The 288,358-nt window shown below is 40.1% G+C and overlaps 2 protein-coding genes, 1 non-coding gene and 1 pseudogene across 3 annotated transcripts; 3 read left to right on the forward strand and 1 right to left on the reverse strand.

The window, feature by feature from the left end:
* The first annotated feature begins 25,037 nt into the window (after positions 1-25,037).
* LOC124719736 (zinc finger protein 664-like) lies at positions 25,038-193,612 on the forward strand. Its single transcript, XM_047244938.1, has 8 exons — positions 25,038-25,217; positions 61,821-61,889; positions 92,646-92,708; positions 111,406-111,489; positions 116,909-116,995; positions 137,032-137,112; positions 158,168-158,205; positions 192,793-193,612. The coding sequence occupies exons 1-8, from the start codon at positions 25,173-25,175 to the stop codon at positions 193,610-193,612; spliced, it is 1,287 nt and encodes a 428-aa protein (XP_047100894.1). The 5' UTR covers positions 25,038-25,172.
* Positions 83,482-83,555, reverse strand: Trnat-ugu. The gene has a single exon. It is a non-coding gene; the product is annotated as a tRNA-Thr (tRNA).
* Positions 97,176-97,293, forward strand: LOC124720667 (annotated as a pseudogene).
* Positions 193,613-239,699: 46,087 nt separating the features above from the next.
* Positions 239,700-261,085, forward strand: LOC124720521 (S-phase kinase-associated protein 2-like). The gene is made up of 2 exons (XM_047245880.1): positions 239,700-239,874; positions 259,485-261,085. The coding sequence occupies exon 2, from the start codon at positions 259,487-259,489 to the stop codon at positions 260,861-260,863; it is 1,377 nt and encodes a 458-aa protein (XP_047101836.1). The 5' UTR covers positions 239,700-239,874; positions 259,485-259,486; the 3' UTR covers positions 260,864-261,085.
* Positions 261,086-288,358: the final 27,273 nt, after the last annotated feature.

Here is a 288,358-nt window from a genome sequence, read left to right on the forward strand (position 1 = left end):
CTAGAAACACAACCATAGCTAGCGAAATTATTACTGTTTAATAACCTGGTCAATTTTCTGAGGGGCTGTAATTTTTAACTCAGTGTCTGCTGGTGGTGCGTGCTGTGTCTGCAACAGTAAGTGTAATGCATCTATATTTGGTTGTTTATTAGTGGGCGCAATGTTTGTTTCCAACCTGAAGGGCACGAGGAGGTAAGGCAACCCCAGATAGTATCCACCTCTTGGATTAATGACAGTGGGTGGGGAAATGGCAAACCTTGATGTGGTTTTAAGCAGTTTACCATGTTTGAGCATGTAAATACGAGGATAGTTCACTAAGGCTGGTAAATTTTTGTAAAAATGGACCATTTTTGTTGTGCCTTCATGGTTGGTGCAACAAAAGAGACTATATTGGGTCATGTGGAGTACTCGATACAGCAGGTTCCATAGCATGCAATACATGCTAAAACAGCAGTGGGTAGTGTCTAAGGACACTTAGTGAATAAGGTCACTTAGTGCAACTGTATGAAATAGTTGTAACGAAATATTAATAGCTCAGAATGGTTTCATAAAATTGCATAATTAATTAAATTACATAAAGTATTCAAGAATGTTCTGGACTGAATAATAAGAACTTAATTGTCAACTGTATGTATGTTCCAGAATTGCACTTGTGAAAGATTATTTATTTTGGAAATACGCATTATCATTGTACTCATTTTAATTTCTACTAAAACTCTATGTTGTCTGTTTTTGCTGGATTAACTTATTGCAATTGTAACATCAAACATGAAATATCATAATAATGTCAAAGAACATAATTGTTAAAAAATGTATAAATACACCTTGTCCAAAGCATTGGAGGGAGGACGGTTGGTGTGTTCTGGTTCCTGTGGAGTTGTCACAGTCCACTGTTGTATATATGTGTGAAAATAAAGAAGTGTTGTCAACAGATAATTGGTGTACATTTGGTAGTGACCCAAGACTTTCTGCAGCAAAGTTATCACCTCTGAAAATGTAAAACATGGTATGATTAGCTGTACTATGTTAAAACTGAATTGATGGGATTGCTACGTTAGATTTGGAGAATGGAGCTGGTATGAGAAATTATGTCAGATGGAGCTGGTATGAGAAGTTATGTCGAATTTGACATTGGAGCTGGGCTTCTAGACCTGGTTCAGTTTTATTGGTAAGCCTGATTATTCCAAGGATTGTATAAACAATTCCAAGAATGTAAAGCATAGAGTTCATAGTTGACAGCTGTCTGAATTGGTCAGTGTGTTGACTGTGATTGAAAATGGAGAAAACCAAGTTTTGTGCTGTTGTAAACTTTTTATATGAAAGGTTGAACTGCTGCACAACTCAAAAACAAAATTGGATGAAGTTTGTGTGGACTCTGCACCATCATTGTAGACCATATACTTTTGGATTAATGGATTTAAATGTGCTTGGTCAAGCAGCAAATGTGAAGTGCACTCCAGCCATCCAATTGAGGTCACTACGAAGGAAACCACTGACAAGATCCATGATGTGGTAATGCAAGACCACCAAATAAAAATTTGTGAGATTGCTGACACTGTAGGCAACTCAGCTGAGTGAGTTCACGATATCCCGATATCCTGCACGGAGAGACCAAAAGTGCATCTGGTGAAACATTTCAGCACAGTGACTTACAATGTTTAATTGAAATCCGCAAGGCTTTTCACATCACTTTGTGATTGTTGATGAAACCTAGATCCATCGTTACACACCGGAGTCAAAATGACAGTTGACAAAGGCGGGTGAAAATCCACTATAGAAAGCAAAGACCATTTGTCAGCTGGTAAGGTGATGGGCACCCTTTCTTTTGAGATTCTGAAGCAATAATTCTCATATATTACTTGTAACAAGACAGAAACTTAACTGGACTCTATTATGCTTCATTTCTGGATGGTTTGAAATTTCTGTTGGCTGAGAAAAGACTAAGGTAGGCCTCACAAAAAAGTGCTCTTTCACCAGGATAATGCAGCATCCCACGCATCAGTGATAATAATGGTCGAAAGTGCATGAACTGGTCTTTGAACTGGTTCCTCATCCACTGTATTCGGCATACTTAGCCCAAAGTGACTTCTTCTTGTTCCCTAACTTGAATCTTTGGCTTACTGGAAAGAAATTTTCATCAAATGAAGTGACAGTGCTGTTAATGGATATTTTGCAGAGTTGGACAGAACCTTTTTTTCCGACGGGATAAAAAGCTGGAGGATCCCTGGGCCAAGGGTATATCCCTCAAAGGAGACTGTGTCAAGAAGTAAGGTGAGTTTTTTTTATAAAATGAACATTTTTGTCTTGCTTCTTTAACACACTTATCATATGACCCTCACACCAGGCTGGATTCCTTGTACACCTCAGATATGTGCTATGCAAACACTTAAAAACAATCTCAAACTTCCACAAGGATAACACTAAATGTAAACAGCTGTGGTACACAGATTCTTTCCCAGCAGAAGTCTTGGCATCAGGAAGGGATCCAGTCATCAAAAACTCCATTAACACCACCCAAACCAATATACAAATGACAGTCAAATGAAACGCAAACACTTGCCACAACGGGACCGTGGAATGGTTCCATTCAAATGTAATCACTACACATTTGACATTTATCCCAGTGGGAGACAAGACCATAAATTCCTGTTTCATAGAACACAGTTGGCAGCTGGCAGATCCACAACTGCATCCACTCCCTGTCCTACTGAAACCGACATGCACATCTTTCTTCAGTTCGTCAAAGATGTGAAAATGACCTGGCGGAAGATCCACTTTATACAGAGGCTACTGCAGTATTTCTCATCCAAATCACTTAAGTGTAAGGTTTGTCTGATTGGCAGCATGGGGGCAGGCATTATTGTTTGACAAAATGACTCCGTATGACAGCACTCCTGGGCATTTTGACTTTATGGTTCATCACAGTTTCTGCAAAATGTTTTCATAGCACTGCATATCAATTTTGCTTCCATGCTTGAGGAACCCAATGAGCAGAGGGCCCCTGCAGTTTAAGAAGGAGGTCATCATTCTATTACTCTAACTTGCATGAGCAGCTTTGGACTTTTTTTCCAGGAGAGATGTAGGCTGTTTCCACTGTCGGCTCTGCCATTTATCTCAGGCTCGAAATAGTATCACCACATTTCGTTCATTGTGACAATACAGAACAGAAACACATGTCCTTCTTCATGATACCACACCATATGACTTGGACTTGACCTTTTGTTCCTCTGTCAGGTGATGCAGCACCCACTGCATGCAAATTTTGCAGTAATGTGAGTGATCGTTGATGATGGCCTGCACGGAGCTGTGGCTTATGTCGACCTGAACACCGATTTCATCCTCCATGATATGTCAATCTGCCCTCATAAGGCTGTCAATCCTGCCCATCACATCAGAGATAATGGCTTGATGGGTGTATCCCAGGTCTGTCATCTTGCAGTGATGTGTGCACTTCCCAGAATCTCCTCTGCTTCTTGTGCCCACATATCAGAGAAATTCAGTGTTCACCATACATGGCGGTCATGCTATGATGATTTTCTCATACTACAGCAACCTCAGCTGCCAAAAGGTCAACCACAGTTCTCTGATCTTCTTTGCTTGCCTCCATGTCAACAGCTGGACAAGCACGCTATGCGAGGCGAGGGTAAAATTTAGTATTACTTTAGTTGTTGTTAGTTTATGTAGTTAGTTAGTGTTTGTAGTCCACTGTCTTGCTCACACAATACTGGCAACTATTTTTGTGGTCAGCCAGAAAGCAATGGAGAACATACTGACCATGGTTTCCAGTCTGCACATCCGCATTCTTGTCCAGCCCACTGAAAGAAGTGTTTCTATACTCTTTCTGCTTAGCTGGACCAGGATTATGATTATAAATGAAGGTACAGGGTTCCAGTTCATACATATATTTAGTAAAGTATCTCATGTACAACAATTTGAAAATCATGATGTTCAATTGACAGTAAATTTTTCTATCCTAAACAGCACTATTATCAGTTCAGAGCTGACCTCTACGGTACGTTCCTACCAAACTGTCTTTCGCCCTGACTACTAATACTCAAATAAATGTTTGATATAATTGCTCACCACAAAAATTGGAAATAATAGTGACCACTTGCCACTCGGGTTTGAAGAATTCACGGACAGCACACTAACAGATACTTTAGCAACATCTAAGCGATCTATGATGGTGGGCAGTCCTCATGAGTTCACTATCCGTTATTACAGAAAATATGCATTTTGTCACAGTCCGTCTCTGACGTCATCCGAGGCAGAGCACAATCCAGCGTTTGACAGACATGGATCTTACTGAGTGTGAAGTGAACCTTCTTCCTGCTCCTCGGGCTGTATTTATATATGTGTTGCAGCAGACAGCCAAGAGAACACCAGCTGTCATCTGCCTTATGCACACGGCAGCAGTTCTGAACAACTGCTTTCTCAGACACATAATCTTTAGTAACAAAGCTATGAATTAATTTAGAATCTTCTTAATTTTTACCTGCATTCAGGTAAATTGGTTGAAGTCACAGAAAAAGTTTCAGCTTGCTTGAATAAAAACTTTGCCATCTAGAATTTGTAGAGTAGAACTGACAGTAGACCGTTACGTCTGAACTATAACTTTATTTATTTATTTATTATTTATTTATTTTATTTATCCATCCGTTGACAATAAATATTGTATGGATGGTGTCAAGCCATTTCAAAGAAATGGACACAAACAATATATACGTAAAAAAGTACAAAACAAAATAATACAATGAGGTTAATAATAATACAATGAAAGTAATATAGCCTATATACATCCCTAGTTGTTATCTTAAATGCATAGTCTGTTTTTCATAAGGTTTTAGTTTTGTCCTCCCTAAACAGCAAGTCCTTATGTACACAACACTGCTTAAGTATATATTTGCATCACACAACAGCTGTCCTTTAAGTATGTAAATGCAATGAATGATTAGGTACATATTGAGTATTTTCCATTTTGCCTTTATAAATATCATCAGAAAAAATTTATTGACCTACATAGTCATTTACACAATAAAAACATTGTTCTACTAGAAATTTTTTAAATTCTGTTTTAAATTTGTTATCATCTTCTTTCTAACTGCCTGATGTTGACTGGCAGTGCGTTGTACAGTTTTGCACCGATATGGCTCACATGCCTTTGTGCATTCATTCTTTTTGTTCGCTGAGTATGGAGTGCTGCGCTATTATGGGTATTGTAGTTATGAAAGTCGGCATTGGTCTGAAAATCTGCAATGTGGGTCCTGACATACAATACACATTTGTATATGTATAATGATAGTATAGTAAGTATTCTAAGCTTTTTGAATATGGGTTTGCAGTGTGTCTGTGGATGACTGTGAGTTATTATTCAGATGGCCCTCTTCTGCAACAAAAAAATTTGTTTTAGGCACCCTGTTTTGGAACCCCAAAATATTATTCTGTATGTGGCAAGAGATTGAAAATAGCCAAAATATGCCATTCTGGCACCCTCTGAGGTACAAACATTTGCAATAATTCTGAGAGCAAAACAGGCTGAATTAAGTATCTGTGCAAGTTTTATTACGTGGTCATTAAAATTTAAGTTTTCATCCACATGGATCCCCAGCAATTTTGTGGATGTCACTCTGTCTAAAGCTTTGTCACCCCACACCAGATCAAGATTTCCATTTAGACATATTTTCCCAAACTGCATATAATTTGTTTTATTTACATTCAATGTCAACCTGTTTGCATTGAGCCAAGAGTGGGTGTAATTTAGTACTTTATCAGCAGTTGTTGGTAGCAATTGCTTTGGTGCACTTATTATCACACTAGTATCATCTGCAAATATTATTGCTTTGGCTGCAACGTCTGAGGTGTGAAAATCATTTATATAGACAAGAAACAATATGGGCCCTAAGATGCTGCCTTGTGGTACTCCTATTTCTACATTTTTTGCCTCTGATACTGAATTTATTTTGTGGTTGGAGTAAGTTGATGTCAGTGTTACAACCTGTGTTGTTTTTTAGGTATGATTCAAACCATTTTTTCCCTATCCCATGTATACCCAACGATTCCAATTTTTCTAACAAGGGGAGGCCACCAATTGTCAAATTCAGATTCGATTCATACTGCGCATAATAAAAGCTCATGGCCAGAGGTGTAATGTGGCAAAGCACCAAGATGCACTTCTCAGCTGTTGTCGAGAAAATCAACAGTTAAAAGAAACCGTTGCGGTGACATACTCTCTATGATTAATAATTTTCTACAGCGTCGTGGTGCAGCGGTAAGCGCTCAGTTTCGTAATCTGAAGGTCGCCGGATCGAATCTCGCGTCATGCAACCTTTTTTTTTTTTTTTTAATTTACCCTCTCCCTTAAAACCCACTTCCTTTCGTCTTCCCCTCTCCTTCCCTCTTTCCTGATGAGGCAACAGTTTGTTGCGAAAGCTTGAATTTTGTGTGTTTGTTTGTGTGTCTATCGACCTGCCAGCGCTTTCGTTCGGTAAGTCACCTCATCTTTGTTTTTATATATAATTTTTCCCACGTGGAATGTTTCCTTCTATATATATATATATTTGAATTACAAAAAACTAAAAAACTAATAAAAAAAAAATTGCATGGCGCGAGATTCGATCCGGCGACCTTCGGATTACGAACCCGAGCGCTCTTACCGCTGCGTCACGACACTGTAGAAAATTATAATCGTAGAGAGTATTTCACCGCAACGGTTTCTTTTAACTGTCGATTTTCTCGACAACGGCTGAGAAGTGCATCTTGGTACTTTGCCACATTACACCTCTGGCCATGAGCTTTTATTATGCGCAGTATGAATCGAATCTGAATTTCACAATTGGGGGCCTCCCTTGTAAGAGAATGTCCTGGTTCACAGTGTCAAAAGCTTTGGAGAGGTCTACTACACTATAATCTTTTTCTAGATTTTTGATTATTTGTTCAGTGTAGCACATTACTGCTGTTTAGGTATCTTTACGTGCTTGGAAGCCATGCTGATTTCTGTTAAGTAAATTATGGTCATTTAGATATGTGTTGATTCGGTGCTTCATCAGTTTTTCTAATATTTTTGAAAATGCTGGGAGGAGAGATATTGGGTGATAGTTTTCTGCCTTAAATTGTCGCCGTTTTTAAATAATGGCTTCACTTTTGAAATTTTCAGCCTTTCTGGGAAAGCTCCTTCACTGAATGATAAATTGGCTATGTGTGCAAAGGGTTTTGCGATTTGTGGTGCTGTCCTTGTTATGATTGACACAGGCACCTCATCTATGCCAGCCGACATTTTGGGTTTCAAGCTTTGTATCACTTTCAACACTTCACCCTCATTTGTTGGCTCTACCCTCATCCTACAAGCTGTTTTTGGATATTCAGGTTTTTCTTCGTTTGTAAATTTTGAGCTTAATGAAGTTGTTGCATTTATGAAATAATTGTTAATATAATTTGGCAAATCTTGTTTATTAATGTTGACATTTTTTAAATTTTTGAGGCTAATGTCCTGGTTTTCACAACTCTTCCCCGTTTCTGTCTTCACAATACCCCATATGGCTTTTGATTTGTTTTCAGACTGTCTTACAAAACTATCATTACTCATGAATTTTGCTTTAGTAATTACTTTTCTACATACCCTCTTGTAATTTCTGACATATTCTATGAATTGTGGGTCTGCGGATGTTTTCATTTTATAGATTAGTCTCTTTAGAGTTCCACAGGAAGTTTTGATGCCAGCTGTGATCCAAGAACTTGGCTTTGTATTGCCATGTGACATGATTTTTGACAGCTTTTTTGGAATACACATTTCAAAATATCCCATGAAAATGGAGGAAAATGTGTTATATGCATCATTTGTATTTGTTAGGGATAGTACTTCTGCCCAAGCCTCATTAGTTAGCATATTTATGAATTCTACACAGTTCTCTGTAGAAAAATTTCTTTTATACATGAAGTGTGTTTTTTTCTCTTTCAGTGGCCTTGAAGGGATTTTGAGGACAAGAGCATTGTGGTCTGATAATCCCAAATCAGTATTTGTTACTTCAACTTCTGTGCATCCTACATTTGAAAATATATTATCAATAAGACTGACTGTATTATTTGTTATTCTTGTGGGTGGGTGTATGTGTGCAAGCAGGTTGAAACTACATAACAGATTTAGGAACTGGTCTTTTAGCCTACTTTCACTCATAAGATTAATATTGAAGTCCCCACACACAACTACAGTGGCTCTATCGGTGAACAGAGTGTTAAGCAATATTTCTAATTGGTTAAAGAATATGTCTGCATCACCAGTAGGTGGTCTGTATATTGCTATGACTATGACTTTTCCCTGTATTTCATTCAACTGCACAGCTGCAGCTTCAATATGATTTTCCACACTCAATGATTCAGCTTCACACCTTCTTTTATAGCTGATACTTGGCTTGGTAAATATACATACACCTCCATTTTTGGTATTTTTTCTACAATATTGACTTGCCAACTTAAACGGATAAATATTAATACTACTAAGTTCAAAACTTCTGCACCAATGCTCCATAATGCACATGCAGTCAACATTTGCACTGTTCATAGCTACCTCAAGTTCTAATGATTTATTTCTAAGACACTGAATGTTTAAGCTTAGAATCTGCAGATGATGAGGATGAGAACTGGTTACATTTGTATTGGTTGTTTTTAATGTTTCAATCCTAAAATTTGTTATAGCTCTACTACTTAATAAGTTTTCTCATGTGTGTAACCAAAATTTTCTAGCATTAAAATTACAGGTACTTAATCTACTACAAATGGGTATGTTTTAGTTACAAATTTGGTTTCCTTAAATTACTCAAAAACTATTAGAGGTAGCTTAACGTGGCCTCTTAGCTATTATTTTTAGGTTGCCCTGAAGCATCATAGAAATTTTTTCATTTCTAAGTCTGATATTTAGTGCCTTCGATTTTCTTCAAAACGTGGATTCTGGATATAATTTTTATTCTATCCTTTTGAAACTTGCAAAATTTATTTCTGACATGCATTGGCACATTATGACCAAATTCTGGCTTTCTATCTTTATTATTTAGCGCCAGTTATTTTTTTCTTCAAACTGTATTTTTGTGAAAACTAATGGTTTGATTACATTAAGACTTGACATTTAAAATGTTATTACATTAAAGTATATGTTGACTGTATGGAGTGTAGCCATGTATGGAAGTGAAACATGGACGGTAAATAGTTTGGACAAGAAGAGAATAGAAGCTTTCGAAATGTGGTGCTACAGAAGAATGCTGAAGATTAGATGGGTAGATCACATAACTAATGAGGAGGTACTGAATAGGATTGGGGAGAAGAGGAGTTTGTGGGACAACTTGACCAGAAGAAGGGATCGGTTGGTAGGACATGTTCTGAGGCATCAAGGGATCACCAATTTAGTATTGGAGGGCAGCATGGAGGGTAAAAATCGTAGAGGGAGACCAAGAGATGAATACACTAAGCAGATTCAAAAGGATGTAGGTTGCAGTAGGTACTGGGAGATGAAGAAGCTTGCACAGGATAGAGTAGCATGGAGAGCTGCATCAAACCAGTCTCAGGACTGAAGACCACAACAACAACAACAACAACATATGTTGACTTTTAATTTTATACTTAATTATGGTACAATACTTGAGCGCTACATGCAGATGCATTAAGGTGACGTGGCGCTATTAGCAGTGAACTGGGGTAAGTCCCATCACACTCGCTTGCCTCTGTATCTCACAAACGATACAGCACTAGTTTAGCTTCAACTAGACCAAGGTCATAAACCAACTGCTGCATGCACTTGTGATGTGGACCTACGCTGTTCTTCTGCCCTAGCAGTGACAGCATCAAAACATATTACCAGTGGAACCACCTGTTGCACAGACTGTGTATTTAGGCAACTGTTCAGTTTTCATTTGACTGACCCTTGTATGAAAATGCCGATGCTGTAGAGAAATGGGAAAGGGTGAAATGAAAAAGAAGAAAGAAAGCAATGTTTTTTGCCAGGGTTTAGTCTTGCAATTGATGCTTGTACTTTCATATGTAATATGTGCAAGTGTGTACACCCTCTTGTCTGATGTTCTGAATACTCACGATTTCCTTAAATAATTCGATCACCATTTGCATGGAGCTGTAAGAGAGGCCATTTTCCAACTAACGCCACTAAATCGACAAATATTTGGACATCAGTTTAATTTATATATTTTTCACCATCATAAACAACGTTCCACATTAACATCTTGCAGAATATCAGATTAATATTACAATTCCACAGTAGACAATGTTCTCTGTGTGATACGAGGGTTGAATGAAAAGTAATGCCTCCACCTTTGTTAATTGGGTTTGGATGGGAATTTTTTAATAAATCAAATGCAGAAATAATTCTTAGAATATGATCTTTAATTGCCAATATTCACTTTTCCACATAATCACCAGCAAATTGGATGCATTTCTGCCAATGATGAACAAGTTCTCTGAAGCCATCACGTAAGAATTTCTTTTTCTGAGGCGAGTCCTTGTGTCAACATTTCATAAACCGATGTTTCATCTCCAGGTCATAATGGTGTACCGACATTTTGTCTCCTGTCACAGTTGAATGGAGAAAGGCATCACCTTCATTCTTATAATGCGAGAGGAGTTCCTGGCAAATTTCAAGTCTGTGCGCTTTCATTTCAGGAGTTAGCATCCAGGGTACCCATCGTGTGACCCACACGTTCTTGTGAAATGCTGATTGTACTTGCAATTTTTCTCTGAGTGATATGACAATCATCCTGAATCAAAATGTCAACATTTTACTTGTGAAACTCGGTGGTTGCTGTCACAGGATGTCCAACTCTCTGTTTGTCATGCATGTCAGATGTTCCCGCCTCAACATCTTTAAATGTACTCTCCCAATGATGCACAGTACTCACATCAACACAATCACCATAAACTGCTTTCATTCTCTGATGAATTTCCTTTGGGGTGACACCTTCTGTTCTCGAGAATTCAATGACTGCACGTTGCTTAAATCGCATTGACTGACCATCTGCGCAGGGTTCCATACTTTACACTGTAACAACACAACTGTTCAGTGCTAATGCTTCCTGCCAACTGGAGCTGTAGACAAGAGGCTACAGAACGAGCCAGTACCTGCTGCATACCAATGCTGCCAACTGTTGAAGAGCTATGAAGGTGGAAGCATTACTTTTCAGTCAACCCTCATGGATCATCACCTAAGGTCCAAAATCTATGAATTTGACATCCCTGCACAGAGCCAAAGCCTGTTGTGCACTGTTGCGGGGCTCATCTCTGGCACGACACCATTACCGAGTAAGGGGCTTCACATCACAGCAGGCATCGATGTTTTTATACCACTCCCCAGACATATGGCTTCCATGGATTACTCTGCCTCTCCACAGAATTTCCTACACAGTGGGCTGTCTGGTCTTTTTGCCTAACTTATACATTAATAAATATTTTTATAATAGAGGGAAACATTCCACGTGGGAAAAATATATCTAAAAACAAAGATGATGTGACTTACCGAACGAAAGCGCTGGCAGGTCGATAGACACACAAACAAACACAAACACACACACAAAATTCAAGCTTTCGCAACAAACTGTTGCCTCATCAGGAAAGAGGGAAGGAGAGGGAAAGACGAAAGGATGTGGGTTTTAAGGGAGAGGGTAAGGAGTCAATCCAATCCCGGGAGCGGAAAGACTTACCTTAGGAGGAAAAAAGGACGGGTATACACTCGCACACACACACATATCCATCCACACATATACAGACACAAGCAGAGAGGTCGGGAAAATATGGCGGACATGGGATGGCAATAACAGACTGTCTGGTCAGATACTTGGTAAGAGATAAAGCAGTATGGGGTAAGAACCAGTCCTGAGAATGCCACAAATCGGGGCAGCAATGTCAAATTGCTTGTCGCATTTGATAAAGGTTTTGATGTCTGCTTGTGTCTGTATATGTGTGGATGGATATGTGTGTGTGTGCGAGTGTATACCCGTCCTTTTTTCCCCCTAAGGTAAATCTTTCCGCTCCTGGGATTGGAATGACTCCTTACCCTCTCCCTTAAAACCCACATCCTTTCGTCTTTCCCTCTCCTTCCCTCTTTCCTGATGAGGCAACAGTTTGTTGCGAAAGCTTGAATTTTGTGTGTGTGTTTGTGTTTGTTTGTGTGTCTATCGACCTGCCAGCGCTTTCGTTCGGTAAGTCACATCATCTTTGTTTTTAGATATATTAATAAATATTTTGATGTACTCCCTTTGTCAGGAAAGTTCCATCAAGACAGAGTATTAAAAAAAAAAAAATTTTTTTTTTGCAAATTTGCACTTACCAGGTAGTGATCCTAGCTCCTATTGAAGTAGTCCCCTTGGCTATCTATAAATAGATGCCAATGTTTCTGGAGGTCTTGAAAGTAAGCAGGGGAATTTTCAACTGTGATGGTTGTAAGCTCTTTTGTCACAGCCTGTTGCATGTCAGAAATATCTTGATGAAGCTTGGCTTTCAGTCACTTTTCACTTGCAGAAACAAGAAAAAATTGCAAGGTGAGAGGTCGGGAAAATATGGCAGACATGGGATGGCAATAACAGACTGTCTGGTCAGATACTTGGTAAGAGATAAAGCAGTATGGGGTAAGAACCAGTCCTGAGAATGCCACAAATCGGGGCAGCAATGTCAAATTGCTTGTCACATTTGTTTAAAGATTTTGATGCAAAGAGTTTGATTCACTTTTCAAGCTAGAGGAACATACTCATAGTGAACTAATCCTTTACTATCAGAAAAATGCTATCAACATTGTCTGTGTTCTCGAAGGTTGTTGTCTGACTTTTTTCATGGCTGGTGATCCAGGACTCAGCCATTCAGCACTTTGACACTTTGTGTGAGGGTCATACTGGTAGCACCAACTTTCAACCCCAGCAGTAATCTTTGACAGAAATGTGGGGACACATCTGGCTCTATACAGTAGTTCAGCAGAAATTCTGTTTGTCTGTTAGTGTGTGACGGATGAGTTTGGCATTAAGTTTCCATTACCCTAAATCTTCAGGTTAAATCTTATGACACATCATGTCGGCTGCTGTGGCCGAGCGGTTGTAGGTGCTTCAATCCGGAACCGGGCGACTTCTACGGTCACAGGTTCATATCTGGCTTCGGGCATGGATGTGTGTGATCTTCTCAGGTTTAAGTAGTTCTAAGTCTAGGGGACCGATGACCTCAGATGTTAAGTCCCATAGTGCTCAAGGCCGTTTGACACACATCACAATTCAAATTAAGTTCTTCTGATATCACATGCACAGTTACATGACAGCCTTACACACTCCACATTTGCATCAGTATGTGCTGCAGATGAGCATTGTCTTTCACTGAATGTTTCACTAGGGGTTTTCCTGAGTGTAAAGCAGAACTTAATGTTCACTCTTTGCTCACAATCAGCATTCATTATGTCACTGTAACTAATGTGCAAAGAACCCAAACAGTGAGTTGCTAAGCACAGCCCTGCCATCTAGTGAGTTTGTGCAGAAACAAGGTCAAGGTCATTTCAAAGATGCACACACACTAGGTAACATAAAAACAACATTTGTTCTTTTTCAATATTGCAAACTCAGAAATAAATTAAAAAACTGTTCAGGAACTTTCCTTTCAAAGTGAACATTTTGGCAGTTAACTTGAGTGTGACTTGCTATTTCCTACAAAATAGCCCATACACTACAAATGTGAGGAAGAATCACTGAATGTTGTGGCAGAGGATAGGAAAGTGTCATTTTTTGTGCCAGAACTATTTTCTGGAGTCTCAGTTTGATGTGGGTCACTATTTTTATTTGTTTCTTGTTCAATAATACTCCAAAATGTTGCTTTATCCTTGGAGGTGCTTTTTTTTAAAAAAAAGAAAGCATGTAACATGAGAGTTGCTTTTTTAATGATGAAGAGGAGAATTTGACAATACTGATGGTAGTGGAGTTTCAAATCTTGACTACAGCCTGATTTTTGAATAATGGAGAGCTCTTGCTTCCTAGAAGAATATAATTTAATTCCAGGAATTATCCAACCCTTATCTTTGCTTCTGTTCAATTTTGCACTTATTTGTAGTAGGGAAAAGTAAAATTCAAAGTGTTGTAGGAATATGTATAACAAAGAGTTGATTTCCCAAAAACACTGTCTCTTTATAAATTTCCAGCATTCTACCTGTAACTTCTCTCTAACCACTGTAATCAAGTCATTGTTTGTAATTCTGCAATACATTACTATCATTATACAATCTGCACCTAACTGGCCAATATATTTTATTGTCAACATAATGACAGTTGTTTTCATATAATCCATTAGTTACTGTTTTTCCACGTAAATCACTGTAGGTTGTTGGGTCTAAAAACAAATTTTCACTATGGCAGCTGTTGCATGATTTCCTTTAGGTGCATGGCAGAGGGTATGTCCCTTTGTACCAGTTGGGGTTTCTTCCCATTCTGTTCACAAATAGAGCACAGTAAGAATGATTGCTTGAATGCCTCTGTGTGTGCTGTAATTATTCTAATCTTATCCTCACAGTGCTGCTAAGTCAATGAGTCAAGAAAAAATTTCCTCATTGAGCAAAAAGGACTTTTCCAACTTCCTGGCAGGTTCAAATGATGTCACTAGGAATGAAAAAAACGACCTCTTAATCTCAATAAAAAGAAAACTGTATGAGCTGAGAGGAACAAATGTTATTGCTTTTTTAGTGCCACACCATTACAACTCAATAGAATGGTCCTGTGTAAATAAAGAAATTGAAACTGCAAATAATGATATGCAAAATATTTGCAAGTGGTTTGAAAATGTAACATTTGCGAACATCAGCAATTTAGGGAAAAGATTTCACACAACACACAGTTCTCATCTAAATGTACTTGGAAAAAACGTAATAGTAACAAAAGCTTTAGAACTAGTAAATAAAATCTCAAATGTGCAGTGTGATGATAGAAAAGTCATACCTCTCATGGACAGAAAGTGTGTGTTACCTGGAGACTCAAATGTGAAATCTGCTGTCTGTGAAGCTACACCTCTCCAAGACAAATGTGAAATTTTATTAATGCACGTGAACACCCCAAATCTTAACAATTCACAGAAAGGCACAGCAGTTGTGGAACAACAAACACCAGAAATAAGTGAAACAGCAGCAGCACCATAATTATCTTCAGAAGCAGCAACAACAGCAGCAGCAGCAGCAGCAGAACCAACAACAACTGGAGCAGCAAGGCAGCAATGCTTAAGGAGGAGCCAAAGGAAAAATACATCTGTGTCATTCAGTGATAATTTTTTATGGTTTCAAGCCAAGAAGAAAATAAAAATGTGAAAAATGAGCCTGCTAACTCACAGATAGGTCACAGCAACATTTTATTTTTAAACATTCAGGATCTTGAAAGTAAAGTTGAAATTCTGGAGGAGTCATTGCCACAGAATAAGTATTCTTTCGTATGTCTATCTGAACATTGGCTTAAACCAGAACAAATACAATTCTATGTACCAGAAGGTTATAAACATGGAAACAGTTTTTGCAGATCTCAGTACCATACTGGTGGTACTGTTATCTATGTTTCAAATGAAATAGAGTGTAGAGCACTAGATCTTAGTTGGGCACATGTAGAGAAACACTTTGAAATTACCGGGATCATATGTGATATAATGAAACTTACCATAGTATGTATCTACCATTCCCTTGACTCACAAGGGAACCTCCCCATCGCACCCCCTCAGATTTAGTTATAAGTTGGCACAGTGGATAGGCCTTGAAAAACTGAACACAGATCAATTGAGAAAACAGGAAGAAGTTGTGTGGAACTATGAAAAAAAATAAGCAAAATATACAAACTGAGTAGTCCATGCGCAAGATAGGCAACATGAAGGATAATATGATCCCAAGAGCACCGTGGTCCCGTGGTTAGCTTGAGCAGCTGTGAAACGAGAGGTCCTTGGCTCAAGTCTTCCCTCGAGTGAAAAGTTTAATTTTTTATTTTCAGACAATTATTATCTGTCCGTCCGTCCATCCGATGCGAGGTAACTGCGCCATAGTATTGGGCAAGGTAGAAGAATCTTTTTACCGATTCGCCAAGTGTTCAAGTTAGGTGGGTCAACAAAATATTCCTGTCATGTGACGCACATGCCGTCACCAGTGTTGTATAGAATATATCAGACGTGTTTTCCTGTGGCAGAATCGGTTGACCTATGACCTTGCGATCAAATGTTTTCGGTTCCTATTGGAGAGGCACGTCCTTTTGTCTACTAATCGCACGGTTTTGCGGTGCGGTCACAAAACACGGACACTAAATTTATTACAGTGAACAGAGACGTCAATGAACGAACGGACAGATCATAACTTTGCAAAAATAAAGAAAGTAAACTTTTTCATTCGAGGGAAGACTTGAACCAAGGACCTCTCGTTCCGCAGCTGCTCACGCTACCCACCAGACCACGGCACTGCTGGGCTCACAGAGTCCTTAATGTTGCCTGTCTTACACGTGGACTACTCAGTTTGTATATTTTACTTATTTTTTCATAGTTCCACACAACTTCTTCCTGTTTTCTCAATTGATCTGTGTTCAGTTTTTCAAGGCCTATCCACTGTGCCAACCTATAACTAAATCTGAGGGGGGTGCGATGGGGAGGTTCCCTTGTCAGATGATAAAAACTTTTTTATATAATTTAGACAGCGTACTCTGCTACATAACGAAGTGGAAACATAATGTAACTGTAATTGTGGGAGACTTTAATTCAAGCTTTGATGTAACATGTAAAAAAACCCAGTGTAAATAAGTTACTGAATATGCTAAGGCACCACAACTTCCATCATGTAAATTCAGAACCAACAAGACTAAAAGTGTGCTTGGATAATGCTTTTGTCAACTGTGCTCGTGATATGTACTCCACCAAGGTAAACGAATTCCTTTTCTCAGACCACTCCATGTTAGTAGAGTAGAGTTAAGACATTTTATAAAATGGGATGAGAGCAAGCCTGCACAAAAGTTAACCAAATCTAATACCTTAATATTAACAAAACACAGTCTCATAAAACTAACACACCAGCTGAGCATAACAAACTGGGACAAATTATTTCAAAACTGTGATTCCAGTGCCCAAACAGTGTATAAAACATTCCACAATTACTTAAAAGGTACTTTAAAAGCCCATCTTGTTCAAAAGAAATATCATAAAACAAGAAAGGGTAAATTGTGATACACCAAAGAACTGGAGAATCTAAAAAAAATAAGCTACTGCTGTTGAAGCGCCTTGTCAAACTAAACAATTCTAATGAAATTAAGGATCTCAAAAAAACCACTAAGAAACTGTATAAGAAAGAGTTACAATTGGTGAAACAAAGATGCAACACAAATCTCATAAGAAATAGTAAAAGCAAATGCAAAACGGCCTGGTCAGTAATTAATACTGTTAAAGGTGAAGTCAGAAACTTTGACAAGACAGTCCCAATACCATCAGATACATTTAACAAATATTTTGTAAGCTGTGCTGATGATATCAAAAAGTTGAGCAGTAAACACAATGTAACATGTATAGATTATCTTAAGAGTGCAAACCTAAATCATAAAAGGGCCAGATCATCACTGAAACACTTTAAAGAGGTACGCCAACATGAAGTTCTTAAAATAGTCAAAGAAATGAAAAAGTCATACAGTACAGATATTTTTAATATGTCAAACAATATATTGAAAGAAATCATACATTACATTGCAGCACCATTAACATATTCTATAAACCTGTGTCTCATAGAAGGGGTTTTTCCTGATCCTCTCAAACTATCCAAGGTAACTCCAGTCCTTAAGAAGGGTATCAAATCAGATCCTGCAAACTACAGACCAATTTCACTAATTCCAGTACTAGGAAAAGTCTTTGACGGAATAATACGAGGGCCATTCAGAAAGTAACCTCCGGTTGATTTAAAAAAATACACCAAGTTAAATAAAAATATTTTAATATATACATCTTACAACTACATCTTTACACTATTTTTCTACATAGTCTCCATAGCGATTGAGGCACTTATCGTATCTCTTCACAAGCTTTGAAATTCCTTCTGCATAAAAATCACCCGCTTGTGCCTGGAGCCAGCCTGTGACCGCATCTTTGAGCTCTTCATCGTCATCAAACCGCTGTGACCCGAGCCATTTCTTCAAATGCATGAAGAGGTGATAATCACTTGGCGCCAGGTCTGGGCTGTAAGGTGGATGGTTGATAACGTCCCACTTGAAGGACTCAAGAAGGGCCGTTGTTCTGGGAGCAGAGAGAGGACGGGCGTTATCGTGCAAAAAAACGATACCGGAAGTCAGCATACCACGGCGTTTGTTCTGTATAGCCTGTCGTAACTTTTTTATTGTTTCACAGTACAGGTCTTGATTAATGGTCGTACCACGTTCCATGAATTCAACCAACAACACCCCTTTGGCATCCCAAAACACCGTTGCCATCAGTTTTCTGGCAGAAAAATCTTGCGAGGCTTTTCTTGGTTTGGTAGGCGAATTTGAATGTGCCCACGTCTTTGATTGTTCTTTTGTCTCAGGGTTCACATACTTAATCCAGGTTTCGTCACCGGTCACGATTCTGTTTAACAATGGTTCTCCTTCGTCCTCATAACGTGACAGAAAGTCTAATGCAGAGGCCATTCTTTGAGTTTTGTGGTGGTCGGTAAGAATTTTGGGCACTCATCGTGCACAGAACTTACGGTAACCTAATCTTGCTGTCACTATCTCGTACAAGAGAGTCTTAGAAATCTGTGAAAAACCAGTAGACAACTCCGACATTGAGAAACGTCGATTTTCACGAACTTTTGCATCAACTGTCTGAACGAGTTCGTCAGTCACCAATGATAGTCTACCACTCCTCTCTTCATCATGAACGTTTTCTCGTCCACTTTTAAATAAACGTACCCATTCACGGACAACTCCTTCACTCATAACTCTTGGTCCGTACACGGCACAAAGCTCACAATGAATAGCTGCTGCAGAATATCCTTTGGCTGTAAAAAACCTTATGACAGCACGCACTTCACATTTGGCGGGGTTTTCTATTGCAGCACACATTTCAAACTGCCACAAAAACTAAACTAGTGCAGGTACGACGTTCACTCGACTATTGAGTGCGTGAACGCACAGATGGCGTCGCTACTCCCCCCAAAACCCGCACTGTGACCAATCGGAGGTTACTTTCTGAACCGCCCTCGTATATGAGCGGATGTATGAGTGCCTAGAACTAAATGATATGTTAAGTGCATCACAGTTAGGTTACAGAAAAGGAAGGTCAGCTATACACGCCATAGAGCTCTTAGTCAGAGACATTTTAGCAGCATTCGAGGACGGTGCTCACACACAGGTAACCTTATGAGATCCGAGCAAAGCCTTTGTATTGTACCTTTGACTGTATTGACTACTCACTTTTGCTCTCTAAATTTAAGTACAATTGAATATGTGCTAAAAGTTTAAAACTCATCAAATCATACCTCAATAAAAGGAAACAGGTGGTGAGTTCAGGAAGTCATCTGTCAAACACACTCGAGGTTCAACATGGAGTGCCACAGGGATCTAAATTGGAACCGCTTCTCTTCCTTGTACACATAAATGACTTACCAGGAAATATAGATGTAAAGATGTATATGTATGCAGGTGATACAACTTTTCTATCTGTAAACTATGTATTTGATGGTAATCTTGTAAGTGATATGAGATTGGCAAAAGAAAATGCAACATCATGGTTTAGTGCAAATGTTCTACTATTAAATGCGGAATTGGTCCAGTCTATCAAAAACTACAAAAATAGAAAATCAAAAGGCAAAGTTTTTAGGTATCATACTTGACAAATACTTGACAACAGTCTAACATGAAACTCTCATGTTGATCACATAGTGGTTAGGCTGTCAAGAGTTATATATTTGTTGAAGAGACTGATGTATCGTGTGACATTTGAGTGCGTAAGGACAGTGTACTTTGCCTTTTTTCAATCTGTTTTAAGGTATGGGTTAATACTCTGGGAAACACCAGAAAAATAAATGAAATTATGGTGATCCAGAAGAAAGCAATCAGAGTAATGGCTAAGGTAGATAATAGAACACATTGTAAACTATTGTTCATTAAATACAGAACTTTAACAGTTATTAATTCATATATTCTTGACAGTGTTAACAACATACTTGCTGAACTACCTAATTTAAGTGTAACAAATCAAAGGCCACAAAATAGATTAGCTAAAACTAACAATAGTCATAAGTATGTGGCAATTAAAATATATAACAAACTGTCTAAGAATGCATCAATCAAGCCTGACAAATTATTTAAAGAAAATGCGCATAACTTCTTGTTAACTAATCCATTCTATTCATTAGAAGAATTTAGAGATTAAAATACATAACAAATTGTCTAAGAATGCGCCAATCGAGCCTGACAAATTATTTAAAGAAAATGCGCATAACTTCTTGTTAACTAAGCCATTCTATTCATTAGAAGAATTTTTAGAAATGCCAAATATCAACTTAAATATGTAAAAATTTATTTTGTAAAATTAATAGGTTAAGTGAACTGACGAAATCTATTGCATGTAATAATGCTGAATGACTAATAAAGAATCTGAATCTGACAGTCCCTATGTGAGCAATATGTAGGGGTTTGTAGTAAATTTCTAGAGTCATCATTTAAAGTTGGTTATTGAAATTTTGTTAATAGACTTTCTCAGGATAGTTCACATTTATCTTCAAGAGTCTGCCAGTTCAGTTCCTTCAGTATCTCTGTGATACTCTCTCGTGGATCAAATAAACCTGTGACCGTTTGTGCTGCCCTTCTCTGTATACATTCAATAACCCGTCTTAATCCTATTCAGCATGGGTCCTACACACTTGAGCAATACTCTAAACTGGTCAGATGAATGATTTGTAAACAATTTCCTTTGTAGACTGATTGCACTTCTCCAGTCCACAACTGAACCTAAATGATCATTCCATTTTATATCCTTACAAAGTGTCACACCCAGGTATACTCATAGGATGTTTTCTCTTTTTCTGATGATTTTACATTTTTGAGATTAAAGCAAGTTGCCAATCTTTGTACCACTTTGAAATCTTATCAAGATCTTACTGAATATGTATTCAGCTTCTTTCAGACAGTACTTCATTATAGATCATAGCATCATCTGCAATAAGTCTGACGTAACTATTAATATTGTCTGCAAGATCATTAATATACAACATGAACAGCAGGAACTCCAACATACTTCCCTGGGGCATATCTGAAGTTATGCCTACATCTGACAATGACCTCCATCCAAGATAACATACTGCATCCTTCTTACCAAAATGTTCTCAATTCAGTCACAAATTTCACTTGATAACCTATATGATCGTACTTTTGACAATAAGTGTAAGTGTGGTACTGAGTCAAATGCTTTTTGGAAATCAAAAAATACTGCATCTAACTGACTGTCTTGATCCAAAGCTTTCAGTACGTCACTTGAGAAATGTATGAGTTGGTTTTCACATGTTTGATGTTTTTGGAATCCCCTAAAAACAATAATTCTGCTGTTAAGTGTACATAGCCTTATTAAAGCTGTTTCTCGCTGCTTTAGGAAGCTGAAGATACTTCCTGCTAGTGGTCCATAAACTGTCTGTACTACAAGCTTGAGTATTTCCTGACCCATTATTGTGGCACATTATTCAATGTTTTGTTAACCTGGAGGGCCTGAGATTTAACACTGTTTTTCTTGCATTTGTAGGCACACCCCTCACCATGAACCACAGACTTTGCCAAGGTAGGGTGGCTAGGGAGTCTCAATGATACAGGTAGCTGTACTATAGTGGCAACTTCAACAGAGGCATATCAGTTGAGAGACCAGACATGCATGTGGGTCCTGAAGACAGGCAGCAGTCTTTTCAGTAGCTGCAGGGGCAACAGTCTGAATGATAGACTGACCTGGCCTTGTGACACTAACCAAAACAGCCTTGCTGTGCTGGTACTGTGAATGGTTGTAAAGTAAGGGGAAACTATAGCCACAATTTTTTTCCAAGGGCATGCAACTCTACTGCATTGTTAAATGATGATGGCATCCTCTTGGGGAAAATATTCCGGAGGTAAAATAGTCTCCCATTTGAATGTCTGGGCAGGGACTACTCGGGGAGATGTCATCAGTACAAACAAAATCTATAGATTGGATCGTGGGATGTTAGATCCCTTGATCTGACTGGCAGGTTAGAGAATCTAAAAAGGCAAATGGTTTGGTCGAGGTTACATATAGTGGGAATTAGTGAAGTTCAGTGGCAGGAAGTACAGGACTTCTGCTAAGGCAAATACAGGGTTATAAATAGAAAAACACATAGGGATAATGCAGAAGAAGGTCTAATAATGAATAAGCAAATGGGAATGCAAGTGAGCTACAATGAACAGTGTAGTGGACATATTAACATAGTCGATATAAAGCCAACATCCACCAGAGTAGCACATGTTTGTATGCCAACTAGCTACACAGATGATGAAGAAATTGAAAGAATGTATGCTGAGATAAAAGAAATTATTCAGACAGTTAAAGGAGAGGAAAATTTAATTGTGATGTGGAATTGGAATTTGGTAGTAAGAAGTGGAGTAAAAGTAGTAGGTGAAAATGGACTGGGAGAAAGGAATAAAAGAGGAAGCCACTTCATAGAATTTTGCATAGAGCATAATTTAATCACCGCTAACACTTGGTTTAAGAATTATGAAAGAAGGTCGTATATGTGGACGAGTCCTGGAGACACTGAAAGGTCTCAGATTGATTATTTAAGGGCAAGAGAGAGATTTCTGAACCAGATTGTAAACTGTAAGACATTTCCAGAGGCATATGTAGACTCTGATCATAATATATTCGTTGTGAACTACAGATTAAAACTGTAGAAGCTACAAAAAGAAAGATAGGAAATTAAGGAGATGGAAACTGAATGATCTGAAAGAACCAGAGGCTGTTGAGAGTTTCAGAGGGAACATTAAGCAACGTATTCAGAAGAATAATCTGTATGATGTCCTGAAACTGTATTATATCTAGGGATTATATTTGATTATTCAATGTTGAATAAATATTATTATTATTATTATTATGGAAAAGAATACAGCAGAACATGGATGGGTAGCTTTGAGAGACGAAATAGTGAAGGTAGCAGGGGATCAAATAGGTAAAAAGAAAAGAGTTAGCAGAAATCCTTGGACATCACAGGAGATACTGAATTTAAGTGATGGAAGGAGAAAATATAAAAAGGAAAGGAAGCAGTGGCTGAGAAGGAAGTTAGACAGGTTGCAGTCTATTCCAGTTGTTCCTTGATCTATACTTTGAGCAAGCAGTAAAGGAAATAAAAGAAAAAAAAATTGGAAAAGGACTTAAAGTTCAAATAGAAGAAATAAAAACTTTGAGGTTTGCTGACAACATTGTTATTCCATCAGAGACAGCAAAAGAGTTAGAAAAGCAGTTGAACAGGGTGGATAATGCCTTGAAAGACAGATGTAAGAAGCTTTTGAAATGTGATGCTACAGAAGAATGCCGAATATTAGATGGATAGATCATGTAACTACTGAGGAAGTACTGAATAGAATAGGTGAGTAGAGAAATTTATGGGATAACTTTACTAAAAGAAGGGATTGGTTGATAGGATATATTCGGAAATATGAAGGAATCATTCGTTTAGTATTGAAGGGAAGTGGGTGGAAGATGGTGGATAATTGTAGGGGGGAGATCAAGAAGTGAATGCAGTAAGCAGCTTCAAATAGATGTTAGCTGCAGTAGTTATTTGGAGATAAAGGGGCTTTCTCAGGATAGAGCAGCATAAAACAGCTGCATCAAAGTGGTCTTTGGATTGAAGACCACAACAGTGCAACCACCCCTCTTTCCCATGAGAACAAGGGCACCAATACAGTAGTTTGTACGGATTGGAGTAAGACTTGGAGAGATTCAATATTTTTAATATTTTAAAAGACGATTGACAACTTGAAAATAGCCATAAAAAGTTCCTGGTTCGACCTTGTTAAAAACCAGAGCCACCCCAACCTTTCAATCATTTTCGTCTAAGAAAAACACCTGACTACACTATATTTTTTTCCTTTCTCTGAGAGGGAGGGGGGAAGGGACAAGTGTTCGCAGTGCACTCCCCCCCCCCCCCCCAATGCCCCTAGGTATAGGTATCCTTGCGTAAGAAATATATGACTTGTGGTAACTTAGAACATAATCTCTGTGTGTGACTCATTATTTGTAGTGTCAAAATGCAGATCCAGCAAGTTCTTTTTCATACTTATGTCCAGTGTCATAATTACAGAAAATAAATTCTACATTTACAGTTTTATCATGATTGATAGCTAATTATTATCTTTAAAAAATATTTTATATCTAAAATGCTCTTTCTTCCATGTCGTTTCTAGTGTGTATAAACAAAAAATCACCTGAGGTAGGCCATAGTAAATTTCTAACTATTACTATAATTTTCCAGAGCAGAATTTCAGTAACATTCACAATACATAGAAATCTCATTGCATCCTAGTTGACTTGAATGGAGTGTCAGTGGTTACCCAGTTACTGAGAATTGAGTTACAGGCCAAAAGAAAACGCAGGACCATAAACTGTTCAGGAATTTGAGAGTGAACGCTATTTAGATCTTATTTCGATACCGTACACTGTGTGGGTTACATTTACTTCTGAGTCTGATGTACAATCAGGCAATGCCATCAGTTACTATCCGCGCATGCGCGCGTTGAATTACGCGAACAGATGAGATAATAATCGCTGATATGTCAAATATATCAAGCGGAACTTTCGTATACGATTCCACTGCCTGTTTGGCGCCTTTCTTGTATATGTTTAGAAACCTCACGAAAATGTTCGTTATAGGTGTGTGTATGAAATTGTTAATTTCGTGTGCAGACATGGATGAGCTATCGATCATTAAGGCGTACTGCATTAATGCCGGTTAATGGTCGATCAAGCATTCATCATGTTACTACTGTTTCAAGTACAGCTATGGCGCGGTATATTAAATCATGCTCAAAAATGACGCTCGTGTTTCCATTGACATCGCGCGATTTTCGAAATTAAAAGAATCGTATTAGCTGAGCTATTTCGTTACGAGTTATACTCGGAAGTTTAAATATGGCGGATAGCGGCTGAATTGTTTGCAGTGTGCAAATTACAATTTCGGCAAAATTGGTTGTGTTACTATCATGTACGAATATCCGACAGACAGTACAATTACGAGTTCATCGCAGGTAATAACGTATTTTCTGTGCATGCTTTATTTGAAATTACTGAGCAGGTCTTCGCATTTTATGCAGTGAATCATTAACAGTAATCCGCCCCTATAATAGCATAGCTCCTTCTTTGCACCGCGTTGCCGGTGAAATACTGGATCGAGAAGATAGGCGAACAATGTTAATAATGACTGAGCAGTTTTGAAATTTCCATTCTACGTTTCTAACACGTGAAAACAGATCCCGGCGTTTATGACACGTAAATTCTCCAGTAAATGAGGGTGTAGATTAAAAAATGTAGGCATTTTTATTAGTCTGAATAGTTTTGGGAAAAATGACTTAATATGTATTATAATACTTGACTCATAGGAATTTAAAGACGATTGTATTTGAATTATTTAAGTTGTTGCAGAAACTCCCGTGTCCTTACCCCGTTTGAATATTGAAGTTCATGTTGATAACGGTTAATGTCTAAACTTAATTTAATTTTACAGATGTACGATTAAATTTCGAAAAGCAGACCTCTAGCTATTTTCGTCAACAAACGCTACATTGTAGGGTCTGATTGGTGTTTCCTGTGCTTGTCCGGGAAGATTTTGTATGTCGTTGAATATATGTGCCCCGTGCCGGTTAATGCAATAAAGTAAAAATAATAGGTAATTCTATCAGATATTGGTGTTTTCTTTTCGATTGTACGGAGTTAAAATGCGGGACTCGCCACATTAACTTTTCGATTGTACGGAGTTAAAATGCGGGACTCGCCACACAAAATATTTAATGTACATGTTAATAATTTTTTGCATGACTATAAGGCACTTGTAACAATAGAAAATTTTGGTTTGTGTAGCAAATAGGATCTTTTAGCTTGAACAGCAAATAAATGAAGATAAACATCAAAACTTCTGAACGTATTTTGTGCTAAAATTATCAGTGGCCATGAAATATAAAAATTACCGAAGCCCACAATAGCTGCCATCACATACAAAGATGTAAACAACACATGATAGTACATTCACAGATTATGATGCATATAAATAATTTAAATGTATGGTATAAACTTAGATAGTTGGAACATGTAATAAGCAAATAAATGTGTGACATGCCACTTATAGACAAATGTCCATGTATTCACTCACTGAATAAAAACAACAACAATGTAGATAAAACTGTAAAGATGTTTAAGGACTACATGGGGGCAATAGCTTTTATTTTCCCAGGGAGTGTATGAAAAAGTTTGAACTGATGTGGAGCAGAAGTGCAGTTACAGTGTACCATGCTCATCCGCTACTTCCAGCTGTTGGCAGTTTGTTTCTGTCAGTTGCAACCAATTGGATGCTAACTAATGTGAATACGAAAATCTAACGGTGCTTGCAGACTGACCTGTAGCAAAGCCTGAGGCCCATTTTTCACTGGAATGTGACAATGTCATTGGAAGCTCGCAAAACATGATGAATGAGATGAATGATGGGAAGCAAACATGAACGATCATGTGTTGGTTACCGGTAGCAAATCAGGATAAAAGGTACATATTGGTCCCACTTGCATATTTCAATATGGAGTGGACATAAACATTAGGATGTGCTACCAGTTGATTGTTTATCACAGCCTTCATTTGGCTTTCACATTCTTTGACCCACCAACTCTCAACCAAATTGTCACTTCTCAATCTAACCTAGACCTCGGGCTGCGCTACAGGATAGTCTGTCACAACAGCCAAGATATCAGGGTGGGGGGATTGGAGGATCCAGTACCAATGTTCATTTGTGGTTTTCTATGTTTCATGAATAAAATTAGCTGATATTTTGTTCTGTTACGTTAGAATTTTATCACATGTCAAATTTTTTGGCAAAATCAGAAATCAGCAGTACAGGTAAGTTGTTGTAATGATGTAGGCCTATGCATATCTCGGACTGTACTACACATGAATCAATAACAGCAGCATTTGGCTTCACTACAGATTAGTCTGTCAGTATAAGTAGTTTTCTTCCAAGCCACAATGAAATTGTTACAGTCCAGCTTAACATAGGCCCCGGTCTGTCAGCTAATCTAGTTTCCTTCCTCCTCTCCACAACAAAAACAAATCAATTTGCATATTCTGCCAGAAGAAAACATTAGATCTAGTGGGTCTTCTTAGCTACTGTGTGCTCTCTCCCAATTGCTGATAACCAATGGAAACAAATTTCCAACATCAGCATGCAACAGAAGAGCCTGATGCACCGTAAGTGTGCTGTAGCCCTATGTGGAATGGAACTTTCTGACACATTATGATATGTGTACGTAAGTTTTTTTGTTAAGTCTTGCGTTGTCGTTCCTCTGCAGATTTCTGTGGCTGTCTGCTACATTTTTTTTGAAAAACAAAATAGTTTCATTTAAATGCATGGTAGTGGAAGTATTTAACTGCTGATACAGCAGGTTATGAATCCATTGGGTTGACTGAAGCGTCCGATCCCACCCGTCGGCTTTGACCCGTGACGTAAGGCTGTTGTGGTGTGTGACGTCACGATGGCGGGAATTTAGTTTGTGAGACTGGCGGGTTTGTAGGTGTCGTTTTGATGTGATCGGTGGTGCTCTCTGGTGGTGTGTTGCTGTGTTGTGTGTTAGGTGATGTTTTTGGTTTAGTTTCCGTGTGTGGCGTGTTTATAGGTGGTATATTGTTGCAGTCGATGGTTCTCTCTGGTGGTGTGTTTATCGGTAGCGTGTTACATGGCATATGGGGTTCACTTGCGTTGTAGCATTGCACGTGTGTGTTATTGGCAGTGACTGTGCTTTCAGCGGAATATTTTTCAGTGAGTCAACGATTTTGGTTTTGTTATGTCGATGTTATTGTAGAATTTTGGTAAATTGCTTTTTTTATGTCTTTGGTAGCTATGGATATGACTGGCAAGGTCAACAGTTTTCGGTTGGCGGCGATGATGGGGGACAGTGCATTGTCTCTAATAAAATTTCTTCAACTACTTGGATTTTTGGATGAAGTTGTGAAGTGTTCATTGTGTCGTGAAGAAATGAGGCTTACCACAGTTACGGCGTCTCGGACCAGGGACGGCTATATGTGGAGATGTCATAAGGATAATAGGTCAAGGGAAGTGTTCTATTCCAATTTTGTCGGTTTGTTGTGTTTTTTCAGGTAGTGATGATTGTGGACATGGTTGTAGTTTTGGATTGTACTATTTGGTATCGGTAGTTTCTGTTGAACTATATAGGTCAAGGGAAGTGTTTAATTCCAATTTGTGGGATCGGGAGCTGCTGTTGAGCGATATAGGTCAAGGGAAGTGTCAGATTCCAGAGGATATTGTGTTTAGTGGAATTTGGGGAGTTTTGTGTTGTCGGTTTTTTCGTTGTTGTGTGTGGTTTGGTATGGTGGTGTGCATCTAAATTTATTTATATTTACTTTGTCCCCACCCAAAAACCCCCAATTTCCCAAGCTTGTCCCGTTAGTTTCATTAGGTTCCTTGTGGAACGTGTGTGTGTTGGTTTTTTCAATGTATTTTCGTGTTTGTGGTCATGTTTATGTAATGAAGTCATGGGCGCCATATTGGAGTCATAGTGTATGGTCGTTTCCGCCATATTTGTGACGGCATGGGTCAAAGAAGACGGGTGGAATCGGACGCTTCTGTATTTCCAATCCATTATTTCGCTCTGATTATTGTAAGGGCCTTTTTTATACTTTAAATATACTGAGTGCCACTGGAGAGTTTCGCCAAACTTTTAGCATAAGTGTGATTGAATATAAACATAGTAAACACTCTTGACCAGAGAGTGAATTAAATTTCAGGGAGGACAAGTAAAAACTTGGAGGTTTGCCGATGTCACTGTAATTCTGTAAGAGACAGCAGGGAGTGGTTGGGTGGAATGGGTTGAGTCTTGAAAAAAGGTTATAATATGAACACCAACAAAAGTAAAACAATTGCTGATAGTAGCCAAAATAGATGGAATATGAAAATTGCTCTATCTCGCGAAGCATTTCTGAAAAAGAGGAATTTGTTGACATCAGATGTAAATATAAGCGTTAGGAAATCTTTCCTGAAGGTATTTGTGTGGACCTTAGCCTTGTACTGGAGTGAAACGTGGAAAGTTTTCAAACATGGTATTATAGAAGACCTTATCATCAGATGGGTTGATTAAATAATTAATGAGGTGATACTGAATGAAATTGGAGAAAAAAAAGGAGTTGTTGCACAACATGGCAAAAACGAGGATCAGCTGATAGAGGTCAAATCCTGAGGCATCAATCAAGGAATCAATTTGGGGGGGGAGTCAGAAACTGTTGAAGGAGACAGGATTGACTACAGTAAGCACTTTTCAAATGGATGTAGGCTGCAGTAGTTATGCAGAGGTGGAGATGCTGGCACAAGCTACAGTAGTACAGAGAGCTCTATCAGACAAGGTTTCAGGATAAAGACCAATATAACAAGCACTTTTAACAGTGGCCATGTTGGTACATTACTTTAGGACGTGTACCACATCGTGCTCTTGACTTAATTTACTTTTAATGTGCTCAGTGTGTTTAGTTCATGCTGCCAAACACCGGGGAATTTTGTTTTTGGGCTACTGTACATGACCACACTTAAGGGTCTCCAAACGAGTTGAAATCTTGGAATTTTCAATTATTTACTTATTTATTTTTGCACTGATCTTAGTCTACAGAATTTCCCCTTTCCAATCTTATATAATACATGTATATTATTGTCTTATTTTGGTTTATTGATTCATTTAAACAAAACAAGGTGGGCATGACCACGTTCCAAGAATGTGGACAGTTGAAGAAACAAAGATACGTCAATTACATTGGTGTTGGGGATTGAAAAGGTTTCAAAGCAGCTGAGGAAGAGAAGCCGTGTTGGGAAAATGTAACTACAACTACACTGGAGTGCTTGACCATACTGTTCACTCAGGTTGTGGCTTGTCAAATGACTGTGTGGTTGTCATACAGTCATACAAACTGTGCAGCACTAGATTTGCACCTGGTGGCCAAAATTGGAAGTATTTTTTTTTTTTTCAGCATAAATTGGTTCCACATTTACATCTACATTTATACTTTGTGAACCACCCATGAAGTGCATGGGCAGAGGATATGTCCCATTGTACCTATTATTGGGGTATCTCCCTGTTCCATTCACATATGAAGTGCAGGAAGAATAATTGATTGCCTCTGTATGTGCTGTAATTATTCTAATCTTGTCCTCACTATCCATATGTCAGTGCATGCATGGAGGGTTGTAGTATATTCCTAGAGTCATAGTTATAGCTGGTTCTTGAAACATTGTTAATAGACTTTCTTGCGATAGTTTACATCTAGCTTCTAGAGTCTTCTAGTTAAGTTCCTTCAGTATCTTAGTGACATTCTCCCTGGGATCAAACAAACCTGTGACCATTTGTGCTGCCCATCTCTGTATACATTCAGTATCTCATCTTAGTCGTATTTGGTACAGGTCCCACACACATGAGCAATACTCTAGAACTAGTTACAAGAGTGATTTGTAAACAATCTCCTTTGTAGAGTGATTGCAATTCCTCAGTATCCTACGTGTAAACCGAAGTCTGCCACCAACTGCTTTACTTACGACTGTGTGTATGTGATCATTTCATATCATTACAAAGTGTTACTCCCTGGTTTTTGTATAAGTTAGCTGATTTCAGCAGTGGCTCATTGATCTTCTGCTATGCAGCGTACCTACCACGTTTCACTGCCATACAATAATTACAGTCCACACTGATCCATTGAGTAGCTGAACTTCAATTACAACCAGCTGAGAGAAAATGCTGTTTTTAATTTTTTTGTTTGTTTTTCCGTGACAAATTTAAGTCCAAACTGGCTCTTGTCCCATGATTAGGTATAGTTTGTCCGTTGTGCACAACAGATTGGTAAATGTATGGTAGGTGAACTCACTTGATGCAGCAAGAATACCCAGATTCTTAAATAGTTCTTTATATTGTGCCTGCCTACTCCTTTGGTTATTTTCTTAGATGTGTGGTAGATCACTTGATGCAGTAAGGATACCCAGATTCTTAAATAGTTCTTTACATTGAGCCTGCGTACTACTTTTTGTTATTTTCTTGGGGCCCTTTTCTGCAGTGTGAAAACAGTGACATTGGTTTTGTGCCCTTGTTTGCCAGAAAAGAAATCTTAATATTTTGTTATCCTTTAGATTTAATATGCTGTTAAAACGTCTCTATGGGCTATATCTGCTGATTTTGTCCGTATGAATCCATGCTGAGGTACAGATAATTTATTATTCTTCTCTGTAAATAATATCGGTTTTTTTCTTAATTTCCTATAAAACCTGTGAAACTCTTGATGAAATGATGATTGGCCTATAGTTGTTCATGTTGTCTTACCTCCCTCCCTTTCTCCCCCCAACCCCATCTACTACATGTAGATGACTTTGGATGTTTTCAATGACCCAGGAAAAGTATTCGATTGGAGTGAGAGGAGTCACAAGTATGTTAATGGTATTATTACAATATAGATACATTTCTTCAGAATTGTCACTTTAATATCATGAATTTCACCTAGATAATGGTTTATCAGTTCTTTTATAGCTTTCATGGCCTTGTCCCTAGAGACAAGATTAATAAACATCATCCTATAACATGTTACTGTTTATAATTTAGTAACTGGAGCTTTAGCTTAAATGGTGATTTACCAAATCTTCCACAATACCTGTAGAGAATTTATTAAATAGGTTTGTCACTGCTATTGTTGTTGTTGTGGTCTTCAGTCCTGAGACTGGTTTGATGCAGCCCTCCATGCTACTCTATCCTGTGCAAACTTCATCTCCCAGTACCTACTGCAACCTACATCCTTCTGAATCTGCTTAGTGTATTCATCTCTTGGTCTCCCTCTACGATTTTTACCCTTCACGCTGCCCTCCAATACTAAATTGGTGATCCCTTGATGCCTCAGAACATGTCCTACCAACCGATCCCTTCTTCTAGTCAAGTTGTACCACAAACCTCTCTTCTCCCCAATCCTATTCAGTACTTCCTCATTAGTTATGTGATCAACCCATCTAATCTTAAGCATTCTTCTGTAGCACCACATTTTGAAAGCTTCTATTCTCTTCTCGTCCAAACTATTTATCATCCATGTTTCGCTTCCATACATGGCTACACTCTGTACAAATACTTTCAGAAACGACTTCCTGACACTTAAATCTATACTTGAAGTTAACAAATTCCTCTTCTTCAGAAACGATTTCCTTGCCATTGCCAGTCAACATTTTATATCCTCTCTACTTCGACCATCATCAGTTATTTTGCTCCCCAAATAGCAAAACTCATTTACTACTTTAAGTGTCTCATTTCATAATCTAATTCCCTCAGCATCACCCGACTTAATTCGACTACATTCCATTATCCTCATTTTGCTTTTGTTGATGTTCATCTTATACCCTCCTTTCAAGACACTGTCCATTCCGTTCAACTGCTCTTCCAAGTCCTTTGCTGTCTCTGACAGAACTACAATGTCATCGGCGAACCTCAAAGTTTTTATTTCCTCTCCATGGATTTTAATACGTACTCCAAATTTTTCTTTTGTTTCCTTTACTGATGGTCAATATACTGATTGAATAACACTCCCTTCCCAACCACTGCTTGCTATATGTACATACATACTCCACAAGCCACCATATGATGGATGGTGGAGGGTACGTAACACCATTGCTCATCATTCTCTTTCCTGTTCTACTCACAAATGGAGATTGGAAAAACGACTGTCTCTATGCCTCTATATGAACCCTAATTTCTCGTACCTCATATTCGCAGTCCTTAAGCAAAATGTATGTTGGTGGCAGTAGAATCATTCTGCAGTCAGCTGCAGACGACGATTCTCTAAATTTTCCCAATACTGTTTCACAAAAAGAACGTCTTCGTCACTCCAAGTGTTACCATTTGGGCTCTTGCAGATGTCTGTAATACTCGCATGTTGATTGAACCTCCCAGCAACAAGTCTGACAGAACATCTCTGAATTTCTTTCCCATCTTTCTTTATTCCCACTTGATGGGGATTGCAAACACACTAGCAGTAATCAAGAATGGGTCGCACAACTGGTCTGTCGTTATAAATGAGCAGCACTTTCTTAGAATCCTTCTATAAACCAAAGTCAACCGTCCGCCTTCCCTACAACTGACCTTATTTGCTCATTTAATTTTTATCACACTGCAACGTTGTGTTTAGATTTTAATCGACATTGCTGTGTCCAGTGATATACCGCTAATAGTGTATTCAAGTAAAGTAGGATTGTTTTTCCTACTTATCTGCATTATCTTATATGTTTCCACATTTGGAGCAAGCTGCCATTATAAGTCTAATAGAAGTTCTGTCCAAGAGGTCCTGTATCCTCTTACAGTCACTCAGTGACAAGACATCCACATCTGTGAAGTGCATGCCAGAGGGTATATCCCATTGTACCAATTATCAGCGCTTTTTCCCATTTCATTTGTGGTGTCACCGCCAGACACCACACTTGCTAGGTGGTAGCCTTTAAATCGGCCGCGGTCCGTTAGTATACGTCGGACCCACATGTCGCCACTATCAGTGATTGCAGACCGAGCGCCGCCACACGGCAGGTCTAGTCTAGAGAGACGTCCTAGCACTCGCCCCAGTTGTACAGCCGACTTTGCTAGCGATGGTTCACTGTCTACATACGTTCTCATTTGCTGAGACGACAGTTTAGCATAGCCTTCAGCTACGTCATTTGCTACGACCTATCAAGGCGCCATATTCAGTTACTATGTCTTCTGAACAGATAATATTGTGACTCATGTACCGTCAAGAGTGACGTTCATCATTAATGGATTAAAGTTAAGTATCAAACTAATTACGTCTGCTTTCAGAATTCTAATTCCTTGTCATGTTCCAGACCTCACGTCAGTATAGTTCTTCCCTCCTCACGTCAGCCTGCGTGAGCTAAAACGCGTACATTTCGGCCTCCTCTAGGAAAACGGTGTTGGCTCTTCTGCCAACACAACACCATTCATATGCGGGGTGTGGGAAAAATTATTGCTTAAATCCCTCAGTGTGTACTGTAATTAATTTAATCATGTCCTAAAAATCCCTATGGGAGTGATATGTAGAGGATTGTAGTATATTCCTAGAGTCATCATTTAAAGCCGGTTTGTGGAACTTCGTCAGTAGACTTCTTCAGGATAGCTTCCCTATCTTCAAGGGTCTCCCAGTGCAATTCCTTCATTATCCCTGTGACACTTGCCTACGAACCAAACAAACTGTGAGTATTTGTGCTACCCTGCTCTGTATATGTTCAATATCCCCTGTTAGTACTATTTGGCTTGGGTCCCACATACTTGAGCAATATCCTAGAATGGGTCACATGAGTGTTTTGTAAGCAATTTCCTTTGGAGACTGACTGCACTTCTCCATTATTCTACCCATAAACTGGTCCACCACCTGCTTTACCCACAACTGAGCCCAGCTATTAGTATGAGTTGGCTGATTCCCACTGTGACTCATTGATGTTATAAGATACTATGTTTCTTCATTTTGTGAAGTGCACAGTTTTATATTTTTTAATACTTACAGCAAACTAGCAATCAGTGCATTGCTTTGAAATCTTGTCGAGGTCGGACTGAACATTTGTACAGCTTCGTTGATATATTACTGGTAGAAGAGGGGCTAACTCAGCCGCAAATTCAGTATAGAATCTAATGGAGATTCCATCAGGCCGTGGAGCTTTGTTCAATTTTAAAGATTTCAGCTGTTTCTCAACACCACTGTACACTACAGTGTTGCCTGCAAACAGTGGCAGACCACTGCTCACCCTATCTGTGAGATTCTTCATGTACACAGGGTGCCCCCTTTGTCTTCACAACCCCAAATGAATTTTTGCCTGGGGGGGGGGGGGGGGGGGGGAAATTATGAATAATTGGCATTCAGTAAGTAATGCAACACAGCTCTTTTCTGGAAGCAGGTTGGTTTTATTTAGGATTCCAATACACCATATTATTCCCCTCTCTTTTGGCTACAAAACCTTGTTTTTAAACATAATCTCCATTCGATGTGACGGCTTTGGACCAACTTACTGGGAGCGCCTGTATGCCTCCACTCTACCACTCTGCTGGTCGATGTCTGAGCCAATGTTTTCCTGCATCAGTAACCTCTCCATCATCCACGTACTGCTTCTCGCGAAGTGCATCCTTCGTTCGACCTTACGGATGGAAGTCAGAAGGTGAGAGATCTAGACTGTAGAGTGGTGATGAATAGTCTAGTGAAATTTTGTATGCTCCTCTCGGACGTGCAGACCTTTGTGAGGCCTTGTGTTGTCATGGAGAAGGAGAAGTTCATGTGCATTTTGTGATATATATATTCTCGAATCAGAAACATACAAATTTGCAGTAGCCAAACACATCAATAAATATGTACATATATATACACAAATTGTATTTATATTACATGTGCCCAGTACTTTGCAACCTCTAAGGCACTTGGAGTGGCTTGCAGGAGATAAATCTTCGTGCAGGATGTAGGTCACAAAAGGCACTGGAGCATGTGGCTTGTGGTTTGTTCTTGTCCATAATCACAGGACATATCTTCTGCTATGAAGCCCCATCTCTTCAGGTTGTCTCTGGATCATCCAACTCCTGATCGTAATCTGTTTAAAGATTTCCACACCGGCCAGCTCTCGTTGTGTCCAGGTGGTAGTTCTTAAGCTTCTGGCATCTGCAGGTGGGGCGTCGACTTCTTCCATAGCTCCAGCCTTGCCTTCTCTGGTGAAATGGTGAGCTTCTCGGATGTTCTCAGGAAGCTCTTTCGTGATCTCAGCCGTTGCTGTGGTGGATTATGTCCGTGCAGTGGATGGGCAGTGTCCTGTTCCACTTTGTCTCTCCTTGTTGGCAGCCACTGTTCTGCGTATCCATGATGACGAACACACAGAAGTTGTTTCTTCAATTTCTGAGGGTAGCACAGTATGCTTTAGAGATAATCATTGCACCGCAAGGGAGGACATCAAACAGAATAGCCCCTTCAGAGTCCCAGAGGGCCATCGCCATAACTTTACCGTCCGAGATTGTGGCTTTGAACTTCTTCTTATGGGGAGAGGTGATGTGGTGCCACTCTGTGAATTCCTGTTTTGTTTGCTGTTTGAAGTGATGAACCCGTGTTTCATCGCCTGTGATGACATTCGACAAAAAATTGTCACGATCGGCCTCATACCACGCAAGCAATTCTGCACAGATGGTGTTTCATTGCTCTTTACGGTCTTCTGTTACTCGGTGACGAACTGAGCGGCCCTCACCTTTGTGTATCCCAACTGGTGGTCGAGTGCATTAGCATTACCAACAGAGATGTCCAGTTGTGTTGTGACGTGTTTGTGATCTGTCCACAAGTTCCAACATTGCAGTAGTCAGAGCTGTGTGCAGCTGGCTGGTACGCGAGAAATTTTGTGCGACGTCGTTGCAATCACAATAGACGCCTCACCTGACAGCTCATCTTGCTTTTGTTCACTGCCAGCTCTCCGGAGACATTCTACAATATCTACGGTGCTCTGGTTTTCCACCAAAAAAAACCTCTATGACAACTCTCTGCTTGGAACCATAGAGTAAATATCTCTGGAGTGAGCATTGCGTTCTGCGCATGTTGTCAACATTAAACCAGGATTGTCACGTGTTATCGAGTCTTCGCTGTGCGTGTGTGCTTTCTGTAGCGTTTGAAGTTTATAATGTCAAGAGTTTTTGTTGTGTTTCACCGTTTGTTAATAGTGTAATAGCGAGGGTGAATTACTGTTGTTGCTACGGATGCAAAGAAAAATATGTGAAAGGAGAGGTAGTAACTTTTCATGGGTGCATACCATGTAGCTCTAATTATAGTTATCATATTAGTAAGAGACTCTGTATATGTTTAAAAATTTCGAGACGCCTTATAATTGAGGCTTGATTCTGTAGACCTATTTTTCTACGATTTTATGACTATAAAACAGATATTACGGCTTGTACAAAAGCTTACAAACAGTCGCTTCCTCTTGTAAATTTGCTAGAGGAACAGGAAAGGGAAAGATTAGTTGTTTCAGTAAATACTATCCCCCATGCATTTATCAGTGACTTGTTGATTATGTATATAGATTACTCAGTCTACTATTTATTTAATAAACTGGGAGCAAGTACTTAAAATGCGTTAAATAAATACCTCAAAGTGCCACCAGTAAGAAAAAGTGTGCTTTAGATCGCAAAAACGAGAAAATAAATACGCAGAAATACAAGAAAAAAGGACAAATTAGCAGGGGTATAATCGCTAATGTCTGGCAAATTCGGTGGTTTTCGGACACTTGCAAAAGTACTAGCGTACTGTCAAGTCGTTTTGCAGGACTATCACTGCAAAAATGTACGTCAGGCTCTGTAATACTATAAAGTGCCGTATCATAACGAAAACTACCAAAAATCGAATGCATCTGAACTATGACACCTATCGCAAACAAGCAGAATGTAATATCACTTGCCGTTAAAAGTTACGTAGCTGGTTTATTCCTGGTATCAAATGGATACTGTTAAAATGTCTGTGCAACATATATAAATAATCCACCACACGTACGAAAAGAATCTGTCTGTACTAGGGAGGTAGTGACATTCTAAATATACAGGGCGCTATACGGACAAACACACGACGTCCCGAGATCACGTGACCAGGCCGGCAATGTATGTTGACAACACAAAATCTGTTCTGCGCATGTGAATGCTCACTCCAGAGATATTTACTCTATGCTTGGAACGCACCTCTTTTACAGATGGCATTTTTAAGGCTGTGTATAGTGCCACCACCTATTGGAACTTCATGAAACAATAGGGGCTGAAGCGGCAATATTCCACTGCCTCATAACAAAGTCTGCATTTTTTTGTAACTGATATTGGCTGGAAAAAAAATTGTTGCATTATTTATTGAACACCTCTTGTATATTGAGCAAATGTTGTTTAATTACCTGGGGGACTTTAACAAGCATCGTTATATTTTTTAAGACTTTGTTCCTTATCATGATATGAAGAGCGTCTTTTTTAAATAGCGTGTTGTATTTTTTATTCAGTAATTCACTTGCTTTCCTCAAGACCTATTCAAAACCATATCACAGTTTACCATTCACATAAACAGGACTGTTTAAAAACATAAGTTATAACTGGATACTTGCCATCTTCAGGCGAAGTGTCGGGTTCACGACTCGTCCGGATCTTTATAGCTGCTGGACCACGGGTTTCTCCGCATCCTCAGGGGCGCCGGTCCAGCCAATCAGGTGCGAACGGAATCGGCATTGCGGCGTGTGGTGGGGGGGATCCACGGGCGCCAGGTCCCGGCATCTTGTCACGGATGCCTTTTTATTCCATCCACCACCGACCTGCCTCCATTGGTGCGCTCTCGTCTCATTCTTGATAACATGTGTTCCACGCGCTGCTGACTTATCCCGATTGACCAGGTTATCACTGACCCGTATCTCCTCTGCCTCTTTAATAATAGAGTCCCAGAAACCTTTCACTCTACACAGTCTCTTGGTTTCTTCAAATTGAAACGTGTGTTCTTCACTGAGGCTGTGCTGTGCTACCGTGGATTTTTCTTTTTGTCCGAGGCGGATGCTTCTCGCATGTTCAGAGATGCGTTGTGTTATGCAACACTGTGTCTGTCTTATATATTGTTTCCCACATTCACAGGAAATACTGTAGACACCTGGTGTACTTAGACCCAAGCTGTCATTCATTGAGCCCAGCATATTTCTGATTTTTGCTGGAGGATGGAAGATGGTTTTTATCTTGTTCTTCTCCAGTATCTTGGCAATCTTGGCTGTGGGCGGCCCTGCACACGGTCTGGTGTTCATCCCTTACACAGGGCTACCCATGGCCAAGATCGCCAAGATACTGGAGAAGAACAAGATAAAAACCATCTTCCATCCTCCAGCAAAAGTCAGAAATATGCTGGGCTCAATGAAGGACAGCTTGGGTCTAAGAACACCAGGTGTCTATGGTATTTCCTGTGAATGTGGAAAACAATATATCAGACAGACGCAGTGTTGCATAACACAACACATCTCTGAACATGTGGGAAGCGTCTGCCTCGGACAGAAAGAAAAATCCGTGGTAGCAGAGCACAGTCTCAGTGAAGAACACACGTTTCAATTTGAAGAAACCAAGAGACTGTGTAGAGCGAAAGGTTTCTGGGACTCTATTATTAAAGAGGCAGTGTAGATACAGGTCAGTGATAACCTGGTCAATCGGGATAATGGCTTCCAAGTCAGCAGCGTGTGGAACACAAAATTATCTAGAATGAGACAAGAGTGCACCGATGGAGGCAGGTCCCTGGTGGATGGAATAAACAGGCCGCACTGAGATGAGATGCCAGGACCTGGCACCCGCCACACCAATTTGGCTCGCATCTGATTGGCCGGACCGGTGCCAAGGATGCAGAGAAGCCCGTGGTCCAGTGGCTATAAAGATCCGGACGAGTCGTGAACCCGACACTTCGCCTGAAGATGGCAAGTAAAAAACTTGCTGAAACATTTCTGGAGAACAACGCATTGACTCGGCTGTCAACCCGAGAAGATTTTATCATCAAGATTCTCCAAGAAAGCCTACATTGTCATATAATTGATTTTGATTCTCCTACTATCACAAGGAGCAGGTACCCAGGATAATGTAAGTAATCCACTTGCTAGAGTTGTCAGTAAAGAAACTGAAAGACGAGGAACATGCACAGTGGTTGTTCAGCCAACCATCTTCTGATGAATTATTGTTTGTGCACCAACAAACAGAAGATAAAAATGCTACATGTTGTTTAATAGTACTGCAGATACCTGTGCTGTAAAGAAGAAAACATTATTGCACTTACTGGTCTGCTAACTTATACTCCCTATGGATGAGTATCAGTTCTACCTTTTCTTGGTTGGTGTACATTGTACTCTCACAAATCTTGAACTGAGTATGGTTGACTGGATGAGCTCTGTGCATTTTCTATACATTTTTATTTGCTTACTGTTTTATACATCAAGTAAATGAGTTAAGTTACCTTCAGCATCTGCACTGTGTGCTAATACACAAGAGCTCATAAAGTTTGTGTTTTTTGTGTGAGAATGTCATGTTTACGTGAATGATACGCTTCAGTATTGCCTGATTCAATTTGACTAAGGCTGCATAGGATCAAACAGGTACAAGACAAGACCTAGCAGAAATCCTTGGATAAAACAGGTGAGATTTAACTGTTGAAGTTTTTTTTTTTTTTTTTTTTTTTTTTTAAGTCATCAGTCTTCTGACTGTTTTGATATATGGCCTGCCACGAATTACTCACCTGTGCCAACCTCATCATCTCAGAGCAACACTTGCAACCTACGTCCTCAATTATTTGCTGGATATATTCCAATCTCTGTCGTCCTCTACAGTTTTTTCCCTGTACAGCTCCCTCTAAGTACCATGGAAGTTATACCTTGACGTCTTAACAGATGTCCAATCATCCTTTCTCTTTTCCTTGTAGGCCTAATTGTTTTCCACGTATTCCTTTCGTCTCTGATTCTGTGTAGAACCTCTTTATTCCTTACCTTATCAGCCCACAGAATTTTCAACATTTGTCTGTAGCACCACAACTCAAATGCTTCAATTCTATTCCATCCATGTATCACTAACATAAACTGCTGTGCTCCAAATGTGCATTCTCAGAAATTTCTTCTTCAAATTAAGTCCTATATTTGATACTAGTAGACTTCTCTTGGCCAGGAATGCCCTTTTTCAAATGCTAGTCTGCTTTTGATGTCCTCTTTGCTCTGTCTGTCATTGGTTACCGTATTTACTCGAATCTAAGCCGCACTCGAAAAATGAGACTCGAAATCAAGGAAAAAAAATGTTCCCGAATGTAAGCCGCACAGACTCGAAATTAAAGGGGAGAGAAAAGTTTTAGACCACACCTCCAAATCGAAACAAAGTTGGTCCTTTGTAACATGAGACACAATTTAGGTCAAATGGATGAAGATACAGCTACTGTAGTTTGGTTCGAGTCATAAATGTAACAGTTAAGCTTTACCAGGTAGCCATTGCTATGTGTCAGGCACTCCGTCCTTAATTGTATGGGTACCCTTCCTTTTTGACGTGCTTCGTCTGGTTTGAATCAATTGTTTATTTTGCTTTGATCTGATAAGTGCCGTTCTCTTTGTTATAGGTGCTTATGTCACTCTAAGCTGAAAATGCATTATTGTACTGTGTCATGCATTGTTTGTCGCATTCTGCTATTTGTTGTTACTTACACTGCTACTTTCTTTGATAATGGTCAACAAGAACCAAATAATAGACTGTGTATGATAGAAAATGTTCTGAACGAGAGTTTAGCGAAAATTTTTCTCCGTTTGAAAATCTTTGCAGACGCCTCTTTAGTATATTAGATTCTGCATTGAAAGAGTCATCTTAGATTTAAAAATCTGGTCAGTTGCTGACTATATCACTATTCAGCATAAGAATAATATGAATATAAATGTGACAATATATGTATATTATTCCTGTTGTCTCACTCCAGTTTCGTAGTTTATTGGGCAGACAGGATTTAAATGACATAGCAACAAACAAGAAAGAATACATGGCATAATGTTTCCATTCTTCTACCTTTTCTTTTAATTTATTTACTGACACATAGGTTTTGGCGCCAGTATTTATCTTTGTGCCTGCAAAGCATGCCTGTGTAGCGCTACATATATTTGACGGCAGTAGTTAGTTGTGGCGGCTCCTACCAGAACTTCTGCTTACTGTGCACTCGATTTTAAGCCGCAGGCGGTTTTTTGGATTACAAAAACCGGAAAAAAAGTGCGGCTTAGATTCCAGTAAATACGGTATTTTGATGCCTGTTCCCTAACTTCATCGCCTTCATGACCATCAGTCCTGATTTTAAGTTTCTTGCTTTTCTCATTTCTGCTACTTCTCATTACATTTATCTTTCTTCAATTTACTGTTAGTCCAAACTCTGTACTGTTCATTCCATTCAGCAGATCCTGTAGTTCTTCTACACTTTCACTCAGGGTAGCAATGTCATCAGTGAACCGTATCATTGATATCCCATCACATTGGATTTTAGTTTCACTCCTGAACCTTCCTTCTCTTTCCATCATTGCTTGTTTGATGTACAGATTGAACTATAGGGGTGAAAGTTTACATACCTGTCTTACACTCTTTTTAATCAGAGTGCTTCGTTCTTAGTTGTCTACTCTCATTATTCTCTCTTGGCTCTTATATATATTGTATATTATACGTCTCTACCTATAGCTTACCCCTGTTATTCTGAGAATTTTAAATGTCTTGCACCATTTTACATCGTCAAACACTTTTTCCAAGTCGACAAATCCTATGAACATGTCTTGCTTCAATTATCAAACGCAACATCAGGGTTGCATCTCTGGTGCCTTTACCTTTCCTAAAGCTGAACTAACCATCATCTAACACATCCTCAGTTGTCTTTCCCATTCTTCTGTATAGTATTCTTGTCAGCAACTTGGATGCATGAGCTGGTAAGTTGATTGTGCGATAATTCCTGTGCTTGTCAGCTCTTGCAGGTTTCGGAATTGTGTGGATGATATTATTCTGAAAGTCAGATGGTATGTCACAGACTCATACCTTCTGCACACCAACATGAATAATCTTATTGTTATTACTTACCCCAAGGTTTTTAGAAATTCTGATGGAGTGTTATCTGTCCCTTCTGCCTTATTTGATCTTAAGTCTTCCTAAGCTCTTTTAAATTCTGATTATGATATTGGATCCCTTATCTCATCTAAATTGGCTCTTATTTCTTATTCTATCACATCAGATAAATCTTCCCCGTCATAGAGGCCTTCAGTGTACTCTTTCCACCTATCCATTCCCTTCTCTGCATTTAACAGCTTGGAATTTCCTCTGCACTTCTAATGTTACCACCCTTGTTTTTAATTTCACTGAAGGTTGTGTTGACTTTCCTGTGTGCAGAGTCAGTCCTTCTGACAATCATTTCTTTTTTGATTTCTTCACATTTTCCATGCAGCCATGTCGTCTTGCAAGGGGAAGCCATGACGTTGAGATCACATATTTATTTCAAACTTTGTAGACCTTTAGTAAGCCATTAAAACAACATAACATGCAAGTAATACGGTGGACTACTCTGGCAATTCCGAGAAAATTGCAAGAGAAGTTTTACGTGTCGGTTATGTGGCTTATGTATCCGTGGGAAGATACTGGGTGTAAGAAGTCATTGTGGTCAAGTGGTTAGCATTCGTGCTGTGCAAGAAACATGGGGACAAAGCAACGATTTAAATCCAGTTAACACTTACTTTTTAATCTATATTGTTTTCATCACTGGTCCCTTTATTTAATGTATATGACATCTGGGAGGTAATGCAATTTAAAAAAACCATGTGCATTTTTATAAAGTTGTAGTGATTTTACTATTTGTAATTAAATTTTCAAGAACAAGGGACAGGCTCGGAATGTCCAAGTCAAACCGTGATAAATTATGATGCAAATGACATTATTCACAATCGATATTATAGTATGTCACACAAGAGTAAAGTACAATTACTCGTCAGATGTGCTCTCGACATCACACGTTGAGGATGGTTTCTGTCGTACAGACTTGGAAAATGGAAACTGAAAGTTCGTGTATATAAACATGGCCTTTTGAATTGTATTACCTCTTAAATGCCATGTAAATTAAATATTACAACCAATGGTGGAAAATAATTAAGTTTGAGCAGGCATCGAACCATCGCCTGATAGATGTTCATTGTACGAAGCTCAAACACAAATGGCTTGACCACCATGAACTCTATAACATCTGTCTCCTATGCACAGACACATAAGCCATGTAATAGATGCGTAAAACTTCTCTTGCGATTTTCTCAGAATTGCCAGAGTGCATCTTACTGCAGCATTACGTTGTTTTAGTGGCCTACTAAATGTGTACAAAGTTTGAAGTAAATCTGTGATCCCAATGCTGTGGCCTCACCTTGTTAGCTTCCCTGCACTTTCTATTTATTTCATTCCTCAGCGACTTTTATTTCTGTATTCCTGAATTTCCCTGAACATTTTTGTGTATTGTTGTTTCATCAATCAAATGAAGTATTTCTTCTGTTACCCATGGTTTCCTTGCAGTTACTTTCTTTGTACCTATGTCCATCTTCCCAACTTTTGTGATCGTTCTTTTTAGAGATGTCCATTGCACTTCAACTGTACTCCATACTGAGCTATTCCTTATTGCTGTATCTATAGTTTTAGAGAACTTCAAACTTATATCTTTATTCGATTTGCTTCCGTATCCCACTTCTTTGCATATTCGTTCTTCCTGACTAATCTTTCAAACTTCAGCCTACTCTTCATCACTATTACATTTTGATCTGAGTCTATATGTGCTCTTGGATATGCCTTACAATCCAGTATCTGATTTCAGACTCTCTGTCTGACCATGATGTAATCTAACTGAAATCTTCCCATACCTCCCGGCCTTTCCAAGTATATCTCCTCCTCTCGTGATTCTTGAACAGAGCATTTGCTATTACTTGCTGAAATTTACTACAGAACTCAATTAGTCTTTCTCCTCTCTCATTCCTTGTCCCAAGCCCATATTCTCCCGGACTTCTTCTTCTACTCCTTCCCCTACAACTGCATTCCAGTCCCCCATGACTATAAGATTTTCATCTCCTTTTGCATACTGCATTACCTGTTCTGTGTCCTCATATACTTTCTGCATCTCTTTATCTTCAGCTTGTGACATTGACACATATACCTGAACTGTCGTAGTCGGTGTCCTACCACTGAACTGTTCACAGTAACACTCTCTCTTTCCTACCGTCCTATTCATAACAAATCACACTCCCGTTGTACCATTTTCTGCTGCTGGTGATATTACCCTATACTCATCTGACCAGAAATCCTTGTCTTCTTTCCATTTCTTTTCGCTGACCCCTACTATATCCAGATTGAGCCTTTGCATTTCCCTTTTCAGATTTTCTAGCTTCCCTACCACGTTCAAGCTTCTGGCATTCCACGCCCTGACTCATAGAACGTTATTCTTTCTGTTGTGTTGGCAGAAGAGCCAACACCCTGTTGCTAGTGGAGGCCGAAATGCACACGTTTTAGCTCACGCAGGCTGGCGTGAGGAGGGAAGAACTATACTGAAGTGAGGTCTGGAACATGACAATGAATTAGAATTCAGAAAGCGGACGTAATTAGTTTGATACTTAATTTTAATCCATTAATGATGAACGTCGCTCTTGACGGTACATGATTCACAATATTATCTCCTCAGAATACATTCATAATAACTGAATATGGCGCCTTGCTAGGTCTTAGCAAATGACATAGCTGAAGCTATGCTAAACTGTCGTCTCTGCAAATGAGAGCGTATGTAGAGAGTGAACCATTGCTAGCAAAGTCCGCTGTACAACTGTGCGAGTGCTAGGGAATCTCTCTAGACTAGACCTGCCGTGTGGCGGCGCTCGGTCTGCAATCACTGATAGTGGCGACACGCGGGTCCGACGTATACTAACGGACCGCGGCCGATTTAAAGGCTACCACCTAGCGGTGACACCACACTTTCACTGGTTATTCACCTTTTTCTCATGGTCACCTCCACCTTGGCAGTCTTCTCCTGGAGGTCCAGATGGGGGACTATTCTGGAATTTTTTGCCAATGGAGAGATTGTCATGACACCTTTTCAATTACAGGCCACATGTCCTGTTAATACACATAGTGTGTCTTTAATGCAGTGGTTTCCATTGCCTTCTGCATCCTCATGCCGTTGATCATTGCTGATTCTTCTGCCTTAGGGCAAAATGGATAAGCAGGAGTGGCCATAGAACAAATGTAAGGCTTCAGAAATGTATATCACTAGGGGAAATTAGATAATGCATACAAGATAATTAAAGGGACTATGGAGAAAAGAGAAGTAGCTGTATGAATATCAAGAGCTAAGATGGAAAACTAGTCCTGAACAAAGAGGGGAAAGCCGAAAGTTGGAAAGAATGTATAGAGGATCTATGCAAGGGAAATGAAATTGAAGGCTATTTTGGAAATGGAAGATGTGAATATGATCATGGCAATTCAGTCAGTAACTCCTTCAGTGAACTTTATAGTTCTGGTGCTCCAAAACATTTGCTAAAGTGCCGCATAATTTTACTCTCAGGTAGCCAGGGAAGAAACTAGATGAAATCCTAAATAGCGTAAACAACCGTCTTCAAGTGAGCAGTGTTGTGAAAGCTGGTGCGAAAACAAAAAACATCGTACAACACACCAGCTTGAAAGGTAAAATCCTGCACAGCAGTGATTTCATAGCTTGTGTAAGTGTGAATGATGTGGGAAGCAAGGAAGCTGATGCTTACATTGAGGTTCTGAAGAATTTCCTTGAAGAAAATAAGCAGAAATACATGATTGTCACTGCTGCCCTGCATCTGTACGATCTGACCTACAATTCGTGCGTAAACAAGAAAAAACAGTTCGTTCAGAAGTCAAAGTAATCCTACAGAAACTTTTTTTGAGAATAACAGTCTTCACTATGCATTTGTGAAGGCAAAGTACATGACAACAACATTATAAATGACAATAAACTCAAAATAATATCACAAAACATACAATATATTACCAAGAAAATTGAACAAATTGGTGAATTTTGAAGTGTTAGTAGTATATTTATCTTGTGAATGAACAAGGATGCAAAACTGAAGAAATGTGTAGCATTAATTTAAGTAATTATAAAACTGTTAGTGTCTATTGTAGGAAACAACATAAAGATAGTGGTGTTGGTGTTTGTTGCAAAAATAATGTCCCGAGTAAAAAAATTGATTGGGTTGATAAATCTGCATGTGAGATTGTTTTTGAAATAGCTGCAATAAGAACAAAGCTCAGAAATAAGCAGTTTAATAATAGTTAGCTTGTACAGATCTCCTAACACTAACATGGAGGAACTCTTTTGTTATTTAGATGAACTTGTTGATAAACTCTCACCTCATAAGAAACAGATTAGAATAGCGAGGTATGTGAACATTGACTCCTTAACTAACAGTATAAATTACCTTTGATATATTGAAATGTCACAGTCGTATAATTACACCCATGTGAATTCAACACCGACAAAAATGACATGTGACTCTCAGACATTTATTGATCTTGTTACTACAAACTTAAGCAATGAAGACCTTGTAGTTAGAACTGTGGAGAACAACATTTCAGATCATAATGGATTAGTCCTAAAGCTCCATACAGATAAAGAAGTATTATCTCATGGGGACCAATAAAAGAAAGATAAACTATCGTACATTAAAGGAAACCCTGGCACACATAAACTGGCATCAGGTAGGCCTGTATCAAACAGAAGATATTAATGGAAAAGGGACAAATTTTATACAGCATTCATAAAGCATGCCCAGTGGTCAAAATACTAAGAAAAACTGACAGTTCCTAAAATCTTAAACTTCCCCCTAACATTGAATAAAATGTTCTCGGGTTTCCAACCGCGTCAATTGGTTAAAACTACACGAGCTTTCGACCAAGCACTCCTTGGCCATTGTCAAGTGTTATGACTGCCAGTGGGCTGTTGGTGCGCCCTTATATACGCTAGCTGCCAGCTGTGACGTCACTGGTGCCCGTGACATTGCCATATATGGGCATGTTTTGAGTTGACGTTCGATGTGCCCTCTTCAACTGCGCGATCACTGGATCTCACGCAACGCTGAGCTGTAAGCCACCGTCTCTATTCAGGGTGTTTGTGGTAATTTTTATTTTAATAGCTTCATGTATTAAACTGTCCCAGAAGCCGTTAGTGTGAGCCACGACAGAGGTATCGTCAAATTTTATGTGGTGACCGTTTTCTAATGCATGCTCAGCTAACGCTGATATCTCTGGATAGCGTGGAAAAAGACCAGCAACGAAGAACAGGAAAAGAAACTTGCTTTGCTGCCATTCTGTGGCTCTGTGTCGGGCAAGATAAGCCGCCTGTTGAAAAGACACAAGATCAAATTGATCTTCAGGCCTCCGACAAAAATCCGTCAATTACTGAGACCAGTTAAAGATGCTGTAGGTGTCAGAACACCTGGAGTGTATGAAATACCTTGTGAGTGTGGCCAGAAGTACATCGGACAAACAGTGCGCACTGTGGAACAACGCAGGAAAGAACATGACAGGTATCATCGCCTACGCTATCCAGAGAAATCTGCGTTAGCTGAGCATGTGTTAGAAAATGGTCACCATACCTCTGTCGTGGCTCACACTAACGGCTTCTGGGACAGTTTAATATAGGAAGCTATTAAAATAAAAATTACCACAAACACCCTGAATAGAGATGGTGGCTTACAGCTCAGCGTTGCGTGAGATCCAGTGATCGCGCGGTTGAGGAGGGCACATCGAACGCAGACTCAAAACATGCCCATATATGGCAATGTCACGGGCAGCAGTGACGTCACAGCCAGGGTAGCGTATATAAGGGCGCACCAACAGCCCACTGGCAGTCATAACACTTGACAATGGCCAAGGAGTGCTTGGCCGAAAGCTCGTGTAGTTTTAACCAATTGACGCGGTTGGAAACCCAAGAACATTTTATTCAATGTTATCGCTGCAAGACTCTGCATTCATACATTCCCCCTAACATGATAAAATTAAAGGAAGATACGAAGGAGTTATATAATATTTCTTTTTAGAGACTCCAAACTGCAGCACGTCCAATTTAAATCCAAAGCCTGTAGAAAAACCTGCAGGGAAGCAATAAGACATTACAAACACAGATGTATGCCGAACAGATGAGGCAATGTAGTACTGCTAGCAAAAACAGCATGGAGTATAATAAATAAGGAAAGCTGGGGGAGTGACAATGCAGTGTGCAATAACATGATAATAAGAGGCAATGGGAAATTGCTGAGCGACCCAAAGGAAGTATTTGAGAGATTCATAGACCAGTTTAGTAAGATGAGTAGGGAGGATGTGATTGATCCACCACAAGTGCTAAATCCCAGTAATGTCAGTAATTCATTCGTCCTTAGGTGTGCTACACAATTGGAAATGCTGAAGACCATTTCCGATTTAAATACATCCAGTGGCTGGGATGACAACTCGGCCAAATTTCTGAAGGAATGCAATAATGAATTAATAAAGCCACTACAACATTTAGTAAAGAGGTCCTTCAGCCGGGGGTCATTTCCTGACTTGTCAAAAGACACTGAAATCAGACCGGTTCAAAAAAGGGAATGACTATCGATATACAAAGTTATAGGCCTATTTGACGGACATCAATACTTAGTAAGTTGTTGGAAAGGCTACTTCTTGAACAACTTGAATCATTTCTCTGTAAGTACAATCTATTAAAAATCTCTCAACGTGGTTTCAGGAAAGTCTAAACATTATTGAAACAAAGTTATTGGCACCTCTTTAGACTTATCTGAGATGATTGACTCTGTAAATCATGCTATTCCTCTGCATAAATTAGAAACTTATGGAGTCAGAGGAATGCCATTAGATTTGTCTTACTGACAGGAGACATTGTGTTAAGCTGTATCATACAACTGGAGGACATATACAAAAAGTAAAATCATGATATATAGAATTCTTAACTGTGGATTCCCCCAGGGAAGCATTATTGTGCCTTTTTTGTTCATTGTGTACATCAGTGATATAATAATTCCATGAAATTGAAACCTAGTAAAGTATGCCGACAATACCTCCTTTGTAGGCTGGAGCCTGACAAACAGTTAGGAGTGCAAAGCAACACAGAGAATATTAGCCTCGTCACAGAGTATCTCATCAGAAACAAACTGACACTGAGGACAAGACAATTCTGATGGGGTTTCTGCTAAATTATAAATCAAGACAAGTGGATACTGAGCCAGAGTTCTCAGTTGAAACAATTGATAAACTTAAATTTCTGGGTATTGTAGTAGATAAACATCTTACATAGAAGGAGCACAACAGCTACATGTGTAAAAAAAATCTCGTATGACACTTACCTGCTAAAATCCCTTTTTAGCATAATAACACCACCTGTCTTAAGACAAATCTAGTTTGGAATTGTACACTCCCACCTACAATATGGTATCAAGATTTTGGGTGGGGGACCAATAGTATACATGGATACGGCTTTCAGAGCCCAGAAAAGAGCAATTAGGATAATAGCTAATATTAGCCAAGTCAGTCCTGTAGAAAATACTTCAGTTGATTGAATATAACATACTAACAGTAATGGTGTGGGCCAGGTATATTCCCGGTGGGAGGGAACTTATAAAATGGGAATATTGTCGGGAATATTTATTTGGCTCGGGAAGATTCTCAAAAATTGGGAATTTATGAAAATTTTTAAATTTTGAATGTTTTAACACTTATTAACATTTAAAGAACGTTAAAACTACGTTAACTAATTAAATTCATAAGCTTTAATCCAAGATTTATCATTCCAAGCATTAATTTCTTTGCAAATTCCGTGCAAAACATCATTTACTGTAAGTCTGGCGAAAAAGATAGTTTAAAATATTCGCTAGGCCTACTATTTTTAGGCAAGTCGAAACCCCATATTTCTCTGAATGAAATCTAAACTTACAAAATATTTCTCTGGAGGTGTAATTCTCAACCGGCCGTCATCTGTAGTGTTTTTTAATTTTTCTAAACGGATGACTACGGGGTTCTACTTTCAGAATTCAAAGACTCCTCATTTCCTGCAATAAATTATGATTTATAAATTTATTTTCCAAAATATCCCTATTACTTTCACTTTTAGAATTGTTAGTTAATATGTCAATAAAATCACTTGTATTTTCACATAAATCATGGTTTATTCACATAATTTTTCCCCAAAATCCCGTTTTCAATGACTAATGTTTACAAAATTCGCACAAGTTTAAAATAAACTTTATAGCCTAAAATATCTCTAATTTTGACAGAAAACTTAACAGATTAAATAGACAAACTTCCCTGTGTATTTTAGTAACTTTAGTTATTCATTAGATGGCATGTCAGTATATAAACTCAGTTTTTCTAAACGTAATTATTTTGACATTGGCAGTTCTAGGAAACGTAAGAGTCGTAAATTTCAATGCTTGGCTGTTCTACGGCTAATTCTTTTATATTTAAAACATTGCTGCTGCTGTGGTCTTCAGTCCTGAGACTGGTTTGATGCAGCTCTCCATGCTACTCTATCCTGTGCAAGCTTCTTCATCTCCCAGTACCTACTGCAACCTACATCCTTCTGAATCTGCTTGGTATATTCATCTCTTGGTCTCCCTCTACGATTTTTACCCTCCACGCTGCCCTCCAATGCTAAATTTGTGATCCCTTGATGCCTCAAAACATGTCCTACCAACTGATCCCTTCTTCTAGTCAAGTTGTGCCACAAACTTCTCTTCTCCCCAATCCTATTCAATACCTCCTCATTAGTTATGTGATCTACCCACCTTATCTTCAGCATTCTTCTGTAGCACCACATTTCAAAAGCTTCTATTCTCTTCTTGTCCAAACTAGTTATCGTCCATGTTTCACTTCCATACATGGCTACACTCCATACAAATACTTTCAGAAACGACTTCCTGACACTTAAATCTATACTCGATATTAACAAATTTCTCTTCTTCAGAAACGATTTCCTTGCCATTGCCAGTCTACATTTTATATCCTCTCTACTTCGACCATCATCAGTTATTTTACTCCCTAAATAGCAAAACTCCTTTACTACTTTAAGTGTCTCATTTCCTAATCTAATTTCCTCAGCATCACCCGATTTAATTTGACTACATTCCATTATCCTCATTTTGCTTTTGTTGATGTACATCTTATATCCTCCTTTCGAGACACTGTCCATTCCGTTCAACTGCTCTTCCAAGTCCTTTGCTGTCTCTGGCAGAATTACAATGTCATCGGCGAACCTCAAAGTTTTTATCTCTTCTCCGTGGATTTTAATACCTACTCCGAATTTTTCTTTTGTTTCCTTTACTGCTTGCTCAATATACAAATTGAATAACATCGGGGAGAGGCTACAACCCTGTCTCACTCCTTTCGCAACGACTGCTTCCCTTTCATGCCCCTCGACTCTTATAACTGCCATCTGGTTTCTATACAAATTGTAAATAGCCTTTTGCTCCCTGTATTTTACCCCTGCCACCTTCAGAATTTGAAAGAGAGTATTCCAGTTAACATTGTCGAAAGCTTTCTCTAAGTCAACAAATGCTAGAAACGTAGGTTTGCCTTTTCTTAATCTTTCTTCTAAGATAAGTCGTAAGGTTAGTATTGCCTCATGTGTTCCAACATTTCTACGGAATCCAAACTGATCTTCCCCGAGGTCCGCTTCTACCAGTTTCTCCATTCGTCTGTAAAGAATTCACGTTAGTATTTTGCAGCTGTTACTTATTAAACTGATAGTTCGGTAATTTTTACATCTGTCAACACCTGCTTTGTTTGGGATTGGAATTATTATATTCTTCTTGAAGTCTGAGGGTATTTCGCCTGTCTCATACATCTTGCTCACCGGATGGTAGAGTTTTGTCATGACTGGCTCTCCCAAGGCCATCTGTAGTTCTAATGGAATGTTGTCTACTCCCGGGGCCTTGTTTTGACACAGGTCTTACAGTGCTCTGTCAAACTCTTCACGCAGTATCTTATCTCCCATTTCGTCTTCATCTACATCCTCTTCCATTTCCATAATATTGTCCTCAAGTACATCGCCCTTGTATAAACCCTCTATATACTCCTTCCACCTTTCTGCCTTCCCTTCTTTGCTTAGAACTGGGTTGCCATCTGAGCTCTTGATATTCATACAAGTGGTTCTCTTTTCTCCAAAGGTCTCTTTAATTTTCCTGTAGGCAGTAATTATCTTACCCCTAGTGAGACAAGCCTCTACATCCTTACATTTGTCCTCTAGCCATCCCTGCTTAGCCATTTTGCACTTCCTGTCGATATCATTTTTGAGACGTTTGTATTCCTTTTTGCCTGCTTCATTAACTGCATTTTTATATTTTCTCCTTTCATCAATTAAATTCAATATTTCTTATGTTACCCAAGGATTTCTATTAGCCCTCGTCTTTTTAGCTACTTGATCGTCTGCTGCCTTCACTACTTCATCCCTCATAGCTACCCATTCTTCTTCTACTGTATTTCTTTCCCCCATTCCTGTCAATTGTTCCCTTATGCTCTCTCTGAAACTCTGTGCAACCTCAGGTTCTTTCAGTTTATCCAGGTCCCATCTCCTTAAATTCCCACCTTTTTGCGGTTTCAATCTGCAGTTCATAACCAATAGATTGTGGTCAGAATCCACATCTGCCCCTGGAAATGTCTTAGAATTTAAAACCTGGTTCCTAAATCTCTGTCTTACCATTATATAATCTATCTGATACCTTCTAGTATCTCCAGGATTCTTCCAGGTATACAACCTTCTTTTATGATTCTTATGTTAGCTATGATTAAGTTATGCTCTGTGCAAAATTCTACAAGGCGGCTTCCTCTTTCATTTTTTCCCCCCCAATCCATATTCACCTACTATGTTTCCTTCTCTCCCTTTTCCTACTGCCGAATTCCAGTTACCCATGACTATTAAATTTTCGTCTCCCTTCACTACCTGAATAATTTCTTTTATCTCATCATACATTTCATCAATTTCTTCATCATCTGCAGAGCTAGTTGGCATATAAACTTGTACTACTGTAGTAGGCATGAGCTTTGTGTCTATCTTGGCCACATAATGCGTTCACTATGCTGTTTGTAGTAGCTAACCCGCACTCCTATTTTTTTATTCATTATTAAACCTACTCCTGCATTACCCCTATTTGATTTTGTATTTATAACCCTGTAATCACCTGACCAAAAGTCTTGTTCCTCCTGCCACCAAACTTCACTAATTCCCACTATATCTAACTTTAACCTATCCCTTTCCCTTTTTAAATTTTCTAACCTACCTGCTCGATTAAGGGATCTGACATTCCACGCTCCGATCCGTAGAACGCCAGTTTTCTTTCTCCTGATGACGACTTCCTCTTGAGTAGTCCCCACCCGGAGATCCGAATGGGGGACTATTTTACCTTCGGAATATTTTACCCAAGAGGACGCCATCATCATTTAATCATACAGTAAAGCTGCATGTCCTCGGGAAAAATTACGGCTGTAGTTTCCCCTTGCTTTCAGCCGTTCGCAGTACCAGCACAGCAAGGCCATTTTGGTTAATGTTACAAGGCCAGATCAGTCAATCATCCAAACTGTTGCCCCTGCAACTACTGAAAAGGCTGCTGCCCCTCTTCAGGAACCACATGTTTGTCTGGCCTCTCAACAGATACCCCTCCGTTGTGGTTGCACCTACGGTACAGCCATCTGAGGCACGCAAGCCTCCCCACCAACGGCAAGGTCCATGGTTCATGGGGGGTTCTGCGGTAAGACATTTTTGTAACAGACTGCCAAATAACATAAAACTGTTAAGTGGAAACATATTTAAATCAAAATTAAGGCAACTGTTAATTGATAAATGTTTCTACTCCATCAAGAATTTCTAATGTTGTAATGTATAATGTATCTTTATTTCCAAACTCTTATTAATGTTCATGTGTTTATAAACAGACTATGTCCATGACCGTAAAAATTATTATTATTATTATTATTATTATTATTATTATTATTATTGGGTGGGAGATATGATAATGCTAGAAGAATTTGACAGACCACCAAAAGACCGAAGTCGCAACAAGGTCCTGGGAATTTAAAACATTGAAAACCAAAAAATGTTATTTCTAACAACAACAGTAACATTTTACATTCTGTTTATTTTTCTGGTGTTTTTATTCAACTGCAGTATTTTTTAAACGTATAAGAGTGTTTGTGTCATTTTTTGTTCAGACAGTAACCACATTGACCTATTAATTTGAGTGATTTCATTTTTAAAATTATAAATTCCCAGGAATTTAATTATAATTTTATCTTAAATATATTGCAGTTTTTTTTAGTTTGATTTAACCATATAATTACCACTTTTATCTATTAATCAACAATTTTTTGAGCTATATTGCTCCTTAATCATAAATTCCCACTGATTTATGAATTTTGGGAATATTGCTGGCACTGTTTCCTGAGGATATTTCTTTGATTTTAAATTCCCAAGACTTTTACAACACTAACTGTGTATTCATTGTTTGTTCTCAGAACTATACTGTTTGTAAAAGAAAGTGTGGAGCATAGTATAATCGATAGTGAAATCCATAATTGTAATACAACAAAAGAGGGGATTACCACAAAAAATTTAGTAATAAAAGAGCAACAATCGTAGTCCATTTTCTGCGGTAAGACATTTTTATAACAAGACTGCCAAATAACATAAAACTGTTAAGTGGAAACATATTTAAATCAAAATTAAGGCAACTGTTAATTGATAAATGTTTCTACTCCATCAAGAATTTCTAATGTTGTAATGTATAATGTATCTTTATTTCCAAACTCTTATTAATGTTCATATGTTTATAAACAGACTATGTCCATGACTGTAAAAATTATTATTATTATTATTTCTTTACTTTCTCAGACGTTAAGTCTGGTTAAAAATGGAAAGTGACACGGACCTTGATCAAGCGTCACTTCCTTTTAACTGTACGGTATATGTTATATTGCATTAGGAACTTTCGGGTAATTGAACATGTATCAATAATTATAGATGTCTGTAGTTGTATGTATAAGTTTGGATGTAGCTGTATTGCATTGATGTACTGGTGGATATTGTGTGGTATGACTCCTGTAGTTGATAGTATAATTGGTATAATGTCAACTTTATCCTGATGCCACATGTCCTTGACTTCCTCAGTCAGTTGGATGTATTTTTCAATTTTTTCTCCTGTTTTCTTTTGTATATTTGTTGTATTGGGTATGGATATTTCGATTAGTTGTGTTAATTTTTTCTTTTTATTGGTGAGTATGATGTCAGGTTTGTTATGTGGTGTTGTTTTATCTGTTATAATGGTTCTGTTCCAGTATAATTTGTATTCATCATTCTCCAGTACATTTTGTGGTGCATACTTGTATGTGGGAACGTGTTGTTTTATAAGTTTATGTTGTAAGGCAAGCTGTTGATGTATTATTTTTGCTACATTGTCAAGTCTTCTGGGGTATTCTGTATTTGCTAGTATTGTACATCCGCTTGTGATGTGATCTACTGTTTCTATTTGTTGTTTGCAAAGTCTGCATTTATCTGTTGTGGTATTGGGATCTTTAATAATATGCTTGCTGTAATATCTGGTGTTTATTGTTTGATCCTGTATTGCAATCATGAATCCTTCTGTCTCACTGTATATATTGCCTCTTCTTAGCCATGTGTTGGATGCGTCTTGATCGATGTGTGGCTGTGTTAGATGATACGGGTGCTTGCCATGTAGTGCCTTCCCCTTCCAATTTACTTTCTTCGTACCTGTTGATGTTATGTGATCTAAAGGGTTGTAGAAGTGGTTATGAAATTGCAATGGTGTAGCCGATGTATTTATATGAGTGATTGCTTTGTGTATTTTGCTAGTTTCTGCTCGTTCTAGAAAGAATTTTCTTAAATTGTCTACCTGTCCATAATGTAGGTTTTTTATGTCGATGAATCCCCTTCCTCCTTCCTTTCTGCTTAATGTGAATCTTTCTGTTGCTGAATGTATGTGATGTATTCTATATTTGTTTATTTATTTATTATTATTATTATTATTATTGGGTGGGAAATACGATAATGCTAGAAGAATTTGACAGACCACCGAAAGACCCAAGTCGCAACAAGGTCCTGGGAATAGAAGACATTCTTTCAGAACTACTAATAGCCTTGGAAGAGCCAGCCATGACAAAACTATTCCACCTAGTATGCAAGATGTATGAAACAGGCGAAATACCCTCAGACTTCAAGAAGTATGTAGTAATCCCAGTTCCAAAGAAAGCAGTTGCTGACAGGTGTGAAGATTCCCAGTCAGTCAGTTTAATAAATCATGTTTGCAAAATACTAACAAGAATTCTTTACAGAAGAATGGAAAAACTGGTAGAAACAGACCACAGGGAAGATCAGTTTGGATTCTGGAGAAATGTGGGAACACACGAGGCAATACTGACCCTACGGCTTATCGCAGAAGAGAGATTAAGGGAAGGCAAACCTACATTTATAGCATCTGTGGACTTAAAAAAGCTTTTGACCATGTTGACTGGATAGTCTTTGAAATTCTGAAGGTAGCAGGGGCAAAATACGAGGAGTGAAATGCTATTTACTACTTGTACAGAAACTAGATGGCAGTTACAAGAGTCAAAGGGCATGAAAGGGAAGCAGCAGTACAGAAGAGAATGACACAGAGTTGTAGCCTATCCCCAATGTTATACAATATGTATAAGGTGTGTTCAAAAAGTACGGTGACATATTTTTATGAAAAAATATTTATTTATTCATCAATATTGATGTTGTTCCCTTCAGAGTATTCCCCCTCAGATACAATACACTTCTGTCAACGCTTCTTCCAATCCTCGAAGCACTTTTTTGTACAACCTTGAGTACTTGCAGTGATGCAGTTTTTATTTCCTCAGTCGTCGAAAACCTTCATCCTTTCATTGGTCTCTTCGGTTTTGGGAACAGGGCAATGTCATAGTGGGCCAAATCTGGTAAATATGGTTGCTGAAGCATGATTATCGTGTTGTTTTTGGCCAAAAAATGTCTCACAAGCAGTGATGAATGAGCAGGTGCATAGTCATGATAGAAAAGCCATGAATTGTTTTTCCACAATTCCAGACGTTTTTTGTGTATGCTTCTCGCAAATGGCACATAACATCAAAGTAATACTCCATATTGACCGTACAACTTTGTGGCAAAAATTCATGATGCACTACGTCACGGCAATTGGTGGGGGGGGGGGGGGGGGTGTAAGTGAACAAAACTTTGAATTTTTTTTCCCCTTGGCTCTCTGGGATGCTTTCATTGGGACGATTGGGCTTTGGTTTCAACATCATAACCATAAACCCATGTTTCGGCACCAGTTATGACCTTTTTGAGCAAATTAGGATCATCATTGGTGCCATTCAAGAGCTCCTGGGCGATGCTCATCTGATGGTTCTTGTGATCAAATTGAGAAGTTTTGGAACAAACTTCACTGACACACATCTAATGCCCAAAAGTCTGAAAAAATTGCATGACATGAACCGACTGATATGCCAACATCCTCAGCAACTTCTGTTATGGTAATTCGATGATTTTCAAAACAGTTTTCTTCACAGCTTCGACGTTGTCATCTTTTGTTGATGTGCTGTGGCATTCAGAGTGAGGTTCGTCATTGGCATCTTCTTGGCCATCTTGGAAGAGCTTGTACCACTTGTAAAAATTGTTTTTACTTAGAGCAGACTCACCATATGCCACTGTCAACATTTCAAGTGTCTTAGAGTGCTTGATTCCATTTTTCACACAAAATTTTATGCAAATTCTTTGCTCCATTTTTTATAACTGTTGAAAATTGTCGAGCACACTAAAACACACTGAAAGTCTTTTCTGAAAGTATTTGTATGAAGTGTAGTCAGGTATTAACAATAACAGTTTAGGCAAGATGAGAATAGAAACTCTTGAAATCTGATCTTACAGAAGAATGCTGAAGATTAGGTGGGTAGATCACATAACTTATGAGGAGGTACTGAACAGAACTGATGAGAAAAGAAATTTTGGCACAGTCTGACTAGAGAAGGGATGGGTTGGTGGGACATATTATGAGACACCAATTTAATACTGGGAGGGGGGGGGGAGGGGGAATGTGGGGGGTAAAAATCATAGAGGGTGACCAAAATGTGAATACAGTAAGCAGATTCAGAAGGATGTAGGTTGCAGTAGTTACTCGGAGGTGAGGAGACTTGCACAAGATTGAGTAGCATGGGAAGCTGCATCAAACCATTCTTTTTTACTGAATACCACAACAATATTCCATTAGTTTTTTTGATGTTCACCGTATAACCTTTTTATTTAGGACTGTGTCCACTGTGTAACTGCCCTTCCAAATTGTTTGCTGTAGATTGAATATCAACCCTGCCGCGCTCCCTTCTCAATCACTGCTTCCCTTTCATGTCTGACAGATGGCAGTGTCTGGCTTCTGTACAAGTTGTAAATAGCCTTTTGCTTTCAAATGCATATTCCAGTCAGCATTGTAAAAAGCTTTCGCGAAGTTTACAATAGCGGTAAACATAGGCTTGCCTTTCTTTAACCTATGTCCTAAGGCAGGTCGTAGGTCAGTATTGCCTCATACATTCCTGCATCCCTCGGGAACTGAAACTTGTCATCCCTAAAGAACTCTCACACACATGACCACAGTCTCTGGGTGCTGAGGCCAGAGGTGCATTTGTGTGTGTGTGTGTGTGTGTGTGTGTGTGTGTGTGTGTGTGTCTGTGTCTGATGAAGGACTTTTTGGTCGTAAGGTTACTTGCTGACAGCCTTTTTGTTGTGCCTATCTGTAACTCAGCATCTCCTCTATAGGGTGAATAGCACTATCCTTTTCATAATATTGTTATAATATTATCCTCACATTTGTCCTCTTATAAGGACCTTCCACTTTTCAGCTTTCCCTTCTTTGCTTTGCACTGGCTTGCTATTTGAATTCTCGATATTTATACAGGAGCTTCTCTTTTCTCCAAAGGACTTTTTAATTTTCCTGTAGTCAACATCTTTCATTGCTCTAGTCATGCATGCTTCAGCAGCCTTGCATTTGCCCTCTAGCCATTCCTGTTCAATTTCATTGATGGAAATCCACAAAAGTGACCACCAGCCCATCCACATGTGGACGGTAATATCTTATTCTTGCAGTGTTTGTACAGCTTATTGGCTGGTAATATACGAGGATCGCTCCAAAAGAAATGCACACTATTTTTGTAAAAATACAGTTTTCATTTTGCATGTGTAAGTTTTACAGTGTGTGGATACAACCTTCCCGCTTGTTTTCGAATTTAGTTCAACCTGTTCCCCTGAGTGGCGCCGTCACAGCACATCTTCAAGATGGCTGCTAGACTTGACGTTCGTCAGAAGCAACGTGCTGTCATAGAATTTCTGTGCTGTGAAAACGAGACAGTGGGAAACATCCACAAGAGGTTGAAAAAGGTGTACGGAGATGCTGCTGTCGATCGCAGTTCAGTTAGTTGGTGGGCAAGCAGGTTACGTTACGAAAGTGGGCACGGCAACATTGAGGATTGTCCTCGCAGCAGCAGGCCTTGTACTGCACACACTCCAGACAATGTGCAGAGAGTTAATGAATTGGTGACCGCTGACAGATGCATCACTGTGAACGAATTGTCACGCTACGTTGGGATAGGGGAAGGAAGTGTTTGCAGAATACTGAAAGTGTTGGCGTTAAAAAAGGTTTGTTCCAGGTGAGTTCCCAGGATGTTGACAATGGCTCACAAAGAAACAAGAACAACAGTATGCAGCAAAATTTTGGAACAGTACGAGAATGGTGGAGATGAATGTCTTGGAAGAGTTGTGACAGATGATGAAACATGGCTCCATCATTTTTCACCAGAGTTGAAGAGGCAATCCATGGAGTGACATCATGCAAATTTACCCAAGAAAAAAAAAATTCAAAACCACACCTTCTGCTGGAAAAGTTATGGCTACGGTGTTTTTTGATTCGTGCCAAGTGGAACCACCATAAATTCTGATGCATATGTGATGACACTGAAGAAACATCAAGCTCGACTGAGTCATGTTCGACCACATCGGCAAAAGCAGGATGTTTTGCTGTTGCACGACAATGGGCGGCCACATGTCAGTCAAAAAATCGTGGAAGCGATCACAAAACTCGGATGGACAACACTGAAACACTCACCTTACAGTCCTGACCTGGCTCCATGTGACAATAATCTCTTTGGGAAATTGAAAGACTCTCTTTGTGGAACAAGGTTTGAAGATGATGACTCCATAGTGCACACTGCCAAACAGTGGCTCCAACAGGTTGGTCCAGAATTTTACCGTGCGGGTATACAAGTGCTGATTCCAAGATGGTGTAAGGCAGTTGAGAGGATTGGAAATTATGTGGAGAAATGAAAATATTGTTCCTAAAGGATGCATCTACACACTGTAAAACTTTCAAACATGTAGAATAAAAGAGGGGTTTAAAAAAAATAGTGTGCATTTCTTGAATAAAAGATGGATTAAAAAAAAATAGTGTGCATTTCTTTTGGAGTGACCCTCGTAGATACAAATGCAGCTCAAATGCCAGGAGTGGGACTGAGTGGGGCCGATTGTTTGCCCGTTCCAAGCTATGAGGTGAGGAAATAGAAAAATTTGTTTTTCGGTTCATTCTGGTAATTGAGAAGATGGTTTGGTGCTATATGTGTACTGATAAAGATCACAATTTCTTCAAGGAGGTCGAGTCTTATGCTGTTTGAAGAGGGTAAGGTGTGTGGCAAAGCTGGATTTGTTCAGGTTGTTAAAATGGATGTATTCATCTGCTCTTTCAATGTGGTTGTGAAGCTTCTACCATTTTGTCCATTATAGAAACTTGGACATGAGCTGCAAATGAATTTTTATGCACCTGACATTTGGTATTGTTGCATATTAGTTTGGGTATTGTTGTAGTTTTATTTTGTTTTTGTTCTTGTAGAAACTTGTTATTACGTCATGTGTTTATAGCATGATTGTATCCATTACTGGACATAACTGATTTTATAATTTTTGTTTCTTTATACATTTCACTTGTATTAATTGAATTTTTATTTTTATTTTTTTTATAGGTGTTCAGTCAAGGAAATGGATCTCATTGCCAAATACCAAGTGACATCTTCATTAAGCAGGAGTACATTGTGAGTTGTGATGGAAAATAGTTTCTTGTTTTTCTTGCTTTCAATATTGTGTCTTGGGTCTGTGTGTGAATTTGAGGTGCACACTTCAAATGCCGCTTTTCAAGATTAAGATCTTTTTACATTTCAGTTAAATTTCAGATAATGGACAACAACAGCATTGTAAAATTAATACTCTTATGTTCAGAGAAAACAGAACACCTTGAACGACTAGCGATAGGATATTCATATAGACAGGACATGTGCATTAGTATGTTCTGCAGAAATGATTAGCATTTGAATCGTGTTGGCCTGCAGGATTGAGGTCAACATTGATATCGTGGCGCAACACCACCTACTGGTAAAATGTGCCTGCGGCTCTCGTTGTCGCTATAAACCGAGGGTAACGGATCAGTTTGACTCGACCAGACGTGCAGGATAACTCGCAGACATATGCGCGAACCGCACTGTCAAATGAATAAGTTTGAAAGAGGGCACATTATTGGCATGAGAGAATGTGATGCATTCATCCAGAAAATTGTTTGATATGTGGAACGAAGTGTTTTAGCGTGCGATGGGTGCGTGCAGAATGGTTCTTGGAAGGCCATAGAACGCAACGAAATGGGTCAGGTTGCACCACCCAGACCGTCCCCTAGAGATGATCAACACCTCATCTGAATGGAATTTCAGGACAGATCTGTGTCCTCCTCGGCTCTGGCCCAAAAGTGGAACAATGTGACACATCGTACATTGTCACAGGTGACAGCCGTTCACTGTTTATTACGGCACGGGTTATGTGTGTGTTGTCCACTTCTCCCCCTACCTTTGACGAATATGCAGAAACGTGCTAGGCGGCAATGATGTACGGAAGGATGTCAATGGGGACAGGAATGGCACCAGATAATGTTTTCGGATGATACAGGTTCTGTTTGTTTGAAAGTGACGGATACATTTTGGTTTGCCACAGACAGGGGAAGCGGCATCACAGTGACCGCATTCACACAAGACATACAGCGCCAGCTCGAGGCCTTATGGTGTGGGGTGCTGTTGGGTACAACCACAAATCACTGTTGGTGCATGTCCAGGACACTGTGACCAGTCTGACCTATGTGACCCGTAGCCATACCCATTCTGCACAACAGCCCAGACACCATTTCTCAGCAAGACAATGCATGACCACATGTTTCTGCATGAACAAGTGCCTTCTTGGTGTCTCAAGGTGTCAGCCTTTTGTCCTGACCCACCAGATCCCTAGACTTCTCGCCAATCGAAAATGTTTGGGATATGGTGGAATGATGGGTGCAACGCTGTGACCCAATGCCGACCACCACAGATGAACTTTAGAACCGGGTGAATGCAGCACGGATGCCACAGAATGCCATTCCTGCCTTATACACGTCAGTGGCATCTAGTCTTTTTAGGTGCTCTGTTTTTTTCTGATCATGAGTGTACTTTTCATATTGAATACCGTATTTACTCGAATCTAAGCCGCACTTTTTTCCTGGTTTTTGTAATCCAAAAAATCGCCTACGGCTTAGAATCGAGTGCAGAGTAAGAGGAAGTTCTGAAAAAATGTTGGTAGGTGCTGCCACAGCTAACTTCTGCCGTCGAATATATGTAGCGCTACACAGGCATGCTTTACAGGGACAAAGATAAATATTGGCGCGAAAACTTCTGCGTCAGTAAATAAATTAAAAGAAAAGGTAGAAGAATGTAAACATTATGCTATGTATTTTTTCGTGTTTGCTGCTCTCTCATTTAAATCCTGTCTGCCTAATAAACTACGAAACTAGAGTGAGACAAAAGCAAACGCGGGAGAATATACAAATCATGTCATATTTATATTCGTATTATTCTTATGCTGAATAGTGATACAGTCAGAAATGAATCACCGCAACTGACTAGATTTTTAAATCTAAGATGACTGTAATTTCTGCGCAGAATGTAATGTACTAAAGAGGTGCCAGCAAAGATTTTCAAACGGAGAAAAATTTTTGCTAAACTCGTTCAGAACATTTTCTATCATACGCAGTCTATTATTTGGTTATTGTTGACAATTATCAAAGAAAACAGCAGTATAAGTAACAACAAATAGCAGTCTCTTTCCATTGTTTCACTTATGAGACAATTCCTCTCTTTTTTTTTTTTTTTTTTTTTTTTTTTTTTTTTTTTTTTATTATAAGCGGCGGTAGTGCGCACAAAAGCAAGCCATGCCGCAAGGTCATAAACACTCATTATCAGAATGCGACAAACAGTGCATGACACATTACAATAATGCATTTTCAGCTTAGAGTGACGTAAACACCTATAACAAAGAGAACGGTACTTATCAGATCAAAGCAAAATAAGCAATTGATTCAAACCAGATGAAGCACGTGAAAAAAGAAGGGTACCCGTACAAATACGGACGGAGCGCCTGACACATAGCAATGGCTACCTGGTAAAGCTTAAGTGTTAAGCTTACAACTCGAACCAAACTACTGTAGCTGTATCTTCATCCATTTGACCTAAATTGTCTCTCATGTTACAATGGACCAACTTTGTTTCGATTTGGAGGTGCGGTCTAAAACTTTTCTCTCCCCTTGAATTTCGAGTCTCAAATTTCAGGTGCGGCTTAGATTCGGGAAATTTTTTTTTTCCTTGATTTCGAGTCTCATTTTTCAGGTGTGGCTTAGATTAGAGTGCGGCTTAGATTCGAGTAAATATGGTAAGCATGCAGGTGCACACAGAAAAATAATCGTGAACCATAGGTTGCTTGTTCATGTTATTAATGTATTCTTAGCAACATCGTCCACTGAGAAATAAAACTGCTGCAGCTGTAAAATCCGTTTATTGTTAGGCACTACCGTATTTACTGGAATCTAAGCCGCACTCGAACCTAAGCCGCACCTGAAAAATGAGACTCGAAATCAAGGAAAAACATTTTTCCCGAATCTAAGCCGCACCTGAAATTTGAGACTCAAAATTCAAGGGGAGAGAAAAGTTTTAGGCCGCACCTCCAAATCGAAACAAAGTTGGTTCATTGTAATATGAGACACAATTTAGGTCGAATGAATGACAATACAGCTACAGTAGTTTGGTTCGAGTTGTAAGCTTAGCAGTTAAGCTTTACCAGGTAGCCATTGCTATGTGTCCGTCCATATTTATACGGGTACCCCTCCTTTTTCACGTGCTTCATCTGGTTTGAATCGATTGCTTATTTTTCTTTGATCTGATAAGTGCCATTCTCTTTGTTACAGGTGTTTACGTCTCTATAAGCTGAAAATGCATTACTGTACTGTGTCATGTATTGTTTGTCGCATTCTGATAATGAGTGTTTACGACCTGTTGCCGTTCGTGGCATGACTTGCTTTTGTGCACGCTACTGCCGCTTACAATTTAAAAAACAAAAAGAGAGAGAGGAATCGTCTCATTAGCGAAACAATGGCATGAGACTGCTATTTGTTGTTACTTACACTGCTGGTTCATTTGATAATAATCAACAAGAACCAAATAATAGACTGCGTACGATAGATGATGTTCTGAACGAGAGTTTAGCGATAATTTTTCTCCTTTTGAAAATCTTTGCAGACGCCTCTGTAGTACATTACATTCTGCACAGAAATTAGAGTCATCTTAGATTTAAAAATCTAGTCAATTGCCGTGCTTCATTTCTAACTGTATCACTATTACGCATAAGAATAATACGAATATAAACATGACATATGTATATTCTTCCGCGTTTGCTGTTGTCTCACTCTAGTTTCGTAGGTTTATTAGGCAGGCAGAATTTAAATGAGATAGCAGCAAACACGCAAGAATACATGGCAAAATGTTTATATTCGTATTATTCTTATGGTGAAGAGAATACTGCATGTGATTCACAATTCATAAAAGTCCTTATTAGCAACCATCTCTTCTCACAGGTAGGAAAAAATTCAGACCGTAGAGTTGGCCATATTGACAAACATCCCAAACAGTCTTACCAGTCGGATTTTCGTAGTACATTGAGACGCTGCAACACTCAAAGATGAGCAATACAGAATTTGTATTTATTTCGATGGATAATGTATGAAAATGCAATGGTCGAAACTCGGGGCGGAGGAAAAAAAGCTCGTCTTCCACCTTTTTTTTTAAATTTATTTACCGCAGAGGTTTCAGCGCCAGTATTTATCTTTGTGCCTGCAAAGCATGCCTGTGTAGCGCTACACATATTCGACGGCAGAAGTTAGTTGTGGCGACACCTACCAACATTTTTCAGAACTACCGCTTACTTTGCACTCGATTCTAAGCCGCAGGTGGTTTTTTGCATTACAAAAACCGGAAAAATGTGCGGCTTAGATTCGAGTAAATAAGGTAATGGTTTAACAGCACTCACAGCTGCATTTTCAATCTGTGTACAAGTGGCGAAATCAGTCATGTATAAGAATACATTACCCCAAACCTAAGATGTGGATGTAATGAGAAATGTACTCACTGGAGTCAAGTCATGACCTACATAACATGTTACAGGGAGACCCACCATTCAAAGTCAGTCCTGTGCGATAGATTATCTGCAAAAGATGAATGTTTTAACGGTAATAAGATACAGTGGAGAATTCTCTCATAAAACGTATAGATAAGGATAAAAACCAAAGAACAGGAATTTTGCTTAATGTCTCTGTGGATAACGGGAAATGTAAGAGGCAATCACTGAATTTCAGTGTGTAGAGGTGAAAAATCACCGTCACATGATATCTAGGTGGCGGTCCACTGCCATAATAATAGTATGTCAAGAAAAATGGACTGCAGTGCAAGCGTTCCCATTAAAACCTAAATCTTTATCTCAGGCTTACTGTATTTAGCCGAGTATAAGATGATTCCGATTATAAGACAATCCCCCTTTTTACAAGAGGTTTCTTAAGAAAAATTTATTTTTAACATGTTCTGACTTATAAAAATTATATACTGTTTTACTGACTTAAAGTATCTGCCTAAAATGTTAACATTATGCCTATACCAAATTTATGCCATTTTTTGGTTGTCCGCATTTTGATAAAACCGGGAGAAATAAAATAAACAGAAAGAAATGGTTTACATTAATTTGTGGACCATTTCCTTTTCTACATTTTTCCTTTACTAACCATGTCGTCTTTTGTGTTAAGCTTTTGTAATCATCATCATCATCATCATCATGATGCTATTGGAACATCTGAGAAATTTGTATCTTCATTGTCACAAATATTTGGCTGTTTATTCCAAACATATCATCTGCTCACTGCTCTCTCATTGGCTGTGTAGAACTATCAGTTGACACACCCTCTGTCATTCTTGTCGTAGGTCACAGTGAGTGTCAACAGCATTGCAACACGAAGCACCTAAGTGCACCCGTGGCCCCCAACTAGACTTTGATCATCTCCAGCAGAAATGACCGCTATTGTTGAGTATTTGTCAGATTTTAATGTCACTTCAATTCTGACTATGAATGAATGGGTTCAGACAAACTACGGTTTAAATGTGGTAGATGTTCCTAAAAGTCAAAGTACGCGGTATAGATTCCCACAGTTGGTAATATGACGTAATTTGCTACCCGTTCGCTGCTTCCCTCCCCACACTCATCTAGTTCTCAGCCAAGCTGATATCACTGTTACCCCTCCAACCCTTCCATGTTACTGTGCTTCAGCAGCCGTGAAACATGGACCACAATATCTTCTCCAGTGCAAGTCATATGTAACAAGTCATACATAACAACAGCAACTAATACGTAAATAAAAGATCACAGTCACAAGCACAATTCTGTCCGATTCTCGAACTTTTGCTCGCCCTCAATCTACTGACCTCGGTTTGTACTATCTCCATGACGATTCTCGCTGCTGTAATTTATTCTTATAACAATTACAGTCAGTTTAATTTGAGTGACTTTGCTTGTTAGACATTTCATTCTTGATTAACTTGTTTCATCTGAATGCCACCATGTTCTAAAGCCGATTAAAAGCTGGCAACATTTTTACCTGGTATTCTAATATGTGAACAGCCGCCGGTCAGTGTGGCCGTGCGGTTAAAGGCGCTTCAGTCTGGAACTGCGTGACCGCTACGGTCGCAGGTTCGAATCCTGCCTCGGGCATGGATGTGTGTGATGTCCTTAGGTTAGTTAGGTTTAAGTAGTTCTAAGTTCTAGGGGACTGATGACCTCAGAAGAAGTTAAGTCCCATAGTGCTCAGAGCCATTTGAACCATTTTTTTATGTGAACAGCCACAGAGTTTCTTATTTGCAACCAACTTAGTAAATCTTTACAGTCTCAAGGTAATTATTAATCAGGGTTCAGAACCAAGTAATGTTTTTTGAAGAACAATTCCCCTTTTGAATGTTACTTTTACTTAAAAAGCAAGTTGGTGTTTGTACCAGGTATCAATACAGGTGTGTGAACTTTTATTCCTAACCTTTCAGATACTACAAGAGTTTGTAAGATGATAGAATTTTATGCTGTTTCGCCCTGTGTTTCAGAACATTGTCAAATTTTAAGCAGAACAGTAGATCATTGTTATGACTAGTTCATAGTTTCTCGCGTAGTATATAGTTTCTTGACTACCTGTCGTTCTTTACAATTCTTAGAGATGGTCTTTGTAGAAATTTGATTTTTTTTAAACACTGCGGTATTTTAAACACATCGAAAATTAAAACAAAGCGAAATTTGGAGTATATTTTTATTTTATGAGTTACGAAAATAACAGCAAATAGTTAGGTCTCTACTCACACACAGATTTTGATCAGTGGGATTATATAACTGATTGGCAATATAACTAGGTGGAAAAATCCAACTCGACTTACGATAAATTGTGTGCGAAGTCAGCTTTCAGTTAACAACTCGTCTTTGCAATGCAGAGCGAATATTTCAGTCCATAAGTCTACGAATGGAGAAACGTTGCCACATTTTACTTCTAAAATTACAAGTAAAAACTAAATACTTGTTCTCATGTGCCACTGAATCGTACCTTAGTCAATTTCTACCTGCAAACACATCACACAGACCTTCCTGGAATACTCCAAACAAATCGAAACACCACACTGTTGACATGGATATCTTGTTTTCCTCTTCAGACGAGGAGGGAAAAAGGCACACCTTTTTCGATTTTAGAATTCTTCTTTCGGTGTCTGAGGCTCATCTTGTAAGTGAAGTATTCTTCTGATGGTGTCACTCAATTCTCATGGCAAGCGTCCAATAGAAATTTTACTCTTCATATGAGGTTCAACTAGGTCTCTTGCTAGAGTCTTCATGAAGCTCAATCTCGACATTACCTCTGCCTTTGGATAAGCTTGATGTACCACATAACAGTTTACACCGCAAGCAACATCCAGTAATGTGAAGAAAATGGCCAAAGGCCATCTTCTTGTCTGGCGACTTGACGAATAAGCTGCACACCTCTGGTCGAGACAGTCCACACCACCTTTTTTTGTGTTATAAAGCAGGATGATCTCAGGTGTTCCTGATTCAGGATCATTGTTTACTGAATGGTGCATAAGGAGAGATCAGTATTGCAGCTTTGGACTTCTTAAGCATGAAGGAAACCAGAGTCATGTCTTCTGTAAAACCGTAAACAGATGTCTTCACACCATGTTTCTTATTAGGTAAGAAGTTCTGTGGGATCGCCTTTTTGTTCTTTTTCGGCGTACCAACGTATGCGATACCTTTTTTTGAAAGTTCATTGACTAGTTCTACTGATCAGTACCAGTTGTCACATGTAACATTTCTCCTTGTGTTTTCAATGGGTTTCACCAATCGAAGAACAGCCTGTGTAGGGACACTATGACCTTTCTCATGGCTGGGAAGGGTGTGACCGTCGCTGCCTTTTCCAGAATAAATATATGTATTGTACAAGTAATTTGTACGAGCGTCAGTCAAACACTGAACTTTCAGGCCATACTTTGCCGGTTTGTTTGGCATGTACATTCTAAACCCACACCTTCCACGAAAAGGAACAAACATTTCATAGACACACATCATTGCACCTACAGAGTAGCAAAGTTGACTGTTTTCGATGAAACGCAAAAAGATTTGTGAAATCGCTGCTGATTTGTCTATTTTCTTTATTTCCACCCAATCACCTGGATTGTCAAATTGTAATGCAGACAATAAAAACAGAAATCTTTCTTTGCTAACAGCGCATCTCAAAATATCTCTGCCTGTTCCATCAGTTGCAAACAAGCTGTAAACAGACTCATTCCCAGACTTGAAAATGGCTGAATACACTAATAGACCAATTAGAGCCTTCAATTCAGTGACATCAACATCTTGTAGATAGGATACGTGATCGTTAGCATACTGTGCTCTAAGCTTAGATATTTTCAGATTTGTCCATCAAATAATTTCGTCTAGAATGTCTGGTGTAAAGAACAGTTTCCATACCTCCAAAACAACAGGGTTTTCGCCAAGACTTTTCGCCATCTGTCGCAGTCCAGGAAGCTGCAAGACGATGTTGTGTTGCCTTGTTCTTACGTTAGCTGGTGGCTGATTTTTTCTCCATCAAAAACATCTTTTCTTACTTGCAGTTTCGTGCTCTGAATTAGTGTCGTGATCACTAAACATCTGTGATCACTAAACATATCAGAATCTGGGTCATTATCGCTGTCATCAAAGTCTTCATCCGAAGATTCAACGGGGAGATCTTGAACACCCACATCTGCCTCACATAATACACGTTGCATAGAAGGCCCAGCTTTCCCCACTATGGAGAAACATTAGCATGCAACAAAAACGCGGCGCGCAAACACTATGGTAAGTCTGTGAGACCTCCCAAGGCTAATAATTACGAAACAAAGAGCAGCAACAATGCTGGCACGTGTCGCTTGACAGCCAATAGGAAGGTACACAGAAGAGTCCATTTGGCTTTGCAGGGGTGTGAGAAATATCTCGACACAAAAATTAGTAGCGGTCTGAGAGACGGTCTATAGTAGTTAAGGGTTAAGATGAAGAACTCGTCAAGCCATATTCGGAGCACATTTTCATCTGGAAAGGAAGTTCGTTGAAGTTTGTTAGATAAAGAGCACAAAAGGTGAAAATATGAGGGTGCGAGATCAGGGGAGTAAGGTGTGTGCAGAATGACTTCCCAACCTGACTCCTGTATAGCGTTTATTGTCAGTCTAGCAGAATGCGGGCAGTTGTTATCGTGGAGTAGCATCACTTCAGGCAGTCTTGCTGGTCGTTGTCCTTGGACTGCATCTGCAAGAGGTCTCATTTGTTGACAGTAAATGTAAGCAGTGGTGGTTACACTCCGGGGAAGCATTTCATAGTACACCTCACCGTCAGTTTCCACCTGATGCTTAACATTATCTTTTGTGGATGCATGCATGTCTCTTTAAGGGAGTTGCTGCTTTGTTTGGGCTCATCCATTCTTTTCTTTTCCTCGGTTAAGCATAAAGGCACAATTTGTCACCACCAGTAATGATACAGTATAGGAACGGTTGTTGTTCATGTTGTTCACGAGCCAATAGATGACGATCAAGCGGAAATACACATATGGTCATCCATGGGGTTTTGGCTTATAACATGAAGTACCTATACACCCGAGTTTTTGAACCATCCCCATTGCATGCAAATGCCACACAATGATGGAATTATCACAGTTCATCACATTTGCCGGCTCTCGAGTACACTGACCAAATTTTTCAGTTAACACATACTTAAAACAAATAAAATGGTGTACATCTTCATATTTCTGCAGCGCAATGATTGTTCCATAAAATTTTGGGCCTGCAGCCACATAAGTTTCTCTTCTTCTTCTTCTTCTTCTTCTTCCTTCTTCGTCTTCTAATATTTTGGCTGTATATCGTCAAGCCATCTTCAGAGTAAGCTGAGGTAGCAGACTGAAGTCTCAGCTCACTCTGAAGATGGCTCGACCGTGTACAGCCGAAATATTAGAAGAAGAAAAAGTGAAATTTATGCGGCTCCATACCTGAAATTTTATGGAACAAATAAAATGGTGTAATAAGGTAATATGAAAACAGAGTCTCTTATTTGTGGTTAATAAACTAGCTCCTAAAAATATAGGTGTGATGCCCTTTTGCCTGTGGTAGTTAAGTCCTTTTTGTATTAAAATTTTCCACAAATTGTAAGTTCTAGGGCAAAATTAGCTTGCAGTGTCAGAAGTTGGTTAAAAAAAACCTTTCCCATGATCCTTAATTCATCCCTGTATCCCCTACACACACACTTAGTAGAATAAAAGGTTCTGCATACTACCTGTACATAAGCAATAATAAAGACATGTGGTGTGCTCTTTAGATTTCATTATTAATAGTGTTACACCTCAACACTAACCTGTGTCAACATCAAAGTTTTTTGGTGATGGTATCATTATGTAAATTATTTGAGGTGTTTAGACTGCATTAAATCAGAGTTAAAACTTGGGTTTTTGTAGATTAGCACCATCTTTTTTGTCTCCTGATGAAGAAGTTGGTGTTAATCTTCACAAAGAAATTTGCGTCTAATGCAATCAGCCACAATTAGGAATTTAAACTTTGCCTAGCTTTGACTGTTCAGCTGAAGCAATTATCTCCAGCTAATTTAAGTAGTGACAGTGCCATTTAGCATAACAGATATTAGCTGGGGCAAATCAGTTTTGCAGTGGTCGTCCACGGTAAGACCTTTACAGAGCGATAGGAAGAAGTTTGTCAGGATGGCGTAGTTGCTCTCCCAACCAGGCTTTGTGGGTTTGATAGGCTGTTGGTGGTACAGGAATCCCTTGGAGACGGAAGTGGCCCTAGCAAGATAGACGGATTTCAGGAAAATACAGTGTAGTGGCTAATAAAAAAGAAAAAGAGAAGAAACGAAAAGGTTGAAAATGTGGGAAGAAATGGTGAATAAAAAGGGGTTTTTAAAATCGTTAATGACCGTGAAAAAGGGAAAGAATGAAATGCAAATCGGACTTTGAATTACAGAAAAGCTATCAGACTTCGTGATTCGAAAAAGTTATTGTTGGGGTGGTCCTTGTGGCGTTTCTGAGCAAAAGTCAAACCAATTTCCACTAAAAAAAATTATTTGAAAGAGAACAGAGAATAACAAAATGTAATTAACAGCGGGAAATGGCGTAGATAAGAGTACATTAATTACCAAGTTAATATGTCTTCTCTCGTGTGGCGTTCAGCTCTTGTTCTCCAACGATCTCCTACTTCATTTCTGCATGAAAAAGTCGTAGCTGCTCCAAAATCTTGCAGTAAATTTCATCATCCAGGAATTACTAATGTCAACGAATGTATACCATCTTGATATTGAATGCAATGTATTTTATGGCTGCTTCCATCCTCCAAATTTCATACAAGCTTCCACAATACTATATGTCTGCACATCAATAAGTTTTTTTGTCTGAATCGTACCAAGACTAGCGAATAAGTTTTTACGTCTGAATCATACCAAGATTAGCGAGACAGTAGTGGGTAGAAAACAAATAGAGTTACAATTTTTTGTACCTTCATTTTCTTATAAATGTTTTCTCTGCCGTCGAGCGCTCATACAGCTGTGGCCGTATAACATATATCTGGGTGAACGAGTGTAGCACGGCAAAATTCAAAGTCCCGCTACAACAGGGTGTACGTAAAGTCCTGGAACACATTCAATTATTTATTGCACAAGAACAAAACATTGTACAGATGTCATACATAATGCATTTTAAAAAGAAACTTTGAAAGTTTTATTTTTTACAAACATTAGATTTGCAAACCATGAGCGAGCTGGCAGACGTCAATACGGTAATCGAATTCTTGCCATATCCATCCCAGCATGGCATCATCGATTGTCGTAGTCGCTTCCGGTATTCTCTCCAGGAGCTCTGCTGTATCACGTGGTAGAGACGGTACATACACCAGATCTTTAATGTGTCTCTACAGAAAAAAAGTCACACGAAGTGAGATCTGGTGATCGGGGAGGCCATTTCATGAAACAGCTGTTCCCTTCCATAGCACGGCTCGCTCTGCACCTGAGCTCGCCATGTTTGCAACTAGCGCTGGCTATCGGCAAATTACCAAACTACGCTGTGACAGTATACATGATACAAAACTTTCAGGGTTTCTCTTCAAAATGACATATGTATGATATCTGATAGACGAATGGAAAAACTGGTAGAAGCCGACCTTGGGGAAGATCAGTTTGGATTCCATAGAAATATTGGAACACGTGAGGCAATACTGACTCTACGACTTATCTTAGAAGAAAGATTAAGGAAAGGCAAACCTACGTTTCTAGCATTTGTAGACTTAGAGAAAGCTTTTGACAATGTTGACTGGAATACTCTCTTTGAAATTCTAAAGGTGGCAGGGGTAAAATACAGGGAGCGAAAGGCCATTTACAATTTGTACAGAAACCAGATGGCAGTTATAAGAGTCGAGGGACACGACAGGGAGGCAGTGGTTGGGAAGGGAGTGAGACAGGGTTGTAGCCTCTCCCCAATGTTATTCAATCTGTATATTGAGCAAGCACTAAAGGAAACAAAAGAAAAATTCGGAGTAGGTATTAAAATACAAGGAGAAAAAATAAAAACTTTGAGGTTCGCCGATGACATTGTAATTCTGTCAGAGACAGCATAGGACCTGGAAGAGCAGTTGAACGGAATGGGCAGTGTTTTGAAAGGAGGATATAAGATGAACATCAACAAAAGCAAAACGAGGATAATGGAATGTAGTCGAATTAAGTCAGGTGATGCTGAGGGAATTAGATTAGGAAATGAGACAGTTAAAGAAGTAAAGGAGTTTTGCTATTTGGGGAGCAAAATAACTGATGATGGTCGAAGTAGAGAGGATATAAAATGTAGACTGGCAATGGCAAGGAAAACGTTTCTGAAGAAGAGAAATTTTTTAACATCGAGTATAGATTTAAGTGTCAGGAAGTCGTTCCTGAAAGTATTTGTATGTAGTGTAGCCATGTATGGAAGTGAAACGTGGACGATAAACAGTTTGGACAAGAAGAGAATAGAAGCTTTTGAATTGTGGTCCTATAGAAGAATGCTGAAGATTAGATGGGTAGATTACATAACTAATGAGGAGGTATTCAATAGAATTGGGGAGAAGAGGAGTTTGTGGCACAACTTGACAAGAAGAAGGGATCAGTTGGTAGGACATGTTCTGGGGCATCAAGGGATCACAAATTTAGGATTGGAGGGTAAAAATCGTAGAGGGAGACCAAGAGACGAATACACTAAGCAGATTCAGAAGGATGTAGGTTGCAGTAAGTACTGGGAGATGAAGCTTGCACAGGATAGAGTAGCATGGAGAGCTGCATCAAACCAGTCTCAGGACTGAAGACAACAACATTATATCTGTACAATGTTTGGTTCTTGTGCAATAAATAATTGAAAGTGTTCCCAGACTTTATGTACACCCTGTGCCTCGTTATTCGTCAGGATAGAACAGATACAGGTGTACGATATCATGCGGTGGCCACAGTCTGCCATTGATCCGAGGTGTCTGTATCGGTGCAACAGATGTGGAAGTGCGTGAAGCTCACACACGCTGCAGGGAGGGAATGTGTGCACACAACAATGAGTAGTGTCGAAGACGGCACGCTGCAGCTAGCACAATGTTTTTGTGGGCCAGAGCAGCTGCACTTAGCAGAGCTGGCAGTGATTAGGTGGAGGCTTTACTGGATTCAGAGGCAGGTGGATGGCGTCAAATCCTGGACCCTGAGGAGTGTGTCTGGCATCTGGCAAGTGGAGCCCTTCTGACTCGACACGTTGGTCCGCTGCAGCCTCGCTCCGAGATATTTTGCTGTCAGGTAGTGGTGGCACGTATAGCCGATCGATGTAATGCTGCATTGATTCCTTGCTACCACAGTCTTGCGACACAGTGACGTAACGTGTGGGGTGGTTTGCTTATTGACTGTGTCTTCAGCTGCGTTGTTCTTTGAGGAACAAATCGTATGTATAAAGCAGCTTAAAATGTCTAATTGCCTTATGAATTAGTGTGTTCAATATTTGATGTTAAACATGTAAGCGAGAAAAAGTTTAGAAAGGTGTGAATTTATGTTTAAAGTTTGTTGTAAGTCTGCTAAGTGCTCTCATTATCAAACACTGGATGAGTACAGTCTGGGTAATTTGTACTCCATTTTAAGCAAATGTTAGTTTTTCACGCATCCCAATGTTTTTTGACGTCATATCTCCTGAACTGCGTGTTGTATAATGATATAATGTTGCAGGTACATTTAATGATATACTGGGTGTTTGGAAATTCCCATTACAAACTTCTATGAGCTGTAGAGTGGAGTTAGAGTGGAGTGAGTACATAATAAATTGAATAGAGATCCATGTCCAGAAACATCATCCACCGATGCTGTAGAGTGTCAAAGTTAAATGCGTGCCGGCACCTGTAAATGTGTGTATGAGTGTGTGTGTGTGTGTGTGTGTGTGTGTGTGTGTGTGTGTGTGTCATCATCAGCCAGTTCTATCACCTTAATGATGTGGCCTCTATGAGTCGCGTGCAACAAAGCATCCCATTAAGATCTTCCATTTCTTCTGATCCTGAGCTTCCCGTTGCCAGTTGAATCCCACTGTCTTCCTTATATCTCTGTCTCATCTGTCTAGTGGTTTTCCTCTAGGTCTTTGTTGATAAATTGGGCTCCAGTCTAGGACTTGTTTACACCATCTATCATCTTTTGTTTGAGCAACATGACCAGCCCACTGCCATTTCAATATATTAACTCTTTCCATTATGTCGGTGACCTTCGTTGTTCGTCTTATTTCAGTTGCTCTCTTTCTGTCTTTTTTTTTTTGTGTAACCCAACATTGGTCTTTCCATTCCTCTATGGGCTACTGTTAGCTTCCTAACGATGAACTCATTTAGTGTCCATGTTTCGCAGCCATAAGTTATGGCTGGAAATATACGTTAGTCAAAAATAGATTTCTTCAGCTCAACTGACATCTTAGATATAATACAACACAGTCTACAATAATTAACTTTGGGTCTTAGCAATCAGCAATTTCTTCGTTTCTCAAAACTTTTTCATTCGCTGTGATCTGGCTGTTTGTTTTTCTGCACATATGACATACTTCTTCCGTTCTGATGGTTTCTATGTCAGCCATGTGTATTTGTTCTTCAGAAGCAGTTTTTCTTCTCTGTATTGAGTATGGTGTGTGGTGATGTTCAGTTCATACAGATCACTTTGTACTTCTTTAAACCAGATGTTTTTGGTTTTACTGTTCCAGTAGTAGTCAAAAAGTTGATTCAAGGTTCTAGTATTTGGTAGGTGAGATATGCGGCCAAAAAATGCAATCCTTCTTTTCCGCATTGTATCAATAATGGATCCACTTTCTTTATACACTACTGAATTGGACAAAAGTCTCCACTACCCATTAACTTGGTGTTTGTTACTGATAATTGTTCGGAGTGTTCTTCTATCAACTTTCTGTAATTTGTCAGTTGTTGCTTGAGTATTTAGTTTGAATAGTGTTTCACTTGCATAAGTTGCTTCCGGTTTAACAACGGTGTAGTAATGTTGAAATTTAGCATTTATTGAGAGAGATCTTTTTTTGTAGGTTGGCCACGTGGTTCTCTGCGCTAACTGAAGTTTTAATGTTGTACCAGCTATTGATGCTCTTTCATTAACATTCCAAGTAATAATCTCACCAATATATTTAAACTTTTTTGCTACTTTAATTTTTTGATCATTATGGAGAATGATATGGGATGTGTCAACTGGGAAGCTGGGCATCATTTCTGTTTTCTCAAACGAAATTTGGAATCCGACCTTTGTCGCTAATCGTTCTGGTTGTTCTATCTGAACCTTTGCTTCATCAATATTGTTTGCTATCACCGCCAAATCATCTGCAAATGCAAGGCAGTTAAGTTGAATCTTTCTTCTAATCTTAACAGATGGTGGGCATATCTTGTTCCATTCACGCATGATTTTCTCCAGCACACAAGTGAACAATAATGGAGACAATCCATCACCTTGTCGAAGCCCAGTATGAAACTCAAAAGGTTCAGAGAATTCATTTCTGAACCTTACTCTAGCTTTAGTATTTCGAAGGGTGACTGCAGTGAGGTTGACAAGTTTTTGATGTAAACCAAATTCTTTAAGAATTGACAGTAGAGATTCACGATGGAAGAATTAACAGTAGAGATTCATGATGGATACTATCATAGGCTTTTTTAAAATCGACAAACATGATCACTAGTTTCTTGTCCCTAAGCCTTTGATGTTTCATTATCCATTTGAGACTAATAATTTGATCAGGACAACTTCGTCCTGTACAAAAGCCTCCTTGATATTCGCCAAGTTCACCATTAAGCTGTTCATGAATCCAGAAATACAGAACCTTGGAAAAAATTTTATAAGTAATATCCATCAGGGATATACCCCTCTAATTTGGAGCCAATCTATCTCCTTTTTTGTGTAGTGAATGGATTATTGCAACATTCCATGCTTCTGGTAACTTCTCAGTATTCCAAATGTTGGTAAGATGTTTGTGTAAGTTCAGAATAATTTGTACATTTGCATATTTCCAAAGTTCTGCCGCTAGTTGGTTCTCACCTGCTGCTTTATAATTCCGAAGTGAGTTAATCACTGCTTGTACTTCATTTGGCTGTAGTTGTATAACTTTTTCTAAGTGGTTTTTGTTTCTTGGATAGGGGTCAAATTCCAAATGATGTTCAGGTTCCGCGCTATTTAGTAAATGTTTGGAATATTTAGCCAATATCATTGAATTGTCGTAATTGTTATATGCTACCTTTCTGTTTGTATCCTTCATCATAAGAGTAGGTGGAGTGTATTTTGACTGGTACTGTTTGAATGTCTGATAGTAATCTCTTGTCTTGTGGGGATTGAAAGCATCCTCGATAGATTTTAGCGGGTCCTCATGAAATTGCCTTTTGACCCTTCTAATTTCTTTGGTGGTTGATCGTCTAGCATTTATTAATTCCTCCCTGGAGCTTTCAGTTCTCTTTTGTTGGTCATTTAACCAGGCCTTATGTCTACGTTGAATCGCTACATCGCATTCCTCATTCTACCAAACATGTTTTTTGTGTTTCCGTACAGAAGCTACTAATATATGTAGGGTGATTCTATGCTGTAGGATAGGGAACTTCCAGAGGTGGTAATACAGATCAAAAAAAGAAAAAAATCTCCAGTAAACATGGGCTGTAAAACGCATACCTGAGAAGCTATAAGCACTTGTTCATCTTCGGTGGTGTGAAACATATCACTGTTTCTAGAATGAATTTTTCACTCTCCAGCAGAGTGTGCGCTGATATTAAACTTCCTGGCAGATTAAAACTGTGTGCCGGACCGAGACTCATACTCGGGATCTTTGCCTTTCGCGGGCAAGTGCTCTACCAACTGAGCTATCCAAGCACGACTCCCGCCCCGTCCTCACAGCTTTAATTCCGCCAGTACCTCGTCTCCTACCTTGGTAGAGCACTTGCCCGCGAAAGGCAAAGGTCCCGCGTTTGAGTCTCGGTCCGGCACACAGTTTTAATCTGCCAGGAAGTTTCATATCAGCGCACACTCCGCTGTAGAGTGAAAATTTCATTCTAGAAACATCCCCCAGGCTGTGGCTAAGCCATGCCTCCACAATATCCTTTCTTTCAGGAGTGCTAGTTCTGCAAGGTTCGCAGGAGAGCTACTGTAAAGTTTGGAAGGTAGGAGACGAGGTACTGGCAGAAGTGAAGCTGTGAGGACGTGGCGTGAGTCGTGCTTGGGTAGCTCAGTTGGTAGAGCACTTGCCCACAGAAGGTAAAGGTCCCGAGTTCAAGTCTCGGTCTGGCACACAGTTTTAATCTGCCAGGAAGTTTCATATCACTGTTATTGGACAAATGCTCATGGATCTTAAGGTATGCATTTTAGAGTCCATGTTTACTGGACATTTTTCCTTTTTTTGGTCCATAATACCAACTCTGAAAGTTGCCTGCCCTACAATCTCAGCTGCAACATTCCCGGTACATGTATTCCACTGTCAGAGGTATCAGAATGGTTTTTGCGTATAACTTTAGACTCGTTTGTTTCCAGTACATGGGTCCTTACCTCAAATTGACACATTTATCCTTCTCCATCATCCTTGAAAGTTTGTAACGTCATCACTTAATCATCCTATATATACACGCATTCACAGGCGCCAGCATCTTTTACTTTGATGCCCCACATCGTCATTGAATGACTTTTTAGACATGAGTTCTTGTTCAAAATATTATGTACTCATTCCCCTCTGCAAATCCTAGAAATTTGTAAAGGGAATTTCCAAACACCCTGTATGTAGGTACTGTCAGCAAACTGTGTTCTGAATAGAGTCAGTAGTAAAGAACTAACAGATTAATACTGATGCATTGATACTATACTGCATGATGCTACAGTTTTACTGCACGGATGTAATAAGTGGTGAACTTTCTTCGTTCCATTGTTTTTTTAGGGGCATGTCAGCAAGCAAAAAGATTCCAAAATGTTTGAAATTATATGTGAAGTTTGTTTAAGTCACTAAGGACTCTCATTTTCAAATACTGAGTGAATATAGTCTGAGTAATTTGTGCACCACGAGTTACACTGCCTTAAGACATAACGCTGTTTCTAACTGTAATACTTCACTTTTGTGTTAAACCTTTAATGTAAGATTATATCTCTTAATGAGTGAATTATGACAGCATTTTAAATTTTTAAATTCAGTCAGTAATCATATGAAATGCTGAAAACTAAATACAAAATTTTTGTTGCCCCTGGGAGCAGTTAGGTAGGCGGCCTGCAACTGGGATCATACACTACGAGCTGTGTTAGCCATTATATAGGTAGAGCATTTGAAAAATTGATTGATTTGATGTACCTACACTGCTGTGAACTTATAATGTTCAACCTTGGATAATTCAATCAGTTTAAGTGAAGCACAAAATTGTGCTTGTTCATTGTATTGCATGGATTATCAAAGTACTTTTTCTAATTATAGAAATATGTTTGATTTTATCTAGTAAGCTACAAGCTGCTGAAAGTTCTCAATTTAAAGACTTCATTGTTTATTTAAAAAACATGATAATGAAGCCTTCTTTAATCCTGCTGTAGAAAAATATAGTTTAATTAATTAATCTTTAAACAGACACTCGAGAATGTTGATTCTGTCACTAAGAAAGACAATATTAATGTAAACTGTGTGAAATAAGCCTATTTAAATAATTTTCAAATTACTTGTATAATTATAGTATTTTATGCCTCCTCAACAACCGTTGTTCTATGTAACGAAATCATAAGCAATCAGTCATATAAAAGAATTTAATAATGTGATAGGTGTAACATTTTGAAGAAGGGCACTAAGTGCCCAAAACTGGTGAAGAAGTTAAATTTCTTTTATGCACATGGTTGCTTATTATTTCATTACATTGTATAAGTATGTTCAAACTTGTAATTAATACTAAAACTGACATGTTGCATCTGCAAACAAGCTATAACAATTCAAAAGTGTGGCTATGAGATGCCACAGACTTCAATATAAACTATTGATCTATAGACCGATTAAAATTACGTGATGGTTGACACTTCATGTGTTGTAGGTGGTTTCCTCCAATCAGATTGCTAAATATCATGCTTGTACCATTTGTCGTAGCCAAACTGGTACAAGTTCACTTCCAATTCCTTGTCTGGTTTTCTTTCTTGATGTGTTTGGATACTGAATCCTGGGTCTCGCCCTTTTATTTATAATCTTATTTCATCACACATGATGATCTCACACACACACACACACACACACACGCGCGCGCGCGCGCGCGCGCTGAGCGACGTACCACATTGATCAGCACACTGGACTTGGGACTTGAATTTGGGAGGACAACTGTTCAAACCCACGTCCAGCAGTCCAGATTTAGTTTTTTCGTGAGTTCGCAAAATTGCTCCAGGCAAATGCCGAGAGATTTCCTTTGAAAGGGGAAGGCCGATTTCCTTCTCTTTCCTTCCCTCATAGGAGATTGTACTCCATCTCTAATGACCTCATTGTCAAAAGGACGTTCAAACACTAATCTCACCCACTTGCCCCCCCCCTCCCCCTTCCCTGCCCAGCCCCCATTCACACACTGATGCTAATGAAATATGCATGCTTCATACACTGTACTAACCAAGCACTACTGGATCGTTCCACACAAGATTCAATTCAGCATTATTTATAGAGTTATTATAATCACAGAGATCGGCTTTCATTAGATATGTATCACGACATAGTGTGAAACCGAATTTTTGAAGGCTGTCAGTTAATCATTATGACTGGGACACCGTTGTCATAAATAACAACAGCCTTTTGCAGTGTAATGGCATTGTGTAGTGGCTAGCATGTAAAACTGACATCTGGAAGGTTGCAACTTCGATTCTCATCAAATGGAGCAAAATTATTTATTTTTCCAAATCTAATCAAAAGACATTGATTATCATTCTTATTCAGTTAATTGAGATATTCCCCCCCCCCCCCCCCTTAAACTTCGCCACGCCATTTTTGTCATTGTCTTTACTTTTTTATTTGCTCATATTTTCCTTCCTATCATTCTTTTTTTCATTTGGAATCTGCCCGTGTCTCCTATAATCTGCAACCGAGAGCCAGGGCTGCTCATTGGTTGATAATGCTGCATCCCATGTAGCCAGTGTGAGATCATAGGTACAGGTGACCCGTGGCAGCAAGAAATTACAGTTTGCTTTTACCACAAAAACTGAAATTTTGCTGTGGAAGATGGCTATGCAAACAAACATATTATGAAATTTTTCTGTCTCGAGTTTGCTCCAGTAGGTAGACTTAAACATCGTGAACAAAGTGATGTCAGCCAAAGTTTAGTCATTGGTCACTCAAAATCAGATATCCACAGAGCATCTCACATTTCCTTTGTACTTCGCGGCGCCCACTTCCAACCTTGCTCTGCACACATTAACAGCATTTGTCAAGCGATCAACCGTGTTTGTGTGGTACCTATAACACAGCGGTAGTCGACAGGTGATGTGGCAACACCGCAGCGATAACTGACAGACATCAACTATAAAGTAATTTTAATCGGACTATAGTTAGTAAATTTGAAATGTAAATTCTTCGATCAAGCCCCCAACTAATTCGTCACAAATTTCACCTGTGGCCTGCCTTGACAAGAAATACAGTATTGCTTCAGCCCATTACATGCTACAGTTTACTGTAAACTGGTAACTGTTGAGGGAATTACAATGAAATGAACACCCTTAGCTGCTTACAGGTGTTGACATACGTCAACGGGGACAGATGAAAATGTGTGTCCCGACCAGGACTTGAACCCGGGATCTCCTGATTACATGGCAGATGCTCTATCCATCTGAGCCACCGAGGACACAGAGGATAGCGCGACTGCAGGGATTTATCGCTGGCACTTCTCCCGCGAAACCCACATTCTCAACGTACTGTCCCGCACTACATTCGTAGTGCCCCCGCCCATTATACTCATTACTTGCGGCGCGTTGCCAATTCCCATAAGAGTTCGGGCACTGTTTGTGCATTCGCACAGAAGAAGAAGATGGTCAAGTGGCCGGAGAGCCTTAACTATATATATATATATACTAAGATGGTATCTGTTCTTTCGGACATGTCCGAAAGAACAGATACCATCGGTGACCATGCAGCTTGTTAGAATGAAATTAACAATGAAATGAACACCCTTAGCTGCTTACAGGCGTTGACATACGTCAATGGGGACAGATGAAAATGTGTGCCCCGACCGGGACTCGAACCCGGGATCTCCTGCTTACATGGCAGATGCTCTATCCATCTGAGCCACCGAGGACACAGAGGATAGGCGCAACTGCAGGGATTTATCTCTGGCACTTTTCCTGCGAAACCCACATTCTCAACGTATTGTCCCGCACTACATACATAGTGCCCCCGCCTGTTATATTCATTACTCGCGGCGTGTTGCCGATTGCTGTAAGAATGCATTCGCACAGAAGGAGAAGATGGTCAAGTGGCCGGTGAGCCTTAACTATATATATTCGAGTCCCGGTTGGGGCACACATTTTCATCTGTCCCCGTTGACATATGTCTTTTGCTGATGAAGGCTGTAGCTGAAAGCTTTGTGTAAGTGTCTTTTAATTATGCCTGTCTGCAACTTAACCTGTCTTCGTTATGGCAAATAGCAATTTGTCTTTTCCACCGTTGTTGATATTCATACATGCAGTTTCCATTGTGTTTTTTGATAATTCCATTGAAATCTGGAATAACTTGTGTCGCCATCAATCTTAGGTCCAACTCCACATGAAGACGATTTCACTTTGAGGTTTTATTACTGCAAAGAGCAGAAAAGGTCTGCTTACATAAGTAAGTGGTAGGGAAATGCAAAAATGTTGCAAGGCCCTTTCAGACAGCTCTTCATACACATAGCACACATGCAACCAAAAGCTACAAAGTTCATTTTTTTAAATGTTTTTCCGTGAAGTATGGCAGGATGGTTCCAATAGCTGTTCTTGCCCTGTGTCAGAGATATTCATACCCTGTATGTCATCAATTTCTACATTAGTGAAAGGATTTTTAGTCCAACAATTACCAGGTTGTGGGACAGGGAAATATCCTCGAAAACTTGTGGATAATGCTCTTAAGTGTCCTACAAAGTGTTTTGTAACAAATGTTGCTTGTCTAAAAATAGCAAACACACTTCATTATGCAGCTCAAAGAAGGGTGGCAGTATGTAAGAAAAGTTGAGTGTGTTCACTGCTAATTTCTTCACATTAAACTGTGAAAAGATAAGAAATAAGAGAATGTGTTTTGTAACTCCATCCAGAAGACATTTAAAATCCTCAGGCATTTTCCTCACTGTCAAAGTTTCTCTGCTTATGAAGCAATGAGTACACTTTACTCCTGGCGCTAACGGTTTCACTCGAACCATTAGGCCTGTCAAAAAACTGGAAAACTTGGAGATGAAATCCATGAAATTTTGAGATGTTGTACAGCTAATGTACAATGGTTTTTGAAAAAGTGCCCCCAACAGAGAAGGAATTTCGCTCACTTGAAGTAGTCTTAAGTAGCCCTGTACAGTGGAACGTCGCTTAGCGAACACCTTCCATAACTTGCAATTTGTGTAACGAGCAAAAAAAATTGTAAAAAAAAGATTTGCTTAATGAGAGGTGTTTTCTTATAACGAGTGACAACGATTTAGTGTGATATAGGGTTGTCCGAATTTGTTACTAGCAAACCGGGAGGTTTCTCTAAAATTAACTAAAAATGGCCATAATTTGTGAATCATAAACCGGGACATTTCTGGACACTTTTCTTAACGTTAAAAAAAAGTGAAATATTTGTGCAAATTACTGCTGTATTCAATCGATTTATTAAAATAAACAAATAAATGAACACTTTATACTGTAATTAATGTAATAGTACTCAAGGGAGGGCATTCAAATGGTAATAACATTTTACAGTATTAATACTGGTAACACAAGAATTTTTTATTTTGAAATATTAATATGAGATACTAAATTGTCTGCTGAAACACTGTATGTTGAAGTGCAAAGATCACATAATTTGTTATCCTACACCTCATATTTATCTGAATTCTGAGCTTTGGAGAGAAGATCTTTCTGCTGTATGATGTATTCATAAAACTTAGAGCAACTCATTTAATAATTAAGAACATTTAATTATTGCTTCGACCATTGATACTTGTAATCTGTTTGTTTCTCAGTATGTTGCACATTCATGAGAGAAAATACTCATTCCACATTTGCATTATACCCTGGAATACTGAAGACGAATTCACATAGATTCAGCAACTGAGAATGCTGTTTTTCCAATCTGTCGAAAAAAATAGGTCCATTTGTTCTGACATGATTTACTACCCCAGTTATCGCCATTTTCGTTGAGTTCTGATTCAGTGAACTGCTTGAGTAAAGAAAACGGCTCGAACAATAAACTGTCATCTACTGACAGTCCTGTACCTTGTACAAATGTTATTGTCCTTTCCACATTGCTCCACTCAGGTGCTGTGTCCAGCAATATCCATTTAAAAATGGAAAACTCCCTGAGATTTGTTGACCATTTTTCTAAATAAGCTGTACACATTTCATAAAACTATTCTACTTCAACATGAAATTTTTGAATTTCACTAGTTCATGCAACCTCACTGTTCTGCAAGAGAGATGTCATTTTACAACGTTTTATGATTTTACTAGTATTTTCTGCTTTTTCAAGAGTAAGCATTTGTCTCTGAAATGCGCTCAACTGACTAGCAGGAACCTCAGATATGCCTCCATTAACAGGTTCTGGAATAGGGTTGTCAGAAATTTAAGTGCCTTTTCTTCTAAGAGGAAGAATGATTTAAGAGCATCATATAACTTCAGTACTCTCTCTACAGCAACAAACAAAGATAACCACCTTGTTTTTGTATGTAACAACAATGCATGATACTCTATATCCACAAACTCACAAAACTCCTTTAGACGCTCTGTTTGTACTGTGTATATGGGGAAGTAATTGAAAAGTTTAATTATAAAGGTTTCTACATCAACACTCATCACATCAGCGGCTGTCTTAGCAGCATCGTGTAGTATGTGAGTAGGGCAGTCAACTCCGAAAAGATTTTCATTTACTTCACTTTTCAGTGTAGCAAATACATTGTTTGTACCTGCTCGTTGCACTCCAAAATTGTTAGCATTGTCACCACAAAATTTTGCTCTTATCAATTTTATTTTCTTCTAATGCAGTAATGCAGTACTTACTTATTGTGGAGGCAGTTCCACTTGGCAGCGAAACTAATTTAAGCAATTTCAGAATACCATTATGAGGTGTAAAATATTAAATAATTAATGGAGATATTTTTTCAGCCTTATGATTACTCGCATCTGTAGCTGTTGAATAATAGCTGGCCAGTGAAAGGTCATCACATATTTGTTTGATAGTGTCGGGTGCCAAAACTGCTTTCAAAAGTGCTGTTGTTTTGGCTCTGCCCAATGTCACACTCTTTGCTGTGACAGAATCGCTAAAAAGACTGGAGCTTAGCCTACATCTACATCTACATGATTACTCGGCAATTCACATTTAAGTGCTTGGCAGAGGGTTCATCGAACCACAATCATACTATCTCTCTACCATTCCACTCCCAAACAGCGCGCGGGAAAAACAAACACCTAAACCTTTCTGTTCGAGCTCTGATTTCTCTTATTTTATTTTGATGATCATTCCTACCTATGTAGGTTGGGCTCAACAAAATATTTTCGCATTCGGAAGAGAAAGTTGGTGACTGAAATTTTGTAAATAGATCTCGCCGCGCCGAAAAACGTCTTTGCTTTAATGACTTCCATCCCAACTCGCGTATCATATCTGCCACACTCTCTCCCCTATTACGTGATAATACAAAACGAGCTGCCCTTTTTTGCACCCTTTCGATGTCCTCCGTCAATCCCACCTGGTAAGGATCCCACACCGCACAGCAATATTCTAACAGAGGACGAACGAGTGTAGTGTAAGCTGTCTCTTTAGTGGACTTGTTGCATCTTCTAAGTGTCCTGCCAATGAAACGCAACCTTTGGCTCGCCTTCTCCACAGTATTATCTATGTGGTCTTTCCAACTGAAGTTGTTCGTAATTTTAACACCCAGGTACTTAGTTGAATTGACAGCCTTGAGAATTCTACTATTTATCGAGTAATCGAATTCGAACGGATTTCTTTTGGAACTTGTGTGGATCACCTCACACTTTTCGTTATTTACCGTCAACTGCCACCTGCCACACCATACAGCAATCTTTTCTAAATCGCTTTGCAACTGATACCGGTCTTCGGATGACCTTACTAGACGGTAAATTACAGCATCATCTGCGAACAACCTAAGAGAACTGCTCAGATTGTCACCCAGGTCATTTATATAGACCAGGAACAGCAGAGGTCCAAGGACGCTTCCCTGGGGAACACCTGATATCACTTCAGTTTTACTCGATGATTTGCCGTCTATTACTACTAACTGCGACCTTCCTGACAGGAAATCGCGAATCCAGTCGCACAACTGAGACGATACCCCATAGGCCCGCAGATTGATTAGAAGTCGCTTGTGAGTAACGGTGTCAAAAGCTTTCTAGAAATCTAGAAGTACAGTCTACAGATTTCAAAGACATGATGTTTAATGGTATGATAACTCATTGCTAATTCAACTGCTGCTACTGATTGGGTCTGTTTTGATAACTTTGAAATAAAAAAGATCTCTCTCTCTCTCTCTTTTTTTTTTAAAGTGCTAGCAGAGTACATGTTTGATTTATGCTTTTGGCTGCCTACCTAAGTAATCCGTAATATCTACCCTTCCTCCATGTGAAATGGGAACATATGACTTACATATTCCACATTCCACTTCATAGTCATGTCTTCCTCATTTGATGAAAGACCATTTGTCTTGAAAGGATCACTTTCACTTTGACATTTGGAGCTCACTTAACACACACGCAAATGTGAACTAAGAATAATAAGCCTTGGACAGAGAACTGTGTAGCTGCAATGTTTTAATTGAACTGAATCCAAAGGCAAGAGTTAACAATAGGAAGAAGCCCTTGATAGACGCTGGCAGGTGCAACAGTGAAACACAAATCATTATTTTGCTTAACAGTGACATGTGTTTTTTTTTTTTCCCCCCGCATATTTTAAAACGTTTGTAGAAGTGTTCCTGAAGACAAACCCAAAAGAAGACAACCATAAGAGAAAGATAATGACCTCTGAAATAAAACGTAAAATCATAGAGAAATGCGAATGTAGTGTGAGCATTTGCTGATTTAGCATGCACATACAATCGGTTTACATCATCTAATTACGCTAGCCTCAAGAACGAGGACAAGATTAAGGAGATAGACGCTTCAAAGGAAGTGACAAGAGTAGCTAAATAACTGTTTCGTATTCTGGATGATGCCGAAAGGTTAGTCCTTGTAAGGGTAAATGAAGGCAGTTGCAAGGTGATCCTATTAATGAGAAAATTCTCCAGTCCTACCAGACACTTCCTTAAAGAATTTCAATTCACCAACATCCAATTTCTGCCCCTATTACTCCAGCCTATGGACTAGCAGATTATTTCTAACTTTAAGAAGCTCTATACTAAATAACTCTTAGAGCATTGCTTTGAGTTGATTGAAGCTATGAATCTCAATCTCGGAGAGTTTTGAAAATGTCACTTCAACATCATTGCCTGCGTCAAGATGATCGAAATGGCTTGGGAGGGGTTTACCAAGAGAACTCTCACTTCTGCTTGGAAGAAGCTTCGGCCAGAGTTTCTCGTCGGATGTAACTCTGAGGCATTTGAGCCAGTACCTGCAGAGCCTGTAGTCAATGAGATTGTGTCTTTGGTCAAGAGCACGGGACTAGAAGTGGATAACAATGGTATCGAAGAACTTGTGGAAGACCACAGACAAGAAATGACCACCAAAGAGCTTATGAAATTGCAGTGTGTTTTGCTGCAGGAAGTAGTGGAGAGGAGCTCTTCAGAGGAGGAGGAGGTGACAACAAAGCGGCAATCATCTGGCGCAATAAGACAAATGCTGAAAGCATGGAAATTGGTTGCATCGTACATTGAAAATCATCACCCCAATAAAGCAATGGCTATGCATGCTACAAATTTATTTGACAATAGTGCTCTGTTGCATTTTCTCCAGGTTGTTGGAAGCATCGGCAAAAAGAAATGACTATAGACAGCTTCCTAGTACAAAAGTGTTAGTTATGTATTGTATGTAATATAATTTTCTTTAAATAAATGGCATGAATAAGATAAAACTTTAGTACTTTTTCTGCTTTGAACTTATTACTGTGTTTTACATTAATTTATAAGGGATAAATTGTTTCACTTAACGAGTGTTTTGCATTAAGAATAAGATTCTGGAACGAAATATGTTTGCAATGTGATGTTCCATTCCATAATGGTTAACTGGCTTCAGGGCAGAAATTTAGTAGAGCAGAAATTTAGTAGACTCCCAAGGGGTCCACAGACCACACTGAGAAACACTGATCTAGGGGATTGAGGTCAGGTGATCTTTGAGGTGGATGGTATGTATCCATCTAGGCCTATCTTGGCGCTGGCTTGTATTGCGTTGTTATGTGTCATCTCACATCAGCAGAAAAAATTTACAGTTCCCCATCATGCATGGGCCATATTCCCCAGCTGTCTGTATGAGTGAAATATTAGCCAAATTAATTTGGAGGGGGGGCGGGGGGGGGGGGGGGGGGACTCAGTAGGCCTGTATAAGGAGAAATGTTTCAAAAAACATTTATATTTCAGATACATTTGTAGTAAATAATTACAGTACACCCTGGTGTGACTTTTCAGGCTTTCCCGACTATCTGTTGCCGCTGTTTAATATTGTGCAAATCATTCACTATTTCATCGACAAGACTATTTGACATCTTCCCCCTCTGCTGGGAACTGCAGGTCTTGAGCTGCACAACACAGCAGTGTCTTACACTCTGGCACATAGAATATATGTGGTCTCAGATGTCAGCAGTTTGCCTGGCAAACTATGCCACCAAAGAACTGTGTTCCAACAGAATGGCTACGAAGGTGGTTTGATAACACTCTTAAATTTCCGTGAAAGAATGAAACATCTTTGTTGCACCTTCATGATTGTTAAGTCTGATTATTCCAAGGACTGTATAAAGAATTTCAACAATGTGCAGTGTACAGTTCATTGTCGACAACCATCTGAATTGATCGGTGTGTTCACTGCGATTGATAATGGAGAAAACCGAGTTGTGTGTTGTCATTAAACATTTTCATTTTTGAAGAATTGGACTGCAGCGTAAATCAAAACAGAATTGGATGAAGGTCACACAGACGCTGCATCATCATGGAAGACCGTTTGCATTTGGATTAATGAATTTGAGCATAGTCAGACAAGCATCAAAGATGAAGCACGCTCCGGGCTTCCACTTGAGGTCACCACAAAGGAAACCATTGACAAAATCTGTGATATGTCATGCAAGGCCACAGAATAAAAATTTGTAAGCTCGCTAAGACTGTAGGCGTCTGAGCTGACCAAGTACGCAGTATCCTGCAAGGGTAATTGGCTGTGAACAAGCTGTGTGTTAGGTAGGTGCTGATGTTGCTCACAGTTGACCAAAAGCGCATCTGGCACTACATTTCAACAGAATGTCCGGAGTCATTTGGTCACAATCTGAAGGATTTGTGGCTGTTGATGGAACCTGGATCCATCATTACACACCAGATTCAAAACAGCAGTCAAAGCAATGGACAAATGCTGGCAATGAAAGTACACAGACAGTTTTTGGAAAACATGTATCCCCTGCAATGAATCCGAAGGTGTCCCAATCTGTACTCTGTAGGTTAAGTTCACTGCTACGTAGTATTGCATGATCTGGGTATTTTTGCACTACTGAGCATAGACTTCCTTTGAATGACTCCAAAACTGTCATGGCAGAATTGGGTGTCTGGTAAAAAAAAATCCAGCAATTTACATGATTTCACCTAGACCTCTTATATATGTCCAGATAACTTTACAGTCATACTCAAAATCGGGCCCAATAGACAACCTTTTTGTTGACTGCAGTGAACTATCCCCACCCCTACTCTTTCCTATGGTATCTGAACTGTCTTTTCAATATACGTTTCATAGCCAGCTCTGCTTCCAAGTGTAATATGAGCATGACAGATTTCCTGGAGGTAAGTAAATTTGGGATCTTTGTTACGAATACTTAGACTTCAGCCCTCCTCCATAACACCACTTTTCAAAAGCTTCTATTCTCTTCTTGTCTGAACCGCTTATCATCCACATTTTGGTTCTGTGTAAGGCTATGCTCCAGACAGATACCTTCAGAAAAGATTGTGTAGTACCCAGCAGGCAGAATTGGTTCTTTTTGCAGACAACAGTTGTAACGTAATCAATCCAGGCATACACAATACATACTGTAACAGAAGAAATGGTAAGTAATTTTGTAAAAAAAAAATGTTATTACATGGTTTTCTGGAAATGGTGTCTCTCTCAGTTTCGAAAAGATAACATATTTAGTTCTGCACATGGTGGGGTATTATACCAATGATACCGAGCGAGGTGGCGCAGTGGTTAGCACACTGGACTCGCATTCGGGAGGACGACGGTTCAATCCCGTCTCCGGCCATCCTGATTTAGGTTTTCCGTGATTTCCCTAAATCGCTTCAGGCAAATGCCGGGATGGTTCCTTTGAAAGGGCACGGCCGACTTCCTTCCCCATCCTTCCCTCATCCGAGCTTGCGCTCCGTCTCTAATGACCTCGTTGTCGACGGGACGTTAAACACTAATCTCCTCCTCCTCCTATACCAATGATAAATATAATGAGTGGTAAGCAAATGGTAATAATGTTTTGGGGTGAGTCATCTTCAACAAAGTAAGTTTTTGTTACTCAAATGTGCTGTAAGAATAATATGTAGTAATATGTAGTGTTCATCCAAGATCATCTTTAAGGAGTCAAGCATTCTGACTACTACTTTGCAATCTATTTATTGCCACATGAAATTTGTTGTAAGTAACACACTGTGTTCAAAAGGAACAATACTGTACATAATTAGAGTACAAGAAGAACAAATGCCATTCATTAATGCACATTAAGATTGTCTTTGGCACGAAAAGGGCTGAACAATGTTGCAGCAAAAACGTTTGGTAACATTGCAGTGATATAAAATGTCTGACAGCAAAGTAAAATTTGAAAAGAAACTGAAAAAGTTTAAAAAAAAAAAAAAAAAAAAAAAAAAAAAACTTGTAAACAATGAACCTTTGGCCATGTATCTACATACGAATGTGTAATAAAAGTGAAAATGACTCATTCCACATCATAATGATTAAACATACATATAATCTGTGGAACATAAAACTAACTCACTCCTAATACTCAAGACCTTTGGTCACCATTCCTACAATCTCATTTGTTACAGGACTATTCGTTCTGCGATGAATTCCTGCCGTATTGTGAGCCATCCAGTTTTGGAGAACGGCTGGTAAGTTCTCTCTGATTCAATTGATTCCTATTTTTTTCTGAGGTCAAGTTCTATATAGTTTGGTATAGGACGTATCAATACAGATGTTACAGTTGCACAGATGGTTGGAAAAATAATGGTTTCAGCAGCTCTCACAATGAATAGATATAGAGACTTATATTTGTTGTTGTTATTGTTTGTTGTTTTGGTATTCAGCCTGAAAACTGGTTTGCTACATCTCTCCATGCTAGCCTATCCTGTGCATGCCTCACCACTTCGGGATAAATGCTGCATGCTACCTCTACTTGAATCTTTCTGTGCCTCGTGCTGTGTGACCATGTAGTTCTGTATTGCAAACAGTATATTTTGTGCAGTTACTTATGTAAATAAAGAGTTGTATTATGTTTCTTATCTCTATAGTTACAGGTTCCTGTATGGAATACTTGTTACTAACATCGAGATACTATTGTAACTTGCTCAGCAGCATAGGTTGTTGTTGTTGTGGTCTTCAGTCCTGAGACTGGTTTGATGCAGCTCTCCATGCTACTCTATCCTGTGCAAGCTTCTTCATCTCCCAGTACCTACAGCAACCTACATCCTTCTGAATCTGCTTAGTGTATTCATCTCTTGGTCTCCCTCTACGATTTTTACCCTGCACGCTGCACTCCAATACTAAATTGGTGATCCCTTGATGCCTCAGAACGTGTCCTACTAACCGATTCTTTCTTCTAGTCAAGTTGTGCCACAAACTCCTCTTCCCCCCAGTTCTATTCAATACCTCCTCATTAGTTATGTGATCTACACATCTAATCTTCAGCATTCTTCTGTAGCACCACATTTCGAAAGTTTCTATTCTCTTCTTGTCCAAACTATTTATTGCCATGTTTCCCTTTCATACATGTCTACACTCCCTACAAATACTTTCAGAAACGACTTCCTGACATTTAAATCTATACTCGATATTAACAAATTTCTCTTCTTCAGAAACACTTTCCTTGCCATTGCCAGTCTACATTTTATATCCTCTCTACTTTGACCATCATCAGTTATTTTGCTCCCCAAATAGCAAAACTCCTTTACTACTTTAAGTGTCTCATTTCATAATCTAATTCCCTCAGCAGCACCCGATTTAATTTGACTACATTCCATTATCCTTGTTTTGCTTTTGTTGATGTTCATCTTATATCCTCCTATCAAGACACTGTCCATTCCGTTCAGCTGCTCTTCCAAGTTTTTTGCTGTCTCTGACAGCATTACAATGTCATCGGTGAACCTCAAAGTTTTTATTTCTTCTCCATGGATTTTAATACCTACTCCGAATTTTTGTTTTGTTTCCTTCACTGCTTGCTCAATATACAGACTGAACAACATCGGGGATAGGCTACAACCCTGTCTCACTCCCTTCCCAACCACTACTTCCCTTTCATGTCCCTCGCCTCTTATGACTGCCATCTGCTTTCTGTACAAATTGTAAATAGCCTTTCGCTCCCTGTATTTTACCCCTGCCACCTTCAGAATTTGAAAGAGAGTATTCCAGTTATCATTGTCAAAAGCTTTCTCTTAAGTCAACAAATGCTAGAAACGTAGGTTTGCCTTTCCTTAATCTTTCTTCTAAGATAAGTCGTAAGGTTAGTATTGCCTCATGTGTTCCAACATTTCTACGGAATCCAAACTGATCTTCCCCGAGGTCCGCTTCTACCAGTTTCTCCATTCGTCTGTAAAGAATTCGCGTTAGTATTTTGCAGCCGTGACTTATTAAACTGATAGTTTGGTAATTTTCACATCTGTCAACACCTGCTTTCTTTGGGATTGGAATTATTATATTCTTCTTGAAGTCTGAGGGTATTTCGCCTGTCTCATACATCTTGTTCACCAGATGGTAGAGTTTTGTCAGGACTGGCTCTCCCAAGGCCGTCAGTAGTTCTAATAGAATGTTGTCTACTCCCGAGCCTTGTTTCGACTCAGATCTTTCAGTCCTCTGTCAAACTCTTCACACAGTATTGTATCTCCCATTTCATCTTCATCTACATCCTCTTCCATTTCCATAATATTGTCCTCAATTACATCGCCCTTGTATATACCCTCTATATACTCCTTCCATCTTTCTGCTTTCCCTTCTTTGCTTAGAACTGGGTTTCCATCTGAGCTCTTGATATTCATACAACTGGCTCTCTTTTCTCCAAAGGTCCCTTTAATTTTCCTGTAGGCAGTATCTATCTTACCCCTAGTGAGATAAGCCTCTACATCCTTACATTTGTCCTGTAGCCATCCCTGCTTAGCCATTTTGCACTTCCTGTTGATCTCATTTTTGAGACATTTGTATTCCTTTCTGACTGCTTCATTTACTGCATTTTTATATTTTCTCCTTTCATCAATTAAATTCAATATTTCTTCTGTTACCCAAGGATTTCTACTAGCCCTCATCTTTTTACCTACTTGATCCTCTGCTGCCCTCACTACTTCATCCCTCAGAGCTACCCATTCTTCTTCTACTGTATTTCTTTTCCCCATTCCTGTCAATTGTTCCCTTATGCTCTCCCTGAAACTCTGTACAACCTCTGGTTTAGTCAGCTTATCCAGGTCCCATCTCCTTAAATTCCCACCTTTTTGCAGTTTCTTCAGTTTTAATCTACAGCTCATAACCAATATATTGTGGTCAGAGTCTACATCTGCCTCTGGAAATGTCTTACAATTTAAAACCTGGTTCCTAAATCTCTGTCTGACCATTATATAATCTGTCTGAAACCTTCTAGTATCTCCAGGATTCTTCCGTGTATACAACCTTCTTTTATGATTCTTGAACCAAGTGTTAGCTATGATTAAGTTATTCTCTGTGCAAAATTCTACCAGACGGCTTCCTCTTTCATTTCTTACCCCCAATCCATATTCACCTACTATGTTTCCTTCTCTCCCTTTTCCTACTATCGAATTTCAGCCATCCATGACTATTAAATTTTCGTCTCCCTTCACTACCTGAATAATTTCTTTTATCTCATCATACATTTCATCAAATTCTTCATCATCTGCAGAGCTAGTTGGCATATAAACTTGTACTACTATAGTAGGTTAACAGTATCAAATTAGCATTTTTTCCCCGTTACAGTAGTGTCAACCAGAGATGAATTTTTTATACATTCATTATCAAAGCATCAGAGACGAATTTTCCTGTTCCTCAGTGCTTGAGACGCTAATTAATTTACACTTCGGACAAATTATTTTCTGCAATCTTTGTTATATTTGGTACGTGGATATTATTTATGGCCTTCCTTTAATTAAACTTTTAATATTTTGAAAACTTGTAACTCTTGTTACTTGCATTAGATATTTGCATATTAGTAATACATCAGCATACCGTATTCATCCAACTATAAGACAACCCCCAATTTTTCTTACATATTCTGACTAATCAGAAGTGCATAATGTTTTCTTGATGTAATTTATCTACCTAAAAATCTTAACATTATACCCATTTTAAACTTATGCCATTTATTCATTGTTTACATTTTGATAACACAAGGTGATATAAAATAAACAAAAATAGGTTTGCATTAATTTTTATCGTCACTTCCTATTTGCCTGGTTATTTAAGTGAATACTTTCAAACAATGGGAAATCCAGGATGGAATGTAACAATGTAACGAATGATATTGTGAGTGTGGCCTCAGTTGCCTCAGAGTGCAGTTGTGTGTGTGAGCTGTGTTTGCGTGCACACACGTGTGTGTGTGTGTGTGTGTGTGTGTGTGTGTGTGTGTGTGTGTGTGTGTGTCTGTCATCTGATTTTGGCGAAGGCCTTTCTGGCTGAAAGCTATGTTTGTGACAGTCTTTTTGTTGTGCCTATCTTCGACTCTGCTTCTCCGCTATATGGTGATAGCGAATTTCATTGTTAAGTGAGTACTTTGTGGTACTAGTATTTTTAATCATCGTCACCACCACCATGTGCATCATCATTTTCATTTGTAGGCCTATTGCCATTTCTTTCTTCCTGGCCCTTCTCCCTTATTAAATCTCTACTGAGGAATCCATAGCATTTAGATACACACCACTTTTTGAATCCTTTCATTATAGAATTAGTTAAGATTCTGCCCCTGGCAGTAAGGATCCACTGGCCCAGCTCAGGCACTAAGGGTTTGTTTAGCTCCACTCTTGGATTGAGGACATGGTCTCCTTGAAGGCCACTCACTGTAAAGCAGTCACAGGTGAGTCTTAAATGGTCTGTTCACTTTAAATGTCATTTCAATGTCAATAACAGTCACACTAAAGCATAACCTAAAAATGTTTGCATTTAAAGGTCTGTTCACAACAAAATCCATTACTTGCAATCGCGAGGGCGTGTCACCAGACACAATTACCAGATCTGTATTGTTCTGTGATGGAATGGAATAGGAAGAAACTTTGATAACTGGTACAGTGAGATGTACCCTCTGCCATGCACTTCATTGTGGTTTGCAGAGTGTAGCTGTAGATACAGATGTACCTGTCGGCAGTCTAGCTAACGGCCTTGCTGCAGTGGTAACACCGGTTCCCATCTGATCACCGAAGTTAAGCACTATCGGGCTGGGCTAGCACTTGGATGGATGACCATCCGGTCTGCCGAGTGCAGTTGGCAAGCGGGGTGCACTCGACCCTTGTGAGGCAAACTGAGGAGATACTCAATTGAGAAGTGCGGCTCCGGTCTCAGAAACTGACACGTGGCCGGGAGAGCTGTGTGCTGACCACATGCCCCTCCATATCCGCATCCAGTGATGCCTGTGGGCTGAGGGTGTCATGGCGGCCGGTCGGTACTGTTGGGCCTTCGTGGCCTGTTCAGGAGGAGTTTAGTTTTAGTTGACAGTCTAGTCCCTGCACCCTCTGCCAGACAGGGCTCCTCTCTCACTCTACCCCGTACCATGATATCCCTCCTCCTTCCCCGCCCAACTCCAGATTGCTGCTTCCGTTCCACATGAAAGTTGCATTCTGGTCTGAGCTGTCCTGTGTGCGGAGGTGTGCTTACTTGTGTATGTTTCCCTATCTTTTTCTGACGAAGGCTCTGGTCGTAAGCTTTTAATTGTGCCCGTCTGCAACTTAATGTGTCATCTTTATGGTAAGCAGCAGTTTATCTTTTCATAAACTGTTGATACTCCAACCTAGAGCTTCCATTGTTTACTTGTGTTTTGAGGTTGTCTTGGATTGTAATTACCAAAAATTTTGTCCAGTTTTTCATTTTTACAATGCCATTATGTATGGATAACTTCACACAAAACTGTGCAAGTTTCTTGATGTTAAATTTCATTATTGCAGTCTTTATAGTAGATACATTTAGATGGCTTTTATTGAAGAATTTGACTATTTAATTTTGGAACCCTGTTTCACCATACCTCTAGACCATCATGGGCTGTGTGTTTGCAAAACCGTTGTTGCAGTCTTTATAGTAGATACATTTAAATGGCTTTTATTGAAGAATTTGACTATTTCATTTTGTAACCCTGTTTCACCCTACCTCTAGATCATCACGTGCTGTGTGTTTGCAGAACCGTTGTTGCAGTCTTTATAGTAGGTACATTTAAATGGCTTTTATTGAAGAATTTGACTATTTCATTTTGTAACCCTGTTTCACCCTACCTCTAGACAATCGTGGGCTGTGTGTGTGCACAAAATTGATGTACCATCTGCACACAATGGTTTTTAGAGTTAGAAGAATAGTACTTGATATCATGTTAATTAGTACAAGAGAAAGGTCGGCCAGTACAAATTCATTTCCTGATATTGTATGATTAAAGTAACTTTCTAATTTTGATACTTTGCTCTGGTGGAGGGGGCTTTTCTGAGTTTTTGTCACCTTTTGTGTAAACTTGTATTTGTTTTGGCATTGGTATAGTAACAGTTTTATTGTCTCAATACGATGTTGAAATGTAGCATGGTAAAATAATTCCACTTGCTATTATTTCATTTCTTAATTTTTTTTTGTTTCCTGTTTTCTATTATATATTCCATGTACATAGCTGGAGTACATGAAATTTTCAAATTCTTATCCATGCTGTATGTCACTGAACTTCATAGTTAGTTTTCTTTGATAAATGTTCTAAATTTATGCTTCATTAACACAGTGTGCTCTTCAAAATTCAACCTCATTAAAAACTGCTTGTTTTAGGATCGACGTGCAGTAATTGAAAAGCCCTCATTCTCCATGTATACAAACATCTTACTTTTCCAAAAAGTTATACTTCTTCAAAAATTATCGTATTTCAGAACATTCAAACTTTAAAAAGAGCTCCTGTCAAATTTCTGTTCTCGTAGTTTTGCAACCCTGATTTTTCTGATTACAAAAATGTATGCTTTTAATGTAACGTAATTGGATAGGTGAAAGTCCACGGTCTCAACTTGAGCCACAACTGTTACCTCAAAATAATCTTTTACAAACCTTCCAAGAATGCCTAACATTCATCATTGCTTCACAACCCTTCCACAGATATGTACAAAAGTCCAAGGTCCCAACTTGATCCACAACCACTACCTCAAGAATGTGTAACATCCGCCATTGCTTCACAAACCTTCCACAGGTCTCTACAACATGACCATAACCTGTCCTCTTCATTCCCTAAAAACTGGTGTCATTATCCTTCCAGCAGACAATGAGTGTAACACTGTGGTACTTATCTGACAGGAGTATGTAAAAGTGAGGGCCTACACAAGTTGTCTGACACCTCTATGTAGCATCTGCCATCGAGATCCAATCCTTGTGATAAAACCTAACCTATAGTCCCTCCTTAAAACCCCAGGGCCCCTCACAAGGACTAACACATCAGTCCATAGAAGTTATTACCCCACCCCAAACCACCCTCCCCCACCTTTTAACTTCTTCCTGCGATCAACAAACCCAACCACCCCGCTCGTCCAATAGTTGTTGGCTTCAGAGCACCCAACAAACTTATATCTGCCTTAATACCTGCAACCTGTAATACAAAGACTTCCCTCCTGTATTAAAGACACTAACCATTTCCTAGATCGTCTGAAATCTGTGCCCACCCCACTCCCACCACACACCATACTTGTCACCATTGATGCCATCTCCCTCAATACCAACATCCCCCACATACATGGTCTGTCGGCTGCTGAACATTTCCTCAGTCAGTGTGCACCTGATCCTGAATGTATGACGTTCTTCCTGTTCATCTTGAACATACTTCCTGACAAGTAGTTTATCTTTGAGGTCCAGACATACAAATAGATCAGGGGCACGGCCATGCCAACCAGGATCGCTCCTTCCTATGCCAACCTTTTCGTGGGATGCTTGGAGAGGGCTTTCTTGGGATGTATGGACTCGTGACGAGGTGGGATGTATGGACTCATGACGAGGCTGACCTGTTAAAATTTTTGGAATCTCTAAAGACATTCTGCCAATCAAATTTGACATACCGAATCCCAGCTACTTTCCTTGACATTGATCTCATCCTAACTGAAGGTCAGCTACACATTTTTGTTCACATTAAATCTACTAACAAACAACAGTACTTACATTTTGACAATTGCCATCCTTTCTATGTCAGATGTACCCTCCCATACAGTCTCGGCATTTCATTAATTAAACCTTCCGTGCCAATGTTTTAATAACACCCAAGTCTCATCTGCCTGTTTAATTACTGAAACAACCAAAAAAATTTTGTGACCACCACAATAATTTTAACAGAAAAGAAGAAGGCTTAAAGTTAGATAAGATACGGCGGTCGACTTTGCTCCAACATTGTGACAGTCGATTACCTGCGATCGAGAGTAATGACGGTGGTCGGAGATAGATTCAGTGTCGACAGCATGTGATGAGTGGTGGCGCTCTCTATGAGGTCTGTACAAACGGGACCTCCATGGCCCAGCAGCCAGTCATTGACTCACCTTGGAAGATGTTACCCGCAGTCAGCAACAAAACGTCAGGAGGAAGAACGTCTACTGTTTGACTGGCTGTGAAAACCCACAAGCAAATATATTTGTTCAGATGCAGACTTTTTACGGCATATTACACTGTCTGCGTGCTTAGCTGGGTGTTAACGTGCTTGCCTCCCTTGCACTGGGCCTGAGTTCGATTCCTGGCCGGGTTAGAGATTTTCTCCGCTCGGGGACTGGATGTTGTGTTGTGCTCATCATCATTTCATCCTCATCGTCGGCCGCAAGTCGCCCAATGTGCCTCCGACTGAAATAAGTCTTGCACTTGGCGGCCAAACCCGACTGGGACATCCCGGCCAACAATGCCATACGATCATTTCATTTTTTCACAGCATTACACTACCATTCTCACCTCAGCCTTCATTGGACATAATTACCCCACAAGCATAGCTCAAAAGCAGATTCCCTGGGCCATCACGTCCAATCCTGATACTGCTGATCCCTTCAAAAAACTACATAGGGCTACCCTTCTTGTGCTGTCCAGGTCTTGACTGTATTAATCAGCTACTTCAACAATGCTGTGAATTTTTAAAATTTTCCCCGAAATGAGATCCATTCTGTCTGACATTTTGCCCACCATACGTAGAATAGCTTTTCATGGCCCTCCCATACCATCCCTGCTGCAATACTTGCCCTGTGCATCCTCCTACCCCACCAACATCAGGTCTATAACTGGAAAAATATGTACTATCAAAGGGTCAGCCACCTGTGAAATGGCATGTCATATACTAGCTGTTATGTAAACACTGTTCGGCCTTTTACATCGGCATTACTACCACCAGCTTACCAGTTAAGATGAATGAACATAGGCAGAGAGTGTATACTGGCAACACACAATATCCTGTTGCAGAGCATGCTCTATAACACGACAGTTGTGACCTTGGTGCTTGTTTCACCACAGTTGCCATCTGAATTCATCCCCCAGACACCAGTTTCTCAGAACTACGCAGGTTGGAACTGGCGTTACAGTATGTCCTCAATTCTCACCCTGCATGAACCAAGGACCTTGCCATTGGTGGGGTGGCTTGTGTGCCTCAGTGATACAGGCAACTGTGCTATCTGTACAACCACGATGAGGCCAGACAAATGTGTGATACCTGAAGAGAGGCATTTTCAGTAGTTGCAGAGGCAACGGTCTCAATGATTGATTTATTGATCTGGCCTTGTAACATCAACCAAAATGGCCTTGCTGTGCTGGTACAGTGAACAGCTGAAAGCAAGGGGAAACTACAGCTGCAGTTTTTCGTGAGGACACGCAGCTCTACTTTATGGTTAAATGAAGATGGCATCCTCTTGGGTAAAATATTCAGGAGGTAAAATAGTCCCCCATTCAGATCTTCAGGTGCCAACTACTCAGGATGTCATCGTCAAGAGAAACAAAACTGATATTCTGTGGATCGGAGCATGGAATGTTAGATCCCTTAATTGAGCAGGTAGGTTAGAGATTTTAAAAAGGGAGATGGGTAGGCTGAAATTAGATATGGTGGGAATTAGTGAAGTTTGATGGTGAGAGCAACAGGACTTCTGGACAGGTGAACAACAAAGGGCTATAAATACCAAATCAAATAGAGGTAATGCCGGAGTAGGATTAATAATGAATAAGAAAATAGGAATACAGGCAAGCTATTAATAGACTTAAAGCCCACACCTACCACAGTAGTACAAGTTTACATACCACCTAGCTCTGCAGATGATGAAGATTTTGAAGAAAGGTATGATGATATAAAAGAAATTATTCAGATAGTTAAAGGAGACTGGAATTCGATAGCAGGAAAAGAAGAGAAGGAAAAATAATAGGTGCATATGGACTGGGGGGGGGGGGGGGGGAGGGAAGGAATGAAAGAGAAAGCCACTTGTTAGAATTTTGCACAGAGAGTAATTTAATCATGGCTGACACTTTTTTTAAGAATGATAAAAGAAGGTTGTGTATGTGTAAGAGACCTGGAGACACTGGACAGTTTCAGATTGATTATATAATGGTCAGACAGAGATTTGGGAACAAGATTTTAAATTGTAAGACATTTCCAACAGCAGATGTGGACTCTGACCACATTTTATTGGTTATGAACTGTAGATTAAAATTGAAAGAATTGGGAAAGGTAGGAAATTGAGGAGATGGGACCTAGATAAGTTGAAAGAACCAGAGATTGTTGAGAGCTTCAGAGGGAGCATTATACAACAGTTGACTGGAAGGGGGGAAAGGAATACAGAAGATGACGAATGGATAGCCTTAAGAGATGAAATAGTGAAGGCAGCCGAGGATCAAGTAGGTAAAAAGACGAGGGCTAGTAGAAATCCTTGGGTAACACTAGAGATATTGAACTTAATTGATGAAAGGAGAAAATATAAAAATATAGCAAATGATCAGCTGAAAGGCAATACAAATGTTTAAAAAAGGAGATTGACAGGAAGAACAAAATTGCTAAGCGGGAATGGCTAGAGGACAAATGTAAGGATATTTCACTAGGGGAAAGATAGATACTGCGTACAGGAAAATTAAAGATGCCTTTGGGGAAAAGAGAAGCAGCTGATTGAATATCAACAGCTCAACTGGTAAACAAGTCCTAAGCAAAGAAGGGAAAGCTGAAAAGTGGAAGGAGTTTGTAGAGGGTCTATACAAGGGAGATGAACTTGAAAGCAATACCATAGAAAGGGATGTGTACATTGATAAAGATGAGATGGGAGATATGATACTGTGAGACGAATTTGACAAAGCTCTGAGAGACCTAAGTCGAAACAAGGTTTCGGGAGTAGACTATATTCTGTTAGAACTACTGACAGCCTTGGGAGAGCCAGCCATGACAAAAATCTTCCATCTGGTGTGCAAGATGTATGAGACAGGTGAAATACCCTCAGATTTCAAGAAGAATGTAGTAATTCCAATTCCAACGAAAGCAGTTGCTGACAAGTGTGAATATTACTGAAGTCACTTTAATAAATCATGGTTGCAAAATACTAACATGAATTCTCTTCAGAAGAATGGAAAAAAAAACTGGTAGAAATGGACCTTGGGGAAGATCAGTTTGGGTTCCAGAGAAATGTAGGAAGACTATGCAATACTGCCCCTATAACTTATCTTAGAAGATAGGTTAAGGAAAGGCAAATCTACATTTACAGCATTTGTGGACTTAGAGAAAGCTCTTGACAGTGTTAACTGGAATACTCTCTTTGAAATACAGAAGGTAGCAGGGGTAAAACACAGGGAGCAAAACACTATTTGCAACTTATATAGAAACGAGATGGCATTTATAAGAGTCGAGGGGCATGAAAGAGCAGTGGTTCAGAAGGGAGTGACACAGGGAGTAGCCTATCCCCAATATTATTCAATATGTATGTTGAAAAAGCAGTAAAGGAAACGAAAGAAAAATTTGGAGTAGGAATTAAAGTTCAGGGAGAAGAAATAAAAACTTTGAGGTTTGCTGATGACATTGTCACTCTATCAGCGACAGCAAAGGTCTTGGAAGAGCAATTTAACAGAATGGACAGTGTCTTGAAAGGAGGTTATAAGATGAACATCAACTAAAGCAAAACAAAGATAATGGAATGTAGTCAATTAAATCAAGTGATGCTAAGGGAATTAGATTAGGAAACAAGACACTTTTTTAGAGTAGTAGATGAGTTTTGCTATTTGGGCAGCAAAATAACTGATGATGGCTGAAGTAGAGAAGATATAAAATGTAGACTGGCAATGCAAGAAATTTGTTAATATCAAATATAGATTAAGAGTTAGGAAGTCTTTTCTGAAGTTATTTGTCTGGAGTGTAGCCATGTATGGAAGTGAAACATGGATGATAAACAGTTTTGATAAAAAGAGAATAGAAGTTTTCTAAATGCGATGCTACAGAAGAATGCTAAAGATTAGACGTCTTGGTCATGTTACTAATGAATGGGTCGATCATGGTACTAATGAGGAAGTACTGAATAGAATTGAGGAGACAAGGAATTTGTGGCACAGCTTGACCAAAAGAAGGGATAGGTTGGTAGGACACATTCTGAGACGTCAAGGTATCACCAATTTAGTATTGGGGTAAGTGTGGGTGGTAAAAATCATAGAGGGAGACCAAGAGATGAATACAGTAAGCAGATTCAGAAGGATGTAGGTAGCTGTAGTTCATCGGAGATGAAGAGGCTTGCACAAGGTAGAGTAGCATCGAGAGGTGCATCAAACCGGTCTTCGGACTTAAGATCGTAACAACAACAACAACAACTACTACTACTACTACTACTATTCCTTTCTTCACTTCCTTAATAGTTTTCTGTATGTTTTATTTTTTGATGTGTCTATTTTTCCCTGGCCTCCCACCTCTACCACATAGAATATAGAATGCACATAGCTTTCCACTCTTACTAACTCGTGCACAACGTTCAGTTGGTAATCTCTGTATTGGGTATTACCCATCTTCCGTTTTGAAGCTCTTAGGTTTTCACATCTCATCCAGTGCAGTGCCCAATAATCAACCTTTCCTTCTCATCCCGTCCGGTAAGTCTCCCCTAACCTGGGATTCTTGGCAACTTTTCCAAACTCTCCCCATTTCCTAAGCATAACCAGTCCTTTTCCTTCACCTCTTCCTTTCCTCACTTCTGTCAGAAGAAATACGCACCGGCATGAAAAACTTGCAGATTTCAATATCGTTATATGTGTGTTCCCCTGCTACCATTCTGTGGTTTTTATATCTAGCCAGTTCAAAAATTGATTGTTTGCTTTAAATAGCAAAATATTTAAGTTAGGAAATTTAACATTCCAGAAAATTCTAAGTAGAATTTGGAAATCCCAGTGCACAGTAAGACTCACAGTTCATAAAACAGTATTGTCATTTTGCCATTTTTGATTATTGGTTCACTGCCTATTGTGTTTTTGTATTTTCTTTACTTTTGCTAAAACATAATAGACTTGTACCTTTGTCAGTTTTTGTGACTGGAGCTGCTACTTCTCAATCAAGTAGATCCTCAGTTGGGCTCACAAGAGGTGAGTGCACTCCGTTTGCCAACAGCACTTAGCAGACCCATATGATCAGTCAATGAAGTGCTAGCCAAACCCAACAGCACTTAACTTTGGTGATCGGACAGCTACTGGTGTTACCACTGTGGCAAGGTCTTTGGCAAACTGTCACAAGGTGGCTGTGAAATGCTCGGTGACAAAGTTTCTGATTTCTGAGGGTTTTCTGCTGCCCAGTGGCAGAAATTTTGTTTATTTATTGTATCCGTTAAGTGGAAGTGGACCTCAAAAGAAGAAATCAATACAGTGTCAGGCACAATGTTCTGAAGAATTTCCTCACACACAGCTCTGAAAATTGCAAAATCTCTCTCGCTTAATTCTTTGGTAGCCATCATTTTTTATGAGTGATGTGAAGGTGTCTATGCAAGATTCTTCTTACACTTCTATCAGACAGTCCTAGGGTGGCTGCACTTTGGAGATTACTGGATAGGCACACTCACACACACCGTTTTCTGGCTTTGTTACAGTTCAGGGGCAGCCAGTAGATCTTCTCAGTGCAGAACCTGATGCTCCAAAGCTCGATACCCAAACTCCAGTAGTTTTTCTATCAGGAAGAGACTCATCTCAGCCAAGTTCAAACCAATCACAATAATCGAAGAACCATCAGTACGAATATAGTAATCCACGACAAATGTAGAATGCTCATCTACCTGAGCCATTATGTCTACTGGAAATGCGACATATACTGCTATCGATTGATACCTCCTCCACATCAGCATCACCACCACAACTCGCATGGTGGTCTCTCCAAAAACGGGAAGTCTTTTTGCCAGACCCTGTACTTAACCTAAATGACACTGTAGTGTTGACAGTGTGACAGCAGTGTTCATTTAGTCACAGGACGAGGGTAAGGGAGAAGATACAAAGATAAGAACCCGAGAGGGATGGGTGAACACATGTTTAATTGTTAAACTATGTATCCATCTTGGATTTTTTCAATTATTCTTGCATCTTGGAAGGGGGGGTTTTCGCTGTGCCCCCAGTATGGCTGTACTTCTGTGTCCATTCTAATTTGTTGCCGGTTGTTAACTTGTGTGACACAACTTGTCTTCTGTGTAGCTTACCAGCCTGTGTTGTGAAATGTGTTGGGTGGTGCACAAGTTCGTAGCATTTTCCATAAGTTTAACAAACACAACAGATGCACATAACAGAGACTTTAGTCATCAAAAATATATTCTGCTTTGCTGTTTACACGGTCTGCCAACACTGGGATATCTTTTCAATCCTGCTATTGTAGAAATCATATGTTATTGAGATAAAGAACTCGTCAAGCAATGTTTGGAGCGCATTTTTCTCCAGAAAGGATGTTCCTTAAAAGGTGGTTGAAAGAGAGCAGAAAAGGTAAAAATCTGAGGGCACAATATCAAGTGAATAAGGTGGGTGCGGAACGACTTCCCAAATAACTCGTGTATAGTGTTTTTAGTCAGTATAGCAAAATGTGGTCGGAAGTTGTTATGAAGTAGCGTCACTTCACGCAGTGTTCCTGGTCGTTGGTCTCGGATTTTGTGTACAGGACGTCCCAGTTATTGACAATAAATGTCAGTCGTGGTGGTTACACTACGGAGAAGCAATTCATAGTACACCACACCATCAGTGTTCCACTAGGCGTGTAACATTACCTTTTGTGTATGCATGCAGGTCTTTGTATGGGAAATTGCTGCTTTGTTTGGGCTCAGACATTCCTTTCTTTTCTTTATGTTAGCATAAAGAACCATTTCTTGTCAGCAATAATGTTACAGGATAAGAATGTTCTGTGTTCGCGAGCTAGTTGGTGACGAGCGAGAAGAGGTGCACATATGGCCACCCACTAATTTTTGTGGTTTTGGCTTAGAGCATGTGGCACCCATACACCCAATTACTGAACCTTCTCCATTCCATGCAAATGTCATGTGATGGTGGAATGATCACAGTTCATCCCATTTGTCAGTTCTTGAGTACACTGATTTGGGTCATTGTGGATTAATGGATTTAGATGAACTTCATCTTCCTGAATGTACAGTGTCACTAATGTCAAAATGAACCTCTTTATAACAAGGAAATCATTTCCTTGCCGTGCTCTGTCCATTGGCATTTTCCCCATACACTCGCCAATGTTTCTGGCTGTCAGAAAATTTCAGATTTCCCTACTTGGTACTCCTGTTTCTTGTGTTCACAACTCCTCTCACTATCTCCAAATGACAAAATGGCAATAAGTAAACTCAAATAGCAACAGTGAACTACAAATAAAAATTGTAATCAATAAATAAACTAGTAGCTACCATAATACCAGCATACAAAACAAAAACAGTGCAAACTTATGCACCAACATAATATATCAGTACATTACAAGCAAGCTGATCATTGTGTGTTTAATAACAATAAATGTAGATTAACTGAAAAGTAAACTTGACTGTGTTGTGATGTTAAATCCTTAATTTCTCCTTAAAGAACCCATTAATCAACTGAAGCGATGTGGTGAAGATGAACATCCACAACACTGAAAAGGCACAATAACAGATTGGCAATTTGACGAGGTTTGCCATAAAAGAGGCCATCTGAGAACACTTTTACTGGCTTCAAAATATCAAGAATTGAGAGGGAAGTTGTGGTTCACAGACAAGGCTGGGAATTTGTATGCTCTGTGTGTAATTGCTTTGAACTGGAGTGCAATAGTGGAGGTATGATTTTAAAAGTTTCAAGAATGGTGATTGATCAGCCACTGCACATAACATTCCTGAGTTTTATCATGCTGTGAATTGAAAAGCAGGAGGAGAGGAAAGAAGATAACGCATCCCCAGATCATTCTCTCCAGGAAACATAAGACAAGATAACAAGTCGTGACAGACAGATAACCAAGTTGGCCACAATACAGCACAATGCAGTACATATGCATGTACAAGGTCTTTCTAAAAAGTATCCGATCTTTCACCAGAAAAAATATTTCGAATACACGATGGGGTTGGGACTCCATTCCCCTTCAAAGTAGGCCCCTTGTGCTTGCACACATGTAGCCCACCAATCCTTCCACTGCTGGAAACAACTCAGGAAGTCTTCTTTTGGAATGGTGTTCAGCTCTGTTGTTGTTCCTCATTATCTCTTCTCTACTCTCAAAACGGGATCCTTTCAGTGGCGTCTTCAGTTTTGGAAACAACCAGAAGTCACAAGGAGCCATGTCTGGAGAGTAGGGAGGTTGGTGAACGGCTGTAATTCCATGTTTGGCCAAGAAATTTACGATCAAGTGGGATGAATGTGTGTGTGTGTTGTGATGCAGTTGCCAGTTTTTCACCGTCACCATGTCTGGTCTTTTGTGCCGAACTGCATTGCGGAGTTGCCGGAGAACATCTTGATAGTACTCCATCGTCACTGTTTGTCCTTCCGGTGCATATTCATGATACACAATTCCACAGACATCAAAGAAGACAGTCAGCATCAGCTTGATTTTGCTACGCACCTGCCGCACTTTCCTTGGCCTTCGAGACTCTGGTTGCTTCCATTGCAACTGTCTTTTTGTTTCTGGGTCGTACCCGTACACCAATGACTCATCTCCAGTTATCACGGTGTTCAGAAAGCCAGGATCAGTGTTGGTGGTGTCCAGAAGGTCCTGTGCAACGTCAGAATGGAGGTCTTTTTGTTCTGGCAACAACAACTTGGGCACGAATTTCGCAGCCACTTAGTGTATGTTCAAATCATCATGCAATATCGCATGTGCAGACTCTTTACTCAATCCAACCTCTTGGGCCATCTCCCACATTGTCAAACGACAATCTGCCATCACCAAATTTTGCATGCTCTCAACAACAGCTACACTCTGAGCAGTTTGGGGCCTGTCAGAACGCTGGTCACTCTCTGCTGATGTGCGGCCATTTTTGAATCGGTTGAAGCACTCCCTAATTTGTGTTACACCCATTGCATCTTCTGACAAATCTTACAAATTGTTTCGCTTTGAGAATCACCAAGCTTTGATGCAGTATCTTTGCTCAACATGTTCAGTCATCTTCAGAGAATTGGTAATCCGACAAACACGTTGTGTAGCACCTCACTCAGTGACCAACAGGCAGCAACTTTCACGCTGGAAGGCAGGGACAAAATTCACACATGCGCATAACAGCCTCTTCTTTCACTGTGTACTGTGTACAGGGGCGCTGCACTATCATCTCTATTTTGCACAGGAAAATCAAAGGTCAGATACTTTCTAGACAGACCTCATATATGGTCAGCAGCCCAAGGAGCACCTTATGTTAAACAAGTTTCTCTTGAGTCACCAAGAAACAGAGTTATTTCGAGGAAGTGTCACTCTTCAAAACTACTATAACAAGCTGGGTTTCAGGCACAAAAGTTTTTCCATTGTAAGTTTATCATCAGAGGAACTGAATATAGTGGTCTGAAGATAATAGTGTCTGCATGCCATGAGGAGCATTTCATCCGATGATACCATATGGCTTGGCGACATCTGTGTGTCAAACATTGATAAAAGGGCAGGGGGCAGGGGGAGGGGGAGGAATTGCACAAAAAGGGAAGAAGATGGTGGCCAGATAAAAGCCCTTCATGTTGATCCAGCTCGTGGCTTCGTCCCAAACTGTGTGCTGCTATTTTGCTCCAACAAGCGAGGTGGCTGTCTTTAGGAAATGAAAGCTACAGTTCTCATGGAGCAGTTTTCCAATTTGCTGCTAGAAAATACCATAAACCACCGACTCTTTAAATAATCAAACTCCTGTGTATGAAACAGCTTCTAACATGTTGTTTCTTGACAAATGAGTTCATGTGTTAAATATTTACCTTTAAGCATATAAGTGAGAAAAACTTTAGGAAAGGGTTGAAATTATGCTTAAAGTTCGTTGCCAGTATCTCGTCTCCTACCTTCCAAACTTTACAGAAGCTCCTCTGCGAACCTTGCAGAACTAGCACTCCTGAAAGAAAGGATATAGCGGAGACATGGCTTAGCCACAGCCTGGGGAATGTTTCCAGAATGAGATTTTCACTCTGCAGCGGAGTGTGCGCTGATATGAAACTTCCTGGCAGATTAAAACTGTGTGCCCGACCGAGACTCGAACTCGGGACCTTTGCCTTTTGCGGGCAAGTGCTCTACCATCTGAGCTACCGAAGCACGACTCACGCCCGGTACTCACAGCTTTACTTCTGCCAGTATCTCGTCTCCTACCTTCCAAACTTTACAGAAGCTCTTCTGCGAACCTTGCAGAACTAGCACTCCTGAAAGAAAGGATATAGCGGAGACATGGCTTAGCCACAGCCTGGGGGATGTTTCCAGAATGAGATTTTCACTCTGCAGCGGAGTGTGCGCTGATATGAAACTTCCTGGCAGATTAAAACTGTGTGCCCGACCGAGACTCGAACTCGGGACCTCTGACTTTTGCGGGCAAGTGCTCTACCATCTGAGCTACCGAAGCACGACTCACGTCCGGTACTCACAGCTTTACTTCTGCCAGTATCTCGTCTCGTCTCGGTCGGGCACACAGTTTTAATCTGCCAGGAAGTTTCATATCAGCGCACACTCCGCTGCAGAGTGAAAATCTCATTCTGGAAGATAAACTGTTAGAATTGTGTATTGCGTACATCATTACTTTAAAAGTTTTGATGATATTAATAATAATAATAATAATAATATACAGTAGGATATGTACAAACGAATTTATATGTTTTGCATTATAAATGATTGTATTAATCCCAGTATTCCTTACATGTCCACATATGGTGAAATGGGTGTCCCCGTTGTATGTTGATACAGACAGATTGCAATATCACTTTGTCCTATTGAGACATATTAATGCCTCACATTTAATTGCCCAGTGAATGTCCATGTTTTCTTTGTTCCAGAGTTCCGTAAATTCTAAGATGGGGTCCAATTTTAAACTGGAGAATGGAGACATAACGACCATCACAATACCAGAAGATGAACTTGTAAGTATTCTAAACGTTGGTATAAAATGAAGGAAAATATTGTTTTTATATAAAAAATGTCTGGTAGGTAGTACTTGTTTCGTGAGCACAAAAATTTTGACCAAAAGGGAGGAAAAAGAATGAGGACTCTGTATATCTTAGCCATTTCATTTCACACAGTTTTATTTATTTTAGTTTTTGTGTCAGAAAAGGAATCCTTTGTTTCAGAGATCTAAAGATTTGTTGCTTATTTCTTTTCCACAGAAGTAACTGGCTCTTACATGTGTGAAATATCAGAATAAAAATCCGACTTCAGCCATAATTCTTCAGTGTTTCGAACATACTTTCATTTTTAGCACAAAAATTACCAATTAAAGAGACTGGAAGTACTCAAAACAGTAATGCTGACAAAACACTTGTAACGAACAATCATAACTCTCCTCAGTGTAGTGTTGAGGACTTCCACTAGAATACAGCCCAACTTTATCAATAAAAATGCCAACTGGAGTGAGTGGTTGTATAACTTCCCTTATTGTTTGTATTGCACAGGCTGTTTTGATAAAGGCTGAAGGAGTGAGTGTAGGCTTCCCAGGGCAAGCTAAATTTTTACATACTCACATGTTGGCCAGCATGGTGCATGGTATGGATTTTCAGTCATTTTCTCAGTGCAACAAGTGGCATACAGTATGACCTTAAGGCATTAATAGATGCTAAATACTTACCAGCATCTGAGGTTCTGTTGATTGGAGTGAACAACCTAATAAAAGTAACTCTTTTACGCAAGAATACTACTCAGATGAAACTTAATTAAGATTTGCTAAAGGCATATGAAATGTCATATTGTTAACAATTTATACATCAGTAATCTTATTAAAGCTCTAGAAAAAATATTTTATTTTCTATTTAATTTTTTTCCACTTTTGTGCGACCAATAATTCAAAATAAAATGTTGTTTTCATTAAGAACTATGCTATAGTATTTTTCATTAATATTTCCATTTGGAAATAAATACAGAGTTTATAAATAAAATAAAAGCAAAAAAATTGCTATTAACAAGAACTTAATCAATAATCCCATGAATACGCATTATGCGTTCAGTTTCCACCGAGTTTTTATAAAGTGCAAATGTTTTGTACTTCATACAGCTTGGAAATCTTCTGATTGTCAGAAGTGAGGTTTTTGAGTTCTTTTCCTTGTTCCTCTTTTTTTCAGAATTGTGTTGTACTGCTTTAGGAAATTGATATCTGGGAACTGACCTTCAAATTCTGTAAGTATGAAGGTCACTGAAGAGGGACTGTCGCAAAGTCCCAGTGTCAGTCACAATTATTGTCACCAAATGAAACTGTATAAAATGCATTGTAGTAATAGTCCATCAGAGCAGCTTTTTCATATACTTTTCATTTATTGCTACATGTTTTGAGCATGACTAATTTCCAAGCGGTACGCAATGAGATAGTAAATGCCAGTTTTTAAAGGTGATGTACTTTTATTTTATTATATAAAAAAATTTTCAGGAGCGAGTAGCATTCTCACACTGAGGGTTCTGTACAAACTTAACTGTGTATATAAACAGCGCATCCAATTCCAGGAGTTGAGACTACTGGCAATTTTTACCTGTTATCGACATTGATGCTGGTGAGGTATTGGTCCCAGGGATTCCAAAACTTTTGAGAATGTTTTAATTTCAAGTTTGAAAACAGGTAACAAATGTTAAAAGAATTTTTTTTGTGTGATATAATTACAAATCACCAATTTTCTGATTTTTTCATCTTTACTTGCACTTTGAAATCTTCACGATTCTACGTCATTTGGACGTACCGTATCAGTTTTAATGACAAGAGTTTTCGAGAATCTAAATTTGTGACATAAATGGCTGATCTTTTGATTGCGTTGACTTTTTATATCACCAAAGGACCAAAGACTTCAGTATGTGACACAAATTTGAACTTGATATTTCTACCCTTTTCTGAGAGAACGGGGGCTTAACAGATGGATGGACAAACAGACAGACAGACAGACAGATAACAAATGGCCTTTCTTCTTTCTTTTTTCCTTTGTTTTTCTTTTATGTGTGATAAAATTACAAATCCACAATTTTCAGATTTTTTTCCTTTACTTGTACAGTGAAACCTTGTGTCTCGCCAAAGTTAATGATTCTAAGCCAACAGGATGTACAGGAGTGGTTTGATAAGCTCTCGGAATTACCACGAGAGGTCAGCACTAGCACAACAGATTGTTCATGTGATATTCATTGGACTGTTGTCTGTAAACACATGCCACTTCAGTGCTCTTGGAAGAGAACCATGGTGATGACATGGCTCTGTTGTTGTTCCCACATAGTGATTTGTGAAGATGGAAAAAAATCGAGATTTAGACAGTGATTAAGCACTTTGTAAAGAAAGATATGAAAGCAAAGGTCATTCATACTGATTTCCAAAATACATTGGGGGTTTCTGCTCCTTCATATTCAACTGTAGCCAAGTGGTCAAATGAATTTAAATTTGGGCGGGAGAGCTTAGATGATGATCGTGCAGTGGTCGGCAAGATGTGTCACTACTTGAGAAATCATTGCAAAAGTGCACAAAACGGTCACCGAGGACTGCTGATTGAAAGTGCATGAAATTGCTCACACTTGTCAGATATCATCTGAAAGGGTATACAACATTTTAACTGAAGAATTAGAAATGAAAACATTATCTGCAAGATGGGTACTGCGACTCTTGACACTGGATCAAAATCGTGTGAGAATGGACATATCGGAACAGTGTTTGCCCATTTTAGGAGAAACGATCAAGATTTTTTTTTGGACTTGTTTGTGACCACAGGTGAAACTTGGGTGTACTCCTATACCCCAGAGACCAAACAACAGTCAAAGCAGTGGAAACATGCTGATTCTCTGCCACCAAAGAAAGCAAAGACAGTTCCTTCGGTGTGAAAGGTCATGGCATCTGTGTTCTGGGATACAAAGGGGATTCTGTTTATAGATTATCTCCCTACTGGGTAAATAATTACTGGAGGATACTATGCTAACCTCCTGGACAAATAGCAACAAAAGATATGCGAAAAAAGGCCAGGTTGGAAGGAAGAAAGTCATCTTCCATCAAGACAATGCACGGCCGCGTAAATGTGCCATTGCCATGGCAAAATTACACGAATTGCTGTATGAATTGTTGCCACACCCTCCTTATTCACCTGACATGGCTCCGTCAGACTTCCATCTGTTCCCAAAACTGAAAATTTTTCTTGATGGATGAAGATTAACTTAACACGAAGAATTGATAGCCAGAGTTGACAACTATTTTGCAGGCCTAGAGGAAACTCATTTTCAAGATGGGATCAAGGCGCTGGAACATTGTTGGACCAAGTGCATTAATCTACAAGTAGGCTACATTGAAAAATAAAAAAGTTTCAGTGATGTAAGTACCTTTTTTCTGTTCGGTTCTGAGAACATTTCAAACCACACTCGTACCATGTAGGTCTTGATGAGTGAGTTTGTAAGTATCATAATATGTGACATAAATCACTGTATCTTTTGATTGCATTGGCTTAGAAGCTTCACGTTTGTACATCAGCAAGGGACCATGTACCTTAATAGATGAGATAAATTTAAATTTGATACAATACTTGTTCCCGAGAAGAGACAGTCAGCCAGCCAGATGGACGACAAAGTGATACTTTAAGGGTTTCATTTTTACCGATAGAGTTTTGGAGCCCTAAAAATGGCTGAAAGTGATCCATGCTCGGAACTGGTAGCAATAAATAAGAAAGATATATAAAAAAGCTGATCTAATCGATAATCATCATAAACGCGCTACACACAGTTACTGCCTACAAAACAGCATACAAAAGAAATATTCAAAAACTGTAACTGTATTCTTGTAATAGGACCAGTAGGAACTACCGTGTAAAAGTAATGATATTAAACATCTAAAGATGGGACTTCAGGGCTTAAACACAGCGTGCTTTTCAGAAAAACTCACAGTTTGTGACTAAAGGTAGATTTTCCCCTTTTGCAAATTTTTCAAAATTTGGATGTTGAAATGTGCAAACTTTTGGGTTGTGGGGCACCTGTGTATTTTTTATTTGTAACTTTCAAATGCCCAGGGAAGTGTGTTGGCATCCTTGTTGTTCATGTTGTGTATTAATGACTTAGCAGAGAATCTTTCTGCAGATGATGCAGTTATATATAATGAAGTACTGTATGAAAGGAGCTGCATAAATATTCAATCAGATCGTGATAAGATTTCAAAGTGTTGCAGAGGTTGGCAACTTGCTTAAATTCTTCAGAAATGTACAACTGTGCACTTCACAAAATGAAAAAAATGTAGTATCCTATGACTATAATAACAATGAATCACAGTGGAATTGGCAAACAGAGTGTAACACTTTGTAGGGATATGTAATGGAATGATCATGTAGGTTCAGTCTTGCGTAAGGCAGGTGATAGACTTCGGTTTATTGTTAAAATACTGGGGGAAGTGCAACAAGTCTACAAAGGAGGTTGCTTAGAAATCGCTTCTGTGGCCCAATTTAGAATGCTGCTCAAGTGCGTGGGACCCATACCCGGAATCAGTAATGGGATACTGAATGTGTACAGCAAGGGGCAGCATGAATCATCACAGGTTTGTTTTACCTGTGGGAGAGACTTATTGTGGTACTGAAGAGACTAAACTGGCAGACTCTTGAAGATAGACGTAAACTGTCCCGAGGAATTATACTAACAAAGTTTCAAGAACTGGGTTTAAATGATGACCTTACGAGTATACTACAACCCTACTTATTGCTCACATAGGGATCGTGAGGAGAAGATTAGAATAATTACCGCATGCACAGAGGCATTCAAAGAATCATTCTTCCCATGCTCCATACATGAGTGGAATGGGAAGGAAACCCTAATATCTGGTAGAATCGGACATACCCATTGCCATGTACTTCACAGTGGTTTGCAGAATATGGATGTAGATGTAAATGCCATCAAGATATATCTCCTTTGTAGCTTCCTGGCAAATTAAAACTGTGCATCAGACCGAGACGCAAACTTGGGACCTTTACCTTTTGCGGGCAAGTGCTCTACCAACTGAGCTACCAGAGGACAACTCACAACCCATCCTCACAGCTTTACTTCTGCCAGTACCTCACCTCCTACCTTCGCAGGGTACCTACGCTGAAGTTTGGAAGGTAGGAGATGAGGTACTGGCAGAAGTAAAGCTGTGAGGACAGGTCGTGAGGTGTGCTCAGGTAGCTCAGTCGGTAGAGCACTTGCCCCCAAGAGATGAAGTTCCCAAGTTTGAGTCTCATTCCACCACATAGTTTTTATCTGCCAGGAAGTTTCATATCAGTGCACACTCCGCTGCAAAGTGAAGTATTGATTGTGGAGCTATTTTTGTAGTTTGCATACCAAATGAGGTGCCATAAACTAACTGATTGTTTCTGTTATCAGAATTCCGTGAACGCACAGCTGGATGCTATACTGGAAGCGGAGAGGGTGTGCTGTCCAGCACCCCTGCTGGTGCCTAAGAAGGAGCCGGTGAGTGAACAGATCGGTCGCCCTCAACACTCCTCCATAGTTTGTTTATGTCTTTACTCTCTGTCCCAACTGCAGAGCACATTTGAACGTAGTAGCACTTATTTTCTTCTCATTTCCATAATCAGGGTGTATATTGGCAAAGCTCTGGGAACTTTTTCATCTGGGAGAAATGTGGGAATTTAGTAGAATTCCAGGAATTTTTTATTGGTTTAGTTTTCAGTTACGTTTTTGTAAGGCCTGGTACTGTAACATAGAATTTTACTTAAGCGCACTACTGCTGAATAGTACTGCAATAATAAAACATAAATGAGAGACTAACACGAAAATAAACTTAAGTTGCAAATAAAATGCACCATTTACAGCAACAAAGCACAGTGCACTCACAGGCAACTGTTGACAGCAAAATGTGTAAAAGGCATCAGGATGAGGACTATGCAGTACTTCGTAACATCAAATTGCTTTATATGAATGTGACATCACACCATTTACATTTCTAACAGGTTGCAGCAAAATATTGTGAATGGTGGTTTGACAAGCGTTACTTTTAAAGTAAATTTTCTTTTACGCAAGAAGAATTATGTTACATGAGAGAATGTGCAATGAATCAAGGAGCATTTGACTTCCGTTCAAAACTTAACACATTGAGAACCAGCCACTTATAAAACTTTTGGGCCAGGAAGACCAGCCATTTATGGCATTATTTGCAATTTGTGTTTGATATGTCTTAAAGTGTAAAACACGCTAAAAAGACCAAGCTTCAGGGTAGTCTTCAATATTTGTTTTAGTTCTTTTGTAGATTACAAATTATGCAATAACATTGGTAAAAGTTACGATTATCCTTTATTGATCCTTTTTCTTTTATGAACCTTTATTGATTATTAAAAAGTACAAGGTGAGTTCTTGAGCTATTTCACACTTAACTCAGTTGTCAATGGAAAAGTCGAAGTGCTCAATAGAATGTGTATTCAGCCAGGTAACCCATGAAATATTCGGTGCACAGCAGTGAAATTTATAACTGTGCTTGTCAGAAATATTCAGCTGCTGCAATTTAAGCTATGCTCTTAGGATCCTGTCTAACGACACCCTCAGGGAAAAAAAAGAAGAAAGTTTTAATGACCAATATTATATATGAAAGCTTAGCTTTTCTTGTAGCTGTACCGTATGTATATTAATTTAAACCTTTTTCCTATTTGTGTGTTCAGTCTACTTAACAGTGGTGTTGCTATTGGCTGACTATATCACATGTCCTATGCTCTGAGTAACTACTGTCATTGGCTGGCACGACCACATGGCACGAGCTATGGCTGGCTGACAAAATCTCGATTTCAGTTCTTTGGAAGCTACTGTGTTGGAATTTATGTTTATACATTCGTAATATGAAAATATACATTGTAAATTTTGCCATGTCTCTAAGGTCTTTCCAAAATGGATTGTTTTTTGTTAAATTTCGTTTCCTAAAGCGGCAACAGTTTGTATTCCGGTGTATAAAACCTTCAACATTCAAAACGTTGATAAGGTTTACTGCTCCAAGGAAAGTTTACTGTCATTTAACATGGGAAAAACTGTGCCTTCACTGGGGTATAGTGCATTTTCACCCAGGAGAAAGTGTATTTTTAACCAGGAAATCCATGAGAAATTTTTTTTTTCTTGTCTGCATACACATCCTGATAATGCAAATAAGTTGAAGACCTAACTGGTCTCATTGTTACATCTAAGATATGTATCCTGAATAGTTTTTCCAGCTTTTCTTTTTTTTATGTGTGTATTTGTGTGTGTGTGGGGGGGGGGGGGGGGGGGGGCACATGGCTTCTGTAGTCAATGGTTGTCCTCCTGTGTACCCAGCTTGGGACTGGCAACAGCAACTACTGTAGTATAACATATCACTTTTGTTAAAGCAAAGTATTACCCTACATCTACCTGGTGAAGAATGATGATCGCTACAGTGAAAGTATTTGTTATAATTAGTTTGTTTGGAATTGTGATCTGTTCAGAAGTTGTATCATTAGTGCAGGTACACTGGCCTTGTAAGATGACACGCGTCTCTGAGGTGGGATGAGGATGGAAGTTTTGATACGCATTGTGTTACCTGCTAGTTGGGCAGTTATTCTGTGCTTTGACATCCCAACTCGAGAAGTGAGTTGTGCCGTCGACAAATGGACGTGCCGTGACAATCGTGATTACGAGGGGTGGTCAGTTTCTAGCTCGAGATAGTTACCGTAATGTCTCGCACAACCACCACCACCTACTTTTATGGTGACCCTTCGTGGTTATGCAAGTCAAGTTTCATGTCTCCAGCTTCGTTAGTTTTGCCACCAGGATGTGTTGCATACCGCAGTGTAAGCAAAACGGTGAATATCGAAAGAATCAAGAATCGTGCTATGATTGAATATCTTCATTTGAAGGGAATGATGCCCAAGGAAGTTGGGGAAGACATGCGGGATACACTTGGGAGACAGTGGTCCGTCTTATGTGACAGTGAAAACTGGGTGTCTGACTTCAAATGTGGAAGAACGAGTGTGGAAGATGTGTCAAGGAGCAGAAGGCCTGTCACCGTTGCTACTGGTGAAACAGTGACTGCAATTCACAATACGATTTTGTAGGATCATCAAACAGTGTTGCAGCATATTGAAACTGCATTTGGAATCTCTCGTGGGCATGCTCATGACATTGTTGTGGATATTTTGGGAACGCGCAAAGTTTCGTCTGTGGGTCCCAAAAGACTTGAATGCAAATCACGGACAGGAGAGTGAAGAAATCGTCTGTCAATTTGAATCAGATGAAGACGGCTTTCTTGCAAGGTATGTGACAATGGATGAAACGTTGGTTCACTACTTTAATCCTGAGACAAAACAACAGTCACAACAATGGAAACATCCTCCATCCCCTATCCCAAAAAAATTCTGGGTGCAAAAATCAGCCAGTAAGGTGATTGCATCGGTCTTCTGGGATGCGGAAGGGGTATTTATGGTGGATTACTTGCAAAAGGGTGTAACTATTAGTGCATCAGACTACTGCACCCTCCTGCTCCATTTGAAGTGCAGAAAATTGACGTGTGGAGTTCAGTTGTATCAGTACAACACATCTGCGGAGAAAGCCCTCACAACACTGAAAACTCTGCACGACTGTGAGCTTGAACTGTTACATCATCTGCCATATTCTCCAGATTTGGCTCCATCAGACTTTTATCTTTTCCCAAACCTATTAGATGATGTCAAAGGATGACAATTTGACAATGATAATGCAGTGATTGGTGCTGTGAACGCTTGGTTGGACTCTAAATCAAAGGTGTTTTATTTGAATGGTTTGCAGAAGTTATCTGAGCATGCCGACAGGTGTGTTAATGTACACGGATATTATATTGAAAAATAAATTTGTATTAAGAAATTTCTGTCATTCTTTATTTGTTAGGCTAAAAGCTTTTCAACCCCCTTCGTATCTCAAATGACTTAGTAGATAGTGTCGGAAGTTCCATGCGGCTTTTCGCGGATGATGCTGTAGTATACAGAGAAGTTGCTGCATTAGAAAATTGTAGCGAAATACAGGAAGATCTGCAGCGGATAGGCACTTGGTGCAGGGAGTGGCAACTGACCCTTAACATAGACAAATGTAATGTATTGCGAATACATAGAAAGAAGGATCCTTTATTGTATGATTATATGATAGCGGAACAAACACTGGTAGCAGTTACTTCTGTAAAATATCTGGGAGTATGCGTACGGAACGATTTGAAGTGGAATGATCATATAAAACTAATTGTTGGTAAGGCGGGTACCAGGTTGAGATTCATTGGGAGAGTGCTTAGAAAATGTAGTCCATCAACAAAGGAGGTGGCTTACAAAACACTCGTTCGACCTATACTTGAGTATTGCTCATCAGTGTGGGATCCGTACCAGGTCGGGTTGACGGAGGAGGTAGAGAAGATCCAAAGAAGAGCGGCGCGTTTCGTCACTGGGTTATTTGGTAACCGTGATAGCGTTACGGAGATGTTTAATAAACTCAAGTGGCAGACTCTGCAAGAGAGGCGCTCTGCATCGCGGTGTAGCTTGCTCGCCAGGTTTCGAGAGGGTGCGTTTCTGGATGAGGTATCGGATATATTGCTTCCCCCTACTTATACTTCCCGAGGAGATCACGAATGTAAAATTAGAGAGATTAGAGCGCGCACGGAGGCTTTCAGACAGTCGTTCTTCCCGCGAACCATACGCGACTGGAACAGGAAAGGGAGGTAATGACAGTGGCACGTAAAGTGCCCTCCGCCACACACCGTTGGGTGGCTTGCGGAGTATCAATGTAGAATGTAGATGTAGAAGTTTCACTCGATCATAGAGATTGGTGCAGAACTGTCATTAAGTACTGTCAACTTGAGTTTATGTTACATGAGATCGAATGTGTGGACATTCCCTGTATCATCAGTTGTAGCAGAAGATTGTAGTTGTGGTCTTAAGTCTAAAGATTGGTCTGATGCAGCTCTCCATACTACTCTATCCTGTGCTAGCCTCTTCATCTCCAAATAACTACTCCAACTTGATCGTTCTGATTCTGCTTACTTTATTCATCTCTTCGTCTCCCGTTCCCATTTTTATATGTCACATTTCCCTCCAGTAGAAAACTGGTGATGCCTTGAAGTCTGAGAATGTATCAAATCCCGATCCATGTTGTGCTCGGCTAGTGAGAAGAATGGTTCTCAATATGAAATTTGTTTTTATATGATTAAAAAAGTTACCATGTACAAACAAGATGACAGTTTCAGAAAAGGCAAACTGTTAGATATTTATGAAATAATGAGGCATACAAACAAAAGGGATTTAGACCTTCCACGTGTCTTTTCATTGTCAGTCATTAATTGGTTTCTGGGTACATATCCTTGGTGACAAAATATATGGTGTGGTAGACAATTAACAGAAAACTTGAGTTACTCACCTTTCGATTGCATTCTATCACTTTATAGACACTTGTATCCCTCTGAAACACATCATAAAAGCTGCAACTACCAATCCAAAAAGAAAAAAAAGAAAATTAATTATGTACTGATTGAAGCTACTATTTTTATGAGGGACATTCAATAAGGAATGGAACACCTTTTTTATCTGAAAGCAGTTAGATTACGTTCAGGATTTCAATATACATTTTTGGCTGCAAAACCCAATTTTTCAACACAATCTCTGTTCAGTGCAATGGCCTTACACCACCTTATTAAGGGCCTGTATGCATAAATGGTACCATTCTACTGAGGCAGTAACCTTCCCATCATCCACATATTGCTTCCTGCTGAGTGCATTCTTCTTTGGGCCGAAAAGATGGAAGTTGGAAGGTGATCGAACTGTAAGGTAGATGAGAAAGAACAGTTCAGTGAAGTTTTGTGGGCTCCTCTCAGAAGCGCAGATTTGTGTGAGGCCTTGTGTTGTCACAGTAAAGGAAACATTTGTTTGCATTTTGTGGTGATGGAACGCACTGAAGTCACTTCTTCAATTTCGTTAGGTTTCCACAATACACTTCAGAGTTGATCATTACACCATGAGGCAGGACATCAAATGTTGTTGTTGTTGTTGTTGTTGTTGTTGTTGTGGTCTTCAATCCTGAGACTGGTTTGATGCAGTTCTCCGTGCTACTCTATCCTGTGCAAGCTTCTTCATCTCCCAGTACTTACTGCAACCTACATCCTTCTGAATCTGCTTAATGTATTCATCTCTTGGTCTCCCGCCACGATTTTTACCCTCCACGCTGTTTATTGTCCATGTTTCACTTCCATACATGGCTACACTCTATACAAATACTTTCAGAAACAACTTCCTGACACTTAAATCTATACTCGATGTTAACAAATTCCTCTTCTTCAGAAACGCTTTCCTTGCCATTGCCAGTCTACATTTTATATCCTCTCTGCTTCGACCATCATCAGTTATTTTTCTCCCCAAATAGCAAAACTCATTTACTACTTCAAGCGTCTCATTTCTTAATCTAATTCCCTCAGCATCACCCGACTTAATTCGACTACATTCCATTTTCCTCGTTTTGCTTTTGTTGATGTTCATCTTATATCCTCCTTTCAAGACACTGTCCATTCCATTCAACTGCTCTTCCAAGTCCTTTGTTGTCTCTGACAGAATTACAATGTCATCGGCAAACCTCAAAGTTTTTATTTCTTTTCAATGGATTTTAATACCTACTCGAAATTTTTCTTTTGTTTCCTTTACTGCTTGCTCAATATACATATTGAATAACATCGGGGAGAGGCTACAACCCTGTCTCACTCCCTTCCCAACCACTGCTTCCCTTTCATGCCCCTCAACTCTTATAACTGCCATCTGGTTTCTGTACAAATTGTAAATAGCTTTTCGCTCCCTGTATTTTACCCCTGCCACCTTCAGAATTTGAAAGAGCGTATTCCAGTCAACATTGTCAAAAGCTTTCGCTAAGTCTACAAATGCTAGAAACATAGGTTTGCCTTCCCTTAATCCCCAATACCCCACAACAAATCGTTCAGTTTTTCAACCAGAATTGGTCGAGAAAAAAAAGTGTTTCATTATTTATACGTAGCAGCCTTCTTTCTAAAATGAGCAACCATCTGGCTGCTGCTGTCAGCTGCTCGGTCACTCGTGCAGCAACATGATTGTAAATTATGTACTGCTGAGTCGAAACATTATGATCACTGCCATCTGAGATTGAATGTTGGCTGATTACGTAGTGGAAATGTGACATGCTGAGAAGAGTATATTACCAGAGCAGGGAAGAATGAGAATCATTTTGGATATTATACAGGCAAAAAGGGGGGAATTCTCTGATGTAAGCAACTTTGATTCTGGGCACATTGTTATGGCCCAGTGCCTGGGAGTGAGCATTCATAAGCAATGAAGCTGGTTGGCTGTTTACGTGCTACTGTCATGAGAATGTATTGGATGTGGTCAAAGGGTGGTGAAGCCACAGGTAGGCGACAGTGTCAAACATCGGCACTTCATCACAGAATGCAGAGGTTGGAGGTTCGCCTACTCTATAAAGTGGGATAGGCAGTGATGTGAGGCAGATCTGGTGGCAGAGAAAAAAAAAGGTTGTCCAGGCACAAGTGTTTGGAGCACACTGTCTAGTGCACATTAATGAATGTAGGACTCCACATCAGACAATCTCTATGTGTTCCATTGTTATCGCAACAACATCGTCAATTATGAGCACGTTTACTTTCAAAATAATGAAAGATAAATGATTTTTAGTTTCTGTGGACATTTTATTAAACCACGAACTAATGAGTCCATGACACAATTGATACTTCTGCATTAAAAGAGCAATCTAGATTGCAATAATATTTTATTAATGACCAGTTTGTACTTCAGTCTTCTTTCTAAAATGAGCACCATCTGGCTGCTGCTGTCAGCTGCTCGGTCACTCACACAGCAACATGACCGTAAATTATGTGTGAAGATGGACTCTGTTCTTTTGGACATGTGCCAGGGAACAGATACCCTTGGCGACCTTGCAGCTCTCGAAGATTGAAATCCAGACCTTTAGCTGCTTACAGGCGTTAACAAATATCAATGGGGACAGTTGAAAATGTGTGCCCCGACTGGGACTCGAATCTGGGATCTCTTGCTTACATGGCAGATGCTCTATCCAACTGGCACGCTCCCCGTGAGACCCACATTTCCAACGTATTGTCAACACACTAGATTTGTAGTGCCCCTGCCCACTATACTCATTACTTGTGGCAGTCAATCTACTGATTCCCTTAAGAGTTCGGGCATTGTGAGTGCATCTGTATTGAAGATCATTGGTCGGTAAGCCTTATCTACATGAAGACGGTGTCTGTTCTTTCGAACATGTCATATAGAGGTAAGTCCCTGCAGTCACACTATCCGCTGTGCCCTCGCTGGCTCAATGAGATAGAGCGTCTGCCGTGTAAGCAGGAGATCCCAAGTTTGAGCCCCGGTTAGGGCACACATTTTCAACTGTCCTCGTCGATATGTATCAATGCCTGTAAGCAGCTAAAGGTCTGGATTTCATTGTAATTTCATTCGTGATCATAAATTGGTGCAGGCAGTGAGCAGTTTACGATCATGTTGCTGCGTGAGTATCCAATGAGCCACCAGAAACAGCCGGATGATACTCATATTTGGAAGAAGACTTCTACGTGAAGTCTAAACTGGTCATCAATGAAATATTACAGGGTGCAAACACCCAAACACAACTGGTAAAAGCTCAGGAATTTTTTCATCGGGAAAAAACCGGGACTTTTTTAGAATTCTGGAAATTTTTCTGATTTTAGTTTTCAGTCAAATTTTTGTTATTTGACTGAAGAACAGATACTCTAACAAAGAATTGTGCTGTAGCCCACTATTTCAGAACAATACTATCTCAGTAAAGCATAAATGAGGGAGTAACACCAAGATAAAACTTAAATTGCAAAGAAAATGTGCCATTTATGGCAGCAAAACACAGTGCACACAGAGGCATCTGCTGACAGCAAAATGTGTCGAAGGGCTTAGGACGAAGTCTATGCAGTACTGTGTCACAACAGACTGCTTTCAGTTGTTGTGTCGACTTAACTATTTATGTTTCTGATAGGTCGCGGGAAAATATTGCGAAATGTGGTTTGAGAAGCATTACCTTCGAAGTAAATTTCCTTTTACAAAAGTTGAATCATGTTACGTGTGTGAATATGCGATGAATGTCTTAAATCGCAGAGTGTTTGAGTCTCATTCAAAACTTAACACTTTGAGGTCCAGCCTCTTAGAAAAATTTCAGGCCAAGAAAACCAGCCATTTTAGCCATTATTTACAATTTTACTGGCACATTGGTGTTTGATATATCTTAAAGAGTAACACATGTTAAAAAGACCAAGCTTCAAGCTTAGTTTCTCATATTTGTTTTAGTTCTTTCATAGCTTACATATAATGCAATAATGATGTTAAAAAATATAATTATCCTTCAGAAATCATGTGAGGTGAATTTTTCAGCTATTTCAAACATGAATGGTTTTCCTATGGAAAAGTCAAAGTGCTCGATGTGTAATGCACAAAATGTTCAGTGCACAGCAGTGGAGTTTATAATTGTGCTTGTCAGTAATATTCTGCTGCTGCAATTTAAGCTGTGCTCTTAAGATCCTGCCCAACTGTGCCCACGGAAAAAACAGCAAAAAATTTTTGATGACCAATATTGTATATGAAAGCTCATCTTTTCTTGTAGGTACACTTTATGTATATTAATTAAAATGATTAATTTTTTTTATTTGTGTGTTATTAATTTTTTTATTTGTGTGTTTGTGCTTATTAATAGTGATGTTGCCACCTGCTGACTACATCACATGTCCTATGCTCTGAATATCTGCTGTCATTGGCTGACAAGGTCATGTGGCATGGGCTGTGATTGGCTGACAAAAGTGCATCACAATCTATTTCAGTGCATCAGAAGCTACCATGCTGCATTTGGTGGAATTCGTATTTATACTTTCATGATACGAAAATATGCAGTGTACATGTTGCTGTGCATCAAAGATATTTTCAAAACATGTTGTTTTTTCTGGGTGTCATTTCCTATAGTGCTGGGAAGTTCTATGCCAGTATCTAAAACCATTACTGTTCGAAGGATTGATAAGTTTTACAGCTCCCATGGAAGCATATTGTCACTTAACATGGAAAGAATGCTCTTTCACCCAGGAAAAGCATATTGTCACTTAACATGGAAAGAATGCTCTTTCACCCAGGAAAAAGTGTGTTTCCACCTGGGAAAAAAGTATATTTTTAACTGTCAAATTGGGAAAATGTGGGAATTTTTTTTCCTTGCTTGCAAATACACTGTGCCTTATTTTGGTCTAGACTGTTGTTTTAACCCAGATCGCTGTTGCTCCTCTGGTCCATGTTGTCCAAATTTATGAACAAGTGGTACAGCTTATTTCTAACAACCATTTTTTATGAAGCAGTTCTCAGTGCACCGTGATATGTACAACTCCTTTTCTAAAAAGAAAGCTAACTGTTCACGTTGAGGGTAGCCACTTGTTACAAAACATGACCCTTCTACGCCACTCTTCTCCCAAGTGACACTTGCTTCACCCACATTTAAAATCAATCCACTTAAAATACTTGTTCTGTGGTTAGTGTTTGTAAATCACTTGATTGCTGGACTCCTTACTTCTGAACTGGTAGAAACTGAAAGACTTTGTGGTAGAGTGATGTGTGTCTGACCACTGCCACTAACAATAATAGTTATTACAATATCAATGATGATGGTGATGATGATGATGATGATGATATGAGGAATGTTTGTAAAATAAAGTCTCCAAGGTGCTGGATCAGTGAGGAACACTTTTACACTGTGATGGAGCCCCCCTTCACTTGTTGTGCCAGATGCAAGTTGTGTGCAGTTACCCATTTTTGAGTGCCAAGGCGGTGTTAAGTGAAGTCTACGGGCCACTGTGTGTGGACCTCAAGAACCTGTGAAAGTGGGTAAGAGAGCTCAAGTAGGGCATACAGATGTCTGTGATGAACAGTGTTCTGGCCATTCATCGGTTTCAGCTGAAACAGTTGCAAAAATGGAGAAAGAAGTATGCAAAGATCGGTATGTGACACTTTGCGAGCCTTGTGAATGGATCCCTGAAGTCAGTAAGAGTGCAGTTGTTAAGATTTTGACTGAACATTCGGACTATCACAAGGTGTGTGTGAGGTGGGTCCCCAAAATTTTCACCGAAGACTGTAAATGGCAACGTGTCGAAGCAGTACTGATATGGTTATCCTGAAACATCCTCTTCACCCTTGCTGTCTGATTCAGACGAATCAGAATTGTGAAGATTAATTAGGAAAGGCTCCATCATTGAGTCGCCTGTCAATTTCCTTTTCAAAATCTTCTTCTTGCAGTGTTTCTGAATGTCTAGCACAATTTGCCCATGCAGAGATAATTATGTTGTCCACTGCTCGATGTGTGTTTTTCAACACCAGCAATCTGCAAGATGCTATTTATCTTTGTGATATGGACTTTAATTTGCACCCATACCAGGTCAGTAGAATTGTAATGGCAGTGACATTGTGGTTACAAGATTACTCGGTGACCACGCTGTCTTACTGGTTCACCTATGTCGTGAGTGCAGTATTGCTGCTTGTAGGCATTTATGAGCACGGGTAACTCTGCCCTGGTCTGTGACGCAGTGTGGGGAATTCCTTCAGATGACAACAGTGAAATAATTTCATTGTTTCTCATGTTTGAAGTAAGAGTCTTATTCATTTGCACAGAGTGAACACTCACATTATCCGTGACAATAACAGAATTCTGCACCAGGTATGGACGTAGCTGTTGTACAGACCACCGCTTGAAGACAGCAAGACATTTCAGAGTGGTAGTCACTCAAATGCTTTGAGTTTGATGCTTTAAATATTAATTTACTTTCTTGTATGAACCCTGTCTCTGGAGAACCTGCATGAAGCACAATAAAGGTGGATTCACAATTGACGGAATGTTGCCGTCACATCTATCACCTCAAAAGATTCTCCTCTGTAGTTCAAATTGTGGCATTCACACACGCCGTCAACAGAGTGTTACCGACACGTCAAGTCATGTCGCGTCAAGGTTTCTCGGGAACAGTGTTTCAGCGGGCCATTGACGGAGTCACGTGATATTTCCCTATTGCTGCCAGCAGGTAGCACCTCCATATTTGTTTTGTTTTGTTCAGCAAAATGGCCTTAGGCAAAAATCAGCTTCTGCCATGGTGATACTGGATACCTGCCTCTTTAATTCCTCTTTGTAATTTCTATTTGCATTTTGCATAACAGGTTAAAAAAAAAACCTGTTCTTTAGACATTCTGAGGTATTCATAGTGATGACTCCTCTTCCAGCTCCTTGTAAAGAGTGTGGAACTCTCCTTCACAGTCTCGAGTTTTTAACATTTTTCTAACACACTCCTTTTCCTCGCTGTTCCTTATCATCAAGTGCAACAGCCATCGTTTCAAGCTGCTTTAAACTAAACTTCAGCATTTCATTATGATCTACCGTGAACTACGAAATAGTGCCTCTGGTGGGTATTTCATGAATCAGCTGTAATGTCACAATGCTCTTTCAGTGTTGACGTGCCGTATAGTGTGATCTGTTCTCTTCAGCAGATGCGTTGGCTTCACTCGCAATCTGTCAAACAGTTCTCAACCCAATGCCGCATGCCTCAGCTGTTCTTTCTTGGCACTTGGCAACATCGGGAAACGCTTTGTGATCAGATGTGGATGTCGCTTCTGAATCCTGTCTAAAGAACTTATATATGTGCAACACTATTTCTCTCACCTGCTTTTGTAATACTGGGTGAGATTTGCTTTTGCCACTCACATTGATTGGACTGCCTCAAAATAACTTTCGAAAGAATGCTATGCAGAATGCTAAAACCAGTCATAAACTCACTCCACACAATACAAAATGAACTCGAGCGCACACATCGGCCGACTGACTGCTATCGGTTAGCACGTCACGTGGCATGTCCGTCCTTCTGCGTATCGAGATATCACCTGTCACGTTATGTGGCATGCACTCTAGTAGCTGTGCGACCCCATGCTTTACAATACTAGAGGTAGAGCTGACAAGGCACTTACCGGAGAAGTAGAACCGAAAGTACCGTAACTGTATTCAAATGTTAGGAGAAGAACTTAGGCACAGTGAAAAAAATGGGACAGATTTTGTTTTCCAATCACTATAGTGCAGAGTGCAGTCAATGTATAGGGGAGGGAAGCATTGTGGGGAAACAGGCCCTGTTTCTCTCGGGTAGGTCAGCAGGCTACACCTGTGTTCTGCAAGAGCAGAAAACAACACTGACACCTTGTCACAGGGATCACTGATCTCTTCTGGTGTTGTAAGGGCCATAATCAAAATCCATGATGGACCAGATTTAATCACATCACTCATTTCAGAATAAGAAAAAGAAAACAACACAAAGCATTTGGGAACCGTCACCACATAACTGCTTCTTGAGGTTGGCGGGGCATGGTTAATGAGGTAGTTCAGGCCCAACCGCTATTCGATGCAATCAACATTCAAATCATCTGCCATCTAATTTGCCACATTAAGTGTGTGTGTTATACCAACTTTTGAACTTTAGCTAATGAACGAATATAAGTGTAGACCAGATGTGGCTTAAATTCAAAGAAATAGTATCAGCAGCAATTGAGAGGTTTATACCAAATAAACTAACAAACGACGGAGCTGATTCTCCTTGGTACACAAAACGGGTTAGAACACTGTTGCAGAAACAACGAAACAAACATGCCAAATTTAAACAGAAATCCCCAAGATTGGCGATCTTTTACAGAAGCTCGAAATTTAGTGCGGACTTCAATGTTAGATGCTTATAACACTTTCCACAACAAAACTTTGTCTCGAAACCTAGGAGAAAATCCAAAGAGATTCTGGTCGTATGTGAAGTATGTTTGCGGCAAGAAACAAGCAATGCCTTTTCTGCGCAATAGCAATGGAAATACTATCGAAGACAGTGCTGCCAAAGCAGCGTTACTAGTAAGTAAGTATTCCAGAATTCAAATCGAGAACAGCTGCTGGCATGAGTAACATAGAAGTAAATATCCTCAGAGTAGTGAAGCAACTTAAATCACTTAATAAAAGCAAGTCTTCTGGTGCAGACTGTATACCAATTAGGTTCCCTTCAGAGTATGCTGATGCATTAGCTCCATACTTAACAATCATATACAACCGTTCGCTCGGTGAAAGATCTGTACCCAAAGACTGGAAAGTTGCGCAGGTCACACCAATATTCAAGAAAGGTAGTAGGAGTAATCCACTAAATTACAGGTCCATATCATTAACGTCGATATGCAGCAGGATTTTGGAACATATATTGTGTTCGAACCTTATGAATTACCTCGAAGAAAACTGTCTATTGGCACACGGTCAACATGGGTTTAGAAAACATCTTTCCTTTATTCACATGAAGTGTTGAGTGCCATTGACAAGGGATTTCAGATCAATTCCGTACTTATGGATTTCCAGAAGGCTTTTGCTACTGTACCACACAAGCGGCTCGTAGCGAAATTGCATGCTTAAGGAATACCGTCTCAGTTATGTGACTGGATTTTGATTTCCTGTCAGAGAGGTCACAGTTCGTAGTAACTGACATAAAGTCATCAAGCAAAACAGAAGTGATTTCTGGCATTCCCCAAGGTAGTGTTATAGGACCTTTGCTGTTTCGTACCTATATAAACGATTTGGGAGACAATCTGAGCAGCTGTCTTTGGTTGTTTGCATATAATGCTGTCATTTATTCACTAATAAAGTCATCAGAAGATCAAAACAAACTGCAAAACGATTTAGGAAAGATATCTGAATGGTGCGAAAAGTGGCAGTTGACTCTAAATAAAGAAAAGTATGACGTCATCCACGTGAATGGTAAAAGCAACGCGTTAAACTTCGGTTACACGATAAATCAGTCTAATCTAAAAGCTGGAAATTCACCTGAATACCTAGGTATTACAATTACGAACAACTTAAATTGGAAGGAACACAGAAAATGTTGTGGGGAAGGCTAATCACAGACTGCGTTTTATTGGCAGGACACTTAGAAAATGTAACAGACCTACTAAGGAGACTGCCTACACTATGCTTGACCATCCTCTTTTAGAATACTGCTGCACGGTGTGGGATCCTTACCAGATAGGACTGATGGAGTACATCGAAAAAGTTTAAAGAAGACAGCATGTTTCGTATTATCGTGAAATATGGGAGAGAGTGTCACAGAAATGATACAGGATTTGGGCTGGACATCATTAAAAGAAAGGCGTTTTCTGTTGCGATGAAATCTTCTCATGAAATTCCAATCACTTCCAAATGCGAAAATATTTACTGACACCGACCTACATAGGGAGGAATGATCAGCACGATAAAATAAGGGAAATCAGAGCTCATACGGAAAGATATAGGTGATCATTCGTTCTGCGCGCTATACAAGATTGGAATAATAGAGAAGTGTGAAGGGTGGTTCGATGAACCCTCTGCCAGGCACTTAAATGTGATTTGCAGAGTATCCATTTAGATGTAGATGTAGGTATGCAGTTGTTATAAAATTCTAGATCCCACGGCTGAATACTATGTTGCATTATGTGATGTGTATCTCAGATAACCTACTTAACTGCCCACAGTTGGCACAACACCGAAACATCAAGTGCGTTTATAGGCCATTCCATTTGTGCACTTTTTATTTTGTAAGCAGGTTCTGACACACATTATCTGTCCAAATTGGGCTTCACCAGATGCTGTACAATATCAGGTACTGAAAACTGGTTACATTTTAGATATCAATATGCTGAAAATAAAGCTCTTTCAAACTGTTTCTGATAGAATAGTGCCTCTGGATACAATTCGCTGGGAAATATATTTAGGTAATTTCGCGTTTTCACATTTTGAGGCAGAATTCGCATCTATTTCACATTTATCACAAAATTCGAATTTTACTGGTCCGTAGTAACTGGAGCTTAAGGCTCCACACTGTGAGGCAGTGGCAGTAGCTTGCGTTCAAGGATTATTGGAGTGTCATTTGTCATTTGATGAGTCAGAGTGTTTGCTTCTTGTTTTGAGATATGTAGAATATGTTTTATGGTCGAGATTATATGCCACCAGTGTCTCAGAGTTCATTTAGCTTTATCCAGAGTGCACGTGTAGCTTTCTGCTACGGTCGTGAAATGTGGAGCATCGACACCCACCCAGCATTCATCTGCCTCTAGTCTCGTCTTCTCGATTGCCGAATATTCTTCCCCAGTTTGGCTAAATGGCCCACTCAACAAAAAAATGGACATCCAGCTAAGTAATGCCATGAGGATGATTTTTAGTGTTATCAAATCAGTTCGTACACAATGACTACCAGTACAAAGCCACATTCTGCCCTCACAGCTGCAACACATAATGCTGTCACGAATGAGTAGGGCAGAAAGATCATTGATAGTAGAAATCTTCCAGACCGCTGAGATATTGATGGTGCAAACTACACTGCCTGACAACAGAAGTGGAGCATGCAGAAGAGATGGTCAGATGTTAGCAGTTCTCTGGGGCCCCAGAGAACATTGGCATTGTTTGTGTTTAGTGTTAATAGCAGGTCTGTTAGTGTATGTAAGGAGCGTGAACAGCTACAACTGTTGAGTGGTCACTGTGGAGGGTATGAAGATGCTACATGTGAGATATGTTCCAGAAGTTATTTTTCAATGAAATCAACCTTCATTTCAGTACACTTTTCACAGCTCTGAATTAACAGCTCTATGCCTTTCAAAAATAACCTGATTCTTTATCATCAAATCCCGAAGATTGGCTAAAATTTACAGACGCGCGAAATTTGGCACGGACTTCAATGCGAGATGCCTTTAATAGATTCCACAATGATACATTGTCTCGAAATGTGGTAGAAAATCCGAAGAAATTCTGGTCGTATGCAAAGTACACGAGCGGCAAGACGCAGTCAATACCTTCGCTGCGCAGTGCCGATTGTACTGTTACCGATGACTGTGCCGCAAAAGCGGAATTATTGAACGCAGTTTTCCGAAATTCCTTCACCAGGGAAGACGAATGGATATACCAGAATTTGAAACACGAACAGCTGCTAGCATGAGTTTCTTAGAAGTAGATACCTCAGGGGTTGCGAAGCAACTCAAATCGCTTGATATGGGCAAGTCTTCAGGTCCAGATTGTATACCGATTAGGTTCCTTTCAGATTACGCTGATACAATAGCTCCCTACTTAGCAATCATATACAACCGCTCGCTCACCGATAGATCTGTACCTACAGATTGGAAAATTGCGTAGGTCGCACCAGTGTTTAAGAAGGGTAGTAGGAGTAATCCATCGAACTACAGACCTATATCATTGACATCGGTTTGCAGTAGGGTTTTGGAGCATATACTGTATTCAAACATTATGAATCACCTCGAAGAGAACGATCTATTGATACCTAATCCGCATGGTGTCAGAAAACGTTCTTGTGCAACGCAGCTAGCTCTTTATTCACACGAAGCAATGGCCGCTATCGACAGAGGATCTCAAGTTGATTCCGTATTTCTAGATTTCCGGAAAGCTTTTGACACCGTTCCTCACAAGCGACTTCTAATCAAGCTGCAGGACTATGGGGTATCGTCTCAGTTGAGCGACTGGGTTCAAGATTTCCTGTCAGGAAGGTCGCAGTTCGTAGTAATAGACGGCAAATCGTCGAGTAAAACTGAAGTGATATCAGGTGTTCCCCAGGGAAGCCTCCTGGGACCTCTGCTGTTCCTGATCTATATAAATGACCTGGGTGACAATCTGAGCAGTTTTCTTAGGTTGTTCGCAAATGATGCTGTAATTTACCGTCTAGTAAGGTCATCCGAAGACCAGTATCAGTTGCAAAGCGATTTAGAAAAGATTGCTGTATGGTGCGGCAGGTGGCAGTTGACGTTAAACAACGAAAAGTGTGAGGTGATCCACACGAGTTCCAAAAGAAATCCGTTGGAATTCGATTACTCGATAAATAGTACAATTCTCAAGGCTGTCAAATCAACTAAGTACCTGGGTGTAAAAATTACAAACAACTTCAGTTGGAAAGACCACATAGATAATATTGTGGGGAAGGCGAGCCAAAGGTTGCGTTTCATTGGCAGGACACTTAGAAGATGCAACAAGTCCACTAAAGAGACAGCTTATAGTACATTCGTTCGTCCTCTGTTAGAATATTGCTGCGCGGTGTGGGATCCTTACCAGGTGGGATTGACGGAGGACATCGAAAGGGTGCAAAAATGGGCAGCTCATTTTGTATTATCACATAGTAGGGGAGATAGTGTGGCAGATGTGATTTGCGTGTTGAGATGGAAGTTATTAAAGCAAAGACGGAAGTTATTAAAGCAAAGACATTTTTCGTTGCGGCGAGATCTATTTACGAAATTTCAGTCACCAACTTTCTCTTCCAATTGCGAAAATATTTTGTTGAGCCCAACCTACATAGGTAGGAATGATCATCAAAATAAAATAAGAGAAATCAGAGCTCGAACAGAAAGGTTTAGGTGTTCGTTTTTCCCACGCGCTGTTCGGGAGTTGAATGATAGCGAGATAGTATGATTGTGGTTCGATGAACCCTCTGCCAAGCACTTAAATGTCAATTGCAGAGTAATCATGTAGATGTAGATGTAGAAAATGTCCCATTACATCAGTTTCACTTTATCATCAAATTTCCTTTCTCCATGATCTTTCTTCAATTTGGAGAAGAGATGTTAGTTACTTGGGGCAACATCTGGACTGTAGGGTGGGTAGTCAGTCTCCTGGAAGCAACATTCCTTTACTGCAGCCTTCACAATTACCACTATGTGCACTGGCACATTGTCACGGAGAAGACGAACACATTGTGACAACCTTCCTCGCGTCTGTAGCTTGATGGAGTCGCATAATTTGTGCAGGTAGTTTTATGCGTTCACAGTGGAATTCCTTTCTTTAAAATCAACTAAGAGAATTCCTCTGAAATTCCAGAACCAGAAGATTGTTGCCATGGCCTTCTTTGTAGGCAGAGTGGAGCTTCACCTAGTTTATACCATTAGAGAGATTCTCTTTTGAACAGAGGATCATTATAAAGATTCGTAGTTTCATCCCCTGTGACAATGGATTCTAGTACTTCTTTCTGGTTGCCACAGCACAGCTCCAAAAACTTGGTGCAAATAGCCACGCACTGCAGAGAGAAGTTTGAGCACCCGTCTTGCACTGACCTTTTTTGTGTGCAAATGATCGTACATTATCTGGAAAATGGTTGTTTTAGACAACCATATCCTTTCTGCAGTTTTCTCAGATTCCAACCGCATGTCACTCAGAACTTCACTTTCAACAATAGCGATGGTTTCCTCAGTCCCAATTTGGCAGATCGACTGACACATGGATCACCAGTAATGCTCTCTCTACCCAGATGAAACTGTTTAGACTATTCCTTCATTGTGGAATATGAGGGGAAGCATCACCATCCAAGTGGACTTTGAAAATGAACAAAACTGGGTATACCACTATTCAAACAAGGCCTCCATATTATATACCAAGCCCTTCTTTTGTGAGGAACTTAATCACTGCACGATATTTGATTTTACCCAGTGCAGCACGAGTGTCACCATCTGACTAAGGCTAGAAGCAGGCTGCAACTTGTGTGCACATCTACTGACAGATGTCACTAGCTCCCCTCCGTGGCATTTTAACCTTCACGCTTGTATTCGAGGTCAGGCCACAAACTTCTGGAACGTATCCCGTGCTTGTGCTAGACAAAGTTATCAGTGTCTGAAAGAGTGTAAAAGGGCCAACACTGTTGGACCCCATTTGGCCAGCTGGTTGAACATGCAGAATCTAGACTTGTGGGGTTTGTGACAATGTACAATGGTTGATCAGAAGATGTCTTGCTGGTGACATCGAAGTCAATAGAATACATGCATACCCTAAATTTTCTTGTGCAACATTTTATGTGATATATATGAAGGCTTTATTTCAATAGTGGTACAACTCTAATTATTTCATTTCAAGATACTTAGGCTTAGACATAACTGGGTGATGACAATAGAAAGAAATGGTAATCCCTTGCAACAAGTGATGGACTGCAATATTTAAGGTACATCATTCACAGAACTGTCATCCCTATGAACAAAACTGGGTGTATCACTATTCAAATAAGGCCTCCATATTATATACCAAATTCTGTTATTATGTATGTGGATAGATAACAAAAAGTCTATTCACCAAGGGGCACCAGGAGAACACACACACAAAAAGGTTTAACTTTTACAAAATGTTGGAGCCAGTGGCTTCTTCTTGTGGCAGAAAAGTTGAAGGGGAAGGAAGAGGGGTGAAGAAAAAGGACTAGTGAGGTATAGAGAAGGGGGTACACTTCAGAAAAGTTACGCAGAATGCCAGTCAGGGGAGAGTTAACGGGTGGGACAAGGACGCCTTTCCTTGGTGAGTACATTCTTTATCTATCCATTTATGTTGTATTGTCAGTAATTGCTTATTTTCGTTGTTACATTCTTTTATTACTTCAATATATGTATTTTTTTTTAATGTTTCAAAAAGCCGTACAATATACAAGTAAATACTTCTTATTGCAGGTGTCTGTAGAGTGTGGAGTGACAAACGACACGAAGCCGGAGACTGCAGCATTGGTTCCACTTATACCAAAGGAAGAACCAGTAAGTACCACCATTTGTGAGAAATCTGAGTTGCACTGTGCTTCATATTTTGTGTGTATATTATATAACACTGAGCCAGGTGTATCTCCTAAGATTCATTTGGTGCATCTTCTCTCGTGTCAGGCTAGATATGAGGATCATTCAATAACTAAACATATAATTCTGACAATAAAAACAGTTTATTACATCAGTACAATTTTATGTGTACTTTTCCACATAATCCCCACCAACCTTACAGACTTATACCATCCTCTTTGTAAAAGTCTTCTTATCCCTTCAGTGAATAATTCTTTACCTTGCTCTCAGAGCCAGTTTTGTTCTTTTTTCTTTACCTCTCCCTAGCAGTTGAACCCATTGCCACACAAAGGTTCTTTCATTGAACCAAATGGGTAAAAATCCGAGCCGGAAAGACAGGGCTGTAAGGAGGATTGTATAGGAGCTCCCAACCCACTCAGCCAATAGCTTCTAGTCTCAGTTGCGTCTTATGAAGGCAGGCAAGTGTTGTCTTGAAGGAAAAAACGAACAAGTGTGAATAGGACTCACACTCTGAGGCTTTTACGGTAACTTAATTATGCATATAGATTATGATGATGATGATGATTATAATAATAATAATAATGATAATTTTATGTGGCTCAGTGGTCTAGTGCAAGTCTTTCTATTGGCTGCCACTTCAGTGATTACTGAGTGATTCACCTACCCCATTTATCAATCCAGGGAGACATAACTTACAGTTTAACACGGAATCAGAACCACATGTTGTTTCTGGTGACCCCTCACATATTGGAGTGCTGAAGGTGACTTTAAAATGAAGATTGAAACATATGGGGGTGACCAAGATTTGATCCTGCAACCTCTCAGTTACCAGGCACCCAATTTACCACTAACCATCTGGGTCCAACGGGTATATAAATAGTTCATTTATATGTTTTCTGCATCTACATCTATACTTCGTGAGCCACTGGCAAATAGAACAAGGCAAAAATGACTGTCTATATGCCTCTGTACGAGCCATGCTTTCTCATGTCATATCGTTGTGATCCGTACGCAAAATGTATGTTGGAGGCAGTAGAATCTTTCTGCTGTCAGTTTCAAACGTCAGTTCTATAAATTTTCCCAATAGTGTTCCTATCATTCCCCCCCCCCCCCTTCCCCCCTCCCATGAATTGCCTTTTGAAGTTTCCGAAGCATCTCCATAATACTTCCATATAGTTTGAAACTGTTAGAAACAAATCCAGAACCCCCCTTCTCAATTGCTTTGATGTCTTTCTTTATTCAGACCCAGTGTGGATACCAAATACTAGAGCAGTACTCATTAGCGTCCTATATGCTATCTCCATTACAGGTGAACCACGCTTTCCCAAAATTTTTTCAAGAAATTGAAGTCGAACATTCGCCTTCCCTACCACAATCCTCTCATGTTCATTCCATTTCATATCACTGTGCAACATTACGCCCAGATATTTAAATCACATGACTGTATCAAGCGGCACACTACTAATACTGTAATCGAACATTAAAGGTTTTTTTTTTTCTTCTCATCTGCATTAATTTACCTTTCTCTACATTTAGAGCTAGCTGCCATTCATCAAAACAAATAGAAATTGCGTCTAAGTCATCTTATATCTTCCTACATTCATCCAACTGCCTCATCCAACTGCAACACCTTCCAGTACACCTCAGCATCATCAGCCAAATAGCCACAGGCTGCCCACCATGTCCACCAGAAAATTTATGTATATTGAGAACAACAGTGGTCCTGTCATACTTCCCATTGGCACTCCTGACGATACCCTTTTCCCAGGTGAACACTCGCCCTGGAGTACAATATACTGGGTTCCGTAACTTAAGAAGTCTTCAAGCCAACCCATACCTGGGAACCTGTTTCATATGTGCATACCTTTAATATCAGTCTGCTGTGGGGCACCTTGTCGAATGCTTTCCAGAAATCTAAAAATATGGTGTCTGCCTGTTGCGCTTCATGCAGAGTTCACAGTATATCATGTGAGAAAATGACTCAAGAAAATTTATTATTTTCAAACTTGGAATATGTTCAAGTATCTGCAGCAAACTGGTTTTAAGGATATTGGTCAATAATTTTTGGGGTCTATTCTTTTACATTTTATAACCAAACAGCCCTCGTCAAAGATTTACTGTCCTACACTCGTACTCTCTGCTGGAAGTATCACTTTGCCACGAAGAAAAATTATCCTAATCCTACCCCTAATGATCCAACTCCCCAAGACACTATCCAAATTGAACCCTTCCTGGAACAGTTCCGTCCTCCGTCACAGCGGGACCCACCTCCTCTTCCTCAAAATCACCCTCTCCAAACCTTCCAGAAATTTCTGACTTCCAGCCTTGCTTCTCAATCCTTCTTAAAAAACCTTAATCCTACTCCCAACATCACCACTGCTGAAGCCCAAGCTATCTGTGATCTGAAGGCTAACCGATCCATCGTCATTCTTCCGGCGGACAAGGGTTCCATAACCGTGGTACTTGATCGTCGGGAGTATGTAGCTGAGGGACTGCGTCAGCTTTCAGACAACACCACATACAAAGTTTGCCAAGGTAATCCCATTCCTGAGGTCCAGGCGGAGCTTCAAGGAACCCTCAGAACCTTAGGCCCCCTACAAAACCTTTCACCTGACTCCATCAACCTCCTGACCCCACTGAAACCCCGCACCCCTACCTTCTACCTTCTTCCTAAAATTCACAAACCCAATCATCCCGGCCGCCCCATTGTAGCTGGTTACCAAGCCCCCACAGAATGTATCTCTGCCTACGTAGATCAACACCTTCAACCCATTACATGCAGTCTCCCATCCTTCATCAAAGACACCAACCACTTTCTCGAACGCTTGGAATCCTTACCCAATCTATTACCCCCGGAAACCATCCTTGTAACCATTGATGCCACTTCCTTATACACAAATATTCCGCACGTCCAGGGCCTCGCTGCGATGGAGCACTTCCTTTCACGCCGATCACCTGCCACCCTACCTAAAACCTCTTTCCTCATTACCTTAGCCACTTTCATCCTGACCCACAACTTCTTCACTTTTGAAGGCCAGACATACCAACAATTAAAGGGAACAGCCATGGGTACCAGGATGGCCCCCTCGTACGCCAACCTATTCATGGGTCGCTTAGAGGAAGCCTTCTTGGTTACCCAGGCCTGCCAACCCAAAGTTTGGCACAGATTTATTGATGACATCTTCATGATCTGGACTCACAGTGAAGAAGAACTCCAGAATTTCCTCTCCAATCTCAACTCCTTTGGTTCCATCAGATTCACCTGGTCCTACTCCAAATCCCATGCCACTTTCCTTGACGTTGACCTCCATCTGTCCAATGGCCAGCTTCACACGTCCGTCCACGTCAAACCCACCAACAAGCAACAGTACCTCCATTATGACAGCTGCCACCCATTCCACATCAAACGGTCCCTTCCCTACAGCCTAGGTCTTCGTGGCAAACGAATCTGCTCCAGTCCGGAATCCCTAAACCATTACACCAACAACCTGAAAACAGCTTTCACATCCCACAACTACCCTCCCGACCTGGTACAGAAGCAAATAACCAGAGCCACTTCCTCGTCCCCTCAAACCCAGAACCTCCCACAGAAGAACCACAAAAGTGCGCCACTTGTGACAGGATACTTTCCGGGACTGGATCAGACTCTGAATGTGGCTCTCCAGCAGGGATACAACTTCCTCAAATCCTGCCCCGAAAAGAGATCCATCCTTCATGAAATCCTCCCCACTCCACCAAGAGTGTCTTTCCGCCGTCCACCTAACCTTCGTAACCTCTTAGTTCATCCCTATGAAATCCCCAAACCACCTTCCTTACCCTCTGGCTCCTACCCTTGTAACCGCCCCCGGTATAAAACCTGTCCAATGCACCCTCCCACCACCACCTACTCCAGTCCTGTAACCCGGAAGGTGTACACGATCAAAGGCAGAGCCACGTGTGAAAGCACCCACGTGATTTACCAACTGACCTGCCTACACTGTGAAGCTTTCTATGTGGGAATGACCAGCAACAAACTGTCCATTCGCATGAATGGACACAGGCAGACAGTGTTTGTTGGTAATGAGGATCACCCTGTGGCTAAACATGCCTTGGTGCACAGCCAGCACATCTTGGCACAGTGTTACACCGTCCGGGTTATCTGGATACTTCCCACTAACACCAACCTGTCAGAACTCCGGAGATGGGAACTTGCCCTTCAGTATACCCTCTCTTCTCGTTATCCGCCAGGCCTCAACCTCCGCTAATTTCAAGTTGCCGCCGCTCATACCTCACCTGTCTTTCAACAACATCTTTGCCTCTGTACTTCTGCCTCGACTGACATCTCTGCCCAAACTCTTTGCCTTTACAAATGTCTACTTGTGTCTGTGTATGTGCGGATGGATATGTGTGTGTGTGCGAGTGTATACCTGTCCTTTTTTCCCCCTAAGGTAAGTCTTTCCGCTCCCGGGATTGGAATGACTCCTTACCCTCTCCCTTAAAACCCACTTCCTTTCGTCTTCCCCTCTCCTTCCCTCTTTCCTGATGAGGCAACAGTTTGTTGCGAAAGCTTGAATTTTGTGTGTATGTTTGTGTTTGTTTGTGTGTCTATCGACCTGCCAGCGCTTTTGTTCGGTAAGTCACCTCATCTTTGTTTTTTTTTATATATATCTTTCCTGATGAAGCAACCGTTGGTTGCGAAAGCTAGAATTTTGTGTGTCTATCAACCTGCCAGCGCTTTCGTGTGGTAAGTCACACCATCTTTGTTTTTAGATATATTATCTAAAAACAAAGATGGTGTGACTTACCACACGAAAGCGCTGGCAGGTTGATAGACACACAAAATTCTAGCTTTCGCAACCAACGGTTGCTTCATCAGGAAAGAGGGGAGGCGAGGGAAAGACGAAAGGATGTGGGTTTTAAGGGAGAGGGTAAGGAGTCATTCCATCCCGGGAGCGGAAAGACTTACCTTAGGGGGAAAAAAGGACAGGTATACACTCGCACACACACACATATCCATCCGTACATACACAGACATGTCTGTAGCTGCCTTTCTTGAACAAGTGCTCTACCATCTGAGCTACCAAAACACAACTCATGACCCGTCCTCACAGCTTTGCTTCAGGCAGTACCTCATCTCCTACCTTCCATATTTCACAGAAGCTCTCCTGCAAACCTTGCAAGACTAGCGCTTTTGGAAGAAAGGATATTACAGACATACGGCTCAGCCATAGTGCAAGGGAATGTGTCCAGAATGAATTTTCATTCTGCAGCGGAGTGTGCACTGATGTGAAACTCCTCGCAGGTTCAAACTTTGTGCCGGACTGAGACTCTAACTCGAGACCTTTGCTCTGCTGGTAGAGCACTTGCCCGTGAAAGGCAAAGGTCCCAAGTTTGAGCCTCAGTCCGGCACACAGTTTTAATCTGCCAGGAAGTTTAACATCAGTGCACACTCTGCAGCAAAGTGAAAATTCATTCTGGGAACAATCTCCCAGGTTGTGGCTAAGCCATATCTCCGCAATATCTTTTCTTCCAGAAGTGCTAGTCTCGCAAGTTCGCATGAGAGCTTCTGTGAAGTTTGGAAAGTGCAAGATGAGGTACTGGTGGAAATAAAGCTGTGAGCACAGGTCATGAGTGATGCTTTGTAGCTCAGTCGGCAGAGCACTTGTCCACAAAAGGCAAATGTCCCGTGTTCCAGTCTCGCTTAATCTGCCAGGAAGTATCAAGTATACTTCTTTCCACAAGATGTTAAATTCGGTGACAACTTCAGACAACATATAAAGGAACAATTAACCCCAACTTTAAATACCTCAGCAACAGAGACAAAAGACATAAAACACACTACTGAAGTAATGATCGAGAAAGAAATCATAAACGCAATCCATTCAGGATGAAATCTTCTCAAGACCAACACAGCCCCGGACAGAATCACATAAAACACACAAATCTCCAGAAAGCTCCAGCTCACCTCATAGTACCCACTTTCTCCCTTGCCTACAACTACTGCCTCACTAACAGAACATTACCAACCAGACGGGAAACTAGCGAAACAATAATGATTCCAATGAAACCAAAGACTGCCTCATGATCCTACAGACCGATATCTCTACTCGACGTCCTAGGAAAAACATTTGAACAATACTAACTGACAGCTGAGAAACACACGTAGAATGTCAGGAAATCCTTCCCTTGACACAAACAGGCTTCCGACAAAATCAGTCTATCAATCATTGACCCATCTGACCGACAGAATATCAAAAGGATTCAGCAGAGGGCACTGCACAACTACAGTCTTCTTAGCCATAGAGTGCGCCTTCAACCAGTTCTGGCACACCTGACTACTATACATGCTAAACCAGTCGGGCATCCCCACTGAGGTTGTTTGAGTAATGCAGCTGTATATCACCAGCAGGAAGTGCGAAGTATATGTTGGCAGTGCGTCTTACCGAGAATTCACACCTCGAGCAGGAGTACCACAGAGGGGCATCTTCTCCCCACTACTGTACATACTTTTCATGGCTGACGTACCAACAGCAACATCCCCTTCAGAAACAGTAGGGCTCTACACTGACGACACTGCCAGCTGGTGTCCAAAATTGAAGACAACAACTGTACAATGAAAGACAGAGACCTATCTGTGACGACTAGAAACCTGGATGGCTAAGTGGAGAATCCTGCCAAACCCATCCAAAACCCAAGTGGTTCTGTCCAGACAAAGACATGTGACTAAAAAATGCCAACAAAACAACAACACAAAATACAACTGACACTCTGGGACACAACTCTGAAGCTTAGTGATATCGTTATGTAACTTGATGTGTTCTTAGACAAATACCTAAACTGGAAAAACACACCTAACTAAACTGCTAAATAAGACAAGAAAGAGATAAGTTTAATCAGACAAGTCCGAGGACCAATCCACAGATGTGACAACCAACCCGCAGTTCACACATACAAGATGTACATTAGACCCGTCATAGAACATATGGTGACACTCTTAAGGGACACACATAAACCAGTAGCGGAATGATTTTACTTAACCAAAAGACGACTTTTACGTAGCATCTCCAGACTGCTGAGGCTAACCTCCAGTGTCGATGTATGTGACATCACTAGTGTACACACACGTGTCAGTAGGATTAAGTTGGCCATAGAACCTAGCATAGATTAAAGGACTAAAATTTTGTAACTGCCCACTACTGCTCTTCCCCTATGATGACAGGAGGACATGATGTAGAAACAAGGGTAGCTTAAGCAAGCATAAAGTTTCCGGAATGAAATTTTCACTCTACAGCGGAGTGTGTGCCGATATGAAACTTCCTGGCAGATTAAAACTGTGTGCCGGACCGAGACTCGAACTCGGGACCTTTACCTTTCACGGGCAAGTGCTCTACCAACTGAGCTACCCGAGCATGACTCACGCCTCGTCCTCACAGTCAGTATTCCTGAGTTCGAGTCTCCGTCTGGCACACAGTTTTAATCTGCCAGGAAGTTTCAAGCATAAAGTTGTTAATTGTCAGCTGCACTATAAACTAAGTGGTGTATTGTCCTAAAATTAACCTCACCTCCCGCCAACAAAGTGGCCTAATATTGTTAAGAAATAGTCTGAAGTAATAGCCTAAGAGAACACCACCAACAAAGACTCTCTAAACAAAGCGACACCACAGATTTACTCCAAAACACATACATAAATCACCTCAAAACAAAATCCTGTAACCTTAACCTTAGCCGGCCACTGGTGGCCGAGCAGTTCTAGACGCTTCAGTCTGGAACCACGCGACCGCGATGGTCGCCGGTTCGAATCCTGCATTGAGCATGGATATGTGTGATGTTTTTAGGTTAGTTAGGTTTAAATAGTTCTAAGTTCTAGGGGACTGATGACCTGAGATGTTAAGTCCCATAGTGCTCAGAGCCATTTGAACCTTAACCTTATAAATTGTTAATTCATGTCACTAAATTATTTGTAACAGTCAAATATATTTTGTATAACAATTAAATACTCTTTTAAGTCATAAGTCCGTGATGACTGAAACACGGAGACTGCCTGTTTTAAACAGTGGAAAGTCCAGGTAGTAATATCAACAAAGTACTTACCATAAAGAAGACACATTAAGTTGCAGACAGGCACAATTAAAAGACAATTACATAAAGCTTCCGGCTTCTGGCCTTCATCAGCAGAAGAGAAACACACACCATTCATTCACACAAGCAATCACACCTCATGTACATGTGACTGCCAACTTTGGCAGACTCGAAATCAAGGGAAAAAAAATTTCTCGATCTAAGCTGCACCTGAAATTTGAGACTCGAAATTCAAGGGGAGAGAAAAGTTTTAGGCCGCACTTCCAAATCGAAACAAAGTTGGTCCATTGTAATATGAGACACAATTTAGGTCAAATGAATGACGATACAGCTACAGTAGTTTGGCTCGAGTCGTAAGCTTAGCAGTTAAGCTTTACCAGGTAGACATTGGTATGGGTCAGGCGCAGCGTCCGTATTTATACGGGTACCCTTCCTTTTTCACGTGCTTCGTCTGGTTTGAATTGATTGCTTGTTTTTCTTTGATCTGATAAGTGCCGTTCTCTTTGTTATAGGTGTTTACGTCACTGTAAGCTGAAAATGCATTACTGTATTGTGTCATGCATTGTTTGTCGCATTCTGATAATGAGTGTTTACGACGTGTGGCCTCTCGTGGCATGGCTTGCATTTGTGCACGCTACTGCCCCTTACAATTAAAAGGAAAGAGAGGAATCATCTCATTAGCGAAACAGTGGCAAGTGACTACTATTTGTTGTTACTTAACACTGCTGCTTTCTTTGATAATGATCAACAAGGACCAAATAATAGACTGCGTATGATATAAGATGTTCTGAACGAGAGTTTAGCGAAAATTTTTCTCCATTTGAAAATCTGTGCAGGCGCCTCTTTAGTACATTACATTCTGCACAGAAGTTAGAGTCATCTTAGATTTAAAAATCTAGTCAACTGCCATGCTTCATTTCAGACTGTATCACTATTAAGCATAAGAATAATATGAATATAAACATGACATGATATGTATATTCTTCCATGTTTGCTGTTGTCTCGTAGTTTATTTGGCAGACAAGATTTAAATGAAATGAGATAGCAGCAAACACGAAACAATACATGGCAAAATGTTTATATTCGTATTATTCTTATGGTGAAGAGAATACTGCATGTGATCCACAATTCATAAAAGTTCCTATTACCAACCATCTCTTCTCACAGGTAGGAAAAAATTCAGAACGTAGAGTTCGCCATATTGACAAACATCCCAAACAGTCTTGCCAGTCGTATTTTCGGAGTACATTGAAATGCTGCTACATTCGAAGATAAACAATATGGAATTTGTATTTATTTCGTCGGATAATGTATGAAAATGAAAATGCAGTGGTCGAAACTCACCTTCTGTGGTGCAGAGGTTTTGGCGCCAGTATTTATCTTCGTGCTTGCAAAGCATGCCTGTGTAGCGCTACATATAGTCGATGGCAGAAGTTAGTTGTGGCAGCACCTACCAAATTTTTCAGAACTTCCGCTTACTTTGCACTCGATTCTAAGCCGCAGGCGGTTTTTTGGATTGCAAAAACCAAAAAAAAGTGCGGCTTAGATTCGAGTAAATATGGTACAGCGGCAGAGGGCGGCTGACAAAGTGGAGGATAGGGTGCGAGAATAAGCAGGAGAAGATAGGACAGAGGGGGTAGAAACTGTTGAGTGAGGTGTGGGTACAGTATATTACTGTAGGTTGAGACAGGGTAATTATGGAAGTGGAGAATGTGTTGTAAGGATAGCTCCCATCTGCGCAGTTTAGAAAAGCTAGTGGTGGAGCGAAGGATCCAGATGGCTCAGGTAGTGAAGCAGCCCCTGAAATCAAGCTTGGTATGTTCGGCTGCATGTTGTGCCACGGGATCGTCCACTTTGCTCTCAGCTACAGTTTGGCAGTGGCCATTCCTCGTGCTGGACAGAATGTTGGTGTTCATACCAATATAAAAACCTGCACATTGATTGCAGAAGAGCTGGTAAATGACATAGCTGCTTTCGCAGGTGGCCCGGCCTCTGATGGGGTAGTATAAGCCTGCGGCAGGACTGGAATAGGAAGTGTTGGGTGGTGGATTGGGCAGGTCTTGCACCTGGGTCTTTCAGAGGGATACAATCCTTGTGACAAGGGGTTGGGATTGGTTGTCAATGATGGTAATCATAGAGGAACTGAAAGACAGCATCAGCTGTGTAGTTGCCACCATCGATATCTGGACTTTATGCTTAGTGTTTCTGAATATGCTTAGAGGTGTACAACTGTGTATTGATGTTGCAGGGGGTCACTTTCAGCATCTTCTGTAAATATATTTTTCACTATATTTTTCATTGTAAATATATTCTAAGTCCATTTCAGCTCTTTGCTTGTATAATTCATTGTATTTCCTGTATGCTTACATGAGATACTCTTGTCTGCAACTCCCAGCATAATTTCAATAGTTGTTATGTTTCAACCGTGTCTGTTCAGAATTTTGTCTGGATTTTGGCATGTGTGTATGTAGATTCAGATAAAATTCTTAATGAACAAACTTACTTAAAACATAAAAATTACACTGACAACTTTACTGAAATTACAGAACACAATAACAGATGAAACAAATTTACAGGCGAAGACAACACCAGTGAGCATTAGCAAAGACTTTACTACTGCCACACACAGCTCCGTATGAATAAACTGATTATGAACCTGTATAACATAGCTGACTTAGCTGTCAACTGAAGCTATCAAACTTACAAATATTAAATAGGTCTTAGCGAAGTGATTTACGTCAATTCTGTTTGTGGGATCGCAATTACCAGCATCAGTCGGTTTACTTAATGTACTTACTGATATACTTACATACCCTGAGGTGATGGGGGGCAACACTGTCTGCAATCCAATCAGTCATTCATCTCTTGGCTTTACTTTTTCTGTGTGGTCTTCCCATTTCAACCGTCCTCAGCGGTGGGATTGACTTTTTGAAACCTCCTGTATGGTGATGTCAGTTAAGGTCCACCCTGCAGTCGTTCACTCTGGTGGGCCCTTGTTTGTGAATAATCTACAAAAAAAAATTCAGAATTTTGCATTGTGCTATACAACTTTAAAAACAGAATTGTTAAACAAAATGGTTGCATAGTGTAATGTGCAATAAAGTTTCTGAGTGTACTGAGCCACAGTTATACAGTATTTTTTGAAAGAATACACCACCATTTGACTGTATATTACTGTATTTTTCTCTTCTGTACAATTTAGATTTTGGCTTTTAAGCAATTATCGAGTAGTATAATGTTCTTAGACTACTAACATCATTTTGCTGTGTGCTGTACAGGACGCCAAATATACAGTATAACAAATTTGTTTCACATTGATATAAATGGTATAGAATTAATATCTTGTAGGAATGCAGCACATTGTTCTACAAGCACATCATATCCAGTAAAGTCAGCCCAAATATGCATTTAAGATGTAACTTTTGAAGTGATGTCAAATTCCTGCACAGTATTCAGCGAAATGATGTTAATGACCTAAGAACATTGTACATGATAATGGTGTGAAATCTGAAACCTAGATTGTACAGAAGAAGAAATACTGTAATATACAGTCAAATGGCGGAGTGTTCTTTCAAAAAAATAATGTGCAAAAGTTTGTGGATTCGAATCTCGTGAGGAACTTTGAAATTTTTTATTTTTAAATCTTCATCGAAATGACTGTGATCATTATTTTTATCCAAGTAATTTGTTTAAGTATAATTTTTCTCATTTCTATTCCTTCATCATGTCATATTAATCATCGTATCACCTTTGTCGTTTGCTCTGTTTTCTGTCCTCCTTTTTCCACTTGCAATCTTTGCTCATGTGATTTTAATTATTGTTATATATTAACTTCGATTTATGAGGATGGTTTGAAAAGTTCTCGAAACGGAATAGAAAAAAAGTACTTACATCACTGAAACTTTTTTCATTTTTCAATGTAGTCTCCTTATAGATTAATGCACTTGGTCCTAATGCACTTGGTCCAACAATGTTCCAGTGCCTTGATCCCATCTCAAAAATGAGTTCCTCCAGAGTTTCCTCCAGGCCTGCAGAATAGTTGTCAACTCTGGCTATCAGTTCTTTGTTTGAAGTGAATCTTCATCCACCAAGAAAAATTTTCAGTTTTTGGAAGAGATGGAAGTCTGACAGGGGCATATCAGGTGAATAAGGCGAGTGAGGCAACAATTCATGCCTTATTTCATGTAACTTTGCCATGGCGACAGAACATGTGTGCGGGCATGCATTGTCTTGATGGAAGATGACTTTTTCCCTTGCTAAACCTGCCCTTTTTTGCGCATCTTTTGTTGCAATTTTTCCAGGAGGTTAGCGTAGTATTCTCCAGTAATTGTTTTCCCAGTGGGGAGATAATCTACAAACAGAATCTCATTCGCATCACAGAATACTGATGTCATGACCTTTCCTGCTGAAGGAATTGTCTTTGCTTTCTTTGGTGGCGTAGAATCAGCATGTTTCCACTGCTTTGACTGTTGTTTTGTCTCTGGGATATAATAGTGCACCCAAGTTTCATCTGTGGTCACAAACTGATGCAAAAAACCTTGTTCGTTTCTCCTAAAACAGGCCAAACATTGTTCCGATATGTCCATTCTCATGCGTTTTTTATCCAGTGTCAAGAGGCGTGGCACTTATCTTGCAGATAATTTTTTCATTTCTAATGCTTCAGTTAAAATGTGATATACACTTTCAGATGACATCTGGCAAGTGTGAGGAATTTTACACATTTTCAATTGGCAATCCTCCATGACCATTTTGAGCGCTGTTGCAATGATTTCTGGAGTAGTTGCACATCTTGGTCAACCCCTGCGTGGATCATCATCTAAGCTCTCCCAATCAAATTTGAATTCATTTGTCCACTTGGCAACAGTTGAATATGAAGGAGCAGAGTCTCCCATTGTATTCTGGAAATCGGCATGAATGCCCTCTGTTTCATACCTTTCTTTACAAAGTGCTTAATCACTGCTCAAATCTCAATTTTTTTTCCATCTTTGCTAATCACTACACAGTAACAACAACAACAGAGCCACGTCACTGCTACAGCTCTCTTCCAAGAACACTGATGTGGCACATGTTTACAGGCAACAGTCCAATGAATATCACGTGAAGAACTCATTGCGCAAGTGCTGACCTCTCGTGGTGATTCCGAGAACTTTTCAAACCACCCATGAAATTTCTTCGGTTTAACATTTCTTATACAGGGTGTTCGGAAATTCTCATTTCAAACTTTAGTGCTTGTAGATGGGAGTGAGTACATAATATTTTGAATAGGAACCCATATCCAGAAATGTAAATTTCAATTCAGATGGTTAACTCATCCACTTCTGAGTGAGGAACTGAATTAGGCATGACGCAGTACAGTTATTAGGTAACAGTTCAAAAGGAAACATAACGAAACATCCATTTATTATGCAAGCACGTTGGTTGGTATTAACATTTAAACATTACAGGCTTAAAACTTCCTGGCAGATTAAAACTGTGTGCCAGACCAAGACTCGAACTCGGGACCTTTGCCTTTCGCGGGCAATTGTTCTACCATCTGAGCTACTCAAGCACGACTCACGCCCCATCCTCACAGCTTTACTTCTGCCAGTACCTCGTCTCATACCTTCCAAACTTAACAGAAGCTCTCCTGCAAACCTTGCAGAACTAGCACTCCTGAAAGAAAGGATATTGCGGAGACATGGCTTAGCCACAGCGTTTCCAGAATGAGAAGGTAGGAGACGAGGTACTGGCAGAAGTAAAGCTGTGAGGATGGGGCGTGAGTCATGCTTGAGTAGCTCAGATGGTAGAGCACTTTCCCGTGGAAGGCAAAGGTCCCGAGTTTGAGTCTCGCTCCGGCACACAGTTTTAATCTGCCGGGAAGTTTCATATCAGTGCACACTCCGCTGCAGAGTAAAAATCTCATTTTGGGGATGAATACCAAGTTTGTGTGTGTGTGTGTGTGTGTGTGTGTGTGTGTGTGTGTGTCTGTCTGTCTGTCTGTCTGTCTGTCTGTATGTGTGTGTGCAGCTCGTGGTCTTGCGATATTGTGTTCTCGCTTCCTGCCCACAGGGTTCGATTCCCGGTGGGGTCAGTGATTTTCTCTGCCTTGAGATGACTGGGTGTTGTGTGTCTTTCATCATCATTGACTCACAAGTCACCAAAGTGGCATCAGCTAAAAAGGACTCGCAATTTCAGCGGCCGAACACCCCGCATGGGGTCTCCCGGCCAACAATGCCGTACGATCATTTCATTTTTTGTGTCTGTGTGTGCGCGCATGCATCAGTGTGGTCTTAATTTTTTTTAACCTTATTCTTTAATAAATTTTGTTCAATTTTCCATGTTTGTGACATCTTTCCACATCAGGACACTCCCTTTATGCCATTGCCATGAGAATTGTGGGAGGGGGTACAAGATACCACCTTGTGTGTGACGTATTCATAATCTTGTAGGGTCCACAATACTTTGGGAGAATTTACCATTTTCTTTCTTTATATATGAACTGTGGCAATGATCATGAACAAGCACTGCGTCATCAGCATCGAACATTGGAGTCTGTGCTTCCCTATTAAACTTGTATACCCTCATGCATGTCTGTGTAATTGCAATTCTGTGTACATCTTACAAGTTTTCTTCTGGAGATAATCCAGTAGCCATGTGTGGTAATTCATTTATTATAACCTGAAATTCTGGGACCATTTGTGTCCACACAGTATGTTTTTCTGAACCGAATGCTCTACAAAATTTTCCCAATTCTTTCATTACTCTTTCACATGGGTTGGATTGCGGGTGGTACCTTGAGATAGCTACGTGTCTCACTCCTTCCCATGCAAGAAACTCTTTAAAATTATTACTAATAAATTGTTGGCTGTTATTGGTTAGTAATCAATGTTGGTTTCTGTATATCCTTAAAATACTCCTGTAAACATTGTATCATGGTGGGTTTATTGGACTGCTTAATTGGATAAAGCTTAACATATTTTGGCCAACACTCTGCAAGCACAAACAGGTACATGACTCCACCACGACTACGAGGTAGTTGACCAAAAAAATTGGCAGTAGTTAAGTCGTGTAGTGCTTTAGGTATTATAGGATATAAATAGTAAGAGATAGTTGTATTATCTTCCTTCACCCTCTGACGCAATTCACAGCATTGTAAGATGTCTATTTTTTTCTACTCAGATTCTTGAAACAATAGAATTTACTCATGTAGTTAAGACATTTTCGTATTCCATGCTGACCATATCTTGGATAAACAATATTTGATCTCTCTCTATGTGTTTGCAGGGGACATAGCCTCCATGGTGACTTACCTTCTTTTGCATCTCCTTTGTCAGCCATATAGATTTATCTTAAGTTGTTTGCAATGCTGTTTTCTCGTTATTAATCTCATCACCAGTATAACTATCCAGTCTAATATCTTGTTTAATTTTTCTATCAAGTTTTTTATTTCATCATTCGTATAACTTAATGATAGGGAGTTCATAGCAAAACTCACGCCTGGGCCACTGGTTCTCATCGTGTCGTTCATAGCTAAAGGTAATCACGATAAAGCATCCGGAACAACATTTTTCAATTCTTAATGTAAACAGTTTCTATATTATATTCGTATAAGAATAATGCCCATTGCATTAGATGGTCATCCAAAAGGCGGCTTTCCAGTAAAAATGATAATGCTTCGTGGTCAGTGTAAATAACTATTTTTTATCCCCAAATTAATGTATGAAGCTTATTAATGCTCCATACAATTGCGAGTTATTCTTCTTCCATAGCCGTTTAATTTTGTTCTTGTTTATTTAAATTATGACTCATGAAAGGCGATGGTGTTAAGCTCTCCTTTATTTGGGTCCTATTGTTCCTGAAACAGTTCACATGTTGTTCCATGTTTTGAGGTATCTGTTGCTAGCTTGAACGATACATTCAACATTGGGTGTAGCAATATGGATGTGTTTACTAATGATAGCTCAATGTATTGGAAATATTCTGATGTTCCCTCATCCCATACACACTTTGATTTTTGTTTTAACATGGATAATAATTTTGGATCATTCATTTGTTGTTCTTGTATGTACCTACAGTAAAATCCAGCTAAACTGAACAATGAACATAATTGTTTTACATTTCTTGGTTCGAGAGACTCCTTAATTGCTCTCATGCATTTTGGATCGGGTTTGATCCTGTGTACTCGTACCAGATGGCCTAGGAACTTAAGTTCTACACGTCCAAAGTGTGATTTTGCACATTTAATCGTAAATCCTTTTCCTCTAAATTTTTGCAAGGCTTTAATCAATATTCTACAATGTTCTTCCCGGGTCTTAGATAAAGTCCTGAAAAACACTCTTCAGAAATATGGGATATGCACTTCCCCCATCTGGTTTAAACTGTGTCAAGTTCATACCCCTTCCTAATTGAAGTTCTTCTAGCCATTCTTTTGGTTTCCTGTACTGTTTTTAAAAACCATACTCTTTTTTTCCATAGCTCCTTTTGTGTTTTTTCTAACTCTTCCAGATTTTCTATGGCTCTTGTTGATTAGAATAGACTTGCCAGTAGAAGTAGGTGTGAAAGAGGAATCATTTCTTTCCTGTACTTTTTTTTCTACAAACTCCTGCAGTCGTTCCTACAAGGAAGGTAAGGTAGTATGAGGATTCAAAATTTCATTGAATGCCATATCTTGGTGAGTACCTATCTCTACCCTTTCTTTAGTATTAGAGATTTCCTTGTTTACTGTTCTCAACTTTTTTATTAGTATCTTCAAAATGTTCATCAACTTCATTACAGACTAAATCAGACTGATCATTTAGTGCCTTTTGTAACTCCTGGGGTAAATTAATTATTACATTTTCCAAGATAGAAATTCTGTTTCCATGTGTTGATATTACACTTCGTATTTCTTCTTGTTTCATATATATTCTATCACCTTGATCTTGAAGAGCTTCTTCCCGTTTTGTGTTAATTCTATCTTCATGTGGTTAAAGGGCTTCTTCTAGTTCGGTATTAATATTAGCTAGTTCTTCTTTATGAGTTTCCGCTTGTTTAGTATTAGTATTAGCTACTCCTGCCTTGATATCATCTCCTTGAGCTGTAAAAGTTTCCTGTAATTTCTTAAACATATTCTTTTGAAATTTAGCCAATAAACCTACTTCCAGTACCTCGTTTGCCATCGCACAAGTGGTTAAAGGCATTTGATATTAAAATTATAATTTAGAGTTTGCCACTACTCATTACTATATTTAAGTCACTCCTTAACAATGTCCACTGCGAACATACGAATTGTACAGTTTTATTGTTTTATTCAAAATTCAGTCGCCAGATGCAAATATTTTTGCATCTGATGCCTGTATTTTATTCTGAAAAATAATACAATTTTGTCACATATTTCTAACTAATACAGCTCACCTTCCTGTACACCACACAGTATCATCAGCAAACAGCCGCAGATTCCGGCTCACCCTGTCAGTTAGATAATGTATGTATTTCAAAAATAATAGCAGTCCTGTCAAACTTCCCTGTAGCACTCCTGACAATACCGCTGTCTCTTGCTGTAGCGGATTGCCACTGGAACTGCTATGATATAGCAGGTGGCACATAACAGTGCGTCATGATAAATCACGTGCTGAGTTGAACTGCACTTCATGTCCTGTCACAGTCACCAAATAGAGTGTTTCCTTGGTATTTACTTCCATAATGGTGGTGTTAGGAATAGACTGTTGAACCAGTTCAGTGGTTGATCCATATCTTGCTAGGTTTCTTGCTTCTCGTTACTTTTTCTTGCGGTCGCCTGCATTACCAATGCTGCATTAGTCCTGCTAGTAGAATTACAATCAGTGCAAACCTCGAAAAACCTCCCAAAAGGGGTTTGCTTCCTACATACTAACTTCTTTAACCGAGAAACATCTTTCATTAGCCAGTGGATATCAAGGATGTGGAACATCATTCTATGAATAATTTGTTACACCTCAGATGCCCTCGACAATGAGTGTTCGTAAGAGACAGCGGTATTGTCAGGAGTGCTACAGGGAAGTTTGACAGGACTGCTATTATTTTTGAAATACATACATTATCTAACTGACAGGGTGAGCCGGAATCTGCGGCTGTTTGCTGATGATACTGTGTGGTGTACAGGAAGGTGTCAAGTTAAGTGACTGTAAGAGAATACAAGACAACTTAGACGAAATTTCTGGTTGGTGTGATGAATGGCAGCTAGCTCTAAACACAGAAAAATGTAAGCTAATGTGGATGAGTAGGTAAAACAGAACTGTAATGTTTGTATACAGCATAATAGTGTCCTGCTTGACACAGTCATGTCATTCAAATGTCTTGGCTAATGTTGCAAAGCAATATGAAATGGAACAAGCATATGAGGATTGTGGTAGGGAAGGCGAATGGTCGACTTCAGTTTATTGGGAGAATTTTGGGAAACTGAGGTTCATCTGTGAAGGAGACTGTATATAGGACACTTGTGTGACCCATTCTTAAGTGCTGCCCAAGTGTTTGGACTCTGTACCATGTCAGATTAAAGGAAGACGTGGAAGCATTTCAGACGTCGGCTGCTAGATTTGTTACTGGGCTGTTCGGACAGCATGCAAGTATTATGGAAATGCTTCAGAAGCTGAAATGAGAATTGCTGGAGGGAAGGCAAAGTTCTTTTCTAGGGAAAGTTTTCAGAAATTTAGAGAACCGGCATTTGAAGCAGACTGCAGAATAATTCTACTGCCGCTAACATATGTTTTGCGTAAGGACCACGAATGTAACAGACGAGAAATTAGGGCTCATACAGAGGCATTTGTGTTTCCCTTGCTCTGTTTGCCAGTGGAGCAGGAAAGGAAATGACTAGTAGCGGTGCACAATACTCTTCACTACACACCATATGGTAGCTTACAGAGTATGTGTGTAGATGTAGATATAGATGCAGATGTAGACGTAGACGTAGAATGTCTCCCAACAATGGTGGTATCTTCCAGCAGGATAACTGCCCATTTCGCAAGACCAGAATAAGCTGCAGTGTTTTGAGAAACTTGTTAGTTTGATGTGAATAAATTCACCTGTTCTGAACTGATGCAGTATGCTATTGAGTGCCAGCTCTGCACCCACAAATTACCAGCTTGTAATTTACAGTGATTTCGTGACCTGTCTGTAGACACCTGGTGCCACATACCTCTGGAAATCCACCGAGCACTTACTGAACTTGTGTCACACACAATCGCTGCTGTATCGCATTCCTAAAATGGACCAACAAGTGTTATGCAGATGGTCATAATGCTTTGGATCATCTGTGTACTACATACCTATATATTAGAGGTTTGCAGTGAGAAATAATCTACTATGGATCTGCATCACTTTTACTCTGAACGTTCTGAATAACCGGTTTTTCTTTCTTTCTTTCTTTCCGGGTTTGGTAACACAGTTTCTTTTAAATGTCGCAGGAGATCACATTATTTGCACTGCGAGAGTATATTTGCTTGTAAGAGTGTGGGATACTGTAGTTTGGCTATATAACTGTTCTGAAGTGGACAAGCCCAATAATGTGTGCGCAAATAATGCCCCACAAAAGATGCCTCAGTTGTAGTTTGAACTTTGGACAAGATATATTCCAACGCATTAAATATTTTTGCAATTGCAAATATAGACAACCATCAGGCATATAATGGAATTACGACATTGAAAATTTGTTCTAGATTGGGACTTTTGCTCAGATTTCCCACTTATTGCGAGTGGTTGCTTTACCATTAGGCTATCAGAGCAATTCTCACGACCAGGCCCAAACTTCCACATGTCGTCAACCACGTGCCTGCAGCAGCTGACGGTTGTCCGTGTTCGCAACTGCAGATATATTTCACGTATTTCGTATAACAGCTGTAGTCGCCGCAGTGCCTGTTCCTTCGGATTTGCGTGACCGAAAGAACGTGGCATAGTACCTCTGAACAACACAAGCACAGCAATATTGCATACATTCCTAGATGTACCCACTTGATAATGACTGTGTACAAGATTGGCAATAGTGGCCAAAAAGAAGACTGTTCTGTGCATATCTGCACTCTCAGTGAAATAATGTTGTCTTCCAAGTAATGGCACAAAATATCTCCTTTCTGCATTACGCGATTGCTTGTGAAGTATTGTAGTCAATGTGGATTTGGTTGTCAAAAATATTGTGCTGAAGCTCCAGCATAGTAGTGTGATTGTTGTTGAAGTGAATTTGTCTTTAAGTTCTCACCTGTTACTCACAGGTTTTCAAAACATCAGTTTACCAATTTTTAGGTGTGTAGTCCATTTTTAATTTCATTGCTGTGCTCTTGTCATTTTTTTCGTCATTGAGTTCCACAAATCCCATCAAACAGGGAAATGAGTCCCTAGTATTCAAAATAAACTATCACTATATTGTATAACACTGTTTTTGCTAATCCCAGATAAATATAATCTAGTAAAACAGCAAGAAAACTGCTAGCCTAACAAAAGCTATTTCTTCCCCAGTAGTACCAAATAGCTGCTGTTTCTGGTGTTTACTTGATTACATTGGAATTTTTCAAAGAAAATAGTTACCTACATCTGTAACAATAGTTTTCAATACACTATTTCTCATTGCAGGTTTACTTTCCATGTACCTAATGGGACTGTTCAATCCAGGAGTCTTGATAATCACTTAATTTGTGCAAGGGGTGGCTAATGAGGTATAATTTTTGAATTGGTAATGATTTTTTGATTTGTTTGATGGGAGATTGTTAAATATCTTCATATCACGGTCTATAACTCTAATCTGAACACTACAGAAGGAGATAAACACTGTATGGAAATTATTTTGTTTATTGTACTGTGAGTGTGCATAATTTTTGAGTGACGTAGGTGTAACAATGTGTGCGCATGTTGAAAAGCTGTCTGCACCGGGCCCGTCACTCGACTTACCCTCCAAATTTTACTACCTCGAAACACCCACCAGTGCCTCAGACGCAAACATCTCATCTCATCTAAACACTCATTACCATTGTTTCAGCAAGAAGATTCTGTCGGGGCAGCGTCAGACGGTTCGTGGTAAGACCCGTACTTATTCTCTCTGTAGGCTGCAGTTAGCTAGTGCCAAGTAGGTGGTTTGTGGCTTGTGCTTGCCTGCCAGATGTAGCTCGTTGCCTCTGCGTACGTAAAAAAGTGGTATTGTATCGTGACCCGGGTGCTCGACTTATGGGAACTGGAATTTCATTTGTGTCAAATATGATACATATATTGAATGCTTGTGAAGTATTAGGATAGATTGGTACTCACCATATAGTGGAAACTTTGAGTTGCAGACAGGCACAATGAAAAGATTGCTAAACATGTAAGCTTTTGGCCATAAAGGCCTTCATTGAAAGTAGACAGCACACACACACACACACACACACACACACACACACACACAACCACGGTCTTTGGCTGCCAAGGCCACAGAGTGGAAGCAGCATGTTGGGAGAAGCAAGAGGATAGTGGAAATAAGGAGGAGACTTGGCCAGGGGGGGGGGGAGGGAATGAGATTTTCACCCTGCAGCTGAGTGTGTGCTGATACGAAACTTCCTGGCAGATTAAAACTCTGTGCCGGACCGAGACTCGAACTCAGGACCTTTGCCTGTTGCGGGTAAGTGCTCTACCATCTGAGATACCCAAGTACGACTCACGCCCCATCCTTGCAGCCCTACTTCCGCCAGTACCTCGTCTCCTACCTTCCAAACTTCACAGAAGCTCTTCTGCGAACCTTGCAGAACTAGCACTCCTGGAAGAAAGGTTATTGCGGAGACATGGCTTAGCCACAGCCTGGGGAATGTTTCCAGAATAAGATTTTTCACTCTGCAGTGGAGTGTGCACTGATATGAAACTTTCTGACAGATTAAAACTGTGTGCTGGACTGAGACTCGAACTCGGGATCTTTGCTTTTGCGGGCAAGTGATCTACTGTCTGAGCTACCCTAGCACGACTCACACTCCGTCCTCACAGCTTCACTTCTGCCAGTACCTCGTCTCCTACTTTCCAAACTTCACAGAAGCTCTCCTGTGAAGCTGCAGAACTAGCACTCCAGGAAGGAAGGATATTGCGGAAGCATGGCTTTGCCACAGCCTGGGGGATGTTTCCAGAATGAGATTTTCACTCTGCAGCGGAGTGTGCGCTTATATGAAACTTCCTGGCAGATTAAAACTGTGTGCCGGACCGAGACTCGAGCTTGGAACCTTTGCCTGTTGCGAGTAACTGCTCTACCATCTGAGCTACCCAAGCACGATTCACGCCTCATCTTCGCAGCCCTATTTCCGCCAGTACCTCGTCTCCTACCTTCCAAACTTCACAGAAGCTCTCCTGTGAAGCTGCAGAACTAGCACTCCAGGAAGGAAGGGTATTGTGGAGACATGGCTTTGCCACAGCCTGGGGGATGTTTCCAGAATGAGATTTTCCCTCTGCAGTGCGAAAGTCAAAGATCCTGAGTTCAAGTCTCAGTCTGGCACACAGTTTTAATCTGCCAGGAAGTCTCATATCTGTGCACTCTCTGCTGCAAAGTGAAAATCTCATTCTGGAAACATCCCCTAGGCTGTGGCTAAGCCATGTCTCCACAATATCCTTTCTTTCAGGAGTGCTAGTTCTGCAAAGTTCGCAGGAGAGCTTCTGTAAAGTTTGGAAGGTAGGAGGCGAGGTACTGGCAGAAGTGAAGCTGTGAGGACGGGGTGTGAGTCGTGCTTGGGTAGCTCATATGGTAGAACACTTGCTCGCAAAAGGCAAAGGTCCCAAGTTCGAGTCTCGGTCTGGCATAGAGTTTTAATCTGCCAGGAAGTTTCGGTAAAGTGCTAAGTGCTGCTTGTGGGAGCATGCAGGGTTGAGGTGGAGGAGAGAGTAGTTCAGCTAGGTTCAGTCTGGAGGTTAGACAGTGGGCACGAGGGGGGGGGGGGTGCAGTATAAAAGGACAGAAGCGAAAAGAGAGAGGGGTAGACTTGCGGAATAGGAGGCTGTGGAGTGTGCAATGGGAACAGGGAAAGGGATAGGTGCACAACTCAGAAGAGCTACTGTTTGGTAGGGAGGAATTGCACAGGTCGGAACCTCTGTACAACATATCCTATGTTCCCATAATCCTCCTGGCCTCAACCTCCGTTAGTCATCATCTGTCACCCACCTATCCCTTCCGTGCTCTCTCTCCAGCACTACACGGCCTTCTATTCCCAACGCACCCACAGTCTATTTACTTCTCAGCTTCCCTCCCTCACTCTCCCACCATTTAACATCGCGACTGCACCTCGCTGCTCTACCCTCTCACCACCTTGTCCCTGTACGCTCCCACAAGCAGCATGTTGCTGCACACATTCCTATCCTACTACCCTTCCCACTCCAGCCTCCTCCGTACCCCCACCAACCAGACTGCTTCTCCCATCGTGCGCAGTTGCTCGCAGTCTGGCCTCGGCAGCCAGTGATAGTGGTTGTGTGTGAGCTGCGTTTGCATGAATGTGTATGTGTGTTTATTGTCCATTTCAGGAGGCCTTGTGGCTGAAAGCCTACTTGTTTAGCAGTCTTTTTGTTGTCCCTGCTTGCAACCCAACATCTCCAGTAAATGGTGAGTGGCAATCTATCCTTTTCATAATATTGTCATTATTCCATCCTGGAATGTGTGTGGCCTGTGTTTCTTTCTCCCATTGCTAATAAATATATAAAAATTAGCAGAGAAACCTAGCATTTCTTAGGTGTTTCTTTATAGGTGTGCTTCCATGCAGTACATTTACTGCATAAACAGAGAAAAGTGATAAATGATTAACATTTTTCCTTTCATCATTTTGTAAGGGATGTCAGCAAGAAAAAAGCTTTGTAAAGGTTTGAAATTATGTATGAAGTTTGCTGCAAGCTGCTAAATGCTCTCATTTTGGGGTAGGAATTCGTGTGTCGAGGTCTATGCTTCTTGTTCAACCCCATCTCGACCCCTTTTCTTAGGTAGATGGTCCTAATCCCCAAAACGATTGTCGTCTGACAGTAAGAGATATTTGTACCAAACTTGGTTGAAAACTGTCCAGTAGTTTAGGAAATGTGGAAAAACACACAGATGCACAAAATCCATTTTTATAATGTGTGTGGATATAATTGATATAAAAGTAAAATGTGTAAATATTAATACTATAAAGAGTTTATTAAAACTTTTACAAGTATCCTCATCAAAAAATGAAGCAACCCTTTAAGCAGAACATAATTAAAATGTACACATTTTACTTTTATATCAATTATATTTATATATTATTATTATTATTATCAGTGGGTGAAAGGAACATAGAGATAGCCCATGTTACCAAAACTGAAGAATAAGAAAAATATACAAGAAGCGACATCTTTGACAACAAAATATGCCTCTGATATTTGAAAGCACGATTTGCCTAATTTATAATCATATGAGAATGTGTGAGAAAGAGTATAAAATTAATAAAACATCTGAAAAATTCTATGAAGGCATAAAAGTAAACTGTATCTAAGTACTGAACAGTCCAACACAAAATACACGTTAATTGTAAACTCATCCAAACTCAGATAATATAATTATAGCCATAGCACTTATATATTATTTTTATGCACCTTACATAGGGCCGCTGATGATTAGCGTGTGCTTCATTCTTGTCCTTGATGCTGGTCCAGTAAATTAAAAAAAAGAAAAAACCAGCCTTGTCTTTACCTACACAAATAAAAATGTCTCTCATCAAATGGTGTGTGTGTGCGCCAGTCAGTTGTACAGAATCAGTGCAGCAGGATGGTCGACACGGGGATGTGATAGAATGGCACGTAGGAAATATCTCGTTTGACCACATTCTTAACAAAATTGCCCAATTTGTGGGCATAGTGACGTGGACTGACCAACTTATTTGCAAGAGACAGTGTAACACGGCATAAGAACGGTGGTTGTAAAAAGATCCTAACTGACAATGACCAAAGACGAGTGGCACAGCTTGCCAGTGATGATCAGCTTCAGATCTAACAGGAACTGTTGCTGTCAGTGAATGCTGGTGCAGCTCAAAACATTGAACTGGATGTCGAATCTGGCACTTTTCAAAACACCGTCACTCACACCAGCACTTAAAGCTGCACGTCCTCAGTGGACCAAACAACACAGGAGCTGGACAGTGTCGAGAGACATAGTGTGATCCGATGGGTCGCCATTGTGTACCTTTTCGAATGACTCGAGGCATCGAGTGCACCGACAGTATGGTGATGTGTTTAACCTGCACTGTGTGGAGCCTGTTGTTCAGACTGGAGGTAATTCTGTGCCATTTTAGGGGTGGTTTTCATACTGTGACTTGAGACACACTCATTCAGGTTGTACGCTACATTAACCAAGATGTTTACTTTGACATTCTCAGTAACCGAGAATATTCCCTTCCTCCGAATTTTTGCGATGAGTATGTTGTGGACATTCTGTCTATCCAAATGGAGATGGCCATACATTCCTTGTTTAACAAACACTCAAGTGCCCTTTCTTAATCCCACTGAAAATGTGTCGGTCTATTTGAAACAGTAGCAGTCGACATCCGTGCAGTTTGTTAGTTCTACGGCATCCTATCGTGAGTGAGTGGACTCTAATAGGTATGGCATATGTGAAGAAAACTCACCCCCTCACCCGACTGAGGCCACAGTCACCACCAGAGGTGGTGTTACACAGTATTAATGCAATGTCTCCTCGGGTTGACATATTTGTCCAGTGAGCTTCTGTGTTATATGGCATGCCAAACTCACTACAAAAACTTATATCATCTCACAAATGTCTTAGTAATGAAGGTACAAAGGCCACCTCTTTTTTTTTTTTTTTAAAAAAAAAAAAAAAAGAAGCCACCTTTTGATACAAATTTTTTATTGTTTTTCAAAATATTTGCCTTTGAAATTTATAAGCTTTTGCATGTGTTTGAATAAATTCGAGAAATATTTTTTTCCACCCTAATGTCGGTATGTGAATTACCTTGTTACCCAAGGACTCAACACCCGCCCCAGGTGACATAAATTGTTTTCCACAAACTTTTTGTTTGGTGCGAGACACTAATAGTAATCGATGAGTTTTTAGTATTTGGGCAGCAAAATCACTGAAGATGGCTCAAGTGGAAAGGATGCAAAAAGCGGTCTGGCAATGCTGAGAAGAGCTTGTCTGAGAAAGATAGATGTGTGAATGATGAATATAAATTTATGTGTTAAGATGTCTTCTGTGTAAGAATTTGTCTACAGATTAACCTTATATGCCTCTAAAATGTGGACAACAAACAAGAGACAAAGAAGAGAATAGAAGCTTTTGATATGTGATGTTACAGAAGAATGCTGGCGGTTAGCTGTGTAGACCAAATAAATAATGAGAAGTTACTGAATTGAACTGGTGAAAAAAGAAATTTGCATAGAAGAAGGAATTGGTTGATAGGACACATCCTGGTCATCAGGTTGGTAATGAAAGAAAGTGTGGGGGGTTAAAAACTTTAGAGATAGATGAAAGTTTGACTACAGTAAGCAGGTTCAAATGGATGTAGGCCCCTGTAATTATTCAGAGATGAAGACACTAACTTTCTTTGATGATGATTTGTGAAATCTGTCCACAAGCTTTAGCTTTCTGGTGTTCTAGTTACTCAGTTAATCCAGTTTTTCAGTGAATTGTTCACTTCAGCATCATTTCCAAAACATTTCCCACCCAGAAACTCAAGTATCATGATATTTTTTTGTCATTTGGCTCTCCCAATCATGTGTGTTGAGTGATAGGTGGCCAGATCAGGTTTCATCAGGCACATTTGTTGGTCTGTTGTTGAAAATATCACACTACCACCTCACATTTCATGCATTGGTAAAGTTGTGGAAAGTCTTGGAGGAAGGTAAATAATTTGCAGAGTAAAGGTAACAACTCATCAAACAACAGAGGTGTCGAATCATCGAGAAGTGCAAACGAGGTATTGAACTGTGCTAGATCTTGTGTGAATCCTTTTGGATGAATTCTGTTTGAGAGATACGAAAAAGGAATCATCCAAAAGCAAGTATAGTTCTCCGTCCTTGAAAGAGCCAGTACACCAAATTTTCTGTGAGTTTTTACTTTCATCCCTTAAGTTATTTCTTTCATTCATTATTGTATTCTCATGCACTTCCTTTAGTTTGTGGTAACTTTCAGCCATTTTTATTGTCTAAGCATTCAAGAATTGAATAACAGTTCTCACCTCACAGTTGGTGGCACTTTGTATCACACAGTCCAGTTGCAGACTGTACAGTGATAACTTAAAAGAAAATTGACCACTGACCTCGCACAAGATCGAATACTGCTTGGTGGCATTGATAGGCCCATGAACGGTAAGTAAAGTATAAGGGCTATTCAGAAAGTAGGGAACACTTTTGGCATTAAAAAAAAAAAACTAAAAAACTGAGTACCAGAAATGCATTTGATTGTATACATCTGAAAGAGCAACTGACATACTTTTCCACGTAGTAACCAAACACATTCAGGCACTTATCAAAGTGGTGGACGAGCTTTGAAAGACCTTCATCATAAAATTGTGCTGCCTGAGACTTCAGCCACTGAGTCACGCCCGCCTGTAGCTCCGCGTCATCATCAAAGCGCTGCGGTGCAAGCCAGTTCTTCATCTTGGGAAACAAGTGGAAGTCACTTGGTGCAAGATCAGGGCTGTAGGGCGAATGAGGGAAAATTTCACATTTGAATGAATTAAGGAGTTCTTTAGTGTAGTTTGCCATGTGAGGTCGGGCATTGTCCTGCAAAAACAAAATTTTGGACATCAGCTTTCCTTGGTGTTTGTGTTGAACTGCTCTTCTAAGGCTGTGCTAAATTTGACAGTATCGAGCATAATTTATGGTTGCTCCACTTTCAAGAAAATCAATAAGAAGCACACCTTGCGTAACACAAAACACTGTCACCATCAACTTCCTTGCTGACATGGTTTGCAAACATTTTCTTGGTTTTTGGGGGGATCTTCTGTGCCCCCACTCCATGGACTGTAAGTTTGTCTCGCAATTGACGTGTTTCACCCAAGTCTTGTCACCGGTTAAGATTCGATCTAGTAATGAATCACTATGTTTGTGGTAGGCCTCCAGAAATGTCAACGATGCCCCAATTCGCTGTTCTTTATGGTGGTCTGTAAGCATTTTGGGCATCCATTGTGCACAAAATTTGTGGTAGCTTAGCTTTTGAGTGACAATTTCAAAAAACAAAGTCCGTGAAACATGTGGAAAAGAAAATGAAATCTGCGTTATTGTGAAGCGACAGTTTTCACGAATCGTTTCATCAACTTTAGCGACAAGATCGTCAGTCCCAATGCTCAGGCGTCCACTCTTCTCTTCATCATGAACATTGGTTCGGCCCTTTTTAAACCGAATGCACCATTTCCGGGCGGAACATTCGTTCATTATGTTGTTTCCGTACACTTCGCACAGTTCACGATAAATTTCTATAAGTTATAGGTTTTTTATCAACAAAAACCGTATCACAGAACGCACCTCACAACTGGCGGGATTACAGTGCACATTTCAAATTTGAATATTGAAAAAACCAGACGTGCAGAGACATTCCCGCTGTGACAGATGGATGCCGACTGAACTGCCGAGCATGCACATGCCAAAATATACGCAATCGGCACGAGCCTTGAGGCATCAAACGGAAATGTTTCCTACTTTCTGAATAGCCCTCATATATAAGCAGAGAAGAGACAAATGGGAAATTAGTATGGTAATAATACAGGCAACAGAGAGGGAAATTCAGTGACATAAGTGACTGACAAAGGGCAGGTTATATATGTGGAGTCTGAGCTTTGAGACATGTCTGAAAGAACAGACACCACATATGTAAATAATTAAGGCGATAATGGCCAATGATCTCTTCAGTGTGGATGCACATTACGTTCGAACTCTTACGGGAATCGCCAAAATGCTGCGAGTAAAAGGAATAACAGGTGAGGGGCACTGCAGTAATCCGTACAGTGTTGATGACCACTGTGTCTGGTTGGCTGCCTAGTAAGCAGGAAACCCAGGTTAAAATCCTGGTCTGGCACCAATTTCAACTTTCCCCATTGATTTAAATCAATGGCCACTCACAGCCAATGCATGTAATTCCTTTGTTTTGTGTTAGCAGAAGGCCAGCACCGTTTTACGAATGGAGGCCAAAATGCACGCGTTTTAACTCAATCCATTAATGATAAACGTCGCTCTTGACGGTACATGAGTCACAATATTATCTGTTCAGAATACATTCTTGAAGATATTACTTATAGTAACTGAATATGGCGCCTTGCTAGGTCGTAGCAAATCATGTAGCTGAAGGCTATGCTAAACTGTTGTCTCTGCAAATGAGAGCGTATGTAGACAGTGAACCATCGCTAGCAAAGTCGGCTGTACAACTGGGGCGAGTGCTAGGGTGTCTCTCTAGACTAGACCTGCCGTGTGGCGGCGCTCAGTCTGCAGTCACTGATAGTGGCGAAACGCGGGTCCGACGTATACTAATGGACCGCGGCCGATTTAAAGGCTACCACCTAGCAAGTGTGGTGTCTGGCGGTGACACCACACTTTTTATCTTAAGGGGCAGATTGTTATGGTCCAGTGCGTGAAGATTAGCATCTGGGAAATGGCTAAGCTGTTCGCATGCTGCCATTGTGAGCATCCGTGGAAAATGGTCGAAGGATGGTAAAATCGTACGTCGGCAAGACGGTATTGGAAATCCACATGTCACTTCAGAACATGGAGATCAGAGGCTTGCCTGATCTGTAAAGTGGGATAGGTGGTAATCTGTGACAGATCTGACAGTGCCGGTGCAGGCACAGGTGTTTTGAAGCATACCGTTTGGCACACATTGTCTAATGTGGGCTTCCGCAGCAGACGACCCTTACATATTCATGTGGTGACCTGACAACACTGTCAGTTACGATTGCAGTGGCCACAGGATCATCGAGATTGGACCGCTGGTCAATGGAAACTTGCCACCAAATCAGATTATTTATATGTTTTAAACAACGGAAAATCCATGATGGAATGTAACAATATTAGGAAAAGGTTAGTTACTGCTCCGCATATTGCAGAGGTTCTGAGTTGCAGAAACGCATGACAAAAAGACTGTCTGAATGTTAGCATTCGGCCAAGAAGGCCTTTGTCGAAAACACACACACACTCGGCCAAGAAGGCCTCTGTCAAACACACACACAGAGTCTCTGGCTCCAGCTGCCAGAAACAGTGGTCATGTGTGTGTGAGTTGCATTTGCATGGTGTGTGTGTGTGTGTATGTTGTCTAGAAAGCTAACATTCCCCAATCTATTTGTTGTTCCCTTCTGCGACTGAGCACCTCTGCTATATGGTGAGTAGCAACTACCCTTTTCATAATATTGATTAATGTCTTTTGCTAGACCGTGTGCACGGTCATTTCTGGATATGCCACCATCCAAGTGAATGGCTGCTCTAAACGTGAACTGCGCTATTGACACGGACTGGTGGTACCAGTATTATGCTGTGAAGAACATTCACCTGGGTGCCCATGGGACCTATGGTAATAGTTGAAGGCACCATGACAGCTATAGACCACATGAACATTTTTGTGGACCACTTGCATCCCTTCATGCTTGACATCTTCCTTAACAGCAATGGCATTTTTCAGTAGGATAACTGTCCGTATCACAAGGCCAGAATCGTGCAGCAGTGTTAGTGAACTCACGTTGATGTTGAGGCTAACAGATTTTTCTGGGCTGAACCTGATCCCTCTGGGTGCCTATTCAGGACTTGTGGAATCTGCGCTACACAGAATTGCTGCTGTATTTGCAGTGTGCCTACATCCGTAACAATCCATTTGTGTGCATATTTTACCTTGGTCATGGCCCAAGTATCATGACTTTAAAAAAACCTATTTCTCCCTATTTCCTAGATGGAACGTAAGTAGCTCATATTGCCACTCACTGCAGCAAGTGTCGAAACACACTGTAATATTGCCGTCTGTTGCCTCGTTTCACAGATACGTTGCGTTCACTCTAGCACTCATTGCATGTCGTGGATGTGGGGCTCTTTTGAAATCGATGAGAATTTCTCTGCTGTGTATTTCGGCTATTTGATAAAACATGGAGGGCTTTTCCACATTCTATGATGAGTCAACCCCTAAAGAACATAGCAAAAAATGTCATAAAAGTTGACTTATAGCCCTTCTAAAATAAGCTATTCAATTATACTTTCTGCCATCATTATGGCATAATTTGTAATCTATGATATGACTAAAATAAGTATGAAAAACTGACCCTGAAGCTTGCTCTTTTCTAGCATGTTACCCTTTAAGATACATCAAACACAAATGTGCCAGTAAATTTTTAAATAATGGCTGATATAGCTGGTCCTCAAAGTGTAAATGTTTGAATGGGAGTCAGGCGTTCCACGATTTTTGTTGTGCCTATCTGCAACTCGGCATCTCCGATATATGGTGAGCAGCAATTTTCTTTTTCATATTATAATTACGCTCCATGATTTAAGAAATTCATCAAACATTCTCACACGTAATGCAATTCATTTTTTGCATAAGAAAATTTACTTTGAAAGTAAGGCTTCTCAAACCACCATTTGGAATATTTTCCCGCCATATGTTAGAAATGTAAACAGCTGTGACATCTCACTCATCAAAAGCGGGGACCTCGTGTTTTTCCTGAATCTTCCGGTTGTCCCATGGTGTATACGCCTTGCTGTCTGCAGCTCAATGTGTCTTTTTCACAGTGAGCAGCAATCTATCCTTTCTACAACTGTTGACAATGTAAGTTAGGGAATTAAGTTAGCAAGACAGTTATTGCATATCGTTCAAAGTGCTGTAATACGTGTACCCATATTGTACATAAGAAAAACATTATTGCAATTGCTGTTCTGGTAACTTACATTCCCCATAAACAGCATTTCCACTTTTTCTTGGTTGTTGTACATTGTAGTCACACAAACCTTCAACTGAAGATGGTTGATTGAATGACCAGTGTACATTCTTCTTGTCTTTCCATTTGTTTTTTTTTGTGGACTGCAGCAAGTGGACAATTTACATTACCCCAGATGGTCTATTTTGTCTAACATTTTAACAAAATCACATTTCGACGAATGATTCATTGCAATATGTTTTTCAACAGGTATTGAGGAGAGGAAGTGGCATCAAGAATAAAAAAATACAGGGTGCTATCTAAAAACGACGTGCTGCTGTATATACTATTGTAATGAACAAAGTTACAGGAAAGGAAATCACACTGGTTAATGTCTGCCTGGTACCTAAACAACCGTTGGCCGATACATGATTTATTTCACTTGTGGACAAAAAGTTAATCGTGTAACGCTAGTACATACTTAACGCAGTGCACGTATGTGCAAGCAGCTGAAAACAGTTATGTGATACCAGATACAAGCCATTAACCATGCAACTGCAATTTCATTTCATTATTAAACGCTTCTACAGAACTCTCAAAACTGGAGACACAAGCCACAGGTAAAACAAAGAGTGTAGATCAATACTGAAAAATTTACGATAATTTAATTATGTGAATAGCACAGAATCAGACATCTCTTGTTATTTCATTAGGCAGATACGTCCCCAAGCCTGTACAGAAACAGTCCAGGTACTTACAACGGTTATCCAGGAGGAAATGGTGTATTACATGTAACCACTACTTATATCTGAGGTTGAATGGTGTCCTTCGTATCTTGTCTCACTACTGTATGAGTCCAGTCAAAATACGAGGGTAGTATGATATGTCTGCTAAATTTCCACGAAAGAATGGAATGTTTTTGTTGTGCCTTCATGGTTGTTACGTTTGATTATTCCAAGGATCATACGAAGAATATCAACAATTTACAGCATGCAATTCATTGCAGATGGATGTGTGAACTGATCAGTGTGTCAGCTGCAATTGAAAATGAAGAAAACTGAGTTTTGTGCTGTTATTAAACATTTTAATTTGAAGGGTTGGACTGCCACATAAATCAAAACAGAATTGGATGAAATTTACGTGGACTCTGCACCATAACTGAAAAACCATTTGAGTTTAAAAGTGGTCACACAAGCACCGAAGACGAAGTGCACTCCTGGTGTCCAGTGAGGTCAGCACAAAGGAAACCATTGACAAAGTCCACAATATGAGGTTTGCAAGACAGCTGAATAAAAATTCTTGAGATTGCAGGCATCTCAACTGAGTGAATGCATAATATCCTGCACGGAGAATTGGCTGTGAAGAAGTTCTGTGCAAGCGGGATACTGCGATTGCTCACAGTCGACTGAAAGTGCCTTCGGCACGACATATCAACACAATCTTTGGTGGGGTTTAAATGCAATCCGTGAGATTTTTTGCACAGATTGTTGACTGCTGATGAAACCTGCATCGATCATTGCACCCCAGAGTCAAAGCAGCAGTCAAAATAATGGTGAAAGTGCAAAGAAGGAGGCAAAGACCATTTTGTCAGCTGGTATGGTGATGGCCACTGTTTTTTCTTTTTTTGTGATTTGCAAGGAATAAACCTCATAGACTAATTGGAAAAAGACAGAATCATAACTAGTCCCTATTAAGCTTGTTTGTTGGACCGTTTGAAACTTGTGTTGGCTGAAAAAAGACCAAGGTTGGCATGCAAAAAAGTGCTGTTCACCAGGATAATGCACCATCTCACACATCCGCAGTAACAATGGCAAAAGTGCATTAATTTGGCTTTGAATCATTCCTCATCCACTCTGTTTACCAGACTTTGCCCCAAGTGACTACTTCCTGTTCCCTAACTTGAAACTTCGGCTTGCTGGAAAGAAATTTTCATCAAATGAGGAAGTGATAGTGGCGGTCAATGAGTATTTTGCAAAGTTTGACAGAAAATATTTTTCTGACGGAATGAAAAAGCCAGATGATTGCCATGTCCACCCCGCCCTCCTGTTCGTCAGTTTTATGAGCAGTGGCCCGCCATGAATTCCTCTCCTGTGCCAACTTCTTCATCTCAGAGTAGCACCTGCAACCTACATCCTCAATTATCTGCTGGATATATTCCAATCTCTGTCTTCCTCTACAATTTGTACCCTCTATAGCTTCCTCTAGTACCTCGGAAGTTATTCCGTAATGTCTTAACTGATGTCCTACTATTCTGTCCCTACTTCTTGTCAGTGTTTTCCATATGTTCATTTCCCCACCAATTCTGTGGTGGAGAACCTCCTCATTCCTCACCTTATCCATTGTTGTGTATATCCCTCAGTGGAGACTACGTCGAGAAGCAAGGTGAGATGTTTACAAAACAAACCTTTCTTACTGATTTTTTGCCAGACTTCTCAAACCACCCTTGTATACTGATGATCGCCGGCTTCGGCTTAGCAGGCCGTTGGACACAATACGAGGTGCCACAGATCGCTTTAGCTTAAAACAAGGTGTTATACCTTCCTCTTTCAGTCCAAAAAATGATGTCTGCAATTTTAAAAGGAAGTTTCTTTTCAGTTTAGTAGATGTTTGCGATGCGTCTTCTGTGTGCAGAATTTTTGTTTCCACGACATAGGGCGCTTTTGCTCTCAACAGTTCTGAATAACAACTCCATGTACTTTATTGAGATGGTGTGATTGTCCAAAAAAGCTGGAGAATGATATAAATAATGCATCTATGGTTTGTTTCAAAGTCATTGTTGTAGAGCAAACAGTAGGACGTGATATTTTGTCGTCATAGTATCTGATATTCTATCAGTATGAGTGAATCTGATTGTGAAGCTGAACCTATCCATAAGAAAAAGAGGAGGAAAGGTGTATGTCAACCTGAGCTGTACAAATGAAACGTAATCAAAACTGCTAAACTAAAGTGATTGTAGCATACCAATTACCGAGGTAAGCTAATACCGGCAAAATCTGTTGGACAACTTTAGTTATAAATGTTTTGAATCCATTAGTCAAGATGATCAGTTATCAATTCTCACACATTTTCTGGACCTTAATATTAAAGATGAACAAGATCTTTACTTTCAGATCCTAATACAGACATAAAAAATAAAACAACAGAGACCAAGGGAAGGAAAGAGTGCAAAGCAAATTCTTTCATATATCATTGTATGGTAGGAACAAATCATATCCATATTTGCAGACAAACATTTGTACACTTATTTGCAGTCGGTGAAAAAGCGGTGAGAATAATGAGATCACTACTTCTGCTTGGAGAGAGCCCTACAGTTTAACAAAGAAATAGTGGTAATTCATCAGAACTTGAAGATGCCAAAGTTCATGAGCACATAATCATTTCCAAAGAAAGAGTCACATTGTGCTGGTAAAGCATACCTTTAGGTAAGTGCTGATTTGAATAGAAAGATCATGCAAGAGCTTTCCAAAGAAACAAGTCTCCGTACTCCAACCACAAATGAATACTATGTAAAAATATTTAACCAGGATTTTGACCACCTTTATTTCGACAGACCAAGGTAGATGTGTGTTGTGAATGTCAGCAACTAATGGTGAAAATAAAACGCAAGTTTGAATGAGGCATCTCGATGAACTGCGGTTTGTGATTTAATGGTGCATGAGAGGAGAGCCAAGAAATTTCATACTGTGTTGAATATAAGTGAAAGGCTGTGCAAAGAAAATAAACATAATTTTGAGTCTGAGTTTTGATTTCATGCAGAATCTTCAAATACCAGGAGTACCTGTTCAAGACCTATTTTATCTCTGGCAGCTGATGGTTAATGTTTTTGGCATTCACATTTTGAAAGACAATATGGCATTTAATTACCTTTATCATGAAGGAGTCGCCCACACAGGTCCTAATGAAGTGTGCACTTTATTGTATCACTACCTCACCATGTGCTTCCGCAAGGACATAAAAATTGTTCATCTGTTTAGTGATAACTACCCAGTGCAAAACAAAAATCGCTGTTTAATAAGAATGTGTCAAGTTTTCGTGGATCCTGGAATTCAGATAATAGAGGTATTGTTTCCTGTCAGTGGGCAGTCTTTTTTTACTATCTGATAGAGCTTTTGGAATAATCAAGATGTCACTGTGAAGAATTGACAGTGTATATACTGTTACAGATTACATTGAACTGATCGTGTCATTTAGTGCAAGATGACAATTCTCTGTAACAGTTATTTCAACAGACGAAATCTTGGACTTCAAGTCGTGGTGGACGAGATTTTACAAGAGCACAACACATTCACTAGATAGAGACAGTAACATCACAAAGGGACTTGAGAGTAGCATTCACTTTTTTCAGCATTTCATAAGTTTGTCTTCAATGATGAGGTATTTGGGACTGTGAAAGCCTGAAGTATGATCGATGATTTAAATACCCACACATTCAGATCAGGGGTACCTGGAATTTCTTGATCCAACATGAAACTCCCCAGCTGTTTCAGCCTATCCAGACTACTACATTCTTATCAAAGCAAAGAAGATGATAGATATAAAGAAGTCGGCTGCTTACATAGTGCAGAAAGAACACATCATACAATTCTGTAATACTGTCAGTCAGTGGCCAAGTGCTGCAGCAGTACCGGACACAGATGATGTGTGATTTGTGGTTTACAATATTGATAAACAGTTTGTTTTCATGAACACACATTGTGAATTCTATAAACATTGTCTTTAACATTTACTTTTATGTTCATTAAACACTTTCTTGTGTGATATAAAGGTTTTAACATTTTTATTTCTCACTTATTTCAGAAAAGCCCTGTGTCCAAGAGAAATATTCAGTTCCAATCAATAAATACACATAATATTAGCGTATATAGTAAGTCAGAATATTTGTTCATAGTGGTATCTCTCACAAGGAGACTGCAAACAATTAAGAAAAGGCCTTGTAAAATATTAAAACAGTTTGTTCCATTTTTCTCAAAACTGTCAGAAGGGCATATAATCCTTCTGAAATAAGCAATTCAGTTATCCATAAAAAAGGAGGTGAGTTCTGTAGCAATTTCACACGTAATTGACTTTTCTACAGGAAAGCTGAAGTGCTCGACCGAACTTATCTTCAGCGAGGTAACCCACAAAATGTTCGGTGCATATCAGTGAAATTTGTTACTGTGCTTATCAGATATATCCAGCTGCTGCAATTTTAGGTGTGCTCTTTCGATCCTGCCTAACCACAACCTCAGAAAAAACAGCAAAATATTATTACGAACGATATTCATATTTGAAAGCTTAGCCTTTGTTGTAGCTAAACTGTATATATATTAATTAAAACCATTAATTTTTCCTATTTGTGTCTTCACACTTCCTGACAGTGATGTTGCTATTGGTTGATTACATCACGTGTCCTGTGCTCTGAATATCTGCTGCCATTGGCTGTCTAAATCACGTGACACAAGATGCAATTGACTGACAAAAGCACGTCCAAGTAAGCTGGGGGCCTCAGTTCAAGTTCCGGCCTTGGCAAAAATTTTAATTCATTAGTGCAGCTTCTGATCATGTCATATCAAAGACAGACAGTTATTTCTCCCAAACGAGGTGAACCAGGAATCCACCAACAAACTTCCAGAGGTGGTAGTATGGACCAAAACAACAAAAATGTCTGGTAAATGGGGACTCTAAAATGCACACCTTAAGAGCTCTGCATTTTAGCCCATATTTATTGGACATTTTTTTCATGTTTTGGTCTGTGCTATCATCTCTCAAAATATGGAAACCAAGGACTTAGATTTAGTAAAGATGCCCAAGTGGTCACAGTTCTTAAGGTATACATCTTAGAGCCCATGTTTACTAGACTTCCTTCTCTGGTTTTGATCCACACTACTACCTCTGAAAGTTTGTCAGTGGAGTTACAAGTCATGCTGTTTCGCTGCGTACATGAAGGAAAATTGTGTACACAGCAAGGTGGGTTTAGTTTTCTTCCTCACAGTCAAGTTTAAGAGAAAATACGAGGGTTGGAACTTCAATAGTGCCAACTATTTATTTACAGCTCGTACAAAATAGATACATGTTTAAAAGTTTTACTGATGTACAAAGTAGTCACCAGCATTGTGTATAACTCGTTGCCAGTGATGTGGAAGTCATAGAATACTCTTCGCAGTGCCAGTTGTGTTGACAGTTCGAGTGGTGCAGTCTATTGCCCAACAAATTTGTAGCAGTTCTGAAGTGAATGCTGTGAAGTGCTTCCTTCAGTTCAGAAATCAAGCTGAACTTATGAGGGCTTAATTCTGGAGAGTGCAGTAGGTGGTATAGCACTTAGCAGCCCCATCAGTCAAACAAATCAATAACAGCTTGCACTGTATGTGCTTGAGCATTGTCCTGCAAAATGATGGTTAGGTCCTGCAGAAAGTGTCATCACTTCTGTCTCTAAGCTTGTCGTAGGTTGTGTCCAAAAACGAATGGCACAGAGACAGAAATGATGACAGTTTCTGCAGGACCTGACCATCATTTTGCAGGACAATGCTCAAGCACATACAGTGCAAGCTGTTACTGATTTGTTTGACTGTTGGGGCTGCTAAGTGCTATATTACCTACTGCACTACCCTGAATTAAGCCCTCGTGAGTTCAGCTCGATTTCTAAACTGAAGGGAACACTTCACAGCATTCACTTCAGAAGTGCTATTAATTCGTCGGGCAATAGACAGTGCCGCTCGAACTGTCAACACAACTGGCACTGTTAAGAGTATCCTACAACTTCCACATCGCTGGCAATGAGTTATACACAATGCTGGTGGCTACTTTGAAGGTCAGTAAAACTTTGAAACACGTATCTATTTTGTACGAGGTGTAAATAAGTAGTTGCCACTATTAAAGTTCCAACCCTCATATGTAGAGTAGCAAATTGGTATTTACATCTTATTGGCTTACTATCAGAATACTATAATCTAAATCATTCCAAACTTCATAATACTACCAGTTGGCAGCTCAAAAGTATGCAAAATACTGTCACTGAATCTAGTATCCTCTAGCTGGAGAGGTCTCTCTTACGCTGATACCAATGATCCCGACTGATTTACCCAGTTACTTTAAGCCAAACAAGGTTTTGTTTGCAGTAATAGTAAAGAAGACACAAGATCGGGCATTCATATATGTCGAAACTGATTTACAATTGAAATGTTTTTTAGAGTAGCATGTGAAAATTTGAAGTAAAATGGTCAAGAACTTTTTGAGTTTTTTGGTAGCAACTTTTCTCCTTTCTGTATTAGTACAGACTGTTGTTGTTGTTGTGGTCTTCAGTCCTAAGACTGGTTTGACGCAGCTCTCCATGCTACCCTATCCTGTGCAAGCTTCTTCATCTCCCAGTACCTACTGCAGCCTACATCCTTCTGAATCTGCGTAGTGTATTCATCTCTCGGTCTCCCTCTACGATTTTTACCCTCCACGCTGCCCTCCAATACTAAATTGGTGATCCCTCGATGTCTCAGAACATGTCCTACCAACCGATCCCTTCTTTTAGTCAAGTTATGCCACAAGCTCCTCTTCTCCCAAATTCTATTCAATACCTCCTCATTAGTTATGTGATCTACCCATCTAATCTTCAGCATTCTTCTGTAGCACCACATTTCGAAAGCTTCTATCCTCTTCTTGTCTAAACTATTTATCGTCCATGTTTCACTTCCATACATGGCTACACTGCATACAAATACTTTCAGAAACAACTTCCTGACACAGACTATTTACTATAATTTCGAGTTTCATACCTTCAAAGTGGGGGAAATCTTAACCAGGAACTAAAATTTTGCATTTCATGCCTACATATTTATTTCTCAACATAGTCACCGTGTTGACGAACACATTTCTGCCAATAAGAGACTAGTTTGTCGATACTGTTACTGTAGAATGTTTGACTTTGTTGACGGAGCCACAACCTCCCCTACGATATCATCGCTTCATCACTATCAGAGTGAAGTCCTCGAAAGTGTTGTTCTTTGGGGTTTGGAAACAGATGAAAATCGAATGAGGCCAAGCCGGGACTGTGTGGAGGATGACCCACAGCAGTGAACACGAGGCATCGGGTTGTTGCAGATGTCGCAGCACTCACGTATGGTCTGGCATTGTCCTGCTGAAGATGAGGGTTCTCCGTATGCCCCGTCTCCGCTGCTTAATATTAGGAACGAGCATTTGAGGTACCCTCCATTCACACAGTTTTCTACACCACAGTTCTTCATTGACGGTCTGTACACACTCTCGTGATATGCAATACTTACCTTAGAGCTATGTCTGTGTTATCCGACCAGTTTCTCTGACAATTCATCATCCCGATTCCAATGAGTCACGCCAGTTGCCGTATGTGGTCGTCCACTCCGAGCTATGTCACACGTGTTGAGGGTAGCACAACCGTTTCCTTCATTATGAACACAACCAACCCAGAATCCTCCAGTGCTGATGTCAATACAATCGTCACCATACACAGCTTTCATTCTTCTGTGCATTTCAATTAAAGGCACGTTTTCTGCAGTTGAAACCCGATTACAGCACACTGTTTATCATGCAATGACAGAGCTATGTTAAACACCGCTATGTTACATGTTGCAATTTGAAGTCGTCTAGTGACAGAGGGTTGCATCTCGCATCATCAAAGTGGGAACGTCGACTGAGTAATATGGGTGACATGTAATGTCTCCACTGATATTAAGAACGAGGTAAAAAGGTCAGAGCCATTACTTTTCAGTGTGCCCTCATAAATCCGATTCCCATTGGAATGTAGCAATTGCAAAGCATTGCCAGGTTTGATAGTGTATTATAAATAGGACTCAGTACTTATAGATGTAAAAAATATTCCCCTTCACAAATGCCACTGTAACAAGTAATTATTAAGCTGCTAATGGCAAGTAAGCAGCAGATGTACAGCAAAACTGACCTTTTGCAAAGTAGCAGCTTCCTTACTAATTTACTTGATTTAATTTATAAGAAGGTAAGTCAATTATTATCTGCAAAGTAATTATAAAATTTTATTGTAATCAAATAGAAAATTTACAAGACCATCATTTTTTGACATAGTCTCTTTGCATTTCAACACACTTGATCCGTCATTGTACAGGCTTCCTGATGCCCTCATAAAAGAAGGTTCTCGGTTGAGCTGTGAGCCAGGAATGCATCGCTTCTTTCGCTGCGTCATCGGAGGCAAATCGATGGCCCCTTACTGCCTGTTTGAGTGGACCAAACAAGTGACACTCAGAAGGGGCAAGATCGAACTATATGGAGGATGATCCAGTACTTCAAATTTGAGTTTCTGGAGTGTTTCAGCAGTGTGGGCTGCTTACGGGCATTGTCGTGCAACAACACAACACCTTTTGACAGCAATTCTCGGCATTCGCTTGGAATTGCAGGCTTTAGCCTAGCAGTAAGCATCTCACTGTAACGTACACTGTTTATTGTCGTGCCCCTTTCCCCATAATGTTCCAGTACTGGACTTGGTGTGTCCCAAAAAACCGTAAGCATCAGTTTTCCTGCAGACGGTTGGGTCTTGAACTTTTTCTTGCACGGTGAATTTGTATGTTTCCATTCTATACTCTGGCGTCTACTCTCCGGCTTATAATGATGGCTCCATGTTTCGTCACCAGTAATGACCCTGTCTAAGAAGTTGTCCCCTTCATTACCATAGCAATCCAAATATTTTTTGCAGATGTCCAAGTGCGTTTGTTCATGTAACTGTGCTAATTGTTTTGGGACCCATCTTGCACAAACTTTATGAAACCCAAGTCTGTTGTGGATTGATTTCGTAGGCAGAACCATAACTAATTTGGAGGCAATGTGCCACTTTGTCAATAGTTAATCGTCTGTCTAAGAGAATCATTTCACATGAATGCTCAATGGTTTCTTCATTTGTGGCAGTAAACGGTCGTCCAGCTCCTTCATCATTCGTAACACTTACGCGAACATTTCGGAATTTTTCAATCCATTCATAGACACTCTGTTGTGGCAAAACACTGTTCCCGTACTGTACCGAACATCTTCGACCATTTTTGGCCCCTGACACGCCTTCCGACCACGAAAAACGGATCGCTGAACGCAGCTCTTCTTTGTTCAAATAGACAGCGAAGCAGCCACGATTAACAGCACAGCAGCGATAATGAAACTATCGTAACAGCGTGAAAATTGCAAAGATAGAACAAAGCATGCGTCATAAATGTAAAACAACAGTACTACCAGAATAAACAAAAATATAACTAAATTTCGGATAATAATTGACTTACCCTCTTATGTCATCAGCATAAATAACATTAAGCAGTATAGTGATAGTTTATTGTTAATACTGCATATAGATTAAGTTTCTGTGTTTTTCTTGTCTTTTGTTAATGTATACCTTGACTCATCCCACGTCCTTGAGAATCTTTCTGTTTGATGGGTTCTAATGAATGAATGGTTATGTGACAACAATGCACATGGTTGAAGCGGCTGGTGTCCATACAACGTGCCCATGTTCAGCTATCTGCTTGCTGCTTTGCTACAGTTTTGTTGGATATAAATACTGGAGCAAACATACTCTTTGACCGAAGGCCTCTGATTTTTGCTGACCGAGGACTGGGCTGAAACTCTTTGGACTAGAGAGCTTGAAGATATTCAGTAGTGTGATAAGTGCTGTGGAAAGCAGATCTCACATATCAAACCGTTCCATCTAATGTAATTTCTTCTTCAGAAACACCTTTAAATGGAAGTTCTGTATATAATTGTGAAAAATATACAGCCCATTTTAGTGCAAAGATAGTGAGATACTGACACCGTGGGACTAGTTAATGAACTGTCTGTGATAATGCAGCATCTTGTGAATGCAGTTTTCAGCTAATTTAAGATGACAGGAAGTAACATTTTTGAGGTACCTTAAAAATACATTATAATATAAACAAATTGCCGGTACAGGTAGCATGTGAAACTTGATACGGAAGCTAATAGTTGTCTTTGTCAAGAAAATTTAAATCAGATCCTTCTGTGCTGCTGTCATACAATCTCCACATTGTGTAATAAAACAGGTCTGTCACAGTTGTATGCCTTGCACACTTATGTCTAACATTTGAAGAAAAAAAAGGGAGAGACTTTTGCAAATGATGCATGGCGTACAACTATTACAGACATGTTGTTACGTTATGTGGAGAATATATGACAGCAGTACAGCTTGGTGTTATCAGATTCAGGAAACAGTGCAGTGGAATATCTGAGATCAGTCTCTACAAATACCTCCAGTAAAATGTAAATTACACTCATTCTCCCAAAGAAGTAGCATCCACTGTAAAATCGAATTATTCTAGTGGTTATGATAACATATCAATGAAGTTAATCAAAGTGTGTTCATCTGAGTTGAGTCCTATCTTAAGTTATTTGTAAAGGCGATCTTTTATCAGTGGAACATTTCCAGACTGACTAAAATATGCTGAAGTTAAGCCTCTTTACAAGGAGGTGAATAAAGAGATTCCGTCAAACTATTGACTAAAGTCGCTTTTGCTGGCTTTTCAAAAATATTTGAAAAGGCTGTTTTCAGGCGTCTTCTTAAACATCTGACTGCAAATAATATATATTATCCAAGACACAGGTTGAATTTCGATAAACACTCCTGGAAATTGAAATGAGAACACCGTGAATTCATTGTCCCAGGAAGGGGAAACTTTATTGACACATTCCTGGGGTCAGATACATCACATGATCACACTGACAGACCCACAGGCACATAGACACAGGCAACAGAGCATGCACAATGACGGCACTAGTACAATGTATATCCACCTTTCGCAGCAATGCAGGCTGCTATTCTCCCATGGAGACGATCGTAGAGATGCTGGATGTAGTCCTGTGGAACGGCTTGCCATGCCATTTCCACCTGGCGCCTCAGCTGGACCAGCGTTCGTGCTGGACGTGCAGACCGCGTGAGACGACGCTTCATCCAGTCCCAAACATGCTCAATGGGGGACAGATCCGGAGATCTTGCTGGCCAGGGTAGTTGACTTACACCTTCTAGAGCACGTTGGGTGGCATGGGATACATGCGGACGTGCATTGTCCTGTTGGAACAGCAAGTTCCCTTGCCGGTCTAGGAATGGTAGAACGATGGGTTCGATGACGGTTTGGATGTACCGTGCACTATTCAGTGCCCCCTCGACGATCACCAGTGGTGTACGGCCAGTGTAGGAGATCGCTCCCCACACCACGATGCCGGGTGTTGGCCCTGTGTGCCTCGGTCGTATGCAGTCCTGATTGTGGCGCTCACCTGCACGACGCCAAACACGCATACGACCATCATTGGCACCAAGGCAGAAGCGACTCTCATCGCTGAAGACGACACGTCTCCATTCGTCCCTCCATTCACGCCTGTCGCGACACCACTGGAGGCGGGCTGCACGATGTTGGGGCGTGAGCGGAAGACGGCCTAACGGTGTGCGGGACCGTAGCCCAGCTTCATGGAGACGGTTGCGAATGGTCCTCGCCAATACCCCAGGAGCAACAGTGTCCCTAATTTGCTGGGAAGTGGCGGTGCGGTCCCCTACGGCACTGCGTAGGATCCTACGGTCTTGGCGTGCATCCGTGCGTCGCTGCGGTCCGGTCCCAGGTCGACGGGCACGTGCACCTTCCGCCGACCACTGGCGACAACATCGATGTACTGTGGAGACCTCACGCCCCACGTGTTGAGCAATTCGGCGGTACGTCCACCCCGCCTCCCGCATGCCCACTATACGCCCTCGCTCAAAGTCCGTCAACTGCAAATACGGTTCACGTCCACGCTGTCGCGGCATGCTACCAGTGTTAAAGACTGCGATGGAGCTCCGTATGCCACGGCAAACTGGCTGACACTGACAGCGGCGGTGCACAAATGCTGCGCAGCTAGCGCCATTCGACGGCCAACACCGCGGTTCCTGGTGTGTCCGCTGTGCCGTGCGTGTGATCATTGTTTGTACAGCCCTCTCGCAGTGTCAGGAGCAAGTATGGTGGGTCTGACACACCGGTGTCAATGTGTTCTTTTTTCCATTTCCAGGAGTGTAGATGTACATGTACAGTGAGAATGTCCTTACTTCATTACATAAAAAATTAGAGGCTGTACCCTGTCAAAAGCCTTTGACCATGGGAATCACAGTATTCCCCAAAGTAAATTAGAATATTGTGGTGTCACTGGCACTGCTACCTAAGTAATTGGAAACAAAGGATGTTGTTCCAAAATACGTGTGGTGTAAGCAATCAGTCTTCATCTGGGAATTAATTAAATGTGGTGTTCCTCCAGGTTCCATCTTGGGTCCGTTGCTTTTTCATGTGGACATTAACAACCTTTCGTCTGTTACATTGCCAGATGCTAGGTTTGTTTTGTTTGGAGATGATACAAACTTGCAATAAATAGCAATTCCTGTACAGATTTAGAAATGGCTGCTAGCCAAATTTTCACTGTCAATAATAAATGGTTTGAAGCTAATTCACTGTCATTAAACATTGAAAAGACCCACTATATGCAGTTCAGAACCTGTAAGAGATTTCCTTCCAGCATGTGTCTAATATATGAAGACATGTAGATCGAAGAGGTTGACAGTGTTAAACTTGTGGCATTAAAACCCGATAATAAATCAAGCAGGAAGGGTGTACCACAGAATTGCTGAAGTACTAAACAAGTCTGTATTTACTATGCGAATGATGTCAGATGTAGGAGATATAAATATTAAAAAAAAACTTGCATACTTTGCTTACTTGCATTTATTTATATCATATGGGGGTCATATTTTGGGATAACTTGTCAAACCTAGTAAAAGTTTTTAGAGAGCAAAAGTATTTAGTAAGACTCATTTATGGTGTAAATTCAAGTAAATCATGTAGAAAGCTGTTCACAGAACTGGGTATTCTAACCACTGCTTCTCAGTATATTTATTCCTTAATGAAACTTGTTGCAAATAATATGTCTCTATTTCCAACCAATACCTCACTACATAGTATCAGTACTAGGAACAAGAACAATCTACTTAAAGACCTAAAATCACTTACCTTGGTCCAAAAAGGGGTCCAGTATTCAGGAAGACACATTATCAATAACCTGCCAGCAACCATTTAAAACTCAGTTTCAGGCAAAGCACAGTTCAAACTGAGTTTGAAAGACTTTTTGGTAAGCAATCCCTACTGTATAGACAAATATCTTAACAGGGACTGTTAGATCAGGTTATGTAAAAATTTCAGTTTTGTGTATGATAAATTTATTAAGAGTGTATAACTGTGTTTCATTCTGACAGTGTATTAATTATGTAAATATTAGCAGTTCCAGTTTACTGTAATATATCCACATAGCTTAACAATCTCCTGATAAATGTTCAGGGAATTGAGAATTATATTCAGATGTTCTATGTTTTTATGTTACACTTTCTACATGTTCCACACCCAAGAGAATCATCTCGTTTTTGGGTCTGTGGAACAAAAACTTAAACTGATATAATTTAATCAGAGCGATTTGAAGTAAATCGTCTTTAAACCTAGAGTTGTTTTGAAGACTGGTGAAGGCTTATGGAGACACATCTACTTATAATCTTACTTCATATCTTCTTGATTGTTATTATTAGTTGTAGTTAGTAGTCAGTTTTCTGTAATTGCCATATTGTGGAAAAGATCATATATAAATAACACTTTTTTCTGTTTGCCTCCTTTTAATACATGTATTCAGTTTCGTGTAACACTTTCTGATACCATGCTGCTACCATCAAGTGCTCATAATTTTACATTATATTTTTTATAAGTATGATGATTTTGTTGGAATCACATAGTAATATGTAATTCATAAATAGGCATCTGGCATGGCAGCATGTTGCTGAAATGCATCTTGCGAAACTAGACATTGTTGTGAATGTTTTAACATTGTTAAAATATGAATGAAGCAGGAAAGGATGTCGGTCATTAAATTTGTAAGATAGTTGATGACCTCCACCAGTTTCTTACTGCAATACTAAATTCAAGAAACACGTATTTATACTATCAGTTTTAGGGAACAAGTGAGGTAATGTGACAGCCTCGATAATTATGATAATAAAGTGAAGGGGCTCTGCTCCTCAATCTTATCTATTAGTTTTTAAGGTGAATGACACAACTTGTAATTTCACCATATTTGTTTAATTCATGTGATGAAGTAGACCTATTTGCTTGCAGATTACATAGCTGTTCCTCACTAGTTTACCAAAATTTGTACCGTAATGTAGTGATCCACTCTCTGTGTACTGTTTTTATACAAGATTGTTCTATAATGGGGCTGTGACCCCGTAAATAATAATGAAGAATGAAAAAAATACATAAAAAGAAACCATAATACAGTTGTGGAATGTCTATTTTCCAGAAAAATATCTTTTATTTTCTGGTCCTCACAGAAACCCAGGTATAAGTTCCAAAAGGCCATCAACATTCTAACGTCAAAGGGTGTGTTGGTAACACCTGCCGCGAGGGGTCGTGGGAAGTTATGATAGTAGATCAGCTAATTTGTTGACCCTGTGGTGTAACCACGCTTTCTTTTTGATTGAGGGATAGCATTTAATGTATCAACAACCTTAACATACCAGGTGCTTGAGTACGATTGAACTGTATTTCTGGAGAGAAACACTTAGTTTGCAGGGGAAATACCCACAAACACAACCAAATAATTTAGTTAAAAATAATGGAAACCTATGGCAATGTTACAGATCAGTGTGCCACCAGTACCAGCCTCTCAGCTAGTCATCTACCAACCTAACCTTGACCTTCGGCTGTGCTAAAGATCATTCTATTACTGTGAAATAGATTATTACAGGATTACAAAATTATTACAGCATAACCTTGTTACAAGAATCTGAAGGGAGGAAAAACCATGAGTTTGTGTTAAGTGAAAAACACAGATTTTAATACATATATAAGCAGCGTTCAGACAGAAATGAGCTGGAGGCATAATTACAGAAACTAGTACCTGTATGTTAGAAGTATTGACCCTGGCTGTTGAGACACTTGTCCCACTGTGGCACAGGGCAGTGAATGGCTGTCCCATAAAATTCCCGGTGCTGCGATGTTAACCAATTCCACACGTACAGCTGGACTTCGCCGTCCACACGAGTGCAGGAAAGGTTACGCTGACGTTCTTATTTGACCAAGATGGCCCCCTTCTGATTCACTTCCTGCAGCATGGGACAACAGTGAATGCCCAACATTACTCGCAAATCTTGACCACCCTTCCCCAAGCGATCAAATCAAAATGACCAGGCAACCTCATCCGTGGGGTCATTCTGCTCCACAACTGTGCTAAAACACAGTCACAGCACTCCTGCAGAAATTCAAATGGGAGCTTCTCAGCCAACCTCCACACAGTCCGGATCCCTCTTCCTGTGATTACGCCATTTTTGGTCCCATTAAAAAGGCCCTGAGGGGCAAACGATTCATCTCGGACAATGACATCCAGCTATGTGTGCGCAACCGGTTAACATCGCTGCCCCGGAAATTTTATGAGACAGCCATTCACCATCTTGTGTAACAGTGGGACAAGTGTCTCAACAGCCAGGGTCAGTACTTCTAACATACAAGTTCTGGTTTCTGTAATTATGCCTCCAGCTCGATTCTTTTTGTATGTCCCTTATACATGTACAGTAGTACAGTAATGCACAGTACACTACAGTATCAATCACTTTACATTGCTGCAGGCTTATAACCTTATAAAGTGACTGTAAAGTACAAGACTCACAAATTACAGAATTTTCTTGGAACAAATTCAAGCATGGTTCAGTTACATTCACGGGAACAAAAACATCTTGTAATTTCAAAGTTTTAAACATGGCTGCTTGGTTCAGTGACCATTTCTAAATTAGAATTGAAACAAGTGAGCCCTCGGTCACAATTATTTAAGTCTTATTGGCCAGTTTTCAACACTTCTAAGAGTGCCTTCATCCGAATTAAAGAATTAAAATGGCCTATAACATAGTTACAGATTTATAGGAAAAGACATTAACTAACAATAAAAGACAGAAGCAGTACTTACGTGTCCATATAGAATGATTAACAGGCCAGAAGGGCTTTAGTCACAAAATATATATAAAAACTATCTTATAGGTCATTTTAATTGTTTAATTCTGTTCAAGGCACTCTTAGAAGTGTTGAAGGCTGATCAATAAGACTTAAATAATTGTGACCGAGGGCTCATTTGTTTCAATTATAATCTTGTAATTTCACAACCAGTTGTAACTATAGCGTCTGTAAACCCAGCAGTGAAGTCAGATGTTGAAGCAAATGATTCTAAACTGTCCAAGGCTGCAAACATCTCCTGACGGGTAGGTAGAATGGTATCTGTGTTTCCCTCCTCCTTACTTTCTTCTGGTGACCATTCTTGCACTCTGTCACAACTTTTGGCACAGGAGCACGTACAACAACACTGCCATCTGCACTAATGAATTCCTCTGTGCTATTCCCAGGGTTTTCAATGTCTTGCAGAACTGTCCATTCATCAGGTGAAGCGACATTATCTAACTCGTAGACATCTTCACTGTTGCTATGACTCCAGGCTCTGTGAGAACACTTCTGTATATGATGTGGTGATACGGAGTTCCAGGCTGCTGCAGTGGCTTTTATTGCATCAAGGAGATTCCCGTTTGGGGTTGCAGTATTGTTTTCAGCAGCATAAATTGCAGCTCTTACGAGTCAATTGTGATAAGCTCTCTTTGTGGGAGAAATGGTGCCCTTGCCCAAGGGCTGAAGGTGGCTTGTCACATTTGGTAGAAAAAACTGAACATTTATGTTGGTTAGGTTCAGATCCTGTACGTCATGGGCAGTGTGTCTACCCAATGCAAGAATAACTTGCCTGTTTTGAGCAACTATTTGACTGTTGAAATAAAGAAGTCCATCGAACCAAGCTTTCTTATGGTTAGAATATTTGCCAGGTAAAGTGTCTGTATTTATGTTTTTAAAACAACACGGTTTCTCGTACTTACACCAACGACCCAGGGATGAAACTTCTCACTGCTGGCTGCATTACATATGAAGGCAATAGTTACATTTTGTGTACTGCGTGCTCAACAGTGATGCTTACCACAGTTTATCCCCAGGGGGCAGCTTGGAAAAAGTTTGTAGAAAAGTCTAGTTTCATTCATATTGAACACATCACATGAGGCATATCCCACTGAATTCATGCAACTAGCTGTTCGCACTTTCTTCATCAACTTTATTTGCTTCACCACAAATTTATACAGATGAAATTGAATGTCTCTTTTGGAACTGATACAGCCAACCAGCAGAACAAGTGAAGTATTTGATGCCTATATCTTTGGCAATCTCATTTGTTTTTGACTAAATCATAGGGGCACTTAAAGATGTGTCAGATTCACGCATATGATTGAACCATTCTGGCAGTAATGTCTCGATGTCTTCATACTTAGCACTACAAAGTCATTTAGATTTGTTTCCAGAACCTGATGCAGCAGCATTAATAATTTTTTCTTAATTCTTAATTATCACAGATAAAGTAGATTTGGGAATTACAAACTGCTATGCAATTGCTGATTTCTTTGTACCATGGTCCACTTCACCTAGAATCTTAAGATTTAGTGTACATTTAGAGCTGTATGTTTCCTCTTTGCCATGTTTTGCATACTACCATTTGTAGATTTTTATTCAGTATTCTGACTTGATTGGGTTGTGACTAAAGAACACTTGCCATTGAATACATTTCTAAATTTAATGCACACATTATTGAACTTATTTAATGTACCATACATGCTGATTGTTGAGGTGATAATCATGACTGCCAACCTTTAGTCCATTAGAAACAAATTTACAGTGGGGTTTTAGCTATTCTTGAATACATTTTGGAAAAAAATTAACACTGAAAAGTAACGTAACATGGGATAGAAGTAATGTAACATGGGATGTTAGTGTTACAATGTAATAATATTGTGCTAGCGACTGAAAAAGAGTTCGTAATTCACCTTAACCAAAATTCTTGTTAACCAATAAGACTTCCCGTAACAGCTAATGTATTCTGGCCGGGGGCAGTATTTTTTCCACATTAACTGCGAGTTTGTCTTATGCGAGTTTGTGCTAATGGGGGTATACTGTAATATGATTTTGACACAGACAGTGCAAAAGTACTGAATATAGTGTGTTTGGTAGAGTAGTAGTAATTATTTTAGAAAATAGTATTATAGACTGGTTCGGATAAAACATTAAGTTCAAAGTCAAGTTTCATAAATTCCACCTTCTACTCCAATAAACTTCGAATTCTCTCGGCAACACCACAGTAACTCTTCTGACGTCATCTTTACCTTCTCCTACTGAATAATCAGTTCATCTGTCGTGTTTACGTTTCTTTGTAGACATCACCTTCCAGCCATTGCCACAGGCTAAAATCTAAAGTGATGATGTGCGGGGACTGTCGTAACCATTTCTGATGCTCCATCTACTGAGTAATGGCAGGTTTAGAGGACATTGTCGCCTGGGGAGTAGAATGAGCAGGATCCTCATCGTGCTGAAAGAACACGCCCATTCCAGTAGCTAAAGGAGCCGCTTCCAGTAGTGGAATATGATTTTCAAATAAGTCTACATAGTAGGGACTTGTAAGATGACATGGCAAGATAACAGCCCAACAAGTCACAATCAGTTGAGAATAAGTTATGTAAACTCAACCACAACTTACAACTTGGACAACAATATAAAATTGACAGTTGATAAGCACCTGGTGCACCAACATGTGAAATCTCTAAGCAATAAAAATTGGCCACACATTATACAAAATGTTTACCCAAAGTAGTACATACTACCATCTCCAAAAAATATGTATTATGCCTCTGAAAACACATACCATAAAAGAAGCATATGACGGCGCTAATGGAGGACATGAAGAAAGCGCTACCCACATAGCAAATAATTTGAAAGCTGTCAGCACAACCAGTATTCCTAAGTTGCATGTAATCATTAATTGCGTTTCAGCAGGAAAGGTGCAGATGTACTGTGTGTTTATCAGTAACACGAATGTCGATATTTGGCTAAAAGCAGAGTGTGGAGGAAAAGCAAGAATGCACCTCTATTTTGTCAGATCAGATTCTATTAGAACTTTTGCGCTGCACAATTGTGATGTAATTCAAAACAACAAGTAATTCAGCAGTCAGTCGCAGTTCGGTCTGTACTTTGTTGCAGATTCAACAACAGAATAGCTATCATCAGCGCATTTGAAGTGAGCTGTGTATACTCGGCAGGCTTGTAACTGCACATGTTATTAATGACCTTGCTGTCTACATATGTAGTTAATAGCTGTTCACTAGCTGCCACAAACAACATCTGATAAAAAGTATCCAGGCATACCTATAAAATATAGAGTGGGTCGCTACATGTCATGACGGGCAAACCTGTCACTACAAAAGGAGGTGTTGTCAGAAGAAATTTGTTAACATCAAGTGTAGATTTAAGTGTCAGGAAGTCGTTTCTGAAAGTATTTGTATGGAGTGTAACCATGTATGGAAGTGAAACAAGGACAATAAATAGTTTGGACAAGAAGAAAATAGAAGCTTTCGAAATGTGGTGCTACAGACGAATGCTGAAGATTAGATGGGTAGATCATGTAACTAATTTGGAGGTATTGAATAGAATTGGGGAGAAGAGGAGTTTGTGGCACAACTTGACAAGAAGAAGGAACCAGTTGGTAGGACATGTTCTGAGGCATCAAGGGATCACAAATTTAGCATTGGAGGGCAGCGTGGAGGGTAAAAATCATAAAGGGAGACCAAGAGATGAATACACTAAGCAGATTCAGAAGGATGTATGTTGCAGTAAGTACTGGGAGACGAAGAAGCTTGGACAGGGTAGAGTAACATGGAGAGCTGCATCAAACCAGTCTCAGGACAACAAGCTAAGACTGGGAAGAGTTCGTATACTGACGGACATTGTGAAGTGGCAACGCAAAGAAACAATGGCAGCTAAATTGAGTCCAGGCAGACCTCATATAGCCAAGTGTTGTGCATTAGGGTCATAAAAAATTGCACGAAATCGGTGGAAGAAACCATTTGTTCATCCTGAAGTGCTGTCGGTTGCCCAGGTAGCATGTACTGTGTATAAGGAGTCAAAAAGCCTGTTATACAGTGGTGAAGCTGCTCCTCCTAAGCCACATATTTCTGTAGTCAGTGCTAGGAGGTGCTCGACACGATGCTACGAATAACATTGTGGGACAGTGGAGGACCGGCAATGAGTGATTTGGAGTGACGAATCTCAATATATCCTGGGGCAGATCAGTGGAGGGGTTTGGTAACTGTGTAGAGACCATCAGCTGCCGTCATGCGTAATGCTAACAGTGGGGTACGCAGGAGGTGGTGGTACAGTATAGGGTGTGTGGGCCCCTTCTTGTGTCTAAGAAAATACTATATGTGAAAGAATAGGAACACAATTTATGGCATTGTGTACTGTGTTCAGTTGGTGAATAGTTTGGAGACGATGATTGTATCACGTGACAGTGCACCCTGGCATAAAGCATCATCTAAGAGGCAGTGGTTTGTGGACAATAACATTCCTGAAATGGACCAGCCTGCTCACAGTCCCAAACTGAACCCAACAGAACACCTCTGGGACAAGTTAGAATGTCAACTTCGCACCAGACCCAGCATCTACCTTCTCAGTTTTGGGTCTGGAGAAGGAATGGGTTGTTATTCCTCCGCAGATTTTTGAGACACCTCGTATTAATGCCCACTAATAGGTGTCCGTATGCTTATGATCAGGTAGTGTATGATTTTCCCTTTGGCTGCACTCCAACTTGACACATAGGTGTGTTGGTAAGACGTGCTGTACATAGCAAATGACGTGCAGACGTCCATTTATAAATTTTAACCAAGAGGTGGCAGAGGTCTTGGTGACTGTTAACTGGGTGGAAGTGAATTTCCAATAAAATGGCAACAGAATGCAGCTGCGGAACATGTATTTCCCAGACACGCACCCTGTATTGTGTCGTGTGTCCTGGAATGTGAATGGAGTCTTACTTCCTCTTATCTCTCCAGTGCTGAACACTGATTATACCGTTATTTTGCAAACTTCATCAATATCGTATGTGAATTGATTTGTGACAGTCCCACAGTGTGAAATGAAATAAGAGGGTAAGTTGGAAATTATTTTCAAATTCGTGTCAAGATTAGTGAATATTCTTTCTGCCTACCGACATTTATATTTCCATCAGTCATCTTTGTTATTGTTAGCACAGTAGTATAAGTAGTGATCTCTGTTTGCAAAAAGAATTTTTGGGTTGCAATCCATACCACATGTTTATAAATGAATTGTCACAGGCCATTAGTTTTTTCTGTATATCTTTTATTCCTGTTCCAAACACAGTAAACACATTGTACCTGCACTAAACTTCTATACAATGCAGAAACCAGCCAAGAACTGTGCCACCAAAAGGGTTCACAGAAAAAGAGTGCCCAGCAACATTTTTGAGTGTTTTTAGATAATAATACTTGTTATACAAATCCGATTAGAATTAACAGCACCATCTGTTTATGTTGAGATTTAAGTTTTTCCATTTAGGTAACATATTCGTTTTGTCTAGAGGACAATTTTGTGTCCAATTTTAGTAGTCTCAGTAGCAGTATTTTTACAAAAATGGGAGACTTTCCATTATATTACATAATTTTCTAAATGTTTTGATATTAATATTTCTTACAAACGTATAACAATAATGGGCATTTTGAAAAAAGTTATATATAAATAATGGACGAAAGATATAACGTTTTCTGAGTAATTTAGTGGCAGCCGTATTTATCAGAAGCATTCTGTACCCACACATATGTGTGGTGGTGGTGGTGGTGGTGGTGGTGGTTGTGCTGTTGTCGTCGTTGTCATCTACAGTCTGAAGACAGATTTGATGCAGCTCTCCATGCTACTCTACCCTGTGCAACCCTCTTCGTCTCCTAGTAACTACTGTAACTTACATCCTTTTGAATCCGCTTATTTTATTTATCTCTTGGTCTCCCTGTACAATTTTTATCCCTCACACTTCACTCCAATATTAAACAGGTGATCCCTCGATGTCTCAGAATATCTATCAACTGGTCCCCTCTTCTAGTCAAATTGTGCCATCAGTTCGATTTAGCACCTTTTCATTACCCGTCTAATCTTCAGCATTCTTTTGTAGCACGTGATTTCAAAAGATTTTGTTTTCTTCATCTCTGAACTGATTATCAACCAAGTTTCACTTCCACACAAGGCTGCACTCCAAATACCTTCAACAAAGACTTACTTACACTTAAATTAATATTGTATGTTGACAAATTCTTCATTTTAGGAAACAGTTTTCTCCCTATTCCCCTTCTGTGTTGTACATGGTGTCTACTTTAGCCATCATCAGTTTGCTATCAAAATACCAAAACTCATTTACTTCTTTAATGTGTCATCTGCATCTTCTTATTTAATTTGTCTACATTCCATTAGCCTTATTTCACTTTTATTGATTTTCGTCTTGTTATCACCTATCAAGATGGAATCCATTCTAGTCAACTTGTCTTCCAAGTTTTTTGCCTTCGCTAATAGAGTTACAAAGTCATTAGCAAATGCTAAAGCTTTTATTACTTTTCCCTGAACTGTAACTCCATTTCCAAATTTCTCCCTTGTTTCCTTGGCTGCTTGCTCAATGCGCAAATTAAATAGCACTAAGAAATTAACAATTAATCCTTAAGTAACAAGGGATTAAAGTTTTGTCCTATGTATCTTGCATGTAACATTTGTGGTATGGTAAAGTAGTGTATCAGGTTATATACTAATTTGAGTGTAATACACTATACAGTTTCAATAGAAGAGGAAGTGGTGGCTGTGAACTGATCAGAATTGATTTTTTTATTCATGTGTTACAGGTTTGTCCAGGACATCAGTGAAAACCGAAGCGGAATCCAGAACAGAGGCTCGAGTGGCAACCTAGCTGCCGGGCTGTTTCCTACCTCACTGCACCTCCCGGGACCGCAGGCCGACGGCCGACACCGCTGCGTCAGCTGCGAGGCGTCGTTCGAGACGGCGGCGGCACTCGAGGTGCACGCAAAGTCACATGCCGGTGACCTGCGGTGCGGAGTGTGCGCGCGGCCGTTCCTCCGTGCAGACAAGTTGCGGGCACACGCGCGTGTGCACACCGGTGAGCGGCCGTACCGCTGCGGTGTCTGCGGCAAGTGCTACAAGCAGTTTGACTACCTCAAGATCCACGCACGCGTGCACACGGGCGAGCGGCCGTACGCGTGCGACTCCTGTCCCAAGACGTTCGCGCGGGCCGATAAGCTCAAAGTGCACCGCCGCGTGCACACGGGTGAGTGCCCGTACCGCTGCCAGGCGTGCGGACGTGCCTTCAAACGGCTCGACAACCTCAAGTCGCACTCTCGCGTACACACAGGCGAGCGGCCCTTCGGCTGCCGCACCTGCGGCAAGGCCTTTGCGTCCTACGAGAAGCTCAAAGTCCACTCTCGTACGCACACAGGCGAGCGACCTTATGCCTGTGAGGTATGCCAGAAGACGTTTGTCAGCTCAGGTAACCTGCACGAACACCGGCGGGTGCACACGGGTCGGAAGCGCTACTCGTGCGGTGTCTGTGGCGACTCGTTCGGCACTGCCGGCCGGTTGAGGGTGCATTCGCGTTCCCACGTCTACCTAGCCACAGCCGTAGTTGAAGCCGTGCAGGCCCTGGTGTGAGGGACACGGGTTCTTGACGATGACAGTGTGTTCTGTGCACCTCACAGTCCTACCGGTGCAGCTCGCAGAGTACGAAACCTCGTGGAACACCACATCACTTACTACGGTTAGTGACTCTGAGTCAATTCGCACATCGCTGAGCTTGTCGGAGTGCACATAAAATAACTTGGCCCGTACCTGCATGAATGGCACTGAGAGATTTCATTAGGGCAAACAACCCTTGCACTTTGGGGATTTGCAGTTTGACCTACAAATGCACACGTCACATAATTCGTAAGATACTGTCAGTAAACAATGGTATTAACAGGTTGTGTCAGTGTCGTTGTGGTTTTCAGTTGGAAACTGGTTTAGTGCAGCTCTCCACATCTATCCTGTGTAAACCTCATCTCTGCATATCTACTGCACCCTAAATCTAGTTGAACATGCCAACTGTAGTCCAGGAGTCACACTTCCTTCCATTACCAAATTGACAATTCCTTGATGCCTCAAGATGAGTCTTAACAACTGATTCCTTGTTTTAGCCAAATAGCGAGACAAATTTTATTCTCTGATATGATTCAGTGCCTCCTTATTAGTTATTTGATATACCCATATAATCATCAACATTGTTCTGTAGCTACTGATCACTTCTTGTGTGAACTGCTTATCATCCATGTTTCACTTTCATCCAAGGCCACAATCCAGACAAATAGCTTCAGAAAAAACTTCCTAGTACACAAACTTATATTCAACATTAATAGTATGTCTCTTTCACAGATACCAGTCATCTCTACTTCCGCCATCACCAGTTATTATACTTCCCAAATAGCAAAACCCATCTACTACTCTAGTGCATGATCTTTAGACCGGTATTATCAGTATCGCCTATATTCGATTAACCTTGTTTCACTTTAGTTGATGTTTATTTTATAACCTATTTTCAAGACATTGGTCATTCCGTTCAACTCTTCTTCCAAGTCCTTTGCTGTCACTGACAGAATTACACCAACTTTACCACTTGCTCAATATGCAGATTGAATAAATTTGGGGACAGGCTACAACCCTATCCCAATACCACTATTTCCCATTCATTTCCTTTGGCTCTTATAACAGCAGTCTGGTGAGACAAACAATTTGACAAATATACACATCGAGAGTTAGTAGCTTATCACTAGATCATCAGAAAAGAAATAGTTGTGTAAACAGAGGGTTGACCAAAGTGGCACAAGTGCGACTGTGCACGGCCAGAAGAAAATATCGTACAACAAAAAGTGTTTTAAAAGTTACTGTGTTATAACATATCCCTTATTATGATACAGATATAAAATGAAGGACTTGTTTCATGTAGAAATTGGTCAACACTATTAAGTAAATATAAATACTTTCCTCTCATTGTTTGAGGTTTTTCCTGAAGAAGTATAGCTTTGGGAAGCTTTCTCTCCCTCCCCCCTTTCCTTTACTTTTTTATCATGCAGTTGGAATACCTAGCAGTTCCAGCAACCCTCTCATACTCGTTTTTTAACCCTTGGAGTCCTAAAAATATGAAAAAAATGTAAAATTTTAAAATTTTTCGCATAATTAACCTTTGTCATCATAATAAGCAATGAATACCAGAAAAAGTTGGTAAAAAGTGAACAATAAATTGTTTTAAAGAGGTGATTTAGGCACAGTCCCACAACTCAAACCTTCCATGAACTCATAATGCCTAAAACAAGTTGTAGTCCTAAATAACAAGCAAAAATGGACCTAAAATTTGACAAATTTTAAGCTGCTTGTTGACTGTTGCTCTAAATACTATAAGTGACTGCTGTAGTGCACTGCACTCCTAAAGTACCTCAGTGTAGCATTACATTGTGTCTTGTCTTGCAACAGCATTGGTGGTTTCATGCTAAAAGTAAACAAAATTTTAAAAAAATGGTGGTTTCAGTCAAAAACCACGGTACTCAAAGGGTTAACGAGATGTTTGCTTGCTTTCTTTCTTTCCTTTTGTGACAAAAATTTATTGGCATTGCATAAAATCACATGTGCTCAGTTACAAAGAAGTTTCCACACAGCTATGGAGCACGAACACTGTGGTGCAATGTTGCGTAATAAAGAGATAGCAAAGAGAATGCTCAGAGTGTGCAGTCTGGCAGGTGACAGACTTTTGAGGTGGCTGCCCATTTGTTACAGAGCGTGGAATCATCCAGCTCTCAGGACGAGAATGTGTTTCTGTGGCAGGGCCAAGTTATTCTGTGTGGACTCTACAGAACGTGTCAAGGTACTAGTAGTGTAAAGCTCAGTGAAAAGCTGGAATTATCATTGCCATTAGTCCTCCAGGATAGTTAAATGACAGGTAGTTCAGAGAAGTCGGAATTGTCAGTTGTGTATCAAAGTAGACAGCTCTGAAGAATGATGGCAGTTCATTGAGTACCCAGGTTACAAAGGAAGGTGACTTTTCTTTTTTCAAAAAAAGTTAGTGCCACAGTCAAATGGTAAAGCACATACCTCAAAACCGAAAGTTCTCGGGAATCAAATTCCAGTCGGACCGTGGGATAATTTGGTGTGCCCTTAACCAAATTAGTATTATTATTGCGAAAACTAATTACTTATTGGTTTCTACTTGGTAAAGTTTATTAAATAAAAAAAATTTTTAAGTGAAAAGATTTTTATGCTTGAACCACAATTTTCCTGCCACAGTTAAAAGTATGATAACTAGTTTCTGTTGCTGTCTACAACCATCTTCAGATCTGTAACATATGGAGGAGACATAGCCTAAGAAAATTATGTATGATCGAGTAGAATGTATGAGCAAAAGCTTATGACTTGCAATAAGAATTATTGTGAGAGCAATATATGCAACAGTTACAAAGATTTTCAGCTGTTCTGTAACCTGGCTTACACAAGAATGATGCTGCATGGTGTATGAAGTAGTCTACTTAATGTGTACACGTTGAAAGATAATAGGAAAATGGTGCAGGCCCACCATCCTGGTGAGACAAGCCTAAACAAACATTTTCTCATTTTACCGTCATCCTGCGAGATGACCTGACTTGATAACAGTGATGTTTTTAAACTACGAACTGTTATTGTGTTGGTCTTTACTAATGCATGTTATTGCATTACTACCACTAATGATAGTTCCAGTGCTCATTCACCACATAGGCTGAACGGTATATTATCTTCTAAGCATTAAAATATTTTGTCAGCGGCTGCTGATACTCGTATCCAAGTTTTCATTTTTCTCCTGCATTTTCATTGTTGCATGGCAGTTCAGGTGTGGAGATGTGTATGATGGCTTAAGAGACAAATCCTGGCGTGAAACATGCCGCTACATACATTACACATAATAGAGTGTGAAGGGTGTGGTGAAGTTTGCAACTCTGATGTTTTTCATTTTCCTGCCTCCAAAATTCCTACTCAGAATGTAACACAGTAGCTGAACTTCTGCTGCAGCGCACCAGTTACCTGGGTTAGTGTTTAGACTTCGGGTTGTTCTTGAATTGTTCCTTATAGCACTTCAGAGGAGCACCACAGGGCCTTCTACCTGTGCTAAATTCGCTATCAAAAGTTTGTCGAGGAAGTTTATTGTTCTCATCTGCTGGACATGCCCAATCCATCTGAGTTGGTGACCAATAATGGTGGCTTATATACTATACATCTTTGCCTTCTCGAGAACCGTAGTGTTTGATACGAAGGCATCCATTCGATGTTCATAGTGTATCTAAGCTTCTGTTAGCTGAAGCGTTCTAGCTTCTTAAGATCACAGTGATACAGTGTCCAAGTTTAGAAACCATAGAACAGGCTAAAAACTACAACTGCTCAATAAACTATCTGTCTGATGCATAGTATCAGATCTTTATTTGGAAAGACCTGATGTATGAGACTAAAAGCAACATGTGCGGCATGCATCCTGTTCTACACATCCTTTTCTGACAAGCAATTAGTTCATAATATACCTCCTAGAGAGGAAGTGATCTACTTACTCCAAAGGTCTGCTGTAAATATAGATATTGAGATCCGGAGTGGCAGTTCCAGGAGTGGGTTGTGCTAGTACTTTTGTTCTTTGGATGTTGATGGTCAGGCCAAACGGTTTATATGCATTACGGAAACAATTGACAGAAAGTGGTAGCTCTGCGTGTGTGTGAGCTGGAGAAGCATTGTTGCCAGCGTACTGTGGTTCAGTTACCTGAGTGAGACTCATGAATCTTTTAGAGTGCAGTCTGGACTGGATTAAAAAGCCCTCCATCAAATCTGTATTCGAGTTCTACTCCTGCATTGTTTACAGACGATGTCTTGTAAAGCATGGCTGCTAGGTACAGAGCAAACAAGGTTGGCGCTAGAACACATCCCGTGTTTGAGCCCTTTAGCAATATGGAATTTGTCAGATGTTTTACTCTGGTGTCGTAGCACTTGCCCAGACATGTTATCATGGAAAGCTTGGATCAGTCTAACAAAGTGTTCAGGACAGCAAAACGTTTTAAGACCTTCCACATAGCTTCTCTGGGCACTGTTTTAAAGGCCTTTTTTAGGTCATAGAACAAAAATAGTAAAGGTTTATGTTGTTCTCAGCACTTCTCTTGCAGTTGTGCATAGAAGATCATATCAATAGTTCCTCTGGAGGCGGCTAAAATTTACTCTGAGATTCATGAAGTACAGTCTCAGAAAGAGTCTCCAGGCAATTCAACAGTGTCCTAGCAAAAATTTTACAAGCCACAGAGAGCAAGGATATGCCACGGTAGTTACCACATATGTTTTTGTCACCTTTTTTAAAGATGGTGACAATTGTGGAGTTCTTAGTGTCAGCTGATACCTTACAGGTTTCCCACATTAGAAGAAACAGGGAGAAGAGTCTGGTTTTTAGAGGCAAGCCACCACTATGAATGATCCTGAGGGGGACGCTGTCAGTTTGGATGCCTTTCTTGGTTTCATCCTATGTAGAGCTTAGCTGAATTCATGAAATGTCGGTGGGACTGCCATACTAGGTTGTGTGGGATGTCGTGGGACATGTTCGAAAAACTCATCTCCAGCAGTAGAGCTACAGTTTAAGAGTGAGCTGAAATGGTATTTCCAATGATTCAAGATGTCCTGGCTGTCAGAATGGTCATGCTGGTGGCTTTCAAGGTTCCTGATGAGGAATGAACAGGCCCATGTATTACTTTTATTCCAGCATAAAAACTCTGCAAGTCCCAGGCATCTGATAGATTTTGGAGTTACTTGGCTTTTTATTGAGATTTTTGTTTGAGCTCTAGAAAGTGTGATTTCTTTTCCACAAAGATGGATCTTGAGCAAGAGAAAGATAAGCATCCCACTTGACACTCTTATGATCTTAATCACTTCATTGTCGTCATCAAGCCATTCATTTTTCTTCTTTGCATCAAAAACAGTTACCTCCTCTGCAGTCTTCTTGATAGTGTTTCTTAAAGTGGACCATTCCTGTTCAACATCTCTTGTGTTAGCTCAGGCACTGTGAAGTCGATCCAAAAGTGTGTCTTGCAACAGATAGTGAATAGTTTCGTTCTGCAGGCCATTGATGTTGAATTTTCTCCTGAAATGGTTTGAGAAGCAGGATCATGGTTTACAATGGACAAGGATCCTCAGATGGTTAGTTACTAGTTTACGATAAGTCCACGAAACACGACGTTTTGAGCTGAGCGACCGAAACTAGTTATCATACTTTAATGTTGTTGTGATAGGAAAATTGTGGTCTAAGCATCAAAAAATTTTTAATTAAAAAAATTAATAAACCAAATTAAGACTGCCATCTGCTCCCTGCCAATGTCAGGATTCATGAGGTGGTGAAGTGCCCAACTATTTATGCGAACATCTCACAGCCGACTCGCTGTCAGTCGTAGTATTTTAATCACTCGGTGATCATTTTTTAGCTTTAGTAATGTTTGTTAATGTGCAAAACGTCAGGTTGTACCATTGTTCAGAGACCACATTAAACTGTAGGTTCCAATATTATAATAGGCTGGGTAAGCCATTTCAGGCGTGGGAGCAAAGCAAAGCAAGTGCATACAATTGCCATTTGGACCGTGCCTCCTAGATAAAGCACTGCAGTGTTCAAAACAACCTTCCTGTTGATGACAAAAAATTGTTCAAATGGCTCTGAGCACTATGGGACTTAACATCTGAGGTCATCAGTCCACTAGAACTTAGAACTACTTAAATCTAACTAACCTAAGGACACCACACACATCCATGCCCGAGGCAGGATTCGAACCTGCAACCGTAGTGGTCGCACAGTTCCAGACTGAAGCACCTAGAACCGCTCGGCCACTGCAGCCGGCTGTTTGATGACAACTTTTACCCTTTGTAGTCCCTTTTACAAGGATATACACTTTCCCAAACATTTCAGTCAACTTTTAACCCCCTAAAAAAAAGCAAAAATTGTCAACCTCTCTATATTGAGTCTTGCAATAGGTGCAGTTTCCTATGTGTAAGCTATTTCTTCTCATTAGCACATGAGAAGTCATTGCAGAATCTGAACTATTTTAAGTGAATACGGCAAGACATGGCAGATTTTGTGCAATTTTGCGGCGACAACTGTCGATGGAGGAACTATCGTGTTGTCGCCATGAAATGGCACTTTCTTCTTTGCGTAATAGAACTGTATTCCCTTCGGCTTAGTATTGAGAAGGTACCATATCCCACAGCAATATTACCCAGTGAAGTATACAAGTATGACATCCTTTGCATCGCAGAAAACAATCGACCATTACTTTTTCAGCTGCTGGGACCAATTTTCCTTCTTTACAGCATACCCACTGGAAAGCAACACTTTTTTTCAGTAATTCCTGGTCTCATTGGTGGCTAAACTCAAAAGATCCTTTGGATCTCACTTTGGCTGCTCCAAAAACAGCTTCAAAGTTCAGAGTCACACCCACTTTTGGTCCACAATCAGCAAGCATTACATCCGTCTAGCATGTGATTTTTTTTGGCACTAACTTGTCACATAAAATTTTAAAAACTGCCATTCCTATAGACACACTACAGCCTCTGCCCTTTTGTGCACTTTAATTTGAGAGTGAGAATTGTATCATGGACCATTCCTTTCCAGTTCGTGTGATAACATGTGCCCGGTGTCCTGGTTAAGTCTTGTTTAAGTTTGTTGATTCAATGTCTTACTGTTACCATTTGTATTGTAGGGTGTGTTCAGTTTCACATTTATATTGTCTGACATTTTCCCATCCCAAAAGTAGAATCCACTTTCCCATCTCAGTGGAAACCACGTAACACAGCTCAGTGAAATGGCTGAAAAATCCGAAGCAATGTGGGGAACTGTGTTATTTTTGTTTTAGCATAGCTCATGACAGTAACACCATCTTGCGTTTAGCAGTGATGCCTTTCTTTAAACATGGGTACTTATTGAACCGTCTCCTTACAGAAGATCAGCAAAATTATATATTAGGCTATTGTAATGTAATAATCGTAGCTGGAAAAACATATTTGTATAACCTAAATGATGCTCAGATTCAGAGATATGCAAAAGTGGTACACAGTAAATTTCTCTCAGGAACTCGGAAGCTAAGCTGTCGCCCACGAGTACCCGAATCGTGGTTCTAATGGGTGCACTTTTTCTGCTTACTGGTCAGCTGATCCATTTGTCCATTTGTGTGGACTCGTTAGGAAAGTGCCTAAGACTCCACAGCTTTTATGGGTGAAAAAATTCCTTTTCGTACTTTTAATCTAGATTCTCCACATTTTTTTTCTTACAGTGTTCATGTTTCCTTATTTTAGAAGCTTTACTGTATTCGTACTTCTTGTTTCAAAAATTTTGAACTCCTTTTTATGAAAATAATTTATTCTACATATACTTTTAACAATACATACTGTTTTAAGTTATAACAAAACTGCAGCGACCACCATCCTGTAAACAGAAAAATAGTGGTCCTGTGTTTTTCACAGTGGTGCCCATGTACAAAACTTTCTCACTGGCTAGGTTGCACCACTTTTGAATTAAGACTCGAGCCACTTACACTGACAGTCTGTGTCGCTAGTGGTGGGGTGACATCACTTGGAGCGGGGGATATTCCATATGAGAAATACACACAGCTGTCGACAGTGGGTCAGCTCCTATGAAGGGGAAGTGAATATCTTCAAAAGCTCGTGTCTTAACTCAAACTTGATGCAGCTTCTTCACGAAGAAAATTTTATGTACAAAAGTGGTAGTTTTTGCATTGTGTGTTGCCTGTAGATAGGCAACATGAAAAGATTTCTGGCAACCAAGTGGGTTTCTCTTGGTCCACAATTTACTTGAAAGCTGCTAGGAAATTATATATTTATAGACTTGCTGTGTGGAATGAATGATAATGTCCAGAAAGCAGTATTGTGGTGGACTCAGTACTGGTGTAACAGCCAGACCATAAATGTTGATTAATTGTGGATTGCAAGTAATGAAACTGTGTACCATTTGAAAATTAAATGCAGTATTTGGCTTATAGAAATGTGTAAATTTATTATTTTCCCCTTGTGCATTGATGTTTGGGTTCTGAAACCAGTGACTCACTTTGTCAAGAATAGATGTTTATGCCTCATGAGTCACGTACGGAACCTGAAATACATGCAGTGAAATTGTTCCTTCCTGCTTCTGAAGGTAAGTTAGCTATAAAGAGGCCCAACTAGCATGTGGCATTTTTACCACACACATACTTAAAAAAACAATAGATTTGTAGGTACTGCTACTACATGTAGACTTGTTGTTGTTATGGTGGTCTTCAGTCCTGAGACTGGTTTGATGCAGCTCTCCATGCTACTCTATCCTGTGCAAGCTTCATCATCTCCCAGTACCTACTGCAGCCTACATCCTTCTGAATCTGCTTAGTGTATTCATCTCTTGGTCTCCCTCTGCGATTTTTACCCTCCACGCTGCCCTCCAGTACTAAATTTGTGATCCCTAGTGCCTCAGAACATGTCCTATCAACCGATCCCTTCTTCTAGTCAAGTTGTGCCACAAACTCCTCTTCTCCCCAATTCCTTATCATTAGTTATGTGATCTACCCATCTAATCTTCAGCATTATTCTGTAGCACCAAATTTCGAAAGCTTCTATTCTCCTCTTGTCCAAACTATTTATCGTCCATGTTTCATTTCCATACATGGCTACACTCCATACAAATACTTTGAGAAACGACTTCCTGGCACTTAAATCTATACTCGATGTTAACAAATTTCTCCTCTTCATAAACGCTTTCCTTGCCATTATCAGTCTACATTTTATATCCCCTCTACTTCAACCATCATCATTTATTTTGTTCCCCAAATAGCAAAACTCCTTTACTACTTTAAGTGTCTCATTTCCTAATCTAATTCCCTCGGTATCACCCGACTTAATTCGACTACATTCCATTATCCTCATTTTGCTTTTGTTGATGTTCATCTTGTATCCTCCTTTCAAGACACTGTCCATTCCATTCAGCTGCTCTTCCAAGTCCTTTCCTGTGTCTGACAGAATTACAATGTCATCGGTGAACCTCAAAGTTTTTATTTCTTCTCCACGGATTTAATACCTACTCCGAATTTTTCTTTTGTTTCCTTTACTGCTTGCTCAATATACAGATTGAATAACATCGGGGAGAGGCTACAACCCTGTCTCACTTCCTTCCCAACCACTGCTTCCCTTTCGACTCATATAACTGCCAACTGGTTTCTGTACAAATTGTAAATAGCCCTTCGCTTCATGTATTTAACTCCTGCCACCTTCAGAATTTGAAAGAGAGTATTCCAGTCAACATTGTCAAAAGCTTTCTCTAAGTCTACAAATGCTAGAAACGTAGGTTTGCCTTTCCTTAATCTTTCTTCTAAGATAAGTCGTAGGGTCAGTATTGCCTCACATGTTTCAACATTTCTACGGAATCCAAACTGATCTTCCCCGAGGTCGGCTTCTACCAATGTAATTTAAAGAGTGCCAACCATGTCCTCTGTAATGTTTGCAGTATGCAGTGGGTAAGTGCTGCTGGATTCCAATTAGGGATCAGAGGAGTTCACATCCTCTTCAACCATACAGGTTAAGATTTCTAATGGTTTCCATAAGTATGTTGTTTAGTTACCAGAGTGAACTGTTACTCTGCAGCTGAGTGGGCATTTTAAAACTGTGTGCCGAACCTGCGACCTTTACCTTTTGCGGGGCTGTGTTAATCCAGCAGATCTACCTGAGTGCAGCTCACAACCCATCCTCACCGCCTTACTGCCACCAGTACCTCTTCCCCGGCCTTCTAAATTTCACAGAAGTTCTCTCACTTTGGTAGTTACCTGGACATCTGCAGATGCTTTTACAGAAATGTATTTTCCAAGAAATAAATCTGAGATTGTTACAATGCTTTCAACCCCTTACGAGTCTTCTCAAATGCAAATGCAAATCGCATGCGTCACATTGATTCACACTTGAGCAAAACCTTCTTAACTGGTGAGTTGTGTAATGTAGTTAAGACAGTGCACAATTCATAAAAAAATGTATCCACTTGTAGAGAGCTATGTAAACACTGAATGATTGCGTGAACAAACAATTTTAACAACAAAAAATGACGCAGTTTGACAAAGAAATCGGTGAATACAGAAGAAAAGTATGGAAGGAAAAAAATATTTAAATACATCGACAGAATGATACACCAACTCGAAACCATAAATTTCTCGAGAAAATTCCTAAATTCACTAAACATTCCCAGTATGCCCTCGCAAAGAAGCTTCTAAACCTCATAGTTGAAGTGTTAACCAGAAAAGAAAAAGCAAGTCAGTATTCAAACAACAAATACCATTCGTTTCAGCTAAAGTACTGTTCAGCTTTAAAACATACCACTTTGCAGTAAGATTAGTGTACAGTACAGGACAACATTCCCATGTTGCACAGTGAATTTTTAAAGAATCTCATTTTTAGCATGGATTGCGTGTTCAACAACCACAAAACTTATTCGTCTTTGTAATACCAAATGTATATGTGCACTCGAATGAAAAGGTCAATTTCCACATGCAGACTTTATTACTGAATAGAGCTATATATAATGACCATTGCTGTTGAGGCACTTATCCCACCTTGGCTTGAGATGGATGCTCTGGAAGAGCAGGCCCTTGGGTTGAGTGTGGAACCACAGTGTCACAGCTTGCTGCATTTCTTCATCCAATCTATAGTGGTGCCCCCAGAGCACAGAGGCTCCGGTCAGGTCTTCATTCGAGGTGTTCTAGCATTCCCACTTCCACGATGCTAAAAGATGCTGTGTTCGATTGGCAACATGAGACTAGGCACTGTCGTGCAATAAGATGATGCTTCAAGTGAGGATACCCCAGTGTTTATTATTGGTTGCTAACCACAGCTGATGGAGAGCATCGCACTGTTTGTGGCATTTATTGTTTCTCTTTTGGAGAGGAATTCCACTAGCAAAGGCCCCTGATCATCAAAGAACACAGTCACCATGACCTTAGGAGCTCATATTGTGGAACAGATTTTCGTTGGTTTAGATGACCCTGCGTGCTTCCACTGCACACTCCCACATTTGGATTCTGGTTGAAACAGTGGGCATATGGATTCATCTCTGGCAGTGATCTAAGAAAGGCCTCATTCTGATATCTCGCCAAACGTTTCAGTGATATTCCCACTCTGTTTTGTTGCTGTTCCTCAGACAAACATTTGGGGACCCACTGAGCACAAACCTTCCGGTAACCAAGTGTGTTGCAAACAGTGGCACGCACACTGCCATGGGACACTTCTACTCGAGCACTAATGGCATCCGAGGTGACCCGTCTATAAGTCTGAAAGCAACTGTCAATAGTAATTCTGATATTTCTCAACTCTATGAAACAGTTTGGGATGCTTGACCAACACAGCAAACAAGACATAAGGCAATGAACCATTTTCCTCCAGACATTGTTAATCCTGGTCCTGGTCCTCAAATTCGACTCCAGGCATCTGTGACCATATTGTCCACACCCTTGATATGCCTTCAGGGTGTATACAACCCAGGACAACTGGAAGATCTGGGAAAAAACTGGGAATTTTTTCGTTTTTCGTCTGGGAAAAATCCGTGAATTTTTCATTGTTTTAGTTATCAGTTAAATTTTTGTGATTTTGACTGGTAAGAACCAATACTCTAACTAAGGATATTACTGTATCCCGCTTCTGTAGAATAATACTGCAACAACAAAACATGAATGAGGGGGAAATAAAAAGAACGAAAAATAAAACATAAGTTGCAAATGAATTGCACCATATACAACAACAAAACACAGTGCTCATACAAGCGTCTGCCAACAGCAAATTGCCTCCGATGAGCGTGACGTGACAGCTGTTGTAAATAGATTCATTTGAGCAGTTGCGAGCAGGCTCATGCACATGTGCAGTTGAGTCGCGTATGAGCAGTACCTTCTTTCGCTTATGGCTAACAGTTGTGTGGCTAGAGGCCACTGCTTAATATTGCCCCGGCTTGGAAATATGGTAGATCTAGGTCTGATGCACAGAGCAGTCTAAGTTGTGGTGGGGAGGTGGGTAGTCTCCACGTGACCTGTGTTTACATTTAGTGATTGTGCTGTTTCCTCTCTGTTTATTGCTCTCACGTCAAATGAAAACAAAACAGGTTTCTGTGGCCGGGAGCTATCAAGTGAATTAAAAAACATTCACATAATTACGGAAGGCTAAAATATGTTATTAGTTTCAGATTTTATTTTATTTCCACTTTTCTGACAGTCAAGGATTAATCGCCTTGCAGAGCAATGAAGTTATTTTTGACGATTTGCTGAAGAAATTTGGCTTTTATTAATCTTATCCACAGAGGCCGTCAGTATATTTGAAACGAAGTGTTTAATTTCACATTGTTGGCTAGTTTCAACTGTTCACTGCATTTCAAGTGCATGTTTTCCATCTTCTAGCTCGTATGGAATTATGCCATAAAAAAAGGAACCAAACATGAGATACTACAGTACTGGTACTCAAGAAAATTTACATCCGAATCTGGACAAACGAATGTGCACTAAATAAGCCAGATTATGCATTTTAGTATGATTTACAAAATTCCGAGGCTCTTGAAGTATCTTCTGATGTCTTGTTCCTTTCACAAGATAATTCAAGATCTTTTAATGTCTTACACGTATGAACATACTGGCTTCCTGCGTCATCGTAGCCGCACAAGCGCAGTGACGCCTGTTATCTGGCGCTCTCTGGCAACTGCTGAAACGAACCAACTTCTAACAGGTCACGGGAAAAATATTGCGAATGGTGGTTTGAAAAGCGTTACTTTCAAAATAAATTTCCTTTCACGCAAGATGGACTATGTGCGAGAATGTACGATGAATTTCTTAAATCACAGCGCGTTTGACTCTCATTTAAAAACTCTCATTTAAAAATCAACTCTTTGAGGACGACCATCTAGAAGAATTTCGAGCACAGATCAGACATTTACGTCATTATTAAAAATTTTACTGGCACATTTGTGTGATGTATCTTAAAGTGTAACACGCACAAAAAGATCAACATTATATGTGGAAGCTTAGCTTGTCTTGCAGTTTATTAATCTTAGAGACCAATATTATATGTGAAAGATTTGTTTTTCTTGTAGCAACACCATGTATATTAATTTAAACCACTAACTTTTCTTATTTGTATGTTCGCTCTACTTAAGACTGATCTTGCTATTGGTTGACTACATCACGTGTCCTATGGGTCATCAGCTGGCGAGATCACGTGACATGAGCTATGACTGGCTTACAAAAGCGCGTCGCAATCTCGATTTCAATGTTTCAGAAAGTAACATGCGATACCGAGCGAGGTAGCGCAGTGGTTAGCACACTGGACTCTCACTCGGGAGGACGACGGTTCAATCCCGCATCCGGCCATCCTGAATTAGGTTTTCCATGATTTCCCTAAATGGCTCCAGGCAAATGCCTGGATGGTTCCTTTGAAAGGGCACGACTGACTTCCTTCTCCATCCTTCCCTAATCCGATGAGACCAATGACCTCGCTGTTTGGTCTCTTCCCCCAAAACAACCCCCCAACATGCGATGTTTGATGGAGTTGGAATTTATATCTTCGTAGCACAAAAAAATGCAGCCTATATGTTGCTGTACATCAAAGATCTTTTCAAAAAGTGTTTTTCCACCCTGAGTTTCATTTTGCTAAAGTGCCAAGAAATTCTACGTTGATGTAGAAAACCATAAACATTCTAAGGAGTGATAAGTTTTACAGTGCCGAGGAAAAGTATACTGTCACTTAACATGGTAAAAGTGTATATTCTCCCGGGAGAAAGTGTATTTTCAACCGGGAAATCCGGGAAGTTTTTTTTCCTTGTCCATGTATACACCCTGGCCTTATCCTAAACTAAGGGCTTGATTGTCGATGTCAAGCTCAAACATCTCGTGCTCTAAATGTATCTTAAACTTTTCCAGAGCAAATATTGCCAAAGGTTCAAGAGTACCGTTGCTCCATGTGACTACGGGAACGCAAAGCAAAGACAACTGGATGATGCTCTTCCTCGTCTTCTTGAAGGAGGATGGCTCCTCCAGCTGTCAGTTACGCATATGTCTGTCTGTACAATAAATGTCTTATCAAAATCTGGCAATGCTGATACCGGCACTGCCACCAATGCTTCTTTAAGAGTGAGAAAGGCCGCTTCTTGAGACTCGCCTCACTAAACTTTCACTCCCTTTTTCTACAATGCATTCAAGGGGCCTGCCTTCTGAGCAAACCCAGGAATAAACTACCTAAAAAACTGACCAAACATATAAATTTTGCTTCGCAGCACCAGGGGCCGGAGGGGGGTATTGTGTATAGTTCCACCCACCATTTCCTCCACCATACCTTCCCATGGACACCTGCACCATGATGTTGACAAAATGTAAATTTCATTTCTTTGGAAAACTTAAACTGAAACTACCAGTCAGTCCAGTTATGCACAAGACAGACTTTGGCAATAAAATCACATACTAATATCAGACTTCTCATAAGGTTGTCCACGACCCTAATCCATATTCTCCACGTGAAATTATGAATTTGCGATTTGACTTCAACAGTACCTACAAGCACAACCTGTGGTTTTTTGGCGGAAATTTATAATGTTGTTGGTTCTTTTCTAACCAACAACGATCAGTAGCCATGATGGTGCTTCCAGAATCCAATAATCTGCAGATGAGTTCCTCATTAATTTAGGAACAAACAAATGGGAGCGTCCCTATCCTCAGTTGCAATATTTCAGCTATACAGTATCTGTTTTTGACTGCCACTCTCTCCTTAATTGTAATTTCTCTCTTCTGCCCCTACTCTGATCACAATTACCTGGCTGATCTTAAGATTAGCTTGTCTTCTTTGGTCAGCATATATTATTCCCTGAACCTGGTATGACAGCTCCTCTAACTGCTGAATGCTGATAATTCTGCGGTACTTGACACAATACTGCTCTTTGTCTATCCACAAGTCTTAGTCTGTTAATAACATGATGTTCAGTGTAACTCAACCCAAGAGCCTTAACACTACATTTTACTCTACATATTTCGTGCCTGCTCTCTGTCATAATGTACATAAACCATTCGTGGAGGGCGTGCTTGGGTATCATCTCCGACACAATTTGACTTCAGTGTTGGCTCAGTCCCATCATCGTGATCTATAGCTGTTTGTACATTAAAACTAACAATTTAGTGTCCGCAGCCCCAAATAATCTGCCTCTCGTGTAGATCAACTAAATTATATAAGAACTTAACCATGTTATCAACAGAACTGTCACACATCATACCATTATCACTCATAAATTCTGCAAGGTATGGGAAAGTTTACCAAATCCTTTTATCCCCCTATTTCCACAAGTCATTAACAATGGATTGCACTGACGCTGCTCTTCTCCCCTTTCTTCCACATCATCACCCCTCCTCAACTCTCCAACTTCACCCACAGCAATAATTTGCTCAAATCATGGTGCAATTACCCCAACTGCCTAAGCATTTTCTCTTCTTCCTTAATTTGTTGAGCATCCTTCCTCGTGTTTGGTTGTGTCCTATCTTTGTCTTCAACCTATGTTGCTTAAACAGCGATAGCTTACCGACAACAAAAAATTCTCGAACTGCATGCACCCGAGTAGCTGGTTCTTTAATATGCAATAGCATATCACTCACTGTTTCACTGCCACAAGATGAAACAGAAAAAGCTACCTCCCCAAACTTCCTGAGTGTGCTAAGTAGCTCCTGCACTGTACCTTCATCCTGGCCTTCTCCAATCTGGACATCATATTTTATTTCACCTTGCCTTAGCAGATGTGCATCACTTACAGCACATACACTCATACTGAAACAGTCGCAAAATATTCACAAACAAATCAATTAACACAGTTCAACATCAACTTCCACACCCATCAACCATGCTCTGAATTAACACCCTTGCACTTAATTTTGATGGAAGTGGAGGACTGAGTATTAACAGTTGAAGCTGAATTGAATGAAATGAAATCCCTTTGCTTCCTTAAACAGTACCAGAAAACAAAAAAGTCAAGCTCTCCAGGATGGCCGGCACCTGCTGGATGATGAGAAGATGGAAGGCACCCTCTTGGTCCTGCTGACGGAATTCTCCAGCTCAGTCGAATCTCAGGGAGGCATCCCGCAGAACCAGCTGTGAGACATGACCCTGGTATAACTGCAACACATTGTAATAGGACCCTTGAAGCTACCACCTCAGTTACTACTTTCATCCTGCAAGTGACTTAGGACAGACTAAATATCCAGCGCAAAACATGGTGACAACAAGAAGAAAACTTAAAATTCTTTTAATACAATACAGACATAAGGGCTTAAAATTCAATAAACAGATAAATATTATTCAACCTTCTCTAATTAGTACGAGCATATCCCTTAAGCCGCCGGTGTGCGATGCCAACAGCAGGAACCCCACTACTTAATATCACTATATGTTCATGTATTACAAACCCCAAGGGTGCGGACAACTTAAAAACTAGGGCTTAATTTTATCAATCAAATAACTTAAATTACAGGAGAAGCAGAGCTAAAACTTTAGCAACAAAACTTTTAAAACTTAATATACTTTAAAAAGGATTAGGGCTGGCCGAGCTCATAACTACCATGCTCAAATACAATTAAGTTACTGCCATACAGGCTGGTAAGTACACCCACAGAATTACAAAATCAGCTACAGATGCCAATAAACTTAACCATAACTGGACATTGTCATGCAAAGGGGAAGCACGAGACAGGCTTTAGCACTGCTGAACTTAGGGCGCTGTGCAGAACAAATCAAATAAGACAGTGTAACCGCACCCAGATCAGTGCTTACGGTCGAGCACCGTTAATTGAAGTAGCTAACTACTGTGGTGTGCCACTTCACTGTTCTACACGGGCGAAGCACCCTACTTCATAGAGACGTGCCTCGTATAATAACTGCCACAAAAGGCAAAAGAGCAACACTATAAAAATCTTTAAAATAAACTACACAAAATCAATACCAGTGACCAATAAGAAAATTGATCTCACAATGCCCTGCACTATTGGGAACAGTCTGACTGTGCAACAGCACACTGTAAGGACATTCTAAGTTACCCTGTCTCGGAAACCGTACCGAGGCGGCAGCCCGCCAGTTCTTCCCTTTTCGATTATTCTGATGACAACAATAATAAAGAGAAAATCAATGCATATCACATTCTTGAGAGGTGACCACTAACTCAGTAAGTCGTTCTCATCACTTTACAATGGTAGGTATGTGTTATAACAATCCTTTGCAAATAATAGACACTTGAAGTAAACTTTTTTGAGTCGTCTTTCACCGCCTTAAGGTGCTGACAGCGGTGAAGCAATATACGACAGACAGTGATTGACCACGGAATAACCACCACTTTCGGCTGCAAATTACACAAGTCTGTACCTTGACTGGAGCTAATGCTATAACCCAAAACAGTGGGCAACAACATTAAAACTCTGCATATGATGATGTGCTTAGTAAAACCAGGCCACAGAGTTCATCATCAGACTGCAGTCGAGCTATCAAAACCCACAATTGGGGCCAACACAACTCCGCCTCTTTGCCATATTGCCCCTATCTGACAATGGGCTCGTAAAAACGGGCAGTTAGAAACTGAGAGCCAACCTGAGCGTGCACCACACATTGTGGCCACCACGGACACCGCTGTCACCACTGCATTGCAGCATGTGCACATATGATATCAATCACTACGTGGAATACAGAGGAACTATACAAGGTTGTGTGATGGTGCAAATACCAAATTGCCAGGGGAGGAGACGAACTGGCACCATGGAAATCAGTCCTCCTCCTCCCTCGGAGCTCCCCTCCCACCCCAGCGTTGCACAGACAGTACTAACCAGGGAACTTCCACATCACACCACCCTCAGATTTAGTTATAAGTTGGCACAGTGGATGGGCCTTGAAAAACTGACCACAGATCAATCGAGAAAACAGGAAGAAGTTGTGTGGAACTATGAAAAAAATAAGCAAAATATACAAACTGAGTAGTCCATGCGGAACATAGGCAACATCAAGGAGAGTGTGAGCTCAGGAGCCCCGTGGTTATCGTGAGCAGCTGCGGAGCGAGAGTTCCTCGGATCGAGTCTTCCCTCGAGTGAAAAGATTACTTTCTTTATTTTTGCGAAGTTATGATCTGTCCGTTCATTCACTGACATCTCTGTTCACTGTAATACGTTTAGTGCCTGTGTTTTGCGACCGCACCGCAAAACCGTACGATTAGTAGACGAAAGGACGTGCCTTTCCAATGGGAACCGAAAACATTTGATCGCAAGGTCATAGGTCAACCGATTCCTCCACAGGAAAACACGTCTGATATATTCTATACGACACCGGTGACGGCATGTGCGTCACGTGACAGGAATATGTTGTCGACCCACCAACTTGTACACTTGGCGAATGGGTAAAAAGATTCTTCTACCTTGCCCGATTTAGCTTTTCTTGTGGATGTGATAATAACTCCCAAAAAAGTGATGAAAACATAAGGGTTTGTCACATAAACTGCAACAAATGAATGCAACAGTTTCATAGTTGTACAGTTTTTCCTGTGCTCTGTCAAAACATATGTTTTTAACGTTTTCAAATTTTTCCGTGTGTAGACCGTCAAATCCTGCACATGTCCAAGCAAATCTGAACATGTCCTGGAATTTTGGAGAGCGAAGTTGATTATGTGTGAGTGCCTGAACTTTGATAATTGTCTGAAAATAAAAAATTAAACTTTTCACTTGAGAGAAGACTTGAACCAAGGACCTCTCGTTGCGCAGCTGTTCACGCTAACCACGGGACCACAGCACTCCTGAGCTCACACTCTCCTTGATGTTGCCTATCTTGCTCATGGAGTATTCAGTTTGTATATTATGCTAATTTTTGTCATAGTTCCACACAACTTCTTCCTGTTTTCTCGATTTATCTGTGTTTAGTTTTTCAAGGCCTATCCACTGTGCCAACTTATAACTAAATCTGAGGGGGGTGCGATGGGGAGGTTCCCTTGTAAGTATTTATAGCTGAACACTGGTGTAGTGGTAATAAATTGTATATAAAAACATAAATTATACACAAAACTTTCTTCGTGACACAGACTGTCAATTAGTGAAAACCATAACAAAATCCCTACAGTAGTTCCAGAGGTTATCCTGAACAAGCAGACAGTAAAAACACAGTGGGACTTTAACTTATAATTTGTAGTGACAGAAAAAATTTATAGACCCTCGTAAAGCTTCATTGCTCTCTGGAGTTGCGGCAGCTGTTTACTGCTTTTTCCACCATGTACTACCATCTCTGCGGCTGACCTACTCGTATCTCCCATCATCGCTACGACATTTCACCCCAAATACCAATTAAATATGAAACAGATAATACATATGTTACAGACACATCCTTACTATAATAATAAATTCTATACAAAAACCTTCCTTATCTGTTAGTGAAAACTAACAAAATTCCTATAGTAGTTCCTGAGATTAGGCTCCAGATGCTGACAGAAATAAACAGTCAGGAACTTTATTATATCGTAGTGATAGCGGAAAATTATCTTTCTGCATAGTGCCGCTTGCCAAAGAAGTTTTTGAGATATCATTTAGCCATAGTGTTGTTTATTCTTTGTTTTTACTATTGGTCGCTATGTGTAATGCATTGTCCCTGTAGTTGTGCTTTGTAAACGTTGGAATAAATCTTGTCAAATACCCAACATGTAGTGGTGACTCTGACACAGTCGCACTGCCTAACGAGTTAAATGACCACATCAGCTACAGCGTATGCATAAACCTTCCGTGCCACGATGTACACATGTGACAATTGCACCGCGTACTTCTCGTGCAACTTACAGAGGAGCCTAGCCTATACTCTAATCAGAACCAGCAGCCACAAGCAAGATGCCAGTGATCCCGCCAGTTAGCCGCATATCAGTGAAACAAAGCCCAATGCCTTGGTTTGCTCTATAGGAGAGAGAGTTTGTATTGCCTCGTGTCACCGTCGACTAAATGAAGAGATGTCTGGCAAAGTACAGGATATCCTAGCTGCACCCCCAGCCGTGGAATGGCACGCAACAGTTAAAAGTGCACTAATCAAATGCCTGTCACGGTCAGAGACCAAGAGATTGGCGAAATTGCTGCACACAGAAGAGCTCGGTGTAATAACACAGTTGCAATTATTACATCATCTGGACACTTAGGCAAATAGTGCAATCAGCGATGACATAGTGAGGAGCATATGGATGTCATGCCTGCCCACCTTGTGTTTAAATTGCTTTGGTTTTCCTTTTCTTCCCTGACATGTTTGTTTGATATGTTGTCTGTCATTAAGTGGCTGCTTGGTTGTCTTTTCCCTGCTATCGATATCTGCATTTTTGCTTCCGGGAAACTGCTATGGAGAAAGTGAGATCTTTGACCAGTGGTAACTTCGTGTGGTGGCGCGGAAGTAGGGGCGTGCGCTCAGAGAGAGTCTGGTGGACACCAGAGGGCAGTGTGGCTCGCCAGTGCGGACCAGGCGTGGTCTGTTGCACCGAGTTGCCACGTGATGTATGTCGGTTGTGTGTAACGAGTGGGTGGAGTTGACGGAAGACCTCCCCGCGAGTTGATTGTATACAGAATTGCCCCACGAGTAGTTGCTGTTCATTTCATCTTGGTGGGACGTTAACAAGCTTCTTTAAGTCCTCCGTATCAACACTGGAGTTTAAAAAGGAGACACCTAACATGAAGGAGCGGTCACTACCCGTCAACGTTGCAGAGAAGACGTGAACTCCGGTGACAGAGCGTGTTGTCGTGTGACCGTGGTGTGTCGGGTACACTGGCGACGCGTACGCGGTCGGATGTGGGGATCCTTACCATCGGAGGTTGTGTACTGCCTGTTTGAGCATAATTGCAAGTTAAGTTAGTGGAAGGTTTAATCATTAAGTAATAAGTTTGCGTAACCAGTGTCTCTTCTGCCTTGTGGCCTCCGGCGATCGGGTTTCCTGTCCCCGGCACCGGTGTAATTGAAGACAGTGATCCTTCCTCCTCCTCTCGTTACTGCCCGATGGGAGGTGTAGTTTTGGCAGTTTAATTGTTTCGCTATTCTGTCGTGTGATATGAGTAAATTCATGCTTCTTGTTGGTTGATCATGTGGTTGCTCATTCAGGACTGTGTGGTGTAATGTTTCCTTGCACGAGGTTAGCTCTAATTCTGTCAGCAACTTAAGCCATCTTATTACAAGTTTTCGCTGGCTGAAAGTCGGTGCAGTGACCAGCCCGAGAGTGGCAATTGTATTTACGGGCGTATTTAAATTGGTCAGTATTCTGCCTAGCCAGAGCATCCCTGAGTGGGTGATTTGTGGCCGCCTTACACAGGTCCGTCATATCTGTTATGTTCTAATGCTATTCCAGGACACTTTTTTTTAAAAACTTTTTTAAATTCCTCCATTCCTTTATTGCCATTAATTGTGTGTTTGCTGAGACCTTTAATTTTTTTTTTTAATTTTATTTTTTTTTTTTTTTAATGGCGGTGTTGGTAGCTTCACTACCTCACCGTACTTTAAATATTTTAAAACTGTGGTATTGCTATAAATTACTTGATTGCCATTAGCGGCATGTTTTGAAAGGCTGTTATTGCCGTACTGTTAGCTTCTGTGTGTTTTTTTTTTTTTTTTTTTTTTTTTTTTTTTTTTTTTACTGTTGTATTGCTATAAATGACGTGATGCCACTAGCGGCGTGTTTTGAAAGGTTGTTTATTGCCATACTGTCACTTCTTTTTTTTTTTTTAAAGAATTTTTTTTTTAAATGGTTGTATTGCTATAAATTACTTGATTGCCGTAAGCGGCGTGTTTAAAAGGCTGTTTATTGCCGTACTGCTAGTTTCTGCAAGATATGAATAAATCATTTGTGTGTTAAAATCTCAACTTGTCAGTAAACTACTAGAAATTTGGCCCCGTTTCTCAACTTGCGGTGTGGCTTGTAGTAACCGTAACCGCTGTGTGTGTCAGATAATTAAAGTGTGTGCAGGAGATTTAGATGCCCCCACACAGATGTCTGGCCGTGCAGTGGAAATTTATCAATGTGCAAGTGTGGCAGCTATCATACCACAACCAGAGAGGTCTGCCACAGCAACATTTACATTGCTACTGGCACAACTAGCAGAGCTTAAAGCACAGGTCATGGCTCTGCGTGCAAGTACCAACCGACATTGGCGCCATAGCTCAACACGTAGTCGTAACCGCTCTTCATCAACCACGATGGTATGTTGGTACCACAGGTGATCAGTACGTAGGCCAACAAGTGTAACCCGTCATGTGAAATGAGAAGCAATGACGAGCGCTCAGTGATGACGGCAACTGACTCGACAGATAACGGCCATTGCCTTTTCGTCACTGTGCAGTACACAAAACAGTTGTTCTTGGTAGACACCAGAGCAGATGTGTCTGTTTGCCCAGCCAAATGCCTACCTTACCGTAGTTATGATAATTGTGACCTGTTTGCCACCAATGGCTCCAGCATTTAAACACACGGATGAATGACATTAGTACTCAACCTGGATCTCCAGCGTCGATTTGAATGGCAATTCATAGTTCGCAATGTGGTGCATCCGATATTAGGAGCAGACTTCTTGTCATAGTTTGGACTACTTCCAGACCACAGACACTGCCATCTTCTGGATGTGACGACCAACCTAAGTAGCTTGCGTTGATTTCATCACAGTTACTGTGCTGGAATACGAACGGTAATGGGTGGTTAGATTGGTGCATCAGTTTGTAGCATTTTTGTTTTGCATGTTGGTATTTGGGCAGCTATGGGTTTATTTATCAGTTGTCATTTTTTATTTGTAGTTCACTGTTGCTATTTGACTTTACATACTGTTGATTTGTCATTTGGAAATAGTGAGTGGAGCTGTGGATGCTTGACATAGTCCACTTTAATAGAGGGGTGACAGTAGTGGAAACAGCCACAAACATTTATGCTGTGAAAAGGGATAATGCCATTGGGCAGAGCACAGCAAGAAAATAGAGTTCTTGTTTTAAGGAGAATCATTTTGACATTAGTGATTCTCCACGTTCAGCAAGAAATTTGAGGTTTGATGAAGATCGCAAGAGCGCATTAATCCACAGAGATCCACCTGAGTGGACTCGAGAACTGGCAGATGTAATGAACTGTGGTCATTCCACCATTGTGTGACATTTGTATGCGGTGGGGAAAGTTAAAAAATCGGGTGTATGGGTACAGAGTGCTCTAAGCCAAAATTACAAAAATCAGCAAGTGGCCGTACGTGCGTCTCTGCTTTCTCATCATCAACTGGCTTGTAAACGACACTGGCCAAGCAAATCTTGTATCATTACTGGTGACGAGAAATGGTGTCTTATGCTACTGGAAGGAAAAGAAAGGAATGGTTGAGTCAAAGAAAGCGATAATTCCCCGTGCAAAGATCTGCATTCATCGACAAAAGATAATGTTAGGCATCTGGTGGGATGGCGACTGTATGGTGTACTTCGAATTGCTTTCCTGATGTGTAACCATCACTGCTGAGATGTCTTGCAGACGCAATCCAGTGATAATGACCAGAAAGAGTGTGAAGTGATGCTGCTCCACAATAACGCTTGCCTGCATTCTGTTAGATCGACAAAAAACACTATACGAGAGTTAGGTTGGGGGGTCATTCTGCACCCACCTTATTCACCTGATCGTGCATCTCAGATTTTCAACTTTTCCACTTTCTATGAAGCAATCTTTAAGAAACTTCTTCCTTTACAGATTAAAATACTCTCCAAACATGGCTCGGCAAGTTCTTCACCTAAACCGTGAGATTTAAACAGCACAGAATCGAAAAGATATCCCAGCATTGGCAGGATGTTGTAAACAGTAAATGAGACTGTATTATTGCTGACAAAAGTCTCTGTTATGTGTATCTATTGTGTTTATTGAACTTATGGAAAAATGCTACAAACTTTTGCACCAACCTTATATAAATTAAGAAATTTCTCTTTTTCAAAAATGCTTTTCTTGCTATACACAGTGCCCAAATAACAAAGCTCATCCAGTACTTTTAGTGTCTCAAATCCTAATCACATTCTCCGAGTGTCACCCAATTTTATTTGAATACATTTAATTACTCTCATTTTACATTTGTTGGTGTTCATCTTATAACCTCTTTTCAAGACGGTATCCATTCCGCTTAGCTGTTATTCCAAGTCTATGTGTTGGCAAAGTAACGATCTGTGTTATCATTATCACTGGATTGCGTCTGCAAGACATCTCAGCAGTGATGGTTACACATCAGGGAAGCAATTCGTAGTCCACCATACAGTCGCCATCCCACCAGATGCCTAACATTATCTTTTGTCGATGAATGCAGATCTTTGCACGGGGAATTATCGCTTTCTTTGACTCAACCATTCCTTTCTTTTCCTTCCGGTAGCATGAATATATATATGGATACAGGCAGACAGTGTTTGTTGGTAATGAGGATCACCCTGTGGCTAAACATGCCTTGGTGCACAGCCAGCACATCTTGGCACAGTGTTACACCGTCCGGGTTATCTGGATACTTCCCACCAACACCAACCTATCCGAACTCCGGAGATGGGAACTTGCCCTTCAGTATATCCTCTCTTCTCGTTATCCGCCACGCCTCAATCTCCGCTAATTTCAAGTTGCCGCCACTCATACCTCACCTGTCTTTCAACAACTTCTTTGCCTCTACACTTCCGCCTCGACTGACATCTCTGCCCAAACTCTTTGTCTTTAAATATGTCTGCTTGTGTCTGTATGTGTGGATGGATATGTGTGTGTGTGCGAGTGTATACCTGTCCTTTTTTCCCCCTAAGGTAAGTCTTTCCGCTCCCGGGATTGGAATGACTCCTTACCATCTCCCTTAAAACCCACTTCCGTTCGTCTTTCCCTCTCCTTCCCTCTTTCCTGATGAGGCAACAGTTTGTTGCGAAAGCTTGAATTTTGTGTGTATGTTTGTGTTTGTTTGTGTGTCTATCGACCTGCCAGCGCTTTCGTTCGGTAAGTCACCTCATCTTTGTTTTATATATATATATATATATATATATATATATATATATATATATATATAGAGGGAAACATTCCACGTGGGAAAAATATATCTAAAAACACAGATGATGTGACTTACCGAACGAAAGTGCTGGCTGGTCGGTAGACACACAAACATACACATGAAATTCAACCTTTCGCAACAAACTGTTGCCTCATCAGGAAAGAGGGAAGGAGAGGGAAAGATGAAAGGATGTGGGTTTTAAGGGAGAGGGTAAGGAGTCATTCCAATCCCGGGAGCGGAAAGACTTATCTTAGGGGGAAAGAAGGGGTATACACTCGTACACACACACACACACACACACACACACACACACACACACACAACACACACACACACATATCCATCCGCACATACCAATGCGGATGGATATTTGTGTGTGTGTCTATATATATATATTTTTGTGTTAGTGGCATACACGTGTGTCCTACCCACCCAACCTCTTTGAAATTTTATTCTAGCCCAACCTACCTCATTACTTTCAACCTCCTTCCTCAGGATGCCTGTCTGCAATCAAAGTAGCCTGTTGAATGCATATTTGTCCGCGGTCTTTGTACAATAGCTGTAATGTGATGTGTGCAATGATACTTAGAGGTTAATGTGTTAAAAATACACGCTTTTCAATTGATACTTCATAAAACACATGAAATGTTTGCTAACTGTTGTACAAGTATATACATGTAAACCTGACAATGTGTTGAATAATACGGAAAATAAATAACAATGTACATTAAATGTTTTGAAAAGTTTTCAATAACAAAACCAATTATGTTCCTTCTGTCTTTAAAGTAACAAACTGACTGGTCTCAAATACTTTATAGTGAATTAATGCACTGAACTTTACAAAGTTACTGAATTACATTGATATATTGCTTAAATAAAAATTTGTGTGTGTGTGTGTGTGTGTGTGTGTGTGTGTGTGTGTGTGTGTGTGTGTATTTTTTACTAGTAACCTCAGATTTCTTGCAGATGAAGTACTATCTGAAAGATGCTGCATAAATATTCAGTCAGTTCTTGATAAAATTTCAAAGTGGTACAAAGATTAGCAGCTTGCTATAAATATTCAGAAATGTAAAACAGTGCACTTCACTAAACAAAAAACATAATATCCTATAATATCAATAAGCCACAGTTGGAATCGGCCAACTCACATAAATACCTGGATGTAACACTTTGTAGGAATATAAAATGGAATGATCACATTGGCTCAGTTTCAGGTAATGCAGGTAGGAGGGTTATTGGTAGAATACTGGGGAAATGCAATCAGTCTACAAAGGAGATGCTTACAAATCACTTGTGCAACCCCTTGTAGAATATTGCTTATGTGTGTGGGATACACACCAAATAGGACTAACAGAGGATATTGAACATATCCAGAGGAGGACAGCACAAATGGTTGCAGGTTTGTCTGATCTGTTGGGGAGTGTCACAGAGATACTGAAGAAACTGAAATTGCAGACTTGAAGATAGATGTAAACTGTCCCTACACAGTCTACTAAGAAATATTCAAGGACTGGCTTCAAATGGTGACTAGGAAATTACTACAATCCTCTACATATTACTCACATACGGATCGCGAGAATAAGAGTAGAATAACTACTGTACATGCAAAGACTTTGAAGCAATCATTCTTCCCGCACTCCGTGCATGAATGGAATGGGAAGAAACCCTAATAAGTGGTACGATGAGACATACCCTCTGTCAAGCACCTCATTGTGATTTGTAGAGTATAGATGTAGAAATACCAGTATCTGCAGAAAGTGAAGCAGTGGGTGAACTTGTTGGACATATACTTAACTCGAGTAATCTGTGTCAAAAAAATGATCTGCTGCTGTTTCTGTAGAAAATGAAAGTCCAAATCTGGGTGTAACAGTAACTGACCAGAGTGAGCAATTTGCCCACATTAATTTGTGCCACACATGTCTATGAATTCTGAATAATTCATTTCCAATCTGAAGTCATCCAGATAATGAGCAAGCAACAGTACAACTGGTCTAAATCGGCACAGTTTGTGTCTTGAATAATTGCTACATATTTACAAATCAGCCCAGCATAATGGCCACCTTGAAAGTTTGTGCAAAACTGACCTATGAAAGTCGTCCCGCATGAGCCTTATATACGTTTTGCTACAATTTCAGTGATTGTTAAAAACAGAAAATTGATAAGACACAATGAAATTTGACATGTATCTCAGCAGAAAATGCCATAGTATGAATCATATACTAAAATGGCACCAGGCAGTAAATGAATCGTGTTGCAGAACAGTCTCATTCAGAGTGAAAATAATCAGGTATGTAAATACGAGGTCTGTTAGAAAACTATCCGACCTTTGGCTGGGGGGAAAAAAAAGATTGACTTACCTGGAGCTTCGGACCATAATCACCCTCTTAGTACTTCCCTTTGGACTCCACACACTTCTCCCAGCGGTGCCATTGTCGGGAGCATGCCGAAAAAGCCTCATTTGGAATGGAGTTTAGCTCAGCTGTCATTGCCGCCATAATATCCTCTCTTGTCTGAAATTGTGTTCCTTTCAATAGTGTCTTGAATTTGGGGAACAGCCAGAAGTGCCAGGGAGGCATATCAGGAGAGAGAGAGCACAGGAATCCACCAAAAAAGTCTGAATCAAGTGTGAGGAATGTGCTGGAGCATTGTCGTGATGGAGGCGTCAACGTCCTGTTGACCGCAAGTTTGGTCTCTTGCACCGCACAGTATCACGTAGGCAACGGAGGACATCCCGGTCATTTTGGCGCGTTGATGACAGTTTGGTGACTGACCCTGTGATGTGTACTCTTAGTGTACCACACGCAGGAGTCAGGGAAAGCAGTCAGCAGCACTCTGACATTGCTGCACACTTGATGGGCCTTCTTTAGTTTCAGTGATGATGAATGCTTCCACTGTGACGACTGGGATTTGGTTTTCAGGTTGTACTCGTACACCCATGACTTGTCATTAGTGATTATAGTGTTCACAAAGTCTGGATCACTGTTTGTGGAGTTCAGCATGTCCTGTGAGACTTCAGCATGAAGTTGTTGCTTTTGCTGCACCGTCAGCAGCTTCAGCAAGAATTTCGCCAACACACTCTTTGTAGCCAAATCTTCGGCCACAATGAAATGTGCCGAAAAAGTGCTGATGCCGACCTCTTACACATTTTCTCTAATAGCAACACGATGATCCTGCATCACGACAGTGTTCAATTTAGCAACAACCTGGTCATTTCGGCGCATTGATGACTGACCAGAACGTGGCTCGCTCTCCACCAATGTGCAACCATCGTTAAACCAGTTGTATCACTCCTTAATGTGTGTGATGGCTGTAGCATCATCAGTAAAACCTGTCTGAATCTCCCAAAAGATTTCTAACTGGCTGTCACCCAGTTTCTGGCAAAATTTGATGCAGTAGTGCTGCTTCATTCATTCACTCATTTCCTTTGCAATGAGTAACTGACGCGAGCACAACACACTACCTCACTCAACTGCTGCATGTCAGCAACTGACGCTATCGATAGTCAGGAAAAAATCTATGCATCAGACCTCGTACATACTGCATTTTAGAGGATTGCATAAAAAATATCGAATATAATTCCTTCCTAACATGTTTCGTATCATCAGTAAAAATGTACTCAATTGCAGTAATAACAGTCTCAAAAAATGGCCTGGAAGTTCCTTAAATTAGTTTTTTTATGTATTGTAATTACTGTTTTTGTTAGTAACACAGTAATTACGTTTCACACAGACAGGAAAAAGCATTGCAATTAGGTAGTAAGGCTCTAATTTTAATTTAATGTGGTTTTTTTAGGTACTGATACCATCGGATTTAAAATTAGCCTCACAGACAATGCTCGTAACCATATTTTTGGTGCTCTTAAGTAAATAGCATGGTGTCAAACATTCCTGCCAATGACAGTGTCTACTTGAGGCATAAGGAATACATTGTACAGATTTATTTCATTATAACAGTTCCCAGAGTGTAGTATTACCTATATGGCCCATATTTGTCTGTGCTAAGGATTGAATAGTACCAAAAATAAATAACAATGTATTCATCTATGCTAAGGACTGAATAGAACTGAAAATAAATAACAATGTACATTAAATGTTTCCTGTCTCAGAAACTGTTTGGAACAGCTCATATGTCCATACGAAGTTCTTTGCTTTAAATGAGCTTTCCAGTCGTATACCTGAAAGTTAACCATTCCTCTTGGGAAACCCTGGATTACATTACTATTCAGGCTTTTTCCCCTTTATTCGCTTAGGTAGGAAGGACAACAGTGAAAGCTTCAGTATCTTGTCACACTACACAGGTCATCTTAATTGACAGAGGAGTCAATCATTACATAATCTAACTGAAACCGATCAGTTTCTCCTAATTGAATGTTTGCATTCATTAAACAATGCCTGATGCATAATTCTACCAGGCGGCTTCCTTTTTCATTCTTTTCCCCCAGTCCTTGTCCTACTATTTCTGATTCTCTTTCATTTCCCGTTATCGAATCTCCTTCCATTGCAACTCCCTTAACTGTCCGAGTAATTTCTATTACATCATGATATGTCTTTTCAGTCTCATTGTCGTCATCTACTGAGCAACTAGGCATTAAAACTTGTACTGCTGTGGCAGGTGTTGCCTTTCTATGTACATTGGCCATGATAATGTGTTCACTAGGCTGGCCATATTGCCTTAGCTTTTTCTTTATATTATTTCAGGGCCAGCCACGGCCTGCCAGATTTCGGCAGGCATAGGCCCGCCCTGTCATTCGGCTTTGTTTGGTACTTCTCTAAAGTACACAGAACAGCGCGACATTTCATTTAGCATTGTGGTGCGGCATTTTTTGGTTGGCGCAACTCGTGGCAGAATCATGCCGTCAGCACTTTCTAGCCATTGTTATTTGTTCGTGGTATGAGGGACATTCACAGGTTTGATGGCTGTTTGCACAAAAAGAGGCAGCCAGCAATCTATCATCACAGTCCTTTAAAATGAATGAGAGTGACAGAAGAGAGGGATAAGTTTTCTCAACTGCATAAATAACAAGTACTACATATTTGCTTTGAAACGACGTTACAATACCGTGCAGGAAGAATTTAAAGATGAATAATAATGAAAGAGCAAAAAATTACAACAACGGGCAATTGGGATTCATTGCTCTGTACATCAAAATGCACTTTGTGCTAATTTGCAAGCCTGTTGCACTGAAGAAATCGGTGGCACAGATAGTAAAATTTCTGAAGTCACATTCATTATTCCGTTGTCAGCTGCAAACAGATTTCAATAGAACTGAACGCAGAGTTTGGAGACTTAATATACTATTGCAAAGTACACTCGTTAAATCAAGGGGCATGTGTGGAACCATTTTTAAATTTCAAAATCGCTATTGTTGAATGCAGGAATGCATACTAGGACATCCGGAATGGAATGCAGACTGCATTTTATTTGGACTTGACTGCACACTGCCCACAGTAAGACATTGCAAGGTAACTTCTTTCTAATTTGATTGGGATGAATTTAAAAATAAAATTGTGCTGTAGAAGGGACACATTATGACAAAAGACAGTCCAGTTCCCTATGCTCACTGGTGTTAAAGAAAATCCAAGGTTTGGGGAATTCATTGTGGCTTTGAAAGAATTATAAGGATAGTTTTATAAACACTGTGAGGACACTTTCACTCTTACATCTGTTTTCAAGCTGTTTTCGAAACCACCATTTCAGTTGAAAGCATACCTGTGCAAGTGCAGATGTAACTGACTGACCTGCAAGGTAATGTCAGTTTTAATGACAAATCTTTTTACATTAAAACTGTACAAGACATCCTACCCGAGGTATTTCTCACCCCTCCTAAAGTGGTGTTCCATCGCCCATTCAACCACAACGACGTCCTAGTCCATCCCTGTACCACCCCCAATCCAATCCCTTACCATAAGGGTCATATCCCTGTGGAAGACCCGAGGTGCAAAACCTGCCCAATCCAGCCACCCAGCATTTCCTATTCCAGTCCTGCCACAGGTTTATCCTAACCCATCAGGGGCTGGGCCACCTGTCAAAGGAGCCATGTCATTTACCAACTCTGCCACAATCATTGCACAGCTTTTTATATTGGTATGACTACCAGCCAACTGTCCACCATGATGAATGGCCACTGCCAAACTGTGGCCGAGAGCAAAGTAGACCACCCTGTGGCACAATGTGCAGCTGAACATAAAACACTTGATTTCAATGGATGCTTCACTACTCGAGCCATCTGCATCCTTCCCTCCACCACTACTGCGCAGATGATAGTTATCCTTACAACACATTCTCCACTCCGGTAATTATCCTGACCTGAACCTATGGTAACACACTGTCCCCACACCCTCCACCCAACTGTTTCCATCCCTTCTGTCCTATCATTACCTCACGGTTCTCATCTTCCACCCTGTTTATCTGTAGCCCTGTGCCAATGCATCTGCCTGTCTGCCCCCACGCCTCTCCTTTTTTGTTCCTTTTTCTCCCACCTCCCTGTCCACAACCTCCTGACGCTGCACCTGTCAGCAGTGTAGTCCCTGCACACTCACCAGACAGCATTCATCTGTCTCCCCACCTGTACTCTACTATCACTTCCCCTTTACCTGGTTGCATCCCACATGATGTTGCATCCTGGCCCGAGGTGCTGGAGTTGGCAGTTGTGTGTGCTTGCTTTGTGTGTGTGTGTGTGTGTGTGTGTGTGTGTGTGTGTGTTCTCTTTACTGATGAAGGCTATGGCCGAAAGCTACAAGTGAGTGTCTTTTAATTGTGCGCCTCTGGAACTTGACGTGTCTTCTTTACGGTAAGTAGAAATCTATCTTTTCCTACCTGAAAACACCAATGATAGGGATCAAATAAGAACAGACCTGAAGGAAATGGAAATAACTAGGGAAGAAGTAGGCTAAAGATGAAAGTTGAGAGCAAAACTAAAAACAAACTAAAACAATTAAAAAGACAAGTGCAGCATAGACAGAAGAAAGAAAAGGAAAACATACGGAAAGAATGAAAACCTATTGCAAAGAAAAGAGAAAAGATGTAAGACATAAATTCATTCATGTCATCCTTATTAGGCCAAGCCATTAAAAAAGATACTGAACACACTAGATTTTCTGTATGTATATTATGTACTAAAGATTAACAGTAACAGATAAACAGTATTATACTGTTTAATAAAATAATCTTTTAACCAAGTGCTTGAAAATGGTCTAACAGCATTCCCAAATCTGTACAGTAGCATGGGAAAAAAGGCAGATTAATAGTTGCATGCACCACGTGTTATTCATAAAATCATAGCAGTTGCCAACCCAGCGTCAAAGAAAGACATCGCAACAGTTCCCATTGGACTTCATCAGAACAGTGAGTGACAGATTCAGAAATGAGAGAAGTGCCGGTAAGAGGAATTCCATACCAGAAAAACTACTCTGGCACTTCTACAGCAACTCTATTTATTATTTATTCACCTTTATATATCCAAGGATGATCTCACAATGATACAGGACTTGTCAAGATAATACAATGCAAATCAGTAGGCAAAAATATACAGTGCACAGCATACGCAACACAGTTTATAAGGATAGGACAGTTAGCCTACAGGGATAGTACAGCTGTTCAGTTGAGGCCTCTATTAAGAAACTATCCCAACATTTGTGTTAGCAATCCAGGAAAACCACAGAAAACCCAAATCAGGATGGCCAGACCGACCAACTCAACCTTCCAGGTATTAGGCCAGTGTCTTAAAAGCTGCACTGCCTCATTCGGTAAGTCACCATTGTATAATGTTCTTCATTTACACAAAATTTGTTTCTGGTAACATGCAGTATAAAACGTAGTTTACCTTTTCATTGCCATACATACTGAGGACATCCACTGATGGCTCCTAGCCTATTCTGGTTACCTGGAATTAAAACACAGTTCCCCTCCTCACTGGCACAAACACTAAGACGGCCACATCTTTAACTCTTTAACTGGAAAAACAAAAAAATGTTAATAGAACATATTGTAACCACCTTTCTTTGGCTGATGTCACCGTGCTATTTCTCTCTAGTGCAGATGTACCTGGACAGTTGAGGTAAGGACCTAAAATGGTAAGTTTAGAAACAGGACTGAAACTCAATGTCTGCAGAGGTGCTCTGCATTGCAATGTAGCTTGCTGTCCGGCTTTCGAGAGGGTGCGTTTCTGGATGAGGTATCGAATATATTGGTTCCCCCTATTTATACCTCCCGAGGAGATCACGAATGCAAAATTAGAGAGATTCGGGCGTGCACGAAGGCTTTCCGGCTGTCGTTCTTCCCGCTAACCGTACGCGACTGGAACAGAAAGGGGAGGTAATGACAGTGGCACGTAAAGTGGCCTCCGCCACACACCGTTGGGTGGCTTGCGGAGTATAAATTTAGATTAGATGTAGATGTAGATGAAAATAATGTACAGAGTGAGGCAAATAACAGTGGCCTGGGGACCAGTGTTCCAGGGTACAAAGAAACACAACAGAGGAAAGGAAATACAGTAATAACCTGAAAGCAGATGTTGAAAGTGACCACCATTCATCTCTTGGCACTTTAGGGCCCTCGTCAACAAGCTGTTGAAGGCAGATTAAAGCTGGAGTGCTGGAATTGCTGCAGTCTCATCCGAAATGTTCTGCTGCAGTTCTTGAAGACTACGAGGATCGTTGCGATACACCTCAGATTTGAGGACTCCCCGCACAAAGTAATCACACACTGACAGAGCAGGTGACATGGATGGCCAGCTAGGGCCGCGAACGGACTAACCTGTGCTAGTAACTCTGCCAGGCTTGAACACTGTGTAAATGTGCTCCTAGATTTGGCTGGTTGTATGGGCAGTTGCTCCATCCTGTTGGGAGTAACTGAGCATCTTTTCCTCCTTTGTTAATGTTGCCACAAGTGGTTTCAAAATGTTGGCAATGTAATGTGCCGAAGTCAGAGGTGGGACTAATAATGCTATGTGCAGACACTGCACATCAAACCCCACCCAACCTTCTGATCGTGCAGTGGTGTGTCATGGAAATTACACAGATTCTCCATTGCCCCGAACCTGTGATTCTGTGAGTTGACTTAGCCACTCAGGTGAATCTAGGCTTCATCATACATAAAGAACAGATTCATGTCCGAGCCATTCATTGTTATCTCTGTGAACAGCCACTCACAAAACTGGAGGTACTGAGGAGCATCTGCTGATTTTAATGCATGAGCAACAGATACTTGGTAGGGATGCATGTGCAAATCTAGATGGAGTGTTCATTCACACGAAGTGATCTGCCGATCTCTTGTGACAGGTGTCGAGTTCCTTTGGTAGGATTCTGAAGCATTTTCTGGTGAACTGTAGCCACATGTTCTGGAGTATGAGCATGTTTTGCAATGTTTTTTGACTTGTTAAAAACAGATCATGTCTGACGCCATTTTCAGACCAAGTATTGCTCGGCACTCTTTGTTGGCACTTTGACACCATTAAACTTCTCAGCAAACAACTGGCCACACCGTTTCAATGACTTTGTGGTCATATACCTTTCCACAACAAACACCTCCTGCTCCATTGTGAGTACCATCACTTCCTTTGCCACCCCAGTGGCTAGCATTGCTACCTCTGGATCACACGGTCCCGGGTTCGATTCCCGGCCGGGTTGGGAATTTTCTCTGCTCTGGGATGGGGTGTTTGTGTTGTCCTCATCATTTCGTCATCATCCTCACCATTCATGACAGTGGCTAGATTGGACTGTGAAAAAGAAAACTGGACTGTGAAAAAATTGGGACTTTGTATGGGCACTGTTTACTGTGCAGTTGAGCACCCTACAAACCAAACATCATCATCATCATCATCCTTTTCCACTGATCCACTCACACTGACACAGCCTGCACTACGCTCTGAACTGGTGTGGCTCACATGGTGGACATATATGTGGTGTGCACATCATCGAGTGTGGCTATGTGCACGCATTCTTGTCCAATTGTATCCACTCGTCCAGTCACTTTTATTTGTCCCACCCTGTACAAACACTTGATGATAATGATTTGATGGACAGGGAAAGTAATAAACAGAAGAGTAGAAATGATGTAGGGTGCTTTGCTGTAAACTCAATAGAGTTTCCAATTTCATAAATCCTGCAATTACGTTTTGACTTTTAGCAATGATATACGCCGGTAAACTCAAAATGTGAGAACTATTCAAAATCTGAGGGTAGGTTTGAGAGTAATGTGTAGACACATTTTGGGAATCACTGGGAGGGACAGGAAATACATCAGTGAGTTAGGGAGCAAATCAGAGTGGAAGACACAATTACATCTATAATGGAACTGTGAGTGGGAAATGAAGCCAGGCTTTTGGGCTATAGATCAACCGATGAGGTTCTCGGCAGCATTCGAAGAAATAAGAAAAAAAGGGAAAAGTATGAACACAGCAACATTTCATTGCTGTAACAAACATCATGTCCTCCATGGTAATTGCCATATACTAGCACAACTCACATTCCAGTTAGACTTTGTATACGTAACTTCCAAAAAAAAAAAAAAATAAATAAATCCCTTTCCTGAAGGAGAAGGGTGGGGTCGTCTCTGTTCAGGAATTATTTTTCTCTTTACTTCTTCTTTTTTAATATATTAGGTTAACATAACTTGTCTAGTGTTAACAGTAGTTTAGTTTTTAAAAAAGAAAATTATGTGTTTAAAAAGTACTTTTTTGGCAAAAGTAGAGGTTAAACACTGTTACAGTTATGGAAAACTACATATAGTGCTAAAACATATTAAGATCAAAGAAAGAAAATTAAATTGTTTGTAGGGGAAGATAAAAAAAAAAAAAAAATAAAATAAAAAAAAAACACATAATCATCACACAAAGATGAAACATAGGAGACACACACACACACACACACACACACACACACACACACACATGGTATGTACATGATTTAACGTAAATTTGGTTTACATTGCTTCTTTTATTTTTATTTGTTTATTTATTTTATTAGTATACTTTAATATTAGACTGATGTCAATGCAGTCATCTGTTAAAAACTATCAACATTATCACCACTTTCATGGTGAGGTCCTAGGTGTTGTGGCAGTGGCACATCTTCCGTCGGAGTAAGCTGTTCTTCTGAGGTGTCACCGTACTCGGTGCTGGTGTTATGTGCTATGATTGTTGGTGGATTGAAGTATTTGTGTCTGGACTTGGCTGTGTGTCTAGGTCACTGTGTCTGGATGTCACTCATGTCTCGTCTGTTCTGTAGGATGTGTCTTCTGAACCTGGCGTGAAGGGTTGCGAGTCTTGTCTGCAGTGGGACAGCTTTGGCTACAGTGTGGGTGTCATCAGCTGGGGTGCACCACAATAGGTGGAGGATGCTTCACGGCTGGTGTTGTTTGGTGGTGTACAGCCATTCTATTGCTGGTCATACCTGCCATGGGAGGGGCTATACAGGGTGGTCCATTGATCGTGACCGGGCCAAATATCTCACGAAACAAGCGTCAAACGAAAAAACTACAAAGAACGAAACTTGTCTAGCTTGAAGGGGGAAGCCAGATTGCACTATAGTTGGCCCGCTAGATGCCACTGCCATAGGTCAAATGGATATCAACTGTGTTTTTAAAATATGAAACCCCATTTTTTTATTACACATTCGTGTAGTACGTAAGGAAATATGGATGTTTTAGTTGGACTACACTTTTTGCTTTGTGATAGATGGCACTGTAATAGTCACAAACATATGGCTCACAATTTTAGATAAACAGTTGGTAACAGGTAGGTTTTTTTAAATTAAAATACAGAACGTAGGTATCTTTGAACATTTTACTTTGGTTGTTCCAATGTGATACATGTACATTTGTGAACCTATCATTTCTGAGAATGCATGCTGTTACAGCATGATTACCTGTAAATACCACATTAATGCAATAAATGCTCAAAATGATATCCGTCAAGCTCAATGCATTTTGCAATACGTGTAACGACATTCCTCTCAACAGCGAGTAGTTCGCCTTCCGTAATGTTCGCACATGCATTGACAATGCGCTGACGCATGTTGTCAGACGTTGTCGGTGAATCATGATAGCAAATATCCTTCAACTTTCCCCACAGAAAGAAATCCGGGGACGTCAGATCTGGTGAACGTGCATTCCATGGTACGGTGCTTCGACGACCAATCCACCTGTCACGATATATGCTATTCAATAGCGCTTCAACTGCACGCAAGCTATGTGCCGGACATCCATCATGTTGGAAGTACATTGCCATTCTGTCATGCAGTGAAACATCTTATAGTAGCATCTGTAGAACATTACGTAGGAAATCAGCATACATTGCACCATTTAAATTGCGATCGATAAAATGGGGGGCCAATTATCCTTCCTCCCATAATGGCGCACCATACATTAACCCGCCAAGGTCACTGATTTTCCAGTTGTCGCAGCCATTGTGGATTTTACGTTGCCAAATAGTGCATATTATGCCGGTTTGCATTACCGCTGTTGGTGAATGATGCTTTGTCGCTAAATAGAACATGTGCAAAAAATCTGTCATCATCGTGTAATTTCTCTTGTGCCCAGTGGCAGAACTGTACGCCATGTTCAAAGTCATCACCATGCAATTCCTGGTGCATAGAAATATAGTATGGGTGCAATCGATGTTGATGTAGCATTCTCAGCACTGACGTTTCTGAGATTCCCGATTCTCGTGCAATTTGTCTGCTACTAAAGTGCGGATTAGCCGCGACAGCAGCTGAAACACCTACTTGGGTATCATCATTTGTTGCAGGTCATGGTTGACATTTCACATGTGGCTGAACACTTCCTGTTTCCTTAAATAACATAACTATCTGGCGAATGGTCCGGACACTTGGAAGATGTCATCCAGGATACCGAGCAGCATACACAGTACATGCCCGTTGAGCATTTTGATCACAATAGCCATACATCAACATGATATCGACCTTTTCCGCAGTTGGTAAATGGTCCATTTTAACACGGGTAATGTATCATGAAGGAAATACCGTGCGCACTGGCGGAATGTTATGTGATACTACGTACTTATACGTTTGTGACTATTACAGCACCATCTATCACAAAGCGAAAAAAGTGGTCCAACTAAAACATTCATATTTATTTACGTACTACACGAATATGTAATAAAAAATGGGGATTCCTATTTTAAAAAACGCAGTTGATATCCGTTTGACCTATGGCAGCACCATCTAGCGGGCCAACCATAGCCAATCATAGCGCCATCTGGTTTCCCCCTTCAAGCTAGACAAGTTTCGTTACTTGTAGTTTTTTTCGTTTGATGCTTATTTCGTGAGATATTTGTCCCGGTCACTATTAATGGACCACCCTGTATAATTCAACACTGTTCTTACATATGATTTATAAGTGCTGGTGGGACTTCATCCATGGAATTGTCTTTGTACAAGTCATATTAGTTTTTGTCTTTTGCATACTCTGCCAATGGTCTTTTTTTTAGTGTGTCCTTCAATTTAAATATTTGTGTAGATGTTTGCCTAGGTAATTTGTATTGTTGATAGCGTCAGTGGGACATTCCATAGGTGTAGTCATGGGAGCCTCACATCTTGCCACCTTTTCTGAGACAGGGCACAATGTCAAAACAGTATTGTCTGGGTCTTATTGGCACTACTCTGCAAGTCGTAGACAACTTCTGCTACCTTGGATCTACTATAGAATCAAACATGTCTGTTGACAAGGAAATTGATGCTCGCATTGGAAGAGCTGCAACAACTTCTGGCAAACTCTCTACATGTGTTTGGAAAAACAACAAACTCTCTTTGAGCACCAAAATTCTTGTATATCAAACTTGTGTCCTGAGCATCCTTTTGTATGCATCGGAAACATGGACTACCTATGCCATACAAGAACATTGCCTTAACGCTTATCACATGCGTTGCCTGAGATCCATCCTCGAAGTAACGTGGAAGGACCGAGTGACCAACGAAGCAGTGCTATCTAAAACTGCAACAGTATTTCAGCTATCTTGAAGCTGACAGATAACTACGTGAGGTGATGCTTGGAGAGATCTCTATAGCCAAAAGACCTGTAGGACGTCCTGTATTGAGTTTCAAGCACTCCTGTAAACGAAATATGGAGAGCTTTGGAATCGACACAAACAGATGGGAGGCACGGGCTAGCACGAGATCAGAGTGGCGTGATGATATATCATCTGGAAGGTCGAAACATGACGAAGGCTTGTTAGACAGATTGAGGCAGAAAAAGCTTCGCAATGCTACCACTGCTCCCGCCTCAGCAGCCAGATACACTTGTGATAATTGCGGCAAGAGATGCCGTGCTGCCATTGACTTGACAAGTCACATGAAAAAATGCAACCCATAAACACACAGACACTGCAACAATCATCTACCAAGATGTCGTGGCCAATATATATTGGCGCTTGGCTTTATTTGCCACTTTTTCATCTGTGTCTGGAGCGTGTCTATCTACTGGTGTGTCTGCCTCTGTTGTATATGGGTGGACCACCGATAAGCAGTGCCATCTGGATGCAAGGCTAATTTCTCATTATCCTTAGTGGTTTCTGGAACGTCAATAGTGTACGAAGTGTGGAGAAGGGGATCCAGATTGCCCCCTTGTGGTGTGAAGTCATCTGAGGTGGCATCATTGACATGTTCTCTGCATAGTTTGTCTCGAAGTAGCATTCGTGTGAGTCTTACTGTTTTGGTCAGTGTTCCTATTGTCAGTTTGTACGGCAAGCCTTCATGACGGATTTTGTCGAAAGCACAGTCGGTGTGGAAGATAACCAGTGTGCTGTGTCCGGCGCTGCTAGATTTTGTCGCATCTGTTCTGTTGTAAGCCTTAGTAGAGGCTCATTCATTGGTATTTGTTTCCTGAAGCCAGCTTGTGTGTCTGGAAACATGTGGTTTTCATCATCGAACTTTGTCAGTTGGCGAGTACGTATTCTTCACATGTTAGAAATGAGATAGGTCTGTAAGATGTTGGGTCTGTCGGTGGCTTGTCTGCTATTGTGATCAGTATGACCTTGATCCTTCTCCATACCAGTGGTATAATTTCATTTATAAAGCAGTAGTTAACCAGTGTGGTTAGTGTAGGGAGTATTATTGTCAGCAGGCACTTTCATATACAGGGTGTTACAAAAAGGTACGGCCAAACTTTCAGGAAACATTCCTCACACACAAAGAAAGAAAATATGTTATGCGGACATGTGTCCGGAAACGCTTACTTTCCATGTTAGAGCTCATTTTATTACTTCTCTTCAAATCACATTAATCATGGAATGGAAACACACAGCAACAGAACGTACCAGCGTGGCTTCAAACACTTTGTTACAGGAAATGTTCAAAATGTCCTCTGTTAGCGAGGATACGTGCATCCACCCTCCGTCGCATGGAATCCCTGATGCGCTGATGCAGCCCTGGAGAATGGCGTATTGTATCACAGCCGTCCACAATAGGAGCACGAAGAGTCTCTACATTTGGTACCAGGGTTGCGTAGACAAGAGCTTTCAAATGCCCCCATAAATGAAAGTCAAGAGGGTTCAGGTCAGGAGAACGTGGAGGCAACCAATCCATCGGTCACCGAATCTGTCGTTCAGAAGCGTACGAACACATCGACTGAAATGTGAAGGAGCTCCATCGTGCATGAACCACATGTTGTGTCGTACTTGTAAAGGCACATGTTCTAGCAGCACAGGTAGAGTATCCCGTATGAAATCATGATAACGTGCTCCATTGAGCGTAGGTGGAAGAAGCTAAAATGAGCTCTAACATGGAAATTAAGCATTTCCGGACACATGTCCACATAACATCTTTTCTTTATTTGTGTGTGAGGAATGTTTCCTGAAAGTTTGGCCGTACCTTTTTGTAACACCCTGTATATAGTCCAAGTATGCCATCTCCACCTGGGGCAGAATTACCTCCAGCTTATGTGGCACTAATTAGTTCATCCTCTGTTGCATCACATTTCAGTGTATCATCTTCCTCAGTCATTACCATGAGTGTCATTAATAGTTCTGCTATCTTTCTGGAGATGGACTGTTTGAAATTGTTATCAAAGTTAATGTCTTTGGGGGAAAGAGTATACTTCTTCCAGTATGTTTTTAAAGGCTTCAGCTTTCTCTCTTTCATTGGTAATGGGTTTTGTGCCTAAGAGAATGTGGGAGCTGGGCTTAATTGCTTGTCCTGTAAGGGTTTTAAATTTCTTCCAGAACTTGCCACCATCACGAAAGTCTAGCTGTCTACAAGTCTCACCCACTGCCTGCATTGATGGTCTGAAATTTTGCGCTTTATTTGAGCATTCATTCTATTCCATAGATGTTTGAATTCTGGGTTATTTGTCCTTTTAATTTCTCTGTAAATTCTGCGTTTTTCTTGTATCAGTCTGACATCTTGAGAATAGTTGGTCTGTAGTTTCTAATTGTCTTTCATTGCATGCTTCCCCCAATGAGTGGAGTTAGCTGTTCGAGATACAGTCCATTGAAGGCCCAATTAAAACAATCTGACAGTGGGGCAAATTGTGGATCCAAATTAGGAGTAAATGGGAGGGAATTACCAGTTCTTGTACACACCCTACAAGCTAGGGAAACGTCCTGAAAACCTTGGTCAGAACCATGTTGATTTATCTCTGGGACATTGTCCTTTACAGAGGACACCATCACAACCAAAAACTAAAATGATGTATATGTATAAAGTGCATCATCTTTCTGTGCTAAAGCCAACCTTAATGTGGAGCAACAAATGTCATTTTTTGTTCTGGTATTGTAATTATGTAAATCATTGTTCCTTTTGAACTGTACTGGATTATTTGCAATAAACTTCATGAGTTAATAAATACACTGTGAAACAGTAGTCAGAATGTCCAACTCCTTAAACATATGTCTACAAGATGATCGTGATGACGACCATGATGATTGGTTTGTAGGGCGCACAACTGCGCAGTCATCAGCTCCCGTTCAAAGTCCCAATTTTTTCAGAGTCCATTTTTTTTCACAGTCCAATCTAGCCACTGTCACGAATGATGAGGATGATGATGAAATGATGAGGACAACACAAACACCCAGTCCCCGGGCAGAGAAAAATACCCAACCTGGCCAGGAATCGAACCCGGGACCCCGTCATCCAGAGGTAGCAATGCTAGCTACAAGACCATGAGCTGTGGACCAAGATGATCAAGGTGAGCACCACATACTATTCTTATGGTTCATTTCTGAGCAATGGAGACTTTTTTTCTGAAAGGTGAGTTATCCCAGAACATTATTCTACATGACATTATTGAATGAAAATATGCATAATATGCCTACTTACTGATTTGTCTCTCCCCAAGATTTGCAATCATTCTAAGTGTAAATTGGCTAAACTAAATTGTTTTAGGTGTTCCAAAAAGTGCTTTTTCCAGTTCAACTACTCATAAATATAGTGTTCAAATTCTCGTAAATATGGAGACCTAAGCATTTTGATGTTTCCACCTTATCTATTATTTCCTCACCATGTGTTACATGTATCATTGGTGTAGTGCCCCTAGATGTGCAGAACTGAATATGCTGTCGTTTTAAAATGGAGTGTGAGACCACTTGCAGAAAAGCAATCAATAATACTTTTAAAAATATTTATTATTTCTTCTGTTTTTGTACATATGCATGGGTTGATTACAGTACTAGTGGAAGATTGTTTACATTTATGAGGAACAATAGCAGACCTAAGAAGGAGCCTTAGGGAACACCATTCATGCCCCCCCCCTTTTTTTTTCTCCCCAGCCAGAATTATGTCCCTGGACTATATTGATCGAATTACTAAATACAATTTTCTGCTTTCTTTTGGTTGGATATGACATTTTCCATTGATTGGCTATATCATATAGTCCATAAAACTCCAATTTATATAGGAGAATACTATCACTCACACAGTCAAGTGCCTCAGATAGGTTTCAGAAAATGCCAACCGGCCCTACTTTATTATGTAATGCTTGTAAAATTTTGTGAGTGAATATGTATGTGAGATTCTCAGTAGAGCAATTCTTCTGAAACCTAAAGTGTGATTTGCTGAGGATATTATTGTTGCTAAGGTGAGACTATGTTCTACACTACATCACCTTCTCAAAAATTTTGGAAAATGCGAAGTGCAACAGGTCAGTTGTTATTGCCATCCCTCTTATCACCTTCTTTAAAGAGACCTTTAACAACAGCATATTTCAGTCCTTCTGGAAAATTGCACTGAGTTAGTGATGCATTATGTAAGTCATTTCATTAAGTCAGGGATTATTATATGAGAATAAATCTTTTTTTAGAGAGAGAGAGAGAGAGAGAGAGAGAAAATGTATAATTTTCTTAATTCCAGAAGGAGAACTTGGTGGTACATCCATATGATTGAATTTTATGAGAGTTACTTTCTCAACATACTGTTGCAATTTTCCACTTGAGCTGTTTGTCCTTATGCTTTATGCTATATTTAAGAAATTATTATTAAATATATTTTACCTGTGATTCATTATTTACAGTCCTTTCATTGAATTTGATAGTAATGCTATCCTGTTCTGTAGCTGATTGTTCTATCTCTTTTTTCACTACATTCAATATAGCTTTAATGCTGTTGTCAGAATTGCCGATTTCTGACATTATGTGCACATTTCTTGACTTTTAAATAACTTCTCTTCATAATTTTGAGCAGTTTAGTAGTGTGTAACTACTGCAATATCTCTTGTTGTTCTTCCCAACAGATACATTTCCCTTTTCCTTTCACAAAATTCTTTAAACCCTCTAGTGGTACATGTAATTTTTACATAGCTGTTTAATGTCCTTCTTGAATAGCTTATGTCGAAAGCAATTTTGAAATAATGACATTAATTTACCGTGGAATAGATTAAATTTTACGTTAGCATTTGGTTCGTTATAAATATCATCCCTTGTCATCTCTTGTGAACTGTTCTTAAACACATTTGTCCTGGAGTCATTAATTATTGTATCTGAGGAGTATCTGTACTGGATGCACTATGCTTATTTATCCTAAATAACTGTGCATCATGATCAGACAAAGCAATTTTTGCTGGGTAAACAGTTACTTTCTTACTTTCAGCTTCACCAAAGAAAACATTATCAGTCCTACTGTCTTTATCCACCAGTGTTGGCAAATTAATTACTGAGCTCAAATGGTAGGATCTGAATTGCTGTGCTGAAATTCTAGGATCCTAATAAGGTTTCCAGATCATTTTTTCCCCTTTAAGTCACCACAGACTATTGACTGCTTGCTCCTGTCTGACAGATAACACAGTATAATGTAACTGGATATATAAAAATACTTACTCACCAATCACCAATAACATAAAAAACATATAAAGCTTTGAAAGGAATCCAGATACCTCATAAACAATTTAAAATTTCCCAGATGGGACCTATACATAGTTACAATTAAAAGTGAACCATTTTTTTATATTATACATAACCAGATATTTGTGTGTACTAATCACTAGAAAATCTATCAGACTTGATGTTTTTGAAATTTTGTTCTTTTAAAATATGCAAAAACTTCTCCTTTTCCGACATTAGCTCTGTATTAGAAAGCTTGAAGGGTGTTAGGTTAGGTTAGTGTTGTTTAACGTCCCGTCGACAACGAGGTCATTAGAGACGAAGCGCTAGCTCGGGTTTGGGAAGGATGGAGAAGGAAATCGGCCGTGCCCTTTGAAAGGAACCATCCCAGCATTTGCCTGCAACGATTTAGGGATATCACGGAAAACCTAAATCAGGATGGCTGGAGACGGGATTGAACCGTCGTCCTCCCGAATGCGAGTCCAGTTTGAAGGGTGTAATCTTTCATATATATGTTTTCTAACTCTGTGGTTATGTAGTGTTCGGGCAGGCACAGAATGTTTATTTTCCAAAAAGCTCTACTACTTTATTACTGTGTATATTCGTAATTTTCGTTTGAATAATGCTACAGCACTGTGCGTTGTTCTACACTTTGCACGCTCGAAGGGAAGAAATTTTCTTAAGGTACAGATGCAGTAAGGGGAATCTGGCTGATAAAAATATAGAGCAAACTGGTAGTCTACGAGAAAAGCTCGAGTCTATGCAGTAGGCAGGATTCAGGCATTAACGTAAATTATAAGATTCGCAGACGAGTCTGCCACGTAACAAATACCTATAGTGTTTTAACTCGAACAAATTTGTAATATAGTTACTGTATAACGTTGAGATTAAATACTCGTCGTAGCGTACCGATGCTTTTTTAAAAAATGCTAAAGCCCTGATGTATCGATGCTTCTATTTGCCGACAGTTGCCAGTAACGTATAAAAATATGACATAGAACTGAGCCAACAAAACAAATTCTCGTTTCGATTGGTAGTGTGCAATTCCTTGGACATGATTTTCTCATTTCTTTAGTTGCATTTAGAAACAAGGATCTGAGACAGTGCCTGTGCAGGTGGTACGGCAAAGTGTAATTTTTGTTACTGCCTTCTTTACATCGAAGATTACGAGTGAACTTGTGCAACACGTTCACACAAACAAGTAACATTTCATTGTGCAGCATACATTCATTGCCTCTCTGATTGCGTACATTTTAGCACTTGTAATTATAAAAAAATATCGGTATAATCTAGCGTATTGTACTGCAAAATAGAACGCATTCTAGCGGAATTTTCTCTGAAGCGTTTGGCAACACTGACATCCGAAAATCAATAGCCTTATAGTAGGAGCTAGGAGGGCGGGTCGCGTCGGCTGTGAGGCCGTGTTCTATTTGTGTAATTCGTACGGTTCTGATCTGAATAGTCGATGTATTTCTTGATGTATATTGTTTGTCATTCTTTGTAATCACGAAGGGAAAGTTCGCTGTTATAGGGAAGCCTTTCTTTCGCCAAACTTTGTCTACAAAGTAAGTGTATGTCAAGTTAGCTTTGTGTATGAAAAAACAAATTGTTAAATGTAGACTTTGTGTGGTTAAATTAAACTTTACGTGTTCCACTTCTTCCATGCACGATGATTCGTTATTGTGTGTAATGTGTCCTTGTACTACAGTGCGCGTGCAGGATCTAATCAATACGAGTCTTCGGCCAGTGACGTAATGTTAATGGCTGCTGTCACCCGTCGGTGCACACATTAACATTTTTGTTGTTAGTTGGCGAAGCCAACGAAGTTTGAAAGAAAAAAAAAACACTTTTGAGGTAGCTTATCCGAAGGATTGGGTTAGGTTGGAAGGTGACAGTTTGGTTGTGAGATGACGAAGCCAATGAATGTGAAACTAAATAAATCTGGTTTGATGACAAGACTAATCTGTAGCTTTGCGCGAGGTGTAGATTAGGTTGGAAGAAGACAGTTCGTTAGTTGGCGAAGACAACTAATATGGTGCTAAAGAAAAAACACTTGTGGTGACAGACTGCTTTGTAGCGTAGCCAGTTTCAAAAAATCAATAACATAACGTTACAGTCGCCATATTATGTTCCTCGGTTGTCGCATGTCATTTGTCAAAGCAGACGACGCGAATGGAACATTTCTATATATCCCCTCCCCAATAAGAGTCATTTTTCCAATGACTGTGCCCAAATGCTGAATGTTTATATACATCTAGTAGTAAATGTACATAGTGGGCACACACTTGATTTATTTTTGTGGTATCAAAATGCTCATCGACGACTAATCATTTAACGGAATGTGTTTCAAATTTAACCAGCATTTTTCTTTAGGATCAGAACTGCGGTAATTGTTACAAAGTGTGTTTACACATGGCGCGAACCTAAAAATTAGGCTACTACAGGCCTGCTTGCAACGATAAGCTTCGACTTTCTATGTCGCTACCTTCGCCAACTCGTCCAAATTATCTGCCTCTAGTCTAACAGGGATCTCTGGATATGCTATAGACCAGCCTATTTCTGTGGAGGGGGGACAAATGTAAATTTTTTATATATCGATATCGGACTTCCTGGCACTGTAGCACAACAAATCCAGGAGAAAAGGACCTCTCTTCGTTAGGTCTATTGTGGGATGCAGCATTGGAACTGAAAAAATTTGCGTTATACGCAAATATCAATACGAAATCCACCAAATACGGCCTGGTAGCTTCGGAAACTCTGAAATCGGGAGTGCGCTGTGCTTTTGTTAAACAATAGGTTCGTTCGAGTAATGCTATGAGAACAAAGTGCTACCGTCTTCAAACTGTCTTTAGTGCGATTGCGCAGCTTTGTGATAGTTCAGACTGTCAGACCCCTTGGCGTTTACTCGCACGCAAAAAGTCGCGTGTTTCGTTTTCTGACCTGTAGCGCTAGTTGACGTTTCTGCCGTCTTCGCGTTGCTCAGATGCTTCTCATTTAATTACCCTGATTTAAGTAATGAAATAATACATCAGGTACGTATTTTCTTCGTGCTTAGCACTAAGAGTTTTGAGAATTTATTCTCAAAGTCAAGTGAAAATATTTACGTAAGTCTTTTGTGTGCTGTTTGTGTGTTCTGCTGACCTAACACTGTACTGTCGTCTTTTTGAGGTAAAGATACAGTACTGCGCCGCCTACATCACACACACGCACTGAAATTTCACAAACAGTATGAGTGATGGTTTACGTGGGTCTTTCTGTATAATGTAATAGGCACAGTATCTTCTGATCACAAAAAGACGGCTATAGTCGAAATGCGTCGTGCGAAAAAAAAGGGGGTTGCAGTGTTTCATGATTACGTATTTATAGAGTGGCAGTAGCAAGCTTTGTTATGAAACTGAGTCTGACGTTTCTACCTCCCACGTGTGGTCGGCACTTCTTTGAGAACCAGTGATACAAAATGTTAATTGAAGATGTTCTTAATTATTCCTGATACCACTTTCCTCATCAACTTCCTGTTTTTTTTACGCATGAAAAAAATTGATAGGCTTGCCTCATTGATTTTGGTAACACAAATTTTGTTGCTGATTGACTTTACATTGCAGATAATTGGTACCAATGTGAATAAACAAATCTAGAAAACGCCCAGACGTTACAAATACTAGACATTGTTTTGAAGATAAATTATCGTTCATTTAGTTATTTGGGAGTGGCCGCAATGTGTCCACTTTTAAGAAACTGATAGCCAGCTTAATTTCACTAATAAATGTGTGCTTATTTCTACCTATGCAACCTCCCCACTAAAATGAGCCAGATGAATGATCGCATGTCATTTATAGCAATGACTGTAGTATGTGACCCCCCCAACTATCGGCTCTTGTGATCGGGTGCTTGTATTGAAGAGAAAAAAATATTCATTTTGAAAGTAATGTTGAAAGAAGGTAGTGAGATCCTTTTGCTTTTGAAAACCCAGGCTTCATATACGTAACAGATTTGCACAGAAAAATCCCTCAAGAAAATAAAATTATACCAACATGTATTAAAGTTTCAGAAGGTTGAAATGTTGAGGTCCTTGAAAAGACTAACCTAGTACTTTTTTCCAACTAGAATAAACACAAAGTTTTGGGCAAGCGCGCGTTAATATCTTTGGATCAGTCTTACGGAAGTCTTAGGAGCCAGTCAGAACGATTCCCTCTGATCATTCGAAACCAGTTGCAACCATCCATCGGCCGCAACTCGAACAGATAGAAACTTTTTTGCGGTTACAGTCGCCGTATTGTATTCGGCGGTTGTCGCATGTTTCGTATGTCATTGGTCAAAGCAGACGACGCGAATCGAACATTCCTCGATATACCCCACATCAGTCATTTTTCCAATGACTGGGCCCAGATGCTGGATGTTTATATAGATCTAGTGGTAAAAGTACATAGTGGGCACACACTTCAGATTTATTTTTTATGGTATTAAAATACTCATCGACAAATAATCATTTAACGTATGTGTTTCGAATTTAACCAGCTATCAACCAGTCACAAACCACAGGAACTGGGAGAATGCGTGCGTCGAACGCATTCGCGTGGTTGCAACTGTATCGCGAACGAACTTAATCTGAGCAAAGGCCACGTGATCTAGTTAGCCAATTACAGCGACACAGCAGACGTGATCTGTTCAACCAATGGCAAAGTGACTGTTTCGTCGCGCTCGTACACACACATTAATATACACGCAGTATAGAAATAGAGTTGTGGCTGCATAAGTAATTTTGCTCGTCAGAAAGAGTGGGTGTTTTTTTCCGTAGATGTGGTTAGACAGGAATGTAAGACGAAATATTAAGTGAATGCGAATGAAGCCGTGATATTGCTGTTCTTATGTGCAAGAAATATATGGCTCTTTTATTCCGAATATGTCATGGTTTCCTTATCTCGATTTCCGTGGGTGTGGTACGGCTCGGACGTAACAACAGAACTTAATCCTAGACTGTTAAAGAGAGAGAGACTGTGAAATCGTTACTAATCTATATCGTAAATTTTAACTTAGTAGTTTATTCGAAGGAAGCCATAGGTTATACACTATAGTTGAATTCTTTTATCTTGGCGGCTCGCGCTGCCCGCCCAGACGCGGGAGATCGCTGCGTTGCCAGTTGCAAACGACGCATGCGCCAAGAGAAACAACGCCATAGTACAGTATAGTATAGTTCGCAAACTTACGTTTAGGGGGGAGCGCGCAGTTTATGAAGTAAAGCCACCACGCCCGCATTAACCCTTTCGCTGCTACAGAGACGTATTCCGCGCTGTGCGCGATTTTGTCATCACTGCACTGCTCGCCTGTGCTGACACATGGTGTTCTGACTGCTTTGACACACTTATCATTCGATTTCACAAAAACTATTCCGCGCTGTGCGCGATTTTGTCATCACTGCACTGCTCGCCTGTGCTGACACATGGTGTTCTGACTGCTTTGACACACTTATCATTCGATTTCACAAAAACTATTTTGCCCAAAAATTTGATTTTTACACATCTTCTTGACCGGTACCTTCCCCCTATAAATGACTTAATTTTGTTTCGATGTTTAACGCAGTTATTGTGCAGCATTAAATGTAGTAAACCATTGCACGAAATTTTGAAGATTTTGCAGGGGTAGAAGTCCATAGCGCATACTTTCCGTATGGTCGATTTTTGTTGCCATAATGCTGAGAATGAAATATGGACAATATACCTAAATTTCATATAAAATTTACTGTATAACAATATCTCATATAATTTAAGTACCAGATATGTGTCGTATGTAATATTGAGAAATATTCCGTCTTTCGCGACTGTAATAAAAGTTTTATTTAGACCAGAGTCTTTTCGCTTTTTTCTAAAAAGTTCTGATTAAAATAAAATTAGCGAAGTACACAAAACTGAATTGTGGACGTAATAAAACATAGAAACTAAAATATATTGACAGTGAGGCGCAATGTGCAAAAAATTTGTGTTTGTCACAAGAGACAGCAAATACTTGCCAAAACATAGATCAGTTGACGAAAACATTGAATATGATGATGTTGCCAAAGCAGCGAAGCAAAGAATTGCGTCAGACAACAAGTAGCTCAGCAACGTACGAGCCGAAATTCTGCTCTAAATAATACTTTTAATAGTGTCGCAAAGAATATATTTCAATATGAATAGTCAAACAGCGACTGTGGAAGAGAAGATATACAAACAAAACAGATAACATGAATATTGTATGTGGCCTTTTCATTGGTTTTTGTTGCTGTGAAAAGAAATATTGGAGGACAAAATTAGAAAAACCGAAAACTTATTATGATTATAATGAAGAGACAAAGGACTAGAAATTTCAAAAAATTAAATTCAAACTAATAAAATTCATGATGTAAGACACTTCGATATTGTTTCTAAATAAAGAAAATATTATGCACCGAACAAAGTTTCAACTCAGAACCTTTTGCTTAGCAGTCAAACACCTTAACCATCACGCTAACGCAGCTCGTCGTTCATTGACATTCCTGAAGGACTTTAAAACATCATGCAAAATGCTGACAAACCCTGTTGGTATGACGATGAATTATTCACGTCTCATCGAAGTAAAATAGGAAATAAACAATTACCGCTGTTCTTTATTGCGAAAAAGCGGTTCATGAGAATAATACAAACACCTTTCCTTGCTATCGCCTAAATTAGGAGGCTTATTGCTTGTTTGGGTTAATTAATTAATAGAATATGAAGCAATTGGTACAAAGAATGCTTTTTCCAAACTTTCTATAAAAGAAAGTCTGCTATCAAGACATTGCTTTTGTTCAATTACTTTATTTATGACTGAACGTTTCTAAAACTGAAGCCACTCGTCCGTGGTCTGCACTGCAGTCAAGCTCTGGCAATGTCGTTCTCTGTTCATTGGCTGATTGTGTTTTGTGACGTCAGATACACAGAACGAACCTAAACTTGGCCGCCGTCGTAAATGACACGCACTTTAGTTGATTACAATAATAAGGTCGTCAGTGGTATGTCACATACAAAATAAGAGTAAAATGCCGTTTCGCACTATATACTGACCACTGTACTGCCCAAGTTATTGACGGGAATGTCGAATTGGGACAAAGTGCAATCGTGATTTTTTTTTTGGGGGGGGGGGGGGGGGGGGAGGACTGGAGTGGAGTTTAGTTATCTAAGGTTAAACTGCTTCAGAGAGAAGTGGAGACTTCTACATTATCTGATGTTGCAAATATTTGGCAGTTTTAAGAATAGGTCGTGATCTTTACAATTGTGGTTCAAATGTTCTCCACTGTATTTTCCGAATATTTTCCGATTTCCGTTGGTGTGGTTAGGCTGGGACATAAGTGCACAGCTTTAATTGGCAGAAAAAATCTGATTGTGGGTTGCACTGGTCTGTAGCTTAGCCAGATGTCGAGTTTACGCTCAAAGAACTGTTGATTTGTTAGTGGGAGAAACCACCTAATGTCAAAGCAAAAAAACGCGAATGTGGTGAAAGAGTTAGCTTGCGACATAGCAGTGAAATGTATAACTTATGTCATGAATAATCGACTATTTCCGCGAATGTATCGAGATTTCCATAGCGTGAGTAGGCAGGAAAGTAAGAGCATAACTTCAGGAACTCGTCACTAAAACTTAAATTATAAATGTTTCACGGACGTGTCAATTTTTGACCAGAGATGATGTGATACCTTCGCAGTACAACACTGGCGGTCGCTCAAGGCCAGTGAAACATCACATTATCCTGCGAGCTGTGTCTGGAGTACTGTGACCTATTACGCCCGAGCGAGGCGGCGCAGTGGTTAGACACTGGACACGCATTCGGGAGGACGACGGTTCAATCCCGCGTCCGGCCATCCTGATTTAGGTTTTCCGTGATTTCCCTAACTCGCTCCAGGCAAATGCCGGGATGGTTCCTTTGAAAGGGCACGGCCGACTTCCTTCCCTAATCCGATGAGACCGATGACCTCGCTGTCTGGTCTCCTTCCCCGAAACAACCAACCAACAAACCTATTACGAAATTTGGTCTCATTCGAAGCCCTCTATCAGTTGCCTTGTCGTAGTTCAGGCAAGATGGTGTGTGAAGGCTGCCTTGTCGGCGAGGCAGCATTTTATAGAATAGGTAAAGGTAAACCATGATCGTGGTCATAGAGTAAATATCTCTGGAGTGAGCATTCACATGCGCAGAACAGATTTTGTGTTGTCAGCATACATTGCCGGCCTGGTCACGTGATCTCGGGACGTCGTGTGTTTGTCCGTATAGCGCCCTGTATATTTCGAATGTCACTACATCCCTAGTACAAACGGATTCTTTTCGTACGTGTCGTGGATTATTTATATATGTTACGCAGACATTTTAACAGTATCCATTTGATACCGGGAATAAACCAGCTACATAACTTTTAAGGGCAAGTGATACTGCATTCTGCTTCTTTGCGATAGGTGTCACAGTTCAGATGCACTCGATTTTTGGTAGTTTTCGGTATGATACGGCACGTTATAGTATTATAGAGCCTGGCGTACATTTTTGCTGTGATAATCTTGCAAAACGACTTGACAGTACGTTAGTACTTTTGCAAGTGTCCGAAAAACACCGAATTTGCCACACATTAGCGATTATATCCTTGCTAATTCGTTCTTTTTCTGCTATTTCTGCGTATTTATTTTCTCGTTTTTTTGCGACATAAAGCACAATTTTTCTTACTGGTGACACTTCGAAGTGTTTGTTTATCGCATTTTACGTACTTGCTCCCAGTTTATTAAATAAATAGTAGACTGAGTAAGAAGGGGATAAAAAAATGTACTTTAAAGCAAATACATTTGGTCATGTAACAGTCAACCCATATAACACCATTAAGGGAAGTGGAAAGTGACACAAATGAAAGAGTTTGGGGACATGTTTACTAATATTTTACGCTTCTTAATCAAATGGTGAAGAAAATAAATTGAAGGCATAATACACCAAAGAAGATGAATGTGTACTTTGATTAGCTACACTATTGTGTTTTTTATCTGATTTGTGCAGAAAATGTATTTAAGCTGAATGCAGAAATTGGTAGTAGGTGCTGTCTGCTGTGGAAAATTAAAAATAGTTGATATAGCATCTACCTTCAGCCACACACACAAAAAAAAATGGTTCAAATGGCTCTGAGCACTATGGGACTTAACATCTATGGTCATCAGTCCCCTAGAACTTAGTACTACTTAAACCTAACTAACCTAAGGACAGCACACAACACCCAGTCATCACGAGGCAGAGAAAATCCCCGACCCCTCCGGGAATCGAACCCGGGAACCCGGCCGTGTCAGCTACACACATCCAAACTTTTCTCTGTCTAAACATTCCTCTTCAAAGTGTTTTGAACATACTTTGGAATATTTTGTGGGGACGAAATTACTCCTACTTATTTTCTGGAGCCACATCTTTACTCGTTGTTCATCCTTCGGGAATATAAAATATAAATTCCACATAATCATTCTCCATGTCCCAGACACACTTAACATGGTCTCCTACTGTAACTTTATAGTAAACAAAAAGGTTTGGACACACACATTATACGAAGACAATTACAGACTCCCACTCTATTGAATTTATCTGTCTCCCGTCTTTCCAATCTATATACATAATCGACAAGTCACTTATAAATGCATGGAGGATAGTATTTGCTCAAACAACTAACCATTCCCTTTTCTGCTCCACTAGCAAATTTACGAGAGGAAGCGATTGTTTGTAAGCTTTTGTACGAGCCGTAATATCTATTATATAGTCATAAAATCGTAGAAAAATAGGTCTACAGAATCAAGCCTTAATTATAATGCGTCTCGAAATTTTTAAACATAGGACCCATGAAAAGTTACTATCTCTCCTTTCACATATTTTTCTTTGCATCCGTAACAACAGTAAGTCACCATCGCTATTAAACTACCAACAGACGTTGAAAACACAACAAAACTCTTGATATTATAAACTTCAAACTCTGCAGTAAGCACACACGCTCAGCGAAGTCCCGAAAACACGTGACAATCCTGGTTTACTGTTGACGACATGCGCAGAACGCAATGCTCTCTCCAGAGATGTTTACGATCGTGGATGGTCTCTCATAATGTGCTTCCACGCCCTAAATGCAAGGTCCTTTCGAATTTCTTATCCAATGAAGATATCGTTTCGTTGCTGGCGCCGACGGTGGGCGCCGAAGGGTAGTCGCATGCTCCATGTGTTATCCGAAGACGGTGAAACTTGTCACAAATTTCGGGTCTAGTTTTGCAGGGGATACAACCTGTCAGCTTTGACCAATGACGTCAGAATTCGCCAGAGGTCATGTATTACAAAGATGAAAGAGCTGAGAAGAATGTTCAGAAACAAAGGAATGCAAGAGAGAAAAACTGTACTTCACGTATATAAGGGCCAGTAGTATTTTCACGTTAACGATATCGCGTGTTTGTATCTTAGTATTTCTCCGCAAAATACAATGGAAAGAAATGAATGAAATATATTACCAGCAAAGAATACATCACGTTACATGTATGTCAGTTGTACACGAAACTCTTTCGAACTGTATTGCTTAAGTGCAGTACGGGATAAAAGTTCAGCGCACGTCGATTTCTTAGTTTCAACTAGCATTGTTGTCCTGTTGTTCACTTGAACTATGTACCCCTGCTTCACTAAACCGTAAATGAAACACCCGATACAAATAAAAAGCTCATTCGAAGTGTGTTGCTTAACTACAGCGCGGAATACGAGTTTGTCGTTAGTCGATTTCTTCGTTTTCACTAGCATTACTGTCCTGTTCTTCACTTGAACGATGTATCCTGCGCGTCAGTAAACTCTAAGTGGAACACGGGATACAAATTGTAGATGTGTTGTTTATTTCGTCTCCGCTATTAGTAACAGTCTTTTCTTACGTACATATCAGTACTACTGATGACAGAAGGACCTACGTATGTAATATATGTATACCAGACTTCCGTTGACATCGATATATGTACGCTGGTAACGAAAAGGGGGAAATAGACGTACGTTACATTTGCAACCTGTACCTCAATTGAACTACACGGAGACAAGAAGACGACACATGTACAATTTGCATCCCGTACTTCACTATGGGGTACAGTTTTCCTGTTGCCTTGGACGCTAATAGTCTCCCATTCTTTACTTGAGCTATATAGCTATACGCAACATTTGTATCTTCCTCGCCAATTGACACATATAGTGTCAGTGTAAAGGCGAAGTGAAGGACGGGATACAAATTTTAGTTGTGTCGGGGGTTTCGCCTGTAATATAGCAAGTACACATTCGAAAATGTTGTACTGATACTAGTGCTGGGAAACGAAATAAGATCGACAGCTGAGAAATTTCTATTACGTGCTTCACAGCGCGAAAATACACATATTGGTGGAATAAAACAGTGAAATATGTCAAAATTGTGAAATACTGTGAAAGAAGCAAATGGAAAAGTGAGCTTACCACACGGAAATATCGAGGTATAACCGAAGCTCGCCTAGACGGACAGTAACGAAAATTACATACCCACAAACAGACAAATTCATTTCTATAAACGAAAATAAGACACTAATTATTGTTCTACAATAACAAACTAATACTCCAAATTACCTCAATGCCATTACCAATAATTATTTTAATGTACAATGATAGCGCTTATCCGGTACAGACATTACTATCTATGACTAATGTATGACGTCATTGGTCAAAGCCGACAGGTTGTATCCCCTGCTTCACTAGACCCCAAATTTCGGCATGTATGCGTACGGCGACGGACTGGGATTTCTTCTGTCACGAAGCGGGTGTCGAGTTGACGGTAAACACTTAACAGTTGGAAGACCAGGAGTTGTCGTTAAAATGGACGAGGCGAAATTTGGGAAAAGGAAACAAAACAATAGACGTGAAATTGTAGGAAATTGAATGTTCGACGGAATTCAGTGAGGTCAAAAAAAATACGGCGGGACGTCAGAGATGCAATCCCACGATATGGCAGAAAGATTAATAAACATTTTGCGGTTAACTAGCGGAGTACATGTTCCCTAGAGCAGATCGCCAGAAAAAAATTACACATATCCTCGTTAGCGGGAACTCGCATAAGACGAACTCGCGGTTAACGCGAAAAAAATATTGGTCCCACCAGGAATACATTAATTCTAATGATATGTTTTATTGGTTAACACGAATTTCGGGTATTGTAGGTAGGTAGTCGCGATTATCACCTCAACAAATCGGCGCATGCTGGACATTGTAAGGCATGCAATAATGTGTGCAGCAGCATTTAGGAACGTACTCAGTGCCAGATTTGACAGGTGCTCTGTTAGTTGTAGCCGTATCGAGTTAGAATACTGAATAAAAACTACAGTTAACAACCGGTACTGTAGCACGTACGTTTCTAGCATTTGTAGACTTAGAGAAAGCTTTTGACAATGTTGGTTGGAATACTCTCTTTCAAATTCTAAAGGTGGCAGGGGTAAAATACAGGGAGCGAAAGGCTATTTACAATTTGTACAGAAACCAGATGGCAGTTATAAGAGTCGAGGGACATGAAAGGGAAGCAGTGGTTGGGAAGGGAGTAAGACAGGGTTGTAGCCTCTCCCCGATGTTGTTCAATCTGTATATTGAGCAAGCAGTAAAGGAAACAAAAGAAAAATTCGGAGTAGGTATTAAAATCCATGGAGAAGAAATAAAAACTTTGAGGTTCGCCGATGACATTGTAATTCTGTCAGAGACAGCAAAGGACTTGGAAGAGCAGTTGAACGGAATGGACAGTGTCTTGAAGGGAGGATATAAGATGAACATCAACAAAAGCAAAACGAGGATAATGGAATGCAGTCGAATTAAGTCGGGTGATGTTGACGGTATTAGATTAGGAAATGAGACACTTAAAATAGTAAAGGAGTTTTGCTGTTTGGGGAGCAAAATAACTGATGATGGTCGAAGTAGAGAGGATATAAAATGTAGACTGGCAATGGCAAGGAAAGCGTTTCTGAAGAAGAGAAATTTGTTAACTTCGAGTATAGATTTAAGTGTCAGGGAGTCATTTCTGAAAGTATTTGTATGGAGTGTAGCCATGTATGGAAGTGAAACATGGACGGTAAATAGTTTGGACAAGAAGAGAATAGAAGCTTTCGAAATGTGGTGCTACAGAAAATTGCTGAAGATTAGATGGGTAGATCACATAACTAATGAGGAAGTATTGAATAGGATTGGGGAGAAGAGAAGCTTGTGGCACAACTTGACCAGTAGGAGGGATCGGTTGGTAGGACATGTTCTGAGGCATCAAGGGATCACCAATTTAGTATCGGAGGGCAGTGTGGAGGGTAAAAATCGTAGGGGGAGACCAAGAGATGAATACACTAAGCAGATTCAGAAGGATGTAGGTTGCAGTATGTACTGGGAGATGAAGAAGCTTGCACAGGATAGAGTAGCATGGAGAGCTGCATCAAACCAGTCTCAGGACTGAAGACCACAACAGCAACAACAACTGTAGCACGCGAAAATGGCAAAGAGGAAACGGACAGCTCTAAATGTACAGTTAAAGCTTAAGATTCTAGATGAAGTGGACCGTGGTACCAAGAAAACAGCAATTGCAGAGCAGTTTGGAATACCTAAGTCTACTTTATCTACGATTATTAAGTATCGAGAAACAAATCTAAACGACTTCGTACCACAAAGTATGAAGACATCGATACGTTACTGCTAGAATGGTTCAATCTTATGCGTGCATGTAACATACCTTTAACTGGCTCTGTGATTCAGTCAAAAGCAAATGTTATTGCCGAAGATATGGGCATCGAACACTTGCGTTGTTCTGCTGGTTGGTTGTATCGGTTCCAAGAGAGACATTCAATTTCATCTGTACAAATTTGTGGTGAAGCAAATAAAGTTGATGAAGAAAGTGCGTACAGCTGGTTGCATGAATTCAACCGAGTGAGGGAAAAGTATGCCTCCTGTGATGTGTTTAACATGGATGAAAATGGATTTTTCTACAATCTTTTTCCAAATTACACCCTGGGGATAAAAGGTGAGAAGTGTCACGGTGGAGCACGAAGCAAAAAACGTGACTGTTGTACTGTGTTGTAATGCTGACGGCAGTGAGGTCATCGGTAAATCCGAGAAACCACGTTGTTTTAAAAAACATAAATATGGACACTTTACCTTGCATCTACTGTCACCACAAGAAAGCTTGGATCGATGGCACATCATTTCGCAAGTGGCTACTTCGTTTCAGCAGTCGAATGGTTGCTCAAAATAGACATGTTCTTCGTACATTGGACAGATGTACTGCCCATAACGTTAATGATCTGAACCTATCCAACATAAAGGTTCAGTTTTTTCCACCCAACGCCACAAGCCGCCTTCAGCCTTTGGACCAAGGCATAATATCTCTCATAAAGAGATCTTATCGCAAGCGACTTGTAAGAGCTGCAATTAGTGTTGCTGAAAACAATAGTGCAACCCCAAATTGGAATCTGCTTGACGCAATAAAAGCCATCGCAGCAGCCTGGAACTCAGTATCACCACATCATACAGGGCAGTGCTTTAACAAGGCTTGGAGACATAGCAACACTGAAGATGCCCACGAGTTAGAAGATGCCACTTCACTGATGAATGGACAGTTCTGCAGGACGTTGCGAACCCTGTGATTAGTTTCGAAGAATTCATTAGTGTAGACGACGGTGTTGCCGTATGTGCTTCTGTGGAATCGGATGTGCCAAAAGCTGTGAACGAGGTGCAAGAAGGGCCATCAGAAGAAAGTGAAGAGGAAGAGGAAACAGATACCAATCCACCTACCCATCAAGAGATGTTTACAGCCTTGGACTGTTTAGAACGGTTCGCTTCAACATCCGACGTCAGTTCTGGGTTTACGGACGCTATCGTTACAATTGGTTGTGAAATTACGAAATATTATCGTTCCCATGAACGTCAGCGAACCATGACCGAATTTTTTCCAAGAAAGTAACGTACATAATTTGTGAGTAGGCCTACTTGTAATTTTACAATCACTGTATAGTGTTGTAAGTCTACAATAACGTGATTCAAAGAGTAGTGTATTACACATTAGTGTACTGCTGTACATGTATACTTATTAAAATCTGTGTTTTTCACTTAACACGATTTTTTTAACACGAACTCTTGATTTTTTTCGGTCCCTTCGGATTCGTGTTAACGAAGTTTTACTGTAAATCACTTTTTTGCTGAAGCGGGTGAACTTTACCCGCCCGGCGGAACTGTGAAGTAATAATTCTTTTGAAGAATGTTGCAGGCATGACTGGCAACAAAAATTCCGTGCCTTGTGGCGAAACCTATGTTTCCAATTTCCTCAAAACTAAATTTATGTTACAGCATCGCTTTGCTTGGTGCTGCATATATTCTACATTACTTTCCAGTGTCTGTTCAAGTTTCATGCTTAACGTTTGTGTGTTTGCGGCTTGAATATGTGATTGGCTGATTACAGAACGTGTAATGTGCTCTGTTCTGTGTTCTGATTGGCTAAGGACGTCACGTGCCGTGCACTTACGTTGTGTAACAGAAGCACACCCATCGCATTGTCGATGATGTTATGACTGAAAGATCCACTGTTGACATCCCAGATGAGCTAGAAAATTTCAGAGTAAGCATTCGATGGGAAATAGTATTTTGTAAAAAAGATATGCAGCCTTTACTTATATAATTACTTTTACAAATAATGTTATCGAAGAAGAAAACCCATCAAAAACCAAAGCATGCTACAGAATACTATGTCAATTGCCATTCCATTGTTGTAAGGTAACCGTAAAGTTTTTGTGGTCTAAGATTTGCTGTTGGCAGCAAACTCCCAAAGGAGCCGACTGGATAAAATTTGAATAATAACATCCGGGGTCAAGGGAAGTGTTAGATTCCAATTTTCATTTTCTAGTGCTTTTTTTCTTTGGTAGGATTAAGTGTGGCGGTGGTGAAATTTGAGATTTATAGTGTGGTATCAGTTGTTTCTGTTGACATAATCATGGAAGCGATCGATTCCAGTGGATTTTGTGTGTAATGGAATTTGGGAAGGTTGTGGGGTCTTGTTATTTTAGTGCTGTTTGTCGTTTGGTGTAGTGGTGTGTGTTTATATTTAGTTTGTCCCCACCCAAAAACCCCTAATTTCCCCCACTTGTCCCTTTAGTTTCATTATATATTTGGAGGAATATTTGTTTGGTGGTTTTTCGATCTATTCTCGTGTTTGTTGTCATGTTTATATGATAACGTCGTAGGAACGGTATGGGAGTTGCTGTGGATGGTCGTTTTCGCCATATTGGTGGCGTCATTGGTCAAAGCAGAGGGGTGGAATCGGACGCTTCCCTTATCGCGACATCCCATACTATCATTACTATTTTCGCGCGGTGTGTGTGTGTGTGTGTGTGTGTGTGTGTGTGTGTGTGTGTGTGTGTGTGTGTGTGTGTACCAACTTACAGAGAACGTGTTAATAATTTCAGGAAAATTGTTACTCACACTTTTGAGACCTTCACACCTACATCTGGACTCCAAGGTGACACAAGCATCAAATGTCTCAGTTCTGTCTGATTTGCACTGACTAATCTCTCCTGCTGTGTTCACTTGTAGATGTCCGTATTCCACTCAATTCTGTCCTATTGCATAAACTTTTGGGTACTGTAGATAAAATCCCCCCCCCATGAACCACGGATGGGGAGGCTTGTGTGCTTCAGCGATACAGATGGGCGTACCGTAGGTGCAACCACAATGGAGGGGTATCTGTTGAGAGGGCAGACAAACGTGTGGTTCCTGAAGAGAGGCAGCCTTTACAGTAGTTGCAGGGGCAACAGTCTGGATGATTGACTGATCTAGCCTTGTAACAATAACCAAAACGGCCTTGCTGTGCTGGTACTGCGAACGGCTGGAAGCAAGGGGAAACTACAGCCGTAATTTTTCCCAAGGGCATGCAGCTTTACTGTATGATTAAATGATGATGGCGTCCTCTTGGGTAAAATATTCCGGACGTAAAATAGTCCCCCATTTGGATCTCTGGGCAGAGAACTCAGGAGGACATTGTTATCAGGAGAAAGAAAACTGGCGTTCTACGGATCGGAGCATGGAATGTCAGATCCCTTAATCGGGCAGGTACGTTAGAAAATTTAAGAAGGGACATGGATAGGTTAAAGTTAGATAGGGGTAATGCAGGAGTAAGTATAATAATGAATAAAAAAAATAGGAGTATGGGGAAGCTACTACAAACAGCATAGTGAACACATTATTGTGGCCAAGATAGACACGAAGCCCACGCCTACTACAGTAGTAAAAGTTTATATGCCAACTAGCTCTGCAGATGTTGAAGAAATTGATGAAATGTATGATGAGATAAAAGAAATTATACAGGTAGTGAAAGGAGACAAAAATTTAAGTCATGGGTGACTGGAATTCGAGATTAGCAAAAGGGAGAGAAGGAAACATAGTAGGTGAATATGGATTGGGGGTTAGAAATGAAAGGAAGCCGCCTGGTAGAATTTTGCACAGAGTATAACTTAATCATAGCTAACACTGGGTTCAAGAATCATATAAGAAGGTTGTATACATGGAAGAATCCTGGAGATACTAAAAGGTATCAGATAGATTATATAATGGTAAGACAGAGATTTAGGAACCAGGTTTTAAATTGTAAGACATTTCCAGGGGCAGATGTGGATTCTGACCACAATCTATTGGTTATGAACTGCAGATTGAAACTGAAGAAACTGCAAAAAGGTGGGAATCTAAGGAGATGGGACCTGGATAAACTGAAAGAACCAGAGGTTGTAGAGAGTTTCAGGGAGAGCATAAGGGAACAATTGACAGGAATGGGGGAAAGAAATACAGTAGAAGAAGAATGGGTAGCTATGAGAGATGAAGTAGTGAAGGCAGCAGACGATCAAGTAGGTAAAAAGGCGAGGGCTAATAGAAATCCTTGGGTAACAGAAGAAATACTGAATTTAATTGATGAAAGGAGAAAATATAAAAATGCAGTAAATGAAGCAGGCAAAAAGGAATACAAATGCCTCAAAAATGAGATCGACAGGAAGTGCAAAATGGCTAAGCAGGGATGGCTAGAGGACAAATGTAAGGATGTAGAGGCTTCTCTCACTAGGGGTAAGATAGATACCGCCTACAGGAAAATTAAAGAGACCTTTGGAGAGAAGAGAACCACTTGTATGAATATCAAGAGCTCAGATGGAAACCCAGTTCTAAGCAAAGAAGGGAAAGCAGAAAGGTGGAAGGAGCATGTAGAGGGTCTATACAGGGGCGATGTACTTGAGGTCAATATTATGGAAATGGAAGAGGATGTAGATGGAGATGAAATAGGAGATATGATACTGTGTGAGGAGTTTGACAGAGCACTGAAAGACCCAAGTTGAAACAAGGCTCCGGGAGTAGTCAACATTCCATTAGAACTACTGACAGCCTTGAGAGAGCCAGTCCTGACAAAACTCTACCACCTGGTGAGCAAGATGTATGAGGCAGGCGAAATACCCTCAGACTTCAAGACGAAAATAATAATTCTGATCCCAAAGAAAGCGGGTGTTGACAGATGTGAAAATTACCGAACTATCAGTTTAATAAGTCACAGGTGCAAAATACTAACGTGAATTCTTTACAGACTAATGGAAAAACTGGTAGAAGCCAACCTCAGGGAAGATCAGTTTGGATTCCGTAGAAATACTGGAACACGCGAGACAATACTGACCTTACGAAAGGCAAACCTACGTTCCTAGCATTTGTAGATTTAGAGAAAGCTTTTGACAGTGTTGACTGGATTACTCTCTTTCAAATTCTGAAGGTGGCAGGTGTCAAATACAGAGACCAAAAGGCTATTTACAATTTGTACAGAAACCAGTTGACAGTTATGAGTCGAGGGGCATGAACAGGAAGCAGTGGTTGGGAAGGGAGTGAGACAGGGTTGTAGCCTCTCCCCGATGTTATTCAATCTATATATTGAGCAAGCAGTAAAGGAGACAAAAGAAAAATTCAGAGTAGGTATTAAAGATCCACGGAGAAGAAATAAAAACTTTGAGGTTTGCTAATGACAGTATAATTCTGTCAGTGACAGCAAAGGACTTGGAAGAGCAGTTGAACGGAATGGACAGTGTCTTGAAAGGAGGATATAAGATGAACATCAACAAATGCAAAATGAGGATAATGGAATGTAGTCGAATTAAGTTGGGTGATGCTGAGGGAAGTAGATTAGGAATTGACACTTAAAGTAGTAAAGAAGTTTTGCTATTTGGGGAGCAAAATAACTGATGATGGTCGAAGTAGAGAGGATATAAAATATAGACTGGCAATGGCAAGGAAAGCATTTCTGAAGAAGAGAAATTTGTTAACATTGAATGCACAAACAGTGCCCGAACTCTTACGGGAATTGGCAACGTGCCGCGAGTAATGAGTATAATGGGCGGGGACACTACGAATGTAGTGCGGGACAATACATTGAGAATGTGGGTTTCGTGGGAAGAGTGCCAGACATAAATCCCTGCAGTCGCGCTATCCTCTGTGTCCTCGGTGGCTCAGATGGATATAGCGTCTGCCATGTAAGCAGGAGATCCCGGGTTCGAGTCCCGGTCCACGCACACATTTTCATCTGTCCCAGTTGACGTATGTCAACGCCTGTAAGCAGTTAAGGGTGTTCATTTCATTGTAATAAAATAGTAGTGTTTAGGTTTTGAAACCACATATCACACTGAGTGCATTTGTCATTATATTTAGGTTCTGCATCAAGTGCCTCCTCATTATAAACTTCAGTAAATTTTGTAGATGTTGGTTCTGTAAAACTTTGTGCAACTTCTTCCAATTTTCTTTCTACATACTGTTGTGTTCTTGTGCTTCTTATCTTACCTGGCCATTTAAAAGGGGACCTATTAGAGGCTAGATCAGATATGCTGACTGTTGTGTCTAGACAAGACAGCCTAGACACAATGAGAGGAAGCCGAAAGGCACGCGTTTAGCTAAAGCAGGATGGCGTGAGGTCTGAAACAGGATACGTAATGAATGAATGCTATAAAGAAAAGTACGTAGCTTCTGGAATACTTAACTTTAATCCATCATTTGTATACAGCGTTCTTGATGATACAAGTGAGACTCCGTAGATACGTGCAATGTTACTAATGGCGCCTTGCTAGGTCGTAGCCATTGACTTAGCTGAAGGCTATTCTAACTATCGGCTCGGCAAAGGAGCGAGGCTTCGTCAGTATAGTCGCTAGCTACGTCGTCCGTACAACTGGGGCAAGTGCTATCCCGTATCTCAAGACCTGCCTTGTGGTGGCGCTCGGTCTGCGATCCCTGACAGTGGCGACACGCGGGTCCGACATGTACTAATGGACCGCGGCCGATTTAAAGCTACCACCTAGCAAGTGTGGTGTCTGGCGGTGACACCACACTGACATTCAACACATCAACTACTTCACACTCAGGAATATAAACATCTGCATTGTCTTCCTCAGATCACATTCCAGTGATGATGATTATTCAGGTTGCCTACAACAAGAAGTTCAGTGAAATTTCTTGTTGTAGTGAGTATAACCATTCCTGCACAACGGATGTGATGGTAACACAGTTACTTCAGGACCGAGGTATTTCTGCAACACCTCTGACTGATTTCCAACAATTGGGAAGCGTTTTCACTTTCTTAAACACCATCGTCTTGTCTTTCTTCATCTTCCGCACACATCATTCTTTCATTCCTCACTGACATCGTATCTAACAAAAAGTTCAAACAAAAAAAACAAAACTCTGTGCAGAACAATTCATGTGCAAGTTCTCATTCGTTTGTTATAAATGGAAGAAAGATGGAAACAGTGTTGTCAATATGCATGTTCTACAATGGAAATTCAGTAATGTGAAATAGGTAGAATGTTGAAAAATTTCTGACACTTTACACAGAAAAAATATTACCCACTTTGATAGCTGTAACTACTAACACATTAAGCAAAGAATATATTGCACAGTTTTTATGAGTTTAAAATGAAAATATTTTATTTATTAACACAGGTGATACAGAGGTCTGACGTACATTTTTTCCACAGAAATTCACGATTGAGTTAATGTGGCTTGTATAATTTGACATGAGATTGCTCTGCCTGACATTCTCTTACATACCTTAAATAAAAGTGACAAGCACGAAATCTTTAGCGATACTTATTCTGTGGAATAACTGTTAACTTTCTGTCCACAGAAATGGAATCGCCAACACTCGCCTGCAACCCGCCAGACGATGTACTGTTTTGCGTCTTTGCCTATCTGCCCATCCCAGAGTTGGTCCGATGTGCTACTGTATGCAAGCAGTGGTACAAAATTGTGACAGGGTTCACCCACCTGTGGAAAGGGAAAAGGTACGTCAGCAATAGAAGTCCGAGAGAATCTGCCGAGACGTGCGCCGTATTGTCCATCGTACCGCTGTTGCAGGAAATCGAAATCAAGGTGGCCAAAATGTTTGAGGTGAAAATTTACTACCCACAGTTGTTGTTGTCGGTGACCAACATGTCTGACATACGAGCTGTGCAGGACTGTCAGAGACTAGGGTCTACGCACGTGACAACTGATCTCAGCATTGCAGATATAGTCTTCTCTTCTCGTTCGCCTATCTGTTTTACAGCGCTCCGGACGCTGAAGATTGTCAGAGGGAACCCGACACTGACACTCTTCAAGCCGGGCACTAGGGCGGAATGTGCCATCATCTCTGCCTTGGAGCTGTGCCCGTTTCTCACGGAGCTGAGCCTCGACGTAGAGTCCCTGTCGGCGAACTACTTGGACTCTCTGGAAGGGCTCGGCCGGCTGGAGGTTCTAAGAATCCACTGCCGCAGTCTGAATGACCTGACGTTCCTACGGCACTGCTCGGATAAACTGGAGGAACTGGAACTGGAAAGTTGCGACGACTTGCCGTCGGCTGCGTACGCGGAGCTCCGCCACCTCGGGAAACTGCAGATGTTGCGGCTGTGCGACTGCCGTGTGGGGGGAGCGGATATGGAGGTGGCCGCGGCAGGTCTGAGGTCTCTCGAGAAGCTGCAGTTGGATCGTTGCGGAATGCTCTCGGACCTGTCCTTCTTGCGGTTCTGCAGCCAGCTGCGGGAGCTCCGCGTTGAGGCCGAGGACGTGGTGCTGACTGGTCTGAAGCACCTGCCCACCGGACTCCGCTCGCTCTGCCTCGTCAACAACGCTCTGACCGGTGACGAACTCTCCGAGGTGCTCCCGTTCCTGCGGCTGCTCGAGGAACTGAACCTCTGCAACACAGAGCTGGTCCAACTGGGCTTCCTCCGCTACTGTCGCAGACTGCGCCGCCTCTGCCTCAAGAACTCTACCTGGCCCGACACGTCGGAACTGTCGAGCCCGTGCAATCTGACGCGGCTCGAGACGTTGGTTCGAGAAGGTGCGGGTACGATGTGGACGTACTCTCCGGAACGGTGTCGTCACTGCCGCGACTGGACACTCTGTCGCTGGCCTACGTACAGGACGCCGCCGGGAGGTCCCTCAGCCAGTGGTCGCAACGTCGCGCTTTGTTGCTTTTCTGAGTTTACGGGTTGGAGGTGGATGCCCGTTGGGAACTTGAACACCTGAATAATTTGAACCTTTCTCCTTATATGTCACCACTTAGTGTGCAACTTTACCAGTGAAGTCATCTGATTGAGTCTGCCCCAAGTAAAAATCTATTGCTCGGATTGCTTTGTATAAACTTCTGTTACACGAGCTTTTCTAAGCAGAGGTGTCAACACCTGTATAGATTGATGTATATTTATTTGCCACGTATGTTCATTTGCTCAATAAATGTTTCCCTGTGTAGTAGTGTGTATGCACCTTTTTCTATCTTACTGGCAGATTAAAACTGTGTGCCATGTCAGGATACAAACTCGAACCTCACTTTTTGTGAGTTCTCCAGTCACGTTCCACAATATCCCACACAACTTCACTTCTGCCACTACCACTTCTCCTACCATCCAAAGTTAAAAAGGACTTCCCTGCATACTTTACTGGCCTAGCACACCTAAGAAAAAAGATGTCGAGGGAAACCATTTACAAAAAGAACCTCTGAACTGCTGAGTGAACACTTAACTCTGGAAACTACACCTTGGCTTTGGCTAATCTGTTTCTCAAAAGTCTCACTTCTTCTAGTACTTGCTAGTCCTGTGAGGTATGCAGAAGAATATCTGTGATATTTGGATGGTAGTACAAGAGGAGAAAGAGTCGTGACTACAAAACTGAATAAGTAAGAGTATTGCCCGTGATGGCAAGGTTTTGGCCTAAAGTTCCAGTACAGCATACAGTTTTAATCTGCCAAGAATGTTTTCTGCAAGTGATATTTGAACGATTTCTCATTGAATATATGACCCTCCCCTAATTTAACCTCTCATTTATAGGTGCAGAGAGAGAGAGAGAGAGAGAGAGAGAGAGAGAGTGTGTGTGTGTGTGTGTGTGTGTGTGTGTCACAAACAGCCACTAAGCTAACCAAAAACAATTGCAGGCATCATTCGTTACATTAAAATATCAAGGCATAACATATCACTTTACACTGTAGAGATCTGTTACACTTAATAGTTCCCCATTGAGATGGATGATGCTATGGGAGTCGTAGCTCCTTCGGTATTCTGTTCCAAACGTATAATTAAAATTCATAACACCTTACGTTGCAGTGAATTAGTCTCTATATTTTAAAAGATCTTCAACCCATCTTAGGTTTGTTTCAAACTGTTAAGTGTACATGGGCTTAAATTAGTCCGTGGATTTAACTTTCAATCCAGTCAGAAGAATTCTGTTTTCACACTAATCTTCTTCATACCATCTTGTTCTCTTCTAAATTTATTAACAGGAATATGTGCAAACACACACACACACACACACACACACACACACGTACGTTTGTCTGTACCATAAAGTACATTCCGTGTTCGACTAATTACTGCTAATCGTTGTTACTCATGAAACAGGTAAGTCATTCTTCAGCATAGAAAATTAATCCACGTTGGTTGAAGCCATTAGGCCAGAGGAATTGCAGAGAGACTAATTACATCAAAATAAAGACCTTCCCATAAGAACATTTACAAACCAAACCATGTAGTTCAGCACTCGTATAAAAATGTTCGAAACTGCGATTACTAACAATTAATTTAGCTTGTGAAAACCTGCTAAGCCTGGATACATGCATTTCATCATCCAGAAGCTTATCTATAAATATGTGCCCTTCTTCTAGATTTTATAGCATCCAACAAGTACTCTTGGTTATGCTAAAGCTGTAAGCAAGCAAGTTTTACGTACATGACTCTACTTGCATAATCGTAAATTGTTTTGGTGCGGAGTTGAAGACCAAGAGGGACTTGTAATTCTTTGTTGCTCCTTACTCGATACTTGTGTTCTCTATGTCTTATGTAGACAACAAAACTCAGGTGCACTCTCCGTTTTTCATTCATTTCGCCAAATATATAACTTGAAGGAGCTGCACTATCCAGATAAATTCTTCCGCATTACTATCTCAGTGTGAGTCTTCAAATAAAGGAATCCTACCATTGTAAAACAGTTGAACACACTAAATCATGCAGAAAAATACTAACACCACAATTCTAAATTGTTACAGCGGTATTGTTCCTCTATCTCGTTTTACTTCTTTTACGGTATAGGTCCTACCTCGATGGCATGTTGTAGTGGTCTTCAGTCCTGAGACTGGTTGGATGCAGCTCTCCATGCTACTCTATCCTGTGCTAGCTTCTTCATTTCCAAGTAACTACTGCACCCTACATCCCTCTGAATCTGCTTCGTGTATTCATCTCTTGGTCTCCCTCTACAATTTTTACCCTCCATGTTGCCCTCCAATACTAAATTGGTGATCCCTTGATGCCTCGGAACATATCCTACCAACTGATCCCTTCTTCTAGACAAGTTGTGCCACAAATTCCTCTTCTCCACAATTCTATTCAGTACCTCCTCATTAGTTACTTGATCTACCCATGTAATCTTCAGCATTCTTCTGTAGTACTACATTTCAAAAGCTTCTATTCTCTTTTTGTCTAAACGACTTATTGTCCCTGTTTCACATTGATACATGGCTGCACTCCATACAAATGCTTTTAGAAAAGACTTCCTGACATTTAGATCTGTACTCGATGTTAACAAATTTCTCTTCTTCAGAAACGCTTTCCTTGCCACTGCCAGTCTACATTTTATATCCTCCCTACTTCCACCATCATGTTATTTGGCTCCCCAAATAGCAAAACTCCTCTACTACTTTAAATGTCTCATTCCCTAATCTAATTCCCTCAGAATTGCCTGATTTAATTAGATTACATTCAATTATCCTCGTTTTGCTTTTGTTGATGTTAATCTTATAGCCTCCTTTCAAGACACTGTCCGTTCAGTTCAACTGCTCTTCCAGGTCCTTTGTAGTCTCTGACAGAATTAGTGTCATCAGTTTTTAATTTTTCTCCATGGATTTTAATTCCTACTCCAAATTTTTTCTTTTGTTTCCTTCACTTCTTGCCCAATGTATATATTGAGTCCACCTAACTGAATCGTATTGTGGGGCATTAATTGTGAAGCAGCGTTCTACCCTTCAACCACTTTTCTATCCTCAAGGTAGTGTACTCCCTTTTGTAGCTAGAACTTATGTTAGGACAGCCTATCTTACCTGACGGCTGTGGCTCACATGCTGTCATCTTCCCCAAGTTCATGTTATTAAAGATTTACAAATTATCCTCGACCTGTGCTAAACTGCAGCTGAATAGGTATTGTTTAATATGCTATTTATTATTCTATTTTATAACAAATTTTTATTGTATAGGTCTTTTACTTCCATATCACCTGTTTTTACTGGTGAATGCAGTTAAGTGTTTACAGTATATTGAAATGATCAACAACATTCCCCAGTTTTCTACATTCCTTCCCTTTCCTTGGTGAAGTTGCAGCAGGTGATGCTGTTATATTTCAGAGATCAGAATGGGTAGCTATCTCTGAATAGATATCTGATGTCCATCTATACATACAGTCACTAAAATTTACTGACAAAGTGATAGCAAGACACAAGATTCTCACTGCTTGGTAGAAGCAACTGCACCCTTGTGCTATATAGTTATTTATTTTTAATTATAGTCTAAGGTAGTTAAAGAAACTAAAATTCAATGATACAGGTCTTCCTAGACATTTAGTCTTAATGTACGTATGTCTTATCAATTCTGCATTGTACAAACCTTTTTTTGTGGACTGTTCAGGGACTCACACGAAATACAGCTTTGGGATCAGAATACCTGCTATTTTATAAGGGCCAAATATCGCCAGGAGAACTTAGTTTCTTTTTATATCTTTATGCAAAGATCAGAATAATGATCTTGCTTCGGCTTTTGATATTTCACTACTGCGGTGTGAACACTGTATTGATAGTGTGCCAACACACTGCCCTTGTCATATGTGCACTCTCTTCCATTCCACTGTGCTTTGATAACTTCATAAAAACTAAATGCTAGCTTAGGAATCAAGGAACAGCTAGTTAGATAACAGAATGAAGTGTGGTGTTAAAAACTGTAGATGGAGACAAATGCTAGACTGAAGTAAGCATGTTAGAGCGGATCCAGGCTGCAGTAGTTATGTAGAAATGAAGGGGCTTGCACAGGATGGACTAGCATGGTGAGCTGTATAAAGCCAGTTTTCGGTCTGATGATGAAGACACCTGGATACTATTAAATGATGAACTTAAGAATACCCTTCTTTATTTTTCTTCAAATTTATCTTTTGAATACCTTCTATGTGGCTGTCACATACTAACCAGACATAGCTATTTGATTATGGGTGTGTGGACGCCTGCGGCATTTGCCTCATATCAACATCTTTGTAAGTGATATATAATGATTACTTCACCATTTACTAGTTATGCAGAAATAAGTCAATGATTTCCTTAGAAATTCTGAATCTCATTTGAGGTTACAGACAGATCTGTGGCATAGTCCAAGGTCTGGGGTTAGGTTGGAAAGTGGACTGGTTGTCAGTTGGTGAAACTTTATATATAAAAAATCACATGTGTTGTTCTGTGGTGTCACCGCCAGACACCACACTTGCTAGGTGGTAGCCTTTAAATCGGCCGCGGTCCGTTAGTATACGTCGGACCCGCGTGTCGCCACTGTCAGTGATTGCAGACCGAGCGCCGCCACACGGCAGGTCTACAGAGACGTTCCTAGCACTCGCCCCAGTTGGACAGCCGACTTTGCTAGCGACGCCACACTGACAAATACACTCTCATTCGCAGAGACGAAAGTTTAGCATAGCCTTCAGATACGTCATTTCCTACGACCTAGCAAGGCACCATATTCAGTTACTACAAGGGCTATCCACAAAGTACATTACGTTTTGGAATTAAAAATAAATAAAGTATTGGAAAATTTTTTATTATATACAGATGAAAGCCCCACTTAAAAACTACTTTTCTACATAGTTGCCATTTAAATTAAGGCACTTATCGTAGCGATGGACGAGCTTGGAAATTCCTTCGTCGTAAAATTCGGCTGCCTGCGCCTTCAACCACGTGGTTACTACTTCTTGAAGCTGTGCGTCGTCATCAAAACGCTGCATAGCCAACCACTTCTTCATTGCTGAGAATAAGTGGAAGTCGCTCGGTGCCAGGTTGGGACTGTACGGCGGATGAGGAAACAACTCCCACTTAAAAGATTCGAGAACTTAACAAGTGGCATTTGCTGTGTGGGCCCGGGCGTTGTCATGAATCGGCAAGATCTTTGAGCCCAACTTTCCCCTGCGCTTGTTTTGTATTGCTCTTCTGAGGTTGTGCAGAGTTTGGCAATACCTTTGAGAGTTTATTGTAGTGCCTCCACAAAAATCACACCGTTTCTGTCCCAAAAGAAGAGGTAACCACGTGGTTGAAGGTGCAGGTGGCCGAATTTTACGACAAAGGAATTTCCAAGTTCGTCCATCGCTACGATAAGTGCCTTAATTTAAACGGCAAGTATGTAGAAAAGTAGTTTTTAAGTGTGGCTTTCATCTGTATATAATAAAAAAAAATTCCAATACTTTATTTATTTTTAATTCCAAAACGTAATGTACTTTGTGGATAGCCCTCGTATAAGTACTATCTTCAAGAATGTATTCTGAACAGATAATATTGTGACTCATGTACCGTCCAGAGCGACGTTCATCATTAATGGATTAAAGTTAAGTATCAAACTAATTACGTCCGCTTTCTGAATTCTCATTCCTTGTCATGATCCAGACTTCACGTCAGTATAGTTCTTCCCTCCTCATGCTAAGCTGCTTGAGCTAAAACGCATGCATTTCAGTCTCCACTTGCAACACGGTGTTGGCTCTTCTGCTAACACCAAATGTTCCCCCCTCCCTATGCCTTCTGTAAGAGTAACAAGCAGAGCAATAGTCCAAAATACGAAATGCTATTATTTCATTCACTCATTCATTCACTCACTCACTCACATCTTATGTTTCAAAAATTCTATGGCAGAGCTTACAGCAGCCACTGTGGCTAACAACTTGTGACTTGCACTAATTGACTCAGACTGATAGTTATGAGGATTACCTCAAGATGTGTGTTAGTCCCCCCTCCCCCTATAAACCCCACATCTTGGTTTGAGGTGTCAAGGGATTTACTAGGATTGTTGTAGGAAATTCAACAATACAATTTTTAACTTTTTTATCGTATGTTATGGGAACAGATTTTTCTAAGTGAAAATAACAATTGCAGTAAATTTTATCAAGTTATAAGGACAAGGGCCCACAGGAAGTTACACCACTTATCATGCAAACAGATATTTTATTTTCTATGAAAATACACATGACAGTCAACAATGTTGTATTTGCAAGATCTCTGTTGGTGCTCATCGCTCTTGTCATTGCCATTCGGTGGCCCAGTGCCTTCATCAGTGACAGAAGGAAGAAGATTCTGGAAGTAGTGGTGATGAACAGGTGGAAACAAGGGCAAAAGTTCACCCGCATTCCTTTTTTTTTTCTTCTTTTGATTATAGCCTGTGGTCCTGTGTACAGCTTTTATTGAAGTATAACAATGAAATTGTTCAATTTTGGACAGAGTAACTGAGTGACCTATTTTAGACTTCAGCTCGAAGTAAAATTCCACATGCAGTCAAAGAGCTTCCTCGGAGACGAGTGTGAACGGATTATGCTTTTGATACTGAATCCACCACATCTTTGGCCACCGCACTAGTTAATGTTCAGTGTCAGTCTTCCTTTTGGTGACCGAATTCAAGTTTTCCACAGACAAGGAAGTCTTTATCATTACATTATCTTGAGATTTTCCCCCCCTCGACTTGGCAACAATAATGTATCAGTCAATGGGACAAAACGCTGTAGTTTTGTATTGAAGCAAAATCACCTCGAGAGGGGTGATAGGAATGACCATTTGTGATGAACTTTTTGGTCTAAGATTTTGATGTTATTTTTCTCACGTAAAAACTGTCAATGTCCTCTCTGTTTTCCAATTCCTGTTCTGCCCGACAAGTATAACTGTAAACGAGAACTCACTTTATGGGCAGTGCTCTTGTATTGACGTGTTTGGCAGAATGGGCGCCAGTTTCCGGGGAGCTCCAAGATTGTCACTTTATCACAGCAGTACCTGAATACTAATTTCAGGTAGGAGGAATACCAACAAGCTAGGAAAAGATAGTCTCTTACTGTAAAGATAACACACTAAGCTGCAGACGCACAATTAAGACACACATAAGCTTTCGACCACAGCCTGTGTTGGAAAAAGAGAAGCATTCACCATTCATTCACACGAGGGAGCACACCTCACGCACATGTGACTGCCATCTCCGGCAGCTCAGGAATGGAATTATCACATGGTACGGTTGCAGCCATCTCGAGGAGGGTGGGGAAGGGTAAGGGATAGCAGTGTACGGGTGAGGAATGCTGTTGGGCAGTGTGTGCGGGAACTGTAGTGCTAGCAGGTGCAGCATCAGGAGTTTGTAGGGCAGGGAGTTAGAAAAGAAAGGAGACGAGCAGGGAAGATGGGCACATGTGTGGGCAGAGGGTGGCAAAAACAACTTAGGAGATAGGAATGGGGAGGAGGTGATAAGGACTGAGGGAGTAGAAACTTTTGGGTGAATGGTGTGGGGACAGAATGTTACTGCAGCTTGAGGCTGGGATAATTACAGGAGTGGAGAATGTGTTGTAAGGATAATGCCCATCTGCACAGTTCAGAAAATCTGATTGTGGAGGCGAGGGTACAGGTAACACCGACTCAAATGAAGGCCTCGGCGCTTGTTGGTGACATCACGTCAGCTAGGCACGACGAACGCCAGGTCTGTTGCAGGCATACTCATAATGGTGGTGTCTCCCTCTCTGACACAGGAAAATGTGAAACTATTGGCGGTAGTTGACCAACACACATTGTTCTGAGAGATTTCTGCAATCAATTAATTGTGCAATTCATTACACTTCTTAACAAATAGTGTACTCCTGAACTTAAATTTCCACCTGTTTTAAGGATTGACATACAAAAACAACTTCATGGTCCAGCAGCAACAGAATTCGTGCTTCTTTACCTTATTTGTAAATCTGAGGAAGTTACGTTTGTACTGGGTTGCTTTTACACGAAACTGTGAACATATTGGTGCTCTTCTTTAGGTATCTTGGTTGACTATGGGGTGAGGAGCACTGAATGTTAATGAAATATCTTGCGATTGTACACATTGGGGGAGGGGGTGGGGGACAGAAGAAGAGGCAAAAGAGAGATACTTGTTTTCTCAAATAAAATTTTTTTATCTTGTAAAGTTTCTCCTTTCAGTTGCAATAGGGGAATGTTTATCTTTTCTAATGTGCATGTTTAAAAAAGTTTACGCTCAGCAGTATTTTTGATGTATGAAGCTATTTTGTTTGCTGTTTAGAATTCCTTTCATTGAAAACGACTGTAATCTAATGACTGGCAACAGTTGGACATTTACACATGTAAATTAATTCACATTTCCAGTGACGATGTCAAACAAAAATAAATAAATAAATAAAAGAAACAAGTTAATTGTAAGGGGGTTGGGGTAAGTTTCGGTAACAAAACGGATCAAGTAAATGTAGTTACTTGAATGTAAAATTTCTGAAGCTTGCGATGGGGCTAAGCATCTTCTCATATTGATATACATTTGTTTCGACAGGATTCAGTAATACAGAACTATGATCTTCATTTGTAGCTTTACGATAGTAAGAAAATCTTTCATCTAAATAAAACTGCAGAATCCAAAACAATACCAAACATTTTGTCCAAAAATGAGAGATTTATAGTGATAAGCACGCCCAGGCATTTATGTCTGCAACAGACCTGGCGTTCACCGTGCCTAGCTGACGTTACGTCACCAACAAGCGCCGAGGCCTTCCTTTGAGTTGGTGTTGGTACAGGTGGCTCGGGTAGTGAAGAAGCCATTGAGATCTGGCATGTAATGTTTAGGGGCATGTTGTTCCACACAGTGGTCTACTTGGCTCTCAGCCACAGTTTGTTGGTGGCTGTTAATTGTGGTGGACAGCAGGTTGGTGGATATGAACCCCGTGGCAAGGGGTTGGGATTGGAAGGGTTGTAGAGATGGACTGGGTAAGGACTGGAATAGGGAGGGTGGATTGGGCACGTCTTGCTCCTGGACCTTCCACAGGGCATAGGGTTGTCCCTTAACTGCAATAACTTTTGAATTTTATTTGTTCCTGTAGGATTACATGGTGTACAGTGCATGTACATGTAATATAGAAAATTTCAAAAAATGCAAAAACCTTCACTATCACATACTTCCTTACTATACTGACTATACTTGCCCCACCCAAGGTTAACTACCTTCGAAAGTTGACCATCGAAAGGTCATTTAGGAAAAAATTTCCACTGTCCTGTCCAAGAAGGCTACATCGGATTCGGTGGATAGCCACCTAGAAGGCATCAATGAGTCAGAGCATTGTCAATCGCCCAATCTTATGCCAGCTCATAAGTACAGGATCAAACAAGATCAGATCAACAGCATTGCAACTCATAATATTAATTCTCTATTTATAGCAGGAAAACTAAAGAATTTGACAGATGAATTAGATAAACAGAAAATTTTAGTAGCGGGGCTCCAGGAAATGAGAAATACTGCAGAAGAACCATTCGAATCACAAGGCTACAGAATTTACAATGGGAAACCTGGAATAAGGGTTATGAAAGAATGTTCCCAATTTGGAACTGGGTTTATAGTAAATGTGAAAATAATAGATTCAATTATTGATTTTCAAACCACCTCACCTAGAATTGCAACTTTGAGTTTAAAAGTATCCAACCAAATTTATACCATCATTAATGCCCATGCCTCTACTAATGAAAAGAATTTTCTAACAAAGTCTAGGAAAGAAGTGGAAAAGTTTTGGGATCTCGTTGACCAAACAAAAAACCACGTAAATATTAACAATGTCAAGATCCTGTTAGGGGACTTAAGTGCCCAACTTGGAAGAGAAAAGAAATACCAGGATATCATTGGAAAATGGGCTCTACATAAACAAACAAATAAGAATGGTCAAAGACTTGTTGAACTCTGTAGGGAACACAAACTGATCTCAAAGTCCACATACTTCAAAAGAAGGCCAAACAAACTTAAAACTTGGAAACATCCTGATTTGAGAAAAGGAGAATGGCAACTGGATCATGTATTTATGGACAAAATCTTCTACAGAGAAATCTACAATGTTAAAGTATTAAGAGGGGTAGATGCAGGTCCAGATCATTAAATTGTCAAAATCAAAATTAAGTTCACACCACTAAAAAAAAAACCAAAATGCAATAACTGAAAGAGGAACTTCGATCCCCACCAATAATTAGAAATGATAAATATAGAGAAGACACACAAAATATAAAACTGACAGATAATTTAGAAGAACTGGTTCAGACACTCACGCAACAAGCAGAAAATTTAGCCCCATTGAACCCACATAAAGATGTCTCTGCTGGAGCTCAGAATGTGACAAAATTCGTGAAGAAAGACATCATGCATGGATAAAATTTCAAACACACAAAACAGAAGAAAACGCAACCAAGCTCAAAAATATCAGGAAAAAGTTCACACAGATTATCAGGCAAACCAAGAGTCAATCACAGAAAGATCTAATCGACTCCATAGAAGAAAATTACCATAAAAGCAATTCCGGAGACTTTTACAAAATGTTTGGAAGACAATTACAAAAATTTGCCCCTCCCACGTTAATGCTGTAAAGGGAAGATGGAAAAATGGCACATAATGACAAGGAAAATGCTAAAATCATGGCAAAAGCATTTAGTAAACTTTTGAATTGTGAAGAACCCCAGGAACTTTTAGTAATTAATACATGCACACCCATCAAGACTCCATCTGATCTCATAAACCCTCCAACAATCCAAGAGGTGGAAACAGCGCTTGGAGGGATGAAAATTATAAGGCATGTGGAGAACACCAAGTTTTTGCAGAAATGAGGCAGTGATATAGTTCGAACATCCTTACACATAGCCCTAACAAAAATCTGGATAACAGGAAAGTTTCCCAAACATTGGACCACAGCCATAATCCATCCACTCCACAAAAAAGGAGATAAAAGCAACCCGGATAATTACAGAGGTATCTCTCTCTTAGACTGCACATATAAGATTTTCTCCAGAATCCTACACAAGAGGATCAAAGAGCAACTAGAGGAAGAATTAGGTGAATACCAAGGAGGCTTCAGACCTTGGAGAAGCTGTGCAGAACAGATCATCACTTTAAAATTAGCCATAGCATATTGCAAGAAATGAAATAAACCTCTTGTAAAAACCTTTGTGGACTTTAAAAAAGCAATGACTGTATCCATAGACCTTCAGTGTTAAAAATCTTAATAAATTTTGGGCTCCATACAAAATTAACCAAATTGATAGAACTCACCTTAACCAACACTGTATCGAAAGTCAAGTTCAGGGGGGAACTCTCTGAGCCGTTCATCATAAAAACAGGTTTAAGACAAGGAGATTGCTTGGCACCCCTGCTGTTGAACTGTGCTTTAGAATACATCATGAGGGAAAGGTACAAGATTAACCTAAAAAACATCCATATTGGAAGACCCAAAGACAAAATGAGTTTAAATTTTCTAGGATTGGCTGATGACTTTGCTCTCTTGTCCAACAGTATTCAGGAAACTAAACAAGTTATCTCACTGCAGGAAATAGCACAGAAATTTAGTCTTGGAATATCCATACTCCGCAAGCCACCTGACGGTGTGTGGCGGAGGGTACCTCGAGTACCTCTATCGGTTCTCCCTTCTATTCCAGTCTCGTATTGTTCGTGGAAAGGAGGATTGTCGGTATGCCTCTGTGTGGGCTCTAATCTCTCTGATTTTATCCTCACGGTCTCTTCGCCAGATATACGTAGGAGGGAGCAATATACTGCTTGACTCCTCAGTGAAGGTATGTTCTCGAAACTTCAACAAAAGCCTGTACCGAGCTACTGAGCGTCTCTCCTGCAGAGTCTTCCACTGGAGTTTATCTATCATCTCCGCAACGCTTTTGCGATTACTAAATGATCCTATAACGGAGCGCGCTGCTCTCCGTTGGATCTTCTCTATCTCTTCTATCAACCCTATCTGGTACAGATCCCACACTGCTGAGCAGTATTCAAGCAGTGGGCAAACGAGCGTACTGTAACCTACTTCCTTTGTTTTCGGATTGCATTTCCTTAGGATTCTTCCAATGAATCTCAGTCTGGCATCTGCTTTACCAACCATCAACTTTATATGATCATTCCATTTTAAATCACTCCTAATGTGTACTCCCAGATAATTTATGGAATTAACTGCTTCCAGTTGCTAACCTGCTATATTGTAGCTAAATGATAAGGGTTCTTTCTTTCTATGTATTCGCAGCACATTACACTTGTCTACATTGAGATTCAATTGCCATGCCCTGCACCATGCGTCAATTCGCTGCAGATCCTCCTGCATTTCAGTACAATTTTCCATTGTTACAACCTCTCAATATACCACAGCATCATCCGCAAAAAGCCTCAGTCAACTTCCAATGTCATCCACAAGGTTATTAATGTATATTGTGAATAGCAACGGTCCTACGACACTCCCCTGCGGCACACCTGATATCATGTTAACTGACCCACCACTCATAAACAAAATTGCCATAGGAACCCAAGAATTCAAAATTGTAGTTACATTTAAATATCTGGAAGAAATCATAACGTATAACCTTGATGAAAAGCTGACATGGCATAACAGAATAAACGAATTGACTAGAGCACAGTATACGACCAAGAACACCTACAGCAAAAAGAGCCTGTCAATAGCAACAAAATTAAAACACTACAAGTCACTCAACCAGAAATAACATACACAAGTGAAACCGTCTTCAAAACAACTAACACTGCACAAATAGACAAAATACTCAAAAGAGAGAGAAGAATCGTCAGAACGTGCGTAAACGAATCGTACCAGAAAGATTGACACTGGAGAGTAGCTACAAATGAAACAGACTACAAGGAAACAGAACCAGTAATGAGTACAGTCAGGAAGAAACACACTTTTGCATCTAATCAGAACACCAGAGAACAGTATCATCAGGAGAGTAACACAAAAATTGTGGAATAGTAAGTACAGCATTAAGTGGATTACAGAAATCAAAGAAGATATGGAGGAGTTACGGATTACTTTGGAAGACCTAAGAAACAAAACTGACAAAACCAGGAAACTCACAGACAAACAAACCAGACTGCAAATGAGAATCAACAAATAGACAATAGGAAGGGTGATTTCCAATGAAGAAAGAAGGATAAGATCCGAGAGAATGAAGAAGTACTGGGCTGACAGAAAACTGGAAACTTCTTTGTATAAAGTTGGCTAGAGTGGTCCAATGAAGGCCATAAAATGCAAATAAATAAAATAAATACTAACATCACTGATTATAATTAACAATATTTACAAATTAAATGTGGGCAGTTCTCACCAACACTGTAAAGTTCCTTTTCACCAGATAGTCTTTTAGGTTCTTCAAAAACTTAGTGCCGTGTACGTTGTCACGCAGTGTTTTAGGCAGACTTCTTAGTAATTTGGTACCTCAGTACAGGGGTCCTTTTTCAAGGATTGTCAGTCAGTGGGGTATGCTTTGTATGTCATTCTTCCTCTGCACCATCTTTTGTGACACACAGTTTTATGTATGTAAAATGAGGAATAAGTTAAGATGCCTAGTCTTTTGAAGCAGTTTCTGCATGTTTCAGAAGTCTTTCTTCTTAATATGATTGTGCCTGCCTGCCTTTTTTAAATTTGAACAGCCTTTTTATTTCTTGAATGTTTGAGTTTCCCCACATTTCCACTCCATACTGCAGGTATGGTTTGAAGAGTCCTTGGAATTCTGTGCACAGAAGCTGTTTGTCTGTAGCTGCCTCATTATAAATGTGACAGACCTGAGTTTTTTACAGGCAGTGTTAATATGTTGTTTCCATTTCAGGTTGTTATCCACTGTAATACCTAAGAATCTAGTGGATTTTACTTCTTCTAGTCTCATTTCATCCACCTCTAGGTTCATGTGCTCAGCCTTCTCTTTCTTTGTGAACACGGCATACATTTTTTTTTTTAGGTTGATAAGTCCGTTTTCCAGAAGCCATTGATCTGTGGTGTTTGTAGGTATGTATCCTCTCACACTATGCCATAGTTTGGTCATTGCTGAGTATTGTCATGTCATCTGCATATAATATTTTCTTCTCTTTCTCTTCAGCATCTATGTCATTAACAGACAGATCAAACAGCAATGGCCCCACTAACGATACCTGCGGCATTCCATATTTGATGGTTTTGGTTTCTGACTAATATGCATCCCCTATTGGTACATTTTGCTTCCTGTTGCATAGGTATGATAGTATCGATGTCCCTGCTTGCCCTCAAATACCATAGTTTTCCAATTTTGTTATCAGTATTTCATGGTCAGTAGTCTCAAATGCACTTCCTGTCGATCTCAGGAACTGTAAAACTGCTAAGCAGGGATGGCTAGAGGACAAATGTAAGGATGTAGAGGCTTATCTCACTAGGGGTAAGATAGATACTGCCTACAGGAAAGTTAGAGAGACCTTTGGAGAAAAGAGAACCACTTGTATGAATATCAAGAGCACAGATGGAAACCCAGTTCTAAGCAAAGAAGGGAAAGCAGAAATGTGGAAGGAGTGTATAGAAGGGCAATGTACCTGAGGACTATATTATGGAAATGGAAGAGGATGTAGATGAAATGGGAGATATGAAACTGCGTGAAGAGTTTGACGGAGCACTGAAGGACCTGAGTCGAAACAAGGCCCCAGGAGTAGACAACATTCCATTAGAACTACTAACAGCCTTGGGAGAGCCAGTCCTGACAAAACTCTACCATCTGGTGAGCAAGATGCATGAGACAGGCGAAATACCCTCAGACTTCAAGAAGAATATAATAATTCCAATCCTAAAGAAAGCAGGTGTTGACAGATGTGAAAATTATCGAACTATCAGTTTAATAAGTCACAGGTGCAAAATACTAACGTGAATTCTCTACAGACGAATGGAAAAATTGGTAGATGCCGACCTTGGGGAAGATAAGTTTGGATTCCGTAGAAATGTTGGAACACATGAGGCAATACTGACCCTATGACTTATCTTAAGAGAATAGATTAAGGAAAAGCAAACCTACGTTTCTAGCATTTGTAGACTTAGAGAAACCTTTTGACAATGTTGAGTGGAATACTCTCTTTCAAATTCTAAAGGTGGCAGAGGTAAAATACAGGGAGCGAAAGGCTATTTACAATTTGTACAGGAACCAGATGTCAGTTATAAGAGTCGAGGGGCATGAAAGGGAAGCAGTGGTTGGGAAGTGAATGAGACATGGTTGTAGCCTCTCCCCGATGTTATTCAATCTGTATATTGAGCAAGCAGTAAAGGAAACAAAAGAAAAATTCAGAGTAGGAATTAAAATCCAGGGAGAAGAAATAAACTTTGAGGTTCTCCGGGACTTGGAAGAGCAGTTGAATGGAATGGACAGTGTCTTGAAAGGAGGGTATAAGATGAACATCGACAAAAGCAAAACAAGAATAATGGAATGTAGTCGAATTAAGTCGGGTGATGCTGAGGGAATTAGATTAGGAAATGAGACACTTAATTAAAGTAGTAAAGGAGTTTTTCTATTTGGGGAGCAAAATTACTGATGGTGGTCGAAGTAGAGAGGATATAAAATGTAGACTGGCAATGGCAGGGAAAGCGTTTCTGAAGAAGAGAAATTTGTTAACATCGAGTATTGATTTAAGTGTCAGTAAGTCATTTCTGAAAGTATTTGTGTGGAGTGTAGCCATGTATGGAAGTGAAATGTGGATGATAAATAGTTTGGACAGCAAGAGAATAGAAGCTTTCGAAATGTGGTGCTGCAGAAGAATGCTGAAGATTAGATGGGTAGATCACACAACTAATGAGGAAGTATTGAATAGAATAGGGGAGAAGAGGAGTTTGTGGTGCAACTTGACAAGAAGAAGGGACCGGTTGGTAGGGCATGTTCTGAGGCATCAAGGGATCACAAATTTAGCATTGGAGGGCAGCGCGGAGGGTAAAAATCGTAGAGGGAGACCAAGAGATGAATACACTAAGCAGATTCAGAAGGATGTAGGTTACAGTAGGTACTGGGAGATGAAGAAGCTTGTACAGGATAGAGTAGCATGGAGAGCTGCATCAAACCAGTCTCAGGACTGAAGACCACAACAACAACAACAGTCTCAAATGGTTTGGAGAGGTGCAGAAACACTGCAGATACAACTTGTTTTTCATCTAAGGACTGTATAATGCATTCTGTCAGTTTGGCAATTGCTGATTCCATAGATCTATTCTTTTTGAAACCGTGCTGTGATGGTATGGGAATGTTGTATTTGGCCAGATAATCAACTAGTCTATTATGCATAAGCATTTCCAGGATTTTTGAGAAATCTAATATCAGTGAAACCGGCCTGTAACTGTTGGTGTCATCCTTATCCTCTTTCTTGTACACTGGTACACCCTGCTTGTCTTCAGTGTTTCTGGAAAAATTCCATCTCTGAGAGAACTGTTTGCTGTGTCCAGCAATGTTGAGATTATTTGCTCACTTACTTGCTTTATTACATGAATTGATATTTTGTCATCACCAACGGATTTCTTGGACTGCAGATTCTGTATAGCTTTCCTCATTTCATCTTCTGTGACTGGTTTCAAGAACATGATTCTGCTTGATTTTTGTGATAACTTAGTAACTTTCTTTTGTGGAATATTTCTTTCCAATTTTAGGTTCTCTACCACCTGTATATAGTTATCACTGAGTATGTTAGCTATGTTCAGCAACAAGTGTCTGTGCGGGATCCCAGTGGAATCATACAAAGATGGTCAGTGAGTGACAAATATATTCCCAAAATAAATTATGCCATCAAAGAACAGTGTGATCGTCTTGGTGCTATTTTCATAGACCCAAACAAATTTCTGAGTGAAAACTGCCTTGGAAAGAAGGGCATGCATTGAAACAGAGTACAGTCTGTAAAACTAAGCAGTCTAACATCTGTAACCGCTGTGTTGTTTATTTTCATTGACCTGATATCTGTTTCTTTGTTTGATCTGGCATTTTCCTGTCTTTCACCAGTAATTGCATTCCAACCTGCCTTTGTCTTGTTTCTTGAGTTCATTATGGTAGCATTAATTGCTCTTGATTTTGCCTCTCATATTATTTTTCTATACTTCTTTTGAAGCGTTTTATAATTTTCAGCCTCACCCCTCCATCTCAGATCCTGCAGCTTCCTTCACAGTTCTATTACTTCACTGGTAATCCCCTTTGTCTGATCCTGCATCTTTTCTTGTCTCTTTACTTTGGGGAATGCTACATTAAAATTGTGCTTAATTGTTGTAATAAGTGAATCATATTTTTCATTTACAGTCTGCACCTGTAGGGCTTCATTCCAGGTTTCCCTGCTTATTATTGTTCTAAAGATGTTACTCTTTTGTTCACTGATGTTCCTGATTCCTTTGGTTGTTTGTTTTTGTTCAGATATTATGTCCTTACTTCTGCAGAGGCAGATCAGCTGTCCACGATGATCAGATATTTCTGTCTGGACTACATGTGACTCATAGTTAGACCTACTAATATTGGTAACTATGCTGTCAATAACTGTCTGACTTTGAGAAGTCATTCTTGTTGGTGGAGGTATTGTTGCCTCAATATTTTATTGTATTAAAAATTGTTCAAAATTTTGTCTCGGTTTTGATTCTTTGCCCATGTCAATATTGAAGTCTCCACATATAACAATGTTTTTCTTCATATTAATCTTTAGTCAGTTGGTCATTTTTTACCCAGAAAGATGCTAATCTTGCTACTTGGTGATCTGTACACACAAAACAATCTAGTTATTAGTCACTACACCAGTAATTTAAAAGTCTTTTTCTCTAGCTATAGGTAATCTCACCCCTTTACTGTTTGGATTCTTTAATGGCTTTCCTATTTCAATATACATGGAAACTCCACTACCTTCATGTTTAGATCTACAGAAGTAACTGAATAAGGTATAGTCCTTTATTGTCAAGTTAGTTATTTGTGTTTCAGGTAGACCATATTCATTGATACATAGTATGTCTGGTTGTATTTCGCTTCTGCTTCTAGTTTCTTGTTAATAACGTATTGAACATTCTGATGTAGTACTTTAATATAACTTTTCTTTTGTTGACTTACATGTTGTCAGCTGCATTCTGAGAGCGTGTTCTGTAGTCCCTCCTTTTTTGTGTGGTGCTTATATTTTGCTTTGTCAACTGCAGCAATAGATTTTTCATCCCTCTTAGGCCATATTAGTTTCCCTTTCTTCTGATTATTTTGCAGACATCTGTAAACATTCTGCTTAGTGTTACAGACTAATCTGTTTAAATGCATGCCCTTCTTTCCAAGGCAGTTTTCACTCAGAAATTTTTTTTGGTCTATGAAAATAGCACCAAGACGATCACACTGTTCTTAGATGGGATAATTTATTTTGGAAATATATTTGTCACTCACTGACCATCTTTGTATGATTCCGCTTGTGTTAGCTGGGATCCCGCATAGACACTTGTTGCTGAACAAATCGTATTTCTTGATTTGTTAATAGTTTCTTCATCACTGATGCTCCTTAATGAATTCATTCCACAGTGTATAAAGACCCCACTGTAATTAGTCTCGGTTCCAAAATCTGGTTTTGTGTTCGTGTGCTTTGAAGCTTTGAATTTACCATGTTTTTAAAATATTTGCTGAGTTGTTGTGTTGTAATTCCCAGTCCAATGTTAATTTTGCAGTTGGAGACAGCAATATTTTTCAGCAGCAAGTCACCAATTATTAGAAATTGTCCCTTTGCATAGCCATGGTGTTCTCTTTTCTTTTATTATATGTCACCATCTTCCATTTATATTTATCTGCAGATTTTGGCTTGCCGAGTTTATCGGACATCAGAAATTCTGGATTTGCTATTTCTAGTGTTCGTAGGCACAATTGTATTTTTGCCGTCTTGCTTTCCCATTTGTTGTATTTCACACACTCAAAACAGTATAAGGCCTACTGGTGTAACTCCCAACTACAGCACTTCTGCTGTCTGCAGATAGATGTCTCTGTTTACAGCAGAAACTTTTGCTGATACAGTGCAGTTGTTGTGTGAGTTATGAATTGCACCATTTGCTCCATTAACAGAATGTTACTTGCTGAACAGGGTCTTTACCCTAACTAAACGAGAAAGGAAATGGATTTATATCTCTTGGGTTGTAGGGTGGAGGGTTCATACTAGCAGGAGGTAAGCTAATTAAAGGCCTGATAAAAAAGTTTAAATTTGAAGGTGTTACTGCAATGCAGTGTGACACCAGGGTGGGTATAAAAGCACAGACCTGTAGGAATGAGATAAGTGTGAAATTTGTGTCTTTCTGACACTTGTGCAGAAATGTGATTTTTTATGTTTTGGTCATCAGTTTTCTGACTGCTTTGATGTGACCCTCCACGAATTCGTCTCCTGTGCCAACCTCTGCATCTCAGAGCAGCACTTGCAACCTAGGTCCTCTATTATTTGCTGGGTGTATTCCAATCTCTGTCTTCCTCTACAGTTTTTGCCCTCTACAGCTCCCTCTAGTACCATGGAAGTCATTCTCTCATCTCTTAACAGGTGTCCTATCATTCTGTCCCTTCTCCTTATCAGTGTTTTCCACACATTCCTTTTCTCCCCGATTTTGCACAGAACCTCCTCATTCCTTACCTTATCAGTCCACCTAATTTTCAACATTCGTTTGTAGCACCACACCTCAAATGCTTCAATTCTCTTCTGTTCCAGTTTTCCCACAGTCCACTTTTCACTACCATACAATACTATACTCCAGACGTACATTCTCAGAAATTTCTTCCTCAAATTAAGGCTGATATTTGATGTTAGTAGACTTCTCTTGGGTGGGAATGCCCTTTTTGCCATTGCTAGTCCGCTTTTGATGTCCTCCTTGCTCCATCCATCATTGGTTATTTTACTGTCTAGGTAGCAGAATTCCTAACTTCATCTACTTTGTGACCATCAATCCTGTTGTTAAGTTTCTCACTGTTCTCATTTCTACTACTTCTCGTTACCTTCGTTTTTCTTCGATTTACTGTCAATCCGTACTCAGATTGTTCATTTAATTCAGCAGGTCATGTAATTCTTCTTCGCTTTCAATCAGGATAGCAATGTCGTCTGCAAATCGTATCATTGATATCCTTCCACCTTGAATTTTAATTCCACTTCTGAACCTTTCTTTTATTTCCATTATTCCTTCCTTGATGTACAGATTGAACAGTAGGGGCAAAAGGATACATCCTTGTCTTAGACCCTTTTAAATACAAACACTTCGTTTTTGGTTGCCACTCCTATTATTCCCTCTTGGTTGTTGTACATAATGTATATGACTGTCTCTCCCTATAGTGTACCCCTACTTTTCTCAGAATTTCGGACATCTTGCACCGTTTTACATTGTCGAACACTTTTTCCTGGTCGACAAATCCTATGAATGTGTCTTGATTTTTCTTTAGTCTTGCTTCCAGTATTAACCACAATAATAATAATAATAACAATTATAACAATAATCCCGTGTGGGGTTGTTGGTACTCCCATCGGGCGCCTCCCCAGGTGGCAGATAGGGGAAAGCTTCCTAGATATAGGTGGTACTGGGGAAATGAAATACCCAGGGCGGACCAAAAACCAATAAACCCAGTGGTGTCTGTTCAGCATCTGGCGGCCAGTGGCCAGAGTCTGTTCCTCTATTTGAGGCGGCTGCACAAAATCTTCTCGAACTCAAAAATCGAGTTGTATACCTGTGGTCTCAACAGAGATCGCCACAAAAACTAAAATTCAACTTGAACGCATGATGTAAAAGATGACCACAGAGTCACTACCCCAGGCACCAGTCGATAGACTGGATTCACCTGATCATCGGATTCTGGGGGATCAGGGACACCATGTGGAGAAGAATCGGAGCTTCTCAAAAACTCCTCGCACTCTCAAAACGAAACGTAAAAATCTTATTGGTGCATTTAATGTGAACACCCTCACTAAAACAGGCAAATTAAAGCAACTTACCAACACAATGGGAAAATTTAACCTGAAAATCACTGCACTGCAAGAGACAAGATACACAGATGAAGGACACTTTAACACAGAGAATTACAGGATCTACAAGGGCAAACCTGCCATAAAAGTAAGAGACAAACTACCACTTTTCGGAACAGGATTTGCCGGACACGCTTCCGTACTCGACTCAGTTACTGACTTCACGTCTCCCAATGAAAGAGTCTCCCTGTTATCAGTAAAATCAGCTAATAAAGCATACACTCTGATCAATGTGCACGCCCCCACAAATCACCACAATAAAATCTACCCTGAAACAGTGGACAATTTCTGGGAAACACTAGAAGAAACAACAAATAAAGTACCTTGGCACCATGTGAAAATCTTAGTAGGCGACTTTAACGCACAATTAGGGAAGGAAAAAAAATTCAGAGATACCACTGGACCCCACACCAAACACAAACCAACAAGAATGGTGAAAAACTAATCGACTTCTGCAGAAACTTTGGACTTGAGTACCCAGTTTCAAAAACCTGCACATAAATTAACCACATGGAGATCACCCAGTCTTAGACAGGGTGAATACCAAATAGACCATGTCACAATTTCCAAAGAAAACATAAAAGAAATTCAAAACATCAGAACCCGCAAAGGTGTCTTTGAATCAGATCATCATCTTCTACAAATAAAAACAAAATTCCAACCCAACAGAATGCTAAAAAGGCCACCCAAAAGTACCAAACTAGATCCGGAATATCTGCAACTCAACAAAGAAAAAATCATAATGCAAATTAATCAGGAAAAATCAACAGACTGGAAGAAACTAACAGAGAAAATTCAGGAAGCCCTCAAATTAGGACAACCCCCTTGCAACAGGAAACATCACTGGTGGAAAGCAACCTGTGATGAGGCAGTCGACAACCGAATAACTGCATGGAAAAAATTTAGCAGTCACAAAACTGAAGAAAACTGGGAGAACTTTCTTAAAACTCAAAAACAGACCTCAAAAATAATTAGAAAAGAAAAACGAGGATATGACAACAACAGACTCTCTGAAATCCAGCAGGATTTAATCAAAAATAATACAAGAAATTTTTATAAGACTTTCAGAGAAAACTTACAGGGATACCAAGTGCCTAGCTTGTGCTTCAAGAAACCCGATGGCTCTTTGGAAACCAACACGAAAAATAACTGCAAAATCTTAGCCCAATATTTCAGTTCCCTCCTCAACTGCGAACGACCCCAAGAAAAACTTGTCTTCTCTTCTCCAGTATTCACACACCCAGACTCACATGCCCCGGATCTTGAAGAAATTATTGAGATAGTCAAGCAGTTGAAAAATAACAAAGCACCAGGAGAAGATGGGATCATTGCTGAGTTCTGGAAACGATCCTATACTTGTGCAGAAATTACACCATATAATGTCAGACACATGGATAATGGAGCAGATACCAGAGGACTGGAAATGCGCTCTAATTCACCCGCTACACAAAAAGGGCGACAAGACAGACATGAACAATTACAGAGGAATATCCCTGCTCCCAGTCACTTAAAAAATCCTTTCCAAAGCGCTTTTAAACAGGACAGAATCCCAAGCAGGTACACTAATTGGTGAATACCAGGCCGGATTCAGGAAAGGATGCTCATGTGCAGAACAAATCTGGTGCTTAAAGACAATATTACAAATGAGGAAATGCAGAAACACAGTAGTTACATTCATCGACTTCAGGAAAGCATATGATTTAGTGGACAGTGGAACATTGTTTAAAATCATGGAAGAATTTGGGATCGACAGAAAGACACGAAAAATCACAGAACAGACACTTACAGGAACAACGGCCAAACTGAAATTCATGGGCGAAGTATCAGAACCCTTCAAAATCAAATCTGGAGTCCGACAAGGGGACGAACTATCCCCAATCCTTTTCAATATTGTTCTAGAAAAGGTAATCAGGGAATGGGAACCTCACGTAAACTGTATCCAAATTGGTATCAAGAAAGAGAACCGAATTAAAGTCAAGTGCCTTGCTTTCGCTGACGATTGCAATTATCACCAATAACAGAACAGAAGTGATTCACGCAGTGGAAAAACTACATGAAATTTCACAAAAAACCGAACTACAGATATCTTATGAAAAAAAACAATATATGGTAAGGCAGGCAGAAAATAAATCCCCTTTAATAACAAAATATGGTAAAATTGCACAAGTCTGCCATTTTAAATACCTCGGTGAAACTATACAGTCCTCAGGATTAAACCGAATTGCCAATGAACAAAGAATCACCAAGCTCCAGAAGGCCTAAAAGCTAACATGGATGCATTACAAGAAGAAGTGCATTTCGACAGACGCAAAATTAAGGCACTGTACAACTGATTCTTCCAGAAGCAATCTATTCAGCTGAAACAATGGTGATTGATGGTCATTCAAAAATTAAGGAAATAGAAAAGCAGGAAAGAAAAATTCTCAGGAAGATTTACGGTCCAATCAACAAAAATGGCATTTGGATGAAGAGACCACAAAACAAACTCTATAGAAAGATCAACATAGTAACAGATGAAATCAGAAAGCACCGAGCCAAATTTTATACACACATCTACAGGATGGAAGACTCCAGAACAGCAAAGAAATTATTCAATATTATAACAAGGAGTAAATGTGGCACAGAATGGCTGAAAGAAGTCCAGAGGGATCTGCAGCAGATCAACATAAAAAATCTCGAAGATCGCACCGAGTGCCGGCATAAAATCACAAGTGTGAAGTTTGGGGAAAGAACATCGCGTCAGCCTGGTAAAAAATGGACAGAGGAATGGAAGAAGGAGCATTCTGAGAGGATGAGGAGGTTTTGGGAAGCAAAGAAGAAAAACATCCGAAGATGAAATTATGACTTCAAGTTCAATCGCTCTCCTTAAGGGGAACAATCATTATAATAATAATAATAATAATAATAATAATATTTATTCAACATCGAATAATCAAACACAATCCCTAGAAATAATACAGTTTCAGGACATCATACAGATTATTCTTCTGAATACGTCAGTTTATACATTACAAACTAAAGATTTGTTTGTATTAATAAATTTTACATTTTGATGGATTTTACATTTGGTAGTATACAAGCACAATATTACAAATATTGTTTTTATCAACATTATATTAGTTGTAGGTTACTTAAAACTATGAGCTTGACATACTTATGAAGCACTTTTCATACAGATATAATACTCGTCTAGGGAATAAAAAGGGTTTTCAATTAGAATTCTTTTTAGCTGATCTTTTAATTTGTTAGTAGGAAGGGTTGTGAGACTTTTTGGTAGGGCATTGGCTAGCTTCAGCCCAGCATGAAGTGCATTTTTGCATATAAAGCTGTTCTATGGCTATTTACACGGTATCTGAACTTTTGCCTTGTATCGTACTGGTGCAGGTCACAGTTGAAATTTGGATTTATTGTTTTCACAAGCAATATAACTTTCAATATGTACACACCTATACTGGTAAGCACACCTAATTTTGGGAACAGGTTCTGACATGTTTCTCGAGGTTTGGCACCACAAATAATTCTGATAAATTTTTTCTGTAGTATTAATAATGTACTTAGATTGGCTTGAGTTGTTGCACCCCATATTTCTACAGTCTAGTTTGTTTGATGAGAATAGGGCATGATAAGCAGTTTTTAGTACACACATGTCCTTACAATACTTGCTAATCATATTTATAGTAAACACATTCTTCGACAGCTTACATGCTAAGGAATCAATATGCATGTCCCATTTGACGCTGTCCTGGATTGTAATTCCCAAGAACTTTGTACATTTTTCCTTTTTTACAGTTATTTCCTATGGATAATTTCATGTCTAATTGTATTTGTTTCCTTGTGTTAAATTCCATCATTGCAGTCTTTGAAGCACTTACATTTAGATGGCTTTCATTAAAATACTTGACTATTTCATTAGTTACACGGTTGCACAGTACCCCCAGACTCTCATAGTCTTTGTGTTTACACACTATTGATGTGTCATCTGCATACAATATTTTTGTACAGTTAGGAGAACAATACTGTATATCATTAACATAAATCAAGAATCAGAATTACCTCTGAATGTGGATTATGGTGATGTTATTACAAAATTCGTACAAACAGGACCGACATGCTGCTGCTCTTTTCTTGGCTGCTGGAGGGCGAACACCTGCAGACATCCATCAGAGAATGAAGAATGTGTACAGGGTAGGTCTGTCGAAAAACACCAGTGCGGAACGGCATACAGCGTTCTGTGCCGGTCTCGATTTGACACGAGATGCCGATCAATCTGGAAAGCCAGCCTCATCGAGTGGGAGACACATAGGCACTTGCCCTATAGTCCTGATCCCTCCACCACTCCTGGTCCTCTCGCACTATTATTCGGCTGCTATGTTTCTGTAAATCTTCAAGTGAAGAAGTTATGTGATGGAACACCATACACAATTAGCTGTCTACATATGGGCACAACCTAATGCTGCATAATTAAAAATACTAGCTGCTAAAAACAGCAGCCGAGATAGACACAAAGGCCACACCCACCAAGTTTATATGCTAACTAGCTCCACAGATGAGGAGGAGATTGAGGAAATGTATGAGGAAATAAAAGAAATTATTCAGATAGTTAACCCTTTCGTGAGCCATGTGAAACATGCCTCCCCACTACAATGAACACGCTCCTAGTCCCATGGGATTCACAGTCCCCACCTCTGTACGGTGCTACCACCTAGTGAACAGTATAGGGTACAACTTCCAATCGGGAGTTCTCGCCGTTTTTGCTGTACCTTCGCGCAGAGGGATTGTACAGTTTAGTGTTTCTCTGTAGAGCAGCCTTTCAGTGCTGTTTGCGTGACATTTTGTGATTTTTTCCTCAAAGCTATAGTATAGGGTACCCAAATTTATGAAGGAAAACGTAAAATTGGAACGAGGAGAATTCCAGTTTGAAACAAAAGGAGCCATTTCTGCAGTAAAATGGATGGATAACCGTCTAGTCACTTTCCTGTCCTCAATTCATAACCCATGAGAAACAACCACAGTGAAAAGGAAAAACAAGGATGGTACTAGTACAGAGATTTCTTGTCCTGAAGTTGTGGCAGAATACAACAAAATAATGGGTGGTGTCAATAAGTTTGATCAATTACGAGAAAGGTATGCTATTGGCAGACATTCTGTAAAATGGTGGCACAGAATATTTTATTTCCTGATAGACATTGTTGCAGTGAACAGTTTTATCCTGAGGAAAATATGTAAAAGAGAAAGTGGACAGCATGATCAGCTCACATACAGGATCCATCTAGCCAGACAATTGATCGCTGGCTTCTCATCCCAAAAAAGGCGTGGACAAAAACCTGTCTTTCTGGCAAAAAGGGGTAACGTTCCTGAAGATTTTCGTCATGTGGCTGTTGGGGAGCATCAACCCATTTTAGGAGAAACCTACTGGATGTGCCGAAAAGAGCACTTGCTGTGTTTGTACATATTGTCAAATACCACTTTGCATAGACCCATGTTTCAGAAACTTTCATGGCAAGTAATTGTGAACCATCATTGTAACAAGAGAAGTAAATTTATCAAATAAATATGACGTATATTGAAAAAGTTGTTTTGTCATTTAACTCCAAGGAAGGGCAGTGGGAAGAATACTTCCCACCTTGTTGTGTGACCTCACTTTCACAGTTGGAGCAAATTTGATATTCTGTATGATAAATACACCTATCTGCTAACTACTATCTGCTCTCCATTCATTAAAAAAAACTGCTCAATAATTTTACCCACAAAAGGGTTAAGGGAGACAAAAATTCAATAGTCATGGGGGACTGGAATTCCATAGTAGAAAAAGGAAATACGGACTGGAGGAAAGGAATGGAGGAGGAGGCCTCGTGGTAGAATTTTGCACTGAGCATATTTTAATCATAGCTAACACTTGGTTTAAGAATGGTGAACAGGTGGAAGAGACCTACAGACACCAAAAGGTTTCACACTGATTATATAATTGTAAGACATTTCTAGGGGCAGATATGGACTATGACCACTATTTATTGGTTATGAACTAAAATACAAGGAGCAAAAGACTACTTACAATTTGTACAGAAATCAGATGGCAGTTTGAAGTCAAGGGGCATGAAAGGGAAGCAGTGGCTGAGAAGAGAGTGAGACAGGGTTGTAGCCTCTCTCCAATGTTATTCAATCTGTATATTGAGCAAGCAGTAAAGGAAACAAAAGAAAATTTTGGAGTAGGAATTAAAATCCTTGGAGAAGAAATACAAACTTTGATGTTTGCCCATGACACTGTAATTCTGTTGGAGACAGTAAAGGACCTGGAAGAGCAGTTGAATGGAATGGACAGTGTCTTGAAAGGAGGACATAAACCAAAATGAGGATAACTAGATGTAGGTGAATTAAATCAGGTGATGCTGAGGGAATTAGATTAGGAAATGAGACGCTTAGACCAGTAGACGGGTTTTGTTATTTGGGGAGCAAAATAAGTAATGATGGTCGAAGTAGAGAGGATATAAAATGTAGATTAGCAATG

The sequence above is a fragment of the Schistocerca piceifrons genome, chromosome 11, assembly GCF_021461385.2.
Source record: "Schistocerca piceifrons isolate TAMUIC-IGC-003096 chromosome 11, iqSchPice1.1, whole genome shotgun sequence".
In the NCBI taxonomy this organism is placed as follows: domain Eukaryota; kingdom Metazoa; phylum Arthropoda; class Insecta; order Orthoptera; family Acrididae; genus Schistocerca; species Schistocerca piceifrons.

Excerpts from the sequence above, each read along its gene's own strand:
- LOC124719736 (XM_047244938.1), top strand. The coding sequence starts at position 25,173 with ATGTACGAATATCCGACAGACAGTACAATTACGAGTTCATCGCAG. Across the intron at positions 92,709-111,405 it reads CCAGTTTTGGAGAACGGCTG|AGTTCCGTAAATTCTAAGAT; the intron begins GTAAGTTCTCTC and ends TCTTTGTTCCAG. Across the intron at positions 137,113-158,167 it reads TTATACCAAAGGAAGAACCA|CAAGAAGATTCTGTCGGGGC; the intron begins GTAAGTACCACC and ends CCATTGTTTCAG.
- LOC124720521 (XM_047245880.1), top strand. The coding sequence starts at position 259,487 with ATGGAATCGCCAACACTCGCCTGCAACCCGCCAGACGATGTACTGTTT.